Source organism: Panthera tigris, chromosome B4 (genome assembly GCF_018350195.1).
Source record: "Panthera tigris isolate Pti1 chromosome B4, P.tigris_Pti1_mat1.1, whole genome shotgun sequence".
Taxonomy (NCBI): domain Eukaryota; kingdom Metazoa; phylum Chordata; class Mammalia; order Carnivora; family Felidae; genus Panthera; species Panthera tigris.
The window spans coordinates 42,443,246-42,684,495 of NC_056666.1; the positions used below are offsets into that span (position 1 = coordinate 42,443,246).

Below are 241,250 nucleotides of genomic sequence, written 5' to 3' on the forward strand. Positions count from 1 at the left end.
ATTTATTTTTTATAAATGTTTAGTTATCTTTGAGACAGAGTGGGAATGGGGGAGGGGCAGAGAGACAGGGAGACCAAGGATCTGAAGGGGGCTCTGCACTGACAGCCAAGAGCCTGATGTGGGACTGGAACTCACGAACCTGTGAGATCATGACCTGAGCAGAAGTTGGACCCTTAGCTGACTGAGCCACCTAGACGCCCCTTTGGCTTTTTTTTTTTTTTTTTTTTTTTTTGAGAAAAGAAACCCAGACACAAAGTCTCCGGGTCTTTCCTTTTTCTCCCCTTGAAGAACTTCCAGGCAGTCCTCTGTTCACTTGTTAAAGAGGGTGTCTAATTTGGGAGGGACAAGGGACTTTCAGAGGATGCTGTTCACCCTAATAGTTCTTACGTGCTTTGCTTTCACCAGCCTCCTGCTCCTCAGAAATGCTGGCAGAGGGCCTCAGCCCTGGTACCAAGCTCCCATCCCTTCTACGGAAAGGACAACAGGGCAAGAAGTTTGGACACCTATGCTTTTCAACTCCCCATATTACAGTGTCCATGATCCCCTTGTCTTTTCCCTGCAGCTTTGTCATTCCCATGTCATTATCCTCATTTTGTAAGCTAGCTATATAATTTGAAAGCTTTTCTGACTTCAATTTGCCATTGTTGCATTTTATTTATTGGCTGCCAGAAGAAGCATTAGGACTCAGGGACTGCAAATATTATCGAATTCTAACATCAGTAAATTGAGATGAGGGGCGCCTGGGTGGGTGGCTCAGTCAGTAAGGTGTTCAACTTTTTTTTTTTTTTTTAATGTTTATTTATTTTGAGAGAGAGAGAGAGAAAACATGAGCAGGGGAGGGCCAGAGAGAGAGGGAGACAGAGAATCCCAAGCAGGCTCTGCTGTGATCTCAGAGCCTAACTCGAGGCTTGAACTCAGGAACCTTGAGATCATGACCTGAGCCAAAATCAAGAATCAGACATGTAACTGACTGAGCCACCAGGCACCCCAGTTAAGTGTTCAACTCTTGATTTTTGACTCAGGTCATGATCCCAGGGTGTTCGGATCAAGCCCTGGGTCCGGTTCCACTGCTGGGCACGAAGCCTGCTTGAGATTCTTTCTCTCTCTCCTTCAGCCCCTCTTCCCTCAATTGTGCACTCTCTTGCTCTCTAAATTTTTTTTTTTAATTTTTATAAATTAAAAGAAGAAATTAACAATTATTATATTATATGCATATTTTATACCCCTCACACAAAAGCTGAGCATATATGTGAAACATTGCTATCAATTTTTTAAATTTTTTTATTTATTTTGAGAGAGAGACAGAGCACAAGTGAGGAAGGGGCAGAAATGAGAGACAGAGGGGCACCTGGGTGGCTCAGTCGGTTAAGCGTCCGACTTCAGCTCAGGTCATGATCTCGCAGTTCGTGAGTTCGAGCCCCGTGTCGGGCTCTGGGCTGACAGCTCAGAGCCCGGAGCCTGCTTCAGATTCTGTGTCTCCCCCTCTCTCTGTGTCTCCCCCCCCCCCCACTCTGTCTCTCTCTCCCTCAAGAATAAATAAACATTAAAACAATTTTTTTATATGATCCCTCACTTTCTTCAGCCTAGATATTCATTCACCAATTCTACTTAATTCTATGTATTCATGTTTCTCTCTTCAATCCTCATTGCCAGCATTATTTGCAGTCTGAATCACTGAGACAGTCTCCTGGCTAACCTCCTTGTATTATCTAGTCCTCTGCAATGCATTTTTTTTTTCTAATTTTTTTTTTTCCCAGTTTATTTCTTTTGAGAGAGATACAGCATAAGTGGGTTAGGGGCAGAGAGAGGGGAGAGAGAGAATCCCAAGCAGGCTCTGCACGAACCGTGACAGCCGAAACCAAGAGTTGGTTGCCTAACCAACTGACCCACTCAGGCGTCCCTGCATTGCTTTTCTCATTGAGGGTATATTTTGCAGAAAGGTGATGGGGAAATCCAGCCCGTGCCCTACAATGGAGGTCTGTTAGTCCAGAAGAAGGTGCATCTAAAACACTGTCCGGCGAGGAAGGCTTTAAAAAACATATATGCACTAGGGCGCCTGGGTGGCTCAGTTGGTTAAACGTTGAACTTGATTTCGGATCAGGTCATGATCTCACAGTTTGTGAGCTGGAGCCCCTCATCGGGCTCTGCACTGATAGTGTGGAGCCTGCTTGGGATTCTCTCTCTCTCTCTCTCTCTCTCTCTCTCTCTGTTCCTCCCCCACTTGTGCTCTCTCTCTCTCTCAAAGTAAATAAACCTAAAATCTTTTAAAAAATAAAACAACAAACAAAAACAGAGATTCAAAAAAAATTATATATAATAATGTTTGTTTATTTTTGAGAGAGAGACAGAGACAGAGCGCGAGTGGGGGAGGGGTAGAGAGATAGAGACAGAGACACAGAATCAGAAGCAGGCTCCTGGCTCTTAGCTGAGACTGATGCAGGGCTCAAACTCATGAACTGCGAGATCATGACCAGAGCTGAAACCAAGAGTCAGACACTTAACTGAGTCACCCAGGCACCCCCTGCTCTATTCTTTTTTTTTTAATTTTTTTTTCAACGTTTTTTATTTATTTTTGGGACAGAGAGAGACAGAGCATGAACGGGGGAGGGTCAGAGAGAGAGGGAGACACAGAATCGGAAACAGGCTCCAGGCTCCGAGCCATCAGCCCAGAGCCTGACGCGGGGCTCGAACTCACGGACCGCGAGATCGTGACCCGGCTGAAGTCGGACGCTTAACCGACTGCGCCACCCAGGCGCCCCATCCTGCTCTATTCTTAACCTCATCATAAGTCCTATGTGCCAGCAGGCCTCACACCAGGGGGCACGTGGGCACTTCTCACTCCTGCCCATCCCCAATCCTGTGATACTAATGGCAAACATTTGTTAAGACTGGGTCAGGCTGAGTGCCTTACTTTTATTATGTCAGTTAATCCTTGCAGCGTTCCTATAGGAACGTTTTTCAGATTAAAAAACTAGGACATAAACATAAAATAAAATAAAATAAAATAAAATAAAATAAAAATAAAATAAAAAACTAGGACATAGAGGTTATGTAACTTGCACAAAGTCAGACGAGAAATAATGTTGGAGCCCCGGTAGGATCCAGGCAGTCCGTCTTCAGAATACATGTTCTTAGCTGCTCCTCTAGTCTTTACTGAAATGTCACTTCTTCCAGGAAGCAGCCCGGAAGCCTCATTTCTAGGTGAAGTGCTTTTCACACTGCTGCCTCAGGATGCTGTACTCACCCTATCACATCATCACTGTTAGTTTCCTTTTCAGTCACCTCACCAGAGTATAAACTTCATGAAAGAAAGGAGCTGTTCAAGAATGTCATTAGTATGGTGGCATAAAGAAAGGAGAAATATACCCAATATAAACTTTTAAAAATAAAATAAATTGAAAGCCCCCCCACCCCAAATAAGAGAAAAGAAATATACCCAGTAACAGATCCAGATAAATATTAACAGCATTAACAGAATTTTTAGCCAGTGTATAATGCACTCTGATATTGTCTATGTTTTTGTTTTTGTTTTTTACTTTTTTTTTTTTCTTTTTTTTCATTTCACTATTCATTAATGACTCAAAACAAAGCTTGAAGAACACTCATCTAGGGCAGGGCCTGGAACAAAATTAAGACATCATAATATCTGTTTAATCATTCGTTCATTCATTGTTAAATCAATGGACATGTATATTTCACACTCATACATAGTAAGTCACAAGTATTCACAGAATGAGTACATTTGTTTTCAAGGTTGTTTTGATTTTTGTTCTTTTTTCCTCTCCCTTAAAATTTGAAAATTCTGCCACTATTATTGAAAAGGCAGGAATAAACTTAGAGCTCCTGAATCTCAGTAGAGGTTAAAGAGGTTAATCCTAAAGGTAAAGGTCAAAAGCAATATCTTTTCTATTGTCTTCTGACTCTCTTAAGCAAGAACACTTTTAAGAATTTGTTATCTAAGAATGCAAGGCTTACAAAACATTGTTATCCAAGGCAATAAAAATGACCCCATCAATCGTTATCAACTACAAATGTATATATATACCCTTGGAGGGAAGGAGGTCTATTTTTTGTTTTCCTTGCTCTGTGCCCATTCAGGGTTCTGCTTTAGATAAGATAGACCATTTAGACGTAGCATTAATATTTTATTTTCCTTGGCTTTGTAGAAACCAAAGAGATTCACTAGCTGTTACCCAGAAGAGAAGTTGTTCACAAACATTTATCTAAATTTTAAATTGCCATTCAAGCAATTTCTTAATATTAAATAAAAAGGTTTTTAAAATATTTCATTTTTAATTTTTTTTTTTTTTAATGTTCATTCATTTTTGAGAATGAGAGACAGAATGCAGGCAGGGAGGGACAGAGACAGAATGAGATACAGAATCCGAAGCAAACTCCAGGCTCTCAGCTGTCAGCACAGAGCCCGTCGCAGGGCTGGAACGCATGAACCGCAAGATCATGACCTGAGCCGAAGTCAGATGCTTAACCAACTGAGCCACCCAGGTGCCCCAAATATAAAGTTTTATAATGAAATATTATATAAACTTTCACCTAGTTTTAATTTATAAAGTTATTCAACTCTGAGTTAAATGTTTATTTTATTTTATAATTATATTTATCCTGTCTAAAATGTATAATTGACTATTGCTATATGTTTATGTTTATTTTAATTCCAATTTTTCATTCCAATTCCAAAATTCTAATTTTTACCCATGCCTAATACTTTGAGGTAGGCCATTCTAATTTCAAAAATCTTCTGAGTATGTAAATTTATGGATTTAAGGTAGCAATTTCATTGAAGGTTAAATAGGCCTAATTTCTTCTCTTTGAAAAAAATTTTTTTAACATTTCTTTACTTTTTGAGAGTCAGAGAGAGACAGAGCATGAGCAGGGGAGGGACAGAGAGAGAGAGGGATGCACAGAATCTGAAGCAGGCTCCAGGCTCTGAGCTGTCAGCACAGAGCCTGATGCGGGGCTCGAACTCACAAACTGTGAGATCAGGACCTGAGCTGAAGTCAGACGCTTAACTAACTAAGCCACCCAGGCGCCCCCTAAAAAAGTAAAAACTTTAAACTAAAAAGAAACATGGGGCACCTGGGTGGCTCAGTTGGTTAAGCGTCCAAGCCTTAATTTCACCTTAGGTCATGATCTCACAGTTGGTGAGTTCGAGCTCTGAGTTAGGCTCCATGCTGACAGCTTGGAGCCTGCCTCTCCCCAGCTTCCTTGTGTGCACTCACTCTATCTCAAAATAAATAACCTTACTAAAAAATATTAAAAATATAAAAAGAATCATAACGAATGCAGAGAACAATACTAAGGGAGGGGATAACTCTTGGTAGCTTTATCAAAAAGAAGTTGAGGGGCATCTGGGTGGCTCAGTTGGTTAAGCATCTGACTCTTGATTTCAGCTCAGGTCATAATCCCAGGGTGTTGAGATCAAGAGCCGAGTAGGGCTCTGCACTGACAGTGCAAAGCCTACTTGGGATTCTCTCTCCCTCTCTCTCGTTCTCTCTGCCCCTCCTGACCTTCTCAAAAATAAAAAATAAATAAACATTTAAAAAATGTTTCAGTGTTGGGGTGCCTGGGTGGCTCAGTCGGTTAGGCATCTGACTTCAGCTCAGGTCATGATCTCATGGTTTGTGAGTTCGAGCCCCGTGTCAGGGTTTGTGCTCACAGCTCAGAGCCTGGAGCCTGCTTTGGAGTCTCTGTCTTCTGTCTCTGCCCCTCCCCCACTCGTGCCCTGTCTCTCTCTGTCTCTCAAAAGTAAATAAATGTAAAAAAAAAAAAAAAAAAGTTTCAGTGTCTTTTTATTACAGGAAAAGGGGCTTATATATATATTAGTAGGAGGGTATGAGTGGGATTAGTGTGTTAGGGTTGGAGAAGCTTCATTCTATATTTGAAGTTCTCCTTAGTTCCTAATGTCACTATATCCAATTCTTTTCCTATAGGACTTTGTTTTGGTGCTTCCATACCCTTAGTCCTTTGAACTGGTTGTTTTTTACAATTTTATTATTATTATTATTATTTTAATGTTTATTTATTTTTGAGAGAAAGAGGGAGTGCGAGTGAGGGAGGAGCAGAGAGAGAGAGGGAGACACAGAATCCGAAGGGGGCTCCAGGCTCTGAGCTGTCAGCACATAACCCGACACGGGGCTCAAACTCACGAACCGCGAGATCATGACCTGAGCCAAAGTCAGACGCTTAACTGACAGGGCCACCCAGATGCCCCTAGTTTATATTCTAGTGGCTTAGAATGATATTCTATAGTTGGAATAGCTGATCAAAGGACATAAGTATTTTTTTTGACTGTGGTAAAATGCACATAACACAGTTTATCGTCTTAACCATTCTTTTTTTTTAAATTCTGTTTTTTCAATGTGTATGTATTTATTTTGAGAGAGAAAGAGAGAGAGCAAGCAGGGAGGGGCAGAGAGAGAGAGGGAGAGTGAGAATCCCAAGCAGGCTCTGCACTGTCAGCGAAGAGCCGGACTGGGGGCTCGGACTCATGAACCGTGAGAGCATGACCTTGACCAAAACCAAGAGTTGGATGCTTAACTAGCTGAGCCACCCAGGTGTCCCTCGTGTTAATAATTCTTAAATGTACAGTTCAATGATATCAAACAAATTCACACTGGGCTACCATCACCACCTTTCCAGAACTTCTTTCCTCTTACAAAACAGAAATTTTGGATGGTTGGGGGTTGGGGGCGGGGCCTGGCTGGCTCGGTCAGAAGAGAATGCAACTCTTGATCTCCAGGGTTGTGAGTTCTGGCCCCATATTGGGTGTAGGGATTACTAAAAACAAACAAACAAACAGAACAAGAAAACCAAACCATAAACTCTGTATCTATTAAACAATAATGCCCCATTCCCCGTTCTCTCCTCCCACGAGCCTTGGCAACCACCATTCTGCTTCCTGTCTCTAAGATTTGACTAAAGTACCTCATATAGGGAAGGCCTTGAGTAGTTTCAAAGCTATTAATATACATTGCAGATGTTTCCTCCAGAGAAATGTTATTAATTTATAGCCCAGGGCGCCTGGGTGGCTCAGTCGGTTGAGTGTCTGACTCTTGATTTCAGCTTGGATCGTGATCCCAGGTCAAGGGATCAAGTCCCAAGTCAGGCTCTGCAATGAGTATAGAGCTGAAAATTCTCTCCCTTTTTCTCCCTCTGTCCCTCTCTCTCCCTCTCTCCTGCTCTCTCTCTCCTCTCTCAAATTAAAAAAAATTTTCAATAAAAAAATTTATACCCCAGAGTTGAGTATAATGCTGTGTTTCCTTGCCTCTTTACCTACACAATCTAGTGTTCTTTGTGTGTGTGTGTGTGTGTGTGTGTGTGTGTGTGTGTGTGTTTTAAGTAAGCTCTATACGCAACACGGGGCTTGAACTCATGACCCAAAGATCAAGAGTCACATGCTCTACCAACTGAGCCAGCCACGCGCTCTGCTATTCTTTTCTCATCTTGCTAATTGATAGACATCTCATTGCTTTATTCTGCTTTTCTATTTTTTTACTAGTGAGGTTGAATATCTTTTATGCTTACAATCGCAATAATTCTGTTGGCCTGATATCTTTTTCACTTTATTGATAAGAAAACCAAAAGCCAGAGAAACAATTTGTCCAGGACAAATTGATAGAACTGGGGTTTTAATCTAAGTCCCTGACTTCAGAAGCAGTTCTGTGCTATTTAGCCATACTGCCTCACTTTTGAATTTCTGATTTAAGCTGAAAATCCAGAATCGGGATGTTTTTGTTTGTAGAATCCTCGAAGACCATCAAATTTAACCTGGTGACTGTATAGGTAAAGAAAGTGAGGCCCAGGTAGGTTGACCCTTTATGACATCTTAGACCATTTAAATCTTTCTATTTAAAAAAATTTCCATGTCTGGGTATGTTTCATAAAACACCGACACTGAGACACTGAGTGAAATGACCAAGATTACACGGTCTTTGGAGGATCTGCGATTAACTTAGACCTTCTGACTCCTGCTGGATTTGGTGCTTTTTCTTGCGATATATATATATTGCTATACTGCACACTCTCAATTATTTTCCTTCCCTTGATTAAACTCTCCTTTAATAAATAAAAATGATAACAATAATTAATATCCACTAACTTTTGTTGAGCATGTCAAATGACGAAACTAAAACAATTTAGTAACAAGTTTGATGTTCTTTACTTAAGAGAAAACAACTATGGAGGTGCCTGGCTGGCTCAGTTGGTAGAGCATGTGACTCTTGATCTTGGGATCGTGAGTTCAAGCCCCACAATAGGTATTGAGCCTACTTAAAAAATGAAAGAACATAAAAATTTTTTTTAATGTGGAAAAAAAAAATCATTTAAGAGAAAACAACCATGGATTGGTTAAATACGGTGCTTCACAGCAAAGGGACACTGTTCCCAAGGGATTTAGTGCACATGGGAGTTTTATAGAACATTAGAAGGGGCAACATGAACACAGGGCATGATCTGCGAGGAGGTTGGAGAGTTCCTTAGAAGGCTAGCAAGTCCCGTTTTCTAGGGAAAGGTGAGCTAGCTAAAGCTGAGTTGGAGGATTGTGATTGGTGTATGTTAAATTTCCCTGATCGGTGTTTCCATAAATGCAGGCTAACTTAGGTTTAGGTTTGTGACATGGGCACCAGGCCAATGGGGTGGTCTCCATCTTGTGGGTTCAATAAACTAATTAACTTTATCAAGTGCTTCACTGGTAGATATTGCCCTGAGCATGGCATGCACATCATCGAATAAGATTTCCTCAGTACCGTAGCAAAGAACGTTTGTTCTTAGTTTACATTTGAGTGACTTGGTCATTCATTGATCACACAACGAATAAGTGGTGGAACCTGAATTTAAGCCCGTTTGTCTGATTCTGACTTTAAGTCATAAACGTTAAATAGTGAAAAACAAAATGCAATCCACACTTACTGTTGAAAACAGGTGGAGATTACAGATTAATTTCAGAGTGTTAACTTTTAACTTTTTAGGATGCAGGCAAGAGGAGATAGGAGACATGGGAATGGAGAAAATTTGGTTATCTAGAAGAGAGAGACCTCTGAAAACAGCACCAATTCATTTGTCCATTTATTTCTTGCACGGATATCTACTGAATGTCTACTACCTGCCAGACACTTTCCTGGCTCGTGGAGATACTTAGAGGAAAATACACAGTGGAGATACTTAGATGAAAACACATGAGTCTGATTCCCGAGAAGTACATTGCCTGGGAGGGACCTGGACAAAAGACACAGTGAAATGCGCTGCGGTGAGTGCTCTCATGAGGGCTCACTCAAAGCTCAGTGGGAGAAAGAAGAAACATCTAAATATATTTTAGTGAGTCAAGACGTCTTTGAGTGGAAGTAACCTTTGTATATGTGCTGCCGAAGCGAGCACAAGTGGAAGTAACCTTTGAACTTGGTCCGTGCAAAGACTCTCAGATGCAATGAGGTCATAGGAGATCTACAAATAGGTCAATATCCTTACAAGGGCGTTAACACTGGTGATGGTGGGTGGGAGGAAATGAGGCTAGTGATACGGTGCGAGATCAATAAAGGTTTTAAATGCCAAACTAAAGAGTTTTGATTTTATCCTGTAGGTGATAGGAAACGATTATATAGTAAAGACAGCATTTTGTTCTTCCTTTAGGGGAAACAAGTTCTTAGAATGGGTGGAATAAAATCGTGTAAAATGAAAAAGTCCCTGCTCTCAAAAAGCACGAAAATTAGTTTGGCAATAAACCAGCTAATTCTTCTACAGCGTTTGACAATCTACCGGTAGTTTGATAAAACAACAAAACACAAAACCAGGAATTGATATATACTGCCAAACCTCAGTGTCTCGATAACCTCCATGCCTTTCCACATGTAATTCCTTCAGTCTTGAATGCATGATCGTCTTACTAGAAAATGTCTACTTCAACTTTAAATCGTTCCCCTGTGTGACCACTTTTTTTGTCCTTACCATTTGGCAGGCATTGTGCAGAGCACTTTAAGTACATCATCTTGGGGCGCCTGGGTGGCTTATTCACTCGAGCATCTGACTCTTGGTTTCAGCTTAGGTCGTGATCCCAGGGTCGTGGGATCAAGCCTCTCGTCAGGCTCCACACTGAGCGTAGAGCCTGTTTAAGATTCTCCCTCCCTCTCTCTCTCTCTCTCTCCCTTTGCCCCTCTCCCCCATTGCACATTCTGTCTCTGAAAAATAAAATTTAAAAAAAGATTTAAAAAATACATCATCTAAAAATAAATAAATAAAAAATAAAAAATACATCATCTTAACAGATTCATATAGCATACTAGAAGGTCAGTTTTTCTTTTCAGTTGAGAAAACAAAAACTACAAAAGGTTAAGCGGCATACCCAATGTCATGTAACTAAAAAGTAGTCGAATCAGAATTAACCCAGTCAGTCTGATTTTTAACAGGAAGGGCAAAGTTGGCTGGCTTAGTCTGAGGACCATGCGACTCTTGATCTAGGTAGGGGTCATGAGTTTAAGCCCCACGTTGGGTGTAGAGATTACTTAAATAAGTAAAAGTTATATATATATAAAAAAAAGGAAGAGCGAGGTTAGATGAATAAAATTCAGTCCCTCTTAGAGCTGAAAACAGAGTGTAGATCACCTTTCTTGGGGAGAGTTCTCTCTTCCTGGTTTGGCTTCCCCCATCGCTGTAGATAGAGTCTAACAGAAATCTCCCTGTGTATTTGTCTAAATCGATCGCGAGTGACAAGACTTTTGTCGTGACCATTTTTCATTACCATTCTAGCACCTACCTCAGAGCCTTGCCCATAATAGATGAGTAATAAATGTTGGTCAAATGAATACATGCCTGTCTCCTTTCCATTCTATCCGCCGCTGACAAACCTCAGAGTTTTGGAGTCCGGTCCAGGCATTGGTAGTCTTTGTTTTGTGAACTTTTGGGGAAGAAGAGTAGGGCAAGGGAAGAGAAAAAAATTCTGTGTCCTTTCACATCCAATTGCCTTTGAGGAGCTGGGAAGAGAGCAATTCACACCTGATTATCTTACATCAGGTAAGTTTGCAGCCTCTGAATTGCTAGGCAGTCAGGAGCTAGAGCTCTCTCCAGCCTGATCAGCCAGCTTTGTCTCAGCTCAGAGACCATGATTCCTTCCCTGCCCCTCTTGGCTGTTGGCCTCCTGTTAACCGTGGCTTTGGCCCAGACGGTCCAATTTCAGGAATATGTCTTTCTCCAGTTTCTGGGCTTAGACAAAGTGCCTTCGCCCCAGAAGTTCCAACCTGTGCCTTACACCCTGAAGAAAATTTTCCAGGATCGAGAGGCAGCAGCAGCAAGTGTGGACTCCCGAGATTTCTGCTACATAAAGGATTTTGGTATCCGCGGGAACGTACTCCGACTTCTCCCGGATCAAGGTAAGGAAATGAGGGAGGGTGCTTTCTCGAGAAAAGCCGGGCAGCAGGTGATAATGAAGAAAGGAAAGAAGGGGGGCAGTACCAATTACTGAAGGGTGTGTAGGAGGCCTTGTGCTGGTATTTTACATATTCTATTTCCTTTACTCCCCCACTACACCCTCACGTTCAGAAGGCAGGTATTCTTATCTGCTTTTTAACAATAAGGAAACTAAGTCTCAGACAGTAGACAATCTGGAAGCTACCCAAGATCATACAGCTAGCAGTGCGTGAACCAACTCAGGATTCAGATTCGGTTTGTTCAGAATCAACGCTTTTGTGCTACGGTTAAGGTGGGAGGAGTGGGGTGGAATTAGGGCCCAGGCTTCACTCTTCTGGCCACTATTGATGCATTCTGGTGCCTATGATATGGCAAACAAGGAGGCGAACATGGGGCGTTCAGTTTGCCCAGGACTCTTGCTTCCCTCCTCCGCACCCCCCCTTCCCCCACTACTTTTGTTGCATGGAAAAAGCTATTGATTTGTGAGCACAGGGGCTCTCAGTCGGCTGGGTGGCTCAGTCGGTTAAGCGTCTGACTTCGGCTCAGGTCATGATCTCACCTTTCATCAGTTCAAGCCCGCATCAGCCTCTCTGCTGTCAGTATAGAGCCCGCTTCAGATCCTCTGTCTCTCTCTCTCTCTGTCCCTTCTCCACTCTCTCTCTCTCTCACTGAAAAATAAATAAACACTGACAAATGATTTGTGAGTACAGAGCAATAATATATGCCATTGTCACACCGTTTATATGAGGATCTAAGTGAATGCCATTCAGTAATTTGTCAAACTGACCACCCACCCAAATTACCTAGGTCAGTTGTTAGAAGTTGACTCTCCAGCCCGGTTCCTGCCCTCACTCTCCCAATTCTTATTCAAGTCTTATTCAAAGTCAGAGATGGGTGTTGTAATCTGCATTTCTGTATAGCCTCCCTGGTGGGGGGGGGGGGCGCGCAGATCAGAAGAGGAATTGAGAGCCCTGATTGGTTAGTTTTATAGTAACTGGAGATAAAATTTGAATACTTATTTGTCCAAGAAGCATTTGTTGGAGACCTACTAGGTGCTGGCAACTGTCCATGGCTATAAGAATATAGAAATTAAAGATAAAGTCTGCCCTTTAAGAGTTTATAGAAGGTCAAAGGGAAAAAAAAAGGTCATAGTAGGGAAATAGAAAACATATAACTTCCATACTTTATGCTAAGTATTATTATGTAAATGACTCAGGGCCTTGGGGGTGGGAGTTCAGGGAAAATTCCTGGAGGAAGGTTAAGGGGTGTGGGAAGCTAGTTTGAAGAGCTTTCCATGGAAAGTAGAAAAGAGCTGAAGATACTTCCTTTCCTCCCCCAGGGAAAAAACTTTGGTTTTTATGGTGACCATAATCCTCTCAAATGACACAGGAAAAGGACATGCTCTCCCCATCATCGCTCCCTAACCTCCACCTAGGGAAAACCACCATTAACAGTTGCCGTATATATTCTTCCAGACTTTTCTTCTTTGCATGTATTTATAATAGAAACTTGTATTTTTTCTTTCTTTTTTATTTTTTTAAATTTTTTTTATTTTTTATTTGATTCTAATTTTTATTTATTTTTATTTATTTATTTTTTCCCAATATATGAAATTTATTGTCAAATTGGTTTCCATACAACACCCAGTGCTCATCCCAAAAGGTGCCCTCCTCAAAACCCATCACCCACCCTCCCCGCCCTCCCAGCCCCGAAACTCGTATTTTTTAAATAAATGAGATCATACTATACATCATTCAAGTATGAATATCTCGTACAAATCAGAACTAAAAGTCACGATGATCTCCTTGTAAGGATTACGTGATATTCCATTGTATAGACATACTATCATCTGTGTAACTGGTACTCTGTTGACAAATGTGGACATAATCTAAAAAAGAACAGCTTTACAATAATTTTTCTGGTACCATGAGTGTCTAAGAATTTCTCACTTTCCCACAGTTTGACAGGAATCCTTATAGAAATGTAATAGAAACTTATTGAAGTGTCACATAATACAGAAGGTATGCAAATCATTGAGAACAGCGCAGTGAATTTTCACAGAACAACCAGCGCCCCGATTAAGAAACAGAACAGACGGGGACGCCTGGGCGGCTCAGCGGGTTAAGAGTCCGACTTCGGCTCAGGTCATGATCTCGCGGCGGTCCGTGAGTTCGAGCTCTCTGTGTTGACAGCTCAGAGCCTGGAGCCTGTTTCAAATTCTGTGTCTCCCTCTCTCTGACCCTCCCCCGTTCATGCTCTGTCTCTCCCTGTCTCAAAAATAAACGTTAAAAAAAAAAAAAAAAAAAAAAAAAAAAGAAGAAGAAGAAAGAAACAGAACAGACGGTTACCCCAGAGGACCCTCACGCCCCCTTCTGGTTAATCCGACTCTTCAGCAAGAGTAACTTTTCTCCTGCCGTCTAACATTCTGTATTAGTTTTGCCTGTTTCCCAACTTCAACTTCACGTAAACGGAAATGTAAAATGTGTCCTTTTTTCTGTCTGGCTTCTTTCTCTCAACATTGTTTGTGAGATTTATCCCTGGTGTGTGTATTTTTAGTTCATTCTTATTGCTTACAGTATTTCATTCTCTGAATATATTACAATGTACTTATGTGTGCTACCCTGGAAGGCCATTGAGGAACAATACTCTTCTAGCTTTTAATTTTTGTTTAACTGGCAGGAAAACATGATCTCGCTGTTTTGATTTTTATTTCTTTAAAAAGGTGGCATGCATTTTCTTTAAAAAAAAATTATTTTTAACGTTTATTTATCTTTGAGAGAGAGAGAGAGGGAGCACGAGAACAAGTGGGGGAGGGGCAGAGAGAGAAATACAGACACAGAATCCAAAGCAGGCTCCGAGCTGTCAGCCCAGAGTCCTAGGCCTGGTTCGAACCCACGAACTGAGAGCATAACCTGACCTGAAGTCGGACACTTAACCAACTGAGCCACCCAGGCGCCCCAGGAGGAATGCATTTTCAAATGGATAATGAATCATTCATCTTTACTTTTTTCAAATCATTGCGTATTTATACATTCTGGCCATTTTCTATTGAGGAGTCTTCTTTTTCTTAATGATTTATAAGTCCTCTTAATCATTTGTAAAAGTTCTTTCTAATTGTGAATTTTCACCCATGCATATTACAAGTATTCTTGGTTGTTCTTTGTGGTTTTAATTTTGTTAATGAGGTCTTTTGAACATAGAAGTTTTTTTTCTTTTCTTTCTTTTTTTTTTTTAATTTTTTTTTTTTTTTAACGTTTATCCATCTTTGAGACAGAGAGAGACAGAGCATGAACAGGGGAGGGGCAGAGGGAGAGGGAGACACAGAATCTGAAACAGGCTCCAGGCTCTGAGCTGTCAGCCCAGAGCCTGACGTGGCGCTCGAACTCACGGACCGCAAGATCATGACCTGAGCCGAAGTCAGCCGCCCAACCGACCGAGCCACCCAGGTGCCCCTTTTCTTTCTTTTTTAAAAAATTTTTAATGTTTATTTACTTTTTTTGAGAGAGAGACAGAGACAGAGACAGAAGCATGAATGAGCGGGGGGGGGGGGGGGGGGAGTAGAGAGGCAGAAAGAGGGAGACACAGAATCCGAAGCAGGCTCCGGGCTCTGAGCTGTCAGCACAGAGCCCGACGCGGGGCTCGAACTCACAGACCATGAGATCATGACCCGAGCTGAAGTCGGACATTTAACCCACCGAGCCACCCAAGCGTCCCTTTTTATTTTCATGCTCTCCAATCTGTCCATCCTTTCCATTCTGGCTTTGGCTTTTCTTTTATGCTTAAAGAATCTGATTTAGTGACAGGAAGAGGAAGGGAGACTGGCAGGTTAGAGTTCTAGCCTGGAACAGGAGAGGTCAACTTTTCAGACAAGTGGAGAGGGTAAGTTCTGTGAAGACATCTCTGTATTGGACAGCCAACGTTTAAGAAAGGTGTTCCAGTGGAGTAGTAAGGGTAGAATTGGAAACTAACAGAAAACTATCAAGTAAGAGGCAGAGACAGCGTATATAGACCCACCTTTGTAAAAAGATGGCCAATGAGAAGAAAGGGAAAGATGATATGGTAGGCTTGAAGAGGAGACTGGATAATTTCAAATGCTTAGTAATTTTTGGTTGTTGTAGTTTTAGAGAGAGAGAGAGAGAGTGTGGGGCAGGGCGGGGGGGGGGGGAGGGCGGGGAGGGGCAGAGAGAGAGAATCTTAAGCCACTGGATCCCTGGATCATGACCTAAGCCTAAAATCAAGAGTCGGATGCTCAACCAACTGAGCCACCCGGGCACCCTGATTTTGTGATTTTGTTGTTTTTTGAATGAGACTTGAGAATGAAGGAGGAATGGTTAGCATGTTTGGGTTTCTGTTGTAATTTCTCCATAAGCCGATGACCTTAGAAAATACCTACTTAGGGTGAAGCCACCCTACCTAACAATAGGGTGGCATTAGGCCAAAGAGGTTATTTGCAGAGAGGGGAAAACTGAAGATGAAAGGATAAAAAAGGGGGGGGGGCGGTAAAAGTATTGACCTTTCTCTAAAGGAATAGGTAAGGTTTGAAAATCCAGGCAGAGAAGTCAGCTTTGAAAACAGGGAGAGTACATCTACAATTGCCAAAGATACAGAGACGGGAGGGTCCCTTGTGGAGAAACTGGAGACATCACGCTGCACCCCAACTTTCAGTGCAGTGGGACATGATGTCTTCAGAGACCCCAGACTAGGAATTGTTGACACTGACAACTGTGGGCTTTAGATAAAGAATCATCTAAAGATGAAACATAAGGGATTTCGGGAGGGTCAGTCTTGGCTAGATGGTAGGAGGTTGTTTTGAAGTCAATCTGAGTAGTTAGATTTGGGACAGCGACGCCTGACAGCCTACGATGTTCTTAAACGTTTTTGTGCCATGGGTCCCTTGGGCCGTTCTGTTGAAGCTAATGGACCCCTTCTCAGAGTAATGATTTATATGCCTAAAACTATTTAGGATTTCCAAAGAAATCAATTAAATATTGAGATACATTTATAAAAATATTTTAAACCAAATGTGTGTATAGTAATCTAGCATGGGTCCTTTATTAATGCAATCAATAAAACGATCTAGGGAAGGGACTATATTTACCTTAAATTGAAAGTAATGGGGGGGCTCCTGGGGAGCTCAGTCAGTTAAGTGTCCGACTCTTGACTCCAGCTCAGGTCGTGATCTCAGGGTTCACGAGATCGAGCCCTACATTAGGCTCTGCATTGACAGCACAGAAACTGCCCAAGATTCTCTCTCTTTCCTTCTCTCTCTGTCCCTCCCCCGCTGGCACTCTCTCTCTCTCTCTCTCTCTCAAAATGGATATATAATTAAAAAAAAAAAGGAAAGTAGTATGAGCATAAATTTATTTTAAGATGTTTGCAACAATTTAATCTATGAACATACCTATGATTTTTACTGGTAACAGTGTCATAGGTCCTATTAGGATTTGTTTGTTGCCTATGTTCATAATTGAAAGAAATGCCAAATTTCATTTAGAGTTCCACTGAAATAAAGATATAATTCTTTTTCCCATCCAAGTTCATGGGCCTTCTAAATTCTATCCAGGACCCCTTGGGGACCTGTGGATGCGAAGATAAGAACCTCTGGCCGTGAATGAGGAGTGGGAGAAACAAATCCTCCCAATGGTAGGGTTCGGGTCTAACTGATCATTTCCTGCCCTTGTTTGGTATATGTGGCTGTCATATAACAATTTGATATTTATATCATAATGGCGGATATGAAGTCAACTATGTTATGGTGACTCTTACATCTCTGTTCCCATCTAGGTCTCTTTCTTTACTCCAGGAAACTTTCCCAGGCCTCCTCTTGCCTCCAGAAGTTCCTCTATTTTAACCTGTCTGCCATTAAAGAGAAGGAACAGTTAACAATGGCCCAACTGGGCCTGGATTTGGGGCCCAACACTTACTATAAGCTGGGACCAGAACTGGAGTTGGCTCTGTTCCTGGTTCAGGAGCCTCAGGTGGGGGACCAGCCCATCCCTAAACTGGGTAGAATGCTTGTGTTACAGTCAGTACCACGGCCTCAAGGCGTCGTTCACTTCAACCTGCTGGATGTGGCTAAGGATTGGAATAACGACCCCCAGAAGAACTTGGGTTTGTTGCTAGAGATACTGGTCAAAGGAAACAGAGACATTGGGGTGACTTTTCAGCTTCAGGACGCCTGTGCCGGACTGAGACAGTCCCTTCGTGCCTCCCTGCTGGTGGTGACTCTCCACCCTGAGCAGTGTCACCCTTCGTCCCGAAAAAGGAGGGAAGCCATCCCCGCCCCGAAGGCTCCTTGCAAGAACCTCTGCCATCGTCATCAGCTATTCATCAACTTCCGGGACTTAGGTTGGCACAAGTGGATTATCGCTCCCAAAGGGTTCATGGCAAACTATTGCCACGGAGACTGTCCTTTCTCTCTGACCACCTCCCTCAACGGCTCTAATTATGCTTTCATGCAAGCCCTGATGCATGCAGTTGACCCAGAGATCCCCCAGGCGGTCTGTATCCCCACCAAGCTGTCCCCCATTTCCATGCTGTATCAGGACAATGATGACAATGTCATTTTACGACACTATGAAGAAATGGTGGTTGATGAATGTGGCTGTGGGTAGGCTGTCAGAAATAGAAAATAGGAGTGTTCTTAGGGTAAATCTAATAAAACTCGCGACTTGGTCTATGACTTCTTGGATCTGAAATATCAATGTATTTATGTTTACAGTTTGTCTTCTTGGAAAATCCGTCATAACTAATGATATCCTTAATTACACACACACACACACACACACACACACACTTAGCCCTAATGATCTAACATAGTCATGATGCGGTTGACAGTATATTAGACACTAGACATAAGAAAACTGGCATTTATTGGTGGTCTAATGGCAAGCATTATTCTACATGTTACCTATAAACATTATTTCACTGTTTCTTGAAGTGGGCCTTACTGTTCTTATGGTTTATACTTCATAGACAGAGCAGCTGAACAATACGTTTCCTTAAAGTCATCAACTTTCCCTGGCAGATCTCATATGCTAACAATGTTACTTAAAAAAATCATTTTGAGGGGGCTCCTGGGTGGCTCAGTTGCTCGGACAGAGCAGAGCCTGCTTGGGATTCTTTTCCTCTCTCTCTGCCCCTCTCCCACTTTCTCTCTCCCTCCCTCCCCCTCCCCCCCTAAATTAGTAAACTTAAAAAAAGAAGAAAACAGGTGGGGCACCTGAGTGGCTCAGTCAGTTGAGTATCTGACTTCAGCTCAGGTCATGATCTCACAGTTCGAGGCTTTAAGCCCCGTGTGGGTCTCTGTGCTGACAGCTCAGAGCCTGGAATCTGCTTTGGATTCTGTGTCTCCCTCTCTCTCTGCCCCTCCTCCACTCGCAGTCGGCTCTCTCTCTTTCTTGAAAATAAACATTAAAAAAAAAAAAAAAAAAAAAAGTAATCTGACCAAAGGTGTTTAGGAGATAATGTGAGATTTTAGAAGGGAAGTGTGTACAATCAAAATAGGTTCCTTAAACCAGCTGGCATTGAAATATTAAAATAGAGGAGGGCCTGTGTGGCTCAATCAGTCGAGCAACTGAATCTTGATTTCAGCTCAGGCCACGATCCCAAGGTCATGGATCGAGCCCCAGGTTAGGCTCGATGCTGAGCCTGGAGCCTGCTTGAGATTCTCTCTCTCTCTCCCTCTGCCCCTCTCCCCCCTCGCACTTCTCTCTCTCTAAAATAAAATAAAACATCAGAATAGAAATAGTAATAATAGTAAAATGTCGTTATGCTGCTCTTGGTGGTGTTTTCAAAATATTTACTTATTTATTTTGAGAGAGAAAGAGAGCACGAGTGCACACACGGGGGCAAGGCAGAGAGAGAGGAAGACAGAGAATCCCAAGTAGACTCCATGCGGTCAGTGCGGAGTTGGACTGGGGGCTCCAACCCACAGACCCTGGGATCATGACCTGAGCCAAAAGAGTCATCTGACTCACCCGACTGAGCCACCCCGGTGCCCCACCGTGGTTAGTTAATGACCAAAGTATTCGAGAAGTGAAAATATTAGAAAAGTAATACTTTCAGACTAGAATGAAAAAAAATGGAGGTTTGAATAAAACTTCAAGTGCTCATTGATAATTAAGAAAAACCAGGTGTGGGGTGCCTGGCTGACTCAGTCAGAAAAGCATGTGACTCTTGACCCTGGAGTTGTGAATTTGAGCCCCATTTGGGGTGTACAGATTCTTTAGTTTTTATTTTCATTCATTTTTTTTTAAAGCAGGCTTCGACTCTTTTTTTTTTTAATTTTTTTAAATGTTTTTTTAATTTATTTTTGAGACAGAGAGAGACAGAGCATGAGCACAGGAGGGGCAGAGAGAGGGAGACACAGAATCTGAAGCAGGCTCCAGGTTCCGAGCTGTCAGCACAGAGCCCGACGCGGGGCTCGAACTCACGGACTGTGAGATCATGACCTGAGCTGAAGTCGGTCGCTCAACCCACTGAGCCACCCAGGCGCCCCAGGTATACAGATTATTTAAAAATAAAATCTTGAGGCGCCTGGGTGACTCAGTTGGTTAAGCATCTGACTTCAGCTCAGGTCATGATCTCGCGGTTTGTGAGTTCGAGCCCCACATCTGGCTCTGTGCTGACAGCTCAGAGCCTGGAGCCTGCTTCGGATTCTGTGTCTCCCTCTTTCTCTGCCCCTCCCATGCCCATGCTCTGTCTCTCTCTGTCAATAATAAACGTAAAAAGCAAAACAAGACAAAATAAAGAAAACATTAAAAAATAAATAAATAAATAAAATTAAAAAAAATTTTTTTTTTATTTCAGAGAGACAGCAAGCAAGCAGGGGAGAGGGACAGAGGGAGAGAGAGAATCTTAAGGAGGCCCCATGCTCAGTGCAGAGCCCAAGGGGAGGCTCAATCCCTGATCTTGGGATCATGACCTGAGCCGAAATCAAGAGTTGGATACTCAATCGACTGAGTCAGCCAGGAGCCCCCAGAATAAAATCTTTAAGAAAATAAAAATGAAGGGCACCTGGGTGGCTCAGTCGGTTAAGCGTCCGACTTCAGCTCAGGTCAAGATCTCACAGTCCGTGAGTTCAAGCCCCGCGTCGGGCTCTGGGCTGATGGCTCAGAGCCTGGAGCCTCTGATTCTGTGTCTCCCTCTCTCTCTGCCCCTCCCCCGTTCATGCTCTGTCTCTCTCTGTCTCAAAAATAAATAAACGTTAAAAAAATTTTTTTTTAAATAAAAAATAAAAATAAAAATGAAACAATTGGCTCTATGTTCTAGTAATTCTTCAATATGGAGTACATAACTAAGCAGTCTTTATCTGCAGACAAGCCTCTGTATTTAAGGGACAAAATTCAATCACTTTCAGAATTTGACTTCTCATCTCTCTGGGGCCTTTCAACTCTCTTGGCCTGCTTTTTTTTTTTTTTTTTTTTTTTCATGTTTATTCTACTTTTGAGAAAGAGAGAGGGCAAGCACAAGTGGGGGGAGGAGCAGAGAGAGAGGGACAGAGAATACCAAGAAGGCTCTGTGCTGACAGCAGAATGCTCCATGTGGGGCTTGAACTCACGAACCATGAGATCATGACCTGAACTGAAATCACGAGGCAGACACTTTCCTGACTGAGCCATCCAGGTGCCTCTCTTGGCCTGCTTTATACATAGGAAGGTGAACGCTGACGCCCGTGTGCCCTCACCACTGTGCTGGAAAAGCAGAGGAAGGAGAGTGGACCACAGAAAACCAGAGTCTAGTGAGAGCTGTTTCCCAGTAAACAGGAGCAAGGCTGACAACTGCACAAAAAGCCGGGACCTGAGTCCACTCTTACATGTATTCCAGAATCTCTGTTTCAGGTCCCCGAATCCATCATCCTTTCTCTGGTAGAGGATGCCCAGATGGCCATGGGTACCGAGCACTTGGTCACATAGCACCTTGGCCACGGCGGCCACGGCAATGCATGTTCCAGCAGGGGCAGCTACGCGTAGTCGTGTAGTCAAGGTTGGTGTGGAAGGCCACACCTTGCCCTGCTGGTGACTCTGCACCGGCTCTTTGGGCCACGCCTGCCTCCGCCCCCTGCCCTCCAGAACTGACCGTCAGTGACTGTCTATTACACACCAATTACTGCACTAGGTCCTGGGAAATAAAGATAGATGGTCACTTTTTTCACAGAGCTTCAAATCTAGCATATTTGGCTAAAATGTATTTGAATACGTACAAGCGAAAAATATCAGCATATACCCCAGGATGTGAATATTTAACTATTCACAACTTACATGTGTTAACTATTGTATTATTCTATTGCGCATATGTGAAAACACTCATATTAAGGTTTTACTCTTATTTAAGTTTCTTTTGAGGGAGAGAGAGAGAGAGCAGGGGAGAGACAGAGAAAGAGGGAGAGAGAGAGAATCCCAAGGACGCTCTACATTGACAGCGTAAGACCCCTATGTGGGACTTGAACTCAGGAACTATGAGATCATGACCTGAGTCCAAATCAAGAGTCAGACCAAAATCAGACACTTGGCCAACTGAGCCACCCAGGTGCCCCTAAAGTGTTACTTTCAGATAAAATAAATACAGGTTCTGTTTTTCTTTTTTTAATGTTTATTTATTTTTGAAAGGGGGGGTGCAGAGAGAGAGAGGGAGACGCTGAATCCAAAGCAGACTCCAGGTTCCACACTGTCAGCGCAGATCCTGACTCGGGGGTCGAACTCACAAACCATACGATCATGACCTGAGCCGAAGTCAGGCTCTTAACTGACTGAGCCACCCAGGCGCCCCTAGATAAAACAAATACAAACAGAAGTTGTAATGCTTTCTTCTCTTACCTCAATGTTTCAGGGATAGGAGTTCTAATATCTTCTACCCCTCCCTGCCCCACCCTCCGGGGATGTTTCAGGGTGCACATCCCCTAACTGCACGCACCCGACTTTGGAGGCTGCTGCTTTTCAGGGACCTGTCTTGGCTCCTGTTTGCTGAGTTTGACATTGATTAAAATGCTCCTGCTCTCCTGACACCAGCCTGTGGAAGATCTATCTTCCTTTCATGGCCTTTCTTACTTTAAACCTTTTCTTTGGGCTCATTGCAAGAAGGTGTCAAAAGCCCAACTGACTACAATTCCTGAGGCTGCGTTGCCGAAGTCGCTTCTGCATTGATCGGAAGCGTGACTGCTGGATTTCCTTAGTCCACTCAGGGTTTTGATTTGGGTTCTGTGTCTATATTATTTTTACGTATTTGTATTTTATTTATTTATTTATTTTCACAATTTCTAATGTTTATTTCTGAGAGAGAGACAGAGAGCAAGTGGGGGGGGGGGGCAGAGAGAGAGGGAGACACAGAATCAGAAACAGGCTCCAGGCTCTGAGCTGTCAGCACAGAACCCGATGCGGGGCTCGAACCCACAGACCGGGAGATCATGACCTGAGCCGAAGCCGGCCTCGCCACTGACTGAGCCACCCAGGTGCCCCCAATTATATTATTTGGAAAAGGTATTTGCAATTATTAAAAGGAGAGCAGCTATGTCCTTCTGCCTGCAGTTCGGACGTCGGCAGCTTTGTTCACTCCTGAGTTAATCGAGTTTTCTCCTGAGGCCATTATGCCTACGGCTAGAAATGAACAAGAGCGCTGGCTTCATGGCTTTGGGACACACACTGCCTTCTGTCTCTACTGGAACAATAAATGTTCAGTTAGTCTACAAATAGGCTTGTGCTGCAGACACCGCTATCTCAGAGCATTTCAAGACTTAGTGGTCTTATTTATTGGCAGGCCTGTCCACTCACTCACAGGCCACTTGGGTTTGAAATTTCACTGTCAGCTTAATCCATTTCAATTCTGTTTGAGGTTTAATGAATGCCTTGAAAGGCATAGTTTCTGTCTTTGGATAGTCTGCCATAAAACGAGGCATTCCAAAATCAGGTCAGGCCTAACTTTTGTTTATTTTCTTTTTATTTTTCATAAATTTTTTTAGTTTATTTATTTTGAGAGAGAGAGAGAGAGAGAGAGGGAGGAGAGCAAGCAGGGAAGGGGCAGAGAGAGAGAGGAAGACAGAGAATCCTAGAGAATCTGACAGCACAAAGCCTGATGTAGGGCTTGAACGCACGAACCGTGAGATCAGGACCTGAGCTGAAATCGAGAGTCGAATGCTTAACCAACTGAGCCACCCAGGTGCCCCTGTTTATTTTATTAAAAAAAATTTTTTTTTAATGTTTATTTTTGAGACAGAGAGAGACAGGGCATGAACGGGGGAGGGGCAGAGAGAGGGAGACACAGAATCTGAAACAGGCTCCAGGCTCTGAGCGGTCAGCACAGAGCCCGACTCGGGGCTCAAACTCAGGACCGCAAGATCGTGACCTGAGCCGAAGTCGGCCGCTTAACCAACTGAGCCACCCAGGCACCCCACCCCTGTTTATTTTAAAATAAGAAGTGAGGCGAGCCTGGGTGGTTCAGCCAGACAGCGCGGAGCCCGCTTCAGATCCTCTGTCTCCCTCTCTCTCTGCCCCTCCCCTGCTCACGCTCTCCCTCTCTCTCTCAAAAAGAAATAAACATTAAAAAATAAATAAATAAATGAAATAAGAAATGAGGCATGAGTAGCAGGACCCCCAGAGTTATTCGAGGGTTATTTTCTCACCAATTGTTTCTCCCTTCAAAACAACATTAAACACTCAATTATTGTCACAGAGTTTTCTGTACTGTGCTTGTGAGTAGAATACTTAGAGTAGCTAAAAAGTAGGGTGTTGGCTGGTCCCAGAGGCAGAGGGTGGCTGCGAAGAAGATAGCTCTGAAGGTTTCAACTGGAAAAAAGTTTGGAGGTTGGTCAGAGACTGGTGGAAGGGGCATCCTTGGGTCTGTTCCATCCAAACATTGTTGGAGCAAGAGAGGGATCCATGGGACCACCGGGGGCACTGCCCTCTCTTACTTTTTTTTTTTTTTCTAATTGTTTAAGTATGTCTATACCCAACATGGGGCTCGAACTCACAACCCAGAGATCAAGAGTTGCATGTTCCACTGACCCAGCCAGCCAGGCAGCCAGGCACCCCTTCTCTTACTCTTTTTGTTCAATTGTTTGCTTAGCAATATTAAACAGGAAGTTGGTAAATTATTCTGGGGCCAATATTTATCACGTATTTGACAACCATTACCTTTGCCATGTTGCAGCAAATGTAAAATTTACCTTTCTGAGAAAGATGCGTACAGATGTTTTGGAAAGTGACTTGAGAGTGATGGGTTTACCTACAATCCGTATTTCCATTTTTCAAAAAAAGAATAATTATGCAGTGATTAATGCGGTTAATTGCCCAAGGTCTCCTGAACAGTAATTAAATAAAGAGCTGTTTTGAAAGGAAGCATATGATAACTACCATAGACATGGAGAATGCAAGTAGAAACTGAAAGGAAGGAGCGAATCCATCTAAATCAAACAAGAAGGGCTGCTTTTGATATGGGCAGTCGGAGACAGTAGCGTTTTGATAGATGAAGAAGGGGGCTGGCAGGTAGGGAATTTTAGCCTAGCGAAAAGCTAGAGCAAAGGAGTGCCTGGTTGGCTCATTTGGTAGAGCATGTTGATATAGGAGTTGTGAGTTCAAACCACACGTTGGGCGTAGAGCTTATTTAGAAAGAAGAAAGAAAGAAAGAAAGAAAGAAAGAAAGAAAGAAAGAAAGAAAGAGAAAGAAGGAAAGAAAGAAAGAAAGAGAGAAAGAAAGAAAGAAAGAACGAAAAAGAAAGAAAGAAAGCTATAGCAAAGGCAGGAAATAGATGGCAGAAACTGAGGACTTATTCATAGGGTATGGCTTTTCTGCCCTCTGGCGATTAAAAGAAGGAAGAGCAAATCTATTAAAATCCTTCCATCTGGAGGATCAAGGGTGAGGCCAAGAACCTGATAAAACATGTAGACTTTCCCCAGAATATAATACATACAAACACACAATATTTTGCAAACAATTTCAGTTGCTTCATGGAATCTCTGCCATAGACTATAGGGTTGTGAGAAAACATTCTTCTTAAGTCAGGTATCTTCCTCCCTCCCTCCCTCCTTCTTTCCTTCCTTCCTTCCCTCCTTCCTCCCTTCTTTCTTTCCTTCCTTCCTTCTTTCCTTTTTTCCTTCTTTCCTTCCTTCCTTCTTTCCTTTTTTCCTTCTTTCCTTCCTTCCTTCTTTCCTTCTTTCCTTCCTTTCTTCTTTCCCTCTTTCCTTCCTTCCTTCTTTCCTTCTTTCCTTCCTTCCTTCTTTCCTTTTTTCCTTCTTTCCTTCCTTCCTTCTTTCCTTCCTTCCTTCTTTCCTTCCTTCCTTCTTTCCTTCTTTCCTTCTTTCCTTCCTTCCTTCCTCACAACCTTCCGCTCTCTCTCTCTTTTTCTGTCTCTTCATGACCCTGTGTGTGTGAGAGAGAAGTACACATGAACTCTTTTGTAATACTCCATTTCTTTTAAGGGACATATTTCTTACATCATTTCTTTCTTTTTGCATTCATATCTTTATGGTACGTTTATGATTATAACTGCCCCTTCAACCATTCTCCACACTTCAGCTACAGTGGGACCTCTAAAACCCAATTCTCTTCATGTCACTTCCTTGTGGCACTGAGTTCTGTCTTGCCTTAGACAAGACAATGCCCTGACACTATTTGGAAAACTCCTCTCCCTTTTGTTTGCCTTTCTCCAATTAACTTAAAAAAATGTTTTTAATGTTTATTTATTTTTGAGAGACAGAGAGAGAGAGACAGAGCGTGAGTGGGGGAAGGGCAGAGAAAGGGGGAGACACAGAATCTGAAGCAGGCTCCAGGCTCTGAGCTGTCAGCACAGCGCCCAACGCAGGGCTCGAACTCACGGACCGCGAGATCATGATCTGAGCCGAAGTCAGACACCTAACAAAGTGAGCCACCCAGGCGCCCCGCTAATGTAATATATGGCCTTTTGTGACTGGGTTCTCTCATTGAGGATAATGTTCTCAAGCTTCATCTATGTTGTAATATGTGTCAGTCCTTCCTTTTTATAGCTGAATAATATTTCACTGTATGGATATACCACAACATATTTATCCATTCATCAGTTGATGGACATTTGAATTGTGTGTACCTTTTGGCTATTATGAGTAACACCGCTATGAACGTTCACATACAAGTTTTTGTGTGAGCATATGCTTTTAATCCTTTTAGAAGTGTCAAATCCTCTGGTTACTTTACGTTTAATGTTTTGAGGGACTGCCACGCTGTTTTCCACAGTGGTCGTACCCACCATTTTACATTGCTAACAGCAACGCATGAGAGTTCAAGTTTTTCCATATCCTCACTACCCCTTGCTATTGTCAACTATTTTGTAATTTTAATGATTTAATTTTAGCAAGTGAGAGAGAGAGAGCACATGTGAGCTGGGAGAGGGGCAGAGGGAGAAAGAGAGAGAGAGACAGAGAGAGACTCTTGAGCAAGCTCCATGCTTAGCACAGAACCTGACATGGGGCTCGATCTCATAACCTGAGCCTGAACCAAGAGTCGGGCACTGAACGGACTGAGCGACTCAGGCACCCCTCAAATTTTTTGATTAAAGACATCCTAGTGGTTATGAAGTGGCATCTTGTTGTGATTTTGACTTGGGTTTTCCTAATGATTAATGATGCTGAACATCTTCTCGTGTGCTTATTTGCTATTTCTCTACCTTTGGAGAAATGTCTATTCAACTCCTTCACCCATTTTAATTGGGTTATTTGATTTTTTTTTATGGTTGAGTTGCAATAATTGTGATATTAGATCCTTATTAGATATATAACCTGCAAACATTTTCTCTCATTCTGAGCTGTCTCTTCACTTTCTTGATAGTGTCCTCTTTTAATGTGATGAAGTCCAATTGATCTATTCTGCTGTTGTTCTTTGTGCGTTTGGTATCGTGTTTAAAATAAGCTGTTGCCTAATCCAAAGTCATGAACTTGTGTACCTACTTCTAAAAAAATTTGTTTAGGGGCGCCTGGGTGGCTCAGTCGGTTAAGTCTCTGACTTCGGCTCAGGTCAAGATCTCACAGTTTGTGGGTTCGAGCCCCGCGTCGAGCTCTGTGCTGACAGCTCAGAGCCTGGAGCCTGCTTCAGATTCTGTCTCCCTCTCTCTCTGCCCCTCCCCTGCTCACACTCTGTCTCTCTGTCTCTCTGTCTCTCAAAAATAAACATTAAAAAAATTAAATCTCTCTCAAAAATAAACATTAAAAAAATTAAAAATTTTTAGAATTAAAAAAAAATTTTTTTTAACGTTTATTTATTTTTGAGACAGAGAGAGACAGAGCATGAACAGGGGAGGGTGAGAGAGAGGGAGACACAGAATCTGAAACAGGCTCCAGGCTCTGAGCTGTCAGCACAGAGCCCGACCCGGGGCTTGAACTCACTGACCGTGAGATCATGACCTGAGCCGAAGTTGGCTGCTTAACCGACTGAGCCACCCAGGCGTCCCCAAAATTAAAAATTTTTAGAAGTTTGTTGATTTACTTAATCCCTATGCCCAATGTACAACTTGAACTCTAGACCCTGAGATCAAGAGTCACATGCTCTTCTAACTGAGCCAGTGGGGGGCCCCTCCTACATTTTTTTCCTAAGAGTTTGATAGTGTTGCTCTCACCTACTATCCCTCCTCTTCAAATACAACATTTTATGTTATGTGGGTTTTAACCCAATTAAAAATTTAAAAAAGAATAAAATCAATTTTACCCATACTTTAGATGTATGGATTTATTTCTGTGGTAGATCTTGCATATGTTTCCATAGGGGTTCAGAAAATGTCTTCCCCAAATATGCCACTTGGGCATATTGATTATCGTGAGTCGAAGGTACTTGAGAAATGGTGGGCACAAGGACACTCTGACCCTCCTTTGTGCCCCTGAAAATAGGAGGTAAATCTCCCATGTGAACAGTACCCTGCTGTACCAGGAGGGTAGAAAGCAGAGACAGGCAGTTTCAGATTGAGAAGGCTGTATAAACAAGTCTTGTTACCTCTTCAGCATTTCACTATCTAAAGCTCAAACCCCTTTGTCTAAGGGCACTTGGATTGCTCAGTCAGTTGAGCATCTGATTATGGCTCAGGTCATGGTCCCAGGATCGAGGGATTGGTCCCCAGGAGGGCGTGGAGCCTGCTTACGATTACCTCTCTCTCTTTCTCTCTCTCCCTACCCCCTCTCCCTGCTCTGCCCCTCTCCTCTGCTCACCCTTTCTCTCTCTCTAAAATAAAATTAAAAATTAAAAAATATATAAAGTAATGAGTCAGTGGCATTTCAGAAAAAATTCCTTTGTCTCGTCAATTTGTCAATTCTTCACAAATTTATTGTTTCTTTGCGTAATAGGTATGAAAGTTCCCTGCCTTGGTCACTTCTTTGAGTCTCATATCTTTGTGGGGTTCCTGTATGTACGTACATATCCTCCTGTTAATCTGTTTTTTTGTTACAGGGGTCTCAGCCAAGAATGTGAAAGGGTAGAGGGAAATTTTTTGCCTCCCACTGTTCAAGGGATAAAAAGAGAAAAAAAACAAAAAAAAAAAATCAAGTTTAAAGGAAAGGCAATAAAAACCACAGATGTGAATAAAATTATAAAAATATAAGACAATATAAGACAATATTAAAATTATAAAACAATTATATAAGACAATTATAAAAATATAAGACAATATTAGGTGGAAGTTTGACATTAACAGAATAAAGAGAAAAATCATAATCATCCCCAAAGATGCAAAAGAATAATGTGGCAAAATTCATGGTCATTTATGGGAAAAATTCTCAACAAACTAGAAAGGAACTTCTTTAGCCCCATAAAGGGCAGCTGTAAAAAACCTACAACTAATGAATAACTGAATGTGTTTCTCCAAAGATCTTGAACAAGTTGGGAACACTCATTCTTATCTTCTCTATTGAACATTTATTAGAATCTTTAGCCATCCCAATAAGGCAGTAAGAAGAAATGAAAAGGTACAAATGTTGGAAAGGAAGGAGTAAAGCTGTTTATTTGTAGATAACATGATTATGTGCCTGGGAAATCCTAAGGAATCTACAAACACGCCCCATAAAACCATTAGAAGTAAGTGAATTTAGCAAGCTGACAAGGTTAGAAGCTACAAATGAATCAATTCTACTTCCGTATACTGTTATTTATTTATTTATTTTTATTAATAATTTGTTTAAACATTTATTTAATTTTGAGAGACTGAGCACAAACAGGGGAGGGGCAGAGACAGAGGGAGACAGAATCCGAAGCAGGCTCCGGGCTCTGAGCTGTCAGCACAGAGCCTGACGCCAGCTCGAACCCATGAACCATGAGATCGTGACCTGAGAGGAAGTCAGATGCTTAACCGACTGAGGCACCCAGGTGCCCCCTGCGTTTTTCTTAAGTTTGTTTATTTATTTTGAGAGAGACAGAGAGCATGTGGGAGGGGCAGAGAGAGAGGGAGAGAGAATCCCAAGCAGCCTCCTCACTGTCAGCACAGAGACCAACGTGGGGCTCCAACCCACGAACCTCGAGATCACGACCTGAGCCGAAATCAAGAGTCGGACGCTTAACCGAGTAAGCCACCAAGGTGCCCCTCTATAACCTCTTAAAAAATAATTAAAGAAGACTGTTTAGAGTGATGCAAACAAACTTTAACACCTTGATGAAGCAAATGGTCTCCTTTTGGGGAATTGCAAAATGGGGCAGAATGCAGGAAGCTTTTAGAGGATAAAGAACAAGGAAAAAAAAAGAAAACATCTGATTGCCTGGGGTCACATAGTCCACTTTGGGGTGAGAAGGCCCAGAGTGGGCTTGGGGTTTGGAGATCAGCTGCTCTGGATATGCTGTGTTTCTGGCAAGGGGAGCATTTACTGGGACACAGAAGGTACCTAGAATTTGGTCTGCTGACATGACAGAGAGGGCAACCGCAGCTCCATCGTGATCCAGAAATTTCCTTAAACAACACTGTCAATGAAGAGTTAGAAGATAAAATTGAAAAACGAATACCACTTACCATCCAATGAAAAACATTACATTTTTAAGGGATACATTTCATAAACTGTACAAAATGTTACTAACAATTACAAAACATTGCTGAGCGGAGTTAAAGACCTAAATAACCAAAACAATAAGCCATGTTTGTGATTTGGAATACCCAATATTTTTGTAAATTAATTTTTTTTTTTTTATTTTACAGATAGAGTATGAGCTGGGGACAGGGGCAGACAGAGAGGGAAAGAGAAAGAGAGAGAGAGAGAGAGAGAGAGAGAGAGAGAACCTCAAGTAGGCTCTATGCTCAGCCCGATGCTGGGCTCTGAAGCCATGAACCATGAAATCATGGCCTGAGCCAAAATCCAGAGTCAGACACCTACCGGACTGAACCACCAGGTGTCTCTGGATACCCAATATTTTAATGTTCCAGTTCTATTCAAGTACATCTAGAAACTCTACACAATACCAATCCAAATCCCAAGAGGAATGTTTGTAAAAATTGACAGACTTAAATTTATATAGCCAAAGCAATTTATTTATTTTAATTTATTACATTTTTTTTTTAATGTTCACTTATTTTTGAGAGAGAGGGAGACAGAGGGTGAGCAGGGGAGGGACAGAGAGAGAGAGGGAGACACAGAATCTGAAGCAGGCTCCAGGCTCTGAGCCATCAGCACAGAGCCCGATGCGGGATCGAACTCATGGACGGCAAGATCATGACCTGAGCCAAAGTCAGAAGCGTAACTGACTGAGCCATCCAGGCACCCCTATATAGCCAAAGCAATTTGGAAACATTGGGAAAATAAAAATTTATACTACTAATATTAAGACTTATTATAAATCTACGATAATTATAACAGTGTGATATAAGCAGAATGATAGGCATATAGATCAATGGAATGAAAGAGAGCTTTGATTCCACACTGTATGATTGATTGGTTTTTCAGTAAAGGTGCCAAGGTAATTCCGTAGGAAAGGTACAGACCTTTCAACAAATAGTGCTAAAAAACCAAGCATCCACGTGGGGGGAGATGATATAGAAAATCTACTTTGAACTGAATGTTTGTGTCCCCCACACATTTAACCCCTGTTAAAGTCTTAATCCTCCCCATGTGGAGAGGAGCCTCTAAGGAAGTAATTAAAGTCAAATGGGGTCCTGATCTAACAGGATCAGTGTCCTTATAAGAAGAGACCTACGTGAGCTACCTACTAATGGTCTGAGCCCTCTGAACTTGCGAACGCAAGGAAAGGTCACGTGAAAACATAGCAAGAAAGCAGTGTCTACAAGCCAGGAAGAGAGTTCTCACCAGAAACCAAATTGGTTGGAACCTTGATCTTGGACTCCTAGCCTCCAGAACTGTGAGAAAAGAAACTTCTGTTGTTTAAGCAACCCAGTCTGTGGTATTTTGTTACGACAGCTCTAGCTGACTAATAATATCCATATGGACAAAAAGGAACCCTGGCCCTCATATTATACCATACGCAAAAATTAACTGAAAGAAACAGATTATAGAACGAATATAAAAGTGGGGCACCTGGCTAGCTCAGGCGGTAGAAGGTGCAACTCTCAATCCCGGGGTTGTGAGTTCAAGCCCCACGTTGAGAGTGGGGATTACTTAAAACTTACTTTCAAGTTACTTAAAAATTACTCTTAAGTTATTTTAAAATACTTAAAAAGAAAAATCTTCAAAAACGCAGAAAGCTAAAAACTGAAACTATTTTCCCGTCCTTCGAGTAGGCACTAATTTTACAGACATGATCCACAAAACACTAACCATAGAAAAAAAATTGACAAATTGAGTTTCGTTAAAGTGGAGAACTTCTTTTCTTCAGAAGAGACACCATTAAGGAAATGAAAAGGCAAGTGTGTTTACATATATAACAAAGGAATTGTATCCACAATGTATAAAGAACTCGTATAACTCAGAAGACAAACAACCCGTAAGAAATGGATAAAATGCTCAGACTTTAGAAAAGAAGATATGTAAATAACTAATAAGCACGTGAAAGGATGGTCAACATCAGGACAATGCTAGTAAAAAATCACAATTAGATACTACCATACCCACAAAAATGATCGCTACTTTAAGAGCTGACACTCCCAAAGGCTGAAACTCTCGCACCCTCTTGACGGGAAAGTGAACTGGTATAAACATTTGGCATTTTCTTGAGTGAAATATATGCTTACCTACTTGATCCAGCAATTCAACTGCCAGATTCTTTTTTTTTTTTTTAAGTGTTTAGTTATTCTTGAGAGCGAGCGAGAGAGAGAGACACAGAGTGTGAGTGGGGATGGGGCAGAGAGAGAGGGAGACACAGAATCTGAAGCAGGCTCCAGGATCCGAGCTGTCAGCACAGAGCCCGACGCGGGGCTCAAACCCACAAACCATGAGATCGTGACCTGAGCCGAAGTTGGACGTTTAACTGATGGAGCCACCTAGGCTCCTCAGGCATCTTTTTTTTTTTTTTTTTTAATATTTATTTATTTTGAGAGAGAGATAAAGTGTGAGCAGGGGAGAGGCAGAGAGAGAGGGAGAGAGAATCCCAAGTAGGCTCCATGCTATCGGTGCAGATCCCAAGTGTGGGGCTCCATCCCTAACAATGAGATCATGAGCTGAGCCCAAACCAAGAGTTGGATAGACGCTTAGTTGACTAAGCCACCAGGCATCCTTCTCTGACTGATTCTTTTGCATCACTCTCATAAGGGTACTTTTGATTAGATTGAGACCACACAGGATGGGATAATCTTTTTACCTCAAGATCCTTAACTTAACCACACCTGCAAAGTCCCTTATGCCATTGTAAGGTACCATATTATAAGGTTCCAGGTGTTACGATGTGGCCATCTCTGGAGGGGTTGGTATTCTACTTAGCACCCACATAACTTTTAAACACTTGGCTCCTGGGGCGCCTGGGCAGCTCAGTTGGTTAATCCGACACTTGATTTCAGCTCAGGTCGATTTCATGGTTCGTGAGTTTGAGCCCTGCATTGGGCTGTTCACTGACAGCACGGAGTCTGCTTGGGATTCTCCCTCTCTCTCCCTCGTTCTCTATCCCTGCCCCTGCTCATGCTCTGTCTCTCTCTCTCTCAAAAAAAAAAAAAAAAAAAAAAAAAAAAAATCAAGAAAGAAAACTTAAAAGCAAAAAAAAAAAAAAAAAAAGAAACACTTGGATTCTGAAGGACCTTCATTTTTGAGGTGGCACTTCTGCCCTTTCTTCGTAACTTTTTCTTTTGATTTTTTAAAATGTTTATTCATTTTGAGAGAGAGAGAGAATGTGACCGAGGAAAGGAGACACAGAATCCGAAGCAGGCTCTGGGCTCTGAGCTGTCAGCACAGAGCCTGACAGGGGGGCTTGAACTCACAATCCACAAGATCGTGCCCTGAGCTGGAGTCAGACGCTCAACCGACTGAACCCGGGTGCCCCTCTTCTTCATAACTCTTTAACTGCCACTCAAACAACTGTTTTATCTTGTGGAGGCTCTACTTTGACTTTCATAATTAAGGAAGATCTTATATGTAGGGGCTTAGGTATAATAGGGGTGGATGGTCCTTGAGATTCAGAGTTCAGAAGCTCTAGTTGTGAGACCCTAGAGGGAGGGAGCCTTGGGTCTTGAAAATGCCCTCAATTCTGGGAGCGTGTGCTGAGCCTCAGAGATGCATGAGCCAGGGTTCAGGCAACAGGAGGCAACGGCAGTCTGGAGCACAGTATTCACTTCCTCAAGAAGGATGAGAAAGCAGGAGTGGACCTGGCCATACACTTAACCTTAGCTTCAAAAAGGAAGAGGGATCACCAAAGACGTAATTAGATGCACTAATTACCCAACTCAGAGGCCAAAGTCCTCCTGATTTTGCATCTATCGGTGCCCCTCCCCATTCCAACAAGATTGGGGGCAAAGAACAAAATAAGAGGAAGTTAGAAATAAGTAAATAATCGCTAAAGATATAAGCAAATGGTCGCTCAAGTAAAGAAATAAGTAAATAATCCTCAGTGTCTGCACCAGGTAACGTTGAAAGCCTTCAGATTCTACAAACCCGTCGGTTCTCTCTTCCCTTTGTTCTTCCTTCGCGCTCTCTAATGAAGAATGATTGATCAGTCTTGCCTGACCCTTCATTTTTAAAAGAGGGAAACGTTCCGAAATTCAGAGGTTTCCGGGGAAGAACTTGGAAATGCGGATATCCTCGGTGATTTACTCCACAGAATCCTAAGCTTTCTTATCAACACATTGTTGTGAATTCCCCACACCTCCTTCCCTCTTAATCTGCTTACTGTTTGTACAGTCGAGATACCCGGCAACTGCCTGAGACTCAGGACTGAGTCATCCTCTGCCCCAGCCAGGTATCAGCGGCCACACCTATGATGTCCAGGCGTGTTGTTGGTAAGAGCGATCAGCACAATATACGGTTCCGGGGGGAAAAGTCCAGTGACAGTGCACCATGGCTTCTGACAAAGGTAAACTGGACCGGGGGGCCTGGCAAGCTCTATATTCATGAAAAGGGCAGATATTCTGTGTGTGTGTGTGTGTGTGTGTGTGTGTGTGCATGTGTGTGCGTGTCCTGCCTGTGCTTGTGTCCTTGAGCGTTTTTCAACTTTCCCGTGTATTAATATATTATTCATACGACTCTTAAACGGGATTTATTATTATTCTTACTACTAACTATTCACATCCACAAATGATTTTGATCAAATGACACCAAATCGATGCTTGTTTCACCGTAACAAAAAGTTCAGTGAAAAATACAACTGTTAAATAACAGTTTAAAAAATAGCAGCGGGGGGGCGCCCGGGTGGCTTAGTCGGTGTCTGACTCTTGATTTGGGCTCAGGTTCAGATTTCACAGTTCATGCGATTGAGCTCCACGTCGGGGCTCTGCACTGACAGTAAGGAGCCTGTTTAGGATTCTCTCTCTCCTTCTCTCTCCGCCCCTCCCCCATTCATTCTCTCTCTCTCTCTCTCTCTCTCTCTCTCTCTCTCTCTGTCAAAAATTAATTTAAAAAATAAGTACATGAAGTTAAAAAAAAGAAAGTCTTTTTTTTTAATGTTTATTTTTGAGACAGAAAAAGACAGAGCATGAGCAGGGGGGTGGGGCAGAGAGAGAGAGAGAGAGAGGGAGACACAGAAGCCGAAGTGGGCTCCAGTCTCTGAGCTGTCAGCACAGAGCCCCTCGCGGGGCTCGAACCCACGAATCATGAGATCAGGACCTGAGCCGAAGTCGGACGCTTAACTGACTGAGCCGCCCAGATGCCCCTCTTAGCTGTTTCTTTTGACTGAAGGATTATCTCCATTCCCTGAAACTTTGTACATTGGGAACTCAGATGACTGAGTCGTGCCCCATGTTGACTCAGTTTACATCCGAGCTCCAAATTCTGCTGCTACCTCTATTGTTCTTTTCTTTTCCTAAAGGCAGTGATTGTTGATTCTGTCTCTCCCTCCTTCCGCATTAACTTGATTCAGAGGGAGACTTTTGCCACCTTTGAGATCCTTTGTACGGCAGCATTTTGCCGTCAATGCCCTCAGTACCCACTGGGCTCCAGGTGAAGTCAGCTTCTCCTCTGCTGGTTCAACAAGATCTTTTCATATCTCGGCACCTGAGTGCCTCAGCTGGTGAAACGTCCCACTCTTGGTGTCGGCTCAGGTCATGATCTCACAGTACTTGAGTCTGAGCCCCGAATCAGGCTCAGCGCTGGCAGCATGGAACCCGCTTGGGATTCTCTCTCCCTCTCTCTCTGCCTCTCCCCACTCTCTGTCAAACTAAATGAATAAACATAAAAAAAAAAAAAAGGAATATCTTTCCATATGTATTTTGCAAATGTTTTTTCACTCCTCTCATTGATGCAGATCTTTCTTCGTTCCTCTTGATTTGTGGTTTAAAAAGTACATGTGCGTATAGGGGCGCCTGGGTGGCTCAGTCGGTTGAGCCTCCATCTTCGGCTCAGGTCATGATCTTGCAGTTTGTGAGTTCGGGCCCCGTGTCAGACTCTGTGCTGACAGCTCAGAGCCTGGAGCCTGCTTTGGATTCTTGTCTCCCTCTCTCTCTGCCCTCCCCTGCTCTGTTTCTGTCTCTGTCTCTCTCTCTCTCTCTCTCAAAAATAAACAAGAATTAAAAAAAAAAAAAAGGCGCATGCTTTACCTACTCAGTCAGCCAGGCACCCCAGAAGTACATGTATATTAAGCCAGTGGTGCCCTGGCTTCTCTCCATACTACTAAACACTCCTTAAGTAGTTATTTTGAGATAATCAAAGTTTAAAAACGTGCAGCTTTAAGAATAATAGAGAGGCTCCTTATACACTTTGCTCAGTTCCCCCCAATGGTTACGTTTTGCAAAACTATAGAATAATCTCACAACCTATGGCTTCTCAGCCTGTGGCTAAGATCAAGTGTAGAATAATATCACAACCAGAATACTAACATTGACACAATCCACCTATTTTATTCAGATTTCTCCAGTTGCACTTGTAGTCGTTTATGTGTGTGTATTTAGTTTTTTCTTTCTTTTTTTAATGTTTATTTATTTGTTTTGAATTTTTAAAAAATGTTTATTTATTTTAGAGAGAGAGACAGAGAGACAGAGACAGAGCATGAGCAGGAGTTGGGGGGAGGGGGTTGCGCAGAGAGAGGGAGACACAGAATCCAAAGCAGGTTCCAGACTCTGAGCTGTTCGCACAAAGCCTGACGTGGGGCTCGAACTCACAAACCGTGAGATCATGACCTGAGCTGCAATCAAGTCGGCCGCTTAACCGACTGAGCCACCCAGGTGCCTCTGTGTGTATTTAGTTGTAGGCAATTTTGTCACCTGCAGAGGTCTGTGTTTTCACCACCATGATCATTCCAACAGTACAGAGATATTTTATTGCCCTTTTATAACCAAACCCTCCTTCTTCCTGCCCCACCCCTGTTCTTAATTCTTGAGAACCACTGATCTGTCCTCACTTCTAAAATTTTGCCACTCAAAATGTTAGACAAATGGAATCATGCAGAATGCAACTTTTTGAGATTGCTCCCCCCTCCCCCAGCATAATTCCTTGGAGATTCATCCAAGCTATTACATGTATCAATAGTTTGTTCCTTTTTATTGCTAAATTCCATTCCATTTACCACGGATTGTTTAACATCTGGACATCTAGGTTGATGCCAGTTTTTAGATATTACAAACCAAAGCGATAGAAACATTTGCATACAGCCTTCGTGGGAGCCTACATTTTCGTGTCTCTGAGATAAATGCCCAGGGTGCAGTTGCTGGGTTATATGGCAGTTGCATTTTCAATTATTGTTGTTGCTTTTATTTTTTTTTAATTTTTAATTAATCTTTATTTTATTTTATTTTTTTTAATTTTTTTTTTAACGTTTATTTATTTTTGAGACAGAGAGAGACAGAGCATGAACAGGGGAGGGTCAGAGAGAGGGAGACACAGAATCTGAAACAGGCTCCAGGCTCTGAGCGGTCAGCCCAGAGCCCAATGCGGGGCTCGAACTCACGGACCGCGAGATCGTGACCTGAGCCGAAGTCGGCCGCTTAACTGACTGAGCCACCCAGGCGCCCCGTTGTTGTTTTCAATTAAGAAACTTCTGGGACACCTGGGTGTCAGTTGAGCAACCAACTCTTGATTTCAGCACAGGTCATGATCTCTCATTTGTGAGGTCGAGCCCTGCATTAGGCTCCTCACTGAGCACGGACCCTGCTTGGGATCTCTCTCTGCCCCTGTCGTCTCTCAAAATAAATAAGTAAGCTTTAAAAATAAAAATAAAATAATAATAACGATTAAGAAACTGCCTGTTTCCTGGAGTGGCTGTACCAGTTTACGTTCCCACTAACAATGTATGAGAGAGCCACTCTCTCCGCATAATATTGTTCTCTCTCTGTCTCTTCGTTCCTCTGTGTATATATTTAGGTATCCCATAATTGATAGTAGTGAGTCTCGTTCAGTCATTTGTTCAATAAGTATCTACTGCCAACGTGTTTCAGGCAGTGTGATGATAGAGTCTAGAACAAGATATTCACATGATCTCGCGGTCTGTGAGTTTGAGCCCCGCGTTGGGCTCTGTGCTGGCAGCTCAGAGCCTGGACCCTGTTTCAGATTCTGTGTCTCCCTCTCTCTGACCCTCCCCCGTTCATGCTTTGTCTCTGTCTCAAAAATAAATAAACGCTAAAAAAAAAAAAAAAAAAAAAATTTAAAAAAAAAGGGGCGCCTGGGTGGCTCAGTTAAGCGGCTGACTTCGGCCCAGGTCATGATCTCGCGGTCTGTGAGTTTGAGCCCCGCGTTGGGCTCTGTGCTGGCAGCTCAGAGCCTGGACCCTGTTTCAGATTCTGTGTCTCCCTCTCTCTGACCCTCCCCCGTTCATGCTTTGTCTCTGTCTCAAAAATAAATAAACGCTAAAAAAAAAAAAAAAAAAAAAAAAAATTTAGAACAAGATATTCATAATCCGTATCTCACATAATTTATAATTCATTGTTATTATGGTCGTGTAAATACCAATCAAGATATAGCATGATATGGGAATGCAAACTGGTGCAGCCACTCTGGAAAACAGTATGGAGGTTCCTCAAAACATTCAAAATAGAACTACCCTACGACCCAGCAACTGCACTACTAGGGATTTATCCAAGGGATACAGGGGTGCTGTTTCGAAGGGGCACATGCACCCCCATGTTTATAGCAGCACGATCAACAATAGCCAAAGTATGGAACGAGCCCAAATGTCCATCGATGGATGAATGGATAAAGAAGGTGTGGTATATATATACAATGGAGTATTACCTGGCAATCAAAAAGAATGAAATCTTGCCATTCGCAACTACGTAGATGGAACTGGAGGGTATTACGCTAAGTGACATTAGTCAGTCAGAGAAAGACAAAAATCATATGCCTTCACTCATATGAGGACTTTAAGAGACACACCAGATGAACATAAGGGAAGGGAAGCAAAAATAATAGAAAAACAGGGAGGGGGACAAAACATAAGAGACTCTTAAATATAGAGAACAAACTGAGGGTTGCTAGAGGGGTTGTGGGAGGGGGATGGGCTAAATGGGTAAGGGGTATTAAGGAAGTCACTTGGGATAAGCACTGGGTGCTTATACCTAGATATAACTTATACCTACCTTATACCTAGTGATACCTAGGTGTAACTGGGTGTCATAGCTAGGGGATGAATTACTGGAATCTACTCCTGAACTCATTGTGGCACTCTATGTTAACTAACTTGGATGTAAATTAAAAAATAAATAAAATATAAGAACAATAGCTCCATACAAAAACATAAATGTATAGCATGATAATTGCTGTGATGAAGGACGTACAGGGTGCTATGGAAGCAGGTAGAAATTACACATAGGAGCCTCTGGGGGATGACTGTCTCATTGCATTTGATCATTCTTGCTGGAGCCTTAAGGAGGATTTTCTGGTTTGGGATTGGGCAAATAGATTTTTGGCAGAGCCCTTACAAATTTGGCTTTTCTTGAGGGTCCAATCCAATGAATATAGGAGAGACTCTTTTAACCCCATTTTCTGATATGGTTTGCAGGTTTAGAAAAACCGAGTATTTTTCTTAGCTAAATATATGTGTGTGGGTGTTATTTGACATAATCGTCTCTTGGTCAACAGGGCCTTCCGCTGGAGATGCCACCTTGAGGTAAGACTGATATTATCATAGGAGCAGCTGGGTGGCTCAGTTGGTTAAGCATCCGAGTGCAGTTCAGGTAACGATCTCACAGTTGGTGAGTTCAAGCCCCGCATCAGGCTTTGGGCTGACAGCTCAGAGCCTGGAGCCTGCTTTGGATTCTGTGTCTCCTCTCTCTGCCTTTCCTCTGCTCTCTCTCTGCCTCTCTCCAAAATAAATAAACATTAAAAAAAAAAAAAAAGAATACTACCATAGTGAGCATTTAATTCAGCAAGAAAAGGTGGATTTAAGAGCTGTAGGACTATAGCTTTCCATATTTTTCCTTTCTTGTTGTATCGTGTTCCCACTCTTTCCTTTTGCCTTTTCTTTCTTTTTTTTTAATTTTATTTTTTACATTTATTTATTTATTTTTGAGAGAGAGAGAGAGACAGAGAAAGAGACAGAGCACAAGCGGGGGAGGGGCAGAGAGAGAGAGGGAGACACAGAATCCGAAGCAGGCTCCAGGCTCTGAACTGTCAGCACAGAGCCCGATGCGGGGCTCGAACCCACAAACCATGAGATCATGACCTGAGCCGAAGTCGGACGCTCAACCGACTGAACCACCCAGGTGCCCCACCTTTTGCCTTTTCTAACTTCATTCTCTATAACTATTGCTTTTTTAAAAGTTTATTTTTTTATTTTGAGAGAGAGAGAGAGCACACACACGAGCTAGGGGCTGGGGGCAGACAGAGAGAATCCCAAGCAGGCTCCGCATGGAGCCTGCTGTGGGCCCAAGAGTTGGATGCTCAGCTGACTGAGCCACCCAGGCGCCCTATGATTATTGCTTCCTATATCTTTGTTTGTATGTCTTTTGGTTTGTGTTTAAATAAATTACCTTCCAGCTTTGTTCTGTTACTGTTTTATCTTCATACTTCTCTGTTTAAATCACATGACTTGATAGCCATTAGCGAAAGGTCCAGAGAACTCATTTGTCACTTTGAGTTCATCTTTTTATTTTATACCATATTCCCATTTTTCAGACGTAGCATTATAACAGGGGGACTTTTGTCAGGGAATAAATTATCTCACGATGGGTGGGAGGACTGATCTATGTGGTCAATAAATGTAATACTTGAGGGATGAGTGGAAATATTGGGATGTAATAAGCTGATGACTCAACCATATGGCAAAGAAGAGTACTCATCACGATCTTGAGTTTCCCCTGAGTTACAGCTTTGAGACATGGAAAGGATTAAGTCTACAGATGTCATTGGGAGGGGCACCTGGCTGGCTCAGTCAGTGGAGCATGTGACTCTTGGTCTTGGTGTGGTAAGTCTGAGCCCCACAGTGGGTGTAGAGACTGTTAAAGACAAAAATCTTTTTTTTTTTTTTTGACAAAAATCTTTAAAAAATAAATAAATAAAGATGCCACTGGGAGCAACTTGAATTTTTTTCTTATGAGGAATTAGTATGCAGAATTTCATGCCGAAGAATCCCGAGGCTTCTTCTCTCTTCAAACTTGGCAATAGAATCTTGTTGGCAGTTTGAGGCTCCTACCTAAAATTTAGTTAGAGTCCACTGAGGAACGTTGAGGTGTAGGGATTGGAGCATGGCGTCTCTACATATTTATGCCTGAATTCAAAACTACCAAGCAACGGTATAGAGAGAATGGTAACTCCATGACGTGAGGTGGGAAAACTCTCTTCACTATGCTTGTGAGAGAAACTCTGATGATTCAGACAGGCCCACCTAGATAACTTTGGGAGACAGATTAGAAAAGAAAATGTCCTGAGATGTCATGTTTGAGATCTGTGTGATAGGAGAGGGGAACATGAAATCATTCCTCGGGTCCCTCTAAAGATTGCCTGAAAGCATGGGGGTGCTTTTTGTGTTTCAGGAGAAGAATTGAACCCCGGGAGTTTGAAGTCTTCTTTGACCCCAGAGAACTCCGCAAAGAGGCCTGTCTGCTCTATGAAATTAAGTGGGGCACAAGCCATAGGATCTGGCGAAACTCGGGCAGAAATACCGCCAACCACGTCGAGCTCAACTTTATAGAAAAATTTACTTCAGAAAGACATTTTTGCCCCTCCGTCAGCTGTTCCATCACCTGGTTCCTGTCCTGGAGTCCCTGTTGGGAATGCTCCAAGGCTATCAGAGGATTTTTGAGTCAACACCCTAGCGTGACTCTGGTTATTTATGTATCTCGGCTCTTCTGGCACCTGGATCAACAAAACCGGCAAGGACTCAGGGACCTCATCAACAGTGGTGTGACCGTCCAGATTATGAGAGTCCCAGGTAAAAACAACAAACAGAGGACCTTAAGTGTTGATGCGAGACTGTGCTGGTAGCATGTTTCCAGGCCAGAAGAGTGACTATCCCACTTCGGAAGTCTCAGAAGTGAAAGTCCGGGGGCGCCTGGGTGGCTCAGTCAGTTAAGTGTCTGACTTGGGCTCAGGGCAGGATCTAGCAGTTCGTGAGTTCGAGCCCGGCATCGGGCTCTCTGCTGTCAGCACAGAACCTGCTTCAGATCCTCTGTCTCTCTCTCTCTCTCTCTCTCTCTGTCCCTCCCCCACTGTGCTCTCTCCCTCCCTCTCTCTCTGTCTCTCTCCTAAATAAATAAATAAACTGGCTAGCTCAGTTAAGTGTCCAACTTTGGCTCAGGTCATGATCTGGCAGTTCGTGGGTTCAAGCCCTGCATCAGACTCTGTCCTGACAGCTTGGATTCTGTGTTTCTCTCTTATCTCTGCCCTTCCCCCACTGCCGCTCTGTCTCTTTCTATCTCTCAAAAATGAGTAAATGTTTAAAAAAAAAAAGAAGAAGAAGAAGCGAAAGTCCAAAATAACATGAGAAAGGACCAGGTCTGATATTCACAGCAAGGAAAATATGAAAAAGAGGGCTCTCTTCTCCATGCCTGCACCTGCCATGGTGACCCGTCAGCCATCTTGGAATAAACTATGTTGTTGTTTTTAGGGATTCAGGGGGAGGTTAGTCCATCTCCAACAGCAAATAGGCTGACGGGTTTTATATAACGTGTATCTATAAGCTGGGCTCTCTTTAAAGTAACTTTCTGCTCTATTAGCTGAATGAACCAAAATTTGTGTCTCCTTAGAGTATGATCACTGCTGGAGGAATTTTGTCAACTACCCACCTGGGGAAGAAGATCACTGGCCCAGGTACCCTGTTGTATGGATGAAGCTGTATGCACTGGAACTGCACTGCATAATTCTAGTAAGTTATTTTATTTTATTTTATCTTATCTTATTTTATTTTATTTTATTTTATTTTATTAGGTTTTGTTTATTTAAGTAATCTCTACACCCAACGCAGGGCTCGAACCTATGACCCTGAGATCAACACTTGCATGATCCTCCAACTGAGCCATTCAGGAGCCCCTCTAGTCGGTCACATTAAGGGACAAAGATTATGATGCCAAAAGAAACATCCTTCTTCAAACTTCTTTTCTGATAAGTTGATATGTCTTTTCTTCACCGTCTCTTTGTCATTTGTATTGAAATTTAGTTATTTAACTTCTTGATGTACCTTAAGAAAGTGTGAGAATGGGGCATCTGGGGGGTTCCGTCAGACTCCTGATTTTGGCTTTTGGCTCAGGTCATGACCTCACGGTTGGTGAGACCGAGCCCCTCATCCGGCTCTGGGCTGACAGCGTGTGGCCTTCTTGGGATTCTCTCTCTTCCTCTCTCTCTGCCCCTTCCCCGCTCTCTCTCTCTCTCTCTCTGTCTCAAAATAAATAAGTAAACTTAAAACAAACAAAAAAGAAAATGCGAGAAGAACAAGACAATCTCTGTAGGAAATAAATGAGAGAAGGGAACAGATAAACCGGTTTAAGATATACATGGACTCCACATTAACTTGATATTATTATTATTATTATTATTATTATTACAACACTTACTGGCTCTACAGAATTCCAGATATTCTCTTTTCCCATATTGATGTGTGTCATCCTATTGAGGAAATGTAGGTGTCCCATTTGTATTCTCTTGAAAGTTGCTCAATAAACTTCCAACTAATGTTTTGAAATGTTTGTGGTTACAATAGTATCAAGAAAAATATTATTCTTTTTTTTTCCTTCCAGAGTCTCCCTCCCTGCTTAAAGATTTTAAGAAGATGTCAGAATCAGCTTACATTGTTCAGACTTACTCTTCAAAATTGCCATTACCAAATGATCCCCCCCCATATCCTTTTAGCTACAGGATTGATACAACTTCCTGTGACTTGGAGATGAATGGAATGATTCCTTGTGGGCGCCTGGGTGGTTCAGCTGATTGGGCGTCCAACTTTGGCTCAGGTCATGATCTCACAGTCCATGAGTTCAAGCCCCGCACGGGGCTCTGTGCTGACAGTTCAGAGCCTGGTACCTGCTTCCGATTCTGTGTCCCTCTCTCTGCCCCTCCCTGCCTCATGCTCTGTCTGTCTGTCTCTCTCTCTCAAAAATTAAAAAATTAAAAAAAAAAAAAGAGTGATTCCTGCATACTCTGTTTCAGTAACAGGCACTGATGCCCCACGAAAAAGAGAATGCCATTGGAATGTAGAAATTTTCAGCTTGTGTTTCTATACACCACCAACAAATTATCTAAAAATGAAAAAAATGTAAATCCCATTCACAAGAGCATCACAAATAATTAAGGGGTCCTTGGGTCGCTAAATAGGGTGAGAGTCTGACTTCGGCTCAGGTCATGATCTCACGGCTCCTGAGTTCAAGCCCCTCATAGGGCTCTGTGCTGACAGTGAGGAGACTACTCGGGGTTCTCTCTCTCTCTCCCTCTCTCCCTACCCCTCCCCTGCTTGTGTGCTCTCTCTCTCACTCTCAAAATAAAATAAAATAAAAACTTTATTATTTTTTTTAAATGTTTATCTTTGAGAGAGAGAGAGACAGAGACAGAGTGTGAGCAGGGGAGGGGCAGAGAGAGGGAGACAGAATCCGAAGCAGGCTCCAGGCTCTGAGCTGTCAGCACACAGCCCGACGCAGGGCTCCAACTCATGAACCGTGAGATCATGAACCGAGCTGAAGTCGGACACCCAACTGACGGAACCACCCAGGGGCCCCTAAAATAAAATAAAATAAAATAAAATAAAATAAAATAAAATAAAAGCTTAAAAAAAACTATCATATTATTCAACAATGTTATTTCTGGGTATATATCTGAAGGAAATAAAATCACTATCTCAAAGAGGTATCTGCACTCCATGTTCATTGCAACATTGTCTACAATAGTCAAGACATGCAAACAACCTAAGTGTCCATCACCAGGAATGGATAAAGAAGATGTGATGTGTATCACACACACACACACACACACACACACACACACACATGCACACCTGTAACTATGAGGTGATGAATGTGTCTACTCACCTTATTGTAGTAATCAGTTTGCAATATATATTATATCAAATTATTATGTTGTACACCTTAAACTTACACAACATTGTATGTTACTACGTCTCAATAATGCTGAAGGGGATAAAAAGAGATTAAAAAAATAATATAGGGGGGCGCCTGGGTGGCTCAGTCGGTTAAGCGTCCGACTTCAGCTCAGGTCATGATCAGGTCCAACTCAAGCCCTGCGTCGGGCTCTGTGCTGACCACTCAGAGCCTGGAGCCTGTTTCCGATTCTGTGTCTCCCTCTCTCTGACCCTCCCCTGTTCATGCTCTGTCTCTCCCCGGCTCAAAAATAAATAAAACGTTAAAAAAATTAAAAAAAAAAAAAGAGTCTAGGAATTTTAACAAACAGTAGTATCACAGATCGTGTCATCCACTGCTGTATCACAAATTATTCTAGTACTTTGTGGCTTAAAACAACAGTAAATATTTATTATGTCAGCTTCATCAGGAATTCAGGAGCAACTTATCAGTGTGTTTGTGGCTCAGGGTCTCTCGTGAGGTTTCTGTCAAGCTGTCAGCCAGTCAGCCAGGACTGCCGTCATCTTCAGGCTTGACTGAGGCCGGAGAATATGCTTCCCGAGTGGCACATTCACACGGCTGGAAAGTAGAGGCTAGTGGTTGATGGGAGGTCTGTTCCTTGCCATGTAGGTAGCCCTCTCCACAGGGCTGCTCAGCTGTCCTCACGACCTGACACCAGGATTTCTACAGAGCAAGCATCTAAGAGAGACCAAGGTGGAAATTGCCATATCTTTAATGCCTGAGTCTTGGAATCATACGCTATTTCTTCTGCAGTCTTCTATTGGTAACACCAGCCAGCCATGATTCAATGTGGGAGGGGACTACACAAGGGCTTGGATGCCAGGAGATAAGAATAATTGGAAGCCATCCTGGGTTTTAACGGTAGGGACTTTTGCTGTGTGTTTTTAGGACAGACAATTTCATGAAGCCAATCTCTAAGATGCTCAAGGGAAACAAAGAACAAGTTTTTATTTGATTCGGACTCAGAACATCCTAAGATTTAATCGACGATCTATTAGCCCAAATTTATAGGATGATGTACTGTTGTAATTAGCAGCCTTTTAAACTTTGAGCAGCTATACACAAAAAAAAGGTTATTTCTTGCTCACACTGAAGCCTAATGTAAATCGGGTGAGGATGTTCTTGCTGCCTGCAGTTACTCAGGGACCCAGGTTCCTTCCATCTGGTGACTCCACCATCTCCTATGGCCTTGGAACTCTCTACTGAATTCTCCACATTCGGCCATCTCATAGGAGACAGCATACACAGGAGGGGACAAAGAAGAGACAAGAAAGCGTTAAGTTGCACGAAAGAGTGTTTTTAGAATCAAGGACTGGATATGGCAAACGTCACTTTTGACCCAATTCCACTAATCAAAAATCAATCGTGTGGCCCCACCCAACTCTAAGAAAGACAGAAACACAGTCCAGGAGGAGAAGAAAATGGAGTTTGGTGAACATATAAAGTGCTTGCCGCATGAGGAGACTAGGAAGCTGAAATATTATACAATTTAGCCGGGGTCAGACAAGGAACACCGTGGGGCTAAAAGTCAGTGTGCTTTTTTAAAAAATTACTTAAGTTGTAAAACATTTTGTTTGAGCACTTAGGATACACCAGTAACTAGGATCTCCCCAGTTTTCATAATGGAGTCAGACTGGCTCAGTCACTTGCTCACTTGTCTTCCTGGGTTGGAGTGGAGATACAAGGCAGTCTTTTGGGAGGCCAAAAGAGGGGCTGGGAACTTATTAGGTATCTCAGTGAAGCCTGTCTAAGCATTTTTTTTAAAAACTACTGTGAAAGTTGGGGCGCCTGGGTGGCTCAGTTGGTTAAGCGACTGACTTCGGCTCAGGTCGTGATCTCACAGTGCGTGGGTTCGAGCCCCGCATAGGGCTCTGTGCTGACCGCTTGCTCGGAGCCTGGACCCTGCTTCAGATTCTGTGTCTCCCCTCCCCCCCTCACGCTTTGTCTCAATGTTTCTCAAAAATAAATAAATGTAAAAAAAAAAAAAATTAAAAAAAAAAAAAAGAAAAGCCAGAGGCCACAAAGCTTCAGATGAGTTTGAGTTAGCTGGATGAGAAAGAAAACTAAGGAGAAGGCTGGCGGGTTGGGAAAAGTCAGAATGGTCAACCATCTGGAAATCTCGATAGGATCATTAGATAGGGATCGTGGGCGTATTTGAACAATCAAGCTTGAAGAATAGTATGTGATGGTCAGACACCGAACGGATTAACTATTTTGAAAGCAGAGTAGCTGCAATTGATAATGTCGCTGAGGGTGTGACCAAGCAAGCCTGTGGTTGAGTCAGAACAGAAAAGTAGAAAGGTGGAGGAGGTCAAGTAACTGAGGGGTAAGCCCCCATTGTTGTCTTGCTGTTTTGTTGGTGTTCTTACGGGTTTCAGAACTTTTCTTGGTGTTCTCACAGGTTTCTTTGAGTGGTAGATGAGCTTTAGAATAACTTTGTGGAATTCTTAAAGGTCTGTTCGAATTTTTCAAAATGTCATTAATGAGGCTGTAAATGCCAGATAAAAAAGGCACGTCGTCTTTTATTTTCCAGTCATGTGGTGCTGTCACCTGGTCCATTTCTTCCCAGCCAAGTTTCTCGGAATAATAGTGTATACTCATTATTTTATTGACTTTATTACTTTATTACTTTATTTACTTTATTTATCTTTTGCTCCTCAACTCCTTTGGAAAACCTACGCTAAGGACATCGATAGATGGTCTTCGGTCTTTTTCTTCCTTTACATATTTGCAGAGATTGAGTAAAACCAATTTGGGAGCATAGTAGTGACTAAAACAGAGCCTACCTTTGCTTTCATGGTGCTCAAAATATTAGTTTTCTCATACTATAAAAACACACTTCTCCGAAGATCTCATCCATTTCCATGGCTTTAACTACCACCCATAATCAGAAGTGATCGTCATAATATATTAACAAATGATATCATCCAAGCACCAAGCTAATCAGAACAGAGCACCAGCCATTCAGATAGCTAGTCTGGTTGCACAGTTATGTTCACTGGATATTAGCCCAAACGATAATATATAAATTTTATATGATAACATGATGTCTGGTAGTTAAGAGAACAAACTGGAACCTCCAGACTGCTCAAATTCTGGGTCTTACTTCCTGCCGTGTGACGTGGGGCAAGTTACTTCACGTGTTTGCTTCCATTCCCTCCTCCAAATGGGGATAATAAAGTACTTATATCATAGGGTCACTAGGAGAATCGAATGAGATTTACATGGAAAGCATTTAGAACACCCTGGACTATAATAAGCACTCAATAGATGAAAGGTATTATTATTCATTATTCTACAACTATGCCTCCAATCCTGACTTTTTTCTCCTTGAGCTTCAGAGTTCCAGATTAAGTGTTTCTCCCTCCCCCCAGCCCCCCAATTATACCATGGATGTTTGGGAAACCTACAAGTTTCAGTATAATTAGTAGAGGTAGCTTTGTAAATAAGTAGGGGCAAACAAATTTTATAAATATTTGATTATATGTACTGGGTTGAGTGGGGGAAAATAATAAAAACAGCAAATATATACAGGACTCATCATGTACCAGGTACTGTTATAAGTTGTTTCTATATGTGAACTCATTTACATATACATAATATATGTAGCAACTGTCCCATCAAGTAAGTACTATTATTATTCCCATCTTATAAATGAGAAAACAAGCACAAAAAGTTCAAATGATTTGACCATGGTCACATAGCTGCTACGTTTTAAATGACTCTGCCTCCAGAGTTTAAGTTCCTTGTCATCATGCCAGTATACTGCCTCACTTAAACAGGAAGCAGTTGTTTGTGACAAAAAGAGCATTTCCTACAGCTTTCTTTACATATCAGATCTATTTCCCTCCAGAGTTTACAATTCAAAAATATCCCCCTGCTAGTTAATATAACCGTATATCCTTTCATTATATCTGAGATCGGTACCCTAACAGTGACTCATTGTTTGACCTAATATATATATATATATATATATATATATATATATGTATGTATATTTATGTTTATGGATTTATTTAGAGAGGGATAGAGAGTGAGCAGGGGAGGGGCAGAGAAAGAGGGAGACAGAATCCCAAGCAGACTCTGCACCGTCAGCACGGAGCCCAGCACCGAGCTCGAACGAACTCACAAACCGTGAGATCAAGACCTGGGCCAAAGTTGGACGCTTAACCGACTGAGCCACCCAGGCACCCCTTGATCTAACATTTCTAAACATCGGATCCTTTATCATGAAAGATATATTCTTTAATGTGTAAAGTTAGTTTTCCGAGACAGAACCATTTCCGTGTGCTTAGAAAGCCCTGCTTCATCGCCTAATTATTAAAGAGAAAACGAACGCCATAGGAGCCAAAGTCAAAGCTGGAGACAAGGGAACCAACAAACTGGGGGAGTCACTTCCTGAAAAACTACCTTCTCATCCCAGAACATGCAGATGTGTGTACCTGTGTACACATTCAGATAATCATTTTTGACCTGCCCATAAAAACGTACATAATTTTTACACAATATAATAAGAAGGATGCTATTCATGTTTCTTGTATTAACGATAGTCACTTGGCTTCACCCTATACTTGCTGAGAACCGGCATCTTCTGAAACTGGCAATGCAGTGTTTCCCAAACTTAAATCATCAGAGACTAAGTACAAATGTTCATATAAGAATGCACTAGATATGGGCACCTGGGTGGCTCAGTTGGTTAAGTGTCTGTCTCTTGATTTCTGCCTCAAGTCATGGTCTCGTGACGGGTTGTAAGATCCAGCCCCTTGTCAGGCTCTGTCTGGGCATGAAGCCTCCTTAAGATTCTCTCTCTCCCTTTCCCTCTGCCCCTCCTCCGCTTGCCGGTGGGCCCTCTGTCTCAAAAAAAAAAAAAGAATACACACTCGTTGTCAAGAGAAGCCTAAATGAGAGCACTGAGAGTACCAGGCACTGCGGCAAAGAAAGAGTTAACAGTGACTTGAATAAATTAAAATTATGGGACAGCTGAGCCATCCTGGGACACAGGATAGAATGGAAGCTTAAGCTTCCATTGCCATATAAGTTATTGCCTATTTATTTTGTAGTATGTACTTATGAAATCTTTGTGTGAGCCAGTGTGAAAACATTTTGTTAGGAATAGTATTGTAACTTTCTTCTTCTTCTTCTTCTTCTTCTTCTTCTTCTTCTTCTTCCTCTTCTTCTTCCTCTTCTTCTTCTTCTTCTTCTTCTTCTTCTTCTTCTTCCTCTTCTTCTTTTTAATTTTTAAAAAGTTTAAGTATGCTCCGTGCCCAACATGGGGCTTGAACCCACCACCCTGAGTTCAAGTGTCGCAAACTCTATCCACTGAGGTATCCAGGCGCCCCTCATATTATAACTTTCTTAGGAGGAAAAAAAAAAGTGTGAGAGTTTGTACTCCAAGTAGATGATCACTACAGGTTCTTTCTTATTTTATCATTCCATCATTGGTTTTGTGTTTTTAAGACTCTAAGTCAACGTCACCAATCTTTATGGAGGCCTTTCCAAACTTCTGTAAGCTCACTGGTTTCAATATTCTCTATACCTCTGGGCTTCATTTTGGATTTGGATCTCATCTATGATAAAGGGTACGTGAAGTCCCTGTGGGATCTAAATTAGAAGGAAAAAGAAACCAAATTTCGTGGACCGTGACAGCTTTAAAACCCTAGGGGCAGATTTTATTTGATTAACACTCAGAGGTGGTTATTTGTGCTGTACAGACTTCATGGTCCAAAGATTAGAACAGCTTGCTATGCATAAGCCTAGCCAGGCATTGTGCCTCTGTCTCCACGGTGTGTGACTTCGGACCAGTTCTGTCCTGAGCTGGCCTCTGCACAGCTGACCTGTCCAGATCCTGATAATCACACCTTCCCCTTGCCTCTCAATACTAACCCCAGGACACTTCACTGTCTCTTTTTGGCTCCCTTAAGCCCTGTTCTCTCCTTGTAAATAGCAAAAGTGTATATCTGTTGCTGCCAGGGTTCTGAACATTTTTATAAAATCAGTGGGAAATACCTTCTTGCTTTTCCCAGGTTTGTAGGCATTGGCAATATTGGGTGAATTGTCTTTGTGAACCAGCAGGTGGATGCATGTATTAGTTTGCTAATAAAAAAATAAAGGAGACACCAGCCCTCAACTTGGATGCCCGGATGGAATGGGATCCAGGTATGCCTCTTGTATACCCAACGATGGAGTGCAATCAACCAGATCCCTCCTCTCTTTGGGTCACGGGCCTTTCCCACTGTATCAAGTGTTAGAGATGGCCAAGGCCAGTATTTTCTCAAGCATCTACTCTTCTTCGTTTTTATTGAGACTGGGTGCTAGTTTGTGAGCTACAACATTCAGCAAGGGTGTATCTGAATAGAGAAGGGGTTGTTGGAGAAGAGAATCTAAGAGGCTTATCAACTCAATCACCATACTAGCTTTAAAAGAGGGGTGGGCAGTCTTGCAGCTTGGACTGGAAGGAGGGGAGACATACGAAGAAGCAAGCCAGTCAGTTTCTGTAGCTTGGATTTTCTGTTAGTACTTGATACTTTCACTGTATGATACAACTTATCAAATATCTTAGAAAAGCTGGTGGATGGTCTGCAGCTCTTCCTGGGCTTGTGATAGTGCGCAGTAATTTGAGCAAGTTCCTAGGACAAAGCTATAATGGGTACAGTATAGTATCCTCTTGGTGGAGGAGTAAATTATTCCATGGGATTTCTGTGAAGGTAAGGTTGGTGAGTCAATCATATTCCCTGAGAGATAAATGGCAGGGATATTGTCCCAGGTTCTGACTAGTCATTAAGCAGAGGACTTGCACAGTGTTTTGTAGAATAATGATATAAAATGAGAGCTTATGAGAGATTATATAGCCAGGTGACCAATAGAGGTAGAATAGTCTCGAGTCTTCAAATAATAAGGAAAATTTCCCTTCCTGAACATCCAAATCCCTGAAGAGAGAAATGTTTGAACTGTTTTCCTAGCTTTATCCCAAAGCACATTCCCATAGACAGTCACATGCTTCCTACAAATATCCTTATACCACAAGGTAATAAACTTTTCAGCCTTCAGGAAAGCTTTATATATCATTTTAAGGCATTTTTTTCTTAAAAAAATTTTTTTTTAATGTTCATTTATTTTTTTTTATTAAATTTTTTTTAATGTTTATTTATTTTTGAGACAGAGAGAGACAGAGCATGAGCGGGGGAGGGTCAGAGAGAGGGAGACACAGAATCCGAAACGGGCTCCAGGCTGTCAGCACAGAGCCCGACGCGGGGCTCGAACTCACGGACCGCGAGATCGTGACCTGAGCCGAAGTCGGACGCTTAGCCGACTGAGCCACCCAGGCGCCCCTAATGTTCATTTATTTTTGAGAGAGAGAGAGAGACAGAGTGTGAGCAGGGGAGGGGCAGAGAGAGAGGGAGACACACAATCTGAAGCAGGTTCCAGGCCAGAGGCCAGACACTTAACCGACTGAGCCACCCAGGCACCCCAGTATTTGGGGTTTTTTTTTAGCATTTATTTTTGAGAGTGAGAAAAAGCCAGCACCAGTGGGGGAGGGGCAGAGAAACGGAGACAAAGGATCCAAAACAGACTCTGTGCTGTGAGCACAGAGCCCAGTGCGGGGGCTCGAACTCACAAACCATTAGATCACCACCTGAGACAAAATCAAGAGTCAGCCGCTTAACTGACTGAGCCCCAGGCACCCCGTTTTGTTGGTATTTAATTAAACATTTATTTACTTTGCTTTTCAGGAATTTGGCAATGGATGGCTGGGTATTTTAGAGGTGTTTGCTTTTAGGTCTCAGATAGTTTTTAGACCTTTGAAAAGTTTATAAGGCCTAAGGTAGCTCAGAATCCAGACCATAGCCTAGTTTGCCAAATCACCTGATGCACTTAATCTACCTTCACGTTTTTTAGGAGTAATTGGTTGCGGTAATCTCAACTTTTTTTTTCATATTTATTTTATTTTTGAGAGAGAGAGAGAGAGAGACAGAACACAAGTGGGGGAAGGGGAGAGAGAGGGTGACACAGGATCCGAAGCAGGCTCCAGGCTCTGAGCCGTCAGCACAGAGCCCGATGAGGGGCTCGAACTCACGAGCTGCGAGATCATGACCTGAGCCGAAGTCAGACAGACGTTTAACTGACTGAGCCACCCAGGCACTTCAGCAGTCTCAACTTTTGATGGGTATTTTATCACCCCTCCACTCAGTAAGACTAGACAAATTCACCCTTGATTAATGCACTGTGCAATCCCGTGGCCTGCTGTGATACTAGGCATCACTTGATCTGATCTGCTCTAGAAAAGGTAAGGCTACCACCCCGCCCTCTCACAGTACAGCAGATACTTATTATTTGTGGCCTCCCAGGCAAGAGAAGTTGTAGCCTGGTTGCAGGCAATCTGAGTAGAGTTAAGAATCTGCTGATGAGCTTGACCTATATACAGCCCAGTGTAAGATACAATCATTCAATCAGTCAATCGGAACAACTTGCATCAAGGGAGTATCGCGTTTCAGTCACTCTTCTAAGACAATAGTGGACAAAATAATACAAATCCTGGGGCCCCTGGTGGCTCAGTCAGTTAAGCGTCTAACTCTTGATTTCAGCTCAGGTTATGATCTCGGTTCATGATCTCAGGTCATGATCTCACTGTTCGTGGATTTGAGCCCCACGTCAGGCTCTGTGCCGACAGTGTGGAACCAGCTTGGGATTCTCTGTCTCCCTCTCTCTCTCTGCCTCTCTCTTTCTCAAAAATAAATAAACATTTAAAAATTAAAAAAAATTGCAAATCCTATAATTCTCCCTCACACACAAGCTTTACGAAAGAACAATTTCTTTTTAAAAAATTTTTTTAATGTTTATTTATTCTTGAGAGAGAGAGACAGAGAGAGCAGAAGGGCAAAGAGAGGGAGACACAGAATCCAAAGCAGGCTCCAGGCGGGGCTTGAACTGAGCCACCCAGATGCCCCATGAGAGAACAGTTTCTGATTGTTGCTCTTGATCCTTAATTCTTTACTTTTAGTTCTTCCACCCAAAGGTCCACCATGCCACTGAAGTCCTTGTTCACTTCCACCTTGCTAAATGCATTCGGTATTTATGATCTTATCTGCCTCTAAACACGCCTTTCTGAAAACTCCCCACTCCTTTGCCTCCATGGATACCCCTCCCTTGGGTTCCCCTTTTTTCCTCTGGATGTCTCTTCTGAGACCCATTCTTAGATTCTTCTTTTCCTTTCTGCACCTTACATGTCTCTGCTCCCCAGTCCTCATTTGCATTTTGTATACTTTCCCCTTGGGGACCTCACACACAGGCATGAATTCATTTAAAAAAGTATAAGGCTAGGGTTACCTAGGTGGCTCGGTTGGTTAAGCAGCTGACTTCAGCTCAGGTCATGATCTCACAGTTTGTGAGTTCGAGCCCCACGTCGGGCTCACTTCGGTCAGGACAGAGCCAGCTTTAGATCCTCTGTCCGCCCTGCACCCCCCCCCCCCCGCCCCTCCCCTGCTCTCTCTTCTCTCAAAAATGAAAAATAAAAGCTTAAAGAAAAAAAGAAAGGATAAGGCTGATGACTACCAAATCTATTTTTTTCCAACCCACACCTCTTATTTACATGTGTCTCAACATAAACCCATTGTTTTTATTTTTTCTCTCCGCTACGGGATCACCATCAAGTCATTCTTCAAAGTGGAAACCTAGCAGTTATCCTCAACTACAACCTTTTCCAAGACTAATTGGCTAAGACAGAAGCTACTCCCTAACATTCACCAGCTCCCTCCCTTATCCATGACCCCAGTCTTGCCTGAAAGCCTGCAACCCTTTTATCCAGGCCTAACTACAATTGTGTTTTTATTTTATTTTATTTTTAAATTTTTTTTAAATGTTTATTTATTTTTGAGACAGAGACAGACAGAGCATGAATGGGGGAGGGTCAGAGAGAGAGGCAGACACAGAATCTGAAGCAGGTTCCAGGCTCTGCACTGTCACCACAGAGCCCGACGCGGGGCTTGAACTCATGAACCGCGAGATCATGACCTGAGCCGAAGTCGGAGGCTCAACCAACGGAGCCACCCAGGCGCCCCCAGAATGTTTCTGAATGGCAAATTGGATCAAGTTATTTCTCCCCTGAGGAAAACTTTCCAGAGACTCTCCATAGCCTTTAGGTTTAAAATTAAACTCCTCAACTTATGGAAAGGATTTTCATAATCAGGCTCCTGCTGATGGAGGAGATGAGCTTTCTCTCCAACCACCTTCTTCTTCCACCACGAGTCACACCTTCTTCTACCTTCTGTACTACTTTACTGATTTATTTTTTAAACGTTTATTTATTTATTTTGAAAGAGAGAGAGAGAGAGAGAGAGAGAGAGCATGCACACGCGCATGCTCACAAAGGGGAAGGACGGAGAAAGGGAGAGAATCCCAAGCAGGCTCCTCACTGTTAGCACAGAGCCGGATGCGGGGCGGGGTTGCTTTCACGAACCATGAGATCACGACCTGAGCCGAAATCGAGAGTTAGACATTCAACCCACTGAGCCCCCTAGGCCCCCCCTTCTGCACTACTTTAAACCTTTCAATTTTTTAAATTTTTTTTATAAATGTTTATTTATTTTTGACAGAGAGAGAGAGACAGAGCATGAGCAGGGGAGGGGCAGACAGAGAGGGAGACACAGAATCTGAAGCAGGCTCCAGGCTCCGAGCTGTCAGCACAGAACCCGACGCGGGGCTCGAACCCACAAACCGTGAGATCATGACCTGAGCTGAAGTCAGGATGCTCAATCGACCGAGCCACCCAGGCGCCCCTAAACCTTTCAATCTTTAAACATATTATTCTTCTTGCCAAGTGTATCCTCACCACTTTTCACTCCTAACTTACTTTTTTGAAGTTTATTTTATTTACTTATTTTGAGATAGAGTGAGTGAGAACAGGGGAGGGGCAGAGAGAGAAGGAGAGAGCGATCCCAGCAGGTTCTATGCTGTCAGTGCACAGCCTGACATGGGGCTTGAAGCCACGAACTGCGCCAGATCATGACCTGAGCCAAGATCAAGAGTCAGACACTTATCCGATTGAGTCACCCAGGCGTCCCCCTAACTTCTTTTAATGTAAGCAAGAGGACTGGGAGGGGGTGTGAGGGGAGTTTCTGGAATGCCAGTAACATTCTATTTCTTCATCTTGGTGTTTGTCATACATTCTTGAAAATCCTCAACCTGTCACTTGTGATTCATGCGCTTTTCTCTATGTGCATAATATTTTAATTAAAAAGGTATTTAAAACTTAAAAATATTAAGCTCTTGGGTATTCTGCTCTAGGAAGCCTTCTTTGGCACCTCAAGCTAATTAAAATAACCTCCTCCATTGATGGGGGTGCGGGGGGAGGGGGGAAAATGGGTGATGGGCACCGAGGAAGGCACTTGTTGGGATGAGCACTGGGTGTTGTTCGTAAGTGATAAATCATGGGAATCGACCCTTGAAACCAAGAAGACGCTGTATACACTGTATATTAGGCAACTTGACAATAAATTATATTAAAAAATACAAATAAAAAAGGCAATGACCAAAAGTAAAAAATAAAATAACCTCCTCCATACATATGTCTGTGTACTTGTGTCAAATTGTGTGCAATTGTGGGTTATTGGTCTCTCTCTCCTCTAGGGGCTTTTCATTCTTTCTTTCTTTCTTTCTTTCTTTCTTTCTTTCTTTCTTTTTTTTTTATGTTTATTTTTTTGAGAGGGAGAGAGGGAGCACGAGCTGGGGAGGGGTAGAGAGGGAGACAGAGGATCTAAAGCGGGCACTGCATTGAGAGCAGAGAGCCCAACGTGGGGCTCAAAATCACAAACTGTGAGATCATGACCTGAGCCAAAGTCACTCACTTAACCGACTGTGCCACCCAGGCGCCCCTCCTCTAGGGGCTTTTTAAAGGGAAAGACTATTTCTCATTATCCTTGTAACAGGAGGACCTACCACAGTGTTTGGCAAACTAATAAGTGCTCAGAAGATAGATGATACAGAGACAAATGACTCCTCTCCTTCTGCTTGGAAGAAATGTGGCCAGCCTGATCGATTGTAGTCACCAGAAAATGGAATTTGATTCTAGAGTTTTGAGATAGAATTCTGCTCCCACCAAAATCAACAACTTTTACTAGAAACTGAAGAGCTAAGCTAGGGTTGAGCAGAGGAGAAGCCACGTGCAAATATCAGATTCAAAGCCTAGGACAACAGAGATTAGAATTGAGGGAATTCAGTCGGTTAGGTGTCCGACTTCGGCTCAGGTCATGATCTCACAGTTCGTGGGTTCGAGCCCCGCGTCGAGCTCCGTGCTGACAGCTCGGAACCTGGAGCCTGCTTCGGGTTCTGTGTCTCCCTCTCTCTCTGCCCGTCCCCTGCTCATGCTCTGTCTCTCTTTTTCTCAGAAATAAATAAAGCATAAAAAAAGAAAAGTTAAGAATTGAGGTAATTCAAGGAGACCAAGTTTAGAGCATAGACAGGACAGAAATAAGCCCAGTTGGGTCCTAGTGATGGCGAGAAACGCGAGCTGTGATTTGGGCTCTGAGTTTAGAGTTTAAGTGTTGTGAGGTACCTGCACAATTCAGGCTTATGGGGTCAGGGGATAGAGAGACAGCCGGTTGGGCAAGAACTGGGGCCACTGGGTGAGACGTAGGGGTTCAGATACAACGTATTTCTTTCAAAGACAACTATCATCAAGGAGTGATACTCCAGTCAGTGTAGAAATCTGTGATTTGCTTTTAATTCACTGTCCCCTTTGCAACGTTCATATCTAATCACTCTTCCCTTCTAAGTCTGTAAACTCGTTTATGCCTCTCATTTCTAATTGGCACTGATACCAACTTAGTCGAAACATATTTTGAACGGCCCAAAAGATAGGTAAAGCCATTAAACTGTGTCTCTTTGGGGAATTTGAAAACATCGCCAAGTAGCTAATAAGGGAGCTGAAAAGGAATGCCTGCCTGGCCGGCTCATTTGGTGAAGCATGAGACTCTTGATCTCAGGGTTGTGAGTTCGAGCCTAATGTTGGCTGTAGAGAATACTTAAAAATAACATCTTAAAGGGGCGTCTGGGTGGCTTAGTCCGTTGAGCATCCAATTCTTGACTTCAGCTCAGGTCATGATCTCACAATTTGTGGGATCGAGCCCCTCGTCAGGTTCTGTGCCAATAGCCCAGAGCCTGCTTGGGATTCCGTCTCCTTCTCTCTCTGCCCTTCCCCTACCCACGGTCTCTTTTCTCTCTCAAAATAAAGAAATAAACATTTTTAAATATTAAAAATAAAATAAAATCTTAAAGAAAAATAAGGGAGGTGAACAGGGGGGAGCTTTTTGGGGGGGGAAAGGAGTTTTGTTTGTTTTTGCTTTTTACATATACATACTGTGACATGTGGGGTTTTATTAATTATATTTTTTAATGTTTCTATTTTTGAGAGACAGACAGAGTGTGAGCGGGGGAGGTGCAGAGAGGGGAGACACAGAGTTGAAGCAGGCTCCAGGCTCTGAGCTGTCAGCACAGAGCCTGACTCGGGGCTCGAACCCACAAACCGTGACCTGAGCCGAAGTTGGATGCTTCATTGACTGGGCCACACAGGAGCCCCATGTGATGTGTGTTTTATGAGTCAACTTGGCTAGGCTCCAGTTACTCCAAGACTAACCTAGGTGTCACTCTGGGATATTTTGTTGATATTCCTACAGGTCCATAATCAGTTGACGGTTAGATTTCTAGATAATCTGGGTGGGCCTGATCCAATTAGTTTAAAGGATATAAGAACAAGGGAGCTTCTACAGAAATGTTTCCACTTGGGGACTGAAGCATCTCGGCTCCTGCCCTAATGTCCCAACCTGCCCTTTCCGACAGCCAGCACTCAGATTCCAGCCTTGCTTTGCTGAGCCTACAGTCATGTAAGCCAACCCGTTAATATATATCTCTGTTTCTCTTTTGCTGGCCCAACTCTACTGGACTCTTTCCTACAGATGGCTCAACCCTCTAAAAAGCATTTCATAAATCATTGGTAGTAGGAGGAAAGCTTTTAGACAGTCAAAGAAAGACCCATGCCTTTGCTAGACTTATTTTACTGGAATGTTCTCAATTCCTTAAAGTGGTGGAATGTTCTATATGTTAGCAAATAAACACTGGAGAATATGAAGTAATGAATCCCAATCAGTCCTACGTTTTAAATGGTATTTTCTTTGCTTAAATTTTAACGATTAAAAATTTACAGTGACACTTCTTTTGTTGAAATGTGTGGAGTAAAAAGTTCCCTCTCCCGTGCCTTCTTCCTCCCGTACAGATTTTCTCTCTGGATATAACCGCAGCTGATAGTTTGGATTTTATCTCTTCAGCCCTTTTGCTTAAGTGTATATTTATGAATATGTATCTGCATATGTAAAAAAAAAGTATGTATACATATACACATACATACCCATTAAAGCATAAATGAGATCAAGCTCTATGAAGCATTTTAAAAGTTTTTTTTTTTTTTTTTTTCACTTAGCAATATGTTTTGGATATTTTCCTATGTCAATGGCTGCTTGGAGTTTATTTGCCACTTGGTGCAAGGTGCGGTTACAGGGTGTCAGGAAGGCTTGTCTGTGGCTTCGACAGTGAAGAACGGGGTTCCCTCAACTCCCTTTTTCGGTGTTTTGCTGTTTTGATATGAAAGAACCTGAGGGTTTCTGTTTGCTGCTTGCCGGCCTCGTCTACCGGGAGGGCGGCTGGAGGGGATGGCCACTGTCGCTGAGGGGTCCTCTGTCTGCCTATATACATTTGTGTAGCTTTCCAGCATTCTTTTACAATTGCTGCCGACTCCTACTACTGTTCTATAATTAACCGTCTCACTAGTGGCTTGATTACTTACAGTTTCTCCCTAACTACAGGGCTATATACATACATGCCCTTGTCTATGTAACCTTGGGTACAGATAGTGAGAAGGATTTCTTTCTTCAGATTAGTTTCCTAGAAACGAAATTGTAAGGTTAAAGGTTACATATATTTAAAATACTATAGGGGTGCCTGGGGGGCTCCGTCAGTTAAGCGTCTGACTTCAGCTCAGGTGCTGATCTCACGGTCCGTGAGTTCGAGCCCCGCATCAGGCTCTGTGCTGACAGCTCAGAGCCTGGAGCCTGCTTCAGATTTTGTCTCCCTCTCTCTCTGCACCTCCCGCACACTCACACTCTGTGTCTTTCTCTCTCAAAAAAAAAAAAATTTTTTTTTTTAATACTTTTATGAGCCACCTGGGTGGCTCAGTCCATCGTGCATCTGACTCTAGATTTCTACTAAGGTCATGGTGTCTGAGTTTGAGCCTCATGGGGCACTGCACTGACAACAGGGACCTTGCTTGGAGTTCTTTCTCTCTCTCTCTGCCCTCCTCTATTTGCGTGCCCCCATGTGCTCTCTCTCAAAGTAAACAAACTTAAAAAAAAGATACTTTTAACGGAATTTATAAAGGTCACTATTTAACCATTCATCACTTTATTCACAGAGACTTTTGGAAACATGCTAAAGTATTTAACATTTCTCCCAAGGTCCAGGTAAATTTCAACCTCTATCTTTTCTTGGCTTATTCAGCCCACAATAATCTCTTCCTTCTAGAAATCCAAAGCATCACTGTTAACACTTGTCATTAAGTCATATTGTGACTGGCAATTTCTCAAGCTGAATTGTAGTTGCATTATTAATTTAACTTCCAAACATTAGATTATGGAATGGTGGCCAAGACTATGGAAAAAATTCACAGTCAAATCGATCAGTGAGAAGATTAGTTAAACCCAAGTAGGATGGAAGTTAGTTGCAACATGGTAGGGGGTGTCAAATTCCATTTACCCAAACTGGGTAACTATTGTTTAGTTGCTGAGAGTAGTCGAAGATCTCCTGTTAACAAATCAACCCTATAAAAGGGCCCACGGGTCCATTCCTACTGTAACAGAATAAACCCGGAACTATGTCGTTCTCAGATTCCATGGCTGGTCTGGAATCTCAAACGTTGTAATGGAAAAGTAACTATATCATTGTCATTGTCCAGCCCATCTTAGATGTTAAGTTCTGTCATCTTAAATAGATTAACTACTTTGCAACCCTATAAAAGTCCAGGCTTGAATCTGTAGGTGATAAAATAGGTCAAACCAATTATATTAATAACTTTGTTTGTAGTTCAGGATAATGTGCATACAAAGGTGATTTAAAGAATCTCATATTAGATCTTGGCATTTTAAGCTGAACGGTTTAAGGGAATTTAGTTAAGCCTGTAAAGAGTATTGAGACGTTTGGGACAGTTGACAAAATTTGTTTTGACATTTTATAGGTTTTGTCTGTTAGATTTGCTTGTAAGTTCGCCTGCCTTGTCAAGCATTTAAAGTGGTTAAAAAGCCATCATATTAAAATACATAATGCTGGGGCGCCTGGTTCAGTCTGTTAAGAGTCTGACTCTTGGTTTCGGCTCAGGTCATGATCTCATGGTTCGTGAATTTGAGCCCGCATCAGGCTCTGTGCGGATAGTGCTTGGGATTCTCTGTCTACCTCTCTCTGCCTCTCCCCTGCTCACGCTGTCTCTATCTCTCTCAAAATAAATAAATAAACTAAAAAAAAAAACAACTTAAAGACTCTCTTTTTCTCTCTCCTGTCCCACTCCACCGCTCTCTCTCTCTCTCTCTCTCTCTCTCTCAAATTAAAAAAAGAAATTAAAATACACAACGTAACTTAAGATGGTAAAAATGATGTATTTAAGTTTAATCTCTATTTTGGGCTACTCTAATACTAAAGAGCAAGTCAAAGTGGTTGCTCTCATTTAATACAAAATTAGCTTTGTAAATCATATAAGATAATCTTTTTTTTTTCAATATATGAAATTTATTGTCAAATTGGTTTCCCATATAAGATGATCTTGAAGTTTGAAATAGAGGCTTAAGAGTTAGGTGCTTCGATTTGTATCTTTAATAAATTGAACATGTATTTAAATTCTAAAATATTATAAGCAGCCGTTTCTCCGACAGAAAGTACCCCAACTCCCATTTAAAACCACATACAGTATTTTCTTCATGTACGTGGCTAGTCTTTCTGGCTGGAACATAAGCTTTTATTTTTTAGAAAAAAAATGTTTTTAATGTTTATTTTTGAGAGAGAGAGAGTATGTGTGAGCAGGGGAGGGGCAGAGAACGAGGGAGACACAGACTCTGAAAGCAGGCTCCAGTCTCTGAGCTGCCAGCACAGAGCCGGACACGGGGCTTGAACCAATGAACCGCGACATGAACCCACAAACTCCGAGACCATGACCTGAGCTGAAGTTGGACGCTTAACCGACTGAGCCCCCCAGGCACCCCTGGAATGTTTTTAGAACACAGGGATATATATATATATATCCATATATATATATATATATATATATCCATATATATATATATATCCATATATATATCCATATATATATATATAATCATATATATATATATCGATATATATATATACATATCCATATATATATATCCATATATATATATAATCATATATATATATATCCATATATATATACATATCCATATATATATATATATAATCTCCATTATGTTGGTCACAATGCTATGCATCTAGTAGTTGATCAGTAAATATTAGGAAGAATGAATAACAGATCCAGCATTTATTTCTCATGAAAAAAAAATTAAGGGAGCTCCACACCCAACACGGGGTTTGAACTCACAATCCTGAGATCAAGAGTGGCATACTCTACTGACTGAGCCAGCCAGGTGCCCCTCTCATGAAATTTTCTTAAAGACAACCATATGGGGCGCCTGGGTGGCTCAGTCTGTTGAGCACCCAACTCTTGATTTCGGCTCAGGTCATGATCCCAGAGTTATGGGATGGAGCTCTGTGTCGGGTGTGGAGCCTGCTTAGGATATTCTGTCTCTCTCTTTCTCTCTCTCTCAAACAAAATAAAACCAACCATATCTTCACCACCACAGAATGCTTCTCGTGAGGCATTCCAACTGGGTGGGGGCTGACCGCACTGACGTTAAAAGAATTCACCCAAGGCAAACTAAAGAGAAGTTTATTGAATACCCTGCCAGGAAGCAGTGGTGAGAGACCACAGTGATGAGGGCAGAGTGAAGAGGTATGGGAACATAGGGTATTTTCCCTTGTTTGAAAACTGCCTGGTTGTAAGTAGCCGATTGGTTCGCTGGGGCTTCTGGCTATTTTGAGGTGGGTCGCTTAATGACCCTGTTTGCGTCAACTGGGGGCCATTGCTTCACTCAAATTTTCGTTGTGAAAGCCAGTGGCTTAAAAGTGGCCTCGAGGGGCGCCTGGGTGGCGCAGTCGGTTAAGCGTCCGACTTCAGCCAGGTCACGATCTCGCGGTCCGTGAGTTCGAGCCCCGCGACGATCTCGCGGTCCGTGAGTTCGAGCCCCGCGTCAGGCTCTGGGCTGATGGCTCGGAGCCTGGAGCCTGTTTCCGATTCTGTGTCTCCCTCTCTCTCTGACCCTCCCCCGTTCATGCTCTGTCTCTCTCTGTCCCAAAAATAAATAAAAAACGTTGAAAAAAATTTAAAAAAAAAAAAAAAAAAAAAGTGGCCTCGAAACTTCTCAGTTACCATGTAATAATTAGTGAATATCATAACTATTACAATAGACTAGAGAAGTCGATAGTTCCAGCTGAGATGTGTCAATGGCCTCCGTCCAAAGACCATGAGCGACACAGCTCCTGAAGTTGAACCAGTGGGATTTATTACTCTTGTAGTGAGGGAGAAGACACATCATGGGAAGCCATTAAGTCTCAGTCAGAGGGTGTTTTCTCTTACTGAGCGACTTCACGGCTTGGAATTTAATTACAGAATCTGGGCTTTGGTTTGGTGATTTGAGGGAGGGTCTAAGAACCTGGGGATTTGTGTTAGATTAGATATGGTGAGGAAATGGGGTCAATTCTACAACTGGGTGTGTCAAATCTTTAGGGAGGGCTGAGTGGAACAAGGATAAAGCTGTAATCGGCAAAGAAGTAGCAGCCATTCCTTCCAGCCCAGAGAGGCGGTGTTTGGTATTTTTGGGGGTGGCTCAGACAAATTATGAAATGGTTTTGCTTTCTCTCATTTTATCAGTCCGAGTGAACTTGTCTGAGGCTGGTATTCTATGAGATTGTTTATGTCCAATACGAAAATAATACTGCCTGGCTCTCAGTGTGGGACCAGCTTTCAATTATCAAGGGCTATTTTTACATTTGTTTTGGTGTTTATTTTGCCCTTTCTTAGGTACTAGTAGAAGAGGGAGAGAAAAGTAAATAAATTCAAGAAGTGTTTAGCATAAAAGTCTGGAGGACGGGATATGGGAGTAGAGGGTGATGTCGAGGGTGATGTCTTACGTTTCTGTCCTGCCAACAGAAAGGGTGGCAATGCTCATTATTGAGAGAGCACCAGCTTTGTCTTATCTTCTAATTTAATACCTAACAAAAACATGTGAAAAGTTCACGTTGTCACCCATGTAGAGATAGGAAATTAAAGTTGTAGATGGGTTAAACATATCTTGCCCGCTGTCACATAGAAACAGAATTCAAATTCAGGTTCACCTCCAAAGTCACTGACTTGTTTTAAAAGTGGAGACAGAGGGGCACCTGGGTGGCTCAGTCGGTTAAGCGTCCGACTTCGGCTCAGGTCATGATCTCGCAGTTCGTGGGTTCGAGCCCCGCGTCGGGCTCTGTGCCCACGGCTCGGAGCCTGCTTCGGATTCTGTGTCTCCCTCTCTCTCTGACCCTCCCCTGCTCACGCTCTGTCTCTCTCTGTCTCAAAAATAAATAAAACATTAAAAATAAATAAATAAATAAATAAATAAATAAATAAAAAAGAGTGGAGATAGAATTCACATAACATAAAATCCACACTTGTAAATTCATCTATCGATTCACACACACACGCAAATCTTAGCCACTTTAAAATATACAAGTTAGTGGTTTGGGGGTACATTCAGAATGGCGACTATCGAATCCTAGACCATTTTCGTCACCCCACAAAGAAACGCCGTATGCGTTCAGTGATTCTCATGCCCTTCTCCCTCTTGTCAACCACTAAGCTTTGCCTCTGTGGGTTTGCTTGCTCCAGACATCCCAAATAGGCAGAATCGTATGCTGTGTGGCATTTTCTGTCTGGCTTTCTTTCATTTGGCATCATGTTTCCAAGATTCGTCCATGTTGTGGCATGTATCCGTACCTCACTCCTTTTTATGACCGAATACGATACCATTGGATGGAGATACCACGTTTGTTTATTCACCCATCACCTGATGGACATTTGGTGTTCCTACTTTTCTACCACGAATACTCCCGCTGTAAGTCCTCACTTACAAGTTTTTGTTTCCACACAACACTCTTAACCTCTTGGCGTATGTGCTGCCGAAGTGAGCACTGCTTTTAATCTCTTGGATGTAGGGGTGCTTGACTGGCTCAGTCGGTAGAGTGTGAGACTCTTGATCTTAGGGTCACAGGTTTGAGCCCCACGTGGGGTTTAGAGATTACTTAAATTAAAGGCAAAAAACAAAAGGTTAATCTCTTGGATAAATACCTAGGAGTGCAATTGCTGGGTCATGCAATAATTCTGTCTTTTATTCTCTTTTGAGGAACCACCAAACTGTCTTTCAGAGTGGCCTCACAGTTGTGCATTTCTGCCAGTTAATACATAGAAGTTCCAGTTTCTCCACAGCCTTAGCAACAATTGTTATTATTGCTTTTCTTGTTGTTGATAACCATCCTAATTGTATGAGTGGTATCTCATTGTGGCTTTGATTTGCATTTCCCTAATGACTAAGAATGTTCCCTAATGACTAAGGGGTATCTTTCATGTTCTTATTAGACATTTGTGTGTATCATCTTTGGAGAAATGTCTATTTGAGTCTGTTGGTCATTTTTAATTAGGCTGACTTTTGTTATGGGTTATAAGCGTTCTTTATGTATTCTGCACACTAGACTCACTATTTGCAAATATTTCCTCCCATTTTGCAAGCTGTCTCTTCAGTTCCTTCCTACTATCCTTTGATGTGCAAAAGCTTCTCATTTTATTTTATTTTTAAATTTTTTTTTTAACGTTTATTTATTTTTGAGACAGAGAGAGACAGAGCATGAACGGGGGAGGGTCAGAGAGAGGGAGACACAGAATCTGAAACAGGCTCCAGGCTCTGAGCTGTCAGCACAGAGCCCGACTCGGGGCTCAAATTCACGGACCGCGAGATCATGACCTGAGCCGAAGTCGGCTGCCCAACCGACTGAGCCACCCAGGCGCCCCAAAGCTTCTCATTTTAATGAAATCCAATCTCTCTATTTTTTTTCCCTTTTGTTGCTTGTGCTGTTGGTGTCATATTTTAGAGACTGTTGTCAAATCCAAGGTCACGAAGATTTTCACCTGTTTCCTTCTAAGGGTTTTATAGTCTGTAGTTCTTACATGCAGGCAGTTGATAAATTTTGAGTTAACTTTTATATATGGCATGTGGTAGAGATCCAAATTGATTCTTTTGCCTATAGATATCCATTGTCCTAGCAGTTTGTTGAAAGAACTTATATTCTTTTATTGACTGGCCCTGGCACCCGTTTGCATTTGTAGGACAATAAGATTGTGCATTCAGCTTGTCCTGTGGATCTATTTATCTGCATTGCAAGGGTTTCCAGGAGATAACTGCACAGTGACATGGTTGCTTTGACTATTTTTCTCACAGTCAAGGATAGTTGTTACACGTAGGCAGTCTCTGTGCCATAGGCTGGCTCCCTTACATTTTGCTGGATAAAACACTCTTTCTTTGCTATGGCTCTGTCATCCTTCCCAAATATTATTCTCTTTTTATCACACTCTCTTAAATAGTGAACATTTCTTTGAGAGAAGCATCACATAAAGTAGGAACCTGTTGGCCTGGTTGACACTGTTCAAGTTAACAGACCCATCGGGGAGAACAGGTGCCTGGTTTTAACACTGAAGCAACCCCTCTCCAAGTGTTACCTGATTACCCGCGAAATGTGTGGTTGTGTTTTCTGAACTATGGACTTCTTTAAAAAGGATCTGTGTTTCCAGATGTGTGACTTGAAGCACCAACTAACTTTCAGGCATCTTTGTCAGTCCTCATACTCATTTTAAGATCCTTTATTATAAAATACCCTGAAGGTGATCGCACATATTCCATACCAAGAAAAAAACCGTTGTGTGTACAAACAGGAAAACATGCCTCAGACAATTAAAACAGACAGCACATGCTTAGATATTAATGCTCTGAGAAGATGTTTGGGGGTTACAATCACCCAGAGTCTTTCATTAGGTGGTTCTACATAGATCATGGACTGGTGGAGGTCTGTTCACTTGAAAGTGAACCCCAAAGGCAAAGAGTACAAAAATGTATCAGTAATATCCTTGAAAAACTCAGAACGAATAATAGAGGAAACTGATTATAAAATATTTGATCTTCTCACCATGCTTTTAGGGAGTTACCTTCTGTTTCCTCCCAGCCTAAAAGTCATAGAACAGGACACTTTAGGCGCTCCCAGGCCCTGCAATTCTGCCATTTCACAGTAGAGGGCGCTGTTGCATTAAAACCTGCACCGGTTGCACCGCTACCTCGGTGGGCCTGTGCTCCTGGTCTACTTTCCAGATGTTTTTTAAACAAGCCCTGTATACGAATATTTTTTTCTCTAAACTCTAAGGAAGTGAGAGTTGAAGAAAAACAGACTTCTTGAAAGATCGTCCTTTTACCCATTGTCTTCAGAGATAGCTTATAATATGTGACATTCTTGGAGGCTGCTGTCAAAGTCCCAAAGTACGAAATGCATCTCTCAAGTCATCAACCTCATACAGGGGCTGTGGAGAAAGAGAAGGAGACTCAGGGGATGACTTTGTAACATTTTGCAGGAAAGTAAGTGGGGGGGAGGGACTAGGAAGAGACAGGAAGAGAAGAGGAAGGAACGCTACCAGGAGGAAAAGACAGCTCTTGAGACTCTAACCAAGAAAGAGACATGTGAGGGATCAAAGAGGGGAAGGCAAAGGCATCCTGGCAGAGGGCTCTGCATTGTGAAACAGAAGAGCAAACTCGAATGCGGGAGAAACGACAACAACAAAAAAAGCCAGAAAATAGGCTTTCACCAGGGGAAAAATAAGGAGTGATATTTACACACACGCGCACATAACGACAGTGTGAAAAATATAAGAAAGGAAAACACAAGTCGCTGCAGGAAAAGATGACTTTGGAGAGAGAAAGGAAAGGAGAAGCCAAGAAGCCCCTTACCAAAAGAATGCGTCGAAGCTGTCTGGATAGACGAACTGAATTTTCATGCAACCCCTCCCAGGCTTTGAAAGTTTTTTCACGATTTTCCACAAAAGTATTCCAGCAATAAAAATAATCTTTAAAAAAAAAAAAAAGGAGGGAGATGGGGTTTAAGACAGCTCAGATCCCAAATCAAGAGAAAAGAAAGAAAACCCTTCCCCCCTCATGCCCCCACAGCCCCTCCCCCTTAATTCTCATCTCCCCCAAAGCCTGGTGTCCAAGCCGTTAATTCTTTTCCTCCAATTCTAGTTGATAATTTTCGGCTGGATCCCGCCCCCGACGTTTCTCATTCTGAATTGCAATCCTGAACCAGAGCTGCCGCACGGCGCCTGCGCAGCAGACGTCCCCTCCACACCTTTGAAGGTCATGATGGCGATTTGGACGCCCGCGCGGTGCAGGCGCCGCAGCCCCTCGGGCTCGGCCTTGCGGTCCTCGCAGAAGTAGAGGCGCGCGGTGAAGATCCTCAGACTGAGGTTGGGGTACCCTCTCAGAAAGTCGGCCACGTGCCGGGCGCAGTCGTAGCAGGGGCTCCAGGAGGTGAACCAGGTGACGCGGTAGCAGCGGCCAGGGTCCAGGTCCCAGTCGGAGATGTAGCGGAGGAAGAGCAGTTCCACGTGGCAGCCGTTCTGCGGAGAGAGCAGACGACTTAGGTGACGTTCACTGACCTTGACTGCGGCGCCGGTAGCTTTATGGTCATTGATTCACCTGCTCCCCACAGTAATCTTTTATGGGGTGTCCGCAGTTTTGGGCCTTAACGTTGCAAAACGTTTTGCTAACTCCCCGAAGGAGCGGCGAGGCCCGAACCCTTTTGCCGCCGTGGCCCTGTGGCGTGGAGACAGGTTATGGATTTTTCTGTGGACCGGGAGGATGAAATGAGCCTGGTTGAAGTAGCATCACACTGTCGTGGAGTTTTTTAAGCTGCGCTTGTGAGGTTAACTTTTTGCACCTTTAAGGAGAAAGAAAATGGCTTGGAACGAAGTCCTGTTGCTTGACATCGTGGAAATACACCAGACCGCTAGGGGGAGGTAGGAAACTTATGAAGGGGCAAAACACATTAGAGTAAGGCCGACAGAGGGGTGTTGTAAGAGAGGTAATAGGCACTGCTAAGGATTAAGAACAATTGAATGTGTTTGCGCATTGTGTGATCCCTGCGATTGTAATAATAATCTCACAATAGTGAGATATAGCAAGTCGGCTTAGTGTTGCGGGAAGGTCATTAGCCCCGGAATCTGATGATCTAGGTTCCGGTTCCTGGCGTCACCACTCAGGTGACTGAGACAATTTACCCAACTCTTGGATCTTCTAATTCCATACCAGTGAAATAGGCTGGTGTGAGGCTTAAATGAGAAAGAAATAAAGGGTTGGTAACTGCAAAGCCTTCCATACGTAGAATGTGCCACGTCAACAAACAAGAAAGAAAGAGATTAGGATGTTAAACAATTGTAATGAGATAATTTACGCAATACAAATGGAGGCAAAGGGAACTGAACAGTCAGATAAACACTAAACAATGAGTCAGTGTCCTTCCACCCATGGATTCTTCCCTGGGACTCCCACCGATACCAGATGTCACTGCCTGTTATGAGACAGGAAATAATCGTTGGCAGAAGCTTATGTAAACCCATCTGGTTATGGTGAAGAAGTCTCTTGGAAGTGTAATTCTCTGATCTTCTAGATGCTGAGAGATCGGTTTAATTAATCAGCCAATTGAAGCTTCCCTGAGTATTCTGGGTCTCATACTCAATGTACTCATTGGCTTATGATCTGTGTGAGCAGAAGGGAATAGGAGTCATTTGGCAAACAGAACTGAGTCATTATTAATGTTTCCTCAATTTTTCTTCCTTACTTTTCAAAAATTCTAAAGAAAATTTGATTTTCACATTTAAGATTTAGCTTGAATGAGCTGATAATATTCTCCTAAATCAAAAGGCTCCTACATTTGATTTCTTCCTTAACCTCAAAGGCAATTCATTTGCTGGGGAGAGGGGAGAGATTTTGGGGGCAGTTAACTCTTGGCATTGAAGCAAGGTGTGGCAGTAATGTACCCAGCATGATTGGGGAGGACATTGGATGACACACTTTGGGGCATAACAATTACAATTTCATGGACATTTATTTATTTATTTTTAAGTTTATCTATTTTAAGAGAGAGCGTGCATGAGCACAAGTGGGGGAGGGGCGGAGAGAAGGAGATACAGAATTCCAAGCAGGCTCTGCACCATCAGGGTAGAGCCCTATGCGGGGCTCGAACTCACGAACTGTGAGATCATGACCTGAGCCAAGATCAAGAGTTGGACACTTAACTGGCTAAACCACCCAGGCACCCTGAGTTTCGTGGACATTTAAAAAAGAAAAAGATTGGGGTGCCTGGGTGGCACAGTTGGTTGAAGCTCTGACTCTTGATCTGGGCTCAGGCCATGATCTCACAGTTCATGAGTTCAAGCCCCATGTGGGCTCCGTGCTAACAGTGCGGAGCCTGCTTGGGATTCTCTCTCCCTCTCTCTGCCCCTATCCTGTGCTCTCTGTCTCTCTCTCTCTCTCAAAATAAACAAACCTCAAATTTTCTTAAATTAAAAAAAAAAAAAAAAGAAAGAAATCTGAAGACCTAAATGTGAGACAGGTTGAAATGTAATACCGTCAGCAGATGGTTTTAAAAGTGCCCATAGTCTAGCTTTTAATTGCCTTGGAAGCAAATAATTGATACCTTGTTTCGAAGGTGACCGAAGTCCAATGAAAAGGAGGTGGCACTGTCCCGCCGCTTCACCACGTAGCACAAGTAGGTCTCATGGCGACCCTTCGCCCAGCGGACATTCTTGAAATGGTAGAGAAACTTCCTCTGCTTCATCAGGAGGCTGTGGGTGAGAGAGGGAGGAACATACAGGAGTACAGCTCCTTCTCTGGTCACTCCTGGCTTTCCTTCAGGCTTTTTTTTTTAAAGAATTTTTTTTTAATGTTTATTTATTTTTGAGAGACAGACAGAGTGCAAGCAGGGGAGGGGGAGAGAGAGAGAGGGAGACACAGGATCCTAAGCAGGCTCCAGGCTCTGAGCTGTCAGCACAGAGCCCGACGCGGGGCTCGAACCCATGAACCATGAGATCAGGACCCGATCTGAACTTGGACTCCATTATTAACCCTTCTTCGTGCTTATATTTAAGACCAATTGACAGGTAGCCAGAACCCCCAAACCATGTGCACTCACAGGACAGTCTCCTCCCACAGCTGTCTTTTAGATGCTGACAACTTGGAATTACAAACTTGTTCCTGGGGTTCCATAATTTTTTTCTTTCAGAGTTCCCCTCCAAATGCTACCTGAATGTCCATTGTGTACTTCAAACTCAACACGGTCAAAACAGAATTCCCAAACTGCCCACCATCCTGATTATCCTGTCTCTCCTTACTTTTCCATCTCAAGTAACCAGGCTAAATTTCTAGGCAAAAATCGAACACTTAACAACAACAAAGACCCTCCTGGGGCACCTGGGTGGCTGAGTGTGTTAAGCACCTGACTCTTGATTTTGGCTCAGGTCCTGATCTCACAGTTCGTGGATTCAAGCCCGGCATAGGACTCTGCAGAGCCTGCTTGGAATTCTTTCTACCCCTACCCCTCCACCCTCCTGGGCCTATGTGCACTCTCTCTCAAAATAAATAAATAAATAAATAAACATTCAAAAGAAAAACCCTCCTGTAGTTTCCCTTGGTTTTCCAGTTCATCCCTACCGAATCCCTCATCCCCGGTTACCAATTGATTGCTGACCTGTCTCCCCATTTAGACTTCGTGTTTTGAGGCAGAAAAGTGTCACTTCATGAGGAAAAAAATCTCTTTTTAACGTAAGAGTAGTACTTGGCTGTTGTTAACTTGAATAATACAAAAATAATACAAAAAGTTAAGTGTTACGTTTCAAAGTACTAAAGAATTACACTATCAACAACAGCCAAAGTATGGGAAGAGCCCAAATGTCCATCGATGGATGATACATATATACAATGGAGTATTACTCAGCCATCAAAAAGAACTAAATCTTGCCATTTGCAACTGCGTGGATGGAACTAGAGGGTATTGATGCTAAGCGAAATAAGTCAGAGAAAGACATATCATGACTTCACTCATATGAGGACATTAAGATAAAAACCAGGTGAACATAAGGGAAGGGAAGCAAAAGTAATATAAAAACAGGGAGGGGGACAAAACAGAAGAGACTCAAATATGGAGAACAAACAGAGGGTTACTGGAGGGACTTTGGGAGGGGGGATGGGCTAAATAGGTAAGGGGCATTAAGGAATCTACTCCTGAAATCATTGTTGCACTATATGCTAATTTGGGTGTAAATGGAAAAAAATAAAGTTAAAAATAAATAAATAAATAAATAAATAAATAAATAAATAAATAAATATTAAAGAATTAAAATTTTAAAAATTAAAACAAATTTTTCTAATTCAATATTTAGGATACTATCTAAGAGTTAAAATTTTTATGTTTTTCTAGTATTTTACAGTCATATTTACATGGTTTGGATTATACTGATTTCATATGGAATTTTGCACTCTGCTGCTTTTTAAACTTGGCAATATAATCTAAACATTATGTTACGTTGCTCGCATGCCCTTGTTTTCCTTATTCCTAGCGCAGTGTTTTACTTGTCACGAGCACTAAATTGCATTGCATTGGTGGAAATACTCTGTGCTGACTCAAGTTTCCTTGCGTTTGTGGATTTAACACAAGCTCTATAGTATGGTTGATACCAAAGCACTGATGGTTTCTCCGAGTTTTGTCTTTAGTCTCTTCCAGAAATGAATTTATCGAGTTGTGGAGACAATGCTGCCACTTAGTGGCCCAGGGCAGAAGTGCAGTAAACTTGTAGGGACACCTGGGTGGCTCATTCGGGTTGAGCTGAGCGTCTGACTCTTGATTTCGGCTTGGCTGTGGTCACGGTCCCAGAGGTCATGATCCTAGAGTCGTGGGATGGAGCCCAGAGTCAGGCTCAGTGCAGAGTGTGAAGCCTGCTTGGGATTGTCTCTCTATCCCTCTGCCCTTCTCTCCCGTTCATTCTTTCTCTCTCTCTCTCTCTCTCTCTCAAATTAAAACAAACAGAAAAAGTGCAGTGAACTTGTAAAAACAAAGAGCGAGGCAAGGATTTGAATACGGTTGGCTGGCAAGAGAATTGAAACTTATTTCACCTTTTTTTTTTTTTTTTTAAACCATTGAGGCATAATTTACATAGTCACCCTTTTAAAATGTACAATTTTGTGAGTACTGGCAGATGTAAACACCCAAAGCTGAGACCACCGTCAGGATACAGAACATTGCCAGGGGACGCCTCCCCAGAGTTTCCTCATTCACTATGTCAGTCAGTTCTTCCCCCCCCTTTCCTAGGCAACCATTAATCTGCTTTCTGTCACCGTATGTCACTATCCACGTCCTAGAATTCCGTATAAGTCCTACATTATCTCTTCCTTTGTGTCCGACTTGTTTCACTTTGAAATTCATTTGTTGTGTTGCATGTATTAATAGTTTGATCCTCTGTTTTGCGAAGTAATATCCCATTGCATGGCTTAGAGCACGTGTATTCATTCACCTGTCGATGGACATTTGGACTGTTTCCGCTTTGAGGCTATTGTGAATAAAGGTTTTACAAACATGTCCCAGTCTTTGTGATGACATAGGTTGAGAATTAATTTTAATGCAATACATGTGATAGACCCTGAATTCAAGAGTTAAGTATCCAAGTGTCACCCTTATTAATTAGGTGAGCAAGGACGAGCTTTTTATAGCCATCTCAATTTAAAATGTCTCGCCTCACACACGTGAAGCTTCTTGAAATACACTTTAAATCCTGAGGCAGAGAACTGGGTTTATCACCAGTATACACATTATGTATATCAAGCAATTTAAAAATGGCTTAATCATATCATTTTAGAAGGAAAAATTGGCATGTGAGAGCAAGCGGGGGGAGGGGCAGAGGCATAGAGATTTTTAAGCAGGCTCCACACAAAGCTGAGCTGGACGTAGGGCTTGATCCCACAACCGTGAGTGAGATCATGACTTGGGCTGAAATCAAGAGTTGGTCGCTCAACCGACTGAGCCACCCAGGTGCCCCAGGGGACTCAGTTTTAAACAGACTAAGCATCATCTCTTACTGAGACATTTCTTTAAACACCTAACGTACCCTGCTGGGCTCTATGGCTAAGCAAAGGGTGGAGAGAGGTACCGTGTCACACACAGCGGATCTGCTGCTGGGAGGAAGAAAAGGTGTTCTGGAAGGGATGTGAGATAGGTGAGGGAATTCAGATGGACTTTTGCCTTCTGCCTCACGGGAAAATACAGCAGTCCATTACTGTTTGTCAGAAGCGACCACAGTGAAGCGAATCACTTGATTGTGACCTGTTAGTTAACCTTCTAGGTCCATCACTTTCCTTCAACTGTAGCTAGGAGCCCATTTCCAGTATCCTGTTCTCTTGGTTTCTCTTTTGGGTACAAAGGACTTTGTAGAGGTAGTCCTTCAAGGTCGCGGGCTGCCAGCTGCTCTGGACAGCTGTGCCCCGTGAGGCAGAACATTGCTGTATCCCCAGCAATGCAAACAGAGACAAATGGGTTAAAAATAATCCTGACGAATGCCCTCTGCAGATTTTCTTTTCCTTAATGATAATTGTATATTTCCCCTTTTCTCCTCTTGAATTTCATCTTTTCTCCTTTTTGTGTCTTTGAGCTTCAACTACGAATTTAATCATTGCTTTGCATTTCATTATGTACAAATATTTTCACTGGACCCTTTACCTCTTTATACCTCAGCTTAATTTTCAAAATCTGATTGCAAACTGAGCAGACATTTGACATTTTTGCCCTCAAGAAAATTTGCTGAAGAACATTTAGACTCCCATTAAAAATCTTAATTCTGGGTGCACCTGGCTGGCTTAGCCGATGAAACATGAGACTCTTGATCCTGAGGTTGTGAGTTCAAGCCCCACATTGGGTATAAAGATTACCTGAAATCTTTTGAAAAAAAATTTTTTTTTAATTTAAAAAATCAATTCTGTAGTGTAAACGCTTTGTAAAAGCGTTAAGTTGAGATAAAGTATAAGGATTAAGTATGATTCTCCTACTTCTGTAGTAAGTAGGAATGAAATAAGTTATGTGATAATAACTTATCATAAACAGCTTGTGAAAACATTCTGATAATCTTAAAAATACATTTAAGAAGTAAGTTAAGTGAAACTGAAAGACTGTATACGTAGGGGCGCCTGGGTGCCTCAGTTGGTTAGGCGTCCCACTCTTGATTTTGTCTCAGGTCATGATCTCAGAGTTCATGAGATCAAGCCCCACATTGGGCTCTGTGCCGACAGCATGAAGCCTGCTTGGAATTCTCTTTCTCCCTCTCTCTCTGCCCCTCCCCTGCTCTCTCTCTCTTTCTCTCTCTCTCAAAATAAAAAAAAAAAAATTAAAAAAAAAATTAAAAGGAAGACTAGATAAGGAGTAAAAATGCCACTAACTGCCTAACAATTAACACTAAATAAAGTTATTTACTGATGCTTGACTGATTTTTCTCCCTGTAACAGATACATAACATCCTAGTGACTTTCAAGCAGTTAATTTTGCATATGGGCATTAAAAAATAATCTCCTTACTCTGTAACTAAGTTTTTCAGTAAAGAGTCCCCAGGAAGGTTTACAAGTCCTTTTATAGGTGAATGCTGACAAAATTATTAGTACGATTTCCACTACCGTCTATAATATAGTTCTAGTCTTGCTATACCTTTTCATGAATTGAATCTCTAAACTAGTGTGAACTGCACTACACATCTCAGGACGAGTCCATACGTGGCACATAGGAGTTCTTTTGAATATGGAAGAGAGAGAGAGAACAGAGAGAATCAGGCAGAGAGCGTGTAAGATCTGAACAGATGTGACAGATCCAGAGAAATAAACATGCAGATTGCCCAGGCAGTGAGTCAGATAGTGAGAGGAGAGAAGCAGATAGCTACCAATCTGAAAGCTCAGATTTGCTCGGAGAGGAAAGCCAGTGCACCCCCGCCCCATGAGGAGATGGCTTTACCTGTCCATTGTGGATTCCAGGGTGTCTTTCTTAGTCTTAGGCCAAGGAAGGCTTGCCTCAAGTCCTGCTGCCTCACTGACTCTGTCTGGCAGTGCATTGGCCCCACACATTCAAATTTGAGCTTACCCTCTTAGGCTCCACCCCCCCCAAGGCATCATCATCATCAGGTACCCCAACAGCCTTCCTCCTGTTTAGGTCCAAAAAAGATAGGCGGGGCTGTCATTGGCAAAGTCACGTGGGTAAATGACTGAGGGCCGGTCTGCTTAAGGTATAGGCTCCTTTAGGGCTACAGCTGTAAAAATCCAGTCTATGCTCCACAGGTAACAAAGATCAGGAAACAATAGCCAGAGACACTTAGGAAATTGTAAGCCTGGTGGCCAATAACATCTTTAATTTTAAAAGCGTAACAATAATATTAGTAATGTTCATTGAAATAGCATCTTGTTCTCTGTGAGCTGAAGGCATCTGTTCCCTTGTGTAAGTGCACGCTTTCTGAATCTCAGTAGAGACCAGCACTAACCTCCTGCTTTGTGGCCAAGCAAGTAAATGTGGCCAGTTATGTAGGACTTAGGAATAGAAATTTTGCACCCTAAACCACCGATTCCCCCCCCCCTTTCTGATTGCACTACAAGAATTGCTAGAAGACTAGATGATTGCACAAGAGTAATTTTTGCAAAAGCTGTCTTTTCCACAAGCCATATATTTTGAAGTCAGAAGCAGCGGCATCCCAAAGCATTAAAAAATGTCTATTTCATCAGACAGAATCAGCATCCAAATGACTCCAGTGAACTTGGAAAACCGTCTGGGCTTTTCAAGTAAAAGGCTTTAAATTCCTGCCCTCATACAATTTGGTCTATTAAAGATTTTGCTTCTCCCTCCTAACTCAGTCTAAATCCTTTCTATTTCTTTATTCAATAGAAACTCAGTGCCTAACTACGTGAGAGAAACTGTTGGGTGCTGGGGGTACAGTCGTGAGTAAAGCAGCTAAGGTCTCTGCTCCCTTCCTGCCTCAAGGCTTTGAATACCCCATAGGCATTGATTCCCAAATCTGTCGCTCCAGCTTGGACCACTTCCTTGAACTCAACACAGATGCAAACAACTGCCACCTCAGCATCCCCATTTAAATATCCGAGGGGCATTGCCAACACGCCTCAAACTGATCCCCTTTTCTCTCTCTCAACACACCTGCTCCTTTGGCCATCTTGCCCAACTCCATGACGGTGTCATCCCTCCCACGGCTCAGGTCAACCTGGCAGTCTTCCTTGGTGGTTCTCTTCCTTCTAAAGTCCATTGCATTAGCAAGTCCTGTGACCTCTACTTGCAGAATAAATCCAGGACTGACCACTTTTCACCACCTCTGGTGCAAGCAACCTGGATTACTGCCCCCCACTGGTCTTCCTGCTTCCCTGTCCTTCGATTACAGTCTGTTCTCAACACAGCAATCAGAATAATCCTTTTGAAACACTTTATTTTTATTTTATTAATGCTTATTTATTAAAAAAATTTTTTTAAACATTTATTCATTTTTGAAAGACAGACAGACAGACAGACAGAATCGGAGTCAGGGTCCAGGCTCTGAGCTGTCTGCACAGAGCCCGACATGGGGCTCGAACTCATGGAATGTGAGATCATGACCTGAGCCGAAGTTGGAGGACGTTTAACCAGCTGAGCCACCCAGGCACCCCAATGTTTATTTTTGAGAGAGAGAGAGAGAGAGAGAGAGAGCGCGAGAGCATGAGTTGGGGAGGGTCAGAGAGAGAAGAAGACACGGAATCGGAAGCAGGCTCCAGGCTCAGAGCTGTCAACACAAAGCCTGACGCGGGGCTCGAACTCACGGAATGTGAGATCATGACCTGAGCCGAAGTCGGAAGCTCAACCAGCTGAGCCACCTGGGTGCCTCCCTTTGAGACACTTTAGATCACATAACTCGTCTGTCAAAACTTTCCATGGTTTTCTATTCTCTCAGTAATAGTCAACATCCTTCCATGACACACAAGACCCTGTATCATCTGCCTCTGCTTTGCCTCTAAATTATCACTTTTAGGGGCACCTGGCTGGCTCAGTTGGTAGAGCACGCAACTCTTGGTCCAGGGGTCGTAAGTTTGAGCCCCTTTGTGTGTAGAGATTACTGTAAAAAAGATGAAATCTTAAAATAAATACTTTCAACTCTCTCCATTGCTTATTCACAGAACACACATGCCCGCCCCCTCATTTGCACTTACTGGCTCTCCTGCCCGGAGTGGTCCTTCCCTGTACATCATTATGGGGTTTTTATTGACTAATTTATGTATTAATTAATTAATTCATTTTCATTATGGGTTTTTAAAATTAAGTTTTTAATTCCAGTATAAGTTCACATACAATATTATATTAGCTTCAGGTGTTAGATCATCACAGTTTGATTTCCTTATTTATGTCTTTACTCAACTACCTCCTTATACTTGAGGCCTTTCCTAGTGACCATATCTAAAATTTCAACTCTATCCCACTATCCTAGCATTTCCGTTCCCCTTTCTAATGTATATTTCTCTTTAGCACTTATCACTTAAAATATATTGTGATCTGTGCTCCTCATTGACTCTTAGGTCTATGAACAGAGGGATTTTTGTCTTTCTTTTCGCCCTGCCAAGATATTCCTAGTACCTAGTACAATGTTGGCATATAGTAGATGCTGAATGAATGTTGAATGAATGAATCCATAAGGATCTCATGGAACTTACATTCGAGTGGGAAAGACGCATTAATCAAGTAATTGAACCTGTAAATATGTCATTGAAACTGATATTTGCTACGAAAGACAAGTACACATAGTAACAGGAGACTGACTGGTCTGTGGTCAGTGGGAGGATTCCTGGTTGGGAAATGGTAATAGCCAATGTCTTAGCTCCCTTCTCTGTCTGAGATTCTTTGATGGTTGGGTTATGGAAGAAAGGAAGTATTTACCACTGCATCTTAACATTCCACGCCCTGACTCAGAAACTTTTTCTTTTTCTTTTTAAGTTTATTTATTTATTTTTGAGAGGGAGCGAGAGCGAGAGAGAGAGAGTGAGAGCATGCACAAGTTGAGGAGGGGGCAGAGAGAAACGTTAGAATCCAAAGCAGTCTCCGGGCTCCGAACCGTCAGCACAGATCTGGATGTGAGGCTCAAACTCAGGAGCCATGAGATCATGACCTGAACTGAAGTCGGATGCTTAACCAACTGGGCCACCCAAGCGCCCCCAGAAACTTTCTAATCACACCCTTTGTCAAACACAGAAGTTTAGAGTTTCCTATTTGCCCTACCCTTCCTCTCTCCACTCTATTAAACCTGGAACATTAAGGGAAATTTCTGAAGTGGGTTATTTCAAATAACAGCTAATTGTTTTGAGTGCTTACTATGGTTAGACATTACACTAAGCCCTTTAAAGACAAAGTACACATATTTAGGAAAACTGTGATGGGGATAAAGTTTCTTATAGGCTCCTGACTTGTGGTCATGGTCCCTGATTCTATGGATTGCAAATTCAACTTTGCTTCACCGTGGGTACCCAGCCAAGGATGGCCCGATGCTAGTTCACTCTCAAGGACTCTCTAAGTTAGAGTGAGTGGATCTAATGTGAGCAAGCCTTACAATGCTCTCACTTGCTTCCAATAAACCAACCAAAATATCAAGGTACCACAGATCTCACTGAAGTGTTGGAGAAATCTAAGGGAATGATACATGTGAGAGAAGTCATATTAGTTAATAGGTTAATTATGGCTTTTTATAGCTTAAGAAAGAATTTCAAAAGAATGAGTCTCTTCACAAGGATCTGCTCATGACCACATCCCATTCCTAGTGTTGTTCTCCTGCCCTCCAGTCCACTCCCGTCCAAAAGCCTCTTTTTCTCAATTCCACAGGGAAACTCTGCCTTGTATTTTCCAGGATTATTCTCACCCATGGATCCATGTTTCTCTGTAGACATGTATTTCTCCAAGTCTTTATTTTGAAAAAGATTCTCGGGGCACAGGAAAGGTAGTAGATAGCCAGTCACCTTTAGCACCGAATTGAAGGGACAGATGGCCAGGGAAAGGGTAGAGGAGACTTTAAACTCCTCTGCAGAGACCACGATGGGGCATGGCCATGGGTGATCTGACCCCTTTAAATTGTCTCCTCATATATGAGTTGGGCCTTTACCATGTTTTCATCCAGGTGTCCAGAGAAACACACACACACACACACACACACACACGCTCCAAAAAGATCAATATTAATTCTTAGCGATGGTAGTATCTCTAAATTCAAAAAAATAAAAAAATGTTCTGGTTGCCCAAATGATATTACAGTTTGGACTCTTAGTTGCCTTTGTATATTCTCTCTTCAAATTATGCCACTTTGGGAGCGCCTGGGTGGCTCAGTCTGTTCAGCTTCCAACTTCGGCTCAAGTCATGACCTCACTGTTTCTGTCTCTCTCTGACTGTCAAAAATAATAAAACCATTTAAAAAATTTAAAAAATGATGCCCCTTTGTTCTAGCTGGAAAGAAGAAAACTGGCCTGTTGCTGATCCCCATGCCCCTATGTTTGATTTTGGTTTGGTCTGTTTTTATTTTGTGCAATTCTGATCATTTGTAATTGTACGACTCAGTGGCATTAATTACGTTCCCAGTGTTGTGCAACCATCACCCCTATCTTTCCAAAACGTCTCCGTCACCCCAAAAAGAAACGTCATAACCATGAAGCACGAACTCACCATTCCCTCCTCCTTCTAGATCCTGGTAACTTAGAATCTGCTTTCTCTTTGAATTTGTTGATTCCAGATACTCCATAGAAGTGAAAACCATACAATGTTTTTCCTTTCGTGCTTGGTTCATTTCACTTTGTATAACGTTTTCAAGATTCATCCATGTTATAGTGTGTGTCCAAATTTCATTCCTTTTTATGGTTTATACATTTGTAGTGTTTCATTGTATGTATCCAGCACATCTTACTTATCCATTCATGTGTTGATAGACACTCGAGTTGCTTGCACACTTTGGTTATTGTGCAGTGTGGCAGTGAAGCTTTGTGTACAAGCATGAGTCTTTGTTTTCATGACTAGGAGTGGAGTCACCTGAATGGCATTACCTCTGAATCACACACACACACACACACACACACACACACACACTCTTAAAAATTATGGCTGAAATTATGAAATTATACTTTTAAAAGACTCAATAGCTCCTCATATGAGGGTCTTAGTCTTCTTCTTCTTTTTTTTTTTTTAACATTTATTTGTTTCAGTAATCTGAGCATCCAGTAACTCAGTGTGGGGCTCAAACTCACAACCCCCAGATCAAGAGGGGCATACTCCACTGCCTGAGCTAGCCACCCTAAGGGCCATCCTTTCTGCTCAGCCTCTGGCTGGGGAGGGATTTTATTCTTGTCTTCACAACGTGTTATTTAACAAGCTCAGCCATTAGCTGGGAAGTAGAAAAGCTAGACCTGAGATCTGAACCCGAGTCAGCCGTCCTGTCCGTGCAATACCGTCGTGTTGGAAAACCAGTCCCACAGACCTTAATCGGGTTGACCATATCAGGTTGGGAATCTTCACATCAGAGCTGCAGAGGATTTTTCCCCTGTATTACTCTATCATTTAGAATTGAGTCTGGCTACATATGTCAGGCAAGTTCAATGAACTACTTATGTGAGATACAATTTCTCTCCCAGATACAACAACGTAAATGTCCAGCAAGTAATTAAATCTAAATATAATTGAAACATGCACTTTGGAGCCCTTTATTTCGTCAAGAGACTATCCATGGGACATGTTTGTAGCCAGAATGTTTTTCTCATCTCTCAGTTCAAATATGGGGCATGAGTCCCAGCCTGGCACCAGTGGGAAATTAAATGCTGCATATCGGGAACCATACAAGACTAGAGGGCAGGGGAGAGTCAATTCTTCCAGATTGGTTTCTGAAGCAGAATTATCTCTGGATATTTGCTTTACAAATGATGTAGATTTGATACGGTGCTGGCAAAATCTATAAACACAACATGGAATACTCATTGTGCATTCTTGCATTTTCTATTTTAAAATCCTACTTTTCAGTGTATAGACTATACACAAGATTTTCTCCAACAAGTGTAAATGTTTTAAATCTTTATGACTTGACAATGAAGGTGCTGGGGAAAAAAAAATTCTGTTGTGGTTGTTTTGATGTTCTACTCCTTTGAGGGCAATGTAAAACGTGCTTTTGTAAGTAATTTATGGACACAGTCTTTGAAAACTGAAATTCACTCAATTACTTAATATTTATTGAAGGCCTATTATGAGAAAGCATAAGACTGAGCTTTGAAGGGGAACAATGATTTCACATGACAGTTCTTCAAGGAATTCATACTTTTGTTCAAAGCTTCAAAAGTAGATAATACTTGGGGCGCCTGGGTGGCTCAGTCGGTTAAGCGTCCGACTTCAGCTCAGGTCAAGATCTCACGGTCCGTGAGTTCGAGCCCCGCGTCGGGCTCTGGGCCGATGGCTCAGAGCCTGGAGCCTGCTTCCGATTCTGTGTCTCCCTCTCTCTCTGCCTCTCCCCTGTTCATGCTCTGTCTCTCTCTGTCTCGAAAATAAATAAACGTTAAAAAAAAATTAAAAAAAAAAAGTAGATAATACTTAAATGACAATATAAAAGAGTTGTAGGAACCTTAGCCCTACGTTTCTCCAAATGACATGCATATTTGGAGATAGGCCTATCCCAAGCAGCTCCACACTGTCAGCACAAAGCCTGCCTCGGGGCTTGATCTCCTGAACCGTGAGATCATGACCTGAGCCAGGATCAGGAGTTGGACAGTCAACTGACTGAGCCATGCAGGCGCCCTAGCATTTTTATCTTAAAAATTATTTAGAGTAGAATATAACATGCACGTTCATTTCCCTCACATTTGTGGCTTTTCCCTATTGTCCTCTCCCACCCCCATGTAAAAAGTAAAAGTGCTCAAAACATGGACGATTTCAAAGATTATTATGCTCCCTTGTATGTAGAGTAAGCCCACACGTGGCAGGCATGCAAGTGTGGTTGCTAATATAGGACCATGGAAGTGTTAAGAATAAAACATAGATTCTAGGGATATTTCAGCCGAACACAGGTTGTTTGGGATTATATCCTCAGATGCTCAGCATTTATTTTACTGTCTTACAGGATATTTGAATGGGGGACAAATTTGAGACACGACGGTTCTGTAATTCTCTATAGAAAGCGCGGATCCTAAAGTACCCCAAATGCTTATATAATTCCAGTAACAGGATGTGCATCACCTACTTAATGCCTTGGGCTCAGATAGGTACAATGTGTGAATATGAAAGCATGATACTTGGAATATATGGAATAGTCCTGATGAAAACTTTTCATCCTCTCTCCAGGTAACAGAAACCACATGAGCAAAGGACTGTGTGATGTGCTTGATAGGTTTTAGCAACAATGAGTAGCTTAGGTTAGTTTGGTTTGCGTGATGGCTCATAAGAAAACAATGATGACAGAGAAAACTGAGATGTAATTCATATTTCATTTAAACTTTTTATTAAGGAAACTTTTTGAACAAAGTCGAGAGTCTTGCACAACGGCTGTAAATAAAAAGCTATTGAAGGGGATGCCTGGGTAGCCCAGTCGGTTGAGCGTCCAACGCTCAGGTCATTTGGCCCGGGGTTGAGGGATCGAGCCCCATGTTGGGCTCCACAATGAGCGTGAAGCCTGCTTAATTAAGACTCCCTCTCTCGGAGCGCCTGGGTGTCTCAGTCTGTTAAGTGACCGGCTCAGGTCATCTCACGGTTCGTGGGTTCGAGCCCCGCATCGGGCTCTGTGCTGAACGCTTGCTGGGAGCCTGGGGCCAGCTTCAGATTCTGTGTCTCCTTCTGTCTGCCCCTCCCCGGCTTGTGCCCTGTCTCACTCTGTCTCTCAAAAATAAGTAAATGTAAAAAAGATTAAAAAAAAAAAAAGATTCCCTCTCTCTGCCCCTCTTCCTTGTTTCTCTAAAATTAAAAAAAAAGTGTAGGGGCACCAGGGTGTCTCAGTCAGCTAAGCGTATGACTCCAGCTCAGGTCGTGATCTCCCAGTCGGTGAGTTCGAGCCCTGTGTCGGGGTCTGTGCTGACAGCTCGGAGCGTGGAGCCTGCTTCACATTCTGGGTCTCCGTCTCTGCTCCTTCCCCACTTGCTCTCTGTCTCTCTCTCTCCCTCTCAAAAAAAATTAACATTAAAAAAATTTTTTTTCTTAATTTTTAAAAAGCTATTGAAGAAGTGTGATTTGTCCAGCATACCGAGAGTGAGAAAAAAAAAAACATTTTTTTTCCCCCCAGAAAGCCGTTTTCCCTGTTTATTTTTCTTTTAAAGGAAGGAAAATTACTCTCTTATAATTACAATAGCATTTTTCATTCCCAGGCATTTGGAGTTAGTGTGATTAAAAAGCCAATTTTGTGGGGTTTCATCATGCTGTTTTTAAAACTTGTTTTCCTTATTAGCTACCTGCTCCCTTCACCAGCTTCTCTTGAAAAACCACAGGACAACCTGGTCAGTTTATTTTTAACGAACACAATATGACTTGGAAATTGTACCTCTCATGGCTGTGTGAAGTTTTGGACATCTGGACTTCACCACTGCTGATTTTCAGCATGGTTAGCCCAAGGTGAGGTTTCATTCTGGCCAGCGTGTGAGGCCAGCAGGCCCCCTGGGGATCTTCCAGGGCATACATTCCCGGGTCTGAAGGCCAAGATGCTCAGATAATGACTCCCCAGGCCACTATTTTTGGACACCAGGTAGATTGTTCAATATGATACTTTCTTGTTTTTGAAAAAGCCCAAAAAAGGGATCCGTGTGGGTGAAAGTGCGGTTTTTGGAGTGCTTCAACTTCTGCATTTCCTGATTTTTGTTTTTCTCAGTTGGCGGCCAGACACATCACTGAATTTCTCTGGGGTATGAAGCAGAGGGAAGGACCTTTAAACACATACAGGAATTACTCACTCAGCTTCTGCCGCGCAGCTGCCCAGGACTCACTGAGGTTGAGAGAACAAAAAAACAAGTATTCGTCAAAAGCCTGAGGGCTGGGCAGAGGGTTGAAGAAAAAGAGCTATTTTTGCTGGGAAAAATGGCTAAAGAAGCTTCATTGATCATGCACATAATGAAAAATAGCATAGAGCAGTGGGAAAAGTTAGGTTTTGAAAGCAAGTACGTTAAGACCCGAATCGTCACTATTTCCTAGCAAGGTGTCTGACTGTGTTTCAGTTTCCCCACGTGTGAAGTGTGAACAAAAAAATAGTAGTCATCGCTGTCCTTCACTGTACGTGCAGCTCATACCAGGTTCTGTGCTGAGCGTGTTGCGTGAATTATCTTATTTATAGCCGAGAAGTAGGGACTGTTATCCCAGTTTTCAGACAGGCACACTGAGGCTCACAGCTGGCTGGAATTTTAAAGATGATACAAGCAAGGGGCTGTGCATGTGGCCTAGTGCATGGAACATAGTCTGTACGGAACTGGCTTTATTAAAGATTATCTTACAAAACTAATACGTTTAGAAGGCCAGCCACTTCAAAACTATCAATTGTGATCCTCAGCACGTCATGGGAGCTCATGGTTTTGTGATTGGTAATTAAATGTGAGTGAGGAGTTTGGAGGTTCTCACACTTCAGTGTGAGTGAGTGTAGAAAACTGCACATTCCAGTGTTTAATCCCTCAAGAGTTTATTCAGTGAGTCTGGAATCCAGCCCAGGTTCTCTGCCTTTCTGACAAGCGGCCATTCATTCCAAAGCAGGTGGTCTGTTGGGAACCTGGCTTTGAAAAATATTGCCCTAGAAGAGCTCACATCTCTCCCAGCTCCGAAATTCTGTGTTTGTACGACTTCTGTCTAAAATTCTGGGTGTGTATGACCTCATATAGTTTTGAAAAATTGGTGTGTGTTTGCTTCATTGCTTTTTAGTCCATTGAAATGCCAGGGAAAATTAGAGATGCTCTAAATAACAGAGATCTGTTTTCTTTTTGTGGGTAGGTGCATACCAAAGACCAAATCCCATGTTATTTGTTTGCTCAGTGATGTAATCTAAGGAATGATGATTCCAATCTTGACAAAATAGCTCTGAAAGGGATAAGAGACAGTTTGTAAAGAAAGTGTAGCATTATAGGGACAATATGTTATCTGTAGAATTGCCATTCTGTTTCTCTCTAAATAGTCCCTGACAGTTGAAATCAAATTACCGTCTATGCTATGGGAGTCCTGGCACCATACTGGCAAATTCTTCCTCTTCTTTTGTAGGGTCTTTGCTGATCATTGCCTTTTCTTCTCAATAATTGTTCTGTCTCCAGTAATTAAATCACAACCCCCTTGATTTAATTAAACTCGGTAGGGTTGATGAGATTTGAGAAACTACTTGATATCAGCAACTCCAAATTCTGTGGCCTGGTTTCCTCCTCCCCCATTACCCCCACATCTTTTCTCTTCCTCCACTCACCCATACGTTGGCTGAAAGTACCAACAAAGATCTCTTCCCTTTACCAGGGGAACTGGGAGATACTACATCAGCAGTATTAGAAAAAAAAAAACACCACCAACCCATTCAATACACTCAATACTTGGTTAATTTATTCAACATGGTCCTGCCTCCCACACATCCTAGTTACTTTAGACCTCCATCCACAGGCTCCATAGAGGAGGTATGGCTATAGCATAAAAAGAAGAAAAGTCCTGGGGTGACTGGATGGCTCGGGCGGTTAAGTGTCCGACTTTGGCTCAGGTCATGATCTCACAGTTCATGGGTTTGAGCCCCACGTGAGCTCTGTGCTATCGGCCCAGAGCCTGGAGCCTGCTCTTGATTCTGTGTCTCCCTCTCGTCCTGCCCCTCGCCAGCTTGCGCCGTATCTCTTTCTGTCTCTCAAAAATAAATGAACATTAAAAAAAGTAAAGTCCAAGGGCTCCCTGTTGAGACGGTTATCTTGAATAAGCTCTGTAATTAGCTGTTTATGCCCCGTATAGATAATCTTTCTTTGTAATTTCTTTTCTTTTTTCTTTCTTTCTTCTCTTTTTCTTTCTTCCTGTCTTTGAGAGAGAGAGGACGCAAGTGAGCGAGGGGCAGAGAGGGAGGGAAAGAGAGAATCCCATGAGAGGGAGAGGGAGAGAAGCGGGGCTCAAGCTCACCCGAAGCGGGGCTCGAACTCATGAACTGTGAGATCATGACCTAAGCCTAAGTCAAATGCTTAACCAACTGAGCAGATTGGTGCTTGCTCAGTGGCTAGAAGGAAGAGGAATAGGAAGTAACTGCATAATGGATATGGAGTTCTCTTCTGCAGCGATAACGTTTTATTACTGGATATATATAATGTATGTACTGAATGTCACTGAATTATACTTTTTAGTATCTTTTTAATAAGTTTATTTATTTATTTAGAGACAGAGAGACATGGGAGGGGCAGAGAGAGAGAAAGAGAATCCAAAGCAAGCTCTGCATATTCATCACAGAGCCCCATGTGGGGCACAGACTGTGAGATCATGACCTGAGCCGAAAACCAAGAGTCGACTTAACCAACTAAGCCCCCAGGCATCCCTGTACTCTTAAAAAAAAAAAAAAAAAAAAAAAAAGTTTGTTGAAGTAATCTCTACACCCAATGTGGGGCTTGAACTAAAGACCCGGAGGTCAAGAGTCACACGCTCCTCTGACTGAGCCAGCCAGGCACCCCTGAATCGTCCTCTTTAAAATAGTTTTATGTTATGTGAATTTCACCTCATTTGAAAAAAAAAAAATTGTGGATTAATTCAGAGACTGAAGGGACTAAACAGCCAGGAAATGGATGAGAATGATGACACGGCTATTCTCTCTGCATGCCGTTAGCCATTAGTATGTATAAGCAGAGGAGAGAGTCCATAAGTAAGGGAAGTAAAGGGACAGAGGAGACGAATAGTAGTGGGTATAGGAGGGAAGAACTCAGGTGTAAATGCCAAGTTCATTTGACCAACACTTAGGGAGCCGGTGCTAATGGGAAAGTGAAGGCCGTGGGCATGACTGCACAGAATTAAGTGCCTGTAGTTTCTGAACAGGAGGAAACACAATACATTTGCAGTATAAATTAAAGCATTGTTTTATCTCTAATCAGAAATGAAATCTGAAAAAAGAAAACAAAATGTATGCCATTGTATGCGGCAAAAGTAGTTATTCAAAGCAGAAAGAAACGAGTTGAGTAACCAAGAAGCAACTCTGATCTTATTGAGGGCAGAGGGCATGGCTTACTCAACTTTGGATCCCCAGCACTGTGCCAGGCACTGATAGTCAAAAGTTCTCAATGTTTCAGGTCTTTTAACCATCTGATGCACTTAATCTTACAATGATCCAGGGTTTGGTGTCATTGAGTTCTCCCTCGCCCCCCACCCCCTTTTTAAATAAAGTTAGCAACCATTTATTTATATTTTAGAGAGAGAGAGAGAGCGCTCGTGAACGATGTGGGGGCTTGATCCCAAGACACGATCATGACATGAGCCAAAATCAAGAGTCTCAGTGACTGAGCTACCCAGGTGCCCCCGGGGTTCTCCTTTTCCAGATGAGGAAACTGAGGCACAGAAAGGTGACAGTCATCATGGCAGAGTTAGGATTTGCACCCCCATGGTCTAGCTCCAGAGTTGGTGTTCTGAAACACTTGTTATATTTCCTGATGGCATTAAAAATATAATAATAAAAACAATGATTAAAAGACTGGTCAGCAAACATATGGATTCTCTTGTATCCCTCTTAGAAGAGGAAAAACTATGAACCTCTTTGGCATTTCCCCCCTTCTCTCTTCTGGCCAGACTCATAGCTCTCAAGAACTGGCTGTATGCAAACAATTCCCAAGTAACCTAGTTCCTGAGTAGTGAATGGCAGTGTGTGAAAGCAAGCGACACCTTCTTTCAGCCTCTACGTTGAATAAGGGAGCACACATCATATCCCTCAGCAGGCAAAATAACGTTCTGCACCCTGAGATACACAAAAGAAATTTGCAGCGTTGTACCATCTAGTTCTATTGTCTAAAATAAATACAGCCTTCAGTCTCCTGTAAATGACTGGCCTCTAGCAACAGCAGTTGTATCCCTATCTTTGGCAAAGGTGACGTCTGAAGGTAGCCTTTGAGAATATGGTAATCATGTTTTTTAAAATTGTGGATTTTCCACCAGGAACAGACTGTTAATAAATTTTAGTTACCTCAGGAGTCTGTTTTCTTTTTTGAAATATACTGTATTTTTTATGCATGCTTTTTAAAAAAAAATTTTTTTAACGTTTTCTTTATTTTTGAGAGAGACAGAGAGAGAGTGTGAGCAGGGGACGGGCAGAGAGAGAGAGGGAGCCGCAGAATCCGAGGCAGGCTCCAGGCTCTGAGCTGTCAGCACAGAGCCCGATGTGGGGCTCGAACTCACGAACCATAAGATCATGACCTGAGCTGAAGTCAGACGCCCAACCGACAGAGCCACCCAGGTGCCCCCGCCAGTTTTTTTTTTTAAGTCTAGACTCTTACACAAACCTTTGGCAGGCCAAATATTTCTGATTTCTAAACACCTTTGTCTCTGAATCTTCTTTTTGCAGTGGAACAAACATGAACCTAAGTTTTAGAATGTGTAAGTTCAGCTGTGGTTCCGTGACACTAAATATTAGGGAGTTTGCAGAACTCAAACTTGGCTTCTCAAAATCTTGTTTCCAGTCAGCAATGGAATCATAGGAGCAATGATCCCTTTACATATCCACCTCTTGGGGTCTGCTTTCAGAATGAAATATGATCTTCGAAAAGGAAGGAAGAAAGAAAACCTGATAAGAAAAATTTAAAGTTAATCGTAGGGGGCACCTGGGTGGCTCAGTTGGTTAAGCATCTGACTTTGGCTCAGGTCATGATCTCAGGGTTCGTGAGTTTGAGCCCCACATCTGGCTCCATGCTGACAGCTCAGAGCCTGGAGCCTGCTTTGGATTCTGTCTCCCTCTTTCTCTGCCCTTCCCCTACTTGTGCTCTCTCTCTCTCTCTCTCTCTCTCTGTCTCAAAAATAACCAGTAAAAAAAAATTTTTTTTAATTTTATTTTTAACGTTTATTTATTTTTGAGACAGAGAGACACAGAGCATGAACGGGGCAGGGTCAGAGAGAGGGAGACACAGAATCCGAAACAGGCTCCAGGCTCTGAGCCGTCAGCACAGAGCCTGACGCGGGGCTCGAACTCATGGACCACGAGATCGTGACCTGAGCCTAAGTCGGACGCTTAACCGACTGAGCCACCCAGGCGCCCCCCAAAAATTTTTTTTAAATAAATAAAGTTAAATTTAGTCTGGGGGGGATTGTTGCGGTCAAAGGTCGCATCCTGCGAATTGCCATCTGCCACAAGGTCGGGAAACCTGAGCGCAAGGAACACAAGCATCTGCCGGAGGCTGGGCGAGCTGAATAGGTTTCTGGTCAGATGAGGCAATTACACCTTCAACAGAGTTGTAATGAACAGGTTTGTGTCGCACCAACCAGTCGCCTCAGTCCTTCCCAGACCATTGGAAATTGAACCTTCCTGGCCGAGATGACAAAACAGCTGTGGTTGTAGGGACAATAACGGATGACGTGCATGTCCCCAAGGTAGTGCACGCGTACAGCTGCCCCTGAGGCCCTGTCCTCAAGGCCGGGGCAAGATCCTCACCTTCGACCAGTTGGCCCCGGACTCCCCCAAGGGCTGTGGCACCGTCCTGGAAAGGGCCAAGAGGTGTACAGGCATTTGGGCAAGGTCTTGCCAACCCAACACAGCCACACCAAACCCAAAGTGCATTCCAAGGGCGGAATGTGCCAGAGACGGAGGGGCCTGCCAAGGGATACAAAAACTAACCCCAGATCGCACGGACTTATTAAAGAAGATTTTGGTGGGGTGCCTGGGTGGCTCAGTCGGTTAAGCGTCCGACTTCAGCTCAGGTCAAGATCTCGTGGTTCGTGAGTTCGAGCCCCGCGTCGGGCTCTGGGCTGATGGCTCAGAGCCTGGAGCCTGCTTCAGATTCTGTGTCTCCCTCTCTCTCTGCCCCTCCCCCGTTCATGCTCTGTCTCTCTCTGTCTCAAAAATAAATAAACGTTAAAAAAAAAATAAAAGAAGATTTTGGATGCTGAAAAAATTTAAAGTTAGAAACTGTAAACTGTAGAGAAACTGGCATTGGTGATATTAAACACCCTTTGCAGGCTTCCCCACCCTCCTGCTCAGTGGTGAGTCAGCATGGGTTATCTCATTATGTTACAAGGAAAAGAACAGAAGAGTCACCCTGGTCAAGAACAGTTAGGAAGACAGCAGTGCATTTAAGCGGAAAAAATCATATTGTTTTCTTAAATATGTAATATTACAGGTGCTAAACATTTTGAATACATGACCTTGTTAATTTTCAGAACCACTCGTAAGGTAGATGTACTCCCATAAATTTACAGTAGAGAAGCCATTCACTCAGAAACACACACACAGTGAGTGCTACATCAGAACTGGCCCTGAAACAAACACGGATTCTTTTATGTTAAAATGAACAAGATGGGGGCTCCTGGGCAGCTCAGTTGGTTGAGCTCCTGAATCTTGGTTTCCACTCAGGTCATGATCTCAATGGTTGGTGAGATCTGCCCCTGGTGGCACTAACATCATGAAGCCTGCTTGGGATTCTCTCTCCCTCTCTCTCTGCTCTTCCCCTGTGTGCGCATGCTCTCTCTCTCCAAAGAAATAAGTAAACCTTAAGAAAAGAAAATGAACAAGAATATATAAGTATATATTATTATACCTAGAACCATGTTGATTTGAGTGTAGATGCCCCATGCATAGATGATATATATATTTTTTTATTGTTTATTTTTGAGAGGGAGAGAGAGAGAGAGAGAGAGAGAGAGAGAGAGACCGTGTGAGCGGGGGAGGGGCAGTGAGAGAGGGAGACAGAGAATCTAAAGCAGGCTCTAGGCTCTGAGCTGTCTGCACAGAGCCCGATGCGGGGCTTGAACCCACAAACCATGAATGAGATCATGACCTAAACTGAAGCCAGACGCTCAAACGACTGAGCCACCTAGGTGCTCCATGATCTATTTTTTAGTTGCTGTGTGGCAGGAGAGAAATTATTCCTGCCCCCCGTCATTAGAACCTATTATGATTCTAAGGAATTGTACTTACAAATTCAAGTTATAATTTATTTTATGAAATATTGTACTTTACCACTTATTACACTGTGCCAGATCTTTCCATCCCCGTTTCTGTGAGATACGAAGCAATTTTTGTTTTCAACACGTGTTGATTTTGGGGTCAACATTACCCATTTTCATAAGCTTCTTTGTATTACTAGTACTTTTTGGGGGGCACTTGGTTGGCTCAGTCCCTGGAGTTTACAACTCTTGATCTCGGGGTTGTGAGTCTGAGCCCCGTGTTGGGCATAGAGATTTCTTAAATCAACAAAATCTAAAAAACAAACAAAACAAAACAAAACCCAAAACTTTCTCTTCCTCCCAAACTTGCAGCAATTTTCAGGAATGAATGGATAGATAGATAGATGTAATTTTATACAAATGGAAGAAGTGTTTTTCTGTGCAGTCCTCATTATTCTTCATTGTAACTCCTTGTGCTTGACCTTTAGGAACAGAACACCATATTAGGAAACAGTATTTAATGACACAGTTGATATCTCAATGCCCATCAATCCCTTAAGTATCATTCTTGTTATTTTCCATTAAACAGTTCCTTATATTTGCTCAAAGCTCATCTGTTCCTTATTTTGGGGGGGTGGTTAGGAGAGGAGGTGAATCTCATACAAATTTAGGAGATCATCCTGAACTCAATCCTCATGGCTTATTATGTAAATTTAATAATGTACCCCATAAAGCTAATAGTACAAATATATGACAAAGTAATCCCACAGAAGAAAGGAAAAGGGAGAGGAAAAAAAAATACCAGAGATAGAGACCAAAAATGCAGGACCCCTGGCTTACGAAAAAACCAGAACCTTGCTGAAAGTGATCGGACAAATTGAAAGGACGAAAAAAAAAAAAAGCCTTTATCAACTATTTAAAAAAGAAATTGAGGGTTTGAGGTGAAGTGAAGCTTATTTTGTCAACAGGAAGTTACGGTTCTGCACCTCTATTTATATAAACAGCATTTGCTTTTTCCATCTTAGGTTCTGCCCAGAAGTTGTCGTCTGACTGCTGCTTCTGGCTCTGCTTGACTGGTTTTTAGAGAGAAAAAAAAAAAAAAGAAAAAGAAAAAGAAAGAAAAAAACTGTAGCCACACGTTCCTTTCTCTACCGCAGAGAACCTCAACAAGTCACTTTCCCTGATGTTTGGTTAGTGAAAATGCTAAATGATACAGGATTTTGATTTTGATTGGAGTTCTGTATTTTTAACCAAATCTTTGCCTCCAGGAGGGGACAAATCCATAAGGACAGTCCTGCCTCCCTTCCACTGTGCCCCTGATGTCTTTCCATTCTACCCTGTGAAAGTTCCAGGTCTCTCAGAACCTTTTCACTGCACTCCCTTTTCCCATCAGATCTGTGAATTCCCGTCTTCAAGCATCCTCGTCCCCTGTCTTCATGTCAACCTGTCCTTACTCTCCCATCCGCTGACTCCCCTTGTCTGATGCTTTTCTATCTTCTTTTCTGTTTCTTCTCAGAATTCTTTCTTACGGTTGCTTCGGTACAGAAGGAAGGAGAGCCTTAGAGGTTGCAAGCTGTTTGCGCCTCTGACCGGGTGTAACATATCTGGTTACACACAAACACCCCGAAGCAGAGGAGGGAGGAGCTTGTGGCTAGCAACATATACTACTTGATGTCATCAAAAGTAAGGCTCAGAAGTGGGGAGACCAGCTGGGGTTCGCACCATCTGCCTGTGAGTCAAAAGAATACTCAGAGAAAGTGTGCATGGAACTATATTTAGAGTACAGTGCACACTTGAATTTTTCCCATTCAAGGAGAAAGGAGAATTTTCATAAGCATGTTTTATAGAAAAAGTTAGGCTCAGAGCCAGATCAACTCAATCTGGGCAGAGAAAACAAGAGTAGACTTCATGGATAGGCCGATGACGCTGCCATCTTTCAAGGTGCCAGGAAGGCATACAATCTCAAAAATTGCCTGGAGATACTTTCACAAAATCCTTTAGTTCCGACATTAAAGTTGCACTGTTTTGTTTCAAAGAATCATTTTTCATCAAACTGTAAGTTCCTTGCTATAAAATATGGTCATTTGTGCTCACCAGGAAAGGGATAATATTAATGCCTAAAAGAGAACAAGGCTTGCAAATCCTTTCATGGAAGTGACCAGAGACGAAAACTAGAGCATCAGGAACCTGAAATGGGGGCAAGGGTAAAAAACAACAAAAAGGAGGTGAATGAAATTCTGCCAGGGGGCAAGGGTAAACGGGGAAAGAACAGGACCAAAACAACATCCTGAAACTGACCTGGGACTGTCCTTAGGGGAAAGTTGTGGAGGAAAGACAGAATGGGAAGCAAGTTAGAAATGTTGGTGGCACCTGGGTGGCTCAGTCAGTTAGACGTCTGACATCGGCTCAGGTAGTGATCTCGAGGTTCGTGGGTTTGAGCCCTGCATCGGACTCTGCGCTGACAGCTCAGAGCCTGGAGCCTGCTTCAGATTCTGTGTCTCTCTCTCTGCGCCACCCCCCCCGCCCCCGTTCACACTCTGTCTCTGTCTCTCAAAAATAAACATTACAGAAAAAAGAAGTGTTGGTTTATATGTCAAGAGTGAAAAAAAAAAAAAGGTCAATCACATAAGAACAATGAGAAATGGAAAACACTGGCACATGATCAAGCAAAAGAGAAGGGAGTGAAGCATGAAGCTTTACCTAGCAAGACTGTTGGTAGGTAAAGATTGTCACACGGAGCAGGAAAGAAAAGGAACTTTCTGGTGAATTGAGGAGTTTTCTGGAGGAGAGTAAATTGGAGTGTTGGGAGAACCAATGGCAAAATTGTAGGAAGGGTGCAATAGAGAATAGTGGAGAGCGATACTGGTACTCCCTTTTCCCAAGGGGGATGAAAACATCAGTTGGGGGCTTTCTAAACATAGAAGAGAAAAAGAAACAGATCAAAGACTGCTCTTTTCTGAGGAGGAAATTAGAAACATTTATTTTAGAGTGTTTAATTTGCAATATACACAATCCTGGGATTGAGGTGCTTCATTGGAGGGTCACGTTCGTGGAGAGATTCTTAAACGATTCTTGGAAACTCTGCCTGTGAGTTTTCTCTACAGTGGTTACAATATGCATTCAACGTGTCTGTCTATATATGAGCAAATTTACTTTTAGAGGCTGTGGAGGAGAGATTACATGCTTTGGTCTTTCCTAGCATTTCTCTTCAATCAGCTGAGCAAATCCCATTACGCTAAATTGTTTCTCAGCCTCCAGAGTTTGATCCTCATTTACCGTTTTCTTACAATATGAAAAGGATCCAACACTACCAAGTGGAATTCTGTGGTGTATAACTTGCCTCAGATTCCTCTATTTCCTACTTGAATTTCATTGGCCTCTGTGGAAAGTTACTAAGTTCTTCAGGTAGAAGGATCTACAATCTGTAATTGGTCACTTACAATGGGATTTTTTTCTATTACGTTGTGGACTGCTTCCTAATATAGGATATCTCTCCCCTCATAAAGCAGACATGGTGGTTGTGAATCAGATTGCATCTAGGCTTCCAGAAATATGAATAATGCATTTAAATCTTAAATCACAGAATTAAAAAACCTTAGAACTCACATAAACTTAACCTTGTCGTGGTAAAGATGGGGAGTTTTACCAGGGCCTAGTGTGGCAGCATGTCTTAAGAATGTAGGTTGTCTGAATATTATTTCTTTTATTCTTTCTTATAAACCACTAGGTAAACTTTGTCTGCCCATTAAAGATGAGGTCTGAATGTCCTTCTTAAGGGCCCAATCAGGCTATTCCAGAATCCATTTGCACAATAATCTCTACAGATTTCGTTTAGTAATGGGGTAAAAGGAGTAGCCAAGGAAATTCACACCATCATTAAGTTGTCTAATTAATTTGGGAAGGTGGGCTAACCCCTACCCCACACGACCATAAATGAGTAAGTAAATAGGACTTTTTAGCCCTACTTGCCTGTTTGGGACAACCGCATGAAAAATTGAATAGGGAACCATGAGTCCAAGTTCCATGCTTGGCCTACTCCTCTTTAGCCTCAGCCTTAGCAGATCTCATCTTGGGTCTTTAGATATTGCCAGTAGGATTGTCTAACTCTTGGCCTCAGAAATCTCTGGGACTACGCAAATTACCATGACTCTTCCGGAAGACCCGCCAGGCAAATCCAGCAAAATAGTTAGCATAAGAGTAAAGAGGAACTTGCAAATGGGGAGTTAATCTAGGACATGCTTGAAAATCAAAGAAATGAAGTCCTATGGCCAAACTAGTGACAGCTTCTTCCTCCCTAAGATCTATTTCAGACAGATTCAAATTGTAAATATTAACCTCACGTTTATTTTCCTTTGAAACCGTATGTAGACTGTTTGTACATAAGCCACTTGGTTATCATTGATCTACTATGTCTATGGTAGTGAGAAGCAGCAAAACCATGCTATAATATAGACTTTGTTATCGGTCTGGGTAATAAATCAGGGAGTGAGGGCCAAAGCTAGACACTACAAAGGGATTGGTTTAAGAACTACTAATGTCTATGGGTTAGCTGACAATGGTTGCTCTTGTTAGACCATTCTCTTCCTCCCACCCACATGTTCTTCCTTCCTCTTCCTTGATCATCACAGACCACTGGGTCTCTGCACGTTCACATTTTCACAGGGAGGAAGTCGGAAGTAGTTGGAGCGGCGGAGTCGCCTTGGGGGTAAACCAGCCATCTGACGGCAAAGTTCATCTAGAAGAGAAGCAGAGAATAATGCCTAAAGGGCTGGCATTTTGGGAGAAAGAGAAGACCCGGGGCTTCTGAGTGGCTCAGTTGGTTGGGTGTCCGACTCTCGATTTCAGCTCAGGCCGTGATCTCACGGTTCATGAGTTCGAGCCCTGCCTTGCCCTCTGCGCTCACAGCGCGGAGCCTACTTGGGATTCTCTCTCTCTCTCTCTCTCTCTCTCTCTGCCCCTTCCCTATACATTCTCTCTCTCTTTCTCTCTAAGTAAATAAACTTTTGAAAAAAGAGAGAAAGAGAAGACAGCAGTGTGCTTTCGTGAAAGGTTGAAGAGAAACAGATCTGGATTAGAACCCCCGATCTGCAGCTCACTGGTTATTTATTGCTTACTAGAAAGTTACTTAACTTTTCTGAACCTCACTATCCCTTGCAGCAAAAGAAGCATGAAATACCTGCCTCAAGTATAGTTGTATTAAAACAAAATAATGTATGCTAAGTACCTAGCACAGGTGCCTGGCCGGTGAATTTTAGGCTGCTCTACACGCCTAGCTCCCGATTCTTCTAACCATGGGCTTATTAAATAGCAAAAAAGTGACATTCAATTATTCACTATATATCTAAGTGTTTACTGTGTGCAAATGGCTAACTTTAGTAAGTCCCCTGAGACACTTGAAAGTGCTTAAGTCCCAAATACTCATCCTCAGTCTCAAGGTGCTTCCCTTGCAGGTGGCTTGCACAAGGCCAATGGGGGCAAATAGCAAGTTTCCTTCTGCGAAGTCAACTACAGCTCTTACTCAGCAGCTCCGTGCAAGACGGGCTGTTGAGTCAGAAAGGGCTGTGTCTGTGGTGCCTTCACCAACCACACTTATCGTTTGGGGCTGGCCAGGGAGAAGGTGAGAGGTATCTTTGTTCCCACAATGCACGGTGTATAACCACACACGTTGGACCCTTTTAATTGTTTTTATCAGGTTTTTCTACCCTCCTCTACCCCTGAATTTTTGCATTAAGTAATGTAAATAGTTCCTGGAATTGATAAACTGTTTCAAATGTAGCCAGCTTCTAAATGTCCTGTTTTGTATTTACTGATAGGCCCTGTCCAAACATCAATTGTCTCCAAATAGTGGAGGTTTTTTTTTTTTTTTTTTTTCCTTTAGAGAGGTTTTTTTTTCATTTGTGAACATGGCTGCCGGTAGTAGAGTCTATTATTTGTGATGGCTGACTTGGCCTTTTTTTAAAAGTTTTTATTTATTGAGTTTTAGTCATCTCTACACCCAACGTGGGGCTTGAATTCCCAGACTGAGTCAGCCAGGTATCCTGATTTGGCCTTTTCACCTAGAACTCCAGTGAATGATCTCCAAAACAGTTCCAACTTCAGAAAGCTCTATCTATGGGAAAGGTTGGGAGTTACAATCTTGCTGAAAAGAGATCCAAGATATTTTCCTTAGGGTTATCTTTATATACGAAGCACACTGCTTTACCTTGATTGCTTATCTAGCACAAGTTGGTGGGGCAGGCACTGATGGAAGTTCAGGGGGTGACCTAAAGCCCTCCTCCGAAGCCAGACCTTGGATCCATCAGGATCACGTCTCTATTTACCTCTCTCATCATTGCCCCTCCCCACTAAAAAACCAGATATCATCTTACCTTTCATTACTTCATGTTCTTTACAGACAAGACGAGAGCAGATCTCATTGTTGATGATGTACATACGTCGCAAACTGCCAGAATCCCAGTAACATGGTTAAGGAAAGAGACAGCAAAAACCATCGGGAGGGAGAACTCTAGTCTGTATATAGGCCAGGGGTGCCTCTTCAGCTCCTGTACTCCCCACTCTCCCCTGTCTGTTTTCCTCCTCTCTTGATTTCTTTCCTTAAGTATTTTGGGCTGATTTTTCCCTCCCAGAGGAGGGAAGGGGACGCTTTGCACATTCCTCCTGGAGTCAAGCCTTATCTAATACTGCTCTTCACTATTTCTGACATTGAGAGCTGGATCCTTTGCTTCAGCCTTTTTCTATGGGGTCATAGATTCACTGTACCAGTATTTCTCTCATGACTGTCCTTTCTCCAGCCCTCACTTCCCTTGCCTTCTAACATCTAGTCTTAATAGTCGGTCTGTTTTCCGCATAACTCAAGTCCGACTCCAGGTTCTATCTGGCACCGCCCTAAGAGGGTCATGTCCAAAATTTCTCTGCCACTAAAGACTGAAGTTCCACAGTGGGTGCTCATTGCATAGTTACTGACATGAAACCACTACCAGGGAAGGCGATTTCTCCACATCCTGGGATCCCTTACCTAGTGAAACATAACTGGTGAATGCATTGCTTGACTGGCCGATGCACCGAGTAGAGTCTCGTGCAAGCAAATTTTTCATCCCGGCAATCTGAAGAAGTCCAATACAAAAGAACAGGGAGAAGCATGAACAAAGGATTAAAGACATGGAGGAAGGTACAGAGAGCGGGGGGAAAATACAAAGTAGTCTCTACATAGGATCATTGTAATGTGGGGAATGCCCTTCCTGTTCAACAAAGCAGAACAGTAGGAAACTGGCTGAAATAAAATTTAGGTGCTTTCCTACCTGGACCCAGAAGTAGCTAAAATAATCTCTGAGAGTTCTTCTAGGAAAGTCTTTCTAGGGTTATCCAGGCGGCAGTGTGAAATACCAAACTGAAATGAAATGCTGCTGACTCCATTCTGGAGAATAAGAACTCTTAGGTGGGTCACAGTTTCCGTTGCAGTAGTTTTCAGTCCTAGCTGCACATCAGAATCATCAGTACATTACAGAAAGCAACTTTGCCCATGACACCTATCGTCCTCTTGTCCTTGCAGTCAGTTCCCAATACACTAACCACCACAGAAAGTCCAAAGGTAGCTCAGGAAGAGGACTGCTTTGGGATCATGCAACAGTGGTCCCATCTTTTCTTCATGACCTCGAGGACAGGAGATCATAAAGGAGAGCAGGAATGAAGGGCATTAAAAATACTCTTTGAGAAAGAATGGAAAGCAAACTAGAAGGTACATCAAGTACCCACCAAAGAACAAGGAGATAAGGAATCCCCAAGAAGAAAGCTGAAGAAAAAGACATGCAAAAGGCAATCATACCTGCTGTGGTATTTTTATCATTGGCCGGAGCTGGAAGGCAGAAATTTCATTCAGTTATCATGAGTTCTAGAACTTACTACCTCTGTAACCTAGAATATCCTTTTCCCTTTGTAACCTTGGGGCCTCACTTGGGGCCCATATGGGGCACCCATTAATAAAAAAGTGAGGCACCCATGTTGCCTCACTTGGGGCCCATATGGGGCACCCATTGAGAAAAAATGGGTTGATAATGCTTTTAGCAACTTCTAAAAGAAAGCCCATAATGGACTGCTTTGATCCACAAAACTGAACAGATTTAGAAGTTAGGATGGGAAATGTGATTTTGCCTCTCTCCTCTCTCTTCTAGAATCGAAAAATTGACGGCATTTTGAGTAGCTTTGTGTTGTTGCTAAGAAGCAAATTTAGTATGGACAAAAGCCATATGCCCAGAAGGGCTTCATCCTAGAGCGAAGGAGAGAAGAGATTGTTATCCTGTAGAAGCTCTTGCTCATCAAGGAAAATTTCTTCTCTGTAAATCAGATACACCGTCATGGGTTCTTAGATGAAAGTGTTATTCAGCAAAGAATAGCAAAAGTCACAGCCATAGCCAAACCCAACCTAGGGTCAAGTTAAACACGGGCTTAACTTGTAGAATGAATAATAAATCAAGGAGGGAATAGTGTTGAAGGAATTCACTAACCATGGGAGTGATGTGTACAAATGCCATTGGAAGAGTTGTTTATAGACAGGATACTATAGGAATATGTTGGGTGGTCTTATCTACCTAGTTGCAATTGCGGGCTTCTCGGCTGAGAATTCTCCAGCTTCTACTTCTAGCCCAGATCTCTTCTAAGCTCCAGACCTGTAAATCCATCTGCCAGTTTAGGGAAGAGTTTGTGCATATTTCAAAGATCCCCCAAATCTAGTACATCTCAAACTGTCTTATCTTTGAACCAATTCAAATTGTTCTTCAGCGAATGGTACCACCAGCTACCCAATAGAAGACTGGACATCATCTCCACAGTCCCCTCTCACTTACAGTTCACACTTAATTCTCACTACCTCTTCCTCAGTTCAGGCGATCATCTTTTTACTGGGACTATTGCCATAGCATCTTGACTGGGTTTCTAATTCATAACTCTGATGAGAACCTTTCTTTGTATAAACTATTCTCCGATTGGTTTTTATTTCTATCCTAAGCCTTTGCGCATACTGTTTTCTTTACCCCAAGGCTCTTCTCCCTATTTACTTGATTCACTTTTACTTGTCTTTCAAGAACCAACTTAGTCATTGTGCCCTCCATGGAAGCCTTTCCTAACCCGGGGGACTCTTTTCTTGCATCTTGGACAGCTTCTTTTGCTTATCCTGATTGTGGCATTTTGTGAAACCGAATGAAGTCAAAGTCAGCCATTTGTTTATCTTGTGTATTAGACAAAAAATATCTTGTAGGAGGATATCGGTTTCGTTCACCTTTGTGTTCCTGATTTATATTCCTATAAACCTAGTAGCAGGTTCTCAGTAACCATTTCTTTAAGGTAATCTAGTTTCTGTCTCCTTTTCTTACATCCTACCACTTATTCCTTATAGATTTTGCCCTGAGTATTTAAAAAGCTCAGTTTCTCCAATGTGCCAAGACTTATTTTGCGTTCACATCTTTGTGCATACTGTCCCTTCTTCGACTGCCTGGCTGGCTCCAATTCTTTCAAGAATCAGTTCAACCATTACTTCTAGAAAGTTTCCTTTTATCTTCTCAAGCAGCGAGTTGTGTATATATTTATCTCGCCTTCACCCATCCAGTCTTGGAAACTTTGACAGGAATATCGCACTTCGGTATTTCGTACGTCAGACACCTGGTACAGTCCCTCCCTGGACCTACTAGGGGATCAAAAATATCACTAATTCAAATTGAACTGTTGGAAGAATTTTCACAAACTGTGGTGGTAGCTATTTAGGAACCTTAACCAGCTGTACCGCCTTCCGTAATGGGCTCTGGGGAAAGCCCAGAAAGGCCCCAGTGGCCCTGGGATCCCAGATCTGAACTCACCCAGGTCATCTGTGGAAGGCTCGATATCGGCCAGAACTGAAAAGGCACAAAACAGCAGGTGTGAGGAGGGCTTTGAATTGGCAAGGGGGAAGTCAGAGTGGAAAAATGGACGTTATCACGGCAAAGTCAAGGCTACGGCTGGGGTTTGTGTATTATATCCAAGGGAATAGAGTTAACTGAAGTAATGGTGAATATTTTTTTGGAGAGTATGTGCCCTACTGGCAGTATCCTTTATTGCACGTGCCTTATGTTAGCTATTAATCCACTTTGTTTCATCTTTTTCAGAAAACGAGTGGGACTCTTTCCTTTTATCCCACTTGTCACTGAACAAAACACCCACAATCCCTCCATCCCTTTCTCAGGGATAAAAATACAGGATTAATTCAAACGCTGGAATAAATGTTGTGAATATTAACAAGAATCATGCCATTTTAAAAGATCTGTAGTACAACTTACCTGTTTCATCTGTAGAGGGCTCATTCACCAGGTCTGCAAACATATAACACAAAGAATAAAAAATGCAGGAGGCAAAAGTGGCAAAGAGGGAAGGGGAAGGAGGGTATAGGGACGATCTTAAAGGAGGCAAGAAAAATCACAGTGAAAGAGTGTGACCTCTTGGGCCAATGTGAGGGACTCTCAGAGAAGAAAATGGGAGAGAAAAGATCGGACAGGTTCACAGCATCAGTGGTAGGTAAGATGGACACTAGGGTCTGCCTGAACTCAGAGCACCCACTCACCTCTTGTAACTTTCATTTATCTTCCTACAGACATCACCCTCAGTCCCTCTAGCCCCAGTGTGAAAGCACAGAAATAAAAAGGGTAGCTTACTAGGATCTTCTGTGAATGCTTCTGGAGTCACTTGAGTCACATCATCTGAGGAAAAAAAAAAATCAGAAAACATTTTTTTCCAATTTATTTATTTTGAGAGAGAGAGACAGACTGAGAGCACGAGCGGGGCAGGGACAGAGAGGGAGAGAGAGAATCCCAAGCAAGATCTGTGCTGCCAGGGCAGAGCCCGAGGGAGGGCTCGAACTCACGATCTGCCAGATTATGGCCCGAGCCGAAATCAAGAGTCGGATGCTTGATTGACCAAGCCACCAGGGTGCCCCCCCAGAAAATATTTTTTGGGCGCTCTCCGTCCCCCTCCCCTTCTTGCACTCCCAGGAAGTGAAACTGTCCAGCACGGCTGCCCACACATAGCGGGTATCCCACAGTTGATTTTCTTTGTTTGCTTCCCAAACCAAGTCCTTTCCCTGCAACCCAAACAGATGTCACGCTTTGCCACTGCCCTGAATATACCCACACAGTCCTAGCCTAGAATATCCTTTTCCCTTTGTGTGCCTTCCCCTCCGTGCCTGTCAGACAATCCTCCACTGGTACCCCCTTTCTTCATGATACGCGGGTTAAGCATAGGAAGAGAAGAATCACATCATTTCGTTGTCCTACCGGATAATAAGCATACAGCTAGCTTGGGTTTCCTATGCGCCAAGCACCATTGAAATCTGTTTTTACAGATGATAAAATCGAGCGCCAGACAAAAAATTTACCCAAGGTCCTACAGCTTGTTATAAGTACCATGGATTGATGGCCTCTTGGCAATACTTTCATTAAATGAAAATTGTCTTTACCAAAGACATTGAGTATGATAATTATAATTTTGACATAATTGGCTATCAGTTTGCTGAAACGCTTACATATAAGTGTGTTCCCAAAGGGTGATGTGGATGATTTTCTGATGCTCAGTGAGAAGTGAGGTGAAGGGGGGGGGAGGGGAAATGCCAATGATAGTAGAGAATGACCTTGCAGTTGAACATTGAAAGGTAAGGGCAGGAGGAGACATAATAATAAGCGGTCCCCGCTTTAAGGTGGAATCTATTAGGATAAACAAGCAAACTGTATCAAAACTACAAATAACAGCACTATCCAAAACCAGCTGTCTCTCTCTGCTTTAAAACACAGGGGCACCTGGCTGGCTCAGTCGGTTAAGTGTCAGATTCTGGATTTCAGCTCAGGTCATGGTCTCCTGGCTCGTGAGATGGATCCCCATACCTGGCTCTGTGTTAACGGAGCATGGAGATTGCTACTTGGGATTCTCTCTCTCCCTCGATCTCTCTGTACCTCCCCTACTCGCATTTTCTCTCTCTCTCTCAAAATAAACAAACTTAAACAATATTTAGATGTCATCACAGCTTTGTTACTTTGCTTTTTCTTTTTTAAATGTTTACTTAGTTTAAAAGGAAGGGTGTGTGAGCAGGGGAGGGGCAGAGAGAGGGGGAGAAAGATAATCCCAAGCAGGCTCTGCGCTGCTGAGCACAGAGCTCAAAAGGGGGCTCGAACTCATGAAACGTGAGATCTAGACCTGAGACGAAATCAAGAGTCAGACGCTTAATTGACAGAGCCACTCAGGCACCCCAGCGTCTAAATATTCAGTAAGTATCCCATCTAGAAGTATCCTTCCTTGTAGACGGCTTGTCATCACAATCCATTTTGCCCACCAGGGGTCACCAAATTCACGTAGTTTCCTTTGACTTTTTTTCCTTAACCGTCAGTGTCTAAATGGCAGGTTAAATCTGGAAAGAATAGCATTTTCATAAAGCGTGCCAGAGCGATTGATCATTGTGGTAGAGGGCAAAGAAGAATAAAACATTTTGAAGCAATTTATTTTGAGAGAGAGAGCCCTAGTGGGGGGGGGGAGGGGAGCAAGAGGTGAGAGAGAAAGAAAGAGACAATCTCAAGCAGGTTCCAAGCTCAACTCAGCACAGAGCCAGATGGAAACTCAATTCTATGAACCGTGAGATCATGACCTGAGCCAAAATCAAGAGTCCGGCACTCAACCGACTGAGCCACCCAGAACCCCACATCATCCTCTTAAAAAAATAAAAATAAAGTCATTAGATCCTACAGAAGGGGCTTTTTATCTCTTAACACTGAACATTAGCTTTCCTTACTTCAGGACAAATTTTGGTAAAAGAAATCCAAGGCTGGGACGCGTGCGTGGCTCAGTTCGTTAAGCGTCTGACTTCGGCTCGGGTCATGATCTCACGGTTTGTGAGTTCGAGCCCCGGGTCGGGCTCTGTGCCGACGGCTCGGGGCCTGGAGCCTGCTTCAGATTCTGTGTCTCCCTCTTTCTCTGCCCCTCCCCTGCTCACGCTCTGTCTCTCTCCATCTCTCAAAAATAAATAAATGTGAAAAAAAAAAAAATCCAAGGCTGTTGCAATCCTCCAGGACATTTGAGAAACCACTAACCCGAGTCATTCCAAAAACCGTGAGGGACGTGGAGCCTCTCCAGGACACGGTGCCATCCCACCAGTTCCCTTCCTGTCCTACATTCCAGTCCAGCCACTCACAGAGATGGAAGCAAACCAGTGGGAGAGCGGAGGGGTTGGAAGTGTTTCCTTGCTGTCGCCTCCGAATTTCTGGATAGAGTACTGTTTGCCTGTGTATTCCTCAGATCACCCACCTTACCCGTGAGCAGCCAGTGTATAAATGTTTCTTTAGGGTTCATGAATGTTCTCTGAAAAGAAATCTTAAGCAGGCGTTTTTAGCACATCTTCTATTTCTGTTAAAGAAGCATCGCAAACATCTGGAAAAGGACTGGACCGTAACGGGCCCAGAAAAATGAATTCAGAACTCTGATGTGGGTTCAGAAACTGAGGGATTCAGACCTCTTTACCCACAGCAGTGAAAAAAAAAAAAATGCCATGTTTCCATGTTTGCCCAGGAAGAAATTGTATTGTGCCCCAGTGTATGCATAGAAAATTGAAACCAGATTTATATGATGCCGCTTTACTCTTGCAATGTACTTGCAAAGTACTCCTTTTTTGTTTTAGTTTATGCTAATTTATCAAAAACAAAAGGCCAATTGTGATCTGCTAATTTGATTTTTGATCCATTAATGGGCTCTCAAGGGTCGGGGAAAGTAAGAGATAAATTGTAGTTATGTTTGTCTGGAGGCAGAGTGGAGATGTTAATTGGAGTTTCCTTCGTCAAGCTGAAGGAAGTGGCCCTTTGGAAGCCAAGACTTGGGTTCTATCCATCAGTGCCAGAATTTCACTGTCGTACTGAGATGGCTTCTTATCCTGTCTGTCAGTTAGCTTCTCCGTTGTTACATGGTTGGGAAAATGCTTTCTGTTGTTAGTGGTATTTTCTGAGGAAGCTAAGAGATATATATATAGGAGAGTAAAAATGAGGGATGGTCATGGAGGAGGTTTTGGGAAAGGTATTTCAGTTGACAAACAAAAGAAGTTTTTTGAGAGGATATTAGGATTTTGGAAACTGGTGAATTAGACCCTATTTCCTATAAATTGGCAATATGTCTCTCTCTTATATTACAGATTCTTTAACTGGGACCATTAATCCATATTATACCGATAAGAACCCCAGCAGATGGTGCGGGCACCTGGCTGGTTCAGTCAGAAGAGCATGTGACTCTTGATCTCGGGGTCATGAGTTCGAGCCCCACATTGGGGGTAGGGATTACTTAAATAAATACTAAAAAAAAAAAAAAAAAAAACACAATAACCAAAACATAAAAAATACACACAGAGCCCGGATCCATGGGTTTACGTACCTCCTCGTTGACCATTGGCTCCTAGTGGTGTCCAGTCTGTGGCAAAGGAAAGAGAAAAGGGATAAATGACTCTAGCTCTACACCCCATAAAGCTTTTATAAGATGAACCAGAAAATGATGGGAAAATCGTTTACTTGATTTTTCTGCATTGGATTTCTGTATAGTGCCATACAAAATCAAGGGTGCCTGGCCGGCTCAGTCAGTAGAGCATGCGACCCTTGATCTCAAGGTCGTGAGTTTAAGCCCCACGTTAGGCGTGGAGCCTATTTAATACAAAAATGAAAAATTTCAAAATTACTCAGACCGTTAGTGCTGACAGGGAAACACTCAAAGAAAAACAAGTTCCTGGGAACAAAGCCTTGCTTTGCCAAGCCCTGACTTGGGGTGCCTTCTTGCCCTCAATCCCCTGCAGGAGTGGGGTCCTATTGGGCAGACGGGGCCAGCAGCCTTTCTAATGTGCCCTGTTCTATCACAACCTCCATTGTACGAGCTACATTACTGAACAACCTCAAAAGTGATTTTCTCACAGTCTGTATCTGGCAGAATGAGAAAATAAAATAGAGTAGGCTTTCGTCAATGTCAGAGGGTTCGCTTTCCGTGGCCCCTCTTCCAGCTCAGTGACTTTACTTGAGTGTGTGGTTAGGCACGTGTTTCTTTGTGTGCGTGTGGATATATTTGTGTGTTGCAGGAGCCAGTGTTGATTAAGTGGGAGTGTATATATTCCCACGGGTTCCCTTTATGAATTGAATTTGGTCCAGTTTCTTACTAGCCATCTCTGTATGTTTGTGCACGCAATTGTGTGCCCATTTCTTTTTTCTTTGGTGTTTGTTTGCTTGTACGTTTATGTGTGCGACCCTCTTATGGTTAGTATGGGTCCGAGGTCATCTCTCATCTCCTCCTAGCCCTTTCTTCTCAGACATAAATCTGTTCCTCTCTTTCTTTTTAAAATTTTTTAAGCTTATTTTTTTTATTTTTAAGAGAGACAGAGAGAGAAAGCATGAGTGGGGGAGAGGCAGAGAGACAGGGAGAGAGAGAGAATCCCAAGCAGGTCCCACACTGTCAGCGCAGAGCCCGACATGGAGCCCGAACCCACGAACCACAAGATCATGACCCCGAGCCAAAGTCAGACGCTCAACCGACTGAGCCACTCGGGCACCCCTGTTCATTTCTCTAATGGCTATTCTAGAACTCAGTAGCCGGCGCTCCTGCTGTGGTTCCTCTTCAACTTCCCCTCCATCCTGCCCTCCAGCCTACACCTCCACACTCATGTATAGCTGAGGAGCTGGCATTGTAGGGAGGAAAGAACAAAGGTAGGGACTCACCAGAGGGGATGATGAACGCAGTGAGACACAGAAGCACCTTGGGTCCCAAGAGCAGCATATCTGACAGGGGTGTTGGGAGAGTAGAGGTTGTAATGCTCAGGGACACATCAGCATTTTGACTTCAGGCAGGGGTACCCGCAGGGCCCCTCTCCTTGTCTTCCCAGGGTTTTTCCTGGTCCCCCATGTGACTCAAGCCCTTTCTCTCTTTTCGTTCACCCAGCATTCTTTTCCCAATTCTATTCTGTGATCACTTACCATTATTCTAACTCGCATTACTTTTTTCTGCCCAGTCAGAGAAAACTTTGTGTTCTAAATGGTCTGTGCTTGCCCCAACTCTTGGCCTCCTTCATCCCCCAGTGTCTAATTTTCCCTTTTGATATCTGTGGCTATTTTAATATCATCTGCTTAACTTGGTGTCTCCTGTTGAATTCCATGGATAATTGGGATATCCACTCAATTCTAAGGCAGTGGCATTTCCTATTGCCCCCCCTCCGGCCTTTCAATTTCAACTTCACCCACGCACAAACACACACACGCACGCACACACTCCCTCTGTCTGTTTAGGGTTATATACAATCAAACAACTCACTGTGTACTTTTTCTCTGCTCTTTCCACCGAGTCCTTTGGCTGCTGAACGTGTCTCTCCTTCTCTCGCTGTTTCTACTTTGGCTGGAGAATAAGATGAACAGGGCCACTCCCTGGGAAGGACTTCAAATTTGGCCTACTCTGAAACAATGAGATGAGGGAAAGTGAGGAGAGAGAGAGAGACACAGAGAGGGAGAAAGCCAGGCTAGAGGAGTGTGATGGGGCTGGACTGAGAAGGGGCTGGGATTCGCAGTCACTCACACCCTCATTCCAAATGTTATGACCACACCAGTGAGTGATATGCCGTTCCCTAGGAGGCCTGGCTCCCACTCATGTGCCTTTCTTCCATGAGCTTCTTTTCCCTCTTGCAACCTGGCCCCAGGCCCCAGCCTCCACCCACCTCCTTTTCCTTGGGCTCCTTACCTAAGTAGCTCCGTCTCATCATTGCACAGTCTGCCCCTTCTCTGGCCATCTTCTATGTTTGAATCATTCTGCCTTCCTCCCCTCTCACTTTCTTTATTGACATTTACCTCTTCAACGCCACCAAATTCCTTTATATCCCTGTGTTTCTCTTTTTTCTTTGCCTCTTTCTTGACACATGCATTCCAGAATGTGGTTCTGTCCCTCCCGCCCCTCCCTTCCCATCCTATTTATTCCATTTTCAAACAAACACAGACACTACATAAGCTTTGCCCAAGAGGAGGGTTGGCTGCTTTAGGCTTAGGAAAAGTTGAAAAATACACTACTCTCTGAATCCTTTTGAAATGTAAGGGAGTTCTGTGAGAGGACATGCCAACCTTCTTCTGTCTTTTGTCTTTGTTTAAGCTTATGCTAAGCATCTTGGTTTCTGGAATCTTATGGACAACATGCTATCCAAAGCCCAAAGGAAATTGGGAGCCAATTTCATTCTGCTGGCCTTATTCTCCAACCATACTTTTCCCCACATCGTGTAACATACAGATAACTTTCTCAGATCCAGGATCTTTTAAGACTTTGTATTTGCTCTTATTCATAGAAACCTAGAGGTTTTGACTGGTTAAAAAAAAAAAAAGATATATCTCCACTTTGGAGGGAACAAACTTGAATTACAGAAACTCAAATCTGAGGGATCATTGACCTTGTACGCATTTAAGTGTCTAAGTTTCAAGTTAATCTGTTGGCTTGTCAGGAGATAAACAATGTAGACCAAAGGAGCTAAATTAGAGGAGAGTACAGGTAGACAGAGAGCAGATCGTGTTAATAGAATACAGACTAGAAAAAGAAAAAATAAGAGAAGGGAGGGGGAAAGGAGCGGAGGAGGGAAGAGGGGAGGAAGGAAACTAGTTATTTGGGAGGAAGGGAGAGCATTGGATTTAAGCAGAACTAAGGAAATAGCACCTTCAGCTCCTCCAAAGGGGCCATACGTGTTCCATCTCTGAGACACATGGGTTCCGGTCACAGTTTAGAACAAATGTGAGCATAAAACCCTGCTCTTCCTGACCTGCCTTACTGAGAACTTGCCCTTCGCCCATGTGCTCTGCAGTGAGAGTGCAGAGGCTGGAAAACAGATGTGATTCCAGTCTGGTGAGAGTCGGCAAAGAAAAGGCAGGGAGGTGGGGGTGGGGATCGAAACACAAAAAAGCAGAGGCAAAGCAGAGCTGAGGCAGGACATATAATAGAGAGCTTAGAGCAACAATCATGTTTTCCATGAAGCTCAGACAGATGGACAAACTGAACTCAGCCCAGTCATTTGGCAGGGAGAGCAATGACCTCAATGTGCTGGCCCAGCTCGAGACCATAGCAGAGAAGAGCCTCCCCAGGCAGCGGGAGGGGGTGCTCTCCTGGGGTCGTAGGAGGGAGTCTGAAGTTAGGGCAGCGACAGTGGAACAGAATGTCCGGAGTAAGGCAGAGGGAGAAGGCAGGCAGGGAGCAGCAGCTTACAAGGAAAGGAGAGGAAGCTTGGGCGCACTGATGTTAAGAGCAGGAGCCACCATTTCTTCGTGCTGGGCTTCCTAGGCTTCCAGGAACGCAGTTTGTCTTGAAGTGGTCTGATTAATTTTCTCTTCCTTGCAGTTATGGTGGCCCTTTCCTTCCAGCATTGTTCCCCATTTGTTTTCAGAGCCCAGGTAGGGAGAGAACCTCAGATTTGCTTTTCCCGAGGTGATTTGGTCAGCTTCCGTTGTATTACACTATCGGTTTATCGTCGAATTGCATGCTTCCGCAAGTAGTAACACCAACGGGTCAGAAATGAACAACTGCCAACCAGAGCCGTGAGCCTCTGGTTTTCTGAGGTTCCCACTGACCCCAGGGGAAGAACTCCCTGGGCAGCAGTCCACGATCCCATCCAATGCAAGCTGATCGCCTGTGGATGGAGCGAACAGGAAAGTCCTCTATGGAATAGCCTGGCAGGTGCAGAGGCCACTTAATACAGGCAAGCTCATGTTTGAGTCACATAGGAAAATTTTCGTTTTCGAAAAGGGTCTCCAGTCAATGGCAGATGGGGGAAGTACAAAGGAAGAGAAGGGAGGCAGACAAGCGAAACGGCGCACCGGTTCTATTCATCTGTTTATTGGCCTGTAAAGAATACACCCATTAGCTGAAGGCCTCTGGGCAAATGTACAGAAAAGTTATTACTACAGTCCAATCCAACTAAATTAAATCCAGGGCCTAAACGCAAAAGAAGAAGAAAAAAAAAAAAAAAAGCCAAAACGAAATCCCATAAAAGGAAAGCAAGAAGGGAGGAGGGTTATACGAGGTGGGGAGGGAGGAAAGGCAGAGAGCAATGTGTGCGGAGGAATGAAGCAATAAACTAGTAACAGCCCAGCTTAAACGATGGACTCAGTGCAGGAGTTAGAAGCTAGGAAACGTGCATCCTCAGACAACTTCCCACTCATTAATAACCCATACTTGCTGTAACACCTCATGCCTCTGCGCTTTGCACTTTCTGTTCCTTCCTTTATGAAATATCCTTTCCCAGTCCCAGTCAGTAAATGCTCATGTGTACATCAAAGCCCAGGTTAGACTCTGCCTCTTCCCAGAAACCTTTTCTGGTCTCCTCTTCTTCTGAAGAATTTTTTTTTTTTTTTTTTTTTTTTTTTTTTTTTTACAGTAAGCTATGCATCCAAACGTGGGGCTTGAACTCATGACCAAGAGATTAAGAGTTGCACGCTCTACAGACTGAGCCAGCCAGGCACCCCCTGCCTCTCAAGAGCTTATCATTCTCTCTACTGAGCTACCTTTGTATTTATTTCCAGTTCCTTGATTGCAGAGGTGAAGTCTTACTCATCCCTGGCAGGTAGAATGATTAGCATGTAAGAAGCAAACTTTGGGGACACCTGGGTGGCTCAGTCCGTTAACCAGACTCTTGATTTTGGCTCAGGTCATGATTTCCCGTGTTGTGGGAGCCAGCTCCGTGTTGGGCTCTGTGCTGACAGCTCACAGCCTGCTTGGGGTTCTCTCTCTCTCTCCCCCTTTCTCTCTGCCCCTCCCCCTCAATCACTGAGCTCTCTCTTTCAAAATAAATAAATAAATAAATACATACATACATACATAACGTTATTTTAAAAAGTCAAAATTTGGGGCGACTGGGTGGCTCAGTCGGTTGAGTGTCCGACTTCGGCTCAGTTCATGATCTCACAGCTTGTGAGTTCAAGCCCCGCATCGGGCTCTGTGCTGACAGCTCAGAGCCTGGAGCGTGTTTCAGATTCTGTGTCTTCCTCTCTCTCTGACCCTCCCCCATTCATGCTCTGTCTCTCTCTGTCTCATAAATAAATGTTAAAAAAATTTTTTTTAAATAAATTTAAATAAAATCAAAATTTGGTCATTCGAATTGGATTGAGATGAAGACTTAAAATAGTAAAATTGCTATTTCTATGTAAAACATTTCAAAAAATGAGTCAAATGCCAATATGTAGAGAGGATAGAATTCTAGAGAAGTAACTAGTTAGAGAATTCACAAGGAGTATAGCAAGTGGAACAAATAGCCAATGTATTGAAGTGATCAGAGGCAAATAGAGCAAACAGAAATAGGCCTATAAATTGGGCAACAGCTACTCTAGAAACAAAGGAATTTTGGCAGGGAGGCTGTAAAATCAGTGTATGGAAAACATGTCGTTTTCCTTCAGTGCCGTTAACTCATAATAAAACGTTTAACTTATATCTGCAATAGCGCGTCTGTCCCATCGCTCTGGTTGATGTAAATTTTCTGATGATACTGGTGGTCTTGCATTGTAGGCCATGCTGTCTTGACCATGCAAATGTGAAATGATGTAGAATGCTTGATCCAGGTTCAGGATTCTGTTAAGTTTCCATCTTCCCATTCTACCCATCGGAAAACAAATAAAACAGGGGTGCCTGGGTGGCTCAGTCAGTTAAGCATCCGAGCCTCGTTTTTGGCTCAAGTCATGATCACACAGTTTGTGTGAGCCCCGTGTCGGGATCTGCTCTATGGAGCCTGCTTGGAATTCTCTCTCCCTCTCTCTCTCTGCCCCTTCCCCTTCCCCTCCTCAAAAAATAAATAAATGTTAAAAAATAAAAAAAAGTCTGGACTATGCAAATATCAGAAGAAAACAGGAAAGTTCAACGTATATAATTATTAATAATTGCTAATATAATTATTAAGTTTGGTAGATTTATGATTTATATGTATATATATTCTAGATAATATGTGCTAGGCAGCCTGGCCTGCAGGATGGCCTCCAGTGATGATTCCTCCCTTCTATTCTTTTCCCCCTTGAGTGTGGGTTGGATGTAAGGACCAGTAGCGAATAGAACGCAGCAAAGGCTCAGTAGTACCTTCCAGATGAGATTACAAAGACTCTGGCTTCTAACATTAGTGTTCCCTTTTGATCTCTGGCTTGCTTATTTGCTCTGAACAAAGCCAGCTGCCATGCTGTGAGCTACTCTATAGAAATGCTCTTGTGAAAGAAGGGATATCTCTAGCCAATAGTCAGCAGCCCCAGAACTCTAAGAGCCATATAAATGAACTTGGAAGTAGATCTTCCCTCAATTGGACCTTGAAGATTGCAGCTCCAGCCAACGCCTTGACTACAGCCTTGGGAGATTCTGAGCCAGAGGTACGCAACTAAGCTGTTCTTGTATTCCTAACCAACACCAGCTTTGGGAAAATAAATGTTTGCTGTTTTAAGCTGCTACATAGATCATTGATATGTCCTATACTATAATACATAACCATCTTATCTAACATATGAATATAATATTTAGATATTTCTCCCTGTATATAGTATATAATAATGTATTATAATGTTGATACAATTGTGTGAAAGACTAAATTACCCATTATTATGCATTCACCATTTTTAAAATATTTTTTAACTGTTTATTTTTTTTTATTTTTTTTTAACGTTTATTTATTTTTGAGACAGGGAGAGACAGCATGAATGGGGGAGGGTCAGAGAGAGAGGGAGACACAGAATCTGAAACAGGCTCCGGGCTCTGAGCTGTCAGCACAGAGCCTGACACGGGGCTTGAACTCACGGACCGCGAGATCGTGACCTGAGCCGAAGTCGGATGCCCAACCGACTGAGCCACCCAGGCGCCCCTTAACTGTTCATTTTTGAGAAAGAGAGAGATAGAGCCTGAGCAGGGAGGGGCACAGAGAGACAGAGACTGAATCTGAAGCAGGGTCCGGGCTCTGAGCTGTCAGCACAGAGCCCGACGCGGGACTCAAACTCACAAACCCGCGAGATCATCGTGACCTGAAGTCAGACACTTAACCAATTGAACCACGCAGGCGCCCCTGCATTAGCCATTATTATACACTAGTTAGTAGTAATGGCTAATGTTTATGGAACATTTACCATATGCTAGGTGCTGTGCTAAAAAGTATGATTATACTTCTTTTGAAATTAACACATTCATAAGAAAGCATAGAGAAAGGAGAGAGACGAAAAGAAACAACAGATAACAGAGGGGACAGAAGAAAAGGAAGAGACGTAGTAAGAAGGAAAACAGGGGGGAGAAACAGGGTCCAAGAGACAGAACTCATGTGGAAACCACAGAATTATCCTTTAATATTCACTACTAATGATTCATATAATTTAGTACTATAATTTACTTGAAATGTAGGCCATGAAAAAAGAAAGAAACAATTTGAGGCACCTGGCTTAGTCAGTAGAGCATGTGACTCTTGATCTCAGGGTTGTAGATTTGAGCCCCTTGCTGGGTATAGAGATTACTTATGAATAAAATCTTAAGGGGTGCCTGGGTGGCTCAGTCGGCTGTGTCTGACTCTCGATTTTGGCTCAGGTCATGATGTCACGGTTCATGACATCCAGCCCCATGTCGTGCTCTATGCTGACAGCACAAAGCCTGTTTGGGATTCCTTCTCTTCTCCCCTCCCCACCCCCCCCCACCCCCCACCCCCCGCTCTCTCTCTCTCTCTCTCTCAAAATAAATAAACTTTAAAAAAAATCTTAAAAAATAATTAAGAAAAATAAAATGTATTTATTCATTTAACAAACAGGGAGAACTTTCTATACTCCAGCTATTCTGTTATAGACATTTGAAATATACTAGAAATAAAATGGATAATATTTTGCTATTACACTGCTTACAATTTTGAAGGAAAGCTATGGAAGTTCCTTCTTCACAGATAGAATTTTTTTAGTGATTTAGGTTCATATATTTCTAGAAACAGAATGATGGATTGGATGGCCGTTAATGTTGGAACTGAATCTACTCACAGGAAAATTGGAATTCGCTTATTGTTCAGCGGGGTCACCCACACCTTAAAAAAAAATTTTTTTTAATGTTTGTTTACTTTTGAGGCAGAGAGACAGAGCATGAGCTGGGGAGAGTCAGAGAGAGAGGGAGACACAGAATCTGAAGCAGGCTCCAGGCTCTGAACTGTCAGCACAGAGCCCGATGCAGGGCTCGAACCCACGAACCTCGAGATCACCACCTGAGCCAAAGTCTGATGCTCAACGGACTGAGCCACCTAGGCACCCCACCCACCCTTTTTCTTAAACTGTAACTTTTAAGGAGGCTCCACACCCAGTGTGGGGCTTGAACCCACAACCCTGAGATCAAGAGTCACAGGCTTGGGGCGCCTGGGTGGCTCAGTCCGTTAGGCATCCGACTTCGGCTCAGGTCATGATCTCGCCATCTGTGGGTTCGAGCCCCGCGTCGGGCTCTGTGCTGACAGCTCAGAGCCTGGAGCCTGTTTCAGATTCTGTGTCTCCCTCTTTCTCTGACCCTCCCCTGTTCACGCTCTCTCTCTGTCTCAAAAATAAATAAATGTTAAAAAAAAAAAATTAAAAAAAAAAAAAAGAGTCACAGGCCTTACAGCCTGAGCCAGCCAGGTGTCCTGCAGCTTTCCTAGACTAAGAGTGAAAGAGGCTCTGTGAACCATCCTGAGGGTGGTTCATTGCTGCTCTTTCAAACACTGCATACTGATCAGTGAGCATGAACCGTTCATACCTTTCCACTTGAAGATCCTTCTCCCCAGTTCCCTTCAAAGTATGGTTTAATAAACCATGCCAAACTTAGTGATTGAAAGCAACAATTCATTGTTTTCCCTGATTTTATATGGTCATCAGGTGGTAAGTCTGCTTTCCATGGTGTTGGCCAGAAAGATCCAGAATGGCCTCGATCCAACGGCCAGCGGATGCTAGCTGCCCACAGGAGTCTGTGACAGGGTTGTGGGCAACAGTTCTCTTCCTTGCAGTGTTGACGCCTGACTCATCTGGGTTGCAAAAGCGTAGCCATGTGTTGAGAAGGAGAATTCTGAGAAACGAAGAAAAAAGTGGAGCTCTCTTAAGGGTCAGCCTGGGAAATTACTTGCTCTCCCTCTCCTACGTTCTTTTTTTTTTTTTTAATATATTTTTTTTTAACGTTTTATTTATTTTTGAGACAGAGAGAGACAGAGCATGAACGGGGGAGGGGCAGAGAGAGAGGGAGACACAGAATCGGAAGCAGGCTCCAGGCTCTGCGCCATCAGCCCAGAGCCTGATGTGGGGCTCCGACTCACAGACCGAGAGATCGTGACCTGAGCTGAAGTCGGCGCTTAACCGACTGAGCCACCCAGGCGCCCCATCCCTCTCCTACGTTCTATTGGTGAAAACAAATCTACAGGGTCAGTTCCAATTTTAAGGAAGGGGCAACAGATTCCACCTTTTCATAGGAGGATTGGCAAACAATGTGTAGCCATCTCTGATCTATCACAGTGCCTCTGAGGTTACAGAGAATCTTTTCAACAGCCCAGGTAGGTGCCCAACGGGAAACATTTGTATTTTGCTCTTTCCTGGAAAGCTAATTCACTTGTCTTCACAATGCTAAGGAAGGCCACCCCCCCCCCCCAAGGTCCTCTTTGATGCTCAGTATTGTAGATGAACTGCATTCTCATTTTCTTGATTTCTGTACCACTAGGCCCTGCTGACCTGTCCTCTCTGTTGAGATATTCTCTTCCCTTGGCATCTATGACACCACGTCTCTTTGTTTTTCTCTGCTCCCTTCAGTGTTCTTTTACATTTCTTTTTCTTCTGTTCTCTGGTAGTTTTCAGGGTTCTTGCCCCGGCCATCCCTCTTACTACACTGAATCCCTCATGAGTCCCTTTCGCTCCTGTCTTTATTTTCCATCATTCGGCTGATGTTCCCAGATCCACACCCGAGTCTAATCTACTTGTCTCCTGAGCTCTGCATCTGAATGTGCAACAGCACATCTCTGTTTGGAGGTCCCACAGGCACCCTGAGTCCGTCAGGCTTTGATGGAATCATTTAAGCAGCAAGAGACAAAGCTGAGGAATAGACTGTAGGCTGAGCTTTTAGGAGTGACTACCAAGAGACTCCACTGCTCCTTCTGCCATTCGAAGGCCCCCTCCCAGGTGACCTCCTTCACTCTGACTCCTCCCCACCCACTCTTTGTTTTCAAAATCCTATTGATCTTACTTTCTTAATCTTTCAGAACTATCCGTTCTGTCCATTATTTCCATCACCACTTCAGTTCAGCCCAGCCCTTACCCTCAGTTGGAGTGTCCCTCCCCACCACCGCCCTTAGTCATAACCCAAAGCGCCAAGAGTAGAATTTCTAGCGCTGGTCAGATTAAGTCACTTTTTGGCGTAAAGACTTTCAAGATTCCTCATCTTCAGTATACGGATAGAAATTCTTAGTATGCATACATGACTATTCATTTTTTAAAATCTCTCATCACCACTGCTCCAATCCACCCATGCTAGTGACTTCCTGCCTTGCTTCCCACCTGTACTGAATTACTTGCACTTCTGAAAAACTACATTCGATTTGCCAACCTCCACCGTAATCCTTACTTTCCCAAGATCTTTATGTTCAGCTGGCTGGTTTCTCCTCATCCTTTATAACTCAGGTTGGGTATTATCTCCTTTGGATTGTTTTCCCGAGTGTCTCCGCTACAATGAGTGGCTCCATGTGGACAGAGGAGTGTTACTGTTGTATGCCCCAAACCAAGCACAGAGACTCCGTTTCTGCGCATCGGAAAGAAGTGTGGAGTGTGAAGGGGAGAGGCTGTATTTCCTAAAACTGGTCACAAGGGGGCAGCAAATAGCTTCTTTAGACTAGGCACTTCTGTTGGTTTTTCTGGCATCGCATTTACTATTACAACTGACTGTTGGTGTTCTTCTAGCACAACTCGAGCTAGGCCTGATGGGAAGGAAGATTCCTAATGAATCAGAACTGTACTTCATGTATATTCTGGTTGGTTTCTCAACGCCAGGCACTTCATTAAGTACTAGTAATTAAAAAAGATGATTCGGCGGGGGGAGGTGGGGCAGGGCAGTGCCTGAGTGGCTCAGTTAGTGGAGCTTCTGGCTCTTGATTTTGGCTCAGGTTGTGGTCCCAGGGTTGTGTGATCGAGCCCCGCCTTGGGTTCTGTGCTGAGTGTGGAGCCTGCTTGAGATTATCTCTCTGTCCCTCCCTCTGTCCTCTCCTGCTTGCAATCTCTCTCTAAAAATAAAAATAAAATTTTTAAAAAGATGAATCAGGGACACCTGGCCAGCTCAGTCAGTAGAGCATGTGACTCTTGACCTTAGGGTCATGAGTTCGAGTCCCATGTTGGGTGTAGAAATTACATACTAACAACAACAACAACAAAAAGATAAATCAGTCACAGTTCCTACATTCAAGGAATCAATAATTTAGTGGGAAAGAGAAGTGATCCTGAACCTTCTTTATACCCTGACATATGAAGAAACAAGTGATTTGATCCAAGCGATACTGATTTTCATCAGTAGCAATGTCTGCTTCAGATGCCAGACCGATTAAAGCACTTGACTGGCCCAGTCGGTAGAGCACACAACTCTTTTTTTTTTAACATTTATTTATTTTTGAGACAGAGAGAGACAGAGCATGAACGGGGGAGGGGCAGAGAGAGAGGGAGACACAGAATCTGAAGCAGGCTCCAGGCTCTGAGCTGTCAGCACAGAGCCCGATGCGGGGCTCTAACTCACGGACTGTGAGATCATGACCGGAGTCGAAGTCGGCTGCTTAACCGACTGAGCCACCCAGGCGCCCCATAGAGCACACAACTCTTGATCTCCAGGGTTGTGAGTTCAAGTCCCATTGGACCTAGTGCTTACTTTATTATTTTTTTAAAGATATTATTTTTAAGTAAAGTCTACACCCCATGTGGGGCTTGAACTTATAGCCCAAAGATCAACAGTCCCATGTTCCACAGACTGAGCCAGCCAGATGCCCCAGGGCCTAGAGATTACTTAAAAAAAAAAAAAAAAAAAAGTGGAATGGTTAGTTACTGGGTGCAAATAAGATAGAGTCTCTTAAATGACAGGCATGTTTTTGAAGAGCATGATCCCCATGAACCCAGCTAATTCCAGCCCCAGTAATTCTAGGATGGCCAGAGAAACATGCTCCAACTTGAGCCCACTACTTTTCTCTTCCTTCTCTTCCTTCCTTCCCTTCCTTTTCCTCCCTTCCTTCCCTGTCTTCCCTCCTTCCCTTGCTTTCCTTCCTTCCTTCCTTCTCTTTCTTTCTCTCTCTCTCTCCCAGATGAGCAGTTTTATGTTCACAACAAAATTGAGTGAAAGGTACAGAGAATTCCTATATTACCGCCCCCCCCCCCGCCCCGCCCCATACACCTACGTCCTCCACCACTACCAAAGTGGTACATTTGTTACAACTGATGAATCTACGTGGACACATCATCACCCAAAGTCCAGAGTTAACCTTAGGGTTCACTCTTACTGTTTTAAATTCTGTGGGTTTTGACAAATGTATCAGGGTATGTATCCACCATTAGAATATCATTCTATTTCACTACCCTATAAATGGTCTATTTTTCTCCTAAAGTAAGCTGTACATCCAACGTGGCTTGAACTTATGACCCTGAGGTCACGCTTTACCAACTGAGCCCCCCCAGGTGCCCCTAAAATGCTCTGCCTATTTATCCCACCCTCCCCTTTAAGCTCTGTCAACTGACCTTTACTGCCTTATAGTTATGTCATTTTCAGAATATATATGGTTGGAATCATAAAGGATGTAGCCATTTCAGATTGGCTTCTCTCACTTAGTAATATACCTTTAAGTTTCTTTCATGCTTTTTTTGTGATAGCGCTTTTCTTTCTAGTGCTGTGCAATAATCCGTGTTCCAGATGTAAGCAATTTCATGACCTGTTCACCTACTGAGGTCTCTTCCAAGTTTGGGCAATTATGAACGAAGCTGCTCTGAGCATCCGTGTGCAGTGTTTTGGGTGGACGTAAGCTTTTCCTTTGGGTAAATACCAAGGAGCTTAATTAATTGATCAGATGGCATGAGTGTATTTACTTTTTTGTTTTAATGTTTGTTTATTTCTGAGACAGAGACAGAGCATGATCGGGGGAGGGGCAGAGAGAAAGGGAGACACAGAATCCGAAGCAGGCTCCAGGCTCCGAGCTGTCAGCACAGGACCTGACGCGGGGCTCGAACTCACGGACCGCGAGATCATGACATGAGCCGAAGTCGGTGGCGCAACTGACTGAGCCACCCAGGCGCCCCACGTGTATTTACTTTTATAAAGAACCAGTAAACTGTCTTCCAGAGTGACTGTACCATTTTGCATTCCCTCCAGCAATGAACAAGAGTTCTTGTTGCTCTAAATCCTTGTAGTGACATCTCATTGTGTTTAATTCACATTTCTGTAATGACACATGGCGTGGAGAGTTTTTCATATTTCTATTTAGCACCTGGTGCCTCCACTGATAGGGTGCATGGTCGGGGTTTTTGCCTATTTTTAAATCAGGTTCTTCATTTTCTTATTGTTGAATTTTAAGAGTTTATATACTTTGGATCACAGTCCTTTATCAGACATGCCTTCAACAAATACTTTCTCCCATCTGTGGCTTGTCTTCTTTGTCTCTTGATATTGTCTTCTGCTGCGCAAAAGATCGGGATTTTAATGAGGTCCAGCTTATAATTTCTTTCATGGATCATGACTTTGATGTTATATCTAAAAAAGTCATCTACGTGCCCATAGTCATCTGTTATCTTCTAGGGGTTTCACGGTTTTGGGTTTTAGGTCTATGATACATTTGAGTTTATTTTTGAGAAGGCTGTGAGCTCATATATATATATATATTTTTTTTTTTAATTTAATGTGGAGGTCCTACTGTTCCACATGATTTGTTGAAAAGAGTGTCTTTGATCCATTGTATTCCCTTTGCTCCTTTGCCAAAGATCAGCTGACCATATCTATGTGGGTCTATTTCTGAGCTCTCCCTTCTGTTCCTTTGATGTATTTGTCTATTCTTTTGCCGGTGCTGCACTGTCTTGATTACTGTAGCTTTATAGTTCGTTTTAAAGTCAAGTGGTGTCGGTCTTCCAACTTTGTGTTTCTCTTTGGATAGTGTATGGGCTGTTTTGGGTCTCTTGTCTCTGCCTATAAACTTTAGACTCAGTTTGTCGATACCCACATAACAACTTGCCGGGAGAGATTGCATTGAGTCTACATACCAAGTTGGAAAGAACTGACATCTTGAGAATATTGAGTCTTCCTGCCCACAAACATAGAATATCGCATCCATTTAGTTCTTTGATTTTTTTTTCAGAGTTTTGTAATTCTTCCCCTTATGTTTTCTCAGATTTATATAGAAGTATTTCATCCCTCCCCTGCTCACGCTCTGTCTGTCTCTGTCTCAAAAATAAACATTAAAAAAGTTTTTTTTTATATACGTATTTCACCTTTTGGGGTGCTGTGACAGTCTAAGTACTATATGTATTTATTTATTTTATTTATTTTTATTTTTTTATTATACGAAATTTATTGTCAAATTAGTTTCCATACAATGTAATATATGTATTTAGTCTCCCCTCCTCACCTATGTTTCCTAAACACTTGGAATCGATCAAAGTCTTTTTGTTTTTTATTAAAAAAAATTTTTTTTAACGTTTATTTATTTTTGAGACAGGGAGAGACAGAGCATGAACGGGGGAGGGTCAGAGAGAGGGAGACACAGAATCTGAAACAGGCTCCGGGCTCTGAGCTGTCAGCACAGAGCCCGACGTGGGGCTCGAACTCACGGACCGCGAGATCATGACCTGAGCTGAAGTTGGCTGCTTAACCGACTGAGCCACCCAGGCTCCCCGATCAGCGTCTTTTTGTATGCTCACGAGATGCCTGGTGGTGGGGGGCTGCCAGGATAGCCTCGGATCGGGTGCTGGTTGCCAGGGCAAGTAACCACGCGATCCGAGTGCTGGAACTAAGCAGCTACCCCCATGTAATGAAACCTCCGTACAAAACCTAAGCAAAGCGATTTGAAGAGCTTCTGTGTTAGCAAGCACATTCAAGTGCTGAGCGGGCAGTGTGGCCTGAGGCGACATGGAAGCCATGTGCACCCACCTCATACCTTGCCCTGTGCATCCTACCGTTTGGCTGCTCCGGAGCTGTGGCCTTTATAATAAATGGCTAATAGTGAGTAAAACCCTTGCTTGAGTTCTGTGAGCCATTCTAGCCAAGTTATTGAAGGCAACGAGGGACCTGTGATTTACAGCTGTTAGACAGGAGTACGGGAGGTAGGAGTTGCGATTGATGTCTGAGATGGGAGTGGTCTTATGGAACTGAGCCCCTGACTTGTAGGATCTGACGCGACCTCCAGGGAGATCGGGTCAGAATTGAATTGAACTGTAAGGGGCCCAGCTGGTGTATGAGAATTCATGAAGGAGGGAAATCACCCCACCCAGTTGGTATCAGAAGTATTGGGAGGAGAGAAGACACAGAAGCTTTTCTGTTCAGGTGCTAATGTAAATGGTATTCTGGTTTCAATTTCAAATCCCACTTGTTCAGGGTGCCTGGGTGGCACAGTCTGTTAAGCAGGCGATTCTCGATCATGATCTCACGGTTCATGAGTTTGAGCCCTGCGTCGGGATCCATGCTGACAGTGCAGAGCCTGCCTGGGATTCTCTCTGTCTCTCTCCCTCTCTCTGCTCCTCCCCTGCTTGTGCTCTCTCTCTCTCTCTCTCAAAATAAATAAACCACAAAAAAATTTTTAATGAATAAATTAAAAATGATTGAATTTTGTATAATTTTTGTATTCTGCAAACTTGCTGTAGTCCCCCGTTAGTTTGAGGAGGGTTGTTTTTTTTTTTTCCTGGTCATTTCTTTATGATTTTCTACGTTGATGACCACATCATCTACAAATGAAGACAGCTTTATTTCTTCCTTCTCAATCTGTTCACCTCATCTTTCCTTTTTTTTTTTTTTTTTAATTGCATTAGCTAGACTTCCAGTATGATGTAGAAAAGCAGGGACGAGATGAAATATCCTTGCCTTGTTCATGATCATAGTGAGAAACTGTCCAGTATATCGCTATTAAGTATGATGTTAGTGATAGATTTCAACAGGTCTGGCTTGCAGCGGGTCAGTGGGATCCCAGTGGGGATGGAGTAGTGTCCCCTCACCCAGGGATGCCAAGGAAGTCACTCATCCAGTGGGATGTCCCATTGCAAATTGCAGTAGATAATTCCTTTCTCAGGCACGATGAGGCTTGGTGTTCTCAGTAGTGTAGCACTTGATCCATGGTAAGAGTCACAACGATGGCCTTTTTTTGGGCACCTTCCATACCTTCACAGCATTGGGTGCCTTGGCAGAGGTCCCCAGTCTGGCATATGGGTCCACAAGACTTACTGATTGATAATCCAAATGTATTAAAGCTTAGGACAGGGATGCCTGACTGGTTCAGTTAGTAGAGCATGCCATTCTTGATCTTGGTATTGTGAGTTCAAACCCCAGGTTGAGTGTCCAGATCACTTGGAAAAAAAAAAAAAAAAAAAGAATAGGACAGTACTTTAGTCCTCCCAGTCAAGGTTACAACCTGTTCCAATTTATTTATTTTCTTAAATATCTTTTAATTTTTTATTTAACTGTAGCTGTCATACCATGTTCATTTTTTTAATGTTTATTTATTTCTGAGAGAGACAGTTAGAGAGAGAGCGTGAGCGGGGAGGGGGGGTGTGGGGGCAGAGCGAGGGGGAGACACAGAATCCGAAGCAGGCTCCAGGCTCCGAGCAGTCAGCAGAGAGCCCGATGCGGGGCTCAAACTAAAGAACCGCGAGATCATGACCTGACCTGAAGTCGGATGCTCAGCTGACGGAGCCACCCCCGTGCCCCACCTGTTTGCAATTTAATCTGATATTTTCATACTCCATCTTTCATTTGTATGAACCCTGCTGTATGAACCTTGCTGCTTGTAGGTTACAGTATCGATGGAACCTCCATTCAAATGTCATGATCTTTTGCCCCGTCTTAACATGTCATGCCCTTTACAATGTGACTCTCAATCACTGTCTGAGAAGAGTGTCCATACACGGCCCTCCGCTTCTGTAATTCCCCTAATGGGGGCAGCCTGGTGTGTGTATCGACAAGGGGAAGCATGGGTTAGTTCTGATGCAGTGTCCACACAAACTAGGGCATATTTAAAACCCTCAATCAGAGTGAGGGGGCCCATATAATCAATTTGTCAATCCCTCACCATTTGGGAACACCAGTGGGTGGCCTCAGACCTTTGGGTGGTTGCCTTGAGCCGTATATACAACACAGGTGACATGCTGTTACTGCATTAACCAATCAATCAATATACCGTATCTACTAAAGGGTCAGGTGCTAGGGCTCATACCCAAGCCAGGACATCTGTTTCCTTCCTGATGGCCAGAGGTATCCATGCCTTATGAGCCAGGACATGGAAGGCAGCAAAGACTGCCTCAGGCTTGTGCAGGCAAATAAGGATATCCCTCCACACTTGACCCCACAAAGCCTCACTCATGAATCATTTTACTCCGTGGCTGCTGGGGTTCATTCCTTCCTGAGAGGCTCCACCTGGAAGAGTGATGTGAACACTGCTAGGACCTCTTTCCCTTTAGGGACATATCAAATGTTTGCCCCCTTCCAGAGCTTGGATCGACATCCTAGGGGCACTCTCCCCTTCTGCTGACTCTGCCACAGTATCTGACCCAGACCTTCCAAAAGTCGCAGATACATCATATTCAAAGGGTAGCCCTGCTCGGGAGATGTCTCGAGATGTAATCTGCTTCCCCACTATTTTCGCCTTGTCAATGCAGCTTGCTGCTCTGGGTCCCAATCCCACATATGCCCTTTCTTTACCAGGTGGCATAAGGGATGGACATACCAGGTGGGGAGTAAAATCCTCTGACCGACCGCCCATTCCTACAAAGGCTTGCACCTCCTTTACTTTCCGAGGCATGCATCTTATAAAACACAGTTTCTAGGACAACATGCATTCACCTAACTAAATGACACCCAAAACTTTATGGTAGAGCCTGGGCCTTGAATTTTCTGTGGATTCACTGCTCATCTTTGCCCTAGCAGACGGTACAGCAAAGCTTGAGGAATGTCCTCGAGCAGAGGCAAAGTCTTCCCGTGTTAACAGTGTATCCTCAACGTCATGGTCCATTTTGCTAATGTCAGGAAGGAGTACAGGAACAATTTTTGGGCTATCATCCTACAACATATAGTGGGACTCTGCAGGTAGCCTTGGGAAGCATTTAAAAGGTACATTATGGGGGGCGCCTGGGTGGTTCAGTCGGTTGAGCGCCGACTTCGGCTCAGGTCACGATCTCGCGGTCTGTGAGTTCGAGCCCCGCATCGGGCCCCTGTGCTGACAGCTCAGAGCCCGGAGCCTGTTTCAGATTCTGTGTCTCCCTCTCTCTGACCCTCCCCCATTCATGCTCTGTCTCAAAAATAAATAAACGTTAAAAAAAAAAAAAGGTACGTCATGGGGGCCACTGGGTGTCTCAGTCGGTTAGGTGTCCAACTTTTGGTTTTGGCTTAGGTCGTGATCTTCAGGCTTTGTGGGTTTGAGCCCTGCGTCGGGCTCTGTGCTGGCAGCATGGGATTCTCTGTCTCTCTCCCTGTGTCTGTGCCCTTCCCTCACTCCTGATGTCTCTGTCTCTGTCTAAATAAATAAATAAACTTTTTTTTTTTTTAAGGTGCATTATGGCACTGAATAATGTATGCAGTTGTTGAATCACTATATTGTATGCCTGAAATTGATATAACACTATTAACTATACTGGAATTAAAATAAACAAACAAGTAAAAAAAAAAAAAGGTTAATTATGTCCTTCCCAAATGAAGGCAAATTGATATTAGTTATCAGAAACCTGTACTTGTCAAAGTCTCTTCCATGAATCTCCTTGAAGATGAAGCACATTTGCAAGAACACGTTTGCCAAAGCATTGGAGTAAAACCATAGCTATCTACAAATCACAAAAGATTTTAAAATGGCATGGTAGAAAAAGAAATGTTTTCGGGGCACCTGGGTGGCTCAGTCGGTTAAGCGTCCGACTTCGGCTCAGGTCATGATCTCACGTTTCATGAGTTCAAGCCCCGCATCGGGCTCTGTGCTGACAGCTCAGAGCCTGGAGCCTGCCTCGGATTCTGGGTTCTCCCTCTCTCTGCCCCTCCCCTGCTTGTGCTCTTTCTTTGTCTCTCAAAAAATGAATAAATGTTAAGAAAAATTGAAAAGAAAAAGAAAAAGAAATGTTTTCAAAAATAATAAATAAAATAGCCATGGTTAAAGATTTGATAAGAGTTAATTATAATGCAATTAACAAGAGAATTTGGTTATTTCTGTGACATGCATTTAAAAATTATGACTTGTTACGGGACCTGGTCTGGATCACCCGGCAGAAGAACCAAGTGGCAGTCGGAGATCTTGGAAGGCAGGAGGTTTATTTCACACTGGTGGGCTCAGAGGATGTCATTCTCCGGAGGTCTGAGTCCCAAGCATAAGCAGAGGGGACAATTTATAGTATGTTACTTCTGCATTCCACATTAACAGTAATTTGGCAGGCGGGACAAGGGGGTGGGAAGAAAAACCCAGAAGAGCGAGGGGAGTCATTGCGCAAGGACTGGAGTTCCCCTACCAGTCCTATCGGCCTTCTTTTGGGAGATTTTTCCCTATCAACTGATTGGATCGCCTGTGTGGCTCAGTCGGTTAAGTGTCCAGCTCTTGGTGTCAGCTCAGGTCATGATCTCACAGTTTGTGAGTTTGAGTCCCACATCAGGCTCTCTGTTGATAGGTTGGGGCCTGCTTGGGGAGTCTTTCACTCTCTCTGCTCCTCCCCCACTTTCTCTCTCTCTCTCTCTCTAAAATAAAACAAAAAAAAATTTTTTTAATTGTGACTGATAACATGCCAACACATCAGATTTTTAGGAATTTTATATAAAAATACCTTAAAGTTTAGCATAATTTTTTTCCATGCTTCCCATGAAGTATAACATACCCAAAAAACTTACATAGTTGGGGCGCCAAGTTGGTTCAGTTGGTAGAGCCTATGACTCTTTATCTCAGGGTTGTGAATTCAAAGCCCCACATTTGGTGTAGAGATTGCTTAAAATAAAAATTGCACAGTTGTAAAAATCCTAGTTCTTTTAATAGAGAAGACTCCATTTTCTTAGGAAATCAAAGAGCTGCTAAATACAAACACAGAATCTTTGTTTTCTTGGCAGATTACATTAAAGTTTTATGTATTATATAAAGAAGAAGCTTTGTTTAGAGTTTATTAGATCAAAAATCTAAGAAAATGTCCTTTTAGAACGCTTGGCTGGCTCAGTTCGTGGACCATGACACTCTTGATCTCAGGGGCAGGAGTTCAAGCCTGATGTTGGGTGTAGACATTACTTTAAAAAAATCGTGAAAAGTCCTTTTAACAGAGAGGAAATCAAATTCTAATTTTGTACCAGTGTACTTTTAATATCCCTTTTCAAATTAAAAAAAAAGTGTTTTTTTTAAAATATGTATTTATTTTTGAGTGAGAGAGAGAGAGACACACACACACACACACACACACACACACACAGAGCAGGGAGCAAGGGAGGGTCAGAGGGGGAGACAGAATCTGTAGCAGACTCCAGGACGCCGGGCTCCAACTCTCCAGCCATGAGATCATGACCTGAGCTGAAGTCATAAGCTTAGCTGACCGAGCCATCCAGATGTCCCAAGCCTTGCGTCTTTCATAAATCCATTTTGGCAAATACCCTCCAGAGTTAAAAAAAAAAAAAAAAAATCACATAGACACAACATACATCAACACAGATAAATTGTTAATTTTTTTAAATGTTTATTTTTGAGACAGAGACAGAGCGCTAGAGGGGGAGGGGTAGAGAGACAGAGGGAGACACAGAATAAGAAGCAGGCTCCAGGCTCTGAGCTGTCAGCACCGAGCGGGGGCTTGAACTCATAAATGGTGAGATCGTGACCTGAGCCAAAGTCACACGCTCAACCGAATGAGCCACCCACGCGCCCCTAGACACACCACGAATTTAGTACTCTGAGGAAAGACCATGTGAGGACATAGTAAGAAGGACGGTGGGGCTCAAACCCACACTGTGAGATCATGACCTGAGCCGAAGTCTGACTGAGCCACTCAGGCGCCCCAAAGCAGATGGCTTTTACTTCACTCACATGGCTAAAGCTTCTTAATGCTATTTGCTGCGATCTTCCGGAGGCCACAGGCTAGATTTGGGGCCAGGGAACTTATACAGCACTGTATCTCATTTTATTTAATAATTTATTTTTATAGCACTGTATTTTACAAAGCTTCTTCCCCCCTCCTGTTTTGTCTTCAGTCTCTGTGTTTTGGTTATCTCCTGGGTGTTTACATTTCAAAGACATGATAAGATTTACAATTTCAAGAGACAGAGAAAGAATGTAAGTTTGTGCCCTAGGCATTTTCGAATAATTGCTACTTAAATTCTTTTTGTTTTAAGGGTTGACAGCCTGGGGCATTTCATCCCTTCCCCACCCCCACCCCCTCACCGCCACAGCATCTTCTGCAGCTGTCATCACTTTCCCAGGGATTCCACCTCTTAGCATCCCAGCCAGGCCTTGTCAAAGGGCGCTCAGACCTTATTCTGTGCCCTCCTGGCCTTTGTAAATGGCACTAAGGTTACCAAATTATTACTCTGCCCTCCCACCTTGTCAGCCATGCCCGAAGCTAGCAGAGTAGTGGACAGCTTCGTGCCTTTCTCTCACCAGAACCCATCTTCCAACTCTAACTCGAGCTGCAGTCTCTAGTTGGGTACTGGGGGGGGCAGCTAAACGGCCTCCAGGAGGGGGCCAGTCCATCGCAGGAGACTATATTCCCCCTCTTTGTTGCAGCCTACGAGGCGGTTCCTTAAATAAGCACATCAAACCAGCCATTGTTTTCAGGGTGTCATCGCACTCACATGGCGATCTATAAACATCTAACATAGAAGCCACCTCTCCCAATGACACGGAAGTCAATGGCCGGTGTGGGATTTCCTACCCAGATGCGTCTTTCCCAAGGCGCATTTTTTTCTTTTTTTTTGGTCTCCTGGCTGGTGCACCAATTGTTGGTTTAAAAATTGGTCCTGTAGGTAGTAGGCAGGGAGAAGCCGAAGAGGTAGTCCTTTCCAGATCAGTAAGTGGCAGGTTTCATAAGCAAGAGAACGTACTTCTAAGGCTTGTCTGGGGTGGCCTCAGGATGAGTAGATCTGTGCACCCATTTGCCAGATCTTAGATGTTTGTATAGCGGTCTTAACTGGGTTTAGTCACATCTACTGTCCAGATGGTCTTAACACATTTGGATCTCAAGGCTGTGTTCTTGGGGCAGCTTCTGGGAATAAGAGAAGGCAAGCAGAATGCACATTACAAAGACAAGGTGAGGAAGAGGGCCCTCCAACTGTCCAGGTCCAGGTTGCCAGAAGTGAGCTCATTGGGTACCTACACCTGGTAGCTCATTGCTCCTAGGGGTTATCAGGGGCCTCCTTTGGTTTCCTCTTCTAACACTATAACTATTAACAGATAAGGTGAAGCATATTAAAATTTTTAAGAGTTTATTTTGTTTTATTTTTGTGAGGGAGAGGGCACGAGTGAGCAAGGGGCAGAGAGGGTGGGGGGAGAGAGAGAGACAGAGAAGGGGAGCTCAAGCTCACCCAAAGCGAGGCTCAAACTCACGAACCATGAGAACCGTGAGAACCTGAGCCAAAGCCTGATGCTTAACTGACAGAGCCAGCCAGGTGCCCCAAGAGTTTATTTGAACAAAAGTTTTTTGAATTGGGACAGCACCAAACCGGAAGTGGTTAGGAGTACTCTACCCACAGAACCCCTAGGAGGGGCGCACCTGGGTGGCTCAGTCGGTTTAAGCCTCCAACTTCCGCTCAGGTCTGATCTCGTCGTTTGTGAGTTCGAGACCTGCATCGGACTCTGTGCTGCTGGTAGGTCAGAACCTGGAGCCCACATCAGCTTCTGCGTCTCTCTTTTCTCTCTGTCTGACCCTCTCACACTCACACTCTCTCTCTCAAAAATAAATAAATACTAAAAAAAAAAAGAAAGAAAGAAACTCTGGGAGAGAATTTTCTAGAGAAAAGGCAAAAAGCAAGGAAATTAATTGCTTAATCACTTAAAGTTTATTTGTTTCGGATTGGCTGTCCTTAGCTTTCAATTTTGTAATCTTAAGACATTTGCAGGCTGATTTTGGTTTGCTTATGGAGAGCCTCAGTCCAATGACTCCCTTGTTTAGTGAATTTGACACATTTTATACAGATGTAGGAAGGGCTCCAGGGAAGAATTGTGAGAAAATGGGTGGTTATCAAACTTTAGCGCATCAAAAGTATTCAGTGCTCGTGAAAGATGCTTGTGTTCCTTCTTTGGGGATTTCAATTTGGTATATACGTGGTGGGGGTAAGAATCTTCACTTAGCAACTCATGGAGGTCTTACTGTGAGCTCAAGTCCCACGTTGGGCTCCACACTGGGTGTGAAGCGTACTTAAATAAGTAAGTAAGCAAGCAAGTAAATAAATAAATAAGTAAATAAATAAATAAATGCAGTCCTTCTTACTTTATCCAAATATTTCTCAGACTCCAGTGTTTTCCAGAATCCTCTGAGGATATGACTGCTAGATAAGACATAGGATGGTCAAATTAATTTGAATTTCAGATAGGTAGCAGATAAATTTTTAGTGCATCTCAAATAAGGCAATATTTGTGACATCTTAAAAAAATTTTTTTAGTGTTTAATTGAGAGAGAGAGAGAGAGAGAGTATGAGCGAGGGGAGGGACAGGGAGAAATGGAGACACAGAATCCCAAGAAGGATCTGGGCTCTGAGCTGTCAGCACAGTGCCCACCCAAAGCAGGGCTCCAACTCACGAGCTGTGAGATCATGACCTAAACCAAAGTCAGAAGCCCAACCGACTGAGCCACCCAGGTACCCCTATTTGTGACAAATCTCATCAGTTGTTTTAACTGAAATGCAAATGTCCTTTTTCTCCAACCATCACCGAATATTTTCTTCCTTTTTATTTTTTTATTTCTTTTTAATTTGAGAGAGAGCGCACGAGTGAGGTAGAGGGGAGAGTGATAGGAGGGTGGGGAGAATCTCAAGCAGATTCCATGCTCAGCATGGAGCCCAACACAGGTCTCCATCCCACGACCTTGGGATCGTGACCTGAGCCAAAATCAAGAGTCAGGTGCTCCATGGACTGAGCCACCCACGCATTTCCATCACTGAATACTTTCACATTGGTTGTTTGAATCTTCCTTGAGTCAGATACATGTGATGGCTGTCTCTTTTGTCTTTTTAGGAAATTTCAAAATATATAATCTCATGAGGAGATTCTCTTTATCACTGATTCCCTTTTTAACCTTTCCTAATCTCTCCTACCTCTAGGGTTACCTCCGTAACTTACTGGGTAACAAGAAGCTTGAGAAACTTAGAACTAATCTGCCGTACTTTTTATCTTGTTTCTTTCTTTCTCCTTTTACTTTCCCACCTGCTCCATTTTCTCTCTCCTCCTCTGCTCTCCCGTTTCCTTCTTAAGTCTGTTTCTCTGCTTTTGTCCCAGTTGTCTTTCTTGAAATTTCTACCAGGGCTTTCCCTTTTCCACTTTGTTCCCTCTTTTCTGTTTTACTCGTCCTCTTTTTCTTTCCTTCCTGCCCTCTCCCCAAGGCTTCCATGTCAAAGTTAAGCTCAGTAGGGTAAAAAAAAAAAAAAAAAAAAAAATTAAGCTTCGTAGAAACAAGTCAGGGCACTAGGAACCAGTCTGCAGTGTTGTTCCAGAAGGAGATTCTGTTCTGCCGGTCCCTTTGCTGGAGCAAGTTCTCAGTCAGGAGAAAGGAGGGCTTCAAGAAACAATTGCTTTGCCTGAGGATCTGATGGGAGGGTGATGGATAGCACTGCAGTTACGACTTGGAGAACTGCAGGAAAAGGAGGGGAACCACTGCCCGGCAGCGTGAGGGGAGGGGGTGGCTGGGAGAAAGAGCCAGTCAGGAAGAGCTTATGAAAGGGGAGGAGAATGTACTGGCTGCGTATGCCGCGTGCAAGAGACCTTTCTGCAGATATTGTGTCTTTGTGAGCTGACTGCAGAGGCCATGTGCATGCCGAATGTATGTGAATGTATGTGTTGCTGATTTCAGATCATGGGTCTGTGTGAACTGCTGACTGCAAGAAACGGGGATGTGTTGTTGAAAGGATTTTGCAGTCAGAGTGCTTGTTTGTGGTTCTGTGGTATGTGTGACTGACTTTTTGCCAAATGCACCGTTCTGATTCCAGCTCTGAAAGTTTAGTGGAAGTCTGGCTTCCTAAGCCAAGACACAACAAAGTTAGAAGGAAATTTGGGGGCAATGTGAGATGGACATGAAGAGAGCAGCAAGAGAAAAGAAAAAAGGAGATTTGAAGAAAAGGCAGAATGACAAAGCAGAAGATTGAACAATAGAAATTCCCTCCTTAGAAAAGACAGAACTTTGATAGGAGGGAGGAAAGAAAAGTAACATTCTTCCAGGTATAGGCATTATGTATCCCTAATTCTTCCTGTACCTTGGTGAGATAGTTCCTAGTTTTTCTCTTGTTTCTTTCTAGACACGGTGTATCATGACATGTATGTTACAGGTATATTTTGGCTATACCAGGGGCTATTTTAAAACTTAACAGTTAAGCAAACGGGAGCATTAACAGTTCTTAAAAGAGAAAAAAGAGGGTTTGTTTTGTTCTTGTTGTTAGATAGGAAAGCTATTGGACATAATGGAAGGACATTCAGTCTTGATCAGAGATTAATTGAACAGGATTAGAGAATTACCGTTGTGGTGACTAGAATAATAATGTGAAGTGCATGACACATTCCAAAAGCAGGGGTGTTGAAACACTCTATTGCCTCATTCCAAAGACGGTTATTGTTATTAATACAGTTGTTAACAAAATTTAATAGGGACGTACACCTGGAATGAAATATTTAAGTTAGGCTTAAGAACTTCTAGATCTAGGATAAACACAGATGCATCCTAACTTTGAACTTGGATGTGGACTGGGAGGGAAGTTTCAGTTGGGAGCATCCCAGTTTTGCTTTGTTGCCAAAACACTACATATTTTTGATGATTTCAAACTGCAGCCACTGTAATGTCTTTCTCAGCTCTTTACTCTCGTCATTCTTTAAACCTAAGTAGTTGGAAATTATCATAATTACATTTCCAATGCTACTTTTGCTCTGTTCATTAATGTCTTTTGTTTCCTTCAGCCATCTTATCCTCCTTTTCTTCCTACTAGTTGTTTTTTTCAATCTGCCTCTCTCCTTCGTTATTTCCTCCTCTCCATCATGTTTCCCTGGATTTGATTAAAATTCTCCTTCACTTCTTTCCTCACCTGTCTCTCCTTTGTCAAAATAATTATTTTTCAGGCTCGTCTTTCTCCTCATTCCTTTCTCTGGTGTCTTTGTCTCCAGCAGAGGGGGTCTGATGGTGATGGGAGGTAGGGATGAGGCCTGGGAGAAGGCAGGCTGGGAGGGGGAGGAGGAAGTGGTGTTTCAGCTGTTTCTGCCATCAGCCTATGAAAGGCCGATTTAAGCTCGCCTCTGTAAATTCCTCGCCTCCCATCCCACAGCCTTCCCCTTCAAAGAGTCTCTCTACTTTCCCACCTTAAATTCCACCTCCCTTTCTCCCCACCACATTTCTCGGGTGACATCACTTTCTGCCAGCTGTGACTGCGAGGGACACTGACCTACTTTTGCCCTCTCTGTTAGGCACTAAACCCTGGTTTCTCTGCTAAACTCTGGATTTCTGCTAACCACTTTTTGCCCCTGTGTGTCACTTGATCCTTTTTTTAAACCTCAAAACATTTCATGGTCTCCTATGAGGCTGTAGTTTTTAGTATTTAAACTTTGAGAAAAAGCATAATTATGAAAAAGCTTCTATGACTTCAGGAAATTCACTTATGATTTATATGGATGAGTGCTTTGTTAATCGAAACATAATCTCTCCATGGCTGAAGAATAACATGTATTAGTCATTTTTGAAGAATCTTCATAGGTATGCTTGGCTAATGGATTCTTTTGTGCCAAGTTCTTTGTTGTTTTTTTTTAAGAGGGAGATGAGGGGGCAAGTGAGTGAAGGGCAGAGAGAGAGAGAATCCTATGAGGGGTTGGAGGAGAGAAAGAGAGAGAGAGAGAGTTTCTCTTTTCTAGTGGGGCTCACCCGAAGTGGGACTTGAACTCACAAACTGTGAGATGATGATATGAGCCAAAGTCTGATGCTACTGAGCCACACAGGTGCCCTGTGACAAATTCTAATATATGTATTTACAAATGTTTTGCATATGACATTGGAGACATAAGCGAAAGTAGCAGGCATTGATCTATAAATAAAACTTTACATACGGTTGTCCCTGCATATCCACAGGGGATACATTCCAAGACTCCCAGTGGATGCCTGAAACCACAGATAATATTGAGGCCTATATATAAATTATGTTTTTTCCTATACATACACACCCATGATAGCATTTAATTTGCAAACTATGCACAGTAAGAGAGAGAAAACTAATAATAAAATATGCCAATTACAACAATATACTGTAATAAAAATTATGTGAATATGGTCTCTCTGGCTCAGTTGGTTGAGCGTCCGATTTTGGCTCGGGTCATGATCCTGCAGTTTGTGGGTTCAAGCCCCGCACAGGGCTCTGTGCTGACAGCTCAGAGCCTGGAGCCTGCTTCGGATTCTGTGTCTCCTTCTTACTCTTTGCCCCTCCCCTGCTCTCACTCTCTCTCCTAAAAATCATAAACTTAAAACTAACAAAAACAAGAATTTTTTTTTTTTTTAAAGCATATCAATCTGGTAAGAATAAAGGGAAAAGTAAATGTGAAAGGCGTCTGGCTCTTGATTTCAGCTCAGGTCATGATGTCAGGGTCGTGGGGTCAAGCACCATGTCAGGCTCTGCACTCAACATGGAACCTGCTTAAGACTCTCTCGCCATCTGCCGCTCTCCCCCTCTTGCACTCTCTCTCAAATACATAACACTTTTAAAAACTTTAATAAAAGGACAAAGTTAGACTCTGGAGCCCTGTTCATGAGTCTAAGTTCTTGTAGTTATCCTCAGTGCAAAGAAGCAGTGCTATTTATATCTATTCTGTCCCAATTGTTACCTGCCATATTCATTTCTTTTTCTTTCTTCTTTTTCTTTTTTTTTTTTTTAATTTTTTTTAACGCTTATTTATTTTTGAGACAGAGAGAGACAGAGCATGAACGGGGGAGGGTCAGAGAGAGGGAGACGCAGAATCTGAAACAGGCTTCGAGCTATCAGCACACAGCCCGACACGGGGCTCGAACTCACGGACCGTGAGATCACTACCTGAGCTGAAGTCGGCCGCTTAACCGACTGAGCCACCCAGGCGCCCCTCTTTCTTCTTTTTCTTTCATATTTTTAGAGTTTACTTTTGAGAGAGACCAAGCCCTTGCAGAAGCATGCATGGGCGGGCAGAGAGACAGGGAGAGCCCAGCTCTATTAGCACAGAGCCCAACGCAGGGCTTGAACCCACAAACCGTGAGATCAAGACCTGACTCAAAATCAAGAATTGGACACTTAACCGACTGAGCCACCCGGGTGCTCCTCATTTCCTTTTTATATCACTTTTGCTCTCCTGGCTTTTCAAACCTGCATTGATCACTGAGTTATTTTTTTTTTTTAACTCATCTTTGCTTTTACTTAACCTTGCTTCCATCAACTCCACCTGAATTCCCAAACTCCTTGCTTTTTTCTCTAAGTGCTTTTCAATTTAAGTTTTCTCATAACAGCATAATAAAGTCAGAAAAGAAAGTAAGCGGAAGAAAAAAGGAAAAGGAGAAATCTATACTGAGTGACACAATGGAATCACCAGACAAATCTCTAATACACACGTTTCGATCCCTCTTGCTCGGGTCCCAGAACTTCTGTGGACAGCCAGAGTAGACGACTTAGACTAAGATAGAATATCTATAACACTGACTTGCTGAGTACAGAAATGGTGAATGAAAATGTACGCAAGAGAAAATTACCACAAAAATACTTGAAACATATATAGTTATATATCTGTCCCTAGTCTCATAATAAACCTAAAATAGCTTAGAACATGCAATGTTCTCAGAACCTTTGTATGTATATGAAACAGTGTAATCTTCATAATAACCCTAAAGGACCTCAGGATCTTTTTTTTTTACAAATGAGCAAACTCAGGCACAGAGAGGCTGAGTAACTTGTCCAAACTCACACAGCTAGCAAGTGGCAGAACCAGAATTTCAATCCAAGCATCATCAAAGTACATGTTTCTGATCATTTACTCTAGCCCCTCCAAAAGCTATAAAAATGTGTTTTTTCTGCAGTTTCTCCCTACTTCTTAATACGTGGGGCTCGAACCCATAAACCATGAGATAATGACCTACGCTGAAGTTGGACCGTTACCGGACTGAGCCACCCAGGTGCCCTCAAAATTTCCTTTTTTTTTTTTTAGTTTTAAGTAATCTCTACGTCTAATGCGGGGCTCGAACTCACAGCCCTGAGAGCCAGACAGGCACCACCCACATTAAGATACTTTTTTTTTTTTTTTTTTAATGTTTTTTTATTTATTTTTGAGACAGAGAGAGACAGAGCATGAGCAGGGGAGGGGCAGAGAGAGAGAGGGAGACACAGAATCTGAAACAGGCTCCAGGCTCTGAGCTGTCAGCATAGACCCTGGGGCTCGAACTCACGGACTGTGAGATCATGACCTGAGCCGAAGTCAGATGCTCAACCGACCGAGCCACCCAGGCACCCCACTTTTTTTTTTTTTTAAGTTAGGTATTTATTTTGAGAGAAAGTGTGAGTGGGGGAGGGACAGAGAGCCAGGGGAGAGCGAGAATTTCAAGCAGGCTCTGCACCATGCCGGGCTCAATGCCTGGTTTGAACTCATGAAATGTGAGATCATGACCTGAGCTGAATTTGGATTCTTAACCGACTGAGCCATCCTGGTGCCCTCAGATTGATATACTTTTAAGATATTCCAGTGAACATGGGGTACCTGGGTGGAGTCGGTTGGGTGTCTGACTTCAGCTCAGGTCATGATCTCACAGCTAGTGAGTTTGAGCATTGCCCCGGGCTCTGTGCTGACAGCTCAGAGCCTGGAGCCTGCTTCGGATTCTTTGTCTCCCTCCTTCCCTCTCTCTCTCTCTACCCTCCTCCGCTTATGCTCTGTCTCTCTCTGTCTCAAAAATAAATAAACATTAAAAAAAAATTTTTTTTAAAGATATTCCAGGGGCGCCTGGGTGGCTCAGTCGGTTGAGCGTCTGACTTCAGCTCAGGTCATGATCTCATGGTCTGTGAGTTCGAGCCCCACGTCGGGCTCTGTGCTGACAGCTCAGAGCCCGGAGCCTGTTTCAGATCTGTGTCTCCCTCTCTCTCTGACCCCCCCTGCTCATGCTCTGTCTCTCTCTGTCTCAAAAATAAATAAACATTAAAAAAAAAATTAAAAAAAAAAAAGATATTCCAGTGAACAGAGAATCAGGAGACTCAGAAATTGCCACCAATGATTTCATCTTGTTGCCTCAATTTTCCCTTCTGTCAGAGGGGTCTAGAAATAAATAGTTTCTTAACCTTACAAAGTTGCTGGTAGTTAAAATGAGTTTGTAAATGTTAAGGCTTTAGGGCAGGGCGTCTGGCTGACTCGGTGGGTGGAGCGTGTGACCCTTGATCTCAGGGTTGTGAGGTTGAACCCAACGTTGGATGTGGAGGTTAAAAATGTGGAAGGTTTTATTTTAAAAAAACCGTTTAATGTTTATTTTTTTCTGAGAGAGAGACAGAGACAGAGTGCCAGCGGGGGAGGGCAGAGAGAGAGGGAGACACAGAATCCGAAGCAGACTCCAGGCTCTGAGCTGTCAGCACAGAGCCCCTCGCGGGGCTCAAACTCGCAGACAGCGAGATCATGACTTGAGCTGAAGTGGACACCCAACCAACTGAGCCACCCAGGCGCCCTTTTAAATAAAGGATATTTTACAAATGATTTTTCTCTAAGACATTATTCTCAAAGTCTCATGGGTCTAAGAATTATTTGGGATGTGAATTCAAAATGCAGACTCAGGGGTGATTGTCTATGCTTTGAGTTTGGCTCAAAAATACAGATATCCAGGCTGATTCAGAAGGTCAGACGTGAGGGCCAAGGAGTCTGCAATGTGAACACGCATTCCAAGTTATTCCTGAGTGGTAGAGAAAATGAAATATTCCAAACAGCCAGATACAATTAAGGAGGGGGAACCCTCCATTAATTCTCGAAGTCTTATTTTTCTTTACGCCCTTTCCTCCTGATTGAGGCAAGGTACGGTCTTCACTCCTTTTCCCCCACCTCCCATCCTCCTTTGTGTCTGGCATTGACATTTTCTTCGCGTAGTTGAAGAGGCGCTCAGTTTAATGTGTAGAAATGGAGTGGCGGAAAGGGAGGAGGGATGTGGGTGGGGAAAGGCTAGATCAGTATTTAGCTATTCTAACTGTGGAGACTGTTGTTGTCGGGCTGGTTCTAGCCGGCTGGTTCAGGGAGAGGAAGCCGTGGGGACAGCTAGAGCCTGGGCAGCTGCCCCTGCAGTTCTGTATTTGCTAGTGTAGGTTCTGATGTGACACAGACTACCTTTTCTCCACCCACATGAATTTTACAGGAATCACATCAGATATGCCGTGAGGACTACTATTTTAAGTACTGATAACAGTCCTGGATTCATTCCTGTTTACAGTTCTCCTCTTTGCTACTTGGAGGACTTTAATTTCAATCCAATCCCAGCTTGTTTTCTTGTCTCAACCCAGGAAGGAAAGATTTGCGCCAGATGGCGTCTATGTGGTACTTAAAGATTTTTGCTTGATGTGCATTCTAGAAAATATGTAAGTAATGTTTTTCTGGATGGTGGAGATAGACACCAAAGCAACACAAGTTGAATCAGAGACAGGGAATTAGTGGCACCTGGACAACTTTGTTAGGGGAGATTTTGTTTTCATCACCTCCTCACATTTTATGTGCCTTCCCCCTAGTATCTTCATATTGTCTACCAAGAACTTTTATAAGTGTTTCTTGCTGGGTACCTGGGTGGCTCAGTCAGTTGAGCATCCCACTTTGGCTCAGGTCACAACTTTGGTCTGCAAGTTTGAGATTGAGTTCGAGCCCAGCACGGGGCTGTCTGTTGTCAGCTCAGAACCCACTTCTGATCCTCTGTCCCCCTCTCTTTCTGCCCCTCTCCCCGCTCATGCTCTCTTTCTCAAAAATAAAAATATTTAAAAAAAGTGCTTCTTGCTGCAAATCTCGCTATCACATTCTAACCAGCTAATCCATTGATTCATTGAAATGTGTCTAGATAATGTGTACTGTCATATATAGTTAATTCTAATATCTCTGTTGTCTAAACCTTGGTTCAGCTTAGCTGCGTGTTAGAATTCCCCGGAGAGCCTTAAAAAATATTGGTGCCTGGATCCCAGTAACAGTTTGTACTATGACACATAGCTAAACATTGCATAACTTCTCTTTGATATTTGACTATTTTGGTATAGCCTACACACACACACACACACACAAGTATAAAAACATTTTATTTTTAAATACACTCTACACCCAACATGGGGCTCAAACTAACAACCCTGAGATTCAGAGTCACTTGGTCTACTCACTGAGCCAGCCAGCCAGCTGCCCCAATAACCAATATTTTCTGAGGACTTACTATGTAGTAGATCATATTTGAGTTACCTCAATCTCTATTTTGTGGATGAGATAACTGAGGCTTACAGAGGTTAAGCACCAATCACATGCCACTAGGAAATAAAGCTAAGATTTTAAATCAGATTTACCTGACTCCAGAGATGCTAGGTTGCTTATTATGTCTTCTCAAGGGATTCAACTGACCCCAGAGCATACTGAAGAATATTAATTTAATGGTTAAAAATGAGTGGTGCATGATTAAACCAAGATAAGCTTTAAGTAGTACTTAAAGTACTTTTTTTTAAAGTTTATTTTGAGAGTGAGAGTGGGAGGGGCAGAGAGAGATGGAGAGAGAGAGACAATCCCAAGCAGACTCTACACAGACAGCATTGAACCTGACGTGGGGCTCGAACTCACAAACTGTGAGATCATGACCTGAGCCGAAACCAAGACTCAGATATTTAACTGACCGAGCCACCCAGGTGCTCCAAAATACTTTGTTTTGTAATGTAAACTCTACCCACAACGTAAGGGTCAAGCTTAGGTCCCCAAGATCACATGCTCTATTGACTGAGCCAGCCAGGTGCCCCCAAATACTTTCAAGAATATATTGTTACCCAAAGGAGATGTGAGTCCATACCTGTCTAAATAACAACCATAAAAGCACAAAGATTATGACTGAGTCCAAGAATCTGAACCTTTCTGGACCTTGCTTTCCATTATGGAAATGCTAAAAATAATTTAAATAAAGTGAATTTGATCATTTATGTAAATATTATATACTGACAATTTAAGCCATATCCTTGGCTTTGCATTTAAGAATATACTTCTGTCTTTTATTTGTTTCTGACTACCTTAAGTGGAAACCAAAACGTTGCATACATTATGAATTTCTTTGGATGTGTCTGGCGTATAATGACAGTGCATGAAATACATAGCATTGTTTTTTGTTTTTTTTTTTAAGTGGCCAGTGAATTACTAGTCTAATATTCCCTACCCACAGTTTCAGCAATACATCCTTTTCCTGCGTGCTGCATGGTTACCTTGAATTAGGTTTCTTAACAGGACGGAAGAATAGGATAGGTAGTACTGATAATCGGTGGGGCCAGTCATACACCCTTTTCCCTCTGTCAATCACCCTGTGTATCTTTTGCCAGATTCTCATTGTGTTAGCATCTCTGTGATCAAGGTTCTCTTGATCACAAAATGCTTGTCTTCTTTGTCTTTAGGTTGAATATACTTTGCTTCAGGAGACTGAATATCAGGGTGGAAATAAAGAGCAACATCTTAGTTCTGTAGACTCCCCCCTCCCCTTTTTTTGAAGGTAGTAATAGCACATTTATTCCTGTAAACGTGTCCTTTGTGAGAACTGTTCCCTCCTAGGTTACTCTCAGTGGCAAAACAGCAGCAAACACAATAGCACTTGCTTTGTGCCAGGCGTTAAGTCTTATCAGCTAATTCACTCCTTATACCAACTCAATGAAGTAACTATTTTTGTATATTCTACAAAATACTTTTATAGTTAACTTTTGTAGTCGGGCAGATTAAGATAGAGAAGTTAGGGTACTTCAGAAGATTTAAGTAAGGGGAACTAGAACTCTGAGCAAGTCCAGAAGTTAACCACCCTATGTTTTGCTATATCTCTTAAAGGACTAAGTGAATGAAATCAGCAAAAAAGGCAGACTAAAATGGTTGGGAAAGGATTGCTGAAAAGAATTTGTTGACTTAGGCGACTCAGAATGGAATGTGATTCGTAAGAAGGCAAACTGGTTAGTTAGGACATCATTGTATCCCTCATGTGGGATCTCTAGGGGTAATAAATGACTATGGTTATTTTGGAAATGAATCCGCCAGGTACAGTCGCACGGTGATCTGTTACCTTTCGTTTCATTCTTTATGATCTAGAAAAATTAACACAGGACTAACGTAGCTGAATATATTCAGATTCATTCTTACAGCAACCTTGGAATATATTCTTAGCTTTTCATAACAAAGGCTTGGGGGGAAGTTATGAAACTAATTTGCCCCAAGGTTTATACTGGTTTCCAAGTAGCAGAGCGGGCTGTACCACACTACCCTGCCTATATGTTTAAGCCTGCATAAAGCCCTGAGCATGTATGATGTACTGTAGTTTACAAATTTGTCTTACAACCTACAGAGGCAACGTCTTCATTCCGTACACGCATAAGGACCTTATAGGTATTGATCTTTGTTCCCAATCTTTGCCTGTGGGAGGGGAGAGACCACGGCTTGCGGGGACACCAGGCGGAGGGCGCCGGAAAGGCTGCGCGGGAGGTGGGCTGGGCTGGGCAGGGCAGGAGACAGAGGCGTGGACACGCACAACCACACAGTGCCCCAAGAGGCTTGGTGGGCTGGCGTCAGGGTTCAAAGTGTGCATGAATGGGGCCAGAGGAGGGAATGTGAGGGCAGGGAGGGTGTACAACGGAAGGAATCAATCTCGCGGTTTCGAGGTGGGAACAAACCTCGTCTCCCCCCCCCCCCCCCCCACCCCCGGCGTTTCCCTTCCTTAGTAAGGACGGTTTGGGGGCGGGTGGGGAAAGCGCGTCCTCGAAGCGCTCTCGCGCTCCCATTTACCTCTCGGCACTCGCGCTCCATCGCCCCTCTACCACCCGAGAGGCTGACGATGGCTGCGAGTGGGGACGCGGAACCTGGAGGGCGGGTCTCGACGCAGGTGTTGGATGGATCCGCTAGGCCGGGCTCGGCTGGCTGGCTGGCTGGCTGGCCCGGCCCCTCGCCCCGCGGCCACCGCCCCCCGCCCGCCGCGCCGCCGCGCCTGGGGGGCGGGGCCGGGGCGCGCGAGGGTCCTCTGCACGCGGGCGGGCGGCGCGCGGCGCCTCGGTCTGGGGGAGCGCGGGGCGGTCTCCGCCGGCGTCGCGCGCGCTGTGTGTGAGCGGGGTTGCGCGCGCGCGCGCGCACTACAGGCGAGTGAGGGAGCGAGGAGCGGCCGGGTGTGAGAGTGTGTTTGGGGGTGGGGGCGAGTGTGTGTGTGTGTGTGTGTGGGAGTGTGTGTGGGAGTGTGTGTGGGAGTGCGTGGGAGTGGGGGTGAGGGACAGCCAGACCGACCGCGAGGCTGTGAGAAAGTGGGCGAGTGTGCGAGGGTGCCCGGCCTGGCTGCGGGAGCCGCGGTGGCGGAGGAGAAAGGAGGCGGCTCCCGGCATCCCGACCCCCTCCCCCTCCTCTCCTTCTCGGACTTCCAGCCAGCCTGCCCGGCAGCCCGCGGTTCCCTCGGAGGCCCCAGCCCGGCTCCGCTGGCCGAGAGCGAGGGAGGAGCCGCCGGAGCCAGGTGAGCTGTGCGATCGCTTCCCTCCCCCGGTGTAGTGGCGTGAGGCGGAGGCGCGCCCGCCGCCGCCCCCCCCCTCCGCGCCCCTCCCCCAAATGGGCGACTGCGGCCTTAGGGACTCGGCGACGAGCTGGGGCTCGGCCGGGCGGGGCGCGCCGGGGGCCGGGGGGCTTGTGAAGCCCGGGGGGGGGGGGTCGCTCCGCCGCGGGGGGGGGGGCGGTGGGGAGCCCCGGCCCGGTCGGCGTGCTGGGAGGGGGCCGAGGTCGCCGGGTGCGTGTGACGGGTGAGAACTGCCGGGGACAGGCGGCGTCCTCGGGCGTGAAGTGTGCTTCCCCCTGTTTGTGAGGGGGGTGTGGTAACCCTGGGAGTGCTCGTTGGAGTAGAACACGCGTTGTGCCAACCTGTCCTCCAGCGTGTGGTGATCGCTCCTGCGCCTGCTTCCGTCAGACACATTCCTGTGGTGTGACCGAGGGAGGAGGATGTGGTGTTCGTCCTGCACTTAGTATGGTTTAAATCCCATGGTTTCCTCCTTACGTGTGAAATTTTAGAGAGTGTGACAGTCCTACCTCCTTTGCCTTTGGCAGTGCTCTGAGTAAGAATGGGGTGACAAATAATTGCTTGGCTCGTTCGATTTTTCTTTTTTTTAAGGCATTTGACCATGATGCAAATCTTGCCCCCCTCCCTTTAAAAAAAACCCCAAACTAGTTAGATAATAACTTCACATTTGCCTTACTAATGTGTCCTTATCTCAGATGGCGGATTTGTAATCCCAGTATTTTACCCCACTTGTAGGTGTGAATAGAGAGGGGGCGGTAATTGCATTCTATGAGTGAGGTTATGCTACCCGTGTTGACTGTAACTTCCGATGTGAATTCTTTTAGCATGCTGTTATTTTCCCATTAATTACATAAATTGTTCTCACATCTTTGGGGAGTTGGATTAAATTCTAAATCTGAACGGAAAGTACGTGAGGCAGCCTAATATGGAAGATACTCTTTTTTTGTGGGCTTGGTGTTTGTTGTATGTACCGAAGTTCTTAATTATTAAATGTAACCTTTTAAAATTTAAATGCTATGTAAATTTCGTTAGGTCTTTAACACCATTGGGCCGTTGAAAGGTCATTTTTTTTTTTCTGTTTCTTACAAAGAATTCACTGTCAGAATACTATAAGATATTCATTTGGAATAAAACACTCTGAAATTCCAGTCATGGAGATTGAACATTTATTTTCTAACTTTTAGAATGACAACCTCTAATTTTCAAAAATGACAGTCATAGTTAAATTTCTCTTCTAATGGTTGCTGTGTGTTATTTGGTCAGTATGTCAAAGGGGAGGAGGCCTATTTTTCTTTGGAGGTGATCTTTTGTTTATTCCTTTCTATCTTGGTTAGTGCAATGACTTTCCTTCTTTCATGTCAAAGATTTGGTTGTTAGTTTGGCAAGATGGCTGTTGATGTTTTCATCTTTCTCTGTCTCCTTTTTTTTTCCTCTTGTTTTCTCTTACCCCCACCAGGTGCCAGAGTCTGCTTGTTGGGGAGGGGGGGCACTCTGATTCTGACCACAGGGAGCCAAGAGCATCAAATACATTCATGTAGAATCTTCCACTCATTGAAGGTCCATTTTTCTGTTCCCTCCTTTCCCCCTGCAGGGGGGAAGGAGTTGAATGACTAACCTTTAGACTTTGGGCTACCAGCTAAAATTCCACTTAGTTGCTGGTGGATAGCTTTTAATTTTTTTTTCATTTTCTTAGATTCATTGAGTGGCAACCAGAAATTTCCCTTTTTTTTCTTTTCCTTCTCATTCATTTCCTTTTCTCTCTCCACAAGGAAATCACTAGCAACGTTTTATAAATCCTCTACCCCTTCTTAGCTGTATTATGAAGGCATACACTAAAGAGAACATGTTTTTACATAGGACCAATGAATGCCAGCCAGACTTCAGGCATTAGTGTGTTGGGGTACAGGATGAACCATGGCTAAAAAAAAACACCTCCCAATTCTTGTTTTTCTCAGTTTGTATCCCCCTGGGATTACTGGGGTAGGTTACTAGATTGATTTCTCAAAACTTCTCCCCTGTCTATGACCTGAAAGAACATAACACTGGAAGGATTTGGGGGAAGGGGAAAGAACAGGGCCAGTTGATCCACAGTTTGAGAAGTAGCTTTTATCATCTTTCTCTGGGGGGCGGGCATAGAGACTTAAACTGCATGAAAGTGGGTGGAGGAACGTAGGAACAACACAAGAGTGACAGAAAACCAAGCATAAGTTAGGAAGGGGGAGTTTGTATGTTGCTTACACCGTTTTGGGGGTTACTTAGTGATGTGGATTTGTAGAGAGTTTATGGCAGTTTAGGTTACAAAGAGTAATCTCTGCAAGTGGGATTAAGTCATAGGCATATGGGGAAAGAGCTTTGAAATTATAATCTAATGTTATTTTAATGTCTGGGCATAGATTGTGATAGGAAGAATAAAAATATGTTAATGTTAACTGTACTGGCATACACAGTTGTTTCAAGAGAGGTTGAGTAGGAGAGATTAGGTACAGATATTGGGGAAACTGTCTTTCATTATTTGGGAATCTTCCTTTTCGTCGTATTAGGGGCTGTTAAGAAATAATAACATACTACCCCCCAAAATATCTGTACATGATGTGTTTTAGATTTGTGTGCAATATGTGAATGTGTACATATTAGATTTGCAGAAAAGGACTGACTTTCTGACTTCATGATGTCATGCCATGCTGTTTTTTCAATGTTTTCTTTTCCAGTGTGTTTTTCCTTTCAAAATTGGCTTGGAGGACAAAAGCTACAGAGCTAGCTAGCTCTACTCCCTTAGAGCCTGGTCTGCATGGAACCCATCTGCTTATTTATTTATATTTTTTAACTGCTTTTACTGAAATTACAGGGTTTTTTTCCTTCTGACTTTTATTGTTAGCAAAGGTAATTATTTCAGGATGAGATGTATAATGGTGATGGAAAGTAGCATTAGGCTTGGGTTTTTAGTGTTTTCTTTCCCCCCAAATGTTTGTTTATTTTTGAGAGGGAGATGGTGCATGGGGTGGGGGCAGGATAAGAAGGGGACAGAGGATTTGAAGCAGGCTCTGAGCTAACAGCTGGATGTGGGGCTTGAACTCATGAACTGTGAGATCATGTCCTGAGCCAAAGTCAGACGTTCAACCAACTGAGTAACCCAAGCGCCCCATTGGGTTGTTTATTTATATGTGAAATTGAAAAGATAAATTATGAATTTTTGACAGCTATGTTTAGATCTTATGGGGTATGCATTTGCCTGCTATTAAATATTGAAAATGTTTTTTGATCCTGCCTTATGATTCAATATAACAGACCCCTTTATTTTATTTTATTTTATTTTTAAATTTTTTTTAACGTTTATTTATTTTTGAGACAGAGAGAGACAGAGCATGAACAGGGGAGGAGCAGAGAGAGAGGGAGACACAGAATCTGAAACAGGCTCCAGGCTCTGAGCTGTCAGCACAGAGCCTGTCACGGGGCTCGAACTCACGGACTGTGAGATCATGACCTGAGCCGAAGTCGGACGCTTAATCAACCGAGCCACCCAGGCGCCCCTAACAGACCTCTTTAAAATAACTCCTTGGGGCGCCTGGGTGGCTTGGTCGGTTAAGTGGCCGACTTCGGCTCAGGTCATGATCTCACAGACTGTGAGTTTGAGCCCCGCGTCGGGCTCTGTGCTGACAGCTCAGAGCCTGGAGCCTGTTTCAGATTCTGTGTCTCCCTCTTTCTGACCCTCCCTCGTTCATGCTCTGTCTCTCTCGGTCTCAAAAATAAATAAACGTTAAAAAAATTAAAAAAATAAAATAAAATAACTCCTAACCCCTAACGCTTAACATTTAGCTGTCATATATGAGGTTTTATGTTGCTTGCTGGAGATAATAGAGAATAAAATAAGGATTCTGTCTTCATGGAGTTCACAGTCTAATTTCATTGATCCTTGTTTTTTTCATGTGGCAGTCTGTTCTCCCATCAGTGTCTGGAGGAGTCTGCTAGATTATTGTAAAATGTGTATCAATTTATGAATTGATAAAGTAACAAATTTGTGTAAACATCGATATGCCAAATTAATTTTTACTTCCTTTCTTTCAAAAGTGGCAGCATATCACCAAGTTGTGACCAAGAAAAAAAAAATTTACAATTGTGGTATCACTATACTGTACACCTGAAACTAATACAACACCATATGTTAACTGGAATTAAAATAAAAACAAAATTTCAAACCTACCCCTTACTTAAATGTTTTGCTCTGTTCAGCTCCTTTTCATTTCTTTCTCTCTCCCCTCTCCCTCCCTCCCTCCCCTCCCACCTCCTCCATCCCCCCAACCTTTCCTGTTACTAGCTCTTGACTTGATGTTCTTAGGAATATAGAAATAAGGTCTCCAAATAGAATATGGATTTGCGATATTAGGTCACACTAGTTCTCTCTTACTGCTCCACTTTCCCGTATTTGGCAGCATTTTAGACTTTGATAGTTTATCAGAAAACTACATTTTGGAAATATCTTGCAGGTTTGTCCAAACAGGAACTTTGAAATTTTTCCTGATTCATTGTGGTTTTTAATTGTTAGCTTATTCCTTTGACATGTGAATTAGTTAGCCATGTTTGTAAAACCTTCAACTTAAATATAGTAATATCTTCCCAACTCATTTTTCAAGGTAATGTCCAGAAAGAAAATTTAGAAGGAAGGCCCAACATTTAACATGTTAAACATGATGAACTTTTTTAAAAAATAAAGATCTTATTTATTTATTTTGAGAGAGAGAGCGAGAGAGAGATAGTACATGAGCAGAGAGAGAGGGGGAGACAGAGGATCCAAAGCAGGCTTCACGCTGACACCGTTGAGCCTTGATGCAGGGCTCAAACTCATGAACCGTGAGATCATGACCTGAGCTGAAGTCGGACACTCAACCCGCTGACCCACCCAGGTGTCCCAATGTTTATTTTTGAGAGAGAGCACAACCAGGAGAGGGAGAGAGAGACAGAGACAGAGAATCTAAAGCAGGCTCCAGGCTCTGAGCTGTTAGCACAGTGCTCAATGCTGGGCTCAAATTCACAAACCATGTGAAATCATGACCTGAGCCAAAGCCAGATGCTTAACTGACTGAGCCATCCAGGTGCCCCTAGATTTTATTTATATTTTCAAAGTAATTTTTGTACCCAGTGTGGGTCTTGAACTCACAACCCCAAAATCAAGAGTCAAATGCTCTACTGACTGAACCAGCCAGGTGCCTCTAAACATGAGCTCTGAGTAAGCCATACTACCCTTTGAGTCTCAGGAAGACTTTGCAAATTTTGTGCCATGTTCCAGAAGGAGATACATTGATTTAACATTCCTGTATTAAGTGAAATCATTGGAAGTTTTATTTGGGTTACTGAGAACTTTATTTGTGAGAAAACTTTATTTAAAGTTTACTCATTTTGAAAGAGAGAGAGTGGGAGTGTGGGAAGGGCAGAAAGAGAGGGAGAGAGAATCCCATGTAGACTCTGTGCTGTCAGCACATAGCCCGATGATCCATCTCGCAAACCCTGAGATCATGACCTAAGCTGAAATCGAGATACAGACGCGTAACTGACGGAGCCATCCAAGCACCCCTTGATACGCTTTTTAAAAAAAGATTTTTTGAGTATTCCCTATACCCAAATGTGGAGCTCGAACCTAGGAACCCAGAGATCAAGAGTCATATGCCCTACCAACTGAGCCAGCCAGGGGTACCATTCAGAGAAAACTTTTTTTTAAAAGTTTAGTTTTGTACACCAGACTATTTTTATATACCAGACTGTTAAATTACCTGTAGCTTTGAATAACAAAGCTTTGAATAGCAAAGTTACAGGTAATTTAAGTAAAGGTAACATAATTTTCTGATCTTTTAGTTGAATATATGTAAATTTGCTTGTTAATTTGCTCATGATGTTTGTTTTTCTTCTCCAGTTTTCTTTTTATTGTGGTAAAATATACAGCATAAAATTTACCTCCTTAATCATTTTTTAGGTACACAGGTTAGTGATATTAATTATATTCATATTCTTATGCAACTATCTACCATATTCATTTCCAGAACTCTATATATTGCAGAACTGAAACTGTATACCCATATAACTAACTCCTCATTCTCCCAACACCCCAGCCTGTGGCAACCACCATTCTACTTTCTGTGGATTGACACATTATATATTTTATATACTGGTGCATAATGTCCTCCAGGTTTATCCATGTAGCAGCATGTATTGGAATTTAACTCCTTTTTAAGGCATTGTATGTACATACTGTATCTTATTTATTCATCTGTCAACCGAAGGCTTGGGTTGCTTCCACCTTTTAGCTGTTGTAACGCTGCTATGAACATGTGTATGAAGATTCTTCTTTGAAGACTCTGTTTTCAGTTCTTTTGGTTATATACCTACAACTAGAATTACTGGATCATACAATATTTCTATTTTTATTTTTTTGAGGAACTGCTATACTATTAAAAAAATTTTTTTTAATGTTTATTTATTTTTGAGAAAATGTGAGGGACAGAGCATGAGCAGAGGAGGGGCAGAGAGAGAGGGAGACACAGAATCTGAAGCGGGCTCCAGGCTCTGAGCTGTCAGCCCAGAGCCCGATGCGGGCTTGAACTGATGAAAGGTGAGATCATGACCTGAGCCGAAGTTGGACGCTTAACCGACTGAGCCACTCAGGTGCGCCTGCCATACTATTTTTAATAGCAGCTGCACCATTTTACATTCCAACCAACAATTTTCAAGGCTTCAGGTTTCTCCACATTCTCCCCACCATTTGTGATTTTTTGTTTTTTGACAGTAGACCTCCAGTGTGTGCGAGTTAATTATATGGTTTTGATTTGTGTTTTCCTAATGATTAGTGATGTTGAGCATCTTTTTTTTGTGATGTTTTATTATCACATCCTTTTAAAAAAGCTCTGTGAGGGCTGGGAGTATGTCTGTTTTGTTTACCATGATATTTTAGAGTGCATAGTAGGCACTGAAATACTAATTTTTAAATTAAATGTATTTAATCGAATACTTAGTGTTTTTAGTATTTAGATTCTTAATTGATCTGAGATTATGACCAGTGTTTGACTTTGAACAGTTTTCTTTTTTTTGAGAGAGGGATATAGAAATACTTCTCCAGGGATGTTGTAAAAATAAATGTAAAAGTGAAATGATGAAATGTAAGATGATGATCTTGTCAGTGTAAAAAGAAACTCCCTCTTATCATCGATACCAATACTTACTGGTATTTTAATGTCAAGGGAATATTTCAATGTCAAGGGAATATTTTCATACAAAAATTTTAATGTCAAGGGAAAATTTTCCTATAAGATTTGACCAAGGTATGATGGACTATACTTGTTAAGGTAAGGTTTTATGGCCTATAATAAAGAATTCCCAGATATCATTTACATAAGCAAAAAAGGTAGTAGGTAGTCCAGGGTCACAGCACTACACAGTTGTCAGGCATTCAAGTTTTAACATGTCTCTGTGTTTTTCCTAGGGTTCACTTTTCACTCCTGTCTTCATAGTCTAGGTGGTTGTTAGAGCTGTAGCCATAACACCTACATTCCAGGAAGGGTGGAGGAAGGGCCAAGGAATAGTATAGTATACCTCTTAAGTATGTGTTCTGAAAATTTCAGTGCAGTACTTTCACTCAGCTCTTATTGAGTAAAATTTACTTATATGATCACATCTAGTTGCAAGAAAGCCTAGAGAATACAGTCTGTTCGTTACATGGCATTGTGCTTAGCTAGATATTGGATATCTTATTATTAAGGAGTCATTAGAAAATGGATATTGGGAAGGAAGTGGCAGTCTGTGCCATGGAGTGTGTGGAATTTGAATTCACTTGGCTTTACCACTTAACTTCTTGGCTAGAACGTATTCAGCTAACAAATGAAGACAGTAATGCACCAAAGGGATGGTTGTGAGGATTGAATGAGAAGATACAGATAAATCGCCTACCATGGTATAATGTGGGTTTTTAAAAATATTTATCCAAATTCCTTTCATTGTCTTTAGGTATGGTAGAAAAAAGTAGAAAGAAATCAGAAAACCTGAATCTTAGTCCTGGCTCCGTTATTGTGATAAGCTCATGATAACTTAAACGGTCAGGCTGTTTCTTTAAAATGGGAAGATATATGTGTGTATTCCTCACGTAATTACATGCAGATTAGATTAGAAAATATATGTGGAATGTGTTTCATGAGCTGTAAATGGAGAATAGTTTTAACCTTATCTGTGTGCATTATTTTGCCTTTGTCCTGCATATGTTTCTTTGTATGAGGAAAGGGAATTTATAGGCACTTGTCTATATATTTCAAAGTGTTGCCTTTTCTTACCTTCATTGGTTTTTCTGTTTCATCACTCATTTTTTTTCAGTCTTTTGATAAAGGGATCTTCTTGAGATTGGGTAGGAAAATCATTGCCCTCTCTTTCCCCCCATAATCACATATGTAGCTTAAAAAAAAAAAAGTATCATAGGTAAAAGTGCTATAAAAAGGAGAGAGTGTGAATGAGTGTGTCATGTAACCTTTAGGAACTTATTGGTTTGCTCTATTTTTGAGGTATATCCTTTTCAATATAAGGAGGGGGTTGTGAGGGCTATCATACATTTCTTTTCTGTCATAGCTAAAGACAACTTTGATTAATATCTAGCCTTTTGCTCCTACTTTCAAAGCATTCCGGTCTGCCTTAAAGTTAATGTGGCAAAGAACATGGCATTTTGTATAAACTCAGAACACCTAAACAGTGATCTTATTTTATGTGGCATCTTAGGTAAAGGATGAGATTTTATAGGAACTATCCAGATTTCAGAGGGACATTTTTTTAGAGATTATTTATTGATGAACATTGTTAGTGAGTAATGGGGTAATTGGACTAAGACTATTATTTGGTTATTTCTGAGACTCTTCTGAGGTTTTCAAGTTACCATTCAGTCGTTTTCTGTACCTTAATAAGAGCTACAAAAATCACCTCCTATCCCCAAATAGTATGGGTCTTCCTTTTCACCCTTCCTTTTTTTTTTAAAAAGGTTTTATTTATAATTTTTTTATTAACAAGGTTTCTTTTTAATGTTTATTTTTGAGAGAGAGAGAGAGAGAGAGAGACAGAGTGTGAGGTGGGGGAGGGACAGAGAGAGAGGGAGACACAGAATCCAAAGCAGGCTCCAGGTTCTGAGCCCGATGCAGGACTCGAACTCAAACTGGGAGATCATGACCTGAGCTGAAGTCCGGATGCTCAACACACTGAGCCACCCATGCATACCCTTTTAAAAATTCATCTTATAGCACTGACAGTATAAAAAAAAATTAATTACAACATACTGTGATAATTGCCAGAATATGTGTATAAGATAATGTAGATTCATGGAGTTAGGATGATTTTTATAAGTCAGAAAAATTTAACAGATGTATTAACTAGTGAGCCAGTATTTACTAAGGTAGGCTTAGGATGTATATTCTAAGCAAAAGGAAGCATGAGAGAATACAATGTGTTCAGGAAATTGGTAAATGAGAGAGAAGAGAGGGTAGAAGATTAGTTTGGAGGTGTTTTTAGGTGCAAAATGTTGCATGTACTGGGGATGAATAGGAAATTCAAGTGGTATTTAGAAAATAGAATTACTGTTGTAATTGTATGTTTACGTAGTGAAGAAAAATAGAAAATGATGCCAGAGTTTCTGAATTAAATGCTTAAATTAGGATGAGTATATCTGGCAGTATTCTTCTGAGAAACAGAACCGGTAAGAAATTGTATATATGTGGAGGGAGAGGGATGTACGGAGGGAGGGAAGGAGGAAGGGGGGAACGAGAGAAAGAAGGAAATAGAAATTAATTTTAAGGGATTGGTTAGTGTGATTGTGGCACGTCTGAAATTTGTAGGGCAGACCAATGGGTTAGAAACTCAGTCAGGAACCTCTGTGTTAACGTGTTGATGCAGAGTTCCTTCTCTTGGAAACCCTTTTTTGTTGTTCACACCTTCCAATGATTGGATGGGGTCCACCCATGTCATAGAGGGTAATCTCCTTCATTCAGAGTCGACTGATTATGAACTTTAATCATATTTCCAAAGTACCTACATAGCTACATGTAGACTAGAGTTAGACCAAACAGTTGGGGCACCATTGTCTAGCCAGGCTGACGCATAATATTGAACTATTAAAATAGGAATTCAAGGTGTTTAGGTATGTGAATAAAAAAACTTCAGAATTTTACTTGCTCAACTGAGGCAATGTTTGTGGCATTTAGTTAGGGATGCCTACTAAGCAGATTGAAATAGGATCTCAAATACAGTTGAGAACTCCAGGTTGGAAAGATATTTAGTGGGTCAATGATATATTCAGATTTTAATGATAATAGTTGAAGCCTGGCTGAGGATGAAATTTCTAGAGAAAGGAGTGAAGGGTTTAAGAAGGAAGCCCTGGGGATTATGTACAGAGAAAGCATCCCCCCTCCCACAACCCCTCCAGCAACCCTCTGTTTGTTCTCTATGTTTAAGAGTCTCTTTATGTTTTGTCCTCCTCCTTGTTTTTATATTATTTTTGCTTCCCTTCTTCTAACGTTTATTCTTTTTCAGTCTTTAGATTCTAAGTTCATATGCTGTGTCTTATCTGGAATAAATGATTTTCCTTGTAGTAAGAGGTGCCTTAAGGTCTTCAAATGGTAGATTGATATTTTTGCTTTTTCCCTAGCAAAATAATTAACATTAGGAAGTGGCTTCATGAGAAAAATGAATGATGCACTTTATTTATGATTCCCATTTAATTAGCCTTGCCTGTACTATTGACAGATGACAGTAAATTTTTTTATTGGTTTGTATATCCAGAAGTTTGCATGGGAAAACTATCTCTAATATAAAGCTAAAATTTCACTGTTGAATATCTCTTTATTGAAAAAAAAAACAGCAACTGTTTTTGTAGTTACTCAGTAGCATTTATTCTATATCTGATATTTGTGTATCATTTTCCTTGATACTGTGGGAGAAATAAATTGAGGACAGGAATTAGTTGATCTGAATTTACATTCTAAGAGCAGAAATACTATATTCTTTTGTATATGTGGACATTTACAAATGCTGTGTTAATCTTAACACTGTTGGAGAATAAACTCTTTTTTAAAGTATTTTTTTAAAGAGAGATAGAGAGTGAGCTGGGGAGGGGAGGGAGGGAGACAGAGAGTCCCAAGCAGGCTTCACACTGTCAGTGCAGAGCCCAGTGCTGGACTCTAATTCATGAACTGTGAGATCATGACCTGAGCTGAAACCAAGAGTTGGGACACTTAACTGACTGAGCCACCCAAGTGCCCTTAAACTCTTTTCTAATAGTAAGTAACCAAACTTACTCCTTTAAATGTCAGGGGGAATAAAGGAACCATTTTATTTTACAAGGGACTCTTTTCTGACGTTTAAAATAGTGAATGTAATCAGAAAAAAAATTGTTTTTTAAGGACTCAGGACTATCATTTTATTTGTGTACTTTTGGTCTTCTGACCTCTATAGATTTATCATAACGCTTTTGATTTATCAGCAGTTTTGTTTTTCTTTTTCCCCTCATGTTTATGGATGGGAGAAATAGATATGTTGGAAGAGACCCTGGCCTACTGGTCTCCGCCTGGCCCACAGGAATGTTTTGGAGGTCTCCCAGAGCAGGAGGGCCAGTGTGAGGGTTGGGAAGGGGAGAGAATGAATGCAAAGCTTTTGCCTTGGTGGTTGGGGAATCTTTTCCTGATTGTTTCCTGGTTATTGTTAGATGTGAATCTCAGTGGAGCAGCCTGATAAAGGCAAGCGACCCTGGGTACCTGGGGACCACCAGTGGCCCCTTAACCTGTTGAAATAAAAGTGGACCATTCGGTGGAGGAGAGGTTGTGCTCTTTCTCTGTCAGTGAACTAGACTTTGGAGATTACTATGAAATTATACTGGATAAAAAATTGGACAGGTGTCACTTGAAAATACCAGTACCAGTGGAACAGTAAGTGACAAGCTAGAGTTTAAGCTTACTTGCCCTTTTCAAACTGGGAATGTCATGTACTTGGTATACAGAAAGAATATTTTGGAACACAGTGTGTCATACCTCTGTGATTCTTTACATGAAAAGCAAGACATGACATGAGAATCTTTTGAAGCTGATAAAGAAAATATATTCCACATGAACAAAGATACTTTGGTGCAGGGCAAGGTGATGATCCCCAGATCTTGCCATATTAACTGCCTCTAGGTGGGCTTTGAGGAACCACAACCATTGACATTGATGTTGGACCTTTTCAAGATAGTGTCTACCTCTTTCACAGAGTCTTCTGCAGGGTGAGAACATTCTTCTAGTTCCAGATATGGGGGTGCAAGTATTCTCTGTGAAAGGATATAGTCCCAGTTGTGGCAAATGATGAGATCTCTAGGCTTGCTTCCAAATCATGAAGGCAGAGAGGGAACACCATTTTCTTTGTTAGAAACCCAGGATCAAGAGGATTTAGGGTTCATTAAAAAAAAGGAAAAAAATGAAAGGAGATGGGGAGGCTAATCTGAACTTTCATGTGTTGGTTGCATACCAGTGTAGAAACACTCAAAGATTACGCAAGGATATCAGCGCTGCAGCCATGAAGCCAGACATGGAGATGCTCACGTGCATCATCTGTCAGGAGTTGCTGCATAACTATGTGAGATTGCAGGCCTGGAGTGCTTTTATTATCTGATGATACAATCCTTGAAAACACCATATTGTCTTACTATTGGCCTGGGAAGTTTCCACAAGTTGACATATCAATATTGGCAGAACAGTCCTGCTTCCCAGTTGCCAGTGGCTATACCATCTTATCCTGATTTCTGTTGGGGCCACAACTGCTGTACTCATTCAGTACAATTTCATGTGGTGAAATTTAGTCAAATTGGCGAACAGATGATGTTCAAGAACTAAGTGTAAGGGATGGAACCAAGATGGCTTTAGAATAATGGAGGTCATTGACAGGGTGTTTCAAAAACTATCCATTCTTAGGATCATTTTTATAGTGCCTATCTCAAGGAAAACTGGGGATCTCTACATTAGGTACCCTGGTGCAAATTTTTTTTGGTGGAGCTTTTCCTCTGATTGAGACTTCCTAGTGACCACATCTTCCTATTGTGTAAGTTGAATTATTACTACATCTAGCCTAAGGCTTGAAAGGGTATGTTCTTGACCACAGCTGTGGAACAGGTGTACAGGGGGCTAGGAGGTTGTGGGCATCGGGCATCCCCTTTGCTGGTTAGTTGGGTCTTGGCCTGATGCATCACCATAACTGAGAGCTCTTAACCTTGCTTTTCCTCAGCTACAAGTCACAACTATTGTGCTTCTCATTTTATTTTATTCTTTCCCTGCTTTCCTGTGATCGATGCCTTTGAGACCCCATGTTGTGGGGCACATGGGTGAGTGCGGCGCAGGTATGGCAGGCCAAGGTTTGGCGTGCTGGCGTGTGTGTGTGGTGGTGCTTCTGGCTCGTGATATTCTAGTCTTATTGTGTGCATTCAGGTGGAGACCCTGGAGAGTGTGTGAATGGTGCATGAGGGGCTACTTTCAGTTGCTGTGACGCTGGAAGCTGTCTATATGTATGGCTTTTGCTTCCTCTAGTTCTTATCCTTGTCTTTTTTTCTGTTAGATTTGCTGTGTCATCTGGGGTGGTATTAGGATTTTTAAAATTTTTAGTAAGCTCCATGCTCAACATGAGGCTTGAACTAAACGACCCTGAGATCAAGAGTTGCATGCTTTACTGACTGAGCTAGCCAGATGCCCCAGTAATTTTATTTTTGAAAAAAGTTTTTTTTTGTTGGGGTGCCTGGGAGGCTCAGTTGGTTGAGCGTCCAACTCTTGATTTCAGCTCAGGTCACCATCCCAGGGTCATGGGATTGAGCTGAGCCCCATGTCACACTCTGTCCTGGGCGTGGAGCCTGCTTCAGATTGTTTTTCTCCTCCTCTGCCTCTCTCCCTTGCATACATTCTGTCTCTAAAATAAAAAAAAATTAAAATAACGCTTAAAAAGAAAGGCTTTTTGTTGAAATAACCTGTTAATGTTTGTCAGTAAAGCTTGTAACTTTTTGCTTCTTCTCAGGAAAATAATTTTCAGCTTTTGTCTTGCTCATGATGCAAGCTCTTGCCCATGATGCAAACTCTGAGAAGCAGCACTGTATTTGTGGAAGAAAGTCCTTTTTTGTATTACAGTAAACAATCTGTATTTGTTTAAAAAAAATTCTATTTAAAGTAAGCATAAAAACATTGAGTAAGAGCATGCTGTCCTCTGACTGAAATAAATTTGAGCGAATGGACCCCAGCATTTATTTCGGCTATTTAAAGTTTTTTTTCCACAGTCTCAAATTACTCTGATTAAAGTTGTTACATGAATGACTTCAGTGTTGATACTCATCTAATAACATAGGTGTTACTATCTCATTTAAAAAACATTCCTATAAATATGTTAGTGATAAATATGTTAGTGATAAAATATACATACATATGAGAAAACAAGGGAAGAAAATTGAATTAAAAAACTACAGTTACATGAACATATATAAATGGAGTTTATCGTGATGGGAGATACAGGGATATGATATACTAATGATTACAACCTTGTCTATTTTATATCAAGGTATTTGCATTTTGGGTGGGGTAAATCAGTCAAAAGTAGATGATCAGATAAAAGTACATTTCTAGATTATATATAATACAGGGAATGGCATTGAGTATATAATATTGAAAATGGCACTTTAATTTTTTTTTTAATTTTTTTTTTTAATGTTTATTTATGAGAGAGGGAGAGAGATAGAGCATGAATGAGGGAGGGACAGAGAGGGAGACACAGAATCCAAAGTAGGCTACAGGCTCTGAACTGTCAGCGCAGAGCCCATTGCAGGGCTCGAACTCATGGACCATTAGATCATGACCTGAGCTGAAGTCGAATGCTTAACCAATGGAGCCACCCAGGTGCCCCTAAAAAATGGCAATTTTATTAAGTGACCTGCTGTAATTATTAAACTGCAGTGCTTCCCCAGTGGAAGGGGGAGAAATTTTGTTTTGGGAGGTGGTGAGTTTCTACATTTCTAGTGTTGTAAAAGTTTTTGATTTTTTTTTTTTTTTAATTTTAGATAGAGTGCATGAGTGGGAAGGGGACAGAGAAGGGGAGAGAGAGAGAGAGAGAGAGGGAGAGAGAGAGAAAGAGAAAGAGAAAAAGACAGAGACAGAGACAGAGAAAATTCTTGCCCAGCTTGGAGTCTGACATGGGGCTTGATCCCATGACCCTGGGATCATGACCTGAGCCAAAATCAGGAGTTGGATGCCTGACTGGGCCATCCAGGCACTCCTTTTACTATATTTTTTAAAGTAATCTCCATGCCTGATATGGGGCTCAAACTCATAACTTCAAGATCAAGAGTCACACACTAGTGACTGAGCCAGCCAGGTGCCCCAAGTATATTTTCTTTCTTTTCTTTTCTTTTCTTTTCTTTTCTTTTCTTTCTTTCTTTCTTTCTTTCTTTCTTTCTTTCTTTCCTTCTTTCTTTCTTTTCTTTCATTCTTTCTTTCTATTTTTCTTTTTAGATTTTTTTTTTTAACGTTTATTTATTTTTGAGACAGAGAGAGACAGAGCATGAATGGGGGAGGGGCAGAGAGAGAGGGAGACACAGAATGGGAAGCAGGCTCCAGGCTCTGAGCCATCAGCCCAGAGCCCGACGTGGGGCTCGAACTCACGGACCGTGAGATTGTGACCTGAGCTGAAGTCGGATGCTTAACCGACTGAGCCACCCAGGCGCCCCTCTTTCTATTTTTTTTAAAACAGGAAGAAATAAAATTTAATTTCATATGTATGGGAGATGCATAAAGACATGAAATTCCTTAGGTAGAATTCTTTATTTACCCTGTGTGTGTATTTGGTCTTTGTCTAGAAAGAATCGTCATTCAGGAGGAAATAATCCAGGAAAAGGAAGAACAAGCAGATCAAGATGTGTAGCTCTGTGGCGGCCAAGTTGTGGTTTTTGACCGATCGTCGAATCAGGGAAGACTATCCCCAAAAAGAGATTTTACGAGCATTAAAGGCCAAATGTTGTGAGGAGGAACTGGACTTCAGGGCTGTGGTGATGGATGAAGTAGTACTGACAATCGAGCAAGGAAACTTGGGTAAGTCTATACTAAATAATTTTATGGATTTTTTTCTTAGAATATGTTGAATCCACATTTTCTAGGAATAATTTGGATGAAGGAATTGTTAATAGCTTTACATTACAATCATCTGATCTTAAAATGTAGCATATTTTATGGAAGAAATGGAAACCCCGGAATTAATTGAACCTCTTATGTTATTTTTATTTTAATGTTTATTTTTGAGAGAGAGACACACATGCATAGAGCGTGAGTGAGGGAGGGGCAGAGAGGGAGGGAAACACAGAATCCGAAGCAGGCTCTAGGCTCTGAGCTGTCAGCACAGAGCCCGACGCAGGGCTCGAACTCATGAACCGTGAGATCATGACTGGAGCCAAATCCATGACCTGAGCTGAAGACAGACACAAAACCGACTGAGCCACTCAGGTGACCTGAACCTCTTAAGATATTATTTAGGAAATAGTTGGGAGAGAAATTAAAGAAAATCTACTTGTTTTTCCCCATTATTACTGTCCTCTAATTTTAAAATATGTTGTTTATAAGGTGCTCCTGAGAGAACTTGTACTTCATGGGATAATTCAGTAATGAATTGATTAGTAAATTCATCAAATTCCACATGTGATTCTTATTTTCTTTTTTTCTAAAAACTTCAGAATATTGACTACTTTTTAAAAAATGTTTATTTATTTTGAAAGAGAGAGAGAAGGAGAATGTGAGTAGGGGAGGGGCAGAGAGGAGAGAATCCCAAGCAGGCTCCATGTTGCCACCGCAGAGACCAACGCTAGGCTCAGTGTCTCACAAACCGTGAAATTATGACCTGAGCTGAAATCAAGACTTGGATGCCCAACCGATTGAGCCACCCAGGCATTCCTTTTCTTTCTTTATAAAATATTTTATACATATAGTATATAATACACCGTTTGTTTCTCTTCACTGGATAAAAGTGTCTGAATAATTTGAGACTCAATTGGTGATAAGTCTAGTATTTATAATTCTGTATTTCATATTTGTTTTAGGGTTACAAGAGGATTATCTTAGAAACAGAATTCTTTAGGACTGACTTAGGAATCTTTACGTCTTTACCCTGGAAAGTTATGACTTGTAGGTCATTTCTGTTAGGGAGCATTATATGGTGGCATATATGTGCCATTTTGGATTAACTTTTAGAAGACTAGACATAATTTAGTGATAGTATTCAGTAAAGATATGAGACAAACACTTAAAACAGATTCTATGTTACTTAACTTGCTTCGAGACTATAATCATAATGAGAACATGTGTTTTCATCAAAAAAATGGAGGGAGATGGTTATTGTGAGAACTAATAATATACAGAATATAAATCTGCTATTAGGGTAATTTCATTTGTAGGCTAGTTAATAGATCCCAGAGTCTTGCCTGATGAATAACATGATACTGTAGATTTAAGTAGGTAAAATCTCTTAGCAAACAGTTGCTCTTTACTCTCTGTCCTTTAACATTTATTCCATTCACTTTACCTTTTTACAGTTATTGTTGCTTTGGAAATAACTTCTTTAGAACTGAACTGTTTCCAGATTGTTTCACTGGAGTGTTTTAGTTACTACCTTTATAAGAAAGATGCACATTATTTTATTTTTGGTCAATTTTTCTTTTTTTTAAATGTATATACATAGGTCCAACACTTATTCAGATTCTGGATTTGGGATAGAGCCTGTTTCATTCTTTCATAAATATAATTTGAGCACTTACTATGTGCTAATTAATTGGTATGGTATGCAAAATGAGACATAGTCCCTATATTCTAAAGGCCAAGATTAATATTAACATCAATCAAGTGATCACACATATTAGTGTAAAATCATTATAACTTTGGTAAATTATAAAAGGAATGGATATCACTTTGCACCCCCCTGCCCTCTAGCTAGCTATGACAGATACATCCTGAACAAATCAGAGCAAATCTTTTCTTTAAAAGTCAGAATCTATCACATGCTTTTATAACTTGCAGGTTTTTTAACAAAATTGCATATACAATTGTTGAAATTGGAGTCAGAAATCCGGACAGAGTATTGTGTTAGGAGCCATGCTCTTGAAGTATGTGTGAGAAGGCCAGTGTACATAGGTCACTAAACACATAAACCGCAGGCTTATGGTGTATGTCTCTGTTTTAAAGGTTGGAAAACCAAAGGCTGCCTTTCCAACAGTCCTCTGAAGTCAGGGTTTCTTATTAGACCAAGCTTCTGTCACATAGACCTATTACTACAAGATGTGGGAAATGCAAATGGACATCTCTGTTCTAATACCTTTCATAGGTTGAAAAATATCTAAGATTGGGGTACCTGGGTGGCTTGGTCCGTTGAGCGTCGGACTTTGGCTCAGGTCATGATCTCACGGTTCATGAGTTCAAGCCCTTCGTCAGGCTCTGGTTTGACAGCTCAGAGCCTGGAGCCTGCATCAGATTCTGTGTCTCCCTCGCTGTCTGCCCCTCCCCTGCTCACACTCTGTCTCTCTTTCTCTCTCTCTATCTCAAAAATAAATAAACATTAAAATTAAAAAAAAAAATCTAAGATTGAAAACCGTTGTTCTTGGTTTTTTCTTGTTTCCTACTGGACACTCTTTGTTCTCAACTGTCACTTTCAGGCTAGTAGGACAAGATTGAACTCACTTCTTCCCCACGAAGCTATCTTATTTCAGCTTTTCGGTTTGTATTTTGTCCTTTGCCCTGGTATTACCGTTAACATGTCTTTTGTTTTAAACATATAGTTTTTAAGTTTATTTACTTATATTTAGAGTAGGTATTTGAATAGAGATGTCCATTGCATTTGCCACATCTTGTAGTAAGAGGTCTGTGAGAAGGGCGTAAGTGAGAGCAAGAGAGGAGCAGAGATAGGGGAGAGAATCCCAAGCAGACTCTGCCCTGTCAGTGCAGAGTTTAATGCAGGGCTCTATCCCACAAACCAAGAGTAGGACACTTAACTGACGCAGCCACATGTGTGCTTTTCTGTTTTATTCTTAAGAGCCATTTCTGCCACAAAATTTTCTTGCTTTTTCCTTCTAAATGACAATTGTTCTGCTTTTCAGTATCCTAAGTCAGGCTGTTAATGGCCCCAAGTTTAAACGACTGCAACATTCCTATAGCCTATAGCTCGTTATCTTTCACTACAGTGTTTCCTCTCTAGCTTTCTCATTCATTAAACACCAGTTTTATCATCTTTCTAAAAACCTTCAGAAACCCTATTTCCAAGCATTGTTCAATCTATTTTATTTTTAAGGCTTATTTAAAAAAATAATTGGGGAGGGAGGGGCACAGAGAGAGACACACACAGAATCCCAAGCAGGCTCCAGGCTCTGAGCTGTCAGTACAGAGCCTGACGTGGAGCTCGAACCCACGAACCATGAGATCATGACCTGAGCTGAAGTCAGACGCTTAAGCAACTGAACTATCCAGGCGCTCCAGGGCTTTTTATTTTTTATTTGTATTATTTATTTATTTTTAAAATTAATGTATTTATTTTGGGGGTGGGGGGAGGGGGAGAGAGCGCGCGAGAGGGAGCAGGAGGGGCAGAGTGAGGGAGACAGAGGATCCGGAGAGGGCTCCTCACTGACAGCAGAGAGCCCAATGTGGGGCTCAAACTCATGAATGTGAGATCATGACTTGAGCCAGTTTACTAAGCTTACTCTTCCATGTACACTGTTTATAGCATAAATGTTACCACATGTGCAACAATAAGACCCAGCTTCACAGCCGGTAGGATGCTCTAATGAAAAAGAGACAACATGTGTTGGCAAGAATATAGAGAAATTGGAATTCTCCTGCATTGCTAATGGGAATGTAAAATGGTGCAGTCCCTTTGGAAAACAGTTTGGCAGTTCCTCTAAAGGTTAAACATACAGCTACCATAGGATCCATCCCACTCCTGCATGGAATGACAACGTATGTTTGGAAGAATTCACCAGTGAAAACATCTGGTTCTGAGCTTTTCCTTGTTTGGAGACTTTGGATTACTGATTTAATAGGTCTGTTCAGATTTTTTATTTCTCAATGATTCAATTTTAGTAGGTTGTAGGTTTCTAGGAATTTATTCATTTTTTCTAGGTTAACCAATTTGTTGGTGTGTAATCGTTCATAGTTGTCTCTTATGATTACTTTTATTTCTTTGGTGCCCATTGTAACATTTTCTTTCATTTCTGATTTCTTATTTAAGTCTCTTTCTTTCCCTTTTTAGTCTAGCAGAGGGTTTGTTAATTTATTAATCTTTCCAAAAATCCAAGTTAGTTTTGTTGATTTTTATTTTATTTTTCTCTTTTTTATTTTGGTTATTTGTGTTCTAATTTCTTTTTTTAGTTAATTTTTTCTTGAAAGAGAATGCAAACAGGGGAGAGAGAGAGAGAGAGAGAGAGAGAGAGAGAGAGAGAATCCCAAGCGCTCACAGCGCAAAGCCTGATGATGTGGGGTTCGATCTCACAACTGTGAGATTATGATCTGAGCTGAAATCAAGTGTCAGATGCTTAGCTGATTGAGCCCCCCAGGCACCCCAGAGATTTTCCTTCTTTCTTAATGTGCATGTTTATACTTGTACACTTCGCTCTTAACACTGGTTTCACCACATCCCCTAAGTTCTGGTATTCTGTGTTTTGCTTTTGTCTTAATATTTTTTTTCTCTTTTTTTCTAAACTTTAATAATTTTTTTTAACTTTATTTATTTATTTATTTATTTTAAGAGAGACAGTGAGCCAGGGAAGGGAAGAGAGAGAGAGAGAGAGAGAGAGAGAGAGAGAGAGAGAGAATATCCCAAGCAGGCTCCGCAGGGTCAGTGCAGAGCTTGACATGGGGATTGAACTCACAAAACAGTGAGATTATGACCTGAGCCAAAATCTAGAGTCAGACGCTTCTTAACCAAATGAATGAGCCACCCAGGCGCCTGTTCTTATGATATTTTCTGATTTCCCTTGTTACTCCCTTTGTTTTATTTATTGTTTGAGTGTGTTACCCCTTTTGTTTTATTTATTGTTTGAGTGTGTTATTTAATTCCCAGGTATTTATGAGTTTTTCATTTTCCCTTTGGTATTCATTTCTAGTTTCAGTCCATAGAAACCGGAAAAGATACTTGGTATGATATCGGTATTCTTAAATGTAAGATTTCTTTTGTGACTTAACATGTGATCTATCCTGGAGAAAATTTCATTTGCCCTTGCAGAACTTGGATTGTGTTGTTGTTTGGGGTGGGGATATGTGTTTTGATATATTTGTTAGGTCTAGTTGATCTGTGGTGTGTTTCAGTTTTGTTTCCTTATGAGATTTTCTTTTTTTCTTTGGGGGGGGGGAATGGTCATTGTTTTTATTTATTTTTTTAATTTACATCCAAGTTAGCATACAGTGCAACAGTGATTTCAGGAGTAGATTCCTCAATGCCCTTTGCCCATTCAGCCCATCCCCCCTCCCACAACCTCTCCAGTAACCCTCTGTTTGTTCTCCATATGTAAGAGTCTGTTATGTTTTGTCCCCCTCCCTGTTTTTATATTATTTTTGCTTCCCTTCCCTTATGTTCATCTGTTTTGTCTCTTAAAGTCCTCATATGAGTGAAGTCATATGATATTTGTCTTTCTCTAATTTCACTTAGCATAATACTCTCTAGTTCCATCCACGTATTTGCAAATGGCAAGATTTCATTCTTTTTGATTGCCGAGTAATAATCCATTGTATATATTTATCACATGTTCTTTATCCATTCATCCATCGATGGACACTTGGGTTCTTTCCATACTTTGGCTGTTGTTGATAGTGCTGCTATAAACATGGGGGTGCATGTGCCCCTTTGAAACGGCACACCTTAGATAAATAGATAGTGTAATTGCGGGGTTGTAGGGTAGTTCTATTTTTAATTTTTTGAGGAAACCCCATACTGTTTTCCAGAGTGCTGCACCAGCTTGCATTCCAACCAACAATGCAAAAGAGATCCTCTTTCTCCACATCCTCGCCAACATCTCTTGTTGCCTGACTTGTTAATGTTAGCCATTTGGACAGGTGTCAGGTGGTATCTCATTGTGGTTTTGATTTGTATTTCCCTGATGATGAGTGATGTTGAGCATTTTTTCATGTGTCTGTTCACCATTTGGAAGTCTTCTTTGGAGAAGTGTCTATTCATGTCTTTTGCCCATTTCTTCACTGGATTATTTGTTTTTTGGGTGTTGCGTTTGATAAGTTCTTTATATATTTTGGATACTAACCCTTTATCTGATATGTCATTTGCCGATATCTTCTCCCATTCCGTTGGTTGCCTTTGACTTTTGCTGATTGTTCCCTTCTCTGTGCAGAAGCTTTTTATCTTGATGAGGTCCCAGTAGTTCATTTTTGCTTTTGTTTCCCTTGCCTCTGGAGGCATGTTGAGTAGGAAGTTGCCATGGCCAAGGTCAAAGAGGTTTTTGCCTGCTTTCTCCTTGAGGATTTTGATGGCTTCCTGTCTTACACTGAGGTCTTTCATCCAACGTGAGTTTATTTTTGTGTATGGTGTAATAAAGTCGTCCAGGTTCATTTTTCTGCATGTTGCTGTTCAGTTTTCCCAGCACCACTTGCTGAAGAGACTGTCTTTATTCCATTGGCTATTCTATCCTGCTTTGTCAAAGAGTAGTTGGCCATATGTTTGTGGGTCCATTTGTGGGTTCTCTATTCTGTTCCATTGATCTGAGTGTCTGTTCTTGTGCCAGTACCATACTGTCTTGATGATTACAGCTCTGTAATACACCTTGAAGTTTGTCCTTATGAGGTTTTTGTCTGTTTGCTTCATACCATAACATACGGTATTTGAATTTTTCATTATTGTGTTAGTATCCATTTCTCTCCTTGGTCTTTTACTATTTGCTTCATGCAAGTGGGTACTCTATTAGGTGTCTGCATATTTACAATTGTTAATAGCTTCCTGGTGAATTGACTTTCATCATTATAATGATGATTATCTCTTGTGACAGGTTTTCTCTTAAAGGGCATTTATCTCATAAGTATGGCCACCTATATTCTCTTTTGGTAACATTTGCATGGAGTATCTTTTGTCAGTCTTTTACTTTCAGCTTTTGGGTGTCTTTACATCTAAAATGAATCTCTTGTGGGGCGCCTGGGTGGCTCAGTTGGTTAAGCGTCCGACTTCGGCTCAGGTCACGATCTCACGGTCCGTGAGTTCGAGCCCCGCGTCGGGCTCTGGGCTGATGGCTCAGAGCCTGGAGCCTGCTTCCGATTCTGTGTCTCCCTCTCTCTCTGCCCCTCCCCTGTTCATGCTCTGTCTCTCTCTGTCTCAAAAATAAATAAACGTTAAAAAAATAAATAAATAAATAAATAAAATGAATCTCTTGTTAGTAGCATATAGTTGGCTCTTATTTTTCTATCCATTCTATCCCTCTGTATCTTTTCATTGTGGGGGTTTCTTTCATTAACCTTTATTTTTTAAAATTTTTTAATGTTTGTTATTTATTTTTGAGAGAGCACAAGTGGGGAAGGGGCAGAGGGAGAGAGGGCAACACAGAATCCAAAGGAGGCTCCAGGCTCTGAACTTTCAGCACAGAGCCCAATGGGGGGCTTGAACCCATGAACTGCACGATCATGACCTGAGCCAAAAGTCGGACGCTTAACTGAATGAGCCACCGAGGCACCCCTCTTCTGTTTACTTTTAATGTGATTACTGAAAGAGTAAGACTTACTGTTTTCTGTATGTCTTGTACCTATTTTGTTTCTCTTTTCCTCTCTTATAGACTTCCTTTGTATTTTGTTAATTTGTTATGGTGGTATGCTTTAGTTCCTTATTTAGTTTTATGTATTTTCTATAGGTGTGTATTTTATTCATCGTTACTGTGGAGATTTCGTAATATGCTATATAGTTGAATTTATTTTAGATGATAAATTTATTCATATGCAAACTCTGCCCTTACAAATCTTCCCTTATCTTATGTTAACAATGTCACAATTACATCTTATATTTTGTATCCATTGAAATAGTTTTATGGGCATCGTTATTTTTATGCATTAAAATTTTTTTTTTTTAATGTTTATTTTTGAGAGAGAGAGAGCAGGTGCACAAGCATGGGAAGAAGCAGAGAGAGAGACAGAGGAAGACACAGAATCCAAAGTAGGCTCCAGGCTCTGAGTTGTCATTGCAAAGCCAGACGTGGGCCTCCAACCCGCAAAAACCGTGAGGTCATGACCTGAGCCGAAGTTGGGATGTTCAACTGACTGAGCCACCCAGGGGCCCCTGCTTTTGACTTTTTTTTTTTAAGTTTATTTTATCCATTTATTTTCAGAAAGGTGGGGGCAGAGAGAGAATCCCATGCAGGCTATGTACTGCCAGTGCAGAGCCCTACGTGGGGCCAGAACCCACACACTGTGAGATCATGACCTGAGCTGAAATCCACAGTTGGATGCTTAGTTGACTGAGATACCCAGGCACCCCAACTTTTTTTTTTTTTAATACATAAACTCTAGGCCCAACATGAGTCTTGAACTTAACGACCCTGAAATCCAGAGTCGCATGCTGTACCAAGTAAGCCAGCCAGGTGACCCTGTATGCCTTTAATTTTAAATGCTATACCAGCAATAGCACTGATTTATGTACTACCATTGGAATATTTTAGGATTCTGTATTTATATGTTTACCTTTATCCAAGAGCTTTATTTTTTTTTATGCTTTTGTGTTGCTTTCTAGTATTGTTTTTCGTATTTTAAAAAATTTTTTTTAAAGATTTCATGTTTAAGTAATCTCTGCACCCAGTGTGGGGCTCGAACTCACAACCCCAGGATCAAGAGTCAGACACTCCATTGATGGGGCCAGTCAGGAGTACCCCTGTCTCCACTGCCTTCTAGTGTTCTTTCAACTTGGACTCTCTTTAGCTTTTCTTATAAGGCCAGACTATTGGTGATGAACGTCTCAGCTTTTCTTTATCTGGGAAAAATCTTTATGTCTCCTTCATTTTTGAGGGATAGTCTTGCTGGATATGTTATTATTCTTCATTGTCAGTTTTTTTATTTCAGCACTTTTATTTTTAATTTTTTTTTTCTGACGTTTATTTATTTTTGAGACAGAGAGAGACAGAGCATGAGTGGGGAAGGGGCAGGGAGAGAGAGGGAGACACAGAATCTGAAGCAGGCTCCAGGCTCTGAGCTGTCAGCACAGAGCCCAATGTGGGGCTCGAACTCACGGACCATTAGATCATGACCTGAGCCGAAGTCGGATGCTTAACCGACTGAGCCACCCTGGCGCCCCTCTCATTCTTTTTTTAAAGTTTCCTGTCTCAGTAATTCAGATGTCTTTTTTGAGTTTGCTGATTCTTCTGTTTGAACAGTTCTGCTAGTAAACTACTGTGTGTATTTTCAGTTGAGTTTTTGTGCTCTTTAGCTCTAAAATTTGTTTGATTCTTTTTTAATAGTTTTTCATTGATATTCTCATTACCACACAATGTTACATTAGCAACATTAGATCTTTGTTTATTTAAGGTCATGTCTGGAGATTTATTTGTATCCTTTGAACCATGTTGCCTTGTTTCTCTCTAGCCTTTATTTTTTGTTGGTATTTGAGCATTTGAAAAAACAGCCACCACTCTCAGTTTTTATGGACTACTTTTATATGGAAGACTTCTACCAATCTCTCTTTTACTTTCAAAAAATTTTTAAAAAATTTTATTTATTTTGAGAGACAGTGAGCATATCAGCGGGAGAGGGGCAGAGACAGAGAGGGGGAGAGAGAGAGAGAGAGAGAGAGAATCCTATGCTCCGCACTGTCAGTGCAGAGCCCGACATGGGACTCTATCTCACAAATTGTGAGATTATGACCTGAACGGAGATCAAGAGTTGGACTCTTAACCCCCTGAGCAGGAGCCTCATCAATCTTTTAATTGGAGAGTTTAATTCATTTACATTGAAAGCAATCACTGTTAAGGAGTGACTTACTTCTGTCATTGCTCTGTTTTGTTTATACCCTATAGCTTTTATTGTCCCTTATTTCCTATACTAGTGTCTTACAGTAATACTTGCTTTTATATTAATGACTTTTTCCTTTAAACGTATTAGTCTCCATTGTCATATAGAAAACAATAAGTACAGTTAGAAACTTTTGTTTCAATAATACTAGCTTTTCTAATTCCTCCTGTATTTGCCTTTATTGACATTTTTATTTTTCTGTATGGTTTTTAGTCACTGTGTAGTGTCCTTTCATTTCTTCTTGCAGGACTCCTTTGAATGTTTCTTGCAGGACAGGTCTAGTGGTCATGCACTCCTTCAACTTCTGTTTTTCTGGGAATGTCTTTCTTGATTTCTCCCTCATTTTTAAAGGATGCCTTTGCTGGTTGATAGTTTCTTTTTTCTTCTTTTCTTTTCTTTTCTTTTCTTTTCTTTTCTTTTCTTTTCTTTTCTTTTCTTAGCACCTTGAATATGTCGGCCTCCCATCTTCTTGCCTCCAAAGTTTCTACTGAGAAATCTGCCAATTGAGGATCCTTATTATATGATGATTTGCTTCTCTTGCTTCTTTTAAGATTCTCTTTGTCTTGGATTTTGAAAGTTTGATTATAGTATGTCTCGGCATGAGTCTGAGTTCATCTTACTTGGAGATTGTTGAGCTACTTGGATGTTGATATTCATGTCTGTCATCAGATTCGTGAAGTATTCAGTTATTATTTCTTTAAATATTCTCTCTGTCCCTTTCTTCCCCTCCCTTTCCTCATCCCATGTACTCTGTTTCTCTCCCTCATTTCTGGGACTTCTGTAATATGTATGTCTCCTCAAGTTTAGTGATTCTTTTTTCTGCCTGTTCACATTTACTTTTGAATCCCTCCAATGAATTTTTTATTTCCATTTTTGTACTTTTTATTTTCAGCTTCAGAATTACTCTTTGGCTTCTTTCTGTATTGTTTTTATCTATTGATATTTCTGTTTTGCTCACCATGGTTTTCTGGATTTTCTTCTCATGTTTCTTTAGTTCTTTTAGCATCTTAGAGACAGTTGTTTTAACATCTTAGTCTAATGTCTCTGCTGTTAGATCTTTTTCAAGAACAGTTTCTGTTGATTTATTCCTTTGAACATCTATACGTTCCTGTTTCTTTGTATTCTTTGTGAGTTTTTGCTGAGTACTGCATATTTGAACCCCTAGTAGTGTGGTAACTCTGGAAATCAGATTCTCTTCCTTCCCTAGGATTTGTGTTTTTTGTTTGCTGTTTTCATTTTTGTTTCTTTGATTGTTGTAGGCTGTCTCTTTGCTGAGGATTAGCTGGGGATGTAAATTTAATGTCTTCTCAGGACTTTTCTAAACCATTTCCGAGTCATGCACAGGCACTTTGTAGTTTTCCCATATATGCAGTTGTTTTTTAATGTCCTGGTCTTTAATGTCTGGCTCCTGAAAGGGGAAAAAGGGCAAGACAGAGGAGGGGGGCAGAGAGGATATTTGAGGAAATAAATAAATACCCTGGAAAACACTTAACCTGGATTGGTAGGGGCTTATAACAGTGGATGGGGGTAGTATAACAATAATGGCTACTGACCCCTTTGCCTGAAATTGTATGATCAGAAGCTGCAACCAGCCATCAGAAGAGAGATACTCAATATTCAGAGGACAGGATCCTTTTAGCCAGCCTTGGCTCCTGCAAGGTGTGTCAGCTGCCCCAGGAACAGATGCATAGTATGCCTGAGGGGTGGGGGATGGCTAGTGCTCCTGTGTTAAGAGCTGAAATTGAGCAGAATTCACTGTATTTTACCATTCTTGTCATTTCCCGAAAGTTTCAGTCCTTCAACAAACTAGAGAGTTCTAAAGCAGTTATATCTGATTGTGCCAGTGCAATTATTGTATAATGGCAGGGTGACAGATTCCTGGTGTACCCTACTCCACTACCTTTCCAGAATCCTCTCTTCTGTCATGTTTCATTGATGTTCTCTTTTTCTTTTTGTTCTGATGTTTTGTGTTTTGTATCTTAATGGATATATGCATTGTGAATATGTTCTTTCACTCTGTGGCTTGCCTTTTTGCTCTGTTAATGGAATATTTTGGTGGATGGAAGTTGCCAGTTTTAATTAGGTATAATTTATATTTATTTTTTTTGGCTAGTGCTTTTGTGTCCTTGTTAAAAAATATTTATGGAGCCAAGAATTCCTTTGAGGGGTGCCTGGGTCGCTCAGTCGGTTGAGCTTGGAGCCCATTTAAAAATCTCTCTCTCTTCCTCTGCCTCTCTCTCAAATAAAAAATAAATAAAAGAATTCCTTTGAGACACATACCGAAATACCTACTTGATAAAATAAGAAATTGTTAAGTGAAATTATGAAGTTGGGGAAAGGGACATATGATATGGTATCTTTTCTAAAGGGAGAGTGATATGTGATTATAACCTTTGCTGGTTTAAAAAATGGATAATGGAGCGGCACCTGGCTGGCTATGTCAGAGGAACGTGTGACTGTTGATCTTCGGGTTGTGAGTTTGAGCCCCATGTTTGGTGTAGAGATAACTTAAGAAAATAAAACTTTTAAAAATAAGAATAGGGAGCTAATGGAAGGATAAACCATAATTTTTAAAAATATGTTTACCTTTAGGGAAGAGAGAAAAGGTTGAAGAGCAAGCATGAGCTAGACTTCTCTGACTCAAAATAATCTGTGGTTGGGGAAAATGGGGATGTAGAGAATAACAAGGTCAGCCATGTGTTGATAATTATTGAAAGTAGATGAATAGTAGATGAATTCATTGTAATGTTCTCACTACTTTTCTTTTTAGAAGTTTCTATAATAAAAAATGTAAACTAGGGGTGCCTGGGTGACTCAGTCTGACTTTAGCTCAGGTCGTGATCTCACTGTTTGTGTTCGAGCCCCCAGTCGGGCTCTGTGCTGACAACTGAGAGCCTGAAACCTGCTTCAGATTCTGTGTCACCTCCTCTCTGTGCCCCTCCCCAGCTTGCTCTCTCTCTCTGAAAAATAAATAAACATTAAAAAATTTTTTAAAAAAATGTAGAATAAATGTAGAGAAAGTTTGACCTGATGAAAATTTGTTATTCCCAAAATCACTTCTTGAGTTAAACTAAAGCTTTTGTTTTACTCTAGCAAATTCACCAGAAAATACACATTGCTTTGAAAAGGTCACAAAAGGTCATAACACTACACTTGATTTGTAATAGGCCTGTCTTACTGTTTAGGTTCTATGTGTGTGTAATACATATTTATGTAATTTGTGTCTTTCATGAAACAGAAGTTTTATGGCATGTACTTGTTAGCATTTTAGAAGGGCCCTGTGATTTTTTTTTTTTTATACCTTACCAATGAAGACTTTTGTTTTCTTTAGGGAGAGATGGCAACAACTCAGATTCATATTCTCCAAAACTTATTTCATACCTGAAACAATTTGTAATCTTCTTTTCACATGTTTTTATGTCTCTGAAAAGCTGTTGTGTCTGGAAATATTTTCTTTTTTTCATTTTATTTTCTTTTTAATTTTTATTTAGTTTTGGGAGGGAGGAAGAGAGAGAGTGTGAGTGGCGGGGGGGCAGAGAAGGGGGGGGGGAGAGAGAGAATCCCAGGCAGGGTCCATGCTGCCAGCACAGAGCCCAATGCAGGGCTGGATCCCACAACCCTGGGATGATGACCTGAGCTGAGATCAAGAGTCAGACACTTAACTGAGCCACCCAGGCACCCCTTTTTTTTCTTCTTAAAAATGGTTTTGTAAGAAGAAATCAGTTTGCTTTTACATATACTGAGTTACTTTGGTATTTTGGTTTTAATTTCTAGATTTACCAATTACCTACTTTTAATATACGCATATACTTTGTCCCCCCACTCACCCCATTAATGTTAATAGTGCTATCATGAGGTTGATTCAGTCATTTGAAACAGTTAGTGTTAATGACAGCTCAGCTGGTCCTAATTCATTGAGCTAATCCTCACTATTTGGCACTCTGCCCCCCACCCCATGTTGCATTAGTAGATAAACCTATCCCCAAATAACACTTAGTTATTTCATATAATTAAAACATTTTAATTTATTCTGAACATTTTCCTTAAATGTTCCCCTGGAAGTTTCCTCTCAGTTAATTTCAAAGGAAAGAGAAAGAAACATTTTGAGAGCACTACTGTATATAAAGCATAGTGCTAGGCACATGTATCTTTTTTTTTTATTTTATAAAATCATAATAGCTTTATATGTTTCCTAATTATAAAGTGACACAAACAGTACCAGAATATAAAGATTAAAGCAAATGTCAGTTGAAATTTTACCATCCATAGGTTTATCACTGCTAAACACACAAACATAAATGAATTACTACATATTGTCCTTTAACTTTTTTTTCACTTATCAGTGAGTGTCATCTACTTGTCAAGATACTAGGTACTGGAGATACAGAGTTTATAGCAAAATAGACATATTCCAACTGGTCCATGGCTTCTTTAAGTTGGATGCTTAACTGACTGAGCCACCAAGCAACCCTATTTATTTATTTTTTATTTATTCATTTATTTTTAATTATTCTTGGGGGAGTGGGGGAGAGAGAGTGAGCAAGCACATGAGGAGTGGAGGGGCAGAGAGAGAGAGGGAGAGAGAGAATCCTAAGCAGGCTCTGCACTGTCAGTGCAGAAGCCAGGCTTGAACTCTAAAACAGTGAGATCATGACCTGAGTGGAAATCAGGAGTCACCCAGGTACCCCTAAATAAGCAGGTTCTTAATTATAAATACCATTTCAAAGTAATTCCCTTGGTTATATTATAGGATGAGATAGTGATGAAGTGTTAAAAGACCTTGAGTATCCCTGGTCTCTGTCCCCAAAATATAGTTATTAAAGATAATGAAAACTGCCCTACCAAATACTAATAAATTGCAAGGAGTAAATATAATGTAGATAAATTTTCTAGTTCACTTCTTGGCCTGTGGTACATTCTTATTTCTTTGCCTTCAATATCTATTCCTGCACCCCATTTCTTAACTAAACAGCACATTGATTTCCTTTTGAGAAATTCCTTCTTCCACATTGCGCAGTCTTGTTGGGGCTGTTACTTATGGTTCCCTACCACTGGATAGTCAAGCTGGGCCGTAGGTTGGAAGTCTATCTTTATTTCTCTCGTCCCTTTGAGTAGTTTGACTCAAGGATATAAGGAGAAAGTTTGGAATTTAATAATTTTCGTATGGCATCTTAAAATTTTAGGTTGTTTCTTTGTTCCCAGATTCGAAGAATGGCCATGGTCTTTTTTCCCAAGCCTGTTTTTGTCATCATTCTTTTTAGTTCTGAAGTTCTAAGCAAAATCCTATACCCATCCATCCATTAATTTTTTTCTTAATAAAGTTGCCTAGAGATATTTTAGTTGCTTACAAATCCAATAACCTTAACCAATACGGAAATTAATTCTGGAGAGCAGATTGTGGATTGATTACTTGGCATAGGTAAGACAGAAGTCCAATTAGATTAGAACTGTTCCAGAGAGGTAATGTAATAACCTATGGTACACAATGTTAAAAATGGTGATTAAGTAATTACTTTTATTTACTTGGAACCATGGTCTTCTTTAGTGTAAAACTCAGAGGAATGGTAGGTGTTGCCAGATAAAACCTGTTTTAGAAAGTGTGAGGGGAGGGGGCGGCTGGGTTGCTCAGTAGGTTAAACCTCCAACTCTTTGATTTAGGTTATGATCTCACTGTCCGTGGGTTCAAGCCCCACATTGTGCTCGGTGCTGGCAGCATGGGGCCTGCTTGGGATTCTGTCTCCCATTCTCTCTCTCTCTCTCTCTCTCTCTCTCTCTCTCTCTCTCTCTCTCTCTTTCTCTCTCAAAAATAAATGTTAAAAAAAAAAAAGGAAGTGTGAGGAATTTGGAAGTAGGAGGGTAGAATGGCCTTTTGAAGGCAATGGAGGAACTCAAAAGGAATGAATGAGGAGTTCGTTCTAAGTTCTTTTTTCAAGGCAAATAATAGAATTCAGGGGCTTTCTAGTATTTGGGTATATAGGTTTAACCTAACCATTAGAGTATATTCCTGCTGAAAGGAGTCTTCCAGCTATCATGCTGCTTAGGAAATTAGCACAGCTAGAGATTTGGAGGGAATTCATGTAACACAAAAAAAGAGATCGGGCTTTAGAACTAGCTAGACCTAATTGTCCTGGCTGATCTAGTTATTAAACAAAACCTTTTGCAGTTGGTCAGACTGGTTGTCTGGTTTTATTTACTTGCTATGAAATTAAATGTTTGTAGTTTTCTAACAAGTAGGAATAAAAATGAAAACGTCTATTCAAGGGAAAAAAAAGCCTATTCTATAATGTTGTGCTCAGAATTACTTGAGATGTGTATAAAATTCCCTGTTATGATATCTGACACACAGTAAATATTTAATAAATGATGTTGTTATTGTTGACAGGAAAACAATATTCTGTTCTGTTATTCTGTTTATGCATTATTCTGTTTATGCAAAGTGCTTTTCTGTTATTCTGTTATTGCTGTTTATGCAAAATGCTTTTCAAAAAGTTAATTGCTTATTTATTTTAGTTTGTTAGTACACTCTACACTAAATCTGGGACCTGAACTCATGACACTGAGATGAAGATTTGTATGCTGTGTGGACTGAGCCACGCAGGTGCCCTTTATGCACAGTACTTTTGATAGTTGTGAGATTGGATGATCCTAAGACTATTTTCTGAGAGGTGCCAAGTGACAAGTCACCAAAGAACTTAGAAGAGTAGTGAGTGTAGTTACTAAACTAACTTAGGCAAAGAATGATACTTTAGTCTGAGGTCTTAGAATTCAAATTTTAAAATTATATATATTTTTTTACAGACACTTATATAACAATACTCAAAGTTTATTACAAATATTAGCTCATTTGATTCTGGCAATAATCCCATGTGATTGGTACTGTTACTCTCTGTATTTTACAAATGTGAAAATGGAATCCTTGATTGGTTAAATGTTTTACTCCACATCATAAAGCTATTAAGTGATTGAGCCAAGATTTAGAATCAGGCAGTCTGTCTTCAGAGCTCAGAATATATTCGTATTTCTTTTTCTTACATACAAAGTGGTATACTATAAATACTCTTCTGTCTGCTGCTTCTTTCCTCCATTAGATTCTCCAGGATGCCTTATGCAAATAGTGTCTGCAAATGATGATAGTTTCCTAGTTTCTGTGCCTTTTACTTCCTAGTGTACTGGATTAAGTAGGACCTTCAACATAATGTTGAATAAAAATGATGATAGTGAGCACACTTGTCTTAGGCTTTATCTTAAAGGGAGTGCTGTGATTTTGTTCCAATAAATAAACCTGATACTTACTAGATTATTTTTTTTTTTGGGCAAATACTATTTGCCAGGTTAAGGAAATTCCCTTCTCTTCCCTTTTCTAGTGATGAAAGAGGTGTTTTTCTTTATATGTATACATATATATTTTTTTTATGTTTATTTATTTTTGAGACCGAGAGAAACAGCATGAGTGGGGGAGGGGCAGCGAGATAGGGAGACACAGAATCTGAAGCCAGCTCCAGGCTCTGAGCTGTCAGCACAGAGCCTGATGTGGGACTCGTACCCACTAGCCACGAGATCATGACCTGAGTCGAAGTCGGACGCTTAACCAACTGAGCCATCCAGGTGCCACAAGGGGTGTTTCTTTTTAAACCACATACTCATCAAGACTTATTTATGGTCAGTTTGGTTTTAACTATTCTAGTGGGTTTGAAATGGTGTCCAGTTGTGGTTTTATATCCCAGGTTACTAATAAGGTTGAACATCTTTTTATATATTCTTTTGGGTATCCTTACTTGTAAAGTGCTTAAGTCTCTTGTCCATTTGCTTTGGGGTTGGTTGTTTGATTATTTTACTTTGGTAAATGCCTCATTTGTGGCTTGCCTTTTAACTTCTTAATGGTATCTTAATAAAAAGAGGAATTTACTTTTAATGTACTGTAACTTGTCTTATTGTTTATGGCTGATTCTTTCTGTGCCCTGCATGAAAAAATCTTTTCCTACTTTGACGTCCTCAAGATAACCTCTTACATTAGCTTTTAGAGAGTTAACGTCAAAGAGTTTTGTCATTCACATCTAGATGTATGTATGTATGTATTTATTATTTTTGAGAGAGAGAGAGAGAGCACGAGAGTGAGCAGGGGAGGGGCAGAGAGAGAAGGGGACAGAAGGTCTGAGGCAGGCTCTGTGCTGACAACCTGATGTGAGGCTTGAACTCTCAAACCGTGCAATCATGACCTGAGTTGAAGTTGGAGGCTTAACTGACTGAGCCCCTCAGATACCCCCATTCACATCTAGGTTTATAATCCACCTAGAATTGAGATTTGTGTATGGTGATAGGTAATAGTAAAGGTTCATTTTCTTTCCATTTGAGTATTTGGTTGTCCCAGCACCTTTTATTAAGATTGATCTTTCCTTACTGCCTTCCAGTGTTGCCTTTATAATAAATCAAGTATTTGTACATAAGTGGGTTTATTCTGCTCCTTTTTTTTTATTTTTTATTTTTATTTTTTTTTAAATTTTTTTTTTTCCAACGTTTTTTATTTATTTTTGGGACAGAGAGAGAGACAGAGCATGAACGGGGGAGGGGCAGAGAGAGAGGGAGACACAGAATCGGAAACAGGCTCCAGGCTCCGAGCCATCAGCCCAGAGCCTGACGCGGGGCTCGAACTCACGGACCGCGAGATCGTGACCTGGCTGAAGTCGGACGCTCAACCGACTGCGCCACCCAGGCGCCCCTATTCTGCTCCTTTGCTTAATTGTGATTCTTTTCACCAGCATGACAGTGGCTTAATCACTACAGTGTCATGATATCCAGTAGAGCAAGTCTTCTCTTCTTCTTCAAGAATGTCTAGTTATTCATGTTCTTTTGCATTTATTCATAAATTTTATAATCAGCTTGGCAAGTTCCCCAGAAATACCACTTGGCATTTTGATTAGAATTTATATTGAATTTATAGATCAATTTGGGAAGAAATGGCACATTCATACCATTAAACCTTCTGATATGTGAATATTGGCATGTGCTCATTCTCTCTCTCACTGTCTTTAATTTCTCTAATGATATTGTGCAATTTTATCCCCCAAGGCCTCGCACATCTTTTATTAGTATTTTATTCTTATGAATTTTATGTTTATGCTGCTGTTGTAAATGATAACAATTAAATTTTTTAAATTTCTGACTCATTGCTGGTTGAGTTTAATATACTGACAGTCAAATAACTTACTTTTTCAGCAATTTAAGATAGATTATGTTGGATTGCCTATTTCTAAAATTGTATCATCTACAAATAATAACAATTTCATATTTCATTTCCAATCCTTAATATCTCACTTTTCTTGACAACACAGGACAAGACCTTTGGACAATTGTTGGATTAAATAGTTATAGTGAACATTCTAGTCTCATTCCTGATCTCAAACTTTCATTAAGCCATTAAGAATGATATTGGCTGTAGGATTTTTAAGATAGCCTTTATCAGATTAAGGACATTTTCTTCTTCGAGTATGCTAAAGATATTTTAAAATCCTGAATGCTTGTTGAATTTTATTAGTGTTTATACATCTATTTAGTGGTTATACTTATTTTTACCCAATAGCAGATTACATGATTAGTTTTTTACAAGTTAACCAACTTAAATTTTAGAATAAACCCAACTTGCTTATGATTATTATTATTATAATTGGTGGGTTAATTTGTTAATATTTTGTTGCAGATTTTTACATTTATCTTCTTGAATGAGATTGGCTTGTAACTTTTCCTGTTGTGAATTTGTCATTGTCAGTTTCTGCTAACTTGTGTTGGGCCTCATAAAAAGGGCTGAGGAGTGTTTTTTGGTTGTTACTGTTCCTCACTGTTTTCTGGAAGACAAAAGCATAGTAATATTTTATTTTTTCCTGAAATGATGGAATTCACCTTTGAAAGCTATTTATGCCTAAAGATTTCTTTGTGGAAATGTTTTAGTTAAAGGTTTATTGTTTTTAGTGATTCTATATTTCTTCTTATGGCAGTTTTGGTAAATTGTATTTTTCCAGAAATTTTTGTACATTTTATCTGCCTTTTCAGATGTGTTGTTCACAAAATTTTTTCATTATCTTTTCAGTGTCTGTAACATATGGTGAACTCCCTTTTCATTCTCACCTTTGTTTATTTGTATTTCTTTTTTTCCTCTAGATCATTCTCATCAGGGTTTTAACAAATTTATTAGTTTTTTAGGGACAAACTTTTACCTTGGCTTGTCTTGCATTTCTCTCTTAAAAGTTTTTCCTTCTTTGAATTTTTTTTAATGTTTATTTTTGAGAGAGAGACAGCAAGAGAGACCGAGAGAGCGAGCATGAGCAGGAGAGAGGCAGAGAGAGAGGGAGACACAGAATCTGAAGCAGGTTCCAGGCGCTCAGCTGTCAGCAAGGAGCCCAGTGCGGGGCTCGAATTTACAGACTGTGAGATCATGACCTTAACCGAAGTCAGGCCCTTAACCGACTAAGCCACCCACATGCCCCATTTTTCCTGTACTTTGGGTTTGTGGATATTAATATGATTTAATTTATCTTTGGTGTTTTTGGTTTGAGTTTGCTGGTTTTTGTAAAGCAATTTATTGGGAGAATTTTGTTTTAGGCAGTATAGTCAGACTCAGACCTGGGCTTAAACCCCACTTCTCCTTAAAAACTGTGAGATGTTTGAATTTCAGTAAATAGTAATTGAGCATTTACTATATGCTAGAGAGTGCTACGGGATATAGCGGTAAAGAAGATGCTCAGAATCCCACTCTCATGAAATTTATTTTCTACTTTCTCTAGCTCTCAGTTTCCCAGCTGCAAGAGGGGATGATGAATGACAGTGGTGATTACGAGTTTTTAAGTGCTTATTATGTGCCGGATACTTTTTCAGTAATGTTAACCAAGTTAGTCCTCACCACAGCTCTGTAAAGGAACTATTCTTACTATCCCCGTTTTACAGATAAAGAACCTGAGGCACAGAGAAGTAATTTGCCTGAGGTTACACAGTGGGTAAGTGGCAGAACTAGGTTTGAATCAGATGTGGGGTTTTGTTACATGCATGCTAGAGAAGACCTTGCAGTAGATCTCACTTTCTCTTTTTGCCTTTGCTATCCTCTCACCATTATCCTTTGCTGTTTGGGGTCCAAATGAAACATTTGAGGGAAAAACCTTAATCTCTCACATTCCCTATAGTTTATTGGAACATTCAGTATTCGAAGAGTTTGATAGAGTTCCCCTCCCTTTGTGTTTTTTGTTTTGCTTGTTTGTTTGTTTGTTTGTTTGTTTTTGGAGTTCCAGTAGGCTTTTATTGAGATAAATCAACAAAAATCACAGTTTATCAAACATTTTTTCGAAACTGTGTAAGCTCATCAGAGACTCTGGGCCGTATAGGTATACATACAACATAACACATCCCAACGAAAACAGTCCAACTGGAACATCTCTTCCGTTTGTTACTAATTATTCCATAGCCTTTAATTTATATTTATTTAAAATGATATAAATATGTGAGTATATTTTTATGTTTCATTTTTACTTTAGCTGTATTCAGAAAGTTCTAGTTATCATTAGTTGTGTAAGCTACTGTTGGTTACCAAAACTTGGTAGCACAGATTGATACAAATATATGTCTTTAACCTGGAGCCACTGTTAAAAAAAATTTGCCCCTTTTAGAGTAGACAGAGGGGGCTTGATACTTAAAGAAGCTTTGTGTATATCACAAGCTTTGTTGCCTCTCCCCCTCTCTTCTACAGCAGTCTGTTGCTGGAAGACCCCAGTAAATTTTTTGTGGCTGGCTTCATTAATAGCGACTTCAATTATATATTTCCCCACTTATCTTTTGTATAGGTTTTCTTTACCATTTCAGGAAAGATTGCTATTTTGTGGAAGAGCAAAATATAATAATTAGGTTAGATATAGTATTTTAGTTTTTAATTTTTCAGTCATATTAGGATAACAGTAAGGAAAAAACTTCATAAAAGGAAGGTTTCGTGCTAAATTAGCAAAATTCAAGTATATCTTCTTGTTTTTAATAGTTCTTATGCATCAAATATTAAATAAATCAGATCAGTTTGATTGCAGTTGAGGACAAAAGGGGATAAAGAAACAGGTTCCTAAGTTTTATTGCTATTAAAAGTTACCATTTGTGCTATCAACCTACCCTCCTCACCATTGTAAACTCAGAGTAATTGATAGTCACTAACAATAATTAAGCACTTAGTATATGCCAATAATTTATTAAGTACTTTATGTGCATTTTCTTCCCTGTCATTCTTCTTAAAACCTCTCAAGTGGGGCTAGGATTTTATCCCAAGGCTCAGAATATCTTAAAGTGGGTACTCAGCAAATGTTTTTGAATGAATAAAAGAAGGAATGGATAAATGGAAGAGTCCCTTAAAGGTATTTTTTGTCTTTTTGTTTATCAATTTCAGGAAATATTTCTCCTAAGATAATTTTTTAAAAACTATCTGTGGAAGCTCTATAAAGAATGTACTGAAACATTCTTGAATGTTTGTATTTATAAAATTTAAGGAGATGAGTAATTTAAAAAAAAAATTTTTTAATGTTTACTTTTGAGAGCGAGAGGCAGACCGTGAGTAGGGGAGGGGCAAAGAGAGAGGGAGGCACAGAATCTGAAGCAGGCTCTGAGCTCTGAGCTGTCAGCCCAGAGCTGGATGCAGGGTCAGACTTACAAACAGTGATGAGATCATCACCTGAACCAAAATCAGACACTTAACTGACTGAGCCACCCAGGCACCTCAAGTGATGAATTGTTTTAGATAGTGACATCACATTTCTTGCCTCTTGATGTTGATGTGTCTTGCCTCTTTCTGCCAGTTTTTGGGATGCAATTGGTCATCTTGACCTCAGATTCCTTATTTGTTAAAGGTACTTGAAAAAGATCCTAGCGAGTCACTACCTTCAATAAAGATGCTTTTAAAATGGAAAGGGGCTCCTGGGTGGCTCAGTTGGTTAAGGATCTGACTCTTGATTGGCTTAGGTAATGATCTTGTGGTTCTTAGGATTGAGCCCCAAGTTGGGCTCCATGCTGACAGCACATAGCCTGCTTGGGATTCTCTCTCCCTCTCTCTCTGCCCCTCCCCTGCACTCACTCTCTCTCTCAAAATAAATAAACTTTAAAAATAAATAAAATGGACAGTGATCGTCTGATTGCTTGTTTGCCTTTCAGTTTCCCTTTTTCTTTTCCCCTTTTTAAAACTTTTCCTTAGTTTGTTTGTTTATTTATTTATTTATTAAGTTTTTTTAATGTTTTTATTTATTTTTGAGACAGAGAGAGACAGAGCATGAGCAGGGGAGGGGCAGAGAGAGAGGGAGACACAGAATCTGAAAGCAGGCTCCAGGCTCTGAGCTGTCAGCACAGAGCCTGATGCGGGGCTCGAACTCAGACCGTGAGATCATGACCTGAGCTGAAGTTGGACGCTTAACCGACCGAGCCACCCAGGCGCCCCTCCTTAGTTTATTTAAACCAAAAAAACCCCCACCAAACAAACAGTTGACCTAATTTTTTTCTTTTTTTCTTTTTTTTTTTTTTTTTAAATGCATGACTGTAATGCTGCAGTGCGGCAGTACTCAGTGATAATGAAGTGCACTGTTAAGTAGTTTTCCTTTTGCTTCTTTTTGTGCCACTGATGAGGGATCTGGAAAGGAGTTTTATTGGTGCCTCATTCACAAAAGGGCTTACCTTCTTTGAAGAAAAACATTTTGTCTCTACCTGGGATTACTAGGTAGATAAGACTTGGAAACAAATTGGAGGGAAAAAGGACTGCTGAAGGGGTTAACAAAGGATGTTTTGATAGGAAACAACAGATCTCTTTAAGAAGCAACTAACCAGATAGGAAAGGCATCTTATAGATGGCATAAGAATGGATTCTTCCTTTTTTTGAAAGATGGAGAAAAGGAGAGAGCGAGCTCCCGGTGAGGGGCAGAGGGAAAGGGGGAGAGAGAATCTTAAGGAGCCTCCATGCCCAGTGCAGAGTTCCATCTCACAGCTGTGAGATCATGACCTGAGCTGAAATCAAGAACCACTTAACTGACTGAGCCACCCAGGCAGCTCAAGAATGGATTCTTAATAGTATACTTGTTTTTGGTGTTTGGTTAATAGCTGTTTGAATTCTTACCCACCCTTAATAAAGACTTTTTAGTGTTTTGTATTACTTTTTTTGGGAATTATCTGACATTTGGCACTATTCATATCCATTGCCCAGTGGTTCTCTTCAGAATTTAGGTAATTACTTTTCCTACTTCATTTTGATTAGTTTGGAACCTGGTAGGGATGTGAGGGGGATAGAAACCAGTAATTTAAAAAAAAAAAAAAAAAAAGACATTTCTGCTGTTTTAGATATATGTGAAGACAGATTTGCAATTTGCATTTATGCAAATTTTATGCCTATTATGGTAGACATTAATTCTGTGTAACCTGATCCCTCTTACTGAAACTTTTATTAGTTATTGCTCTAGAATAGATTAATTGGGAAATAGGTGTGTAATAACATGAGTATCTTAAAATGTTCAGAATTATGTGGTCTTTTTTGGTGATACGACTCTGGAGATTTTGCACTGTGGGAAATACAATTTTTTGGTGAAGAATAGTTTTATTGGTTAAGTAATGAATCGGTTTTGTGGACTATTGACCTAAAACAACTAAATTTTGTTACTTGAATTCATCTGGCAGTGTGGAGCTCAGTTCATCTCTTACACTGCCACCTTGCTTTTTTTTTTTTTTTTTTTTTTTTTTTAGCTAGAACTCATAGAGAAAAAATGTGCTCGATTTCTGGTCGTAGATATGGCTCTGAATACCTTTAGTAAGTTATTCTAGCTTTTATTTAGTCTTTCCTTTTCTCCCCTTTGAAGATGAACTAACAAATTATTTTACTGCAGTAATAACATTTGGAACATAAATGGCAAGGGAAGTGGGATGGTAGTTGAACAGTAAATGGGCTTTCGGTATTGATGAAATGAATGGATGAGAGACCGTTAAAAAAATAAGAGTGAAAAGCTAAGCAGCAAGTCACAGAGATTTTGAAATAGGAATGACTAGCACCAATTTTCTTCAGATGAATTTGATAAGATTTCTTGGTTTCTGCCTGTGTCTCCAAGCTTTGTATTTAAAATTTTCAGTGTATAGTAAGTTGAAAGTACACAATAGAATCATGAACAGCTATATTCTTGCTGCCTAGATGGAGTGTTCACTAGTAACCTTTTCTTTCACTTGTCTTTCTCCTAATATGTATAAATATCATATACATTACATATAGCTTTTTGAGGGAGTTATTAGACTTTCACAACAAGTAGCTGTCTCATGTCACTGTTAACCCCTAAATACTTCAGTATCTGTAGCCAAAAAATAACGACACTGTCCTATATAATTTAATACCACTAGCACACCTTAGAAATGAATAAGCCTGTAATATTCATCTAGTAAACACTCTAGAATCAGATTTTCACAGTGGATTCTAAAATATCCTTTAGTTATTCTCTTTTAAGTTCATGTATTTTAAGAGAATGAGAGAGTTGGGGGGGGCAGAGAGCGAGGGAGAGAGATCTTTCAGTTACTCTTTTCAAATCAGGTTCTGTAAGGGTTTATGGAAGGGTATTGGATGTAATGTCTACCTAGTCTTTCTAACTCTAACAGTGTCCATATTTACTTCTTCAGTGACATCAACTTTTTGAAGTAATCAGAACAGTTATCTTTAATGTCTCATATTCTGGGTTTGTCTAAGAGTTTCCTTGTGTTATCTGCCTTCTGAAGCTTCCTGTGACTTGGCATGATTAGTTACAGGTTATGCATTTTGAATAAAAAATACTGCCTAGGCGAAGGTAGATACTTCATAGTGCATTCAACCAGGAGGCACAAAATGACAGTCTTTGCCACTATTAGTGATGCTAAATTTGATCATTAGGTAAGTAGTGTCTATATGCTCTGTTACAAAAACCTATTTTTACTTTCAGTTTAGAAAATCTAAATTTTCTAAAATCTATATTTTGGTACTGTACAAACCTCTCCCCCCCCCAAAAAAACCCCCAGCACCCCCCCCCCCCCAAATATCCCTTCAACCTTTTCTTAACACTTTTAGCATCTTAATGATTCTTGCCTCATTCACTTATTTCATTGGGATTTACAAAGTGTTTATTTTTCAAATTTTGTACTCCTTCTATGTTAATTGACATTCATCTTCAAAGAAAAGCTTTTCCTACTAGTGATAAACTATACTTCCTATTGAAAAGTTGGGATAAATGTAATTTTTCTCATTATTTATTAGTTTTTAGAATAAGGAATTGGGTAGTAGTCCCTTCAGTGATAGCGAATGAGACTTTTTTTTTGCCCATTCTCTATAATTGTTACGAATTCATGAACTTGTTTTGTATTCACTGTGTTATCAATTAATTATTATTTTTAATGGTCAAGTCATCTGAAATTTGGCTAACAGGACCCCTCCTAGACTCTCTCCTGTGTTTTTAGTGACATACCTCCCTTAGTCTTTGAGTGCTTCCTTGATTTCTGGCACAGAGATTGTGTGCGTTTTTAGTAGTGCACAAAAAGTACCTTTACTTGAAACTTTCAGTTAAAGCTCAAAATCCCAGAAATCCTGAAGAATCCTTCTAGAACACTAAAAGATGGAAAAAAATTAATGCTAGTTAGCAAGGAACCTATCAGTTGCCTGTTTCTTGTTTCCTGAGTACAAAAACACTAGTACTTACTCTTTTTTCTTGCCCCCAAAATACTAGTACTTATTTTTTTATTAAATTTTTTTTTTTATTTTAATGTTTATTTTGAGAGAGAGAGAGAGAGAGAGAGAGCGTGAGCAGGGTAGGGGCAGAGAGAAAGGGAGACAAAAAATTTGAAGCAGGCTCCAGGCTCTGAGCTGTCAGCACAGAGCCTGATGTGGGGCTTGAACTCATGAGCGAATTCATGACCTGAACTGAAGTTGGATGCTCAATTGAGTGAGCCACCCCTGCACCCCTCCTTTTTTTTTTAATGCTTATGTACTCATTTGAGAGAACACGAGTGGGGGAGGGGCAGAGAGAGAGAGGAGGAGAGAGAGAATCCCAAGCAGGCCTCATGCTGGCCGCACAGAGCCTGACGTGGGACTCTGTCTCACAAACTGTGAGATCATAACCTGAGCCGAAATCAAGAGTCGGATGCTTAACTGACTGAGCCACCCAGGTGCCTCACCTAGTACTTATCCAAATAAGGGTGTAGCCAAACTCTACTTTCAAAATCACAGATTTACATTAGAGCTACATGAGAGATTCTCCAACTAATTATTGGCAAGGAGAGTGTTAATATCCCAAAAGAATCTCTCAACTTGAATAATAATCAGCCCGTAGCACCTTCTCACTCTGATTTAAACCAGCAGCAGACTTTTAATATGTAATACATTTTTAAAATCATTTTAGTTTTCAACGTGTTAAGTGTACTTTTTAATCCTCATGCCCTGTTTTCCCCATTCCCTCCCCTCCTGTCCCCCTTCTGGTAACCATCAGTTTGTTCTCCATAGTTAAGAGTCTGTTTCTTGGTTTGTCTCTTTCTTTTTTTCCTTTGTTCCTTTGTTTTGTTTCTTAAATTTCACATGTGAGTGGGATCATGTGGTATTATCTTTCTCTGATTTATTTCACTTACTGTAATATTCTATGGTTCCGTCCATAGCAAGATTTCATTCTTTATTTTATGACTGAATAATCTGTTGTGCGTATATACCATGTCTTTTCTGTTTCCTCATCAGTTGATGGACACTGGCCGTTTCCACATAGTTTGGCTGTTGTAAATAATGCTGCAGTAAATGTAGGGATGTATGTATCCCTTTGAGTTAGTGTGTTTTGGGCAAGTACTGAGTAGTGCAATTACTGGATCATATGGTAGTTCTTTTTTAATTTTTTGATGAACCTCCATACTGTTTCCACAGTGACTACACCAGTCTGCGTTCCCACCAACAGTGCAGGAGGGTTCCTTTTTCTCCCCATATTCACCAACACTTGTTTCTACATAATGCATTTATCTTGAAAATATAGGAACAAAAATTGTTCCCACACCCCATTGCTATACTGAGGTTAATTTACTTTTGGTTGTTAATGCTTGATCATATATATACTTAATCTGAAATGTGATATCTATAATATTTGTTTTGAAATCTTCATCCCAATACAAAGTATAATTAGATCAACAGTTTCACAAGTTTAGATTTAAGGTAAGTAAAAAAGACAATGTATATATGAGAAAGTAGAGTTGAAAAGAAAGCTGAGTGGTAGTAGCACATCCAACTGGACTACCTGTTTTTACAAGTGTAGTGGAATTGGGAAAATTCTGTACATGTTCATTTGCATGTGTGTACTGAATAACAGGGATCTAAGGCGCAGTCATTTCTTATTTCAGTTTTAAAAACTCTACCTCAAAGATAATAGCATTTGCTAAGAGTGCCCAAAAGATCAGTAACACTAAGGCACAGTTGTGAGAGATGTTGCTTTGGTTTTTTGGGCTTAAATTCATCTGTACCTACTCCTCTTTCTAGCCTTGGTTCATCTCTGCTTGTATAAAATAACAAAGTGTTTGTTTCCATTCAGGAGGTATTGAATTTCTTCCCATCCTCAGTAATACCCATATAGTATGGTATGCAGATCTGACTGCATTTTGGGTGAAAGTACTCCCATACTCCCCATTTCCAGTGGCAACGGATAGGTAGTTTCTACTGGTAATGTGGACTAAGATTGGTACATTTCCATTACTTTCTTTATCACCTTTCTTAAAAGGTACAAAAACTGTCTCCAGTTTAGGGAAGTGAAAAGAAAAGGTAATAATGGTTGAATTTTCTCTTGACAATTGACAGTATCTCTTTCTTGAATAAACTTCTCAAAACTCAGTCTTCTTGTTACTTCTGTTTTATTTAATGAATTTGATCATTCCTGATAATACTGTCCGTTCTTCTCTTTTGCAATACTACTTAAAACTAGATTCTTCTAGTTTTTGGCTGATTTTTTCCTCAGGTTTTTAGTTCCTTTTCTGTCTCTTATTGGGACCCATCAAGTCTTGGTCTTAGGTTTCTCCGTTTCTTCCTTTTATTTTTTTAGTCTGTATATCCCTGTTTCTTTAGCTATTATGTCTTGGGCAGATTCCAATAAACAGACAAATAAGTAGTACGCACATGTGTACACACACTCCATATTCCAAATATGATTTATGTGTATATATAACGTATATGTATAGTTTCAATCCATAGTTCAGCTATTACAGAATAGTTCTGCTTTGATGTCCTCATATTATCACCAGATTCTTTTCTGTCTAGATCCAGATTCAGCATCTTCTGCCCTAAAATGGCTTTGCTTTTCAGCTTCCTCATTCTCCATATCCTAGTCTAAAAACTTTTAACCCCCAATCTGGTCAGTAGGTTTCTTCCAACTAAAAAGAAAAAAAAATGGTGTTTAGATTTGCCTGTAGAGGCAAGTCATTGCAAAACCCTAAGAAATGAGAAAGTGCGGGATTGCAGAAAATTGAGTGCTGATCTCAAGATGTAGCAGCACGGTGAATGATGGTGAGAGTGCCTGAAGCAACTGGCAAATCCTCACATGTGCTGGTGACCACATACCTATGTGCAGCTGCCCCTGGAGGATAATGACTTCTATATCTCTTTCACCTTTAAAATTGTATATAACTGTCTCTTGGTGGTAGATTCTCAAAATGGAATCCTGCTGGTAAGGGAGTATAGGAAATGCTTCTAGATCCTGCCATACAGGAGGGATTAAAAGATAGGCATGGTGTGAAGTGTCAACAGGCAGCACATACCCTCAGTTTCCTTAATCAGAGCAGATGTAAACTCTTTAGCTCAGAATTTGTGGATCCAGCAGTTCCGGTTTTGACTATTTGCCTGAAGAAAACAAAATCACCAGCTCAAAGATATATCTCAGTGCTTCGTTGCAGCGTTATTTATGATAGGACACAGAAATAACCTAATTGTCCATTGATGGATGAATGAATAAAGAAAATGTGATATATATTTACATACATTTGAATATTATTCAGCCATTAAAAAAGAAAATCCTGCTGTTTGTGACATTATGGGTGGATATTATGGCTGTTATGCTAACAGAAATAAGTCAGAAAGACAGATACTGTATGATCTTACTTATATGTAGAATCAAAAAAGTCTGAACTCCTAGCTACAAATCAGAACAGTTTGGTGGGTGCCAGAGATCTGGGGGGATGGTTGTTGGGGAAATGGGAGATGGTGGTCAAAAAGTACCGACTTCCAAGTTATAAAAATAAATCCTGGGGATGTAATGTACATCATCGTGACTATGGCTAACAATACTGTATTGTATATTTGAAATTTGCTAAGAGAGTAGATCTTAACTGTTCTTCTCATCACAAGAAAGAATTTATAAGTGTGAGGTGATGTTAACTAACTTTATTGCAGTGATCATCTCTCAGTATTTTTCATATATTAAATCATTATGTTGTACACCTAAAACTAATAGTGTTATATGCCAGTTATATATCAATAAAAACTTGTGGCTTTGCATGCTTGACACCTTAAATGACCAACCTTATCTTTTACATTCTGTCAATACAAATTGCAGTTGAAGCACATATTGTTTGTACTGCTCTTTTGCTCTGTGACTTCTCCCACTCCCTTATATGTGAAGTGTCATTATTCTTTTCTTGAAACACACACGTTCCTAAGTCTTAGGCCCTAACTCAGCTCTTACCCACTGATCTCTCCTATATTAGAACTTCCGCCATGTTTGAAAGTGTCTCTCCTACTAGAATGGAATCTTCTCAAGAGTAAGGACCTTATTTGCCTTATTTGCCAATCCAAGTCTGCTCTTTATAAAATAATCTGACACATACTAATTGCTTAATATTTATTAAGTGAATGAATGTCTGAGTAAGGTATTGCTCATATGGTGTATCTATAAGATATAATTGTTAAGTTTTTTTTAAAAATCGAATTTTTCTAAAAATTATATAAATATTTTTCCATACTTAGCAGGGGGGAAATATATACTATTAACACTGAGTACTTAGGACGTTGGATGGGAGCAGAATATATCACATATTTTTGTCTTTGTCATAAAGAAGCATATACTATTTTTATTTTTAATTTTTTAATGTTTTTTATTTCATTTTTTTATTTAAAAAAATTTTTAATGTTTATTATTGAGAGACAGACATTTGTATGGGAGGGGCAGAGGGAGGGGGAGACACAGCATCCGAAGCAGGCTCCAGGCTCTGAGCTGTCAGCACAGAGTCTGACGCGGGGCTCAAACTCACAAACCATGAGATCATAACCTGAGCCAAAGTCGGACACTAACCGACTGAGTCATCCAGGCACCTCAATGTTTATTTTTGAGAGAGAGAGAGAGAGAGAGAGAGAGAAGAAAGAAAGAAAGAAAGAAAGACAGACAGAAAGACAGAAAGAAGAGAAAGAAAAAGAAAGTATGTATGTGCTGGGGCATGGCAGAGAGAGACAGAGACCTAGAATTCAAAGCAGGGTTCAGCCTCTGAGCTGTCAGCACAGAGCCCAGTCCAGGGCTTGAACTCACAAACTGCGAGATCATGACCTGAGCTAAAGTTGGACACTTAACCAACTGAACCACCCAGGCACCCCTGAAGAGCATATGCTAGTTTTAAATGAAAACAGGTTTTTTTTTTCCTGAAGATATTTTTTTTTATATTTAAGTAATCTCTACACCCAATGTGGGGCTCAAACTCACAACCACTAGATAAAGAGTCACACGCTTTTCTGATTGAACCAGCCAGGCACCCCAAAGAAAATAGGTTTTAAGGAACAACTCATATAGATAATTTGTTCCTTTGTTATTTGGGACCTCTTTAAATAGAATGGTATTGGGTAACATCCAAAAAACTTTTATTTATTTTTTACAGATCTTATATGTAAGCAAATTCCATACCCAATGTGGAACTTAAACTCACAACCCCAAGATCGAGAGTCGCATACTGTACCAACTGAGCTAGCCAGGTGCCCCAAAACTTTCTTTAAAATCTTTAATTATAAATGTCCTCACTTAAAAAAAAAAAATTAAAGAAGATGGAGAATTGCATGGAGGAAAATGTGAAGTTTCCCATTCTACCTTTGTCTTCCTGCACTGCCACCCACTCACACTTAGAGAAAGCTACCTATATCATTTATCAGATCATACATTTTCTATGCATATGTAAATACAAAACTTTTCAGATTTGTTTTTTGTTTTTCTTAAAAATAAATGTAAATAGGTGTTTAATAAAATGCGTCACCTGGGCATAAAAACATAAGCAAAATCATAAAAGAAGGCAACTTTCTTATTTCCTGCTTTATCTGAAATGAACACATAATGAACATAGTTGGTACAGAATTATTTTTATTTTATTCTAATTCCAGTAATTTATTCTAGTTACAGTTTGATATTAATTTCAGGTATGCAGTGTATTGATTCAACAAATCCATACATCAGATTTGATTTTTTTAAACTCAGCATTATGTATCTGGACATTTTTTTCTACATTTGAACATAGAGATTATGACATTCTTCTTAACTTTTATTAATAAGTAAGTTCTACACCCAATATGGGGCTTGAAGTTACCACCCTGAGATTAAGAGTTGTATGTTCTACTGACTGAGCCAGCCAGGTGCTTCTGTGAATTTCTTTTTTATTTTTATTTTTTTATTTTTTTTAAATTTTTTTTTTTTTTTTTTTTTTTTTACGTTTATTTATTTTTGAGACAGAGAGAGACACAGCATGAACGGGGGAGGGGCAGAGAGAGAGGGAGACACAGAATCGGAAGCAGGCTCCAGGCTCTGAGCCATCAGCCCAGAGCCCGACGCGGGGCTCGAACTCACGGACCGCGAGATCGTGACCTGAGCTGAAGTCGGACGCTTAACCGACTGAGCCACCCAGGCGCCCCTGTGAATTTCTTTTTTAAAGGCTATGTAGTATTTCATTGTATTGGCACATACCATAATTTATTTAACCACTGCAGAAATTCTTCTCATTAAATTTTCTTTTTTCTTATAAAGGAATATAATTTAAGGAAGAATGTCTCTCTGTTCTGGTGAAAATGGTATATTTAGTTTTGTGAGCCCAGGTCTAGTATATTTTGGTATATTCCCTTTAATGGTTTTGGCTTCATTGGGGTGTATTTCAGGTCTACGGATCAATGGAGAACTAATTACTGCCTACCCCCAGGTGGTGGTAGTGAGAGTACCAACCCCTTGGGTGCAGAGTGATAGTGACATCACTGTTTTGCGCCATCTAGAGAAGATGGGATGCCGGTTGATGAACCGACCTCAAGCCATCCTGAACTGTGTTAATAAGTTCTGGACATTTCAAGAGTTGGCGGGCCATGGTGTTCCTCTGCCAGATACTTTCTCTTATGGTAAGTTCACTAATAAGAATTTATAGTCTAAGTTTTACAACACTGATGGTTTTGAAAGGCATACTAAATTAAGAGGGTTATGTGATACAAGGAAATTTGTGAACATGGAGGAACTTCTTACAGAAGTAATTTTCAGTGTTAACAAACTGGGCAGGAGCATTGTGAATCATGTGTCAAGATTTAGTTCCGTGATATTGGTAGAGTGGATTTAGGTATTTTGGGCTTTCTAGGCTGTAAGTTCACTCTTGTGCTCTCAGTAATGCTGTTGTAGTCAGAGAGCTTTATTAATAATGCTTAAACAAATTACTGTTGTTGTCCTCCAATAAAACTTTATTATTTAAAAAAGGCAGTGGGCCAGATCTCATAGGCTGTAATATTCGATACATCTCTGTTTAATATCTGTTTATCCTTATTAGCATTTTCATGATAATTTTTTTAGAAGTTTTTTCTCTTATTTTTTAAGAAAATGACACTGTAATAGGTATGCTTTAAAACCAGTGCTTCCAAAACCATGGTAAAAGTAAAGGATCTTTTTTTTCTTTAAAGACCAGTATGCTGTGTATCAATACTCTTACAAAATATGATAAAAAAAAGTCTGAGAAATGCCAGATTGTTATAAGAGCTTCCAGTGTTTACTCTTTTTGTATTTACCTGGTTACATATCAGTAGCAGAGAAGTCATAAACAGGCACAGGTTTTTGGACAACACTTTTGAGTAACACTGCCACAAACAATGTTATGTTAATGTATTTCCTGCCTGTCCAGTTCTTTTAGATTAGAAAGGATCAAATTTGCTATAAATCATTGCAGTTTTCCATAAAGACATTTTTTCAAATAAATGTCCAGTAGTGTGCTTAGAGAGTTAATGAAGCTTTAAAAAGAAATCCCTATCCTATTCCTACCGTTAGTATTTTAAAGAAGGGAACTCCCCAAGTCTGTATGACATGTGTTGATACAGTTGCTGTTTTTAGCAATTGCACAAGAAGAGACAATATGAATAGTTTGAGAATTCTGTCAAATGCTTTTGGAATATTATATTATAGCTTATATCATGGGTCTACACTTCTGATTTTAAGAGAATGGAAAGGAGAAAAGTGTTAGCCCAATTCCCAAATACTACCTATGTTCTAATGTTGACAGTTTAAAATTGGGGACTGAATCATAATTTCTCTAGGCTGCAAATGTATGCTACTGCAGTCGCTTAATGAACTTTTTCCTGGTTTAATTTTTTTTACATCACCGGGCTGATACCACAATTCATTTTTGCTCTGATTTTGCTACTGTATCATTTGTTCCTGGGCAGTAAAAACAGAAGAAAACTTAACTCATGGGTACTGTCTGCTGTAGTATACAAAGAACTCTGATTCATAATGGAGATATGAAACATTAATTTGTGTGTTTGAGAGGGATAGAACACATGTAGCATCTTTTCATCCTTGAGTGAGTCTTCTAAACAGACTCATTCTTCTGTTTCTTAATCTTTAGATGGAGATTCTTTAATCTTTAGATTAAAACTGGAAATTAAATACACTAAAGTAGGTCTTGGTGGTTCTGTTATTTGTGTAGTGGAAGAATAAAGGATAAAAATATGAAAAATTGTATAGAACTAGGAAATTTTGTTTTAACTGAAAGATAATTTCCTTAAGTTAGATATTAGAATATTTATAATTTAAGATAACTTTCATCCATTTTAAAAGGTGTTGTTTCAAACTGATGTTTAACTGTATTTTCAACTTTTATTTATTACTTTCTCTAAGAAAAACAAAATGTAGCCATCAGGTTCTTACCTTCTGTCTCCTGTGTTGCTGACTTTAGCATAGATAACACCACAAAACACCTCTGTTACTATTCTTTTTAAATTTCTTTTTTACTCAAACCAGGTGGTCATGAGAATTTTGCTAAAATGATCGATGAAGCAGAAGTACTGGAGTTTCCAATGGTAGTGAAGAATACGCGGGGTCATAGAGGTGTGTATGAGTTGTCACTATGGCACATCATTTTGAAATTACTCTTGAGAATTAATAAGGGTGATTATACAAAATAGATTTTTTCTTAATCTGATCAATGCTCTTATTATTTTCTTTGTGTTTCCTCACGGTTATTGACTAGACAATAGCCTTATCAGTTGAAACGTATAGCTCTTTGGGGCGCCTTGCTGGCTCAGTTATGTGATCAACTTTGACTCAGGTCATGATCTCACAGTTTGTGAGTTTGAGCCCCGTATCGGGCTGTGTGCTGACATCTCGGAGCCTGGAGCCTGCTTTGGATTCTGTCTCTCTCCCTCTCTCTCACTGCCCCTTCCCTGTTCTCACTCTGTCTCTGTCTCAAAAATAAACATTGAAAAAATTAAATAGCCACTTCCTTTGACATAAAAATCGACAAATAGAGCAGTGGAATGGACTAGTGAACTTGGAAATAAAACTAGGCATATAGTAACATACTGCTCTTTTACCCTATGCAAATTTTGTATATATTGTGTAATAATATATAAGACATGGTCTTTTAAATTTTTTTTTGTTTATTTATTTTCAGAGAGAGAGACAGAGCAGGGGAGGGGCAGGGAGAGAGAGAATCCCAAGCAGGGCTCTGCACTGTCAGCACAGAGCCCGATGTGGGGCTCAAACCCATGAACTGTGAGATCATGACCTGAGCTGAAACCAAGAGTTGACACTTAACCAACTGAGCCACCCAGATATCCCTATAAAACATGGTTTTTCTCAGAAGGAAATGTTTTGCTAATAAACGAGGCTGGCATTATTGGCTCACATGGAGGAATATAAACCTTGGACCTCTACTTCACAACATCTACTGAAATAAATTCTAGGTTACTGTAGGAATTAAGGGAGTGGTAGGAGATTATTAACTTTATCTTAAATACATTTTTGCATTGTTTCAATAACTACCATAACTGTTACTTTGGTTAAAAATTAATAGATTCTGAAAGAACAGGTTGGGACCCAAGAAGATGCAGGTAATACATATCAACTGCTCGCAGTTTAATGACTTACATGTGTTTTTTATTCTTTTTCAATCATAGGCAAAGCTGTTTTCTTGGCTCGAGATAAGCACCATTTGGCTGATCTAAGCCATCTTATTCGCCATGAAGCTCCATACCTGTTCCAGAAGTACGTTAAAGAGTCTCATGGACGGGATGTGCGTGTCATTGTTGTGGGAGGCCGTGTGGTTGGCACCATGTTACGTTGTTCAACGGATGGAAGGATGCAAAGTAACTGCTCACTAGGTAAAAACAATGCATGTGTCTTTCTAGTGTATATAATATTATTACAGCTTGTCCAGCGAGTGTTCATATATAATGACAGATCTTTTTACTTAGTAAGTTGAAAACTATTATCTTTCACCTTTCACACATAACTATGATCAGTAGCCGTACCTTGAATATAGTAAGTATACTTTTGAGTTGTTTTTCTAGTAGTAAAATTGGATTTGTCTGAGTCATAAATTTTGAGATCTTACTGCTGAAGTGCCTCAGAGTTTAGTCTGAGCTTTTTCTTCTTTAATGTTTATTTCACTTTCTTATACTTGACTTTCTTAGTCATCCGATCTGGCTCATGGTTTTAAATACCATGTATATGTTGTGATTTTCACATTTATATCTGTAATTTAGGCTTTCTTCCTGAACTCCAGGTACATATAAATAACTGCCTACTCAGTAGTATCTCCATGTAGTTGTCCAACAGACATTTTAATCTTGACCCAAACTGGTCAAATATTTATTATTAAAGTATGATTGACACACTAATTTTAGGTGTACAACCGAGGGATTTAGGTGTACAGCCCAGTGCTTTGTCCCCATATGTTATTATAATGTTATTGACTATATTCCTTTTGCTATACTTTTCATCTTCATGACTTGTTTATTTTGTAACTGGAAGTTGTACCTCTTCATCCCCTTCACCTGTTTTATCCCCCTTCATCCTCTCCCCTCTGGTAACCAGATTGTTTAGAGGCCTTTTTTATATGAACATTCTCTTATATTCAGTTTTAACAGCAATGCCAACTACCATCTCTTCAGTGCTGGTACAGTAGTCAGTGCTTTATGACTGTTAACTTCTTTAGATATTGCTAGGTATTGTTAGTATTCCCATTTTACAGATGAGGAGGGCCCAGAACAGTAAGTAACTTGCTCAAGATAACAGATCTAATCATGGTGCCGCCAAGATGCAAATATACTGTTTGGCTCCAGAGCTGTCCTCTTAACCACTCTTGAATATGTTGATTTCCAAAAGTGGAAAATTACATGGAAGCTATGAAGATATCTAGATTTTCAAGTACATGACATGAATTTAATCATTTTTTAAAACTGTTAAGCTCTGTCCCTTCATATTCTTAATGTTTTTTTAACTGTAATATGATCTCAGGGGTGCCTAAGTGGTTCAGTTGGTTTAAGTGTCTGACTTGATTTCGGCCCAGGTCATGATCTCAGGGTTCATGAGTTTGAGCCCCACGTTGGACTTTTCTGCTGACAGAGCAGAGCCTACTTGGGATTCTCTCTCTGCCCGCCCCCCACTCGTGTTCACTCACACACTCTGTCTCAAAAAAGTAATTAAAAAACCATTACACAATATCTCAGTTAAGTGAAGTTACATACATATATCTTAGATAATTATGGTTATTCCTGGAAATAGGCTTTCAAGCTATTTTTTTCAAAGACTGTTTTGGTTTTTCCGTAATGAATAGTTTTTGTTGACTGTAAAACATTTTATTGATTGATTGATTTTTGTAAAGATTTTATTTTTTGGAAGGCGCCTGGGTGGCTCAGTCGGTTAAGCGTGCAACTTTGGCTCAGGTCGTAATCTCACAGTTTGAGAGTTCAAGCCCTAAGTTGGACTCTGTGCTGACAGCATGAAGCCTGGAGCCTGCTTGGGATTCTGTGTCTCCCTTTCTCTGCCCCTTACCTGCTCATACTCTATCTCTCAAAAAGTAAATAAACATTTAGATTTTATTTATTTATTTATTTTTTTTTAAGTAATCTCTGCACCCAATGTCAGGCTTGAATTCACAACCCCGAGGACAAGAGTCACATGGTCTGCCAACTGAGCCAGCCAAGCACCCCCCGTTTTTTAAAGTTTCTTGATCATTTTTTTGGTTACCTTAGTGGCTCAGTTCGTTAAATGTCTCTCTCTCTCTTTTTTAAAAATTTATTTATTTTTGAGAGAGATAAGAGTGTGAATGGGGGAGGGGCAAAGAGAGAGAGACGGAACCTGAGGCAGGGTACAGGCTCCATGGTGTCAGCACAGAGCCCCACACAGGGCTCAGACTCAAGAGGCATAAGATCATGACCTGAGCCTAAGTCGGACTCTTAACTGACTGATCTACCCTGGGGCCCCAAGCGTCTAACTCTTGATTTCAGCTCAGGTTATGATCTCATGGTTCATGGGATGGAGCCCCTAGTCGCACACTGCACTAACAGTGTGGAGCCTGCTTGGGATTCCCTCTCTCCCCTTCTCTATGCTCCTCTCCTGCTTGCATGCACTTGCTGCCACTCTCTGTCCCAAAATAAATGAAGAAACTTAAAACAAAACTTCTTGATCATTTTTGATCAAGGTTATATAACATTTTGGTTTTATTTGATGTATTGGGGAATTTTCAGTCTTATCTTCTGGCACTTTACATAGGTAAAGTAACATCAGAATAAAGGATAGCTAAACAAAACTCCACTTTGAACCTATCTGGTCCTAGTTCTTTTTGTAGTAGTAGCGCTTTTATCACCTTTCCGATCTCTTCCATAATAATAATTGGCCTGTTTAAGTTTGCTGCTGCTTGAAGCAGTGTTGGTAATTTATCATTTGCTTAGAAATTTTCCACGTGTTTTAGGTTTCAGATTTTTTTGCCAGGTTCTTTAGATGATTGCTTGTGCTTATTTGAATCTCTCCTTTGTCTGCAATTTTGTGTTTGGTATCATTCATAATCTTGTCAAAGTAACATTTGGATTTTTCTGTCCTTTCTATTTTTCTATTCTATTCATTCAACTTTCTGTCTTTACTGAATCTCTCTTCTTAGTTTCTTACTTTATAAGTAATTTCTTCTTGCTAATTCAAAATAAAAGTTTTGGTATGAAGTGATTTTATACATGTTTTCATTTCCCTGTAATTTAGGGGATCGGTGTTGCAATTTCTAAGTCCTTAATAAATCTTTTGGTTACTTAAATCATTAATTTATAATTTCTGTTTTTCTTGGGTTATTGTCAGACAATGTTGCCTGTAAAAAGTGTTTTTAAATTTGTTAAGGTTTTTTTGTTTGTTCCCTGGGACAAGCACATGATTATTTGTCAGTATTTGATAAAGGAAAAAATATGTATATCAGTATATACTATATTCAAGAGATATAAGGCTATGAAGTCAAGTTTGTTTTTGCCTTTGTCCCTTATCTCTTTGTCCATTCCTTTAGTTTTCAAAAAATGTTTTCATTTAATACAGCCTATAATTAAATTTTGTCTTTCATTCCAGTCTGACTAGTTTCCACTTTTTCCATGGGAAATTTCAGTTCGTTTTTAATGTTATTGCTCATACAGTTTATTTAATTCCTTCAGTTTGATTTTGTGTTTATTATTTAAATTGCTTCTTCCTCTTTTTTCTTTTCCAACTTTTGTGGTTTGTAAGGTACCATTAATTCCATTTCCACCCTTGTTCCCAAACTCAATGTGGATGCTCATCCATGGTTTTACATTCCATTAACGGTTAACTTCTCTGTCCCTGTGTTCAAATCAGACATACATTTTCTGCTATTTGGAAGATAACAGTTTTGTCTACTTTGTTTTCTATTCTTCTCTGCCTTCATAAAAATATAAAGTCTGTGGTGTACCTTCACCTCTATCCGTATTATTGCAAGTAAGATAGTTTTCTGTGGAAGCTGAATGCTGTCTTCAGAAAAAAATTGCATATGGCACCTTTGCTTTCACTACTGATTTAAAAGAGCGTGTTGTGAGATTGAGCCCTGAGCGCTGAGTGTGGAGCCTGTTTAAGATTCTCTGTCTCTGGGGTGCCTGGAGGGCTCAGTCGGTTAAGCATCCACCTTCAGTTCAGGTCGTGATCTCAAGTTTCATGAGCTCAAGCCCCATGTTGGGCTCTGTGTTGAGAGCTCAGAGCCTGGAGCTTGCTTCTGATTCTGTGTTTCCCTCTCTGCCTCTCCTCCACACATGCTCTGTCTCTCTCTCAAAAATAAATTATAAAAAAAAACTAAAAACGGTGTTTTTACTCCAAAAATGTATCATTTTGGCAACTTATTTTGTTTCTTTTTTTGCCAGGTGGTGTGGGGATGATGTGCTCCTTGAGTGAACAAGGGAAGCAGCTAGCTATCCAGGTGTCTAATATCCTGGGGATGGATGTGTGTGGCATTGACCTATTGATGAAAGATGACGGCTCCTTCTGTGTCTGCGAGGCCAATGCAAATGTAGGTTTCATCGCCTTTGATAAGGCTTGTAATCTAGATGTAGCTGGTATCATAGCGGACTATGCCGCCTCCCTCCTGCCCTCTGGCCGGCTCACCCGGCGTATGTCCCTGCTCTCCGTGGTGTCCACGGCCAGTGAGACTAGTGAGCCGGAGCTGGGTCCCCCAGCCAGCACTGCTGTCGACAACATGAGCGCAAGTTCCAGCTCTGTTGACAGCGACCCTGAAAGCACGGAGCGAGAGCTACTCACCAAGCTCCCAGGGGGCCTATTCAACATGAACCAGCTGCTAGCCAATGAAATCAAACTCCTGGTGGAGTGACTCCACCGGTAAATAATTAACCAACAAAACCCTTGTAAAACTCACTTTCTTTTTCTTCTTTTTTTCCCCTTTCTTTCTTTCCTTTTTTTTTTTTTAAACCAACTTGCAATGCTGTTCATGGAAGGTACTCAGGAAGATGAGAAAATTGAGTAGGATTAGTTAGGAGAGAAGACAGGGGAGAGAGATAGACCTCTGCTATTAAGATGTTACTGACTTGTTTACGGATAGTGCAGATAGGCAGAAGAGGTGAGCTACAGAAACACATCAGGCTCTTATAGTTAACCTTTTAAATCACTCAAAAATGTGTATGCTCTCAGACCATCAAGAACACACAGTTTTTTTTCATGGTCCCTTGCTTTTGCTTTTGTATAGTTGCTACAAAATTGAGAATAGGATAACTTCACATTGTGTTGCAAAGATTTGTGATGAGCGAGGAAAATAATCAACCTAAATTATAGGAATTTTTTTATACAAGTCTGAAAATTCTGCCTTTACCATATTAACTAGCAACTTTATGTCCGTAGTTTATGAAATCTTGAAGAGCTATTTTGCTGGGATTTATAATTTTTGTGCTTCGGTTTTTCCCTTCATTTGGGTGGGAGGGCAGTATTAATATAACCCAATAAAGGTTTTTTCTAATGACAAAATTGGCATTTTTGCATGATAAAAGGGAAATGAACAGTATTGCAATGTCTGGTACACAAGGTGACATTTACTCCAATGTAGATAAAATTACACTAGTTTAAAATATGTGCATTGACTTGTATTTGTTAGTGTTTTAATCTTTTTTGAAAGATATATGCTCTGTTAATGTTGCAGTTTTTTTTAATACATGCTAGTCTAACATTCCCTGATCTATGCCTGCATCTTTAACAATGGCCAAAGTGAAGAAAGTGCTACCTTTTTTGTTAACAAGACACTGACTTGAAACATGTGCATTTAAAGCCTTTTATTTTTTCCTTTTTTTCTTTTGGTGGTTGGGCATTTAAAGTATAAGGACAAGGAAAAATATTTTTGGGGGGCAAATCAAGGGTCTATAAGTTCTTTAGTATAAAGCTGAAGTGATTTATAATACCAGCATTATATATTTGCATTTTTCACATTTTAGGAGGGATTATATATGTGTGTGTGTGCACGCATGCATGTGTATGTGTTTTGCTTTTTGTTTCACCAAACAATCAAAAAAGATAGATTCTAGAAAATGGAGCATGATGGGGAAACAGTTTTTACTTTAAAAAACAGATAAGTTGTTTTAATAACTATACTCCACTGGGGTAGAGGTACTCACTAAAGACATAAAGAGAATAGATGCTTCTTAGGCCTTTTTATGTATATGTATGTTGTTTGGTTTTTTCTTTGGTTCTAGACTGTTCAGTGTATGATTTATTCAAGGCTACATGCTTTTCTATGCTTCTGGCTGTGCATTTTCTCCTATTACATGTAGGTTTGAGGGTGGGGTGGACTGGACATTTTTGTTTGGGGACTTACTTAGCAGTATTAAGTCTCTTATAGCCCAACTCTGAAGCCTTCAATACTGTCCATTCTTTATATTCCTTTAATTTCTGAATTTATAAGATCCCCAAAATGGCATATAATACGAGCCTTTGAAACAGGGGTAAATCTATTTGAATAATGGGTTTGGAAGGTGTGTTAAGAAATGGAGATGCTCCAGAGCTCAACGTAATTTTTTTAAACAGCAAGTTCCATCTCACTACAATCCTCTGAAGCTTTTACCCGAGTCCTTTCTTGCCTCTCCAGTGCTTTTTTTCCTTCAGATGGACCTTAAACATAATATCTTGGACACTACTAGAGAGACTTCGAGGCAATAATAAAAGATCAGTATTAACCAGCTCTAACAGAGGTTTGATCATGCTTGTACAGTTTTTCCCCGTTTTAAAAAGGAATGTAATAAAAGTTGTTTTTTTCCATAGAATTAAATAATATTAAAATTGAGTGAAAGGTTGATTGTTGACAAATAGAATAGTACCTCTAATCTGTGCAGTGTCTCATTTCACCTCAGAAAAAGATAATAAGAGGATTTTCTAATTTATTTTAGGATATTCTAATCTCCTATAAAAGAATTTGACTTGCATAGAGTTATTGTGGGCCTTACATACATATATAAGTACCTCTGTCTCATTAACAAAAAGAAATACATGGTACTTCTTTCACTGAATGACCATAGGAGGATGCATAATATTTGGGATAGAGAGATAAATGAGGGAGAAAGAACTGCTTAATTAAGTCATTATTCATATGTTTGTGTAGAGACCATCTGGTTGTCACATAAATTATGACACATTAAATAGTTACATATAACATGTATATAGATTTATGAATTTTATAACATAAATAGAACACCCTCTCTATTTGATGAAAAACTCAGGGTTTATGTTGGGTTGGATAAGGCACTAGGAAAAACGTAGATAGACTTTAAATTTTTTTTTACCAAACTAACCAACTATATCATAAGAATTATCTGAGATTATTTCACCTTTAGTTTTATTCACTACTGATTGATCTTTTGTGCATTCACAGTATATTAAAACATAGCTTTACCAACCTATTTCTGGATCATACACTCACATATTAAAAGGAAAAGGGTAGGAATGGTCATCTTAGACTTTAAAACATGGGTATCTTCTTGAACTCACTCAAAAATTAAGGTAAAGAATATGAACAGATCATTCTGGAAGAACCCAAATGAAACATCCCAGATATTGAAGTGAAAGTTAAATATATTTTCTTATTGTTTAACAACTTTTGTATTATCATTGCTATTATGAGAGGTAAAAATGTATATTTATCAAATATGTATAAGTCTTATGCCCAAATCTGAATTATTGTAAAATTGTGTATTGTTAAAATTGTAATTCTTAATTGTATTTTAAAAGTAATTCTGATATTGTTTTTATGTTACCTGTGATGAAAACTGGACTATGCACACACATACACACACATACACAAATATGAACGATTCCATTTAAAATTTTTAATAGTTTTTTTTCTTTTTTTGGTGCCTAATAATTGATTGGTCATTTCTGCTGGCTTTTACTCCACTGAACTTTGAAATCTTTCTGTGTATGCTATCAATAAGAAAATATGTTGGAACATTAGAAAAATCCATCAAGAGACTTGCTTTCATCAAGCACTTTATCAGACTTTTGAGAAGGTATCGAAGGCATTGAAAGAAGTAATTGACTTTCAAAATCATCTCTTCTTTTTCTCAAGAAGAAAACGATGGAAAAACAAAATCTCTTCATTCAGTGAATCCCCAGTTTGGGGTCTGGGGAGCTTAGAGACGTTGTGAAATCAAATCTTGTGTTACATTTTTCTCCTGGCTCACTCTTTTTGAGAAGGTTTATGGGCTATATGGCTGGTGAGACACGATCCCCTCCTAAGAAAATGTAGGTGCTCAGACAGGTAACCTCTGCTGCTACTGTTTTTATTTGTTTGTTTGTTTGTTTAATTTCATTTAAAATTTGTTTTTGTTGTATTAGGATATCTTAAAATGTAATATATTGCAGGATTTATAACCAGGTTCACTGCTTTCTTTCTTTTTTTTTCTTAAAAAAAAAAACAAAACAAAGTTTCATTTAAGATACATTTAGGCGCCTTTGAAGCTTGGATTTTGGAATGTTTCAGTAGTGGACAGAAATCTGCTGTTGGAATCTTCTAGTCTTCCAGGTTTAATTTGAAATGTTTTTAGTTTTGTTTTGGATTTTTGTGTGGTATTTTATTTCCTTTATCAGTGCCCTTTTGCCATGCTGTTTTGGGGTGGCTGCCTAACTCTAGTGAAAATTCTTTCTATATTAACGAAAGTTTGGTGTTTTAAATTCCTTAATGTTTTGCATTTTTAAAAATTGTTTTTAAAGAAATATTCTAACTGCTTGCACTGTTACTGTTCTTTGCCAGCCTTTTCAGGAGCCAAAAAAACAAAAACAAACAAACAAAAAAATACCCAGAGAAAAAACTTTCCTTCTTCCCCCTTCCTGATGATGAGTGAGAAGTATTGAGAACTTTCGGGGTCAGTGCCCTTCTAAACTCCCCTTCCCCCAATAATGCAGCTGTATAATGAATGGTAAATGCAGCGGTTTGGATTCAGGCACAGCCCCAGCCTGCTTGCAGGTAATTTGACTCTCCTTTCTTTCCATCGCAAGGCTAACCTTACTTTCTTTTTAAAAAATTTTCTTTCTTTATGTACTTTAACGGCAACTGTGGGTTTGTAAAAACTCTTGTTAAAAAAAAAAGAAACAAAAAACGCATATCTAACAGATAATTTGATTAAAGAAGAACTTTTGGGGGTAAAGTTTGAGTTGGTTGGGATGAACTCAGGACTTTGGGGATTTACTTTAGCCATTTAGATAACTCCATTCCTTGCATATATGTCTATAATTAAGTATTTCAGAGTGTGACTTTTTTGGCTTTGTTTTTGTTTTGGGTTTGTTTGTTTCTTCCATTGTGCTACTCTGGCTTAAGCTTTTTCAGGGGTTGGTGTTCCGAATACAGTGAGCTCACAGTATAAAGACATCAATTAGGAGTTGCCAGGTATGGAAAACTAGAGTTTTGAAAAGGTAAAATTAGGTTCTAGGTTATATATATGGTAAAAACTCATCATAGTTTTGAGTTGGTCTTAGTGCTTCTCTTTCTGTGACATCATTATAAAAGTGAAAAGGAATGACGAGACAAAGATAATAGAAAGCATTTCAGTTATTTAAGGAACAGTGTGATCTCAGAACTAATCATTTTAGCATTTCTAAGATGCTAGTTCTAACAAAGAAGATAGATGTGAGCAGCTTGAGGTTATCATAATGGTTTAAACAGTAAAAAATTACAGATTTGCAAAGATCGGAGGGCATTTCTGAAGCACAAATCATTAAGCACATTAACCAAGGCTATAAAACAAACTTAGTGGCAGGAATAGGAGTTATCCATTTTAATAGCCTTCCCATTAGCTTATGTAGTAGCCTCTTCTCTGTCTACCCCAGTCCACCTACCCTTTCCTCCTTTCTCCTGTCTTTCCTAAATTTTTAGTTCTAATATGAGTTATTATCATTGGGGAGAAAAATCCTCTTTCTCCTAGACAGTGGTCAGGAACTTTTCAAGATATACTTCTGCGTAATTTTATTCTGTGGCTTTAGACGTATATCCGACGAGGCTTTAAGTTCACTAGTTAGCTAATAGGAAAATCCTGGCTTGTAATGCATTCTACAGCTGAAGGCATAAAATAAATCATTAACCTGTTTTGTGCTTCAGTTCACCCATAATCAGATAGGACCAGTCTCTCCCCTAAACATCTTAAGAGAAAAGTATTTATCTGTTGAACTGAAATTTACTAACAATGGAATCCCAGCTGCCTCCTGCAGGAATTTGTGATATATACTTAAAAAGGCTTGTACCAGAGAACTTTGTTCTCTTGCTGTAAGAATGGCCAGCATTAGAATGTGTGGACTGTGTGATTGCATGGGACGTGGAGAATTTAACAGTCTCCATTCTGTTATCCCCATGAAGATCACTGACTTGTTAAGAATGATCTTGCTTTCAGATTTCACTATATACAAACTTACTAGCTGGGCCTTACATAGCGTATATACCTGGCTGCTGTTGTGGGGTTTGGGAACATGAGGGGTGGGGTGAATTGTTGTTGTTTTAGGTTTCAGTCAGACAGACATCACTGTGCCCCAGTTCCCAGAAGCACAGCAGGCCTCTAGGAGCATCCGTGGGAACGGCGCAGTCCTGACATCACCAACTCTCCTGCTCAGGCTCATCCCATATACAGAGGTCAAAGGGTGGGGTTTGAGATCGGGGGAAGGAATGAGAAAGTAGAAACAATGTTGCTGCAGTGCCACTGTTGACTAGCCTTTGGTGCTTATGTCTGTTTGTTTTATTTTTTATGTTGGCAAAACTGTATTTTGGGGTAAAGGTAGTGGGAGGGTGGAACAAAAACAAGCCATTAATTACTGTTATTACTGTTCATTATTGGATACTGTTCTTTAGTAGCTAATGCAGAATAAAATTTTAACCTAGACCCTCAGTGACAAAAAGAATGGGAATAGAAATGATATTCAGGAATTTAACAAACAGAAAACATTTATGTTGTGTTAGTTTCCAGTTCTACAACTGCTATTGCATTTGTCACTCTGTCTCCCTTTTTTTGGCCTAATTTTTTTGTGTATGTATACAGTTTGAGGAAATGTGCATTTGTGATTAGTCCTTTTAAAAGGACTTAATGAATTTATTACTCTTTTGCAAAAGATATACCCAGTGCTTATATGGGCATACAAATGCTACCCTATTTTAAATGTAGGTGGCGTATGTGTTCGTGTTTTAATGTATTCAGAGCCATTGGGCAATAAGCAGTCCAGAACATTGAAAACTCATGCAGGTAAAGCACCTAACACCTTTAGTTTCTAGAATTACTTTAAAAAACGCCTTTATTGCTGCATCTTCCACAGTTCTTCTGAAAGTTTCTGAACTTGAAATTTGTAGGAGTTGTAAACTACCTAGTTAAAATTTTAAGTTGCACACTTACTCATAAGATTGTAGAGATAGGTGAAGAAGTTAAGTGTAACAAAAGAAATGGCTCTTGAGATGGCAGCTGCCGAGCATCTAAATCTTTCCACTTAAAAAAAATTCCCAGCTTAGCATGAATATTGATCATACTTGTTTGATTTTCTGTGATTGGGACTTTTGTTGTTTTGACTTTGGTGGGGAGGAATTGGGGGAACAGTGAGGAAGCTTGTGCACATGTGAAAATATGAAATGTTAAAGGAAGTTTTCAGTTTAATCTGAATAGTAAGCAAGAACTTTTTCTATATACCCTTCTGCTGCAGCAGAGAAATAAACTGGTAGGTGGCAGCAGAAGAAGGAATTCTTCAGATTGATGGCTACTGAAAGAATCTCCATAGGACAAGAGATAGAGCATAACATATCAATTGAAGCAAAGGGGGCAAATAATGGAAACAGGACAAAAATTTTTGGATTTTCATTCTGAATGGTAAGTTATTTTCAACTAAGAATGTGTTTTTAGTCTGATAGTGGGATAGTGGTGTTATATGCCATTGTAGTATGTAATCATAAATGGCCCTGTAGGCCTTTGCCTTAGGATAAATTTGGCCTAACTAGGATCCTATCACTTTTTACTTCGGGGGGAAAAAAAATTAGGGCACCTGGGTGGTTCAGTCGGTTGAGTGTCTGACTCTTGACTTCAGCTCAGGTCACGATCTCACCATTTGTGAGATTGATCACCACGCTGGCCTCCTCACTGACAGCCCAGAGCCTGCTTGAGATTGGTCCTCTCTCCTCTCTCTCTGACCTCCCCTGCTCACATGCTCGCTCATGCACTCTCTCTCTGTCTCTCTCTCTCTCTTGCTCTCTCTCTCAAAAATAAATAAACATTAAAAAAATAGCAATGTGTAAAATTAGGGGTCTCTCCCCAGTATATTGATATATATGACCTTTTCCCCAGCTTTATTGAGGTATAATTGACAAAATTGTGTTTTTAAAGCATACAATGTGATAATTTGATAGGTATATACATTGTAAAATTCTCTCTCATCAAATTATCAACACATCCACTATGTGAACCTTAAAGATGGCAAAAATTACGCGTCTCACAGTGAGTCAGATTTTTAGAAAATCTGTAAGATAAGTGAAATACACATTGTTAGCCATTTTATAGAAAAAAAAGTCTGTCCTCTTTTTAGTGGCACATTGGGGGGATAGCAATAAAAATATGTAATTTGGTGGGGCACCTGGGTGGCTCAGTCGGTTAGGCGTCCAACTTTAGTTCAGGTCATGATCTCAAGGTCCGTGAGTTCGAGCCCCATGTCAGGATCTGTGCTGACAGCTCAGAGCCTAGAGCCTGCTTCAGATTCCCCCCCTCTCTCCCTCCCTCCCTCTCTCCCCCTTCCCCTCTCCTGTTCACACTCTGTCTCTAAAAAATAAAAAAAATTAAAAAAAATGTAATTTGAAAAACTTAGGGGGTAAAAATGATCTTTTCTTCAACTAGCTATCCCCTATCTAGTCCCATTTCCTTGTTACTGTGTCTGCCCATCAGTTCAATTCTGTTCACTTTTCTTTCTGGCCTTACTGTCTCTGCTCTTACTTTCTTCCATTTCTTTAGTCGTGCTTCTGCCTCCCTGTCTTTGTAACTCTTCCTCGCCTTTGTCTCCCTGTATGCCTCTCCCTTTCTTTCATTCATTCCCTCAGAATTTCACTTTTCCATTGTTGCCATTTTTCATCTCTGCCTGCCTGCTTTTCTGTATGTGTGTCTCCCCCTTTTCATTTGCATTCTCTGTATTGCGTCTGTATCTGCTCTATCTGCTTGGGTAATAAACAGCTTTATTTTCTTTGCATCAATAACTGCCTTAAGACATGTTAATCAGAGTATCAACAGTGTGATTATTTTAGAAGTTGGTGAGGCTGAATAGAAGAAATTGAGGTTTTAAGTCCCAAGAGTTAAGAATTGAAATTTATAATGAGATGCAGGTCTCTTTACTCAGCTACATGTTTAACTATAATGTCTTTATTGTTGCTGGAAACCAAGCTGTTTTATGAGCACTTGGACAGAAGAAAAGTCCTATGGTTCTTAATTTCATCTAGACTTTTAACTTCAAATTGACCCTGATTTTTTAAAGTTTCTAATGAAATTAGAAAATGAGCAAAGCAGTCATTATTTTGTAGACATTTACCAGAGAAAATAAAAAATTTATTGATGTAATTGGCATGTAACATTATACTAGTGTTACAGGTACAATACAGTGACTCGATATTTATATACATTGGTAAATGATCATCACAGTAAGTCTAGGTAACATGCATCACTGTATAATTACAGAATTTTTTTTCTTGGGATGAGGACTCTTAAGATCTACTCTCAGCAACTTTTAAATATGCAATTTTAGTACTTTATAACTGGAGAGAAAATAAAATTTTAGCCTTTAAGATAAAAGTTAATAGCAATTGAGCTAAATCTTTTCTAAGATATACATGTGAAGATTTTAGAAGTGTTAATTAACTTTCTTAAAGTAGTGCACAAATACCTGTTTTCAAATTTTATAGACGGTGAAAACAGGATATCCAGAGGAGAGATTATTATTTAAAGAAAAGGAGTCCTAAATAAATGAAAGAATGAATGAATAGATGGATAGATGGAGTCCTGCTTCCTATTAATATATGTAATAACAGATTGAACTCTCAGCATACAAGGGCCTGCCATAGAAGTTTATTTAGAATTTCTAAGCTGGCAAGCTTGGAGGCTATATATTGTAATCTTGAATATGCTAGTAAGGAAACTAAGGTTCAGAGAAGTTATTAAATTTCCCAAGATTATAGAACCGGAACAAGGACCCAAATCTCCTACCTGCTAATAAAGTGCTCATTTTATCATGATCTTTGAAAATCTGTTGTAGTCGCTGAAGAAATGAAATGTTCTGCAGTGAGAGCTGTGATACACCAATGGAAAGTTATCACTGTTTGTGCTTGTGGTTATCTTGTGGGGAGTCCCTTCAAGTGAAGGATATGAAGGCTAGCTGTGGGTGGCTATTTTAAATGGCTTACATGTAAAATTAACGATTACATCATTTACAGGGTTTGGTGATGATGTCCCTTATTAAGATAAGACACAAAGGTCTTCAGATTCTTTGCAATTTCTGGTTAAGGGAGAACAGAATGGATTCCTTAGACCTAGTATAACATTAATCTTCTACCTGTCTTCTTGCCTGCCTTGGATTCCTATTCTGGAAAATGAATCCGTCTACAACGAAAACTTTATATTGTTCTGAAATTCCTTATTTTCTAGCAGATTATTAGACTAGCAATGGGGCAAGTGGATGGTTAAACGGGATGATTGTGTATCCATGGATGAATGGTAACATGAAGCTAGAATAACCGATACCATTGACTAAATAAATATATGGCAACTTAAAAAAAATTTTTTTTTAATGTTTTATTTATTTTGGGGAGAGAGAGAAAGAGACAGAACGTGAGTGGGGGAGGGGCAGAGAGAGATGGAGACACAGAATCCGAAGCAGGCTCCAGGCTCTGAGCTGTCAGCATAGAGCCTGATGTAATGCTTGAACTCATGAACTGCTAGATCATGACCTGAGCCACAGTCAGACGCTTAACCGTCTGAGCCACCCAGGCACCCCAAATATGTGGCATCCTTTTGTTCCTTTTTTTAAAGAAACAGTGTAAAAAGAAGTCACCTTCTATTAAAAAAGATCATTTATTCTAATGCTGAATGACATTATGTATACTTATATGGAACACAAGAATACACCACCTCAATTAATAGGGCTAGAATTTGTATGTCTTTTCAAACAGTTTTTGTCTTCATCTTGAATTCTGGTTCCTATAGAGATGGCCAACTTGAATTTTAATTAGAATCAAAATCTATTGTTCATTGTCTAATTTGTTGAAAATGTAACCTAGGGGCTCTTGGCTGGCTCAGTCAGTAGAGCCTATGACTCTTGATCTCAGGGTCCTGAGTTCAAGCATTATGCTGGGTGTGGAGCCTACTTAAAATAAAAATTTTTATTTAAAAAATTTTTTTTATTTAAAAAAAAAAGTAACCTAGGGTAATAGAGTAAGAATATAACATTTAAATTTAATTTTGTTCAGGAATTTTGGTATAATAATTTTGTTTTATTTTGTGTGATCTTGTGCAAAGATTATTCTTGTCTCAAGGTTTTCTTCTTGGTAAAATTTTCCTGGCTACAGTAAACCCCAGTTGTCTATATTATAGGATTGTTAAGGGATAATATTGCTGATACATCTTTATATGTCAGAATAACAGACTATACCTTAGTATATATCTTTTTCAACTGAGATCACAAAGGTAAAGTGTGGTAATCACAAAAAAGCTAGTTGTGCGTTTGTTTTTTGTTTTTTGTTTTTGTTTTTGTTTTTTGTAATCTAGACAATTTTTAATATTTTGTCACATTAGTTAATTTTCAATATTTTCTTTTTCTCATATTAATTATAAAGACTGTTTAAATCTGTGGTTTAAGTGAGCTATATGTGTTTTTCCCCCTCTAGGTTCTTTTGAAGTAACCAGTGATCCTTTTTGCTTATCACTTCATTCACAGAATGGACGAAGATAGATTTGACTGTATGGTTTTTGAAATGGAGGATAGAAATACACAGAACAAGGAAGCAGTAGCTCTAACCTGTTTGATTCAATGTGTTTTCTAAAATAAAAACACCAGAACTGGGAATGAAATAGTATGGGGTGTGATTTGTTCTTTTGGCAGTCATTTCTGCCCACTCCATCTTGTATGAATTCACTTCAGTCCATATGGCTAGATTTGAAGTCTAGCTCCACATGTGTCATTCTTTTTATTCTTTTCTTCAGTATGCAAGATGAAACTCCTTTGTTTTTGACATACTGATCTTTCTATGATATGTTTTGAAATGATTACTCCCCTCGGTACATAGGCATTAAAATATGTATCATTTTACTTATAAATATGTATTATGTGGATTTACCTCTGCCCCTTTCATCCCTCTTTATCTGTCTATGCTAAATAATTGTTTCTGTGTTTGTTTGTTTTTTAATCTCTGAAGAAATGCAGCCTTTTTTCTGTTTCACTCTGACAAGGCTCTGGCACACACTCATCACAGCATCACTCACTACATTTTAATCTTCTTGTGACTAGAGATCATGTCTGACCTAATATATTTGAACTATATAAGATCTGATACATATATGTGCATATGGAGGCAGCCCTAGTACCTCAGACCAAACATATGGATATTCTTTGTTGTCAGGTGTCGATACAAATTCTAATCCCATTATTTACTGTTTACCTGGACTTTGGACAAGTCAGCCCCTTCAAGCCATAGGGGGGTATTTGTAAAAAAACGGAAACAATTGTACTTTACTAGATTAATGTGTAAGTATAGCTTTGCTACAATACATGTGTAGTGCTTAGCACATAGTTGAATAATAAATACTAATTGTCCTTTAATTATATAAATTTTGGTTTTGGATATCTTATTCAAGAACTGCTGAATCTTTTCATCTCAGAATTAGAGTCCATAAAGTTTTCTTTGTTGATCATTTTCCAGTTTTCCTATTGAAGCTCCTTTCACAAGATTTTGTGGTTGGAACATTGTGCACACATGTAGTATTTTTCCTAATCTGCACTGCTTATTCCTTGTCTCCACACTTCAGTGACTGATTTATATAAGATACCTTTTATCTCATATTTGCTTCAGTTTTTCCCTATCAGCTCATAACAAAAATACTTTTTCTTCTAACTCAGGAGAATGAAACAAGTGAGGAATAGGCATATGATCCTCCCAGAAATGGTTTGAAGTGACTTAACAGACATATTAAAACAAAATGAGAAGATTGAGATAAAGCCAAAATAAAGGGCAAAAATTGGGTGAAACAGGGATTAAAATCATGCAAATGCATACTATGAGGTCCTATACATTTGCTTGGAAGTGGAACAATTGGCAGAAGAGCAGAATACGGTAATTAGAAGATTCATAGTAACCTTAAGATAGAAGCAAATTTATTGCACTGGAGAGGGATTATGTTCTGATCTTTGAGATAGCTCACAATGCAGATCAGTATCGTGACACTAAAATGCAATCCATTAAAGCCAGCACAGTAAGAAGTCCTCTTGATGGTCGGAGCTGATTCAATGATAAAAATTTAAATTTCCTCAAAATGACCTACAACCGCCTAGATCATAATCACTTGAATTACTTATTTAGAATATAGATTCTAGGGCCCTAGACCAAAAATCTGCTTTTTGGCAAACTCAAGTGACTTACTCGCACCAATGTTTGAGAACCACTGCCCTAAATCTTGTCAGCACTGGTGCCTTTAAGAAAACAGCTCAGGGGGCACCTGGGTGGTTCAGTTGGTTAAGCCTCTGACTTCAGCTCAGGTCATGGTCTCCCAGTTCGTTGGTTCGAGCCCTGCATCGGGCTCTGTGCCGACAGCTTGGAGCCTGGAGCCTGCTTCAGATTGTCTCTCTCTCTCTTTCTCTCTCTCTTCCTCTCTCAAAAATAAAACATTAAAAAAACAAAAAACAGATCAGAAACATATCTAAACTCTGTGTTCTGTGAAAGGACGAAGAGTAAATATTAGGCTTTACCACCTGCATATGGTCTCTGTTGCTTTTTAAAAAATATTTTCTTAACTCTTTAAAAACATGTTAGCTCATAGGTGATACAAAACAGGCTGACACCTACTCTAGAGGAATGGGTGGATTGAATGTACCTTAGGCAGTAAGTAATCAATGAAATACAATTCTCTAAACTGGAGGCTTTGTTAAAGGTAGAGTTATTTGCTGTGGTAGGAAACCTGGTGTATTGAAATTCTGTGTAGTGAACCAAAAATGATGCTTTGGTAGTCAAGGAAGAGTTGATATCACCATGAAAGTTAGCTTAAGTAGAAATATCTGAACAGAAAGATGGGATTTATGTGACCAAAATGTGCTTTAGCACGGAGTCCTTCAAGTATCTTAATACTTGAAGGTTCAGTAAATAAAGTTCAAATGGATGACCTTGATGGGTTGTTTAGTTTAATTTGTTTTTAGTTCCCCTGTACTCAGCTGCTAATTACTCAGGGAAAAAAAAAAAAAAAACAACCTTTAAAAGTCAGGGCTTCATGAAGCAGGTTTTACAAGGGGCCACAAGAGTATTCAGCTATTGATATTTCATGACATCTAAAATTTGTGTAGTATAAATTTGAGAGACAACACGGATTAGGCCGTTGAGATCTGTGTCCCTGAAAGTTGTGTAGAGTCAAGAGATGCAGATGGTTTTGGATGATCTTCCCCACTTTTTTTTTTTAACTTCCTGATTATCGTAATTTTAAAAGTTAAAGCATCCATGCTAGTGTCACTTTGCATCCTCCAGCAGGCAGACACCAAGATGGAGTTAGATGTGCTAGGGTGTTTTGAAGAAGATGCTAGTGAAGCGTGCAAGAGAGAGGGAACAGTAGACAGGAAAAGCCTTTAGACTGTGATGTGAGCCCGACGCCTGTGACAGAAGAAAGTGGAGTAGAAAGCGCATCAGGGGGTGCCTACATGGCTCAGTGGGCTAAGTGTCCAACTCTTGATTTTGGCTTAGGTTGTGATCTCACGGTTTGTGGGTTTGAGCCCCACGTCGGGCTCTGCGCTGACAGCGTGGAGACTGCTTGGGATTCTCTCTCTCTCAAAATGAATAAACTTAAAAAAAAAAAAACCACACATTCTTCTAAAAAAAGACAATAAAAGCAACAGATTTTCTCTGAGAAAATCTCTGCCAGCCTGATGGAGGAATGTTAGAGCAGATTAGCCATTAGGGTAGTTCTGCATTGAGCCGGAGCAGCCTGAGGAGAAACCATGGCCTCCATATGAATGCTGGGGCGGATCAGAAGGAGTTGCCGCTGGAGGCTGCTTGTAACAAGTTTTTTTCCAGCTTTACTGAGATATAATTGGCCAGTAACATTGTATTAGTTTAAGGTGTATAACAATGATTTGTTACGTACATATACTGTAGAATTATTACAGTAAGTTTGATTAACATCTGTCACCACAGTTATTTTTTTTATGATGAGGTTTTCTTTTTTAATTTTTTAATGTTTACTCGTTTTTGAGAGACAAAGCATGAGTGGGGGAGGGGCAGAGAGAGAAGGAAACACAAACTGAAGCAGGCTCCAGGCTCTGAGCTGTCCGCACAGCCCAACAGGGGCTTAAACCCACAAACCATGAGTTCATGACCTGAGCTGAAGTTGGACTGAGCCATCCAGGCACCCCTATGATGAGGTTTTTAAACATCTACTCTCGGAAATTTACAGCAATGTTAACTGTCAACATGCTGTGCATTACATCCCCCAAACTCCTTTATCTTATAACTGGAGGTTTGTACCTTTTGACTATCTTCGCCCATCCTCCCCCTCCCCCACTGCAAACCTCCCTCTGACCAACATCAAATCTCATCTTTTTTCCTGAATTTTTTTGTTTTTTAGATTACACATATAAGTGAGATCATTACAGTATATATCTTTTCCTCTCAGACTTTATTTCGCTTAGCATAATGCTCCCAACATCCATCCATGTTGAGACAGATGGCAAGGTTTCTTTTTTTATGGATGAATAACATTCCATTGCATCTATATACCACATTATTTTTACCCATTCATTCATTGATGGACACTTTGTTTCCATACCATGACTATTGTAAAGCTGCAGTGAACATGGGGTTGCACATGCTGGATCACATGGCAGTTCTATTTTTAATTTTTTGAGGGCCCTCCATAATGTTTTTCATAGTGGCTGTACCAATTTACATTCCCACCAGCAGGGCACAAGGTTTTCCTTTTCTCCACATCCTTGCCATCGTTTCTGTCTTTTTGATATTGGCCATTCTAATAGGTGTGAAGTGATAGCTCCTTGTGGTTTTAATTTGCATTTCTCTGATGAATAGTGATGTTGCACTTTTTCATGTGCCTGTTGGCCATTTGTTGTCTTGTGTTTGGAAAAATTTATATTCAGTTCCTCTGTCCATTTTTGAATTGGGTTGTGTTGTTTTTGTCTTTGCTATTGAGTTATATTATGTATTTTTTATATTAACTCCTTGTCAGATATATAGCTTGCAAATATTTTCTATCGTTCCATAGGTTGCCTCTTCATTTTGTTGTTGGTTTCCTTTACTGTATAGATGCTTTTTAGTTTGATGTAGTCTCTTTGGTTTTGTTGCCTTTACTTTTGGTGTGAAATCAAAAAAACTTATTGCCAAGACCATTGTCAAGGGCCTTACCCTCTGTTTTCTCCTAGGTTTTATGGTTTCAACTCTATGTTCAAGTGTCTCATTTTTTTTTTTCTTTCATTGATTTTGAGTTAATTCTTGTATATGGTTTAAGGTAAGGGTTCAGTTTCATTCTTTTTGCACGTGGTTGTCCAGTTTGCCACCATTTCTTAGAATATCCTTTTCCCATTATATATTGTTGGCTCCATTTTAAATTAATTTACCATATTGACCATATATGTGTGCGTTTTTCTGGGCTCTGTATTCTGTTCCATTGATATATGTGTCTGATTTTATGCCAATATCATACTGTTGTGATTACTATAGCTTAGCAATATACTGTAGTTTGAAATCAGGAAGTGTGATGTCTCCAGCTTTGTTCTTTTTTTTTTTTTTTTTTTTTTAATTTCTTTTTAATGTTTATTTTTGAGAGAGAGAGAAAGACAGAGCCTGAGTGGGGGAGGGACAGAGAGAGGGAGATAGAATCTGAAGCAGGCTCCTGGCTCCGAGCTGTCAGCACAGAGCCTGATGCAGGGCTGGAACTCACAGACCAAGAGGTCATGACCTGAGCTGAAGTCGGATGCCGAACCAACTTAGCCACCCAGGTGCCCCATCCAGCTTTGCGTCAGGTTTTCTTGAAGAGATCTGAGTGGCACACTGCTGTGGCAACTACATTCATTCTACCTGTTATGCCAGTACAAATCTTCTCTATATACATTTCGGGAGCAGCTCCTGTACAGTTTTATGAGTTTGTTACATAAAAGCTCTATTGTGTCTTTTTCGACCAATACACCTATAATACCATAGATCTGGCATATCATATGGTCCAAGTTGCAGGGTTACTTGTATCACAGCCTGAATCTTCTACAGATCCCCTTCCTGATACAGGCCCTATTCAAACCTGTTAGCCTTTTATATCATCCAGTAGATGGACTGGAATAGTGTTTCTAGGTGGAATGTATTGCCTCCAGAATCTGGAGAGATCCACCGGGTATTGTGCTTGCTTCCTTGTAGCAAATGATGCAAATGTAGCAGGCTTTTACTTTGTAGGGGATGTTCATCATGCCCTTTACCCCTGGTCTCCTAAAAACTATAAGAATGGCAGACCCTCAAATCTTTATAGAGTTTATCTCTCACTCTCTGAAACGTATCTACACTAGGCCTTCTGTATGGTAAGCTAACTTTTGCTTATCTTGTCCAATCAGCATGTTGTCATTGATGTGCTATTCTATGGAATGTCCATATGACCTATAATTTAGATTATGTCATCAAAGGTACAGTGGTTAACCTACCCCTGGAGCAGAACTAAGTGAATATTTTCCATTCCGTGTGGATGCAAACGATTTCTGGTCCTCATCTGATAGAGACAGAAAAAAAAAACATTTTTATTTTTTAACGTGTTATTCATTTTCTGAGAGAGAGAGAGAGAGAGAGAGCAGGGGAGGGGCAGAGAGAGAGGGAGACAGAGAATCTGAAGCAGGCTCCATGGCCCACAGCCTGATGTGGGGCTCAAACTTGCCAACCACAAGATCGTGACCTGAGCTGTAGTCAGACGTTTAGCTGACTGAGCCACCCAGGCGCTCCAGGAAAAAGATTTTTGAATTGCCAGATCAGTGGCTGTATATGATGTACCTGAGATCTAATACCTCTGCTGTATGTAGTCACCGGCTAAGAGTAAGCCAGGAAGACAGTGGCCTTGGTGTAAATACTGAGGTGGACCCAACAGAGGAGCAGCTGGAGACTAGCCAGCCAACTACATTTCGCCACAAGTTTTGGGAGAGGCCTGATTGGCAAACCTCTGTGGCTGTCACAGTGCTCATGGTAGACAAATGGGTCTCAAGGAGAGAACAACTGGAAAGAAAGACCCACCAGTACCTCTCCCCCACCTCCTGACCTTACTCCCTAGAGAGAATCACTGTTAACATTTTCTTTCATATCCTTCCAGAATTTCTTTTAAGTTTATTTATTTTGAGAGAGAGAGAGAGAGCAGGGATGGGCATAGATAGAGGGAGAGAGAGAATCCCAAGCAGGCTCCTCACTGGCTGCGCGGAGCCCAACGTGGGGCTTGATTTAGTGAACTATGAGATCTTGACCTGAGCTGAAATCAAGAGTTGGACGCTTAACTGACTGAGCCACCCAGGTGCCCCTCCTTCCAGAATTTCGGAATCCATTTATACGCATGTCTTTTTTCTTCTCAAACCCCATGGGCTCATGCTATAAAGAGTGTCCCATAACTTCCCAATGTGTCTTGAATATCTTGCCGTACAAATAGGTATACTGCTACCTCAGTTTATTAAACAGCTACATAAAATTCTACTTACTTCTGTCATAATTTATTTCTGTGGCTTAGTTACATGAAATACTCTAGTCTTTAAATTTTTCCTTTGTATTTAAATTCATTTCTGTTATACGTAACCAAAGATTTCTAACACAAGAAAAGAGAATGAGGACAAGGAAATAAACTTTATTTGACAGATTTTTTTTAGGATAACCAACTGAAAATTACTTGAACAGAAATTGAGCTGGAGAGGTAACTCTTGGGGAGAAAAATCTGCATACCCGTACTAAAAAAATTCTACTACTAAAAAAATACTACTTTGGGAAACCATGAAGAAACTTTACACAATTATATCCAGAGTGAATCCCAAGATTCTGTCCTTGATTAATTATCAAAGGATGAGAAAGAGATGAGTTGATTAAAAAAAAAAAAAAAAAAAAAGCTTACTTCCATAATCCAGAAGGTTTATATTGACCTGAGTGCACTAGATCTAATGGAGGATAGCTGGACCATAATAGGGATGTGGCAGGATTAAAGAATTGCCAAGTCTAATTAACATCAAGGGACTATAAAGTACCAGCAGGAATAGTAACGTCATTTCTACCAGTTCAATAAAATCAATTGAGTATTTAAACAAACGGAATATTTTCAAAATCCATATTTGGCCTCATTGGGGTATATGAAAACATAATGAAAACAAAAAGAAAAGAAAGACTGCCAACCAATTCAATATTTCCAAAAACAGTTTTTATAGTCTTCAGTTTTATTTCTGTAGACACTCCATCTCTAAATCTACGGGAAAATCCATTTAATATATGCTTGTTGGTGCAGGTAGTAAACATTTTATAAATTCAGTTTATAAGCAGAGGAATTCACATAATTCTAGACCACTTTATGCAAGCTACTTGTGCCAAAGAGCCTGAAGTATTATATACTGGGCTTAGTCTGGGTTGAACAGACTAGACTTTTGATAACATACATTATCTCTAAGGCAGATCTATACCTATTTCCCAGTTCAGGGAGTTTGCAGTGAAGTCAATTAATAAGGCCAATCAAGTCTATTATTTGTCCAATAGTGTCTAATAACCATAGCCTAATCATTTGACAAGTATCATTAAGCATATTGAGTAAAGAAGTTAGAGTCTAAATTTCAGCTGTGCCACTTACTAGTTCTGCAATTGTAGGCAAGTTAAACTTTCTTTTTAAAAATATTTTAATGTTTTTTAAATTTATTTTTGAGAGAGAAAGAGCATGAGCCAGGGAGGGGCAGAGACAGACGGAGACAGAATCTGAAGCCGGGCTGGAATTTGTGAACCGTGAGATCATGACCTGAGCTGAAGTTGGATGCTTAACCAACTGAGCCACCCAGGTGCCCCTGCAAGTTAAACTTTCTATGCACCAATTTTTTTATCTGCAAAGGTCATCAGTGATAAGTTTTTTTTTTTGTTTTTTGGTTTTTTTTTTTTTTAGGAGTAATCTGGGGCACCTGGGTGGCTCAGTCAGTTAAGCACCCGATTTCGGCTCAGGTCATGATCTCCTGGTTCATGAGTTTGAGCCCCGCATAGGGTTTTCTACTGTCAGTGCAGAGCTTACTTGGGATCCTCTGTCTCCCTCTTTCTCTGCCCCTCCCCCCCCGCCCCCCTCGCCATGCTCTCTCTCTCTCTCTCTCTGTCAAAAATAAACATTTAGGGGCGCCTGGGTGGCTCAGTCGGTTAAGCGGCCAACTTCGGCTCAGGTCATGATCTCGCGGTCCGTGAGTTCGAGCCCCGCGTCGGGCTCTGTGCTGACAGCTCAGAGTCTGGAGCCTGTTTCGGATTCTGTGTCTCCCTCTCTCTGACCCTCCCCCGTTCATGCTCTGTCTCTCTCTGTCTCAAAAATAAACGTTAAAAAAAAAAAAAAAATTAAAAAAAAAAATAAACATTTAAAAAAATATGTGGGAGTAATCCTAGTAGCATTTGGTACATAATTGATATTAAATAAATGGCTTCCCTAGAGTTTCTTCCCTTTGCACCGAATAATCATAACGGAAATGTAAGTGGTAATCTGTGTCTTCCACTAGCCAAAGTCTGCTGGGATATGGAGATTTTTCTTGTACTTGTGAACATTTTTCAAGTACTTTGTACTTGTGAACAAATTTGCATAATATGAACAGTGAAACAGCAACCCACAAAATGCAAGAATATTTGTAAATCCTGAGATGCCTTGATCGCTCAGTCGGTTAAGTGTCTGACTTTTTGGCTCGGTCATGATCTCACTGTTCGTGGGTTCGAGCCCCGTGTTGGGCTCTGTGCTGACAGCTCAGAGCCTGGAGCCTGCTTCGAATTCTGTGTCTTGCTCTCTCTGTCCCTTCCCTACTCATGGTCTGTCTCTCTCGGTCTCTCTAAAATAAATGTTAAAAAAATTTTAAAAAAAAGAATATTTGTAAATCCTGTATCTGATAAGAGGTCAGTATCTGGAATATATAGAGAACTCCTAACATGCAACAATAGCAAAAGCAAATAGCTAAATTTAAAAACAGGCAAAGGATTTAAATAGATGTTTCTCCAAAGAAGATCTACAAACAGCCAATAAGCACATGAAAAGATGCTCAACATCACTAATCATTAATGCAGCGCAGATCAAAACTGCAAGATAGCATTTGTTAGGATAAGTAATAACCAGTGTTGGCAAGATGGGTCAGCCCCTCCTGATACACACAGAATGAATTTCCCACAACAATAAAAGGAAAGGGCAGTTTTCTTCCTCAAAAGATACAGAAGAGATGATGAAGGAAATGAAAATGACCAAGGAATAAATATAAAGACAATATTGTCCTTTTTGTAGAGAGAGTGCGAGTGGGAAAGGGACAGAGAGAGAATCTTCAGCAGGCTTCAGGCTGAGCGTGGAGCCATGCAGGGCTTGATCCATGACCCTGTATCATAAAGACAATATTGTCTTAATGGAGACAAGAATATTTGAGAAATTAAGGCACAGATTTAGAGAAATTAAGTAACCTTCTATTGATCACCTAGTAGCAAACTCAAGATATAAAAACACTAGACTTGGGGTGCCTGGGTGGCTCAGTGGGTTGAGCATCTGACTCCTGACTTCGGCTCAGGTCATGATCTCCTAGTTTGTGGGTTTGAGGCCAGTGGGACAGGAGAAACCAGATTTGTAGCAGCAGAGACTCTTTGTTGGCCTTGAAGAAACAAACTGCCATTTGGAGAGGTCCATATGGCAAGGAACAGTCAGTGACCTCTAAGAGTCAAAGCTTTCAGTCCTAAATCACAAGAAATTGAATTCTGCAAACAACTAGTGAACTAGGAAAAAGGAACCCGCGCCTCAGATGAGATTGAGAACTGAGTAGACTTGTGTCCAGATTCCTGACCAATGAAAACTGTAAGGTAATAAAATATGCTCTTTCAAACCACAAAAACTTGTGGTGATTTTTTATACAGCAATGGAAACCTAATGCGAGTATCTTTATAGTAAAAATATTTATATAAAATGTCGAATATATTTAATATTTTATATGTATTATATATTGTATAATATATTTTACACTATAAACATATAGTATATAGACTGGCAGATTTGTGCTGCCTTGTCTGATGGTGGAGTAACCTAGTTTATAGGTTCACAGGCATAGGAGTCTAGTATATTCCATGACTTAGGACAATAACATTATAAAATGGAAAGTGCACGGTATTGAGAGACAGGAAGTAGTATTCTGTGCTGGCTCAGCCCCTAACTGCGTAAGTCACATAAATCACTTAATTTGGAGGAGCTTCAGTTCCCTCATCTGGAACAGGAAGGAATTCGACTGAGTTAATTCTGATTCCCTTCTAGCTCTAACCTTCTGCATTAAATGTGTCAGTCATACCTAGGGTATATACATATATTTCGGATATATAGGTATATACGAAAGGGAGGATAAGTTTTTCAAAGTGGTGACATATGAATATTCAGGAACTAGGGGTGCCTGGGTGGCTCAGTTGGTTAAGTGTCAGACTCTTGATTTTGGTTTGGGTCATGATCTCATGGGACTCTTGATTTCAGTTCAGGTCATAATCTCATGGTTCGTGAGTTCTATCCCTGCATCGGGCTCACACTGGCAGTTCGGAACCTGCTTGGGATTCTCTCTCCTCCCTCTCTCTCTCTGCCCCTCCCCAACGTGTGCATGCACTCTTTCTCAGAATAAACTTAAATATATCTATATGAGAAAGAAGCTATAGGAGCAGAGTCTGAAAGTCCAGAAGAAGAGGGTTTATAAATGCACCTGGGATGTGAATTGTGAGAAATTGAACTTGCCAATTCATGGCCACTCAGAGGATCACAGGCAAGAAATATCCTGTATCTTTATAATTGTGTGGCCTAAATGAGAACATCAGGGTAACTACTAACGAAGCACATGGTAAGTAAGAATATGTTTTAGAGCCTCTATGGGTGCTGTATATGCTGCTCTGTCTTGTGCAGATGGAGACCTCAGTCCACAAACCGCTGCCAGGTTCAAAATGAGATGGCTGGATGCATAGAATTCCACCCTTCAATGCCAGGAGACTCGGTATTGGCACACCTATCACAGAATAAAAGAATGGAGGAAGAACGGCCAGGTAGTCTTTCCAGCAAGATGTATATTTGAAAGAGGAGATCAAACATGAAAGAGGGTTGAGTCAAAGACATAATGTTTTTCTTAAAGACAGCTATAAGTCTCTTCAATTCGAGGGAACAGCACAATATGTAGTTAAATGTACACACGAGGAATTAAAAGGGCCTCCGGAATTCATCTGTGCTTTCTCCTACTTTTTCCTATACTGCGCAACTAGTCTCTCCTGGATATCAAAGGAAAAAATTCTTTCTACTTCACCAACTATATTAGGTAGACACAAATAGTTTTAGAAAAAATGATGGCTTCACTTTTTAACTTAAGAATGATGGTATTGAGAGGCACCTGGGTGGCTCGATCGGTTAAGTGTCTGACTTTGGCTCAGGTTATGATCTCTTATTTCGTGGGTTCAAGCCCCGTGTCGGGCTCTGTGCTGACAGCTCAGAGCCTGGAGCCTGCTTCAGATTCTGTGTCTCCCTCTCTCTCTCCCCCTCCCCTGCTCGTGCTCTGTTTCTCTCTGTCTCAAAAATAAATAAAAACATTAAAAAGAATGTTTTTAATGTACCTTTTAGGGTAAATTTTATGTTATCTATATTTTGCCACAATTTTAAAAAATTAAACAAATGTTTGCAACACAATTCTGCCATTAGTTTGTAAGGTGTTCATTTTACCACATGTGTATCAGCATTAAAAATCATGGCAAATTGTGTTTTAAAAAGAATGAGGATATTATATAGCAAGTCTTCAATGAATTCTAGTGGGAATATTAGACATTTTTGCCCTTTTTAGTTATGTTGTTGGGGACTTTCAAGCTGAGCTTAATATCAGATCCTTTCCCACAGTTTGAGTCGCTTTATTCTCATCTCAGCCAAATCTCTAGGTTAAATTCTGGTGATCGGTAAAACACATTAAATATCTTTTGTTCAACAATAACACTTGGCATCAGATAACCTTTGTTACAGGCAAGACTCACTCTGATATTATGTGACATTTTTGGTAATTGGATTTCTGTCTTGTCTTCTATGGCTGAATGCCTATTTTTATAAACTTCCTAATATCCTAAATGCTCTATGATTGGGCTCAGACTTTCATTTAGCAAATATTTAAAGGGTCTACTGTGTGCGGTGCACTACTTTAGCTGCTTAGGTTAAAATCGGGAAAAACAAAAAAAGTCTTTTTAGTACAGTATGGGAAACAGTAAATCATAAATGTAATTAAGCTAGCTGGAAATGTTCCTGGAATGCTTGAAGGACAGCAATGAGTATGGATGGACAGAGAGGGCAGTAGTGGGTCAGAGAGGTAATGAAGGGCCAGGTTAAACAGGGCCTTAGGAGAACTGTAGAGGCATGGTTTTAATTTGAGAGAAATTAAAGGCATTGCACTTTTTTAGAAAAGTAATATGATCTTCCCTCTCTCTCTGCCCCTCCCCTGCTCACGCTCTGTCTCTCTCTCTCTCTTTCAAAAATAAATAAACATTTAAAAAATTAAACAAAAGAAAAAAGGGGCACTTGGATGGCTCCGTTGGTTAAGCGTCTGACTTCAGCTCAGGTCATGATCTCAACGGTTGATGAGTTCCAGCCCCGACTTGGGCTCTGTGCTGACAGCTCGGATCCTGGAGCCTGCTTGGGATTCTGTGTCTCCATCTCTCTCTCTCTCTCTCTGCCCCTCTCCTGCTCGTGCTCTGTCTCTCTCTCAAAAATAAATAAACATTAAAAAAATTTAAGAAAAAAGAAAAGTAATATGATCTCACTTATATTTAAAAAAAATTTTTTTTTAACGTTTATTTGTTTTTGAGACAGAGAGAGACAGAGCATGAATGGGGGAGGGTCAGAGAGAGAGGGAGACACAGAATCTGAAACAGGCTCCAGGCTCTGAGCTGTCAGCACAGAGCCCGACGCGGGGTTTGAACTCACAGACCATGAGATCGTGACCTGAGCCGAAGTCGGCCGCTTAACCGACTGAGCCACCCAGGTGCCCCTCTCACTTATATTTTAAAAGACTCAAAAAAAAAAAAAAAGACTTATTTTAGCTACACTGTTGATAATAGATTCAGGAGAGTCACAAGTAGAAACAGGGAAACTACAGCCATAATACAGGCAAGAGGACTTCTGTTTTTGGTCAAGATGGAGTAAGAGTGACTAAATTTACCTAGCTATCTGAAATAACTAAAAAACCAGGAAATAATATATAAAACGAGTACTGGACATCAGGGAGAAGAGAATGATTCCTTAGAGAGGGAAAACACCTAAGGTGAGCCCTGTGATTGCCCCCAGCATACTATCCGGGGGGGTTTCTACGTCACAGTGCAGGGGAAGGCAATCTAACAGTGGCCGAGCGGTCCTACCGAGTTTAAGAAATGGAGCTGGGAATTAGAGAACCAACGCAGCTAGAATTTGGGCAGAGTGCCAGAGAGGAAAGAGCTGCACACAGAGTACAGAGGCTGCAGAGGGTCACCCTGAGGGTCTGGATGAGTTCTGAGCAGCACGTGCATATGAAGAAACTCCCCAAGGACGCGAAAAGAACCACCTGAAATCATGAGTGGGAACCGTTCCTGGGGCTCCCAAGAGGTTTGGAATCGTTTGTATTCCCCCCAGCCAGAGTGGAAAAACTAAGTAGATCATGGGACAAAAAGTAGAGAACTCAGAAGGGTGTTGCTTCAGGACTTGGGGGGGAAAAATTGCCCTAGACTGAAGGCTGCTCCATCACACCTAACAAGCTTAAAAGAAAGCCTCGATCGCCGCTGGGGCAAACAATAGATTAGCCAAGGTCTTAAAAGGGAAAAAAGGTGAGGAATGTGAGGACCAGATGGGTTTTGAAAACTCCAACCTATTCCTGGGATCTAGGAGGCCACATGCAGGAGTAGGGCTGTGCACATGCTCAGAAGAGACCTGAGAAGGTCCTAGGCTGTGACTTCTGACTGGCGTTGAAACTATACACAAGCAGGAAATGAAGGCTGAGATAAAGTTGTAAACTGCCTGGGGAAATAGAGAAGATGTGCTCCAATATGCACAAAGAATCCCTCAGCAAAGACTGAGAGATTTCCCAGTTTTAGGCCTTAAAGGAAATTTCTCTCCAATTATTAGCTGACCCCTGAGCTAATGGAGGGGCTTCAGTGTCTCTACACAAAAAACAATACAGAATTTGCAGAATCGGTCTGGAAGCGTCACTGAACAAACAACAACTACAACAAATAGCAACAACAACAAACCCTGGGAAGGGGAGAGACTCTGATTTCCAGAGTTGCTTAATTATATTATTTGAAATGCCCCATTCCCAACAAAAAATTAGGACGTATGCAAAGAAATAAGAAAGTGTGGTCCATACATAGTGGGGAAAGAAAGCATTCAATAGAAAGTGTACCTGAGGAAGAGCAAATGATTTACTAGAAAAAGACTTTAAATCAGTTATTTAAAATATGTTCAAAGAGGGGCACCTGGGTGGCTCAGTCAGTTGGGCGTCCAACTTTGGCTCAGGTCATGATCTCCCAGTCTGTGGGTTCGAGCCCCGCATCTGGCTCCATGCTGACAGCTCAGAGCTTGAAGGTGCTTTGAATTCTGTGTCTCCCTCTCTCTCTGCCCCTCCCTTGTTCGCGCTCTGTCTCTCTGTCTCTCTCTCTCTCAAAAATAAACATTAAAAAATTAAAAAAATAAAATAAAATAACTAAGAGAACACTATAAGGAACTAAAATAATGTTTGAGAAAAATGTCTCATCAAATAGGGAATATCAATAAAGATAAAAAATATTAACAAGATCCAGATAAAATTTCTGAAGTTGAAATATACAATATCCGAAATGAAATAAGCACTAAAGGAATTTTGAGCAGGAATAATAAAGAAGCAGCAAACTTGAAGATAGTTCAATTGAAATTATACAACATAAAATGGGGGGAGGTATGGAGCCATATATATATATATATATATATATATAGAGAGAGAGAGAGAGAGAGAGAGAGAGAGAGAACAGTTTTTGTAAACAATTAAAATTAAATTTGTATTAATCCAAGTTAGATTGCTATCAATTAAGATGTTACCAATTAAAAAAAGATGTCAATAATAAACCACAGAGCAACCACTAAAAAAATAATTAAAATATATAAATAGAAAGAAATTAAAATGATACCCTTGGAAAATCTATTTAACAGAAGAGAATGCAATAATGGAAGAATTGAAGAATGAAAAGACATAGTAAGTGGCAAAATGGCAGATATAAATCCTCCTTTACCCTTATTACATTAAATGTAAGTAGATTAAATTCTCAAATGGCAGAAATTGGCATATGGCTATGTAAAAGGGGGGAAATATGATCCAATTATATGTTGTCATTTTAGATTCAAAGGAAAAATAGGTTCACCATAAAAGGATGGTAAAAGATATGGCATGGAATACTAACCAAACGAAAACTAGAGTACTATACTAATATCAGACAGTATGGTTTTAAGACAAAAATTGTTATGGGAGACAAAAAAGGACATAATGACAAAGGTTAGTCTATCAAGAAGAAATAACAATTAAACATGTACCTAATAACAAAGGCCCAAAAGTCATGAAGAAAAAAAAAAAAAAAGAACAAAACTAAAGGGAGAAAAAATACACCATTTTCCTAATGGATAGAACCAAGCAGAAGACCAGCGAGTAAATAGGAGACTTGAAGAACAGTGTAAACCAATTACACCTAATAGACATCTGTGGAATACTTCAATACCCAACAACAGCAAAAGACATATTTTTGTCTAGCATGTACAAAACATTTTCCAGAATAGAACATATGCTATGCCATAAAACAAGCCTCAATAAGTTTAAAAAGAATTGAAATTATAAAACTTAAGTTCTTTAGCCACAATGGAAGAACTTAGAAACCAGTAACAGAAAGACATTAGGGAAATTCACAGGCATTTGGAAATAAAACAATATCTAAGTAATCAATGGGCCAAAGAAGAAATCACAAGGAAATAAGAAAATAATTTGGGATGGATGAAAATAAAGACACAATATACAGAAACTTATGGGATACAATTAAAGCAAGGGTTATACTGTAAACCACCTACATTAAAAAAAGAAGAAAGAACTCAAATCATTTACCCGAACTTCTACCTTAGGAAGGAAGAAAAGAAGAACCACGTAAACCCAAAGTGAGCAGAAGGAAAGAAAGAATAAATATTAAGAGTAGAAATGAATGAAATTGGGAATACAAAAACAATCCAGAAAATTCAAAACAAAACGAAACAATGTTGGTACTTTGAAATGATCAACAGAATGGAGAGACCATTAGCTAAACTGACCAAGGCTGGTTGGGGTGGTGGTGGTGGGAAGACTCAAATTACTGAAACTATGAATGAAATAAGGGACCTTACTGTGGACTCTACTGAGCTAAAAAAAAGATTATAAGAGAATACCATGAACAATTGTATGTCAACAAACTAGATAATCTGCAAGAAACAGACAAATTTCTGAAAAACCACAAGCTACAAAAACTGACTCAAGATAATATACTGAAATAGATACGTGAAAAATAAAGACGTCAAGTTACTAATAAAAATTTCTGACAAAGAAAATCCCTGTCGAGGTGGCTTTGCTGATAAACCCTACCAAATGTTTAAAGAATGAATACCAATTCTTCATGAACTCTTCCCCCCCCACCAAAAAAAAGAACAGTAGGGAACACTACTCCACTCAGTCTGTGAAGCCCATGTTACGATGATACCAAAACGTGACAGAAACATCACAAGGAAAAATACAAATCAATATCTCTTCTGAATATAGAGGAAAAAAGTCCTCAAAAAATACTAGCAAACTGAACAGTTGTATATAAAAAAGGATCATATGCCACGGCCAAGTGAGATTTTTCTGAGGAATGCAAAGTTAGTTTAACATCCAGAAACAAATGCAGTAATGTAATACACCACATGAGTAGAATAAAGGGCAAAACCACACAAATATCTCAGTGGTTGCAGAAAAAGTATTTGACAAAATTCTATACCCTTACGTGATAAATAAATTAGGAATAGAAGGAAACACCTTTGATTGGATAAAGGACATCTCTAAAGGCTGACTCAACATTGAGAAATCAATTAGTAGGGGCACCTGGGTGACTCAGTTAAGTGCAGACTCTTGATTTCTGCTCAGGTCATAATCTCACAGTCGTGAGATTGAGCGCTGTGTGGGAGGAGACTGTTCAGGATTCTCTCCCCCTCTCTCTGCCCCTCCCACGCTCCCATTTGTGTGTTCTTTCTCTCTCTCCTCTCTCTCTCTCTCTCTCTCTCTCTCTCTCTCAAAATAAATAAGTAAACATTTAAAAAAATCAATTAGTATAGTTATGCCTGGCTGGCTCAGTCAGTAGAGCATGTGACTCTTGTTCCCAGAGTTGTGAGTTCAAGCCCCACGTTGGGTATACAGCCTACTTTAAAAAAAATCAATTGGGGCGCCTGGGTGGTTCAGTCCGTTAAGGGTCTGACTCTTGATTTTGACTCAGGTCATGATCTCACAGTTCATGGGTTCGGGTCCCATATGGAACTGTCATCACAGAGCCTGCTTGGGATTCTCTCTCTCTATCTGCCCGTCCTCCTCTCACGCTCTCTCTCTCTCACTCTCTCACTTTCTCTCAAAATAAATGAATAAACTTAAAAGAAAAACCAATTAGCGTAATCCATCACATCCATCATATCAAAATATGATATCGACAGAAGCAGACAAGCAGGGGAGGGGCAGAGAGAGAGAGGGAGACACAGAATCTGAAACAGACTCCAGGCTCCGAGCTGTCAGCACAGGGCTGGAACTTGGGAACAGCAAAATCATGACCTAGGCTGAAGTCGGACGCTTCACGGACTGAGCCACCCAGGCACCCCTGTGGGAGGATTTTTAAATGTAAATGTGATTTCTTTAATGGATATAGGACTAGTGAAATGATTTTTTTCTTGAGAGAGCTTTGTAGTTTTTTGTAGTCAAAACATTTCTCCATTTAGCTGAGTTGTCAAATGTGTTGTCATAAAGTTGTTTATAATATCTCCTCATTATCTTTTTGATGTCACTAGGATGTTCTTAGTGTTTTGTACTTGCCTTATTTGTTAACTTGGCCTAATCTTAAATCTCCCCAGCTGGCAGGGAAGCTAGCATACTTAACCAAAGTCTCTACCTAGAAAGTTTTCTCTAAAGACATTTAAAAATTCTTAAGTTTCCTTCAATTACTCCTTAGGAGACTCCATGCATTTGAAAGACTGGCCCATCATTGAGGATATGAGAGAGGCAGGAGATATATGAAAATACTGAATAAAATCAGTGAAGAGAGGGGTGCCTGGCTGGTTCAGTCAAGGGAGCCACTCTTTATCATGACTTCAGCTCAGATCATGATCTCGCGGTTTGTGAGTTCGAGCCCCGCGTTGGGCTCTGTGCTAACACTCAGAGCCTGGAGCTTGCTTCAGATTCTGTCTCCCTCTCCCTGCTCCTCCCCTGCTTGCACCTCTTTCTCTCTCTCTCTCTCTCTTTCAAAAATAAACATTAAAAAAAGTAAAAAATAAAATAAAAATTTTAAAAAGTCAGTGAAATGAAAAGAATCTGAATAAGTCACTCAAGGGTCATTCTTCTTCTATCAGTTAAGTTCATGTTTGAACAACCTGGGCAAATGACATTTTAGCTTAGTTTCTTAAAACTTGTTTCACAAAGATTCTGTTACCTCCCTTTAGCCTTCTAGCCCGAAGATAATCTATCTGAAAGGATGCTTCCTAATGTCTGTGCTCATGTGACTGTCCATTTCTGCTCATGCCTTTTTAAAATAATTGCTTTGATCTAGTCTAACGCCCTTCGTCCCTTGGATGGGACCCTTGTACTCTGATTCCACCTACTAGTTGGTGCCTGGAATAACAATGGATTTTTCCATCAGTCCTCTTTTACGGCTGTGAATATGGAATTTGTTATTGATGGAAATCGGCATCTCCTTTAGGAACTTGGTGACACTGTTTGGATTTTAAACATCTTAATCTTAATCTTTAATCTTACTCCTTCAAATTCCCATACAATATGTCCAAAGACCTTAATAAAGCCAGACAGGATAGCAAGGCACTTTTAGAAGAATGCTCTTGGAATTTTTATAGAATCCTATGATGGCTAGTTGTTAGACAAATTTCTGAAGATCAGTCTCTACTGTTAACTTTTAAGTTATTGGAGAAATAGAATAAATTCCACATAAGTTCCATGCAAATGTCTAATTGATATGTGACAATAGCTTAATGATAAATTTATAATTAGATCTTTTTTTCCTTAGCGATTGCCCTAAGGATTACCAATAATAACTTAATTTATAATAATCTAGTTTACATTAATGCCACCTTAATTTCAAGAGTATATAAAACTTCTGTTCTTATGTAGCTTTGTCCCTTACCATGCTGCTGTTGTCAGAAATTGCAGGTTTATACATATATGCCCAACAACTTGCATTTGTAATTATTGCATCATGCAGTTGTCTTTTATTTTTTTTAATTAAAAAAAAAATTTAACGTTTATTTATTTTGGGGAGCGAGCTGGGGAGGAGCAGAAAGAGGGAGACAGAGGATCTGAAGCAGGTTCCGAAAAGTGAGCGCAGAGCTGGACGTGGGGCTTGAATTTACAAGCCGTGAAGTCATGACCGAGCTGAAACCAAGAGGCGACCATTCAATCGGCTGAGCCACCCAGGTGCCCAAATTTAAAAAAAAAAAAAAAAAAAAAATTAAGTTTATTTATTTACTTTGAGAGAGACAGAGTACAAGCAGTGAAGGGGCAGAGATAAAGGGACAGTCCCAAGCAGGCTCCTCGAGATCAGAGCAGTTCCCAACATAAGGCTTGAATTTACAAAACTGTGAGATCATGACCTGAGCTGAAATCAAGAGCCAGAAGTTTAACAGACTGGGCCACCCAGGTGCCCCCTGCAGTTGTCTTTTAAATCAGATAGGAAAAAAAAAAAAAGCATGAGAAACAAGTAGTACATTTATACTCTATTTTTATATTATCTATGTAGTTACCTTTATTGGTGCTCTTTATTTTATTTATGAGGATTCAAACGGTGCCTGACAGGCTCAGTAGATAGAGCATGAGGCTCTTGATCTTCGGGTTGAGTGTTCAAGCCTGTTGTTGGGTATAGAACTTACTTAAAAAAAATACATGAGGATTCAGGTTATTGTTGAAAGTCCTTTTATTTCAGCCTGAAGGATTCCCTATAGTATTTCTTGTAAGGCAGATTTGTTACTAAGGAAACCTCGAAGTTTTTGTTTATCTGGGGGTGTCTTAATTTCTCTATTTGGAAGATATTTTTGCTGGGTATAGAAGTCTTGGGTGACAGTTTTTTTTCTTTCAGTACTTTAAATATATTATCCCTTTCGATCTCCATTTTTCTTTCTTTCTTTCTTTCTTTCTTTCTTTCTTTCTTTCTTTCTTTCTTTCTCTTTCTTTTTAAGATTTTATTTTCTTAAGTAATTTCTATACCTAATGTGGAGCTTGAATCAACAACCCAGAGATCAAAGTAACTCTAAGGACTGACCAGCCAGGTGCCTCTGATCTCCATGGTTTCTGAGAAATCAGCTGTTAATCTTACTGAAGCTCTCTTGTTCATAAGGAATTGTTCTCTCTTGCTACTTTCAAGTTTCTCTCTTTGTCCTTTCATAGTTTGATTCTAATGCATCTGAGTGTTGGATCTCTTTGAATATATATATATATATATATATATATATATATATATATATATTATTTTTGAGAGCAAGAGAGACAGAGCACAAGTGGGGGAGGGGCAGAGAGAGAGGGAGACACAGAATCCAAAACAGGCAGATCTCTTTGAATTTGTTACATTGGAATCATTGAGCTTGGGAGTGTAGATTAATGATTTTTATCAGAATGGGTGAATTTTTGGCAAATGTTTCTTCAAATATTGTTTTCTGTTCTTTTTCCTCTCACCACCAGTTTTGCAACTTCTATTATGAGTAGGTAGGCATGCTTGATGGTCTCACGGGTCTCTGAGCCTCTGTTTATTTTCATTCATTCTCTATTTTTTCTGTTCCTCAGACTGGATAATCTCAATCGACCTAGCTTTCAATTCACTGATTTCTTTGTACTGCCTACTCAAATTTGGTGTTGAGTCCCTCTAGTGAATTTTTCATTTCAGTTGTTTTATTTTTCAACCCCAGATTCATTTGAAAACTGCTATCTCTTTATTGATAGTCTCTATTTAGTGAAATATTGTTCTCATACTTTCTTACTTCTTTAGACATTTTTTTTCTTCTAGTTACTTGAACCTAATTAAAATAATTGGTTTGAAGTCTTTTGTCTAGTAAATCCAGGAACTTTGGGGGCTATCTCTATTGATTTCCACTCACTGTGTATAGGTCAGACTTTCTTGCCTAATAATTTTCTGTTGAAAACTGAACATTTCAAATAATATAATGTGACATCTCTAGAAATCAGATTCTTCTGCCTCCTCAGGATTTATTATTGCTGCTGTTTTTATAGTTGTTTTTGTTTGTCCAGTAACTTCTGAACTAATTCCATACAAGTTTTCAACAGTGGAGTTTTTCAAAGTCCCTGTGGATATCTCATTCCTCACCTTTTCTTTTTAAGCATTTTGGTTAGTCTATTATTTATGTCATCATCTTAGGCAGCTATAAAACATTCAACGAAAGCACTTCCTCCATATCCCTGAGGTATGTAGCAGTGGGCAAGTTTGTATGTGGTTGCATAAAGAAAAGACTTTCCAGTAGTCTTCGAGGGAACCATTAGCAGACAGGTCAAATAATAATAACATTTCTTTGGGAATGAGATTCTTTCCACCCTTCCCTCTTCCATTATTAGAAATGCAGGCTATTATTTTTTAGGGTTACTACGGAACTGGGGCGTGGGAGACAGGACTAAGGTAAGGAAAAGCCACAAAGCTTGCTGCTTTTACCGGGATTCAGCTGTTTTTCTTAAAGAAGTGTTCTCTGGATGGCTGCAAACCTTTGGTTGATTTCCAGGGTTTAACGCCGGTTCTATTTTGCCAGGATTTTGTTGTTGTTGTTGCTTTTAAGGAGGGACAAAGTTTTAGAGATACTTACTACATGATTTTTGCTGAAATCACCCCAATTAGACCTTTTTTGTTCTCATTTTAAAAATTCATTCATATTTATTAAATGCCTACCACAGACAGACACTGTTCCAAGTGGGCTAGGGATCCAACATGATGGTTCAGTTGCTGTCTGAGTTTCGGTCTGGTTGAGTGGCAACCTTTCGCTCTGATGCATTCATATTTGACCTTTGACACATTGTATTGTTTACTCAAATGGATTTGAGGAAGAAATAGTGAAGCCTATAATTTAGTAGAGAAGAGTGGAGGAGACACGGAGGCAAGCAAGGAGTGGCCCTAACTTCAGCTGATCTAATCCCTTCCATCCCCAAACTATAGCTTGATTTGTTTGACTTTTGCTCTCTAGCAGTAGAGTCTCAAGTCAGCAGTCCTTGAGTGGGTTGGAAACAGGCCCCTCTCCTCTGGTATGAGGAGAACAGAATATTCTGGCCTGCTGAGAATACCAAGGATAGTATTAAGGTATTTTTTTTTTTTTTTTTTTAGAGATAACCAAATATGGTGAGCTAGTAGCTTTTCGGAGAACAAAATATTCGAAGAAAATATTAGCAGGTGGAAGACCTAAGACTATTTGTGAAAAAGCAGATTGGACTTGAAAAAATAACATCATTGAGTTATATAAAATATAAATATAAAAAGTATTTTTAAGGGGCGCCTGGGTGGCTCAGCCGTTAAGCGTCCAACTCTTGGCTGGGGCTCAGGTCATGATCTCACGGTTTTGTGAATTTGAGACCCACATCAGGCTCCATGCTGACAGATTGGGATTCTTTTTTTCTCCCTCTCTCTCTCCCTCTCCCCTGCTTGTGCTGTCTCTGTCTCTCAAAATAAATGAATAGGCTTTAAAAAAAAATTAAGAAAAAAAAAATGAAAGGATCCAGAAAGTTGGAATAATATAAATAAAGAAGAATTCCAAGCACACCAGAGCAATTTTTTTTTTCTTAGATGTACTGATGAGTGCTTATCACCACTAATTTTTGGTGTGGATGAATTGGAAATTTATGAGTACCCCTGAATAACTATTACATATATTATATAACTGTAAATATAGTTAACTTAGTTATGCCTAAGATAATAAATAGTATAAGATAATAACCTATTAGGATAAAATAATAACAATAATATAATATTATATATAATTTATATAGTTTATAATTTATATAATTTCTATATAATTTCTATAATTCTTATTCCAGAAATACTTTTATTATTTACAGTAAAGGGCCATATGCAAGAACCCTTTCAGGTAATATATTATGATATCTATTTAGGCTCAAACCCTCATGTCAGGATTCTGATACCTAGAACAAAACTAAGTAGGGTAACTCTTTACAGAATAACTATGAACGTGGCTGTTCCCTCTGTATAGGCTATGTGATGTGCCAGCAATAGGATTTTATGCAGTCTAAATTTTGGAAATTATTAAACCCAGGATATTTTCCCCTAAGAAATTCTAGGCAGATTATCAGGCTGACAACTGCGTTCAATAGATTTTGAAATGGATTAGAAGAGATAAAAACATTTGACTGAAAGCATAGTAAAGAGCAGTAAACAACTCCCACCCGAAGGTCAGCTAGCCTCCCGTAGAGGGGTGTGTATTATGGCAATTGGGTGATTCTTCTAACATAGGAAGCAGAAACAGATAATGGAACAAAAGGAGAGACAAGACTGACCCAAACCATGCTTATATCATGTTCTGATCACATGCCAGTGTGATGGGCAAACCACATCCTGGGGACCTCAGGATGTTCATGCTCTAGAATTTATTTCAAAAGCAGTTTGATTCACATTGAGAGCAGACCTGGAGAGGTTTCCTGATTCTAACTCATATAGCTATTAGTTAGATCAGTAAATATAATTGATAGGAAAGTATTTAGACTAAATTAGCATAAATGTAATATTTAACCAGTGAAACATTTTCTACCTCCAGCTTTATTGAGATATAATCCACAAATAACATTGCATTATATTAAGGCATACAACATGATGATTTGATATATGTATATGTGGAGAAATCATTCCCACATTAAGGTTAGTGACCACATCTACAGAGTTATAATTTGTGTGTGTGTGGTGAGAACATTTAAGCTCTACTGTCTTTGCAAGTTTCAAGTATACAATACAATATTGTGAACTATAGTCCCCATGCTATACATTTGACTCCTTGAACTTATTATACCTGAAAGTTTGTACGCTTTGGCCAACATCTCCCCATTTCTCCCTCCCTCAGCCCCTGGCAACCATCATTCAATGCTGTTTCTATGAGTTCAAGTTGTTTAAATTCTGCATATAAGTGAGATCATACAGTATTTGTCTCTCTCTGTCTGTCTGATTTCACTTAACATAATGCCCTCAAGTTTTCATCCATAATGTGGCAAATGGCAGGATTTTCTTCTTTTTTATGGATGAATAGTATTCCGGTGTGTGTGTGTGTGTGTGTGTGTGTGTGTGTGTGTGTGTATACATATCACATTTTCTTTCTTTATTCATTGACAAACACTTAGATTGCTTCCATGTCTTGGCAGTTATATCTTCAATTATATATCCTCAATATATCTTCAATTCATTTCCTTTGGATATATACAGAAGTGGAATTGCTGGATCATGTATGGTAGTTCTATTTTTAATTTTTGAGGAACTCTATACTGTTTTTTATGACAGCTGTGCCAATTGACCTCCCACCAGTAGTGCACGAGAGCTCATTTTTCTCCACATCCACCTCAAAATATATAATTGGTTTATTTTTTGTTATCTTTTTTGTTTTTAATCTTTGTCATCTTTTTTCTTTTTAATGATAGCCGTTCTAAGATGGGGGGGGCAAAGGAAAAAATACTAGCCATTCTAACAGATGTGAGGTGATATCTCATTGTGGTTCGTTTTTTGTTTTTTAGTACAGTTGACATACAGAGTCATGTTAGTTTCAGGTGATGTTACAGTATCATTGAATATATTCCCGATGGTGTGTCATTTATTTATTTATTTATTTATTTATTTATTTATTTATTTATTTTAACGTTTATTCATTTTTGAGAGATAGAGACAGAGCGTGAGCAGGGGAGGGGCAGAGAGAGGGAGACACGGAATCCGAAGCAGGCTCCAGGCTCTGAGCTGTCAGCACAGAACGCCACTCGGGGTTCGAACTCACGAATCGCGAGATCATGACCTGAGCCGAAGTCGGATGCTTAACCCACTGAGCCACTCAGGAGCACCCCCATGGTGTGTCTTTTATTCCCATGACTTATTCATTCCGTAACTGGAAGACTGTATCTCCCACTCTCCTTTACCCATTTTGTCCATCCCCCTACTCTCCTTTCCTCTGGCAACCATCAGTTTGTTCTCTGTATTTACAGGTCTGATTCTGCTTTGTGTTGTCTATTCATTTGTTTTGTTTTTTAGACTCATATATGAGTGAAATCATATGGTATTTTTCTTTCTCAGTCTGACTTATCTTACTTAACATAATACCCTCTAGGTCCATCCATGTTGTTGCAAATGGCAAGATCTCATCCTTTTTTATGGCTGTATAATATTCAAGTGTATGTATTTGTGTGTGTGTGTGTGTGTGGGTGGGTGTGTGTGTGTACATACATCACATCTTCCTTATCCATTCATTCATCTATCAATGGATTCTTAGATTGCTTCTGTATGTTAACTATTGTAAGTAGAGCTGCAATAAACATAGGGGTGCATATATTTTCTTGAATTAGTGGTTTTGTCTTCTTTGGGTAAAATACCCAGTAGTGGAATTATTGGATCATATGGTACTTCTATTTTTAACTTTTTGAGGAACTTCCATATCGTTTTCCACTGTGGCTCTACCAATTGACATTCTGATTAACAGTGTGTACAGATTTCTTTTACTTCTTTCTTTCTTTTCTTTCTTTCTTTCTTTCTTTCTTTCTTTCTTTCTTTCTTTCTTTCTCTTCCTTTCCTTTCCTTTCCTTTCCTTTCCTTTCCTTTCCTTTCCTTTCCTTTCCTTTCCTTTCCTCCTTCCTTCTTTTCTTTCTTTCTTTTTCTTTCTTTCTTTCTTTCTTTCTTTCTTTCTTTCTTTCTTTCTTTGTCTCTATTCCTTTCCTTTCCTTTCCTTTCCTTTCCTTTCCTTTCCTTTCCTTTCCTTTCCTCCTTCCTTCTTTTCTTTCTTTCTTTCTTTCTTTCTTTCTTTCTTTCTTTCTTTCTTTTTCTTTCTTTCTTTCTTTCAAGAGAGAATCTTTAGCAGGCTCCATGGCTCAGTGTGGAGCCTGATGAGGGGTTTAATCCCATTACCCTGGGATCATGACCTGAGCCAAAATCAGTAGTTGAACCCTCCACTGACTAAGCCACCCGAGGGTTTCTTTTTCTTCACATCCTTGCCAACACTTACTGTTTCTTGTCTTTTTTATTCTAGCCATACTGACAGGTGTAAGGTGATACCACACTGTGGTTTTGAGTTGCATTTCCCTAATGATTAGTGATATTGAGGAACTTTTCAGGTACCTGTTGGTCGTTTGTATGTCTTCTTTGGAGAAACATCTATTCAGATCCTCGGCCCATTTTAAGACTGGATTACTTGCTTTTTTTGCTATTGAGTTGTACAAGTTCCTTATATATTTTGGATGGTAATCCTTTATCAGATAGATGGTTTGCAAATATTTTCTCTCATTCCATAGGTTGATTTTTCATTTCGTTGATTATTTCTTTTGCTATGCAGAAGCTTCTAATGTGATGTGCTTGTCTATTTTTGCTTTTGTTGTTTGTGCTTTGGGTGACATATCCAAAAAAATCATTCCCAAGACCAGTGTCAAGGGGCTTTTTTGTTCCGTTTTCTTCCAAGAGTTTTATCATTTCAGGTCTTACATTTTAATTAATTAATTAATTAATTAATTAATACAAGTTTATTTATTTATTTTGATAGAGACAGAGACACACACAGAGAGAAACCACATACAAGTGGGGCAGGGGCAGAGAGGGGGAGAGAGAGAATCCCAAGCAGGCTCCTCACCGACACAGGTGTTGAACTCACGAACCACGAGACCATAACCTGGGTGGAAGTTAAAGAGTCGGACATTCAGCTGACTGAGTCACCCAGGTGCCCCTCTGGTCTTACATTTAAGTCCTTAATTCATCTTAAGTAAACTGGCTTTGTCCTGTGCTTCCATCTGGGACAGATTCCTCTGTCCTCTCATTTTGTCTAAGTCTCGGTGCCTGTGTCTCTGTGTTAGGAGAGTCAGCTGTGTCTCCTCCTCTTGAGGGTAATGGCTTTATGAACAGGAGGTCCTGTGGTGCCCTGCTGTGTAGTGTCCCCTTGTTCCCCAGAGTGTGGCACTTCTGGGAACGTCTCCGACGTGTGCTCCGCGTGCTAGCGGATCCTGGCTGCTTTATCCTTCAGGCCGGTTGTCTGCAGAGGCTCTCCGCCTGTTGTGGGCAGTGTTTCCTGGCAGAACGTGGCACGGCGTAGCGAGGTGCGCTCCGGTCTGCTTGTGAAGTGAGACCTGCTGCCACCACCCGAACCGAGGCTTCGCAAAACTCCTGGGTCAGGAGATGTGGCGTTGGCAGGGGTTTGGGCCAGTCTTCTGGGGAGAGGGCCCGATGCACTGGGACTGAGGCAAGAGTTACTGGGAAGCGTGGTTCTTCGGGAGTGCAGAGCGGGGAGTGTGCCGGGCTTGCTGTAGGCAAGTTAGGTTCATAGTGATGTCAGTGCTGCGCTGGTTCCCTGAGGTGGCTCTGTGTTTCTGGAAGGGTGGGGGAGGGAAATGGCCCCGGCCAGTTCCTTTGTTCTTGGCGGGGTCTCTCCGTGAATGCTGCCTTTCTGGGATGTGCTCTGAGATGAGCAAACGACCTTTCCGCACTGTATGTCCATAGGCTGTTTGTCTACCTTTCCTCCAAGAGCGGCCCCAGCGTCCTCTGATTTCTCCCAGAACCAGACGTGCTGACTCCAGTCTGTAAGCCTGGCTGGTTGCGAGAACACAAAATTTGGGCCCTCTTGCTTTCCAAGCGAATTGCTACGGGCAGTCATTTACCCCAATGTGCCCCCCCGTGTGCTGATTTGTCTCTTCCCTTCTCCGCATCCGTGGCAGTTCCCTTCCCCACTGCAGCCCAAGCTGTGTCTCCATACTTCCTCTTCCATGTGGCCTCTTCTCTGCCTTTACTTGTGGTGTTTGCTCTGCCAGTCTTCAGATCAATTTCTGGGATATTTAGGATGATTTGGTAGTCATCTATTCTATTCGTGGGACAAGGTGAGCTTAGGGTCCTTCTACTCTGCCGTCATCTTCCCCTCCAATCCTAGCACCATACTGTTTCGATTACTATAGATTTCTAATATAGTTTTAAATCAGGAAGTGTAATGACTCCAGCTTTGTTATTCTCAAGATTGCTTTTGGGGAGCCTGGGTAGCTTAGTCGGTTGAGTGTCCAATTCTTGATCTTGTCTCAGGTCATGGTCCCCGGGTCCCAAGGTCCCAGGGTTCCAGGATAGTGGGATCAAGGCTTGCATTGTCAGGCTCGACACTGAGCCTGGAGCCTGAGTTTCTCTCTCTCTCTCCCTCTCCCCAGTTCTGTCTGTGCATGCTCTCTCTCTCTCTTTCTCTCCCTCTCAAAAAAAAAAAAAAAAAAAAAAAAAGCTTTGGCTATTTAAGGACTTTTGTGGTTCCATATGAATTTTAGGGTTTATTTTTCTATTTCTATGAAAAAAGTGCCACTGGATTTT

At 41.0% G+C, this 241,250-nt stretch overlaps 5 protein-coding genes, 1 long non-coding RNA gene and 1 pseudogene across 18 annotated transcripts; 5 read left to right on the plus strand and 2 right to left on the minus strand.

Annotated features, from left to right (window-relative positions):
- The first annotated feature begins 11,107 nt into the window (after positions 1 to 11,107).
- On the plus strand, positions 11,108 to 18,026 carry GDF3 (growth differentiation factor 3). The gene is made up of 2 exons (XM_007089552.2): positions 11,108 to 11,375; positions 17,197 to 18,026. The coding sequence occupies exons 1-2, from the start codon at positions 11,108 to 11,110 to the stop codon at positions 18,024 to 18,026; spliced, it is 1,098 nt and encodes a 365-aa protein (XP_007089614.2).
- Positions 18,027 to 34,769: 16,743 nt separating this feature from the next.
- Positions 34,770 to 44,176, plus strand: APOBEC1 (apolipoprotein B mRNA editing enzyme catalytic subunit 1). Its single transcript, XM_007089679.2, has 5 exons — positions 34,770 to 34,785; positions 39,936 to 39,963; positions 41,828 to 42,225; positions 43,040 to 43,158; positions 44,027 to 44,176. Exons 1-5 carry the CDS (start codon positions 34,770 to 34,772, stop codon positions 44,174 to 44,176), a joined length of 711 nt encoding a protein of 236 aa, XP_007089741.2.
- A 23,248-nt stretch (positions 44,177 to 67,424) lies between these two features.
- On the minus strand, positions 67,425 to 76,732 carry AICDA (activation induced cytidine deaminase). Its single transcript, XM_015540827.2, has 5 exons — positions 76,661 to 76,732; positions 71,318 to 71,465; positions 68,969 to 69,239; positions 68,575 to 68,690; positions 67,425 to 68,150 (listed from the first exon to the last, which is right to left on the minus strand). Exons 1-5 carry the CDS (start codon positions 76,666 to 76,668, stop codon positions 68,097 to 68,099), a joined length of 597 nt encoding a protein of 198 aa, XP_015396313.1. The 5' UTR covers positions 76,669 to 76,732; the 3' UTR covers positions 67,425 to 68,096.
- An 8,455-nt stretch (positions 76,733 to 85,187) lies between these two features.
- Positions 85,188 to 91,447, plus strand: LOC122240514 (annotated as a pseudogene).
- Positions 91,448 to 97,037: 5,590 nt separating this feature from the next.
- MFAP5 (microfibril associated protein 5) lies at positions 97,038 to 143,213 on the minus strand. Of its 8 annotated transcripts, XM_042991727.1 has the most exons (13): positions 143,022 to 143,213; positions 127,124 to 127,229; positions 116,459 to 116,764; positions 109,043 to 109,175; positions 108,454 to 108,513; positions 107,132 to 107,167; positions 103,390 to 103,434; positions 103,018 to 103,050; positions 102,562 to 102,597; positions 100,539 to 100,568; positions 99,732 to 99,819; positions 99,085 to 99,158; positions 97,038 to 97,451 (listed from the first exon to the last, which is right to left on the minus strand). In XM_042991727.1, exons 3-13 carry the CDS (start codon positions 116,546 to 116,548, stop codon positions 97,339 to 97,341), a joined length of 738 nt encoding a protein of 245 aa, XP_042847661.1. In that variant the 5' UTR covers positions 116,549 to 116,764; positions 127,124 to 127,229; positions 143,022 to 143,213; the 3' UTR covers positions 97,038 to 97,338. The 8 variants fall into 8 exon arrangements, with proteins under 8 accessions (XP_042847661.1, XP_042847659.1, XP_042847664.1 ...); XM_042991725.1 differs by lacking the exon at positions 127,124 to 127,229; XM_042991730.1 differs by lacking the exons at positions 116,459 to 116,764; positions 127,124 to 127,229.
- Positions 142,681 to 204,840, plus strand: RIMKLB (ribosomal modification protein rimK like family member B). 6 transcript variants are annotated; one of them, XR_006219775.1, is made up of 8 exons: positions 143,436 to 143,730; positions 159,644 to 159,875; positions 192,928 to 193,158; positions 195,038 to 195,124; positions 196,195 to 196,398; positions 200,422 to 200,567; positions 203,983 to 204,308; positions 204,801 to 204,840. XR_006219775.1 is itself a non-coding variant. In XM_042991724.1 (7 exons), the coding sequence occupies exons 2-7, from the start codon at positions 159,701 to 159,703 to the stop codon at positions 204,193 to 204,195; spliced, it is 1,056 nt and encodes a 351-aa protein (XP_042847658.1). In that variant the 5' UTR covers positions 143,436 to 143,730; positions 159,644 to 159,700; the 3' UTR covers positions 204,196 to 204,776. The 6 variants fall into 6 exon arrangements, 4 of the variants coding, with proteins under 4 accessions (XP_042847657.1, XP_042847658.1, XP_042847655.1 ...); XR_006219776.1 differs by having other exon boundaries at positions 203,983 to 204,292; positions 204,801 to 204,839; XM_042991724.1 differs by lacking the exon at positions 204,801 to 204,840 and having other exon boundaries at positions 203,983 to 204,776.
- Positions 204,841 to 205,027: 187 nt separating this feature from the next.
- LOC107180298 lies at positions 205,028 to 212,805 on the plus strand. The gene is made up of 3 exons (XR_001511075.2): positions 205,028 to 207,270; positions 207,719 to 207,882; positions 211,926 to 212,805. It is a non-coding gene; the product is annotated as an uncharacterized LOC107180298 (long non-coding RNA).
- The last annotated feature ends 28,445 nt before the right edge of the window (positions 212,806 to 241,250 follow it).

Bases quoted from the DNA above. Each gene is read 5' to 3' on its own strand.
- GDF3 (XM_007089552.2), top strand. From the start codon at position 11,108: ATGATTCCTTCCCTGCCCCTCTTGGCTGTTGGCCTCCTGTTAACCGTG. The intron at 11,376-17,196 runs GTAAGGAAATGA...GTTCCCATCTAG, and splicing joins CCGACTTCTCCCGGATCAAG to GTCTCTTTCTTTACTCCAGG.
- APOBEC1 (XM_007089679.2), top strand. The intron at 39,964-41,827 runs GTAAGACTGATA...TTTGTGTTTCAG, and splicing joins GCTGGAGATGCCACCTTGAG to GAGAAGAATTGAACCCCGGG. The intron at 42,226-43,039 runs GTAAAAACAACA...GTGTCTCCTTAG, and splicing joins CCAGATTATGAGAGTCCCAG to AGTATGATCACTGCTGGAGG.
- RIMKLB (XM_042991723.1), top strand. From the start codon at position 159,701: ATGTGTAGCTCTGTGGCGGCCAAGTTGTGGTTTTTGACCGATCGTCGA. The intron at 159,876-192,927 runs GTAAGTCTATAC...GGTGTATTTCAG, and splicing joins AATCGAGCAAGGAAACTTGG to GTCTACGGATCAATGGAGAA. The intron at 193,159-195,037 runs GTAAGTTCACTA...TACTCAAACCAG, and splicing joins GCCAGATACTTTCTCTTATG to GTGGTCATGAGAATTTTGCT.
- AICDA (XM_015540827.2), bottom strand. The intron at 68,691-68,968 runs GTGTGGAGGGGA...TTTTTTTTAAAG, and splicing joins CGCCATCATGACCTTCAAAG to ATTATTTTTATTGCTGGAAT. The intron at 68,151-68,574 runs GTAAGGGGCTTC...CTTTCTCCACAG, and splicing joins AGCTTCGACGCATTCTTTTG to CCCCTGTATGAGGTTGATGA.
- MFAP5 (XM_042991725.1), bottom strand. From the start codon at position 116,548: ATGAATTGTTGCTTTCAATCACTAAGTTTGGCATGGTTTATTAAACCA. The intron at 107,168-108,453 runs GTGAGTCCCTAC...CCTTTGCCACAG, and splicing joins TGCGTTCATCATCCCCTCTG to ACTGGACACCACTAGGAGCC. The intron at 103,051-103,389 runs GTAAGCTACCCT...ATATGTTTGCAG, and splicing joins AGCATTCACAGAAGATCCTA to ACCTGGTGAATGAGCCCTCT.